General features: G+C 37.3%; 6 protein-coding genes and 1 long non-coding RNA gene across 12 annotated transcripts in view; 2 read left to right on the top strand and 5 right to left on the bottom strand.

The window, feature by feature from the left end:
• Positions 1-8,422, bottom strand: part of Sgk3 (serum/glucocorticoid regulated kinase family member 3) — a 140,097-nt gene extending 131,675 nt beyond the window's left edge. The window contains exon 1 of the mRNA XM_078017109.1: positions 8,358-8,422. The gene's annotated coding sequence lies outside the window, so the exon portion shown is untranslated. The remainder of the gene's footprint in view (positions 1-8,357) is intronic.
• A 15,228-nt stretch (positions 8,423-23,650) lies between these two features.
• On the top strand, positions 23,651-53,620 carry Vcpip1 (valosin containing protein interacting protein 1). The gene is made up of 3 exons (XM_005322944.4): positions 23,651-26,653; positions 36,877-36,963; positions 46,614-53,620. Exons 1-3 carry the CDS (start codon positions 23,941-23,943, stop codon positions 47,480-47,482), a joined length of 3,669 nt encoding a protein of 1,222 aa, XP_005323001.2. The 5' UTR covers positions 23,651-23,940; the 3' UTR covers positions 47,483-53,620.
• A 13,195-nt stretch (positions 53,621-66,815) lies between these two features.
• On the top strand, positions 66,816-107,751 carry Mybl1 (MYB proto-oncogene like 1). Of its 2 annotated transcripts, XM_005322945.4 has the most exons (16): positions 66,816-67,277; positions 76,684-76,789; positions 77,109-77,180; positions 79,772-79,864; positions 81,801-82,021; positions 83,724-83,898; positions 86,922-86,996; positions 87,554-87,658; positions 92,713-92,946; positions 94,398-94,766; positions 97,263-97,405; positions 100,520-100,634; positions 101,669-101,785; positions 101,873-101,977; positions 102,400-102,579; positions 105,040-107,751. In XM_005322945.4, the coding sequence occupies exons 1-16, from the start codon at positions 67,258-67,260 to the stop codon at positions 105,166-105,168; spliced, it is 2,259 nt and encodes a 752-aa protein (XP_005323002.1). In that variant the 5' UTR covers positions 66,816-67,257; the 3' UTR covers positions 105,169-107,751. The 2 variants fall into 2 exon arrangements, with proteins under 2 accessions (XP_005323002.1, XP_005323003.1); XM_005322946.5 differs by lacking the exon at positions 102,400-102,579.
• Positions 107,752-155,007: 47,256 nt separating this feature from the next.
• Positions 155,008-183,707, bottom strand: Vxn (vexin). Of its 2 annotated transcripts, XM_078017105.1 has the most exons (7): positions 183,152-183,707; positions 178,858-178,913; positions 169,002-169,155; positions 166,410-166,439; positions 163,634-163,695; positions 160,394-160,485; positions 155,008-157,435 (listed from the first exon to the last, which is right to left on the bottom strand). In XM_078017105.1, exons 1-7 carry the CDS (start codon positions 183,216-183,218, stop codon positions 157,252-157,254), a joined length of 645 nt encoding a protein of 214 aa, XP_077873231.1. In that variant the 5' UTR covers positions 183,219-183,707; the 3' UTR covers positions 155,008-157,251. The 2 variants fall into 2 exon arrangements, with proteins under 2 accessions (XP_077873231.1, XP_077873232.1); XM_078017106.1 differs by lacking the exon at positions 166,410-166,439 and having other exon boundaries at positions 183,152-183,706.
• A 7,075-nt stretch (positions 183,708-190,782) lies between these two features.
• LOC144365486 (uncharacterized) lies at positions 190,783-194,436 on the bottom strand. Its single transcript, XR_013423988.1, has 2 exons — positions 194,111-194,436; positions 190,783-193,450 (listed from the first exon to the last, which is right to left on the bottom strand). It is a non-coding gene; the product is annotated as an uncharacterized LOC144365486 (long non-coding RNA).
• Positions 194,437-200,399: 5,963 nt separating this feature from the next.
• On the bottom strand, positions 200,400-234,100 carry Adhfe1 (alcohol dehydrogenase iron containing 1). Of its 4 annotated transcripts, none has more exons than XM_078017101.1 (14): positions 233,944-234,100; positions 230,136-230,173; positions 228,350-228,396; positions 226,963-227,016; positions 226,635-226,789; positions 226,293-226,489; positions 224,312-224,389; positions 222,984-223,089; positions 217,945-218,097; positions 215,351-215,449; positions 212,366-212,444; positions 212,051-212,147; positions 208,911-209,068; positions 200,400-201,681 (listed from the first exon to the last, which is right to left on the bottom strand). In XM_078017101.1, exons 1-14 carry the CDS (start codon positions 234,000-234,002, stop codon positions 201,598-201,600), a joined length of 1,404 nt encoding a protein of 467 aa, XP_077873227.1. In that variant the 5' UTR covers positions 234,003-234,100; the 3' UTR covers positions 200,400-201,597. The 4 variants fall into 4 exon arrangements, with proteins under 4 accessions (XP_077873227.1, XP_077873229.1, XP_077873230.1 ...); XM_078017103.1 differs by having other exon boundaries at positions 233,922-234,055; XM_078017104.1 differs by lacking the exon at positions 233,944-234,100 and adding an exon at positions 233,814-233,831.
• A 951-nt stretch (positions 234,101-235,051) lies between these two features.
• On the bottom strand, positions 235,052-236,837 carry Rrs1 (regulator of ribosome synthesis 1). The gene has a single exon (XM_005322948.5). It carries the CDS (start codon positions 236,705-236,707, stop codon positions 235,610-235,612), a length of 1,098 nt encoding a protein of 365 aa, XP_005323005.1. The 5' UTR covers positions 236,708-236,837; the 3' UTR covers positions 235,052-235,609.
• Positions 236,838-288,358: the final 51,521 nt, after the last annotated feature.

Raw genomic sequence — 288,358 nt, 5'->3', positions numbered from 1 at the left:
CAAAAAGGTTCAGAGAAGAAATAACTGGGTTGTGAGAGTCTTAACTTAATCAGTGAATTAATCCCCTGATAGGGATTAACTGAGTAGTAACTGAAGTGGTAGTGTGTGGTTGGAGGAGGGCATTGGGGGCATGGCTTTGGTGTATATACATATATATCTGGCAAGTGGAGACTCTCTCTCTGCTTTCTGATCTTCATGTGAGTCACTTCCCTCTACTGTGATGTTCGGCCTCAACTGGAGCCCTGAGGAATGGAGCCTACTGTCTGTGGATTGAGACCTCTGAAACCATGAGTCCTCAAATAAACTTTTCCTCCTAAAATTATTCTGGTCAGATCTTTAGTCACAGCAACAAAAAAGCTGACTAAAACAGAAATTGGTACTGAGAAGTGGGGTTATTGCTATTATTGCTATGACTAACCAGACCATGTAGTTCATAAATTTTTTTAGCATTTTAGAATTGGTCAGAGGAATTTAAGATGTTTAGCAGTGTAAGCTGGAAATGTTTTAGATTGTTGTAAGCAGAGGTTTAATGGCCGATCCTGGAGGGAACTCAAAAAAAACAGCATGCCATTAGGACCATGGACAGTGAAGATAGAGCTCAAGAGGGTTAGAGGAAAAAAGGACACTACCAGTAATTGGAGTGGAGGCCATTTGTGTTATGTTCTGGCTGAGAAATTGTCTGCATTTTACCCATGTCATGAGTCTTTCTGCAAGGCTGATTTTAAAAGTGATGGACTTCTTAATTTGGCAGAAGAAATTCCTAGACAGGAATACCCTGAGAATACCACAGGAAGTGTCCTGGGTATTGCTGGCAGTTTTCAACCAAATTTATTGTGATAATCAGGAGCAGAAAGTAGAGCAGAAAGATTTGGAAAACCTAGACTTGAAAGCTGAAGTAAAACTAGGGCTAAGGAAGTTGCAGTTGTTAAAGACTTTGCTAAAGACTTTGCCTAGAGACAATAAGAAAGATGGCTTGAGGGATCTCAGGAGCTGGCAAAACTGGCAAAACTACACCCATCTCAAGGTCAAGGGAATATAAATGAAAATTCTCTTGAGAAGAGACTTGTGGGGCACCCTCCTTGCACAAGAGCGCCTAGTAAGTTTTTTCAACATGCTCAGACACCAGAACATTCAGAGGCTGCTGCAGCAAGGGTTCCTAAAGGCTTGGCTACTCCTCTAGATGGCAGCAGACCTTGGTGTCAATCACAAGGTGCTGGTTCTGCAGGAATGCAGGATGATGCAGTTAGGGGTTCATGGAGGCTTCCACCAAGATTTCAAAGGAAGGCTTGGGAGGCCAGGCAAAGTGCAGCAGGTTTGGAGTCCCTGTGGGTACCCCCTGAAAAGTCAAAGTGTGGAGACGTGAGGAGGAAGCTGCATCTGCAGTGGAGATCCCCAAGACTGAGAAATGCCAGTAACATGGGACATCATCTTAGGAAAGCTGCAGAATTGAGCAGAGAGACAAGCCAACAGAAGGACTACTTGGGCTGCAACAAACAAGGTCACAGAGGCAGAACTACACAAGCCCTTTGGAGAGGACATCATGCCATATTTTAAAGTGAACTGCAGTTTAGGAGGATCACAAGCTCAAGGCCAGCCTGAGCAACTTAGCAATCCTGTCTCAAATTTTTTTTTTTTTTTTTTTTTTTTTTTTGCTGGAGATGGAACTTAGTGGGCAAGTGCACCTGGGTCCAATCCCCAGTACTGCAAAAGTAAATAAATAAATAATACACTGCAGTTTTCAAAGTATTTTTAAAAATAAATTTTATTATTTTTAAAGCAGTTTTAGGTTCACAGCAAAATTGAGAAGGTTAAAAAGGAGTCCCATATACTCCTTGCCCCTCTGTGCATAATCTCCCCCATTACAATGCCTGCACCACAGTGGGACATTTGTTAAAATTGATGAACCCTACATTGAAACATTATCACCCAAAGCTTATATTTTACATTGTGGCTCACTCTTTGTCTTGTTCATTCTATGGTTTGGACAAAGGTATAATGACATTGTAGGCACCCTATGGTATTTGCAGGGAATAGTCTCACTATCCTAAAAATTCTCTGAGTTCCACCTACTCATCTTTCTCTCTGCTCAACCCTGGATCTTTTTACTGTTGATATAGATTTGCCTTTTCTAGAGTGTCACATAGTTGGCTTCATACAGTATGTGACCTTTTCAGATCGACTCTTATTTCATTCAGTAATATACTTTTCAGTGTTCCCCCAATCTTTTCATGGCTTGATAGTTCATTTTTTTTTAGAGCTGAAAAATATTCCATTATCAGGATATACCCGTTTATTTATCCTTTCACCTATTGTAAGGACATTGTGGTTACTTCCAAGTTTTAGCAGTTATGAATAAAGTTGCTACAAACATTCTCATGCAGGTTTTTGTGTGGACAAAGCATTTTTACATACATAGTCCTATAAAGATACCAATTTTTTCAGGGGTCTGGGAACATAGCTCAGTGGTAAAGTGCTATCTTATATACCAATTTTCTCAATTAAATACTAATGAGCTAAATGAAGCACACCAAATCAAAGCATTTACCCTTTTGACAGATGAGTTTATCTTTTAGGAAAAAAAAAAACAAGGACTGAAACATTATGATGTTAAGAATGGAAAGCTCAAAACTGATGATCTCTCAAGTGTAAGAAATTAACTATTTCATCATGTCCCTCATCTGCTCTCTGCCCCATTCCTTCCCTTAACACAGAATGATGTATTGGGTCAAAGATTCTGTAGCTGGTTGTTGGTATTTGTTTCTTTTTGAATAACAGAGCTCTGATGCTTATGAACTGCATGACTTAGGGGCAAGTTACTTAACATCTTTGTGCTTCTTCTTCTCTATTAACCTGCAAAATGGGAAATTTTAATGGTTCCTATCTCATAATTAATTTGAGTTTATATTCATAAACTCTTAGAATAATAACTGGTTCACAGATGTTTGTTAAATAAAATTAATAATATGTATGTAGCTCTCTTGTGTGAATGCTAGCCTCACAGAATTGTACACAATTCTGATGAGGTTGTCTTGTTGAGTCAAAATATCAGGTCTGTGATTATATTTTATCCTCCAGCCAATAGGTTAACCGAGCTACATCCCCAGCCCCAACGTCTTGCATTTTGACATAATGAGTTACTGTTTCATGGATACTAAAAGAGGACATCGTTACTGAACCATAGCAGTTTTGCCAGCCACATTATTTGCCAATCACTGAGATAACGAGTTTTGCAAAAGTGTTTATTCTCAAAGCAGCAGAATGTGGAGGGGAAGACACAAATCTCAAATGTGCCTCCTTGATGATAGGGTTTGGGGATATTTATGAGATAAATAAGAAAGGATATATAAGGTGTGGGGAAATGTAATTGGAGGTGAAGTAATCAGTGGTCTACGCATGCATAATCAAACTTCATGGCTTCTCCTGATACTCAAAACTGGTGGCATGATCATGATCTGAGAGTGTTTTGTTTTGTTTTGGTACCAGGGATTGAGCCCAGAGGTGCTTATCCAATGAACAATATCCCCAGCTCTTTTGCATTTTTTATTTCAAGACAGGGTCTCACTAAGTTGCTTAGGGCCTTGATAAGTTGCTGAGGCTAGCTTTGAACTTGTGATCCTTCTGCCTCAGCCTCCTGAACTGTTGGGTTTATAGAGAATAGGCTTAGTTTACTGTGCCACTGTGCCCAGCTGAGAGTGGCGTTTTTACCTTCTTGATGTCAAAAGGTCACTCATCAGACACTTGCTCAGGCCCAAGTAAAGTGGTTTTGATTTTTTAAAAATGGCCCTCAAGCCAGGTGTGGTGGCACATGCCTGCAATCCCAGCTGGGGCTGCTCGGGAGGCTAAGAAAGGAGGATCAAGAGTACATAGACAGTCTCAGCATCAGCGAGGCACTAAGCAATTCAGTGAGACCCTGTCTCTAAATAAATTACAAAATAGGGTTGGGGATGCGGCTCAATGGTCAAGTGCCTCTGAGTTCAATCCCCAGTACCTTTGCTTCCCTTCTCCAAAAAAATGGCCTTCAAGTCCCTGGAAAGTATCCTAGGCAATCGTTATTATCATAATCCTCATGTCAGAGGTTTTATACAGCAAAGCTAGTGGGAGACTAATAACATATCACTCAGCCGTGTGACCTCCAAAATTAATGTTTTCAAAGTTAACCAAAAGCAAGTAACTAAAAGCAAGTGAGGCTAGAAGGTTTAAGTTTTCCTTGTTTTATTTATTTATTTATTTATTTATTTATTTATTTATTTGTTTGTTTGTTTGTTTGTTTGTTTTAGATAGGGTCTCACTAAATTGTGCAGGCTGGCCTTGAATTTGTGGTTCTCCTGCCTCAGTCTCCTAAATAGCTGTGATTACGGGTATGTATAATCATGCCCAGCTCAGGCTTGCTCTTTTATAACAACTTCTTTCTTGGGAACTAATCCCCTTCCCAGAGACCCAACACACTCTTTAAGATCAGCATTAATCCATTTGTGAAAGTAGAACCCCCATGACCTAGTCACTTTTCATCAGGACTACCCTTAAAATTTTTTACCACCTCAACACTGCCACACTGGGGACCATACTTCCAACATACAAACCTTTGGGAAACAAATCACACCCAAACAATAGCAGAAGAGGGCTAGAATGCTTAGTGCCCATCATTTAAAGAAAAGGCAGGTATTGAGACTGAAAACCAGAATTTAGAAGGAGGTCCTTCTGTGGAACTAACCTTACCAACCTTGGTTTGGAAGAATTGGGCTTGCTTGAGAATATTACGCAAGGTAGGAAAAAGTGATTTCTGTTGTGTTTATAGTAGGGAAGAACCCTTTTAGTGTCAAGCACTGTACTGTCTGTACTGCATTCAGTGAACCAAATTATCTAGTTGTATATTACTCCCTGCAGTCATTTTTTATCTATTGGTCTGAAGCACTTTGTAAAGTTTTAAAATATTTTTCTGGGTCTCATTAGTATTCAAGGGAATTGAGTCAAATGCTCGAGTCACAATATTAAAGGAGAAACAGTGCCCCCTGGAGGCTAGAGGTGGAACGCCCAGATTACAAGAGGCCCAAGGAGCTAGCTTAAGAGTAGGCAAGGGAGATGGAAGGAGTTCCTTATAAATATTTGATAAAACTAAAAAGACTTTTTTAAAAAGTTAAAGCCTTTAATACATTGGTATGGTAAAATTTAAATAAATAGAAATGCGTATTATCCTGATTTGATTATTATGCATTATATACATGTATTGTACGATAATGTACCCATAAAGATGAACAAATATTATGTCTCAATTTTTTAAATGTAAATAAGTAAACAAATAAATAACATGATATGGAGATTTTCTTTCTTAACACAATAAAGAACATTTTCCAAAGAAAACACGTCAACTTTACACTTAACCCCAAGGTTAGGCAGTACAGTTATTAAGAATGCGGGCTTTGCAAACTCAGCAGGTCAAGGGTTGCATATTTTCTTTCATATTTGTAAGCTACTGAGGAAGAAGGAAAAGAAAAGTGTGGAGAGATCTTGTGAAAATAAAAGGGAGGTCAGTAGAGGAAAGGAACCAAAGAGAGGGAAGGAGGAAAAACTGGGGAATGATATTGGCCAAATTATGTGGTTACATCATGTACATGTATGAATATGTGACAATTGATTCCACCATTATGCACAACTATAATGCACTAATAAAAATAAGGGAAAAAAAGAACGTGGGCTTTGAAATATGACTTGCTTTCCTTTTTGTTAACTATGTGCATATTCTTGGGCAAATTGATAAATAGGTTTCAGCCTGCTTCTTTATCTATAAAATGAGGATATCTCATTGGATTATAATGAAAATTAAATGAGATTATGTATATAATGTATTTACTACTTGGTAGGCACTCAGTGTTTGAAAGCTGCTATTATTATTGATTATTTACTGTTACTACAACATTAATAAGAGTATTCCATGTAACCACAAATAATATACAATTATACATGCTAGTAATAGAATTTTCAGATACAAAGTTACAGAAGATATAATTTAGGATAAATGGAAGAAAGGAAGAAGTAGTAGCAAGAAAACCCAAGAATATTTGTAAAGGCATGGGAAAAAATAGGATCCTTACAAACTTTCTCACAAATACATAATTAACAACACTAGTCTAATGGATAAGTGGTCAAAATAGATTTTAAAAAGCAGTTTAACAAGTTGCATGCCAACTTATTAACAAAAATAAATTTCAGGTCTCATGCATCTGGTAAATTTAAAAATTGTAATGTAAAAATAAAAACAATTGGCATTCGAAAGACATAGGAAGATGACATTGACCCTAGAACATGATGTATCAACTCTGCCTTTTACCAACTGAGAGGGGCAGAGTAGGTGACCTCCCCTCTGTTCTTCGGTTTCCCTATCTGTACACATGAAACAGTAACAGCGTTAAAATATATATATTTTTAGTTGTAGAGGGACACAATAACTTTATTTTGTTTAGTTTTTTTTTTTTTTTTTTTTTTTTTTTAGGTGGTGCTGGGGATCCAACCCAGTTCCTCATACATGTTAGGCAAGTGCTCTACCACTAAGCCACAACCACAGCCCTTATGGCATTTGTATAGACACATCTTGAGGACTAAATGAGAAAAGTTGTTAGTGGAGCCCTGGACACAGTGTCCAGCTCTCCACAAAGGGACTCATCATCCTCATTGTCTATCTTCACTATTGTTGTTTTTCCTGATACTCTGGGGTTATTCCAGGCAGCACTGGGAAGGGGGCTGTTTCCTCAGGACACGTTGCAGTATGATATGTGATAAGAGCTATAAAGTTACATTGAATCTTTTTTTTTCTAGTCAGGGGAGGAAATCTGAAGGGAGAAAATGATCTAATTAAAGATGTTTATAGGGGGCTGGGGTTGTGGCTCAGCGGTAGAGCACTTGTCTAGCATGTGCGAGGCCCTGGGTTCGATCCTCAGCACCACATAAAAATAAATAAAATAAAGGTATAAAAAAAAAGTAAAGATGTTTATAGCAATGCTAGATATAATTATCAAAATTTGCAACAATTTTGTCCAGAAATGGAGGAGAGGTTAAATAAATAATACATGGTCATAATTTTACTATGTACTGGGAAGAACCTATTTGAAAACATAGCCAGTATAGTGGCGTGGGCCTGTTATCTCAGTGACTCAGGAGGTGGCTGAGGAAGGAGGATCTCAAGTTCAAGGCCAACCTAGGCAACTTAGGGAGATCCTATCTTAAAATAAAAAAATAAAAAGGACTGGGAATGTAGTTCAGTGGTAAAATGTCCCTGAATTCAAAATTCAATCACCAGTACCACACAAAAAAACATATATATATAAAATTTTATAATTATATACATAATATATATGATATATATTTGCACAGATATAATATCATAAATATAAAATGCCTAGAAATAAATTTATAAGGAATGTTCAAAACCTGTTTAAATCATTATCCCCACATGGAGCTATGAATTCTAAAAAATGTTTACCAAAATCCCAATGAAATCTTTTACATTTAAAAGTTGATTGTCAGCCGGGTGTGGTGGCACACAGCTGTAATCCCAGCAGCTTGGTGGGCTGAGGCAGGAGGATCAGGAGTTCATAGCCAGCCTCAGCAAAAGCAAGGTGCTAAGCAACTCAGTGAGACCCTGTCTCTAAATAAAATACAAATAGGGCTGGAGATGTGTCTCAGTGGTTGAGTGGCCCTGAGTTCCATCCCTAGTACAAAAAAAAAAATTTTTTTTGTTTTGATTGCCTAGTTTATCAGGAAGATAAATGTTTGAAAATAGCCTAAAAAGTTTTGGAATACAACTTGTAACAAAATAATATAAGACAAAAGAACTGAAAAAGTACATGGTGCAACAGAGTCCAGAAAATAACCCAGATAGGTTCATACACATAAGATTTCACTCCTATTCAAGTATTCAAGGTGGTATTTCAAATTAGTGAGGGAAAACTAGAGTATTCAATCAACAGCACGAGGATAACTGGCTCTATATAAACTTACTGGTGTTTGAAAGATCTACACACAGTTTGTTTTTTTTGAGATGGAGTCCTGCTGTGTTGTCCAGGCTGACCCAGTCAGTACTCCTGGGCTTAAGTGATCCTCCTGCCTCAGCCTCCCTAGTAGCTGGGACTACAGGTGTCTGCCACTACAGCCAGCTTTGGTTTAGAAATCTAAATAGGAAAAACAAAGCAAATAACTAAAACTATAAAACTACTTGTAAAAGGCATAGAAAAGTAGTTTTGTAAACTCCAGTTAGGAGAGAACTTTCTTAGCCTGACAGAGTACAGAAAGCCATGAAGGATATGAGAAGCTGATTCAATTACATGAAGACTTAGCACTTTATACAGATTCCAACTCTACTTTACCTTATCTTCTTCCTTCTCCCCTAAGAATCGCTGAGGTTAACAGTGTGCAGCAGGGCAGGGTAGGAAATGAGAGTTCTACAAGGCACACCAGGAGTCTTTTACTATGATTTGTTTTGATCCTGGGCATTGCTCCAAGTTCAGATAGCAAAGAGCTTTTAGTACTTGGAGTTTTGATAAATAGGTTTTTGAAACATTTCCCTGGGTCCTAATATTTTTTATTTTAAAATTAATTTAAATGAAATAAAAACCCATTTGTATCCTCCCCCAAAACCACCATAAGAGACCATAAAGTTAAAATATGAGTGACTAATCTGGGTGCTGTGATGTGTGCCTGTATTCCTAGTAAATTAGGAGAATAAGGCAGGAGGAGCTTGAATTCAAGCCAGTCTTAGCAATTTAGCTAGACCCTATCTCAAAAATTTAAAAAATATGAACGAATTGGGCATGGTGGTGCTTGCCTGTAAACCCAGTGACTCAAGAGGCCAAGGTAGGAGGATTACAAATTCAAAGCCAGCCTTAGCAATTTATCAATTTAGGCTCTGAGCAACTTAGCGAGACCCTGTCTCAAATAAAAAAATAAAATAAAAAGGGATAGCGATATAGCTCAGTGGTTAAGTGCCACTGGATTTAATCATGATACCAAAAACAACAACAACAAAAAAAAAAAACAAAAAAAAAAACCATCCGGAAAGAATGTGTGCCACATATGTAACAAAGGATTATTATTTACAATATATAAAGAGTTTCTTTAAAATAATAAGAAAAAGATCCAGAAGAAAATAATCAAAAAAGAAAAATGGGGTAAGGATTTGAGTAGGCAATTCACTTAGTTTGTTTGTTTGTTTTTAATGTGATGCTGGGGCACAGAGTGAACCCAATGCCTCATGCGGGCTAGGCAAGAGCTCTACCATTGCCACAACCCCAGTCCTGGCAATTTACTTAGAAATATCAATTGTCATAAACAAAGAAGCGTATGTTCAATCTCAGTACTAATCATAAAAATGCAAATTAAGCAAGACAGCCTTTTTTTTTTTCTTAACTCATCATTAGTAGTAAACCAAAGTGGGTGGGCAGAATAAGCAATAGCCCAGAAAAGGCAGGCAACAGAAGATCCCAAATTTGAGGCCAGATTAGGAAATTTTTTAAAAAAATATTTATTTTTTGGTTAGACACAATACCTTTATTTGTTTATTTGGTTTTATATGGTGTTGAGGATCGAACCCAGGGTCTTGCACATGGTAGGCTAGGCGAGCGCTCTACCGCTGAGCCACAACCCCAGCCCCAGAGTAGGAAATTTAGTGAGACCTTGTCTCAAAACAAAAATAAAAAGGACTAGAGATGTGGTCCAGTAGAAGGGTACCCCTGGGTTCAATTCCTGGTATGTTAAAAAAAAAAAAAAAAGCAATAAGAGACTGTGTTATCTGTACAAGATTTTTTTTTTTTAACAGTTGGCCAATCAACTGAATTTTTAATATATATGCCAGGTGAGCATATATATATTTATATGCTCTTCTGATTTTAACAACCTTATACTTTTTGGCTTTTGAAGACAATTCAAAAAGAGGGACTTTAAAAATAATTCAATCAATGATAGCATGAAATATCTTAAGATCATCATTAGGAGGAAGAAACTAATTTTTTTTAAGAGAGAGAGATTTTTTTAATTTTTCTTTTTTTTTTTAAGTTTTCGGTGGACACAACATCGTTGTTGGTATGTGGTGCTGAGGATCGAACCCAGGCCGCACGCATGCCAGGCGAGCGCGCTACCACTTGAGCCACATCCCCAGCCCAAGAAATTAGTTTTTAAAACATTTTACTTGGATTCTAGGGATGTAGCTCAGTGGTAGAGTGCTTGCCTTACATGGACAAAGCCCTGGATTGAATCCCAGCACTGAATGTGTGTGTGTGTGTGTGTGTGTGTGTGTGTGTGTGGTGTGTCTGCCTGTCTGTCTGTCTGTGTGTATTATTGTTTCAAAGTAAAAAGAAAATTTCCTTTTTTTTTTTTTTTGCCAGGTTGAGATGGGACCCAGAGATTTGTGCATATGAGGCACGTACTTTACTACTGAATTATACACCCAGCTCAATAATTATTGAACCCAGGAGCACTTTACCAATGAACTACATGCCCAACCCTTTTAATTTTTTATGTTGAGAGAAAGTCTTGCTAAATTGCTTAGGATCTCACTAAGTTGCTGAGGCTATCCTCAAACTTGAGATCCTTTTGTCTGAACTTCCTGAGTTGCTAGGATTACAGGTGCCCAGTTTATATGCTTCCATTTATGAGTTCCTAGAGTAGTCAAAGTCATAGAGACAGACAGGAAAATGATGATTGCCAGGGTTGGGGATGGAAGGAGAATGGGGATTGTTCAGTGGCTATACAAATTGTTATGGTTTGGAGATGAAACTTCCCCCCAAAGCTCATGTGTTGACATTGCTTAGTCCCTAATGTAGCAATGTTCAGAGGTGGAACTTTGGGGGAAGTGACTGGGTCATAAGAGTTCTAATTTCATGAATCCATTGAAGGTTCATGGCTGGGCGGCATTAGTGGGAGATGGTGGAAACTGTAGGAGATGGGGCCTAGTTGCAGGAGATAGGTCACTGGAGGCATGCCCTGGAAGGATATTTCTTGTCCCTATCCCCCCCCAACCCTTGTTCTCTGTCCTGACCACCATGAGATGAGCAGCTAGCTTTGTTCTGCCTCATCTTTTTGCCATGATGTTTTGGCTTATCTCAGGCCCAAAGCAATGGAGCCAGCCAACCATAGACTGAAACCTCTGAAACTATGAGCCCAAATAAATCTTTCCTCTTTTAATTGTTTATGTCAAGTATTTTTGTCACAGCAACAAAAAACTGACTAATACAGAATTTCAGTTTTGCAAGATGAAGAATTCTAGAGTTTGAGTGTACTTATTACTGAAGTATATACTTAAAGATGTTTAAGTTTGTAAATTTTGTGTTATGTGTTTTACCACAATTTAAAAAATAATGATGTCCATGAAAAAAAGAAAAATGTCTTTCTCATTTATTTATTTGGAAGTTAATTTTTGATTGCATGATGGTAAGAAAATGTTAGAGACAGTACAATTAGAATCATATAATGCATTTGCTACTGGCAATAAAGAAAAGCACTGGCACTGGAAGGAATGTTTTGGGAATTTGCATACTTGGACAGATTTACTCATGTTTTTCTGGATTGAGGGGAGGAGCTGGCTTATTAGAGTATGGAAATCGGGCATGCTCCCCAGCATCCTAGGCACATCTGTTCATAACCCAGTTCCTAGGTACAAGGAGCTGTGTTTTCATTTCATTCTCTCAGTCCCTATACTAAACCAAAGTCTTCATCTCAAGGAATCTTTAAAATTTTATGTGTCTTGTGGGTTTCACATAAAATATTGGGATTCTTAAAAATTTTCAGACAGATTTTCTAAAGCTTGGAATCTTCATTGGTGAGTTAATATGGAGTGACAATAAGAAATGAGTTTAGTTATAATTCAATTTACTTGCTATTATGATTTTGGGCAAATTGCATAACCTCTTGAAGTTTCTATTTGTTCATCTTTAAAGAGCAGTATTGTGAGGACTCGATTATGGGCAGTAAGCAAAACAACTAATACAGTTCCTGACATGGCTGCGATCCAATAAATTGTAACTACTACATTTAAGGTAGCAAATTACTTTCTTGTAAGATTCCTGTGACCTATAAATCCTGAGTTTATCCTTTTATTATTAAAGGTGATTCCTGAGTCAAACACAACTAAAACTGTGAACTCCATAAGAGCAGAGACAATGTCTTTACATCTTTGCATCCTGGGCAACCAATTAAATGAACACTTATCAAGTTCTCATGACATTAAAAAGTTCTATGCTAAGTACAAGAAGTTAGAAAGGTAAATAAGATATGATCACTGCTCTCAAGATACTTAGTTTTTAGGTATATTTTGTATATAAATAAGTATAATACAAGGCACGATATGATAAATCCAAAGAGCTAATGAAACACTAATTATAGGAGTGACTAATCAGTGAGGATGGAAAAGGTCATCCAATGACTACAAAATTCATCCCAGACTCTACATTGAGGTTTTAGCCATATATATGGCTAGTGGCTGTCCAGGCTGGGGGTCCTCTACATGCTTATTTGTTAAAGGGATTGAGAGTGGAGGTGGCTGAAGCAATAGTAGCTGGTTAATGGAAAATGGAGGATTCAAGAATCCTGGCTCCCAACCCTCTGTCTCTTTCATCTCAAAGTAACTAATATATGTGCCTATAAAAATGTCTTCTAAGGCTGAGGTTGTGGCTCATGGCAGAATACTTGCTTTGCATGGGTAGGCACTGGGTTTGATTCTCAGCACCTCATATAAATAAGTGAATAAAATAAAGGTCCATAAACAACAACAAAAAAATTTTTAAATGCCTTCTAGGTCTGGAGTTGTAGCTCAGTGGTAGAGCACTTGCCTTGCAAGTGTGAGGCCCTGGGTTCGATCCTAGCACCACATAAAAACAAATAAAGGCATTGAGTCCATATACAAAAAAAAAAAAATTAAATGCCTTCTAGTTTAGGGCTTGATCCAACAGATATGCCCCAAATTACCCAAGCTGTGCTTTAAATTCGCTATTTCAGTTATTAAGTCTTTTTAAAAAAATTTTATTAGTTGTCAATGGATCTTTATTTTATTCATTTATATATGGTGCTGAGAATCAAACCCAGTGTCTCACACATGCTAGGCAAACACTCTACCCCTGATCCACAACCTCAGGCCCAAGTCTTATATGTAAGTAGGAAATATACATTTTACATGAGAAAACTATGGCTCAGAAAATTTAAATAATTTTTAAAAATGTGCTTAGTAAGTGGTAGAGCCAGGATGAAGTCCAGACATGTGAGCACAAATCAATGGAAAAAAAATAACCTGTGTTCTTGGGGCTGGGGTGGTGGTCCAGTGGTAGAACACTCACCTAGCACATGTGAGGCACTGGGTTCGATCTTCAGCACCACATAAAAATAAATAAATAAAAAACATAGAGGTATTGTGTCCATCTACAATTAAAAAAAAAGATAAAAGCTTGGGTTATGACTCAGTGGTGAGTCATAACTCACTTGTGCGCAGCCCTGGGTTTGATCCTCAGCACCACATAAAATAAATAAATAAAATAAAGATCTTGTGTCCAACTACAACTCAAAAAGAAATATTAAAAAAATTTTAAAAAGATAAAAAAACAGTATTCTTCAAATATCTTTTTTGCTTAATTTAGAATTATACCCTTGCTTTGAATCCTCAAACTAGTAAACTTCAAAATGATTAACATTAAATGAATATTTAAAATCATTGTACTTTAATTTTACAATAATAGACATTGTACTACAATATGTAAAAGTAACATAACCAAACACCCCAGGGATTTAATTCTAGTTGCTACTCCATTGGCAACAGAGGCTAATTAATTATAGCAAAGCAATCAAAGGGTTCTTCCTAGGGAAGACAGAGATTGAGGTGAAGAACACACATATTGTTTGGTCACTGCTGCTTCTATGCATCCTTAAAAGTGGAAACATATTGGTTTTTTACTGATGCTATCTCTACTTCACCTATTTTTAATTTTCTAATTTCTGAAGTAAAAAGGCTGGGGTTAGCAAGCTGAAGCATTACCTAAATTATTTTAAAAAAATATTTCAGAAACTGTGTGCTGCTTTCATATTTGGTTAACTTAATAACAGTTGACAAATCACAGTGAGTAAGCAGGTCAAGAATCTAAGAATACTGGTTGTTAACATTAAAATATTAAGCACATTCTTATTAAACAGCTTGCATACGTGTGCCAAGTATGGTAAGTTTTACAGTTCACTGGGTTGCATTGTATACCAGACACTTAAAAGAACATTGCAAAGAGATGGTCTGACTTACTGGAAGTTTCAAGCCAAGCCTCAAACCCCATATTTTGCCCTATTTTTAAATTTTTAATTAAGATTTTATTATGAAGTGTTGAAACATTTTACATGACAATTCAGTTTCTAGAAATCAATGACATAATTTTTTAAGAGAGAAATTTTTAAAAAAAAAAGGAGAGAAAAAAGAAAAAGCAGTGTCCTGAATTAAAAGAGAATTAAAAGGTCTAACAAAAATATTGCGTGTACATTATTTTAATCCTGATTCCAAAAAAATGAATTATAAAAAGACATTTTTGAGACAATCGAGGATATTTGGTTATGCAACTGGTATTAGAAATAACAATAAATTGTTAGTTTTGTGAATATGGCTTTGTGGTATATAAGAAAATATTCATATTTCAGAGATGGATACTTGATATATGATAGGACAAAATTATATGATGTTTAGAATTTGCTTTCAAGCATTTAAGTAAAGGAGGTTTTTCTTTCTCTGTGACATAGTAAATAGATTAGAAAGCATTAAAACACTTCTAAAGTTTCTTTACCCATTGTTTAATTCTTATGCATGTATGCCAGTATTGTTCAGTCAGCATTTATAGAATGCTGTCTATAAATGAATTGCCACACTAGATATAAAAAAGGTTAAAAATAAGTAAAAGATGTAACCAAATTCTCTCCCAAACCCACAATCTGACATGGAGGGGAAAGGCGGTAAGTGCCGTATGTGCCAGTGGTTATACTGTCCACCTTCTTTACATTCTTCTTGTCCCCTCTACCGCTTCCTCCTTCCCTCTCTCTTTTTCTTCAGTACTGGGGATTGAACCCAGAGGTGCTCTATCACTGAGCTACATCCCCTATTTTTCTTTTTTCCTTGAGACAAGGTCATGCTAAGTGGCCCAAGCTGAGCCTCAAACTTTGTGATCCTCCTGCCTCAGTCTCCCGAGTCACTGGGGATTACAGGCCTGCAGCACCACACCTAGCTGTCCACTTTCATTTTTGCTGCCTCATTTTACTTTCAAACTAATTCTAGAAGGATTTCATTTATTCCCACTTTTTAGAGGAGGAAGCCCAGAGATGTTAGCTGGTCCCAAATTACATAGTTTCTAAGTGACAAAGTAACCTGACTCCAAAGCCCAGGCTCCCTCTATATCATCATGTTTTATAAGTCACAGAAACATGAATTGAACACTGGAAAATTTCTCTTACTCAACATTCTCAGGAATGAGTCATGTTGGACAGATAAGTAAGTGAAAGGCCATCCTCTGGGAAACATTGTTCAAACCTTTCCAAAGTTAGATCAGACAAGACTCAGAAGACTTTGGGGAAAAATCTTTTCCTCCCTGTATTACTTTTCCCTCGCTTCTTAGATTTGAAGCCCAGCACACCTGGTCTCTAATTAGCATGTTCTTGAAAGTTCCAGCACAAGAAGGCCAAAGATCCCTTTTATCTATCCTACTCTTCCAAAGCACAAATTAGATATAATGAAAATTCAGAAATCATTTTAGTACATATGAAAGGAGAACAAAACAGGAAACATTTACAGAAAATACAATCAGCATCAAAAAGTTAGGAATTCAAAGCACAGTTTCCTGATACCACATTGGGCATCCATGCAATCCAGTATCTTAAAACAATGCCCCTTGATCCTAGATGGGGGTACAGCTTTGCAGAGTTGTTTCTCTCATTCTCTCTCTCTCTCTCTCTCTCTCTCTCTCTCTCTCTCTCTCTCTCTCTCTCTCTCTCTCTCTCTCTTTTGGTTTGTTTGTTGTGGTACTGGGGATTGGACTCAGGATCTTGTGCACAACGGGTAAGTGCTCTTTCACTGGGTGACATCCCCAACCCTTTTTATTTTTAGATAGGTCTTACTAAATTGCCCTAGATTGTCCTCGAACTTTCAATCCTCCTGCCTCAGCCTCCTGAGTAGCTGGGAGCACAGACTTACAAGAAAATATGGGCAAGCATTAGCTGATCTTGGGAATGAATAGGACCGCTTAAAGCATCTTGACAAAAAAAGTTCTACTTATATTGGTGTTTCCTAACATGTGTGCCTTGGATACAGGTTTGAAGTGGCTCTGTAGTCAAAGATGTATGGAAATGCCACTTATTGATAATAGTGCTAAGAGGTGGCTTAAAGCACTAACACCCTATTATCTCTATTAGCATCTCCAGATCACCACAAAATACACTTAAACAATGTACAAAATAATCAAATATCCCTGAACAATATATCCTAGTGTTTTATAGCCCAAGCAGACTCTTGACAGACTCCTCTTCTTAGACATTCTGGAGCCACCACTGTTGCCCTCTGGAAAGTCAAACTGTCATTAGCAAAGAAAGGTTCTGAGAAATTCTACAACAGAAAAAGAATAAAACTAATTTAGTTTGCATTTGACTATTGAACCTTTAATTCAACATGATGCCTATTAATATCCTGGAATTCATGGTGTGCTTCCTGCCAAATGCCACGTGATGTGGAAATTAATATTTGAACAGGAAAATGCTGTGTGAGAGGTACTTTGTAAAGGGCATACTAGAGGCTCAATTTGAGGTACCCTCTGATGTGATCTATTAACATCTTGTGCTGATGCTTTAATTTAGTATTCTTACAATAAACTTCTACCCACAAAAATAACAACTTCTACTTGCAGGCTGCTTTGGATTTAAATTCTCATATATCATCATTACAATGTACTCATATTGGGGAATAATATGAAAGGATTTATGTAGATTATTCACAGGGTTAAAAATGTATGTAGGCTTGTACTTTTGCTCTTCTCTTACCTATTAAAATGTATCTTATGCAACTATAGATGCAAAAAATGTGTCAGGTACTTCTTGTTCTGATTTTTATGTCATATTTGCAAAAAGGAACTGAATTTAGCGTGTGTTTAAGGAATGGAGCTATACAGTTCAAAGAGAGGGGTTAGGCTCTTCCACAAAAACTCAAGATTGTTACTAGAATGAAGATACAAGTGTTTAAAACCTTAAGAATTGTTTTTTCACTCTAAAAATATCCTTTATATTCAAAATAAAGGGAAAAGAAAGATAAGTAAAAGGCAAAAGTAACACAACTATAGTGATAAGTATTCCTTGTTCCAATCATATTGGTTATTTGGACTTGCTACTTAAAATTAACATCAATTTGAATAACAAAATGTTAGGTTTATGAGCATTAAAATACAACTTCAGGGCTGGGGATGCAACTCAGTAGAGTGCTTGCCTAACATGCATGAAGCTGTGGGTTGGATCTCTAAGCACCACATAGACACAAAAGATCAACTTCATATATATTTCTATATTAAATGTATTTCTGTATGTGTAATAATGTCAATGCAAATAATACTTGTTTCCACAAATATATTGTATTAATAACTTCTAGGTCTTTTGTTGCTAGTTTGAGATAATCAGATTTTGAATTTTAATAAAATTCTACAAAATCCTGGAATGTTAATTTTATTTGAATTTCTTTTTTGCTAGATGGACACAATTCCTTTATTTCATTTATTTATCTTTATGTGGTGCTGAGGATGGATCCCAGTGCCTCACACGTGGGAGGCAAGCACTCTACCACTGAGCCACAACCCCAGCCCCTATCTTTGACTCTTTAGTCTTAATTCATTTAAAAATAATGTTAATAACAGTGAGTATTTGAAATACAAATTAAATTGTATCTAATCTGATTATTGCTAGAAACTGAAAAACAACTCCTCCTGTATTTACCAGGTCACTTACAGTGATTAAGGTGTTGTGAATATATATATTTGAATATATATGTGTGTACATTCTGTGCAATTTGATTTTAATAGGAATGTGACACTGACAAATACAAAACTGGTTCTTTTGGGTCTGCCATGGCTATGCTACTAGACATATGAAGACTTAACACTCCTACCTCTTTTCTCTATAAAAATGAACATGAAACATTATTTAGACATTTTGCCATGATTCCTTTATCTTTCAATCAATACAAATAAAATCCTGAACTCAATGTGAACGCAGGCACTCAAAACTCCATTTTAAGATGCTCACCCAGAAAAATCATAAATAATCTTACTCTGCTTTAGATTGGTATCAAAATAACAATACAAATTTTAAAGAAATCTTGCAGAGAATTTGTGGAATCTTCAGAAACATATGTTTGAATCTTGGGCTGAGACACACTGCCATGGATGACAGCCATTCATTCAACAAAACTTACTGAGGCTACTATGTGCCTGGCACAGAAAATCCAACAATCAACAAACTGCTTGCCCTTATGAACAGACTTACTTACAGTCTAGTGGAGAAGGAAGACAATAGACAAGTAATTATATAATCTCAGATAATGATTAGTGGTGTAAAGAAAATCAGAGAGATAAAAGAATGGAGGGACTGGGGTTGTGGCTCAGTGGTAGGGCGCTCACCTAGCATGTGCTTAATAAAATTGATTTTAAAAAGTGAAAACAGTGCTAGAATTGTGGATCAGTGGTAGAGCACTTGCCTAGCATGTGTGAGGCACTGGGTTCGATATTCAGTACTACGTAAAAACAAATAAACAAAATAAAGGTGTTGTGTACAACTAAAAAAATAAAATATTAAAAAACAAGAATGGAGAAAAAGATGGAAGTGTTGTTTCAGAGAGATTGGTGAGGAAAACATCTCACTGGAGCTGAGATTGGCACAGACACCTTCATGAATTCTATCTGGAAAGAATTTTCTAGGCAGCAGAGAGCGTATGGAGCCTTGGAGATAGGAACACACTTGGGAGTGTTTGAAGACTAACAAGGAGGTCAATGTCTCAACCACATGAGCCAGGGAAACATCAGAGAAGTAGCCAGGGGCCAGATCATACAGGGTCCTACATGTTGTAGGCAGGGCATTTTTGGCCCTTAGATAAGAAATTGGATAGCAAGAGGCATGCCTTAACAGACTGGAGGTGGAACTCCTAGCTCTGGAACTTAGCCTTTAAAAAAAAAATGTTAACTGATACATAAAAATTTTATCTGTTTAGAGAAGATCACATGATGTTTTGATACTTTGTATATATTATATAATATTCAAATCAGGATAAACATAATCTCTCCTAAAACATTAATCATTTCTTTATCTACATTATCTATAGTCACTCTACTGTGTAAAGGACTAAACTTAGAAGTACATGTTAATCAATCTTTCCTCTTCTTTGTTTTCACTTATTTTTAATATTTTTTTAGTTGTAGATGGACACAATACCTTTGTTTACTTATTTTTATGTAGTGCTGAGGATTGAACCCAGTGCCTCACACATGCTAGGCAAGTGCTCTACCACTGATCTACAATTCTAGCCCTGTTTTCACTTTTTAAAATCAATTTTATTAAGGAATAATTTAGATAAAACAAAATGCATCCATTTTAAAAGAACAATCTGCTGAGCTTTGAAAAATGTATAAATGTCTACCATACCACCATAATCAAGATAAGAAATATTTCCATCCTCCCCCAAAAGTTGCCTTGTTCTCTTTTGTAGTCAGCCCTTATCTTCCAATCCATACCAGAGCCAGGAACTCAATTGAGATTCTGGGACTCAGCATTATTTTTTATGTTGGAGACTGAACTCAGGGCCTTGCACTTGCTAAACATATGCTCTATCACTGAGCTAAACCTCCAGCCCCATTGGACTCATAATTTTTTTAAAATTTTTTAAAAAATATTTTTAATTTATACATGGACACAATATCTGTTTATTCATTTTTATATGGTGCTGAGGATCAAACCTAGCACCTCACAGGTGTGAGGTAAGCCTTCTGCCACTGAGCCACAACCCCAGCCCAGGACTTTGTAAACCCAAGATCTGGGCTATTCAATATGGTAGCTGCTAGCCACCACCAGCTAAATTTAACTAAATAAAATTTAGCTGGTTAATAATCCTTAGTTGTACTCACCACATTTCAGGTGGCTAGAGGGTGCTATATTAGACAATTATAATTTATAATTTCTATCATTTGTATCACTATGGAGAGGTTTTTTGATTTTGTTTTCTGGTATTAGGGATTAAACTCAGAACCTCACACATACTAGGCAAGCTCTATACTACTGAGCTACATCCCCAGGCTTTTCTTCACTTTTTATCTTGAGATGGGGTCTAGCTGACCTAGCCTTCCCAGTTGCTGGGATTAAAGCGTGAGCCAATATATCTGGCTTGAAGATGGTTCTATTGGGAAGTTCTGACACTTTATTCATGGAATTTGACCTTCATCTTACAGAGGTAAGCTAAGTAGGCTGAAAACTGAGTAAGTCATACAAGTCACATTAACTAGGTTTATTACCTTTATCACCAAGTAATTAATAAAGTCCTGTGAGGGAAGAGTTTTGTTCATGCTTGGGCCAGAGTGCTAAAGGGAAAGGACCATCCACAGGGATGACATGATAATAGCAATATTATCCAGATGTTCACTACATAGAAATTTTTTCTCCACTACCAAGTTTAAAAAAATCTCCTATTTTTATTAGGGAAAATAGTGATTTCCTTTAAAACTGATAAGGCATAATTTTATGTAAAATCAAACCTTAAAATCTTAAGCCTTACTAAATCTATAGTTTTTTCATATTTTTATTGGTATAATTTCATTATACATAATACAGTTTTTTTAAAGGGGGAATTCTGAAGCAAATATGCTGAAAATTAAGATTTGTTAAATCCAATAGTGAATATATAGGTATTTTAATTTTTTTTCTGTGTACTTTTCAATGTTTGAATTTTTACGAGAAAAAGGTCAGCTTTCATTTAAAATGTTGAAAAAAGGTATTTAACGACATCAAGATTGTTCATGATATGACTATACAATATAGGCTAAAGACAATATGCACAGAAGAATCAGTATGGCATAATTGTTAAGTCCACAGGCTCTGGAAACAGATTGTTTTGGTTTTAATCCTAATTATGTCATTTACTAGCAACAAGACACTTAACCTCTCTCAGTTTCTTCATCTGATCATATAGAATTGCCTCAGATTAAGTAAGTGCATGAAAAGAACCTGGTACACAGTAGATGATGAATAGATGTTAACAGCTATTAAGACCTTCATATAATTTTGGTATTGCGCCCCCTCCACCCCACCCTTCGCAGACCAGTACTAGGGGTTGAACCCAGAGGCACTTCACCATAAGCCACATTCCCAGCCCTTTTTACTTTTTGAGACAGGACCTCAATTAGTTGCTGAGACTGGCCTCAAATTTGCAATCCTCCTACCTCACCCCTCCCATAACCCCCCCTCCCAGTCTTTGGGATTATAGGTGTGGACCACTGCACTGGACCAATTTTGGTTTCTTAAAAGAGTGAGGGCTGGGTAATACACACAGGTAGTAATATAAACCTAGTGGTACCCAGTGGTAGAGTGCCTGCCTCGTACTGGGTTCAATCCTCAGCACCACATAAAAATAAATAAATAAAACAAAGGTATTGTGTCCATCTACAACTAAAAAAAATTTTTTAAAGAGCACATACTATATATGCATAGAAGAAAAGCTTGAATTATTTGAATGATTCATCAAAAATATTGGGCTGGAGATGTAGCTAAGTGGTAGTGTGCTTGCCTAGCATGCGCAAAGTCCTGAGTTTAATTCCCAGCACTCATCTCCCCTTCCCCCCAAAGTTAAATGATTACAAGTAATTTCAACCTCCCTTTTTAAAAGAAACTTTTTCCTAAACATTCTGTATAAGCAAGTCCTTTTGTACTTAAAATGACAGAAACACAGTAATGAGATCTTCCCCTACATAGTGTGGGCAACCAAATAAGCACTGATTTTCAAAGTGTGATCCTTGGACCAGCTGCATCAGCATCAGAGAGCTTGCTAGAAATGTAAATTCTCAGCATCTCCGTCTTGGGTGGGGTGGAAGTGGAACCCAGCAACCTGTGGTTTTATAAGCCTTCCATTTGATTCTGAAGCTTGTTAAAGTTTGGGAACTATTGTGTGAAGGCATAACCTGTAGCTTTGCTAGGCAAGGGCTCTATCGCTGAACTACACCCCTAAACTTCACCAGAATCTCAGATAAGGAATTATTTTTTTGTTTGTTTATGATATAAAAGTGCATAACAGTGTTAGAACTCCAAACTGTTGTAATGCTCCAAGGCTTTAGTAATTCAGTTCTTTGCACTGTGGGTGAGAAAAATGAAACTTTACTGCAGGTATAACTTAGCCACAGAAACAAAAACAAAAACCTTCCACGTAAAGGGCACATCCAATTTTATAAGCATTCAATTAAAAATTAGCTCCAAGATAAACCTATGTCATTACAAGCAAACTAACTTCAGAATAAAAAACAAACAACTCTTCCAGCCTGAATTAATTATTTGCAAAAAACCTTTTATTGAAAAATGTCCCCTTCAAAGTTGTAATATCACCGATCTTATGTATTATAAGGGTACATTATGAAACAAACATTATTTTGCATGGGGCAGGGAAAATTGGGGAGAAAATAATTAGTACTTGAAGGATTTCTCTTTCAAACACAGAATTTATTTTGAAGAAAATTGATAACAATTACTAGGGGCAAATCAGTAACCTTATAGACTCTGGTGCAGAAGGCTTTAAGAAAAAAACGAAATTATATTTACAGTTAAAAGATCTTGCATGTGTATTTAAAACGCTACACACATCCAAAGTATTATTTTTACTATAAACTGTAAAGACGTACAGGGTATGAGAAGCCAAATGGCGCCTAGGCGAATTCCACTGGAGAAAAGGAAAAAGGCAGAAAAGGGAGTTCAAGTGCTTCGGTGGCTTAGAACAGCTGTGGGAACCAGAATAGAGAGGAGGGGCAGGAAAAAAAAAGGAGGAGGGGAAGAAAAGAAAAAAAAAAGACCCTGAAAGGCACTCTGCGACTCAATCCACTATCCCCACCTCCACTCACACCCTTTATGATATCCAGACCGGACTAAACCATTTCATTCAACCTCCAGGCGCTCTATATCCCTGGGCATTTATTTACTGTATTTTTTTCACTGAAGGCCTTTCCATCCTCCTCCCCTTCTAGTAGTCCTGAACTTCACACCCCTCGTTTTAACACTCAATCCCTTAAACTCTGTTTTTACCAAGCTTCCCTGCATCCTCACCTCTGCCCAAAGAGGAAGTGAGGCTGGACGCACCGCGGGGAACCCTAGGAAATGTGGTCTTTCTGACTTTCGCCTAGGCCAGTAGAGTAGGGAGGACCACAAAGGAGATCCAGTTAAAACTACAATTCCCGGCAGGCCAAGCGAGACACCATCTTCCTTTTTGCACCCGCTTCCTATTGCCTTCCTCTTCCTTCTCTCCGTGGGCTCTGAACCGCGTGGCATCACCGTATTTGTAGTTCCTTCTGAAAGAAAGATCCTTAACACTCGATGGCCAAGAGCGGCCGGAAGACTCTAATTCCCAGAAGGCAGAGCGGAAGCTGCGCCTGCGCACTCTCAATGAGGGCGTGTATGTCTGTCTGAGGCGGAGAGAGCGAGAGTGAGTGAGTGTTGAGTGCGGGGTGGGGTGGTGGCCGTTACGTTCGGGGCAACGGCTACGGCAGTGAGAAGTAAGAAGAGAAACAACGTCCGGCGCTTCCGCCTTCGCTTAGGAGGAGGAGGAGCTGGTAGGGAAAGGAAACTGATTCGCCCTGGGCCTGGACTAGATCGAGTCGGGCCGGTGGGGTCTAGGCTATGAGCCTTTGAGGGTCGCTTGGGACGCGGAGCGAGACACGAGAGCCGAGAGCTATGTCTCAGCCGCCGCCGCCGCCTCCGCTGCCGCCGCCACCTCCTCCCCCTGAGGCTCCGCAGACTCCGTCGTCTTTGGCGGCGGCGGCGGCAGCTGCTCCAGGGGGGCTCTCGAAGCGGAGAGACCGGAGAATCCTTTCCGGGAGCTGCCCGGATCCGAAGTGCCAGGCGCGTCTGTTCTTCCCGGCCTCCGGTACTGTCAGCATCGAGTGTACCGAGTGCGGACAGCGGCACGAGCAACAACAGCTGCTGGGGGTGGAGGAGGTGACCGATCCGGACGTAGTGCTGCACAACCTGCTGCGGAACGCTCTGCTCGGGGTGACGGGAGCACCCAAGAAGAACACGGAACTGGTAAAGGTGATGGGCCTTTCCAACTACCACTGTAAATTGTTGTCGCCCATATTAGCTCGCTATGGAATGGACAAACAGACAGGCCGAGCCAAGCTTCTCCGGGATATGAACCAGGGTGAACTGTTCGATTGCGCTTTACTGGGTGACCGCGCTTTCCTTATAGAACCAGAGCACGTTAACACGGTGGGCTATGGCAAGGACCGCTCAGGAAGCCTTCTATATTTGCATGACACTCTTGAGGATATCAAACGAGCCAATAAAAGTCAGGAATGCCTCATTCCAGTGCATGTGGACGGGGATGGACACTGCCTGGTGCATGCTGTGTCTCGAGCTCTAGTAGGCCGGGAGCTCTTCTGGCATGCCCTGAGAGAGAATCTAAAACAGCACTTTCAGCAACACCTGGCCCGATATCAAGCCCTGTTTCATGACTTTATCGATGCCGCTGAGTGGGAGGACATTATCAATGAGTGTGATCCTCTGTTTGTGCCACCTGAGGGTGTTCCCTTAGGTTTGAGGAACATCCACATATTTGGCCTTGCTAATGTGTTGCATCGTCCCATAATTCTGTTAGATTCCCTTAGTGGCATGAGAAGCTCTGGTGATTATTCAGCCACCTTTTTGCCTGGGCTCATACCTGCAGAGAAGTGCACTGGAAGAGATGGTCATTTGAACAAACCAATCTGTATTGCATGGAGTAGCTCTGGTAGAAACCATTATATTCCCTTGGTAGGCATAAAAGGGGCTGCTCTGCCCAAACTGCCTATGAATTTGCTTCCTAAAGCATGGGGTGTGCCTCAGGACCTTATTAAAAAGTACATCAAACTCGAGGAAGATGGTGGTTGTGTTATTGGAGGTGACAGAAGTTTGCAAGATAAATACTTACTTAGGCTTGTTGCTGCTATGGAAGAAGTCTTTATGGATAAACATGGTATCCATCCTAGTTTAGTTGCTGATGTCCATCAGTATTTCTATAGAAGGACAGGAGTGATAGGAGTTCAGCCTGAAGAGGTTACAGCAGCTGCTAAAAAGGCAGTAATGGATAATCGCCTTCACAAATGTTTGCTCTGTGGTGCCCTTTCTGAACTTCATGTTCCTCCAGAGTGGTTGGCTCCAGGAGGGAAACTGTATAACTTGGCAAAAAGTACTCATGGACAGCTGAGGCCTGACAAAAATTATAGCTTTCCCTTGAACAATTTGGTTTGCTCATATGATTCAGTGAAAGATGTTCTGGTACCAGACTATGGGTTGAGTAACCTAACGGCTTGTAATTGGTGCCATGGCACATCTGTGCGAAGAGTCAGAGGAGATGGATCTATTGTGTATTTGGATGGAGACAGAACTAATTCTAGGTCCACTGGTGGCAAATGTGGTTGTGGATTCAAACACTTTTGGGATGGTAAAGAGTATGACAATCTGCCAGAAGCTTTCCCTATCACTTTGGAATGGGGAGGAAGAGTGGTCAGAGAAACAGTGTACTGGTTTCAATATGAAAGTGATCCATCTCTGAATAGTAATGTTTATGACGTTGCAATGAAACTTGTTACCAAGCATTTTCCAGGTGAATTTGGGAGTGAAATCCTCGTTCAGAAAGTTGTCCACACCATATTGCATCAGACTGCCAAAAAGAATCCTGATGATTATACTCCTGTAAATATAGATGGTGCTCATGCCCAAAGAGTCGGAGATGTGCAAGGACAAGAATCAGAATCTCAGCTTCCAACTAAAATTATTCTTACTGGACAGAAAACAAAAACTTTGCACAAGGAAGAATTAAATATGAGTAAAACTGAAAGAACTATTCAACAGAATATTACGGAACAGGCTTCTGCAATGCAGAAACGGAAAACAGAGAAGTTAAAACAAGAACAAAAGGGGCAGCCCAGAACTGTTTCTCCCAGTGCCATTCGTGATGGGCCATCCTCTGCACCTGCCACCCCTACCAAGGCTCCCTATTCACCTACAACTTCCAAGGAGAAGAAGATTCGAATAACAACTAACGACGGAAGACAGTCCATGGTTACACTTAAGTCTTCAACAACCTTTTATGAACTTCAGGAAAGTATAGCCAGAGAATTCAACATTCCTCCATATTTACAGTGTATTCGCTATGGCTTTCCTCCTAAAGAGTTAATGCCACCACAGGCAGGAATGGAAAAGGAGCCAGTTCCTTTACAGCACGGTGACAGAATCACAATAGAGATTCTAAAAAGCAAAGCAGAAGGTGGTCAGTCTGCTGCAGCACACTCTGCCCACACTGTGAAACAAGAAGAGATTGCTGTTACTGGTAAACTGTCATCTAAGGAACTTCAAGAGCAAGCTGACAAAGAGATGTACTCCTTATGTCTTTTAGCAACATTAATGGGTAAGATCAATTTAACTCAAATGGTATTTTAAAATCGTGAATGTAATGTTACTTTGGAGAAAAAAAATCTGTGGTTACTGTAAATATTTGATTATCAATTTTCAGAGAAAAATTGTTTAGTGATTTTGATTGTAGATGTTTAACATGATTATTGAGTGACTATAAGGAAAATAACTACAAAGTGAAAGTAATTCCTCAACTGTCACCAGGTTATTTAAATATATCTTGTTTTTACAGTAGCTTTTCTTTTTAAAAAATGGATTTTTAATGTATCTATTTAAAGCCTTTTCATTTTTTTCCTCTAAGCTCTCTTTGGACTTTCCATCTTGTTCATTTTTCATTTATTTTTAAATTTCATTTTCCTGCCTGTCATGTGACTAGGACTTCCTGCTTGATGAATTGCAGTTTCTGGTGTTTATATTTGCTGCACTCCTTTCTAAGAGTCTCTCTCTTCTGTTTCCTGTTCTCTTTCCTAATTCACTACAGTTTTCTTATGTGTTCATTTGATATGTGTTTAGGTAATTTTAGTGCTGAGTGAATCTTTACTATCTATTATAATGAACTATCATAGCTCATGAGAAATATAAGAAATAGATAGATGTTAATGGGGCTAAGAAGTATTTCTTTTTAAAAATGCAACATAAAGGAAAATATCATCCAAATATGTAATTTAAAGCTTTAGATGATTTGGGATACTGTTCAGTGGTGCACCTTTCACATTATCTGTATTTGCTTAGTCTTTGTTTTTAAGTCACTGTTAATATGCTTTACTGAGTCTTTTAAAGTATAAAGTAAAATCTAAATATTTTAGATGTTAGAACAGTCTTATTTTTGCTAAAATTAGAGCTTTCAACTAGAAGGGGGATCTGGGTTTTGATTGTGTTTTTTAAGAGTGCTAAATAGCAGTGAATTGGCCTTGACCTGCTAAAATGAAGATTATTTTTTCCTGGATTATTAAATTTGGGGACTCATTAGTTAGTGGGAGATCTACAAACTCTGCACAAATTTATAACTTGATATTGTTGATTTTAGTTCGGTAGACATAGTAATTGAATTGGAGTATATATAAGGACTTGTCCTAAGCTGTTTACATATTTCTGTCTCTTTTAAAAGTTTTTAGTTTCTTAGAAGCTGCATGGGAATAGAGGAAAGATGATGTGATCTTTGGAGACAGACCTAGAATTTGAATGTTGGCTCCACTACTTATTAACTTAGTGATTTCAGGCAAACTACTTAATTCCTCAGTACTTAAGTTGCCTCTTTATACAAAATACCCTTTGAAGTTTGTATGTAAGGGCAATAGTGAAGTATTCCTAGAACTCTATAAAATTTTAAATAACATCCATTAAAAAAATGGATAAAACTACATACATGCAGAAGGCATTTTAAAAGACTGGCATTCTCCCTAGTCAAAAACAGGGAAGAGATGGTCTTCCTCAATACAAGATGAACTCCTGAGAATGTGGCTCATATCTTATCTAACCTTGTATATTCAGTTCCTACTATATTGCCCAGCAGTTTTGATTGAATTCAATAGGTGACATTAACTCATCTAAAGAAAGGCTGTATCTGCAGAAATGGAATGGATGGTCAGCACTGAACATTGAAAAAGAGTCTGAAAAGCAGAATTTGGCAATGTTTATACACTGCTGTACAAAGGAAAAAGATACATCATCTGGGGTTCATGATAATTCTGGTAACTAGCAAGGTAATCTTTGCTGAAGGACAGGAATATTATATCAGTCCTGCCATGGCCTCTGAGAAATTTCAATCTCTTTGCCTGATTCCATATTCATGAACGATTTATTTTTATTCACTTAGTTTCCTGATAATAAATTGTAATGTACAGGTGAGAGTGCAGATAAAGATTATCTTTAGAAGGCTATGTTCTCCATTGTGGATTAATAAATTGGCATGGGTGGGATTATGATCATTAGTCTTGAATACTGGAGCAGCAGGATAATATATTTCTTTTTTTGTTTGTTTTTAATATTTATTTTTTTAGGTGTAGATGGACACAACACAATGCCTTTATTTTTATGTGGTGCTCAGCATCGAACCCGGGGTTCCGCTCGTGCTAGGCAAGCGCTCTACCGCTGAGCCACAATCCCAGCCCCAGGATAATATATTTCACAATGAAAATTACAAAAATGTAATTCTACTTTTAGTTACCTTTTTTTTTTCTTTTAGTTGTAGATGGGCCTTTATTTTATTTATTTATATATGGTGCTGAAGATCTAATCCAGTGCCTCACACATGCTAGGCAAATGCTCCATCACTGAGCCACAACCCCAACTCCTATTTACCTTTTTTGAATTTGGTGTGAGCTTCCTGGACCTGAAAATCTGAGAACTAGACCATGAACTGATATGAGTTTACCAAGATAATGTCTTTCTGTTCTGATCCCTTCCCTCTTCACCTGTAGTATTTTAAGTTGCTGTCCACAAATCCACAATTTCTTTATATCTTCTACTTCCATTGTCAACACAAAATAATTTGAATGTAAACATGTTTTAATTTTATAGCAGTACCACTTGAGAGATTTTCTGCTTTAAAGTACTAAGACAGTGCCTCTCCCTTTCTCAATATTGTTTTTATCCCTCGAATTTTCTTATAACTATGAATTATATAGAAATATTATTTTAAATATATATATATATATATTTTTATTTATATGTGGTGCTAGGGATTGAACTCAGTGCTTCACACATGCTAGCACTCACCCCAGCACTCCTAGAAGATATTCTTAATAAAAAGATATGTTTATAAAAATGTCAATTTGGGGATAATTACATACACACAACTGTATAGAAAGAGTACAGGGGAACTTTTGGTGTTTTCGAAAATTTAGAAAAGACTAGAAAATTGCAAATTTTGAAATGTAGAAATTGCTTTGTGAATTAATAAATGTGAAATAAGCTGCCTCTGTGTTAATGTAGAAAATAGTTTATCAAGCTTTATACTGTTCAAATTGTGGGCTCCCTGTCATTTAGGGTTAGGATTTAAATAAATATTCCCCTCTAAGATGTTTTTGTTTTATTGTGGTACTAGAGATTGAACTCAGGATCCAGGTGTGCTGTGCTACCAAGCTACACCCCAATCCCTTTTTTTTTTTTTTGGCCAGGGTCTCACTAAGCTGCCCATGCTGGCCTTGAATTTTCTATCCTTCCTGCCTCAGCCTCCCAGGTCACTGGGATTACAGGCATTTTGCCACCACCCCTGACTCCTTCTTAGGATTTGAGAGAGACCTTTGCTGATTATTCAAAGTAGGTTACCTCTATTTCTATACCGTTTTCATTTCCCTTATAGCACCTATCACAAGTTTTAATGATCTTATTTGTTGGTTTAATTATTTATTTGCTTCCCTCACAAGATCATAAAGTCCACAAAATATCATAAAGTCTTTTATTCACTAATGAATATTATTACCTAGGAGAAGACCTAGGACTAAAGTAGGTACCAAGTAAATGCTTGCTGAATGGATGAATGTACATTGTTTCAGCAAAATAGATGTATGCTATGAGCTCAAGACCATACTGGAGGTACAATTATGAATGAGACACAGGCCTTACCCTCTATAAACTTACTTGCAGTATCTCCACTGATGGAGTTCTTATACTTTTATAGTTTTCATCAACACATTGCCAGCCTTCTTTTCTACAGACATAAAAATTACAAAACCACAATATATGACGTACATAGTATTTTAGAAAACCTCATTGTCATATGTATATATAGAAATTATGTGTCTTCATTAAATAGGCTGACTGTGTAATAGCCAGGAACATATTTTATTCCTTTTTTTGCTTTTAAATAGAATGTTCATTGAATAGAATTTGTCTGTTATATATGTCAACAAAACAATGAGTAAGTGCATCGGTCTTTTACTCTATATAAACCATTCATGGAACTAGTCGTTTTGAATTACATGGTGGTATAAAATAAAATAAACTGATTCTACCTATAATATATCACATGTTTTAATCTGTTTTTTTTTAGACCACTGAACTTAATTTTTTATAGACCATCATCTTCAAATAGTACTTGCATGATCCCAATTCTAGCTTTGCAAAATATGTTACCAAAATTTCTTGTAGATCAGTTTGTGTGCGTGTGTGTGTGTGTGTGTGTGTGTGTGTGTGTGTGTGTGTTTTCATGGTAAATATGATGGTTGGTACATGATGCACCAAAAATATGAGGCTAGTTTCTTTTTTCTTAGTATTATATTTCATTGTTTCTAGTTTTGTTTTGTTTTCCCAAGAGGTAAAGACAGGTTTAAGGTGAAAAACAGAATATGTCATTTGGAGTTATTTAAATGGAATTAGTTTACTAATAATTTTGATATTGGTTCAATCCCCAGTATCAAAAATAAAAAATACACGATGCTTTGTAATTTTATTATTTTGTAATACTTTTTTTCCTTCTTTTTTTGGTAGCACTGAGGACCAAATCCAGGGCCTTGTGCATGCTTACAAGCAAATGCTTCACCACTAACTGTAACCCAAGCCCCATAACACCTCTTGATGTCTATAAGTGCCTTGAGATTTTCCAGAATCACATTTGAGATTCAGATGTTTAATTTTTTATGACCTTGAACGTGAATATTATTATTGCATTTTTATGTTTTATTTTCAAATGTGTGAAGGACAGTTTTAAATCTAGGTTGTATTTGTGCATATTATTCTTTATATGCCATCTGATAGCCTTTCTATTGATATATATGTAATGTTGGGGCAGCCTTCATAAAATGAATAAAACTAATACATATAGATGTATCTTACGATAAATAATGCACATTATAAATGGAGATTTTATATAATGATGCTTTGAAGATTTAAGTATTTATTCCTTTCTGTGCTCAACTGTCTCTTTTTTCCTTCATGCTTTTCAACTACAAGATAATAGTTTTAAAATTTCAATGGGGGGAGGGTAAAATATGGTAGTTCTTAACATTTCTTAACATTTTCACTTCCCAGAGAAAATCATTATTAATGTGTTGGAATGTATCCTTTCAGACTGTGTGTGTGTACACATCTATACACAATTGTGCATGTATGTGTGTTAGAAATATATCCTTTAATACTGATTCTAATCCTAAAAGCTGTATGACTGGTTACTCTTAAGGTAATAAGTATGAAATGAGAAAATGGTATGCTTTTCTTAGAAAGTTTTAACTATTGGTAGAGTAAATAAATTTTTAAATGGGAGAATCTGTAGGAAGAGGGGAGAGGTGGCAACAATTTTTTTAGCAAATTAATACCTTTAGGATTCTCTCTAGTAGAAACAGTCCTGTAAATTTAGAACTACTTATTCAAATTATTTTTAAAAATTGGAATTATTTATTTCAAATGTGTTGTTTATTTTATGATGGTAGATACTTGATTTTAGAGTTTTAAGTATTTCTTTTGGAGCTTTATATTTCATACAAACATTAGATTTTGAAATTTACTACCTTACTTCATAAATTGCAAAGTAGAAACCTCAAATTGCCTTTTTATTTATTTAATATACTTTTATTTTTAATTGGCACATAGTAATTGTGCATATTTATGGTGCTCAAGGTGACATTTCAATACATGTATACGATGTATAATGATCAAATCACAATTATTGGCCTATCACCTAGGTCATGTTTTATTTTATGTGTTGGGAATCCTCTCTACTAGCTCTTTTGGATTGAACAATTAATTGTTGTCAACCATAGCTATCCACTGTGCTGCACAAAGTTAGAATTTATTTCTCCTATTCAACTTCTCTCTCTACCCATTAACCATCCCTTTTCCATTCCTTCCTTTCCCATAATCTTCCCCCAAATTGCCTTTAAATATTTAAAATTTGAAAATTGTATGATGGCCTTTTAAACTCACTTTTAACCCCATTTGGTTATTAGAAAAAGTTAGGAAACATATTTTGAATTTTTTTAAACAATTTTTTAAAAAAATAAAATATTTCTTATCAAATGGGAAAAAATTGGATAAATGAAAGGAAAAAACATCATAATACCATTACCATATTTAACCACTATTTAGGTAGAACTCAAAGATGTAGAAGGAAAGACTGGTGGGAGACAAGGTGTGAACAGAAATCATTTATGGTGGTATGGTGGTGGTATAGACTTTTTCTATATTTATTTATATATGTATTTATTTTATATATATATATATATGACAGTGGAATGCATTACGATTCTTAATACACATATAGAGCACAATTTTTCATATCTCTGGTTATATACAAAGTGTATTCACACCAACTTGTGTCTTCATACATGTACTTTGGATAATAATGATCATCACGTTCCACTACCGTTTCTAACCCCATGCCCCCTCTCTTCCCCTCCTACCCATCTGCCCTATCTAGAGTTCGTCTATTCCTCCTATGCTCCCTTTCCCTATCCCACTATGAATCAGCCTCCTTTTTCTATATTTATATACACATAGAATACATTGGAAAGAAGAATTTTACTGTTGTTCTTTGAAGAAACAGTTAAATTATAAAGTAAAACTAATTGAAGACTATAGTAGAAAAATACGCATTAACATATTTGATAGAGATGTTACCATACCATTCCTATTCTGTAAGAGTTGCTTTCTAGTGAAATGGTAGAAAAAATTATTGTCACTTTGTTTCTGCTATTATTTTGGTTTATTAGATTCTTGAAAACAGATGGTACTATTAATTGTTTTGTAGTATACTTTAAAAAACAGTTATCAGTATGCTGCTTCAGTTAAGTTTTTTCTGGATTGCTTTCAGGCATTGTTTAAAATAAAAAAATTCATTTGTAATATTCTTTCTATACATTCATTCAACCATTACTAAGAATGCTATTGTCATGCTATTCAGCACTGTGTCAAGTCTTGGGAATGGAAAATCTGATAGGCCACTGACCTTGCCCTGAATCTGAAAATCTTTTTAGTTTAGAAAGAGAAAGAGGAAAAGTAAACTAAATTAGCCTGCAGTATGATAGGGTCTAAGGTATTAATGTACATGTGAACCTCAAAGAAGGAGACCTATGTAACTATCTCTCAGAAAAACCTAGAGGGAATGACACCTAAATTGAGTTTTAAAGAATGTGTAACAATTATTGGCCTTTAGGGAATTAGAGCCATGTGGTTTTGTTGCTTTATAAAAATCAAGACTAGGTATGATGTGAAGTGGAACAGCAGGTAAGGGTCAACTCTTCCACAGCGCTTTTTATGCCATGAGAAAGGAACCTGAACTTTACCATGTGGGTTTGGGAAACCAGTAAAGTTTTAACTCTGAAGGCTGTTTGGTAGATGGATTTGGGGAGCATAAGACTCAAGGGAAAATCACATATGAGGTAGTGGCAGTAATCTAAGTAGAAAACAAGGCCTGATCAGAACAGTAGTAGTAGAAGGGATGAAGAGAAGTGTGAGACTCTGGTGGACTTGCGCTAAGTATCTGATCTTTGATCCCTTTTTTGGTTTCTTTTTTTTTTAATATTTATTTTTTTTAGTTGTAGTTGGATACAATATATTTATTTATTTATTTATTTATTTATATGTGGTGCTGAGGACTAAACCCAGGGCCTTGTAGTGCTAGGCGAGTGCTCTACCACTGAGCCACAACTGCAGCCCCCTTTTGTCATTTCTATTACCAGTAAACATGACTTCATTGAAGGTATTTGTATACCAAAGGAAATAATTCACTTATTTTTTTTTAACAAGTTGTTGATGTAGATTTCTATAAGACCATCCATGTGCTGCCAAATTTGACCTCTAGTGGAAGTATTTGTATAACCAAAGGAAGTGATTGACTTTTTTTTTCCCCCACCTTGAACCAGTTGTTGATACCATAATTTCTATTAAAAAAAGACTGGATGTGCTGTCAAATTTAACAATATTTGGTCCCTAGTGGAGGTTTAGTATCAATGAAAAAGGCATAAGCTTTGGGAATGATAAACAATTCAAATCCTAACTCTGCCACTTACTAGCTGTGTTTTCTTGGGAGAGCTTTTAAAGTAATCTGAATTTGTTTCCATGTCAGTAAAGTACAGCTTAGTTGTGATGAGTAAATGAAGCTATATAAAAAGTGTCTTCTCAGAGATAGGTAGAGAATAGAAGCTTAGGAGGATAAGGGACTTATCCTACCATAAATTTGAAGGTGGTAAAAATTGGTTCTTAGCAAAGGGAAGGTAAAAGCAAAAAACTTACCCTAATAATTAAAATTAAGCTATGCATACAGTATAAATAAATATACACATTATATCCATGCATTCGAAGTAAAGTGGGTAAAGTAGTAAAAATGATATTTTTCTTGTTAGTATACAGTGGTCAGTTCTGAATGGGTTATCATTTTGGTACCTGTTCAGTTTCTTACCAAAAAAAATAAGCACAACCATTTTTTAAAATGTTTTCCTAATAAATGATATACTAAAGTATTTTAGAGAATACTGAGTATCTTGATAATAACATTAACAATAATTAAATGAATGGTTATTGCCACAAAAATAATGTATCCAAATGAAATTTAATGATAAGTTCAGCAATCAGAGTTTTTATGAGTAGTTATTCATATTTCTGTATATGGGCAGTTATTAATATTCAAAAAAGTTAATGAAACATCTGTGTCTTACCCTTAAATATGACTCTTCTAGTAATAGTATTGCATCATTAGTATTAAATAAAGTGTGTATGTGTAATTAAATGTTTTGGTTAACTGAAATTTTAAAAAATTTTAAGTGCCGAGAGACTTTCTAAATTTGTGTATATTATGCTGAGGATAACTTTAGCCAATTACCATACAAATTCATATTTCTGTTTATGAATGTGGGAAGAGATTAGAACTCAAGAGAGATTATAAGTATATAGTGATTAATTAGGATTATTATTCTCATTTAAAGCTTAAGTCAAATCTTGTAGCAAAGATAATTTAACAATTTATTTCTTAAAATTAACTAAAAATTTTCTGATAATAAAAGTGCTTACATGTACATTAACAGGTTAGAAAATCATGAAAGTATAAAGAAGCAAATAAAGACAACCATATTCCACAAATGAAGTTAACTTTAATGCCCTTTTCATTTTTTGACTCTTCAAAGGTGATTATCATACTCAACTTTTTTTGTTTATTTATTTATTTATTTATTTTTATTGGTTGTTCAAAACATTACAAATCTCATGACATATCATCTTCCCATACATTTGATTCACAACTTTTTTTGGTGGCCAGGGATTGAATTCAGAGCCTTGTGCATGCTAAGCCTGTGCTCTATGTTCTACCACTGAGGTACATCCCCAGCTAGTCATTCTCAACTTTTTGTTTGAAACTTATTATTAAAATAGATAATATCAAAGGATGCTTTTGGAAAAAATATTTTTGTGAAATAATAGTTGGTTTGTGGATATTTTATGGCCTTTTAAAGATTATTCTGAATATCTTCAACAAATAATTTTTCTCTTAAATTTTTATTTTTATAGTCAACTTTAGAACAACAGAATACAATGTTAATTATTTGTGTGCAGTCTGTTTTTCTCCCTAGCCCCTTCTTTTTATTTTTACTTTTTTTTAACATAAATATAAAATATTCAATTTTATATTTTATTTTTAAAAATAGATATCTTTTTATAACCTTTTCTGTTCTAGTCCAGAATTTGAAAACTAGTTTCCGTTGAGCTGGATTGACTTTTCAGATACATTTGTTTAATATGCAAAGTCAACTCATGCAGTTTTAAAGACATTTTAAAATTAGCTCCTACATATTAAAAATTTGGATTTCCTGGATGTGATGATGCAGTTCTGTACTTCCAGATACTTGGGAGGCTGAGGCAGAAGAATTGCAAATTTGAGGTCAGGCTGAACAATTTATGAAGTTCCTGTCTCAAAATGAAAAAAGGGCTAGGGATGTCATTCAGTGATGAAGTGCTTGCCTAACATGCGTGGGTACAGGATTCAATCACCAGTTCTACAGGAGTAAAATTTTCTTAATTTCTGGCCTCTATTAAAAAGCTCCATGGTATTGAAACAGTGGGTCTGTACTCTTCTATGATAGTACTTGGCAGTGGCTGCCACCTTTAAATGGTTCATTCATTTTCTAGGGTGCCACTATATCATTTCTGTATGTGCACCTGGAAGCTTCACTCAGGAGTTCTGTCTTGAAATTTCTGTTCTAGTGTGATCTGCATTAAAGCAACCCTGGGTGGACAACAACCTCTTTTTTTTTGTTGTTGTTGTTTAAACTGTTATCTGTTTTTGTCTTACAGGTGAAGATGTATGGTCTTATGCAAAGGGACTTCCTCACATGTTTCAGCAGGGTGGCGTATTCTACAATATTATGAAGAAAACCATGGGTATAGTTAATTCCTCATTTTATTCTTAAATAATATTTCTTAAATAATATTTCCACTTGAGCTTTTATTAGATTAAGAAAGTTCAAATAGTATTCTATTGAAAATATTTCTAGCCAGGCATAGTGACACCTGCCTGTGGTCCGAGGTGCTTATTAGTAGGCTGAGGTAGGAGGATCACTTGAACTTAGAAGTTTGAGGCCAGTCTGGGCAACATAGGGACACCCTGTTTAAAAAGGAAAAAGTGTGTGCGTGTGTGTGTGTGTGTGTATTTCCAAAATTAAATTTTAAGTATATACAGTTCTTTAGCAGTCTGCCTAGTTAAATTGGATAACTTTCCTGACATAGTTAGCTGGTTTTCTGTTCTGTTACAAAATTACGAAAAATTCCTATCACTACCTTGCTTCCATTTTCTAATTTAAATTATATATATGATTCTTAACAACTAAAAGACAAGTTGTGAAATTAGAATCATATTTTGTTTTAATGCTGGTGACTATCCCAGATCCAGATAATGTAGTATCTTTGATGTTTTTGTGTTTTAGCCATAATTATATTTCATTGCTTTCTAGGTTTTAGGAAATAGCCCATTTTACATTTAACTTCTTAGACATTGTGTGTTTATTATTTATAAAGATATATGTATTCTTATGTATCTGTCAAACTGTGCCTTCAGAGTTTTAAAGTCTGAAGAAAGAAGTTGCCAGGGCATGTTTTTCAACCTCACACATTTTTTTTAAAGATTGGACATGAATGCTTTTGTCCCTGGATTTATCATTGGCTTATCTTACTATTTCACCTACCGGTCTGGCCTTGTTAGATAGGAAGGGTAAAATCTGTTTTATTTTCAATTCTTCCTGTACACGTTTTTTTCTTTCTTTCTTTGAAAAAAATCCCTCCAAGTTGGCTGTTATAGAAATGTGCAAACATACACACAAGTAGAAAAAACATCAGTGAAATCCTATTTATGCACCGTTTACCCCATTCTTAACTGAACTGTTTTTAAGTAAATCTTAGACATACTTAAGTATGTATCTCTAAAGATAAATGCTTTTTTTTCTTCTAAAAAATAATCATAATACTATTGTCACATCTAAAATATAAACAACCATATATTTTATTTATTCATTATTATTTTTTTTAATGTGGTGCTGGGGTTTATACTTGTGGCCTTGTACATGCTAGGCAGGAGCTCTACCACTGAGCTACAACTCCAGCCATCTTAACAATAATTTTTTAGTATCATCAAATAGTCATTTATTGTTTAAATTTCATTGATATTTGATTTTTTTATTGTCTCAAAAAATGGTGTTTTTTTTGTTCATTTGAATCAAAAACCAAAGAATGCCTTTCTTTCTTTATTTATTTTTTAAAAGATATTATAATTGAGACATAATATATATAGTAAAATTCATCTTAGGTTGAATACCACTTATCTGAAATTATTTGGCCCAGAAGTATTTTAGATTTGGGATTTTTTGTTAAATTTTGGGAATATTTGCACATTTATAGTAGATATCTTGGGTGTGGGACCCAAGTCTAAATACAAAGTTCACTTGTGTTTCATATATACCTATACACATAGCCTGAAGGAAATTTTGTGAAATATCTTAAATAATTTTGTACAGGAGACAGGGTTTCACAATTTGGAATTTTCCATTGGTGGCATTGTGTTGGGATTCAAAAAAGTTTTGGATCTTGGAACATTCTGGATTTTGGATTATTGGATTTGGGTTGCTTAGTCTGTACATGAAATTTGAGAAACATGTATGGTCATGTGACCACCACATTCAAGATACAGAATACTTCCATTACTCCAAAAAGTTGTCTTCTGCTACGTTTAGTCAGCTCTCCTCCCTTATCTTCATTCCCTGGCAACTACTGATTTGTTTTTTGAGTATGTGTTTGTTTTTTTCACATTACCATATAAGTGGAATCACTTAGTGTAACCTTTTTGTGTTTGGCTTTCTTAATTTAGCACAAGAATTGACAAACCATGGCCAGAGAGCCATATCAGGTCTGCTGCCCACTGTGTATAGTGTTGTTGGAATACAGCCATAATCATGTTTACATGTTGTCTGTAGTTGCAATTTGCACTATAGTGACAGTTGAATAGTTGGGTTTTTTTTAAATATTTTTTTTAGTTGTAGATGGACACAGTACCTTTCTTTTATTTATTTATCTTTGTATGTGATGCTGAGGATTGGACCTAGGGCAAGCACTCTATCACTGAGCTACAACCCCAGCCCAAAGTTGAATAGTTGTGACAGAGACATTATAATCCACAAAACCTAAAATATTTATCATGTTACCCTTAATAAAAATTTTTGCCTATGTCTGTTTTGTTTTTTAGTTATAAAGGAAAGAGGTTTATTTTGGCTCATGGTTCTGGCCTAAGGTTGAGGATCCTTATATCTGTGGTCTAAAGTCTGATTATGGTCTTCTTGCTGGCAAAGTCCTGAGACCATGTAGGCCATCACATGGCAATGAGACGATGAGGCATGAGACAATGAGCATGTGTGTGCCCTATTTCTCTTTTAACATTCATTTGAGATTTATCTGTCTTTTTAAAATTTTTAATACAATTATTTTGTTTATTTATTTTTATGTGGTGCTGAGGATCGAATTCAGGGCCTCGCATGTGCTAGGCGAGCGCACTACCACTGAGCTACAACCCCAGCCCCCCCCTAAATATTTTTTTTAACATTTATTTTTTTAGTTGTTGTTGGATACAATATTTTTAATTAATTAATTTATTTGTATGTGGTGCTGAGGATCGAATCCAGGGCCTTGCCCGTGCTAGGCGAGCACTCTACCGCTGAGCCAAAACCCCAGCCCCTGATTCAGATATCTTTTAGATGGTAAACATAAAATATTTATCTTAAAAATAAAATCAAATTGATTTTTTTACTTTGTTGCAAAGTATGAGTCAGGCTTCATTTTTTTATGTATGAATGTTCAGTTGTTCCAGCACCATTTGTTGAAAAGGCTATATTTTATCCACTGAGTTACTTTGGCATCTTTGTCAGAAATAACAGTTGATCCTGAATTGTGCACTTAAAAAGCATGAATTAATATCATATACAAAATATACCCTCAATAATTTAGTTCTAAAAAATTGACCACATATGTGTGGGTCTAGTTCTAGAATCTTTTTTCTATTTTGTTGATTTATGTCTTTCCTTTCATCAATGCCATATTCTAATTATTGTATCCTTATAATAATTCTTTAAATCAGTCACTGTGAATTAGTCTTTTTCAAAATAGTTTTGGATTTTGTGGGTCCTTTGTTTATCCGTATAAGTTGTAGAATAAGCTTGTCAATTTCTACAAAAAAGTCTGCTGAGATTTTTATTGTGATTACTTTGAATATGTAGATCAAATCAGGGATACTTGATACCTTGACAACATTGAGACTTCCAGTTCGTGAAACTGTTATGTTTCTCTGCTTAAGTCTTAATTTCATCAAAATTGTAATTTTTTTAGCATACAGATCTCAAGTACTTTGTTAGATTTATACCTAAATATTGATGGTTTTTCAGATGCTGTCATAAAAGATGCTTTTTTTAAAAAAAAATCAAGTTTTTCTGGTGTTCATTGCTAGTTCATGGAAATAAAATTGTTTTTATTTCTTGACCTGTACCTTCACATTAGTTCTTGTAGTTTTTTATTTTAGCAAATATTCTTTGGAATTGTCTATAGGTCATCATGTCTTTTGCAAATAAAAGACAGTTTTATTTCTCCTTTTCAATCTGTATGCCTTTTATTTTTCTTGCCTTATTGAAATGACTAGGACCTTCAGTTCAGTGTGAAATAGGTGTGATGAAAGCAGACTTGTTGCCTTGTTTCTTATCCTGAAAGGAACCATTCAGCCTGTGGATTTTTAAGAGATACCCTTTGTAAGATGGAGTACATTCCCTTCTTTTCCCAAGTTTGTCAACAATAAATGTTGAGTTTAGTTAGATGTTCTTTTTCCACATCTATTGAGATGATCATATAGTTTTTCTCTTTCAGTGTCTTGAGAGGGCAAATTACTTTGATTGACCTTTGAATGTTTAACAAACTTTGCATGCTAATTTGCTAATACTTCATTGAGTATTTTTATGATTATGTTTATGAGGGATAATAGTGTATAGTTTTCTTGTAATAACTTTAACCAGGGTACTACTGACTTCTTAAAGTAGTTTTGGAAAGCATTCCTTCCTCTTGTTTTCTACTAGATTTTGTAGTGGCTTTGATATTACTTCTTTTTTTAATGGTTTAATAGAATTCATCAGTTACATTAACTTTGGAGCTTTCTTTATTGGCAGTTTTTTAAAAAATATTTTTTTTAGTTGTAGATGGACACAATATCTTTATTTTATTTATTTATTTTTATGTGGTACTGAGGATCAAATCCAGTGCCTCTCATATGTGAGGCAAGTGCTCTACCACTGAGCCGCAACCCCAGCCCCTATTGGGCAGTTTTAAGGATGAATTTAATCTCTTTAATAGACTACTCTTCAAGTTATCTCTTCTTGGGTAAGCTTTGTTAGTTTTGCTTCGTAAGAAATGGATATGTTTTGTATAAGTTATCAAATATATTGGCATAAAGTTGCTTATACTACCTGTTGTCCTTTCAATGTCTGTGGGGTCTGTAGCTTTTTCATGTCTCATGTGGCAATTTATGCCTCTTTTTTTTTTTAACTTGGCTTAATGTTTTATCAATTCTATTGATCTTTTCAAAGAATTGACTTTTATATTCATAGGGTTTTTTTTTCTGATTTCAGTTTCATTGATTTCTGCTTTTGTTTTTATTTTTTCTTCCCTGTTTTTCCCCATTCAGGTTCTTTAAATAGAAGTTTAGGTTATTGATTGTAAATTTTATTTTCTAGTATAAGCATCACTTTTTTTTGCATTCTTTTTTACCCTTTTATCTTTCACATGATTCTGCTGAAATTTTTTGATACCAAGTAGTGGTTTTCTACAAGTTAGTTTTTGATTAGAATTGTTTATAGGAAGCTTATGCAACTGAAAACAGTTTCCCTCAGTTTTTTTGTATATGGGAGGGGGTTGGAGCTGGGTAACTATTTTGATTATTTTCTAAATTGTTTTATATATTTAGTTTGAAATTAGCTTTAAAATGTTAGCTGTGATGTTGAGATCATCCACTAGGGTAAGAATAACTTTTTCAACAAATGATGCCAAGACAGCTAGACATCTGTGTGCAAAAGAATGAAGTTTTACCTCTACCTTACACCATATACAAAATTAACTCAAAAAATGGATCAAAGACCAAAGTGTGAGAGCTATAACTAGAAAACTCTTCGAAGAAAACATAGGTGTAAAATTTCTTTACCTCCCAGATTAGGCAAAACTTTCTTAGATATGCTGACACTGAAAGTATAAGTGACAAAAGCAAAAAGTAGATAGCTAAAAAGCAAATTTGTATTTGCAGAGGATATCATCAAGGAAACATAAAGACAATCCAGAGAATGGAAGAAAAATTTTCCAAACCATGTATCTGATAATGGACTTGTGTCTAGAATATAAAGAACTCTATAGCTCAGCAAAAAAAGACATAACCATATTATTCAGGACCTAAAAAAAATGAACAAAGGATCTAAATAGACATCTCTCCAAAGAAAATATGTAAACGGCTAACAGCACACGAAAAGGCATTAATTTATCAGGAAAACAAAACCCAAAACCACTAGCATGACTGTAATAAAAAAAAGTCATATAATGAGAACTACTGACAAGGATGTAGAGAAAATGAAATCTTCATACACTGCTGGTAGGGTTGTAAGATGGCACAGCCACTTGGGAAAACAGTATAATAGTTCCTTAAAAGATTCAACAGAGTTTCTATATGACAAAGCAATTACGTTCTTCAGTGTTTATCCACAAGAAATGAAAGCATATGTCCACATAAAACCTGGTAGCATTATTCATAATATCCCAAAGTGAAAACAATGCAAATATCTGTGAGTTTTGATGACAAAACATGGTGTATGCTTACAACAGAATATTATCTATCAAAAAAAAGGAATGAAGTGGGGGCTGGAGTTGTGGCTCAGTGCTAGAGTGCTCACCTAGTACATTCAAGGTCCTGGGTTTGATCCTCAGCACCAAAAAAACATATAAATAAAATAAAGGTATTGTGTCCAACCACAACTAAAAAAAAAGAAAAAAGGAATGAAGTATTGGTACGTATTATATAGTTTGTGAAGACATTATGCTATATGAATGAAGCCAGTCACAAAAGACCATAAAATGAAATGTACAGAATTGAAACTATTACCTGTACATTGTTATTGAAATTTCACTGCACTCAGTAGCAGAGCACTAAAAATAGGCATACTTAGAAGGACTATAAACCAGTGTTCACTTAGGGCTGAGGATGATTAAGAGGTGAGAGGAAATCAAGAGTCACTGCTAAGGCTTCTTTTTGGGGTGATGAAAAAGTTCTAAAAATGTAGTGATGGTCATACAATTCAATATACTAAAAACCATTTAGTTTTAAACTTACAGTGGGTGAATTGTAGATGAATTTACCTTAGTAGAGTTGTTGATTTTAAAAAAGTTTGTGTATATTGTTAACCTTATAAAGATTTAGAACTCTGGAGTCAGAATATCTCAATCCAAATTCTGTCACCTTTGTGATTTTTCAATCTCAGTTTCTTTATTTGTAAAGGGGATATAATAATAATGTCAGGGTTGTAAGGATCAAGTGAGATCATATTTATAAAGTGGTTAACAAAGGGCCTAGTACCTAGTAAACACTAAGGAAATGTTTGCTGTTATGATTATGATTAATCCAGTTGTTATTACAGAATTAAACTTTGTGTGTGTGTGTGTGTGTGTGTGTGTGTGTGGTGTTGGAAGTGTGTGTGTAGTGTTGGGAATTAAACCCAGGGCCTCATACATGCTAAGCATATGGTTTAACACGGAACTACATCCCCAGCCCATAAAGTTCCTCTTGACTGTAACAGAGTCATCTTGACTGTAACAGAGTCATTTTTTGTTCATTTGTTTTGTTTTTTGAGACAGTCAGTCTTCATATGTTGCCCAGGCTGGTATTAAATTTGTGAGCTCAAGTGATCTTCCCTCTTCAATCTCGTGAGTATTTGGGACTGCAGGCCATTGCCACTATGCCTGGCTAACATAGACATTTGAAATGGATCATCATCATAAAATTATTTTATCTCCCAAAATACTTTCTCCTGGTATTAGTGATAAAATTTTCTCTTTTTCAAATGATAGATTCAGGTGGGAAATTTATTATTATCTTTTGGTCAAAGAATCAAAGCAGGGCTGGGGATATAGCTCAATGGTAGAGTGCTTGCCTTGCATATATGAGGCCCTGGGTTCCACCCCCAGCACCACACACACACACACACACACACACACACACACACACACACACACACACAAGAAAGCATATCAAGCCTTCCTCACCCCCAAGCGTACCATACCTCTATCCTCCAAAATAGGCAAAGAACATACCTCTCTTCATTCAAATCCACCCTAACAGATAGATAATGATTTGTACACTTGAGTAAAAATATTGCCCAACTTAACAACACTGAACTATTATTATTCCCATTCTTTATATTTGGAAAGGTATTTTTAAATTAATTGGCTTAAAATGTGGTAGTTTCCTTGCAGGTCTTGGTACAGGGGTAAATGCAGAGATGAATGGCAAATTTAGTTTTAACCCTGGTGTATGTATTCTTTATGTAATATTCAACTTTGCTTATGTTTAAACTTTATAAACAATGAAATTATATTATATACCTTCTTCTGTGACTTGCACTTGTACAGCACTTTTTCAGATTCATCCATGTTGATGAGTTCAACTATAGTTCATTCATTTTCATTGTTGCATAATATTCTATTATTTTAACACAATTTATCCATTGTTCTGCTGATGGACTTTTGGATGGTTTCCAGTTTTTTTATATAAGGTACCAGTGTAGCCATAAATACTAGTATAAGTTGTCTTTGGCATATTTGAGTAATAGAATTGATATGTAGTACAGAAATTTTAATGCAATTGATTCTTAGAATTCAAAGGACTATGTAAGTTATTTAAAACCTAAACAATTTATTTGAAAATTAATTCTTTTCTCTGACTATTTGAAATAGTTTCAAAGAGGTACTTTGGAACCACTCTTAACTTTCTGCAGGGAGAGAGGAGCCATTTGTAATATCTTATAAAATTGAAGTTGCCTAAATTTTCACAAAGCATTTCAGAATTCATTGTTTCCTTCTTAATTTCTACAGCACAAATGAGCAAGTAACACTTTGCTCATTTCTGTTTTACTGCATACAACAGGCATCATAACTTTCTTGTTTATATAAACTTTAATAGCTGCATATTACTGCATATTGAATAGATACGTCATAATTTACTTAATCATTCTCTTGTTGAAATGTTAGATTGTTTCCCTATATTTCATTGTAAATTATATTGATGAATGGTATGATACCATAACTCTTTCAAAGGTAAGCATCATGGCAGCAGCCTGGAAACTATTATAAACCTTTTTTGATGTAATAGAAGAATTAAATGTTTTGACTCCCTGACTTACATAAGGCACTGTAGGTATGTGCTTTTTATACTTTCTTATTTAATCCTCAAATAATTAGGAGAGAGGAGATGGAATACCCATCATTGAACTTAACTGGTTGTATTCTAATAATCTATTTATATTGTCTGTCTTCAAAGAATTACAGTATTTTATTTTTAAATCCTCACAGTCTGGTTTAGTTCCTGGAACATAGTGAGGCTCAATAGGTATTATCCATTGAAGTGGATGTTAAAAAGCTTCCCACAATTACAAAGGTCTCTTTGCCACCTTGTGTCTGGATCCATAGTTTAATAGATATTTGGGGTAGGGCATTGGAAGATAGTAAACTGAATCCAGAATGTGCCCAGAAAAGTACTATTTGGAACACATCTTTGACTATTATTATTTCTACTTTTTTTTTTTTTTTTTGCCATTCTGGGATGAAACCCACAGTCCCACCATCCTAGGAATGTACTCTGCCACTGAGCTACACTGCCCATGATTTTAATTTTTGCAAGTTGTTTATTTTTTGTCAGTTGTTTCTGTTGAAAGTGTGTCAAGAGAAAATTCTACTTGGATTTTTATTAATATTTTGCCTACCATTGAAATAAATGTTTATTTGAAATTATAATTTGAAATGTGAGTAATTAAAAATATTTTTATTATTTTTTTACATTGTATTTTCCTTATAAGCTTAGCTGTTTGATTCGAGCCTTTCCCCTAACTTTGTTAATAAAATAATGATTTTTTTTTTAAACATCCCTTGGGAGAACTACTTTAAGATCTCTGGTAAAGGCTGGGGTTGTGATTCAGTAGCAGAGCACTTGCCTCACAAATGTGAGACACTGGGTTCAATCCTCAGCACCACATAAAAATAAACAAAATAAAGATATTGTGTCCATGTATAATTTAAAAATATTTTTTAAAAAGATCTATGGTGATATACTTTTTTGTAATAGAATAAATTATTTTCTAATACATCTTGTTTTGAAACTGTTACTTGTACATTGTTATTGAAATTTCACTACTTTAACCAAAATTGTCTTAATGCTTTTGCTAATAATTTTAATATGTTAAATATCTTTCCCCCTTCTTTAGGTATGGCTGATGGCAAGCATTGTACTTTTCCACATCTACCTGGCAAAACTTTTGTCTATAATGCTTCTGAAGATAGACTGGAGTTGTGTGTGGATGCTGCAGGACATTTCCCCATCGGTCCTGATGTTGAAGATTTAGTTAAAGAGGCTGTAAGTCAGGTTCGAGCAGAGGCAACTACAAGAAGTAGAGAATCAAGTCCCTCACATGGGCTTTTAAAACTAGGTAGTGGTGGAGTAGTGAAAAAGAAATCTGAGCAACTTCATAATGTAACTGCCTTTCAGGGAAAGGGGCATTCTCTAGGAACTGCATCCACTAATCCACATCTTGACCCAAGAGCTAGGGAAACTTCAGTTGTAAGAAAGCATAATATAGGGACAGACTTTAGTAATAGTTCCACTAAAACAGAGCCTCCTGTGTTCACAGCTGCTCCTAGTAACAGTGAGCTTATTCGAATAGCTCCAGGAGTAGTAACAATGAGAGACAGCAGGCAGCTTGATCCTGATTTGGTTGAGGCCCAGCGAAAAAAATTGCAGGAAATGGTTTCTTCTATTCAGGCTTCAATGGACAAACACTTGCGGGATCAAAGTACAGAGCAGTCACCATCTGATCTTCCTCAAAGAAAAGTAGAAGTTGTGAGTTCTGCAAGGTCTGGGAGTCTTCAAACTAGCTTGCCTGAATCTTTTTCTTTAACTGGTGGCACTGAAAATTTGAATACAGAAACAACTGATAGCTGTGTGGCAGATGCACTGGGAGCAGCATTTGTCACAAGGTCAAAAGCACAAAAGGGAAGTTCCGTGGAGGAGCCTGAAGAGATGGATAGTCAAGATGCTGAGATGACTAACACAACTGAGCCAATGGATCACTCTTGATTTAATTAGAGGCTAATAAAGGCAGAATGTTTATTGTGAATATGTAATATTTGTTGGCTGGGCCACATAACTTGATTAGTCATTAAAAATCTTGTACGTATATAATTCAAAGATTATATCTTGTTATTCAGTGCATGATAGCAAATGTGTGATTGGCAATAGCTTTTAATATACTGCTGCCCAGGCTGGCTCTGAATTCCTGTAAACTAGTTATTAGATCTGCTGAGTTTCTTCCGTATTATGTGGTTCATTGGAAGTTTTTTGTAATTTTAATTCCATGAAAGTCTTAATGTTTCAAACATAAAAATATCTTGCTAAATATGTTTGATTTCTAAAAAGACCAAAACTGAGGAGGAAATCAGATTTTGCCAATGTTGATGCCATCAAGAGAAGCATTCTACTAATATATTAAAGTGTCAAAAGATTTGTGTAAATTTGAAGGTTATCTGAACTAAATTGTATCTTAAAATTCATAAAATGATTTATTAGACAGTGGTATTCTGACATTTTCATGAACGTCAACACATTCATAGAGATAACTATTCTTAGAAAAATATCTTGAGAATGGAGTGTAACACAACATTTTGCTGATTTGAACAAAGTTGGAGGAAAATATCTGTCATAGAATGATAAAGTCAATGTGATTCAGTTAGTTGCTGTCTGAGCCAGCACAGCCAACTGTGTGCTCTGTTGATAATATGTTACCATTATTTTTTGAATCCTGGCTGGTCAAATGTCACCTAATTTTTTTTTTTAACTCTTGCAAAAAAGTTGATTACAAATTGTGTTAGAAAATTTAAAAATAATGGTAGCAGTAGTTAATTTCTAATTTTCAGAGTATGTCAGACTCACAGAGAATTTATAAATAAGAATTTATCTTTATGAATGAGTTACATTGTTCTACAATTTTGATCAATGGTATGTAAGCCTGTATATACTAAGTATCCCCTTTGAACCAAAAATGTTTCCTTTTTTTTTTTTTTTTCTTAGAGTCCATAAGATTTTCTTTATTTGTTGGCTTCAGTTTGGTTTGGATGCAAATTTTACCTCAACATACCCTGATGATCAACTGAGCATTTGCTTAAATAGTGTGTTCATTAAATCTTTAGTGCCAGTTTCCTAAAGAAGCAGCTTTCATGCTTATTCCTTAAAACAAAGAGTGTTATCCTGAGATTGGTATTGCACTATATTATCCTGTTCTGCAAATCTGTATTCTGAAATGTACATTTCAATTCATCTTCCTCTGTTCACTGAAATTAAGTTGAATTTGAATGGATGAAAGACAAAATGTATGTTAATACAATCTCTTAGAGCATTCAAAGCCTGGCTGTCTCTGTTTGAACATGTAACAGATGCAGAACTATTTGTAATTCTAAGAAAATGTACATCAGAAAGTATATTATCAGGTGTATAAAATTTTCAGTCTGCTGATTCATAAGGGATATAGACAGTACATTCTTGTTTTTCCAGATAAGAGAGGTTTTAGTCTTCTTTCTATGAAAGTATCTCTAACTGAATCCACATATTAAAGTTACTATCCATTTTGAATTAGGAAAGAAAGTAGAGTCTAGACATGTAAATTTACAAGTGTATCTGAGCAAGATATATATATTTGGGTTAGTTTTTAATCACAATATCACTGTTTTTCTTTGTAATATTTTATCTCCATTCTTTCATTTCTAAATTTAATTTCTCTATACATCAAAATAGCAGGAAAATTTAGAACTTTTGTATACTAGTTCTTCATAAAGTAAGAGAGCCACAAAATAATATTTAACACTTAGCATAGCCAGATTTTGTATTAACTAAAAATTACAAATGTCAAATCACTAACCACTATAATTATATTTGGCTTTTCAGCCATTGAAACATACATCCCCCCCCCCTTTTTTTTTCTTTTGGACTTAAGTATAGGAAAACTGAGCAAAAAATGTGCTGCTTCCAAGTAAATTATATAATCACCTTTCCATAACAAATATTTTCTTCATTGGTGGCTTGGTATATTTAATTAATAACTGCCAAATAGAATCTCAAAGCATTAAAGTAAAAATATCAAACAATTTTATCTCCTATTATATATTTAGTGTAAAATAACACCAGGTGAACATTAGAAGATGTACTTAATCTCTGACAATATTCTATTTTCTCTAGCAATAGCAATGCTTTTAGGAAGCTAGTTAGGTATGATTAGTAGCAATTTTGGTTCTCCCTTGATAAGGAATAAAAGGCTTGGTTCTGAGAACTGATCAGAGTTCTTGAAATTACTTTAAATCAGCTGAATATTTGAGCAGGGTTAATGAATGGTTTTTAATAAGTGGACCAAGTATTGTCCTCACAATTTCGAGAACAGGGTTTAAGTTTTTAAATCACTCTTAAATTTGCTCATATGACTGAAGAGTGATAACTTTTTTTTTCTTTCTTTCTTTTGTGGTGCTGGGGATTGAACCCAGGGCCTTGGGTATGCAAGACAAGCATTCTACCAGCTGAGCTATATCCCCAGCCCATGATTACATTTCAGTACTACCAGTTGTGATATTGCTGAATCTTTTTTGAGTCCAAGCTAGAGATTTCAAATCAACTAAAATATTTTTTAGTTCTAGATGTCACATTATAATCAATTCAGTCCAATAATTTAGTTATATTTGCAATGTTTCAATGAACATTGAAATAATATTGGAATTTTTTTTTCTTCAGTAATCCATTGTATAGTTAATCATACCAAGCTTGAGGTGATAAACCAAATTCCAGGTAGGGATGAAGGTGATCTAAGTTTAGAATATTGGTAATGAGAAAATGATTAAAATTCAAGAAACAAGACACTGCCAAATATGAGATAGAATGTAATTACCTCCAAGGAACTAAAGAACAAACATATGGCCCATTCTCTACCCAGGGTTTTTAAAAAAAATTTTTTTTTTTTTTTTGGTAGTACTGGGGATTGGACCAGGGCCTTTCCCATGCTAAGCAAGTGCTCTGTCACTGAGCTACATCCCCAGCTACTCCCCTCCTTCTTTTTGTTTGTTTTGTTGTTGGTTTTTTTTTTTTTTTTTTGAGACAGACTTTTGCTAAGTTGCCCAGGCTGATTTTGAACTTGGAATCAACCTGCCTCAGCCTTCCAGGTAGCTGGGAATACATGCATGTACCACAGTACTCGGCTGTTGCAGGTATTTTTATATTTTATTTTTTTCTATAGTGAAGATTGAAACCAGAGCCTCACATATGCTAGGTAAGCATTTTACCACTAAGCTACACCTAATCCCTGTTTCAGGTATTTTATTAGAAAATTTTAGGATAGATGTCAGAGAAATTTAGCAAATGCTATTGACTGAAACTTGCTTTATATTTTCCCATGAGTTTTAGTTTGATTTTTACAATCAAGCCTACTTCTTGCAATTAAGATCTCAATCTGAAATGCAGCTGTTTCAGCCACAGGTCCTAATTTGCCTTTATTTAAGTATCAAATTCATTGGAGAGAGCAGTGTCTTTTGCATATGGCCTCTTACCTCAGGGAAGATGACTTGCTAGCAACTCACATACTACTACTAATAGATTTTTGAGAATTACACTGATTATCACATGTTAGCTACTAGATGCAAAATTTATAACAGTATCATTTTATGTAGTTACCTACTAATACTCCTAGTGAACATATCTCTAAATATTTAGACCTCGCTAATAACTACCCTTTAGGTATAAACCTGTAACTTGTATCATCAATTCTCTTTCACTGGTCAATGTAGAAATAATATCATAAGAGTTTATTTCAGATTATTAATACAGTTTTGTTCTCATTTTTAACAGTAATTTTAATTAGCCTGTACTTAAAATATTGCAGGGCAGATTTTGAGAGTTTCATGGTTCTCAAAGCAAGATTTCCATCTTAAGATTTTCATAAAAGAAAAAAGCCTTTGCAAACTGCTTTAAATTCCACTCAATATGAATTTAAAATGACCTTTTATAATAGTAGTAGATAGTAAGTTGGGTACACATATTCTATTTTTTAAGGTTATCATAATTTAACAAAATTGCACAACCTTGAGACTATTCACAATAATTTTTCAAACCAGAATTACTCATGAAAACATACCATAGTAAAATATATATTGAAGGATTAAAATAACAGGGAAGAATCATCACCAGTGTTAATTGCAAGTTCTACCATTCTTGATAATTCTTTGGGATGCTAAGTGTTTCAATTCAATTTAATTAATGATACTTAAATCGTGGGAATTTTAACATTTGTTCCAAAATAGCAGAAATTGTTTTAAAAAATTGTGAATTATTGAAGAAAATGCCATTGTATATCTGACATTTAAATTTTTTAATTATGAAGTCTACATGCTTTTGTAGTATAATATTAATACAATGATTATTATCTTGTAAAAGAAAAGGAAAACTAGTAAAGAAAAAAGTTATAGTTGATATTACCTGCTTGTGAGTATCAATTACTTAGTATTTTAAATTTTAAAGTATTGCATACTTTTTTTTGGATTGCAGAAATCCCTTTCTGAGCCTTTATGCCTGTGGTAGAGCAATAAAAGACTGAAAAGGCTATCAGTATTTTCAGGTTCATTTTACTTTAAAGAATTAGTGTTAAGAACTGGAGAGTCTTTCTTTTTAGAGGGAAATGCTATTTAGAATATTTATAAATAAGCAGTACTCGTAAATATCTAGGAAAAAAATAGCAAGTGCTTTAACTGCTCAGTAAAATAGTCTAGATGTTATGTTATACTTAAGGCACTAGCTGTTACCTATTACTTTCTGATTTTGTGATTGCTGTATACATTACATTTGAGTAATGAATATTTGGTAATAGTGTATTATAACAGTATATAGTGTTCTACAGCACACCTCATTGTACAGAATTTGAAGTTTTCTTTTATATCAATAATAAAACTATAAGTTAATACATACTGATTTTCCCCTAACTTCTCCACATTAGCATTTTAAAGTAATATTTTATTCCTAAATTACTTGGAATTACACCTTAAAATTATAATGCATGAGCAAATAGTTGAGTTTTACAAAGAAATTCTTAAGTGTATTAAGTTTTTTTTTAAATTTCTTCAAGTGACTTATTATAATACCCCAATGCAGATTTCAAAGCTAAATGAAATTGACCCAATTAGAAAAGAGTAGGCAGAACTTTTTTAGACAAGGGAGTCATGTAATGCTTACTGAATACTTAAAAGATATGTTCTCATAAAGAGAACTTGGTGGTGGTGGTGGTGGTGGTGGTGGTGGTGGTGGTGTGTGTGTGTGTGTTAAAAGGTACTGGTTACTGTTAATGAGGAAATGTTGGGAAATACAGAAAATAGTACTAAACTACATTTGTATAGTTCAGCAATCAACACATTTACTTTTTAGTATATATGTTTAATATTTATTAGAGTAGACATTTAACTCAGAATATAGCCTCAGATGCCAGTTTTCCCAGATTCAAATCTTTGCACACCATCTACTGTGTGACCTCTCTGCTTCAGTTTCCTCTCTCAGAGAAGGATAATGACATCTACTCCTAGGGTTCTTATGAGGATTAAATGAGTTAACACATATCTGATGATTAAAACAGTGCCTGACACATAGTAAACACATATTTGCTGTTATTGTCATATGTTAAAGTAATGTGGTGGAGTTCAGTTTACATTCAAGTGGGATAAATCCTCACATGTAGGGCTCATGTTATATAGTTCTGTTACATCTAAAATTTGTTTAATTTGTGGTATATCACTAATGGACTAAAAACTGGATATTTGTATGTTTTGCTATATGAGAGCTTTTTGACCATGTGCAAAACTGAGAATCTGGAGAAGTGACAATCTGTGCTCTGTGACTTGAGTCAAGCTGTGGAGTTTTCAATGCCTCCATTTCTGCTGTAACCTGTGGTTGCACAATTGTTACCAGTGTGTTCTGCTGACAATGTCATCATGGTCTCTCTTGTTGAGGGTCATGCTGATGGAACAGGTAACGTGGGTGTGAACCCCAAGTAAACTAATCATAATAACCTTTGCTTTATGCTGTGGCTACATTTGTCCTAGTCTTGGACTTTAGGTGTTGTGCATGCATACCACTGGTGACTGAACATCAAGGTAGAGCTCTCAAAAACTCTTCAATGAATAAAAGATGAACATCCTACTATGACAGTTCATTATGAACTTTATTTTTATTGAATGGCTCTTTTAGACCCCAGTAACTGCAATTCTGACTGAATAATTGTTTCAAATAATTAAAAATGTCTATAGAAAATTTGAAGTCTTTAATTGGTTTTTTGAAACTCAGGTGAAAAACTTGCAGACTCTTCAAATTTGCCTCTCACTGGAATTAAACCTGTTCTTGGTCTACTTGTCATGCCACATAATTCACAAATGAAAACATAAATTATGTGAGAATCTGGGGGCATTATTCTTGTTTGTTGGTTCTATAATGAGTCATTTTATATTTGATTTATGAAATCAGCATATTATGTAGTTATACTTGGATCATACATTCATTCAAAACAAGTACTGATCAAAAGCCAAGCTTTTCTAGGAACTGGGGAAACGGTTCTGAATGAGACAAATTTCATGCTCTAAGAGCATATATCCCAATGATGGAGTCAAACAAAAACCACACTCATAGTAGCTTCTAGTGACCCTTTTACCTACATCCAGGCAATAGGCTAATATTTTAACATACAATAATTCCTAAAATGATCCTTTGTGGCTGGTTACCATCACTCCATCTTTCAGGGAAAAAGCTGATACAGTTTAGTTTACATAGGTCCTGTTGTTAGTAGATAAAAGCTGGTTTTTAAATCCAGATGTTTATGTCTCCACAGCCTCTGCTCTTAACCTCAATGCATATTTCATAATTTAGCAAAGAAGTAAAATGTGGTGCTCATGTCTTCATAAAATCTGTTGTTAAATATAGCTTGTTTTGAGGTACACCAACCTGGTTTGAACTCATTTCGATGTATAGTATCTGAATGTAATTTCATTCCTAACAATTCCCTCTTTGAACCCTAACCTCCCTGCCAAATTCCTTCCTTGAGTTTATTTTCCTGCCTACAAATTTGGAGGAGCTTTCAGAAAAGGTTTAAGAATTTCTAAGTTGACCAATCTGGATAAATTTGAGAATCAGTGGATAGATAAAAAGCCCAATTGCCTCACTACAAGGATGAAGAATAATTATTTACTAAGTATATCTGTTGCTTTGGTAGGAGGATTCCCCAAAGGCGATATTTCTTAATGTATAATTTATGGACCATGTGCATCTCTCTTAGAAAATTGTGGAATCTTTGCTAAGCCTCAGGAATAATAAGGTGGTGAGAAGGACACTTCCTGCCACCATTATAAAACTATTAAGTGCATAGAGAAGGGGAATAATGGGTGGTATGGGATTACTTTGTGGGAGAAACTAACCTGACTTGCTCATCATTAAGGAATGTTTTCTGAGAGATAATCCGTTAGCTGATACTTAAACAATAGGACACTTAAAAATCAAATTGGCATGTGGTGCTGTGGCACATGCCTGTAATCCTATGGCTCAGGAGACTGAGGCAGGAGGATCACAAGTTCAAAGTCACTTGCTAAGTCACTTAGCAAAGCTCTAAGTAACTTAGCGAGACCCTGCCTCAAAAAAAGAAAATCAAGTTGGTAAAATTCATCATCTCCAGAAAGATTTTACTTATAAGGCCAGTTCATCAAGCAAAATTAAATGGGATGATTATGTTTGCCACAGTGTAGACCCCAATTCTACCCCAAAACTACTGGTGGTGGCCTAGTTGAATGAAGAATGAGAATTTGAGAAAACTTGAAAATAGGGCTGCTAGGAAAAGAGAAAAACTGGTTGTAAGAATCTGCATAGTGTGTGAAAACTTCAGAAACGATGAAGTAATAGGTAAATTAGATGCATAAATGCATAACAAAAACGTAAGCAAAAAAGTAATGCCAGAATCCAATTTGGAAACTAATTAAAAGAAACTAAATGGATAGAAAAGAGATCAGTAGGTTGGAGGGAGGGAGTGGTGAGGGGAAGTACTGGGGATTGAATTGGAGTGGGTTGGAGGGAAGGGGTGGTGAGGGGAAGTACTGGGGATTGAATTGGAGTGGGTTGGAGGGAAGGGGTGGTGAGGGGAAGTACTGGGGACTGAATTGGAGTTGGTTGAGTTCATAACTTTGTGACAACGTCATCGGGGTATCTTGGTGTTGCATACAACAAAAGAAAAAAAAGAATCAAATTTGGGGTGAAAGCCCTCAGTTTTGATTTCTTTCAACATTATCAGGATTATAGAAAGCCTCATTTCATTTCTCTAGATGTTTATGGCCCTTTACCAGTATCTGTCACCTTCTCTTTTCCTTTAAGCAGTTGTACTGCCAGAGTGGCTGGTAACCAAATGTCTATCTTAAGTTATACTTAACGATAATTCCTTTTCAATTTAAGATTATCATTATGTAATCTTTCTTATGGAAAGTGATTTGACTCTTTCTTTAGTAAATATTACAATGTTATTAATTATTGGTTCAGCAAAGTCATTTAAAAAATTAGATCAATATCTGAAAAATAAGTAATCCATAAAAACTTCTCATTGAAATAGATCCTGACTTTTTCCCTTATTAAGTTGTTCTCAAAGTAATATACACACATGGTTAAAACAATAGAAAGCCACCCAGCATCCCTGCCTCAATTGTTAAATCAACCATTTCTCTTTGGTGAGAAAAATAAGGTGTTTATGGATCTAATCTCCTGGTTTATCAATATTAAATAGTATTTTATTTCCTCCTCATGGAAGATGAGGTCTTTGCCCTATTTAGGTTATCTTTATAACTTTAAATAATATACTTAATTCTGTTTATTGAACCATCAACTTTAGATACTATCTCTTGTCTCTCCAGCATATAATATGAGGAAATTAGCAAGTCTACTCTCAAATATACCATCCTATTGTACTTCCTAAATTTTATCAACTTTATTACTTACAACTTTTACATTGTCAAAGTTTATGGTATTCAGAATGTGTTTTTGAAACCATAATTGCTTTTTTAAAAAGTCTTCTGTAGTTTGATTAACTTAATAGCCAATTAGGGTTAAATCAAATGGTGTAAGAGCTTTTTTCCTGGTATGTCAGCTAGAAGTTGGAGCTTTCCCAGGGAAGATACTTTAATTTAATTAAAGTATTAATTAAAGAGATACTTGCTTTTTGCCTGGGAATAACTGGCATCAGCAGTTACTCCACAAGAAGAATGTAGAAATCTATTATGAAGGAGACTAATTAGCCCAGTGGTCACATGAACACATCAGTTATCATGTTTTATGTCCCACTATTATCTCTTGCTATATCTTCACTTCCTAATTTGGAGTCTTAAGATCCCACTGTGAAATTCAGTTCCCATTTTTGCTGCAATCTTATATATATGTATAGTTTCCAAGGCATGGTTATTGCCATCAATGTGATTGTGTGTGTGTGCATGCACATGCTGGAAATTGAACCCAGGGCCTCTTGCATGCTAAGTGCATACTGTACCAATGAGCTATGCCCTAATCCCAGGGATCAGTATGTTTTATACACCAGTATGTTCTTGTCTCCTGTATTCCAGATATACATTAGTAACTGAGGTCCAAAGATATTCTTCTTGCTACTCTTCTCCTTAGCCGATTTGGGTTTGTTCTCTTTTATGTTTTATCATATTAACATGAATTTGGTTTGGAGAAGACATAATAAATGTATATTCCATTGACCATTTTGAACCAAAAAACAAGGTCATATGTTTGTAGTGAAATTGCAAGGATAATTTTCAAAATATTGTTTGTTTTGGTCTCCTTTAGATGACTCCAGGATTTGGCAAACAATTTACATTTTGACTTCAAAGGAAGGATGTTATTGTTTTGCCAAAGAAGCAATGCTAAAAATATAAGTTAAAAACTACTCTTTGTTTTTCATTAATTCTTTTAATGTGTAAAAACAAAAGACAAAAAAGACATTCAAGTAATTTGACTACAGGGTTATCATTTAAAATATGTTTGTGAGGTTACTCTCTGGAGAGAATCTTCTTTGGGCTTTTCCTATATCTACACAAGTCATGCTGGGTGTATCAAGTTTGCAAAATCTTGGCTCCTCTTTTACCCAGGGTATTTCTAAGAGTTGTTCTGCAGCTAGTAACCTTGAGAGATGTGGTAGCATCTCACCTCAAACAAACAAACAGGTTTGCTTAGTGCTTACTATTAAAATGGTGGATTTCCCAAACTCATTTATTTCTCAACTGCAGCACAAATCCACTATGTGCATAATATTCTTCTGGGTCCATCACATTGCCCCCTGGGACCTGAAGGCAAGAGAACTGACACATATATGCTGATGCTCATAGTTTTGCTGTGCTGTAAATAATAACAACCCTTTGTCTCTTACCTAAGAAAATCTGGTGTCTGTTGCTTGGCATCCAAGAACCAATAACAGACTAATTTAGCTTGTAAGTAGTGTGTAATGAAATCCTCAATGTTTTAGAACCTCTATCACTCTCCTTACTAGATTTAAATTTCCATTAACTTAATTTTTGGCTTTCACAAGTTTCTGGATTCCTGAGCTCAGCTTTGATTGGATAAAATATATGTCTTGGAGGGCTGGGGTTGTGGCTAAATGGTAGAGTACTTGCCTAGTTCGAGGCCCTGGGTTTGATCCTCAGCACCACATAAAAATAAATAAAAGGTATTGTGTCCATCTACAACTAAAAATATTTTTTAAAAGCTGTGTGTCTTGGGCTAGGATGTAGCTCAGTTGGGAGTGCTTGCCTAATTATGAAAGGACCTGTGTCTAATACTCAGTAACACAGAGGGTGGGAAGAGAGAATCTTTTATGGTTGAGAGTAACCGTCAGCACCTTCTCATAGATGTAGTTATATTGGATATGGAGCTTCAGAGGCATGAAAGCATCTATACCTATTGTTGACTCCTTTCTAAAACTTTGTTAATGGCCATTTTTTGTGTTATTTGGTAAAAGGATAAAGTCTTTGAAAATGAAAATCTGAACAGTCTGATTTTTAGCTTTAGAATCTAATCTTTTTCTTTCCTTTTTTTAAAAAATAATCTACTCTTAAGAGCTATAATACTGGATTAGAACACTAAAATGCTAGAGATAGGAATTTGTTGTTTCTCTGTTGATTTACAGATTAATATCACAGTAAATAAATTAATGTAAAGTTGGTCCATTTGTACATATCCATATATATTACTGAAATAGGCAGGTAAAAGTATAATATAAAATTCACTTGCAGAACATAGTTCCCTGGTGCTATAAATAATAATTGGAAATTCTTATACCTAGGGGAGAAAAATGTTTATTAGTATTAATCTTTTTCAATTACTTCAATTTAACTAACAGTTACTGAGCACCTATTCATTCTATATAATGGGACTACAGAGATAAATAAGAAATGATAGTCCAGTAGATGTGAGAGAGATACATACATTATATCTAAATGTGATGAGTATCAGCAGAAATATATCCTAGGGACAGAAGTAGAAGAAAATGATTAACTGTTTAGGTAGAGGGTGATAGGTGGTTTTTTAGAGAGGGTAACATGTGAACTTTGATGGGTGAATAGAAGTCTCACAGGCAAAGAATATAATTGACAAAGGATAATTATGTGCAAACACACACAGAGGCATGAAAAGCAAGACATGTACAGATAATTCAAGAATATTGTCTGAATTGCTCTAAGTTCCCAGGTTTCCTGAATTTTTTTTTTTTGAGAGAGAGAGAGAGAGAGAGAGAGAGAGAGAATTTTAATATTTATTTTTTAGTTTTCGGCGGACACAACATCTTTGTTTGTATGTGGTGCTGAGGATCAAACCCGGGCCGCACGCAGGCCAGGCAAGTGCACTACCGCTTGAGCCACATCCCCAGCCCCAGGTTTCCTGAATTTTAATCAAGTGTTTATTCTGTTGCATTATATAGTTATAAACTCTCAAATAAATATTTAAAGTTACTTCGCCTTTTAACCTTTCTGCTTGTTCTTAAAAGCAGTCCCAAGTGTAACACTTTCATCTATTACTAGATTGCTTTTTGCTTCTAAATTGTTCCTTTTTACAACTTTTATAGGTAGAACTAGTTAAAAGAACATTAACTTATGAAATAGTAGCAAGATCAGATTCGAACCTAGATCTCTAAACTGAGAGACAGAATCAACATTTGAGGAGCAGGCTTTGCAAAGGAGTTTGAGGGTTAGAAATCATGGAAATCAAGGAATACAAGATTCAAATAAAAGGATGAAATGAAGTCAAATGCTATAGAAAGTTCAGGTAAAATGAGGACTAATTGCTTTCTATAAGTATCCATTTGATTTCACAGGGTTTTCACGGAGTGGTGGTAAAGGTTGGACTGAAGGGATGGGGATGTGGCTCAAGCGGTAGCATGCTCACCTGGCATGTGTGCAGCCTGGGTTTGATCCTCAGCACCACATACAAACAAAGATGTTGTGTCCGCCAAAAACTAAAAAAATAAATATTAAAAAAAATCTCTCTCTCCCTTTAAAAAAAAAGGTTGGACTGAAGATTGGTTGGCTAGTGGAGTCAAGATATTCTTTGAAGATGTTTGACTGAAAGGGGAAAAGGGAAGGTAGCAGACAGAGTTATGGGAGAAATGAATGGATGGATGAGATTACTTAGAGAAATTATGTCATCACTATTGGAGACCATATACTCTCTTTATAATGGTATTTTCTATTCCTTAGATATAGGGACTTTACTAATATGAAATTCCAAGATAACTTACAATTTTTTTAAAAATTGCTTTACTGCTTACTGTGGTTTGGATATAGTTGAGTGTGTCCCCAAAAGTTCATGTGTTTGGTCCTCGGTGTTATGGTGGGAGATGGCAGACCTTGGCAGATCTTAGTAGGGGGTTTTTAGGTCATTGGGAGCATGCCCTTGGAAGAGCCTGTAGGACTCCAGCCTCTTTGACTTTCCGGTTTTGAGATATAATCTTTTCCCACACATGTTCTTGCCATTTTGATGCCCTCTACACTTTGGCCCATGCTAGCGGTGGTTCTGGACTTTGACTTGAACTGTGAGCTTAATAAATCTCAGGTATTTCATTATAGTAACAAAAAATGGACAAATACACTGCTCTACCCATAATATACAGAAGAAATTTATAATAAAACCTGTCTCAGGCACAACTCATCCAGCTGATGTAGAATCATTATGGACATAATTGGTACAAATATGGGCAGACACTGGTGCTGTAATTAATGTCTCAAAACCTTGAGCTGTGTTGTTTTCAGTGATGTGACTTTTTTTTAAAAAATGAGGAAATGACTCTTGGTCCAAAACAAAATAAAATACAATCTTTCCTGGCATTTCTTGACCTATTCATCTATATTTTAAAATAGTATAAAAAAATTCATGTACTTATGTTAATGTGTGAAAAGGAATTTGGGTGTAGGCTTAAATAATTATAACCAGGTGTTTCATTTGTGTGACTGGTTGAAAGTTGAATGAAATGTAGGACACTTTTTCCTTGTGCAGGACTGTCTCAAACATTGCAAGAATTAGGTATTAATAGCCCCATCATACTAATTGTCAGTACCAACCTTCAACAACCACAGATTCCCCCCAAATTTCCAAATTCACAGTTCCCTTTGAGGATGCCTGTATGTGCAACGCCAGTGAAGAAAGGGAGACTGAAAAAAAGACAAGATATATATTATTTGTGGAAGATGATGACATTCAGAATAGAATTAGAAAGCTTAGATATAGAGCAGCACACATATTCATATCTATGTGATGTCATATTTCCCATCAATGAGTGATAACCCTGGTTTGAGGATTTTTAGGGCTGGTAAATTATTTCTGTTTTTAATTCTTTAAGTACTCTTCTAACTTGGAGTTCCTAGTCTTCATTTTGAATTCTTGGCTAGTATTGTTTATTTAAGTAAAGACTAAAATTTGAACACTATGAAAAATCACTTTTAAAGAGAAACATTACCTTTTTAATTACAAATCAAAAATGTTGAAAATTCCAGAGAGCATGTATCAGTTTCTTATTGCTGCAGCAAGAAATTACCACAAATGTAGTGACTAAAAACAATACAAACTTATTATATTAAGATTCTAGAGATCAGAAGTTAGAAAAGGATCTCAATGGGCTAAAATCGAGGTGTTCGCAGGATTGCACTCCTTTCTGGAGGATCTAGAGGAAAATCTGTTTCCTTGCTGTTTCTGGCCTCTGAAGGTAGCCTTGGCTCATGGCCCTTTCCTCTGTTTTCAAAGTCATGGATGTAGCATCTTCTAATCTCTCTCTAATTCTCCTGCTTCCCTCTTCTGCTCTTAAATCCCCTTGTGATTACAGTGGACCCACCTGACTCTTTCCATGTCAATATTCTTTCTGGCACATAAGGTAACACATTCACAGGTTCTGTAGATTAGGACATGGACATCTTTGGGAAACCATTATTCTATCTGTTCCAAAAAGGTAGTGTATATAGTATGGGTTGAAATACAATGCATTAAAACATTTTATTTTGCTCTTATAACTCCTTTTAAATATTGAAGCTAAACTAAGAATTCTAATTTTCATCAAATTTTAAGTAGCACCATAAATGCAGAGTGGAGATTAGCAAAAGTATTGATGGTAAGGGAGAGAGGCTGGAGCAAACATTTTTGTATACAAGTTCTAAGCCTGAGTTTTGTTTTCAGATTGAATACTTAATATTTGATTTCATGATTTTTGCCATACCACATTTTTAAAAGCATTATCAGTGTTGGGGCAAGTTTTATATGCTGTGTCAGTTCTCTTTCCATTACTATAAAACATACCTGAGATAATCAACTTATAAAGAGAAAATGTTTATTTTGGTTCATAGTTTTAAGAGTTCCAATTCAAGATTAGTTGGCACTGTTGTTTTGGGCCTATGGTGAGGCAGCATATCATGATGAAAGTGCTTGGCAGAGAAAAACCACTTACATTAGAAGTAGGTAGAAAGGAGGGGAAAAGGAAGGGGCTGGAGTTTCACAATCCCCTTCAGGTATATGCCCCCCCAAAACATAATGACCTCATTGTAGGCCCTACCTCTCAATGGCTTTACCACTTCTCAGTAGTGCTGCCTTGGGGACCAAGCCTTTACTATTAGGCCTTTAGAAAGCATTCAAGATCCAAACTAGAGCTTATCCCATACTTTGCTATTTCTTGCTAGGATTTTCAGATATTTTTGGAATTTAGCATCTATTCATTTTTTAAAATTAAAAAAATTAACATGAATTCATGCTTTTTAAAAAAGTAAAAAAATACATAAAAATACATAAGGTGAAAAGTTAAAAGCTGGGGCTTTTTTTTTTTTTTACACATGCTTAGCATGTGTAAGGCCCTGGGTTCAATCCCCAGCACACACACACACACACACACACAAAATAAATAAAAAATAAAAAAATTAAAAAAGCTAAAGCTTACCTTACCCCATCTTATTCCTTTCTTCATAGTAAAGCATAGTTAATAGTTTGTTCATTCCATAAACAATTTTCTAGAATAGCATCACTTTGACTTTTTACTTATATAAACAACATCATAGTAATTATACAGTTCCAATATTCTTTGTACTACATCTTCCTGTCTCTATACTACATGTATAGTAGTTTCTAGTTGAGTGCCCATAGATATTAAGGTAATAGAGAGAGAGGTGGGTTCTAATTCCAGTTTTGATTCTGGATATGCCTTTAGACAATAGTTTTTTGGTACTCATTTTACCCAATTTAAAAAGTAATGGAAATAATAATACTTATTTCACTGAGTTGTTATGATTATAGGATTTGTGAATATTACTTAAGACAAATGCATATATATGTATCATCTAGAGGGGCCCAGCAGTATAATAGCCATTTAATGGCATCTTCTCAATTTTATACTGTTTTTTTTTTACTGCTTATATAATTATTATTTCATGCTGATGAATCATTTACACTACTATCAAAATGTGAATCATTCCAGATGGGAGATCTAATGGAAAACACTACTATAAACATTCAAACATATCTCTCTCTCTTTTTTTTTTGCTTCTATTGAATTATTTTCTTAAGATAAAATATCTGTCAAAGCCTGTGCAATTATTTGGGGCTTATTCAAACCTTCTTGGCAGAATTTAGAAAAAATTTGCTACCTCAGTAGTCATAACATGGATATGTTAATATCTATTTTAATTCATACTTTATTACATCCTTCCAAGCATATTTATTCAAACGTTTGCTGTTATTTGATCTTTTTCATTTATTCTACAGATTCTTAGTTTATTTAGCATATGGCTGTGTCCCTATTCTAGAGACTGGGATATAGCAGTAAATAAAACTGACAAAAATCCCCTTATGGGAATGATTGTGTATACAGATCTATTAAAACTATAGTTTTGGGCTGGGTTGCAGCTCAGTGGTAAAGCACATGCCTCATATGTGTGAGGCACTGGAGTTTGATTCTCAGCACTGCATATAAATAAATAAGTAAAATAAAGATCCATCAACAACTAAAAAATATTTTAAAAAATCTATAGTCTCTTAGGTACTATATCAACTAAGGCTTTTCAAACTAGCTTAAGCAAACTTTGAGAGTATTTGACCTTTCATTTGTAGAGGATGGGTAGAAGTAGGCACAGCCATGTCAACATTATCTTCCTGGGGAAGCAATTTACTGGAAGATTTAAATAAAAAAGTGAATTAGTAAGATCTTTTTTAAAAATTTCTTTGGCTGTGCTTGAGATAGAACCCAGGCCCTCATGCACATAAAGCAGGCGCTCTACCACTGATACAGATATAAAAATGTCAATATATTTATCATAGAGTAGAAAAAAAATTTTTTATATGAGTTCTTAAAAGGTAAAACAGTTTTCAAAGAAATTTCCAACACTTGCCTTTAGCACCTGTTTCCCTTTGATAATCAGTTCTCTCTAAGCCTTGAAGGTAAGATCAGTGGGAAGTCTTGAAAGTCATTAATAGACTAGTCAAAACCAATTCTTAGTTGAGTAAAAGTAAGAAAGAATGTTCCTTAATGCATTTTCAGGTTTTGGTGATTACAAATAAAGTCACCATAAACGTTTTCAAAGTGTCTGAACCATTTGCATTCCTATTAGCAACGCATGAAAGTTATATTTGTTTCAGCAAATTTCATATTCACCAATACTTATATAGTCAGTTTCTTATTCTAAAATATATGTATCTCATTGTGGTTTTAATTTGCATTTTTCTCATGATTTAATGAGGTGAAGTATATTTTTATGTGCTTGTCACTTATATATCCTCTTTGGTGAAGTATTTGTTTAAATCTTTTGCCTACTTTTTCAGTTGCTTTTCTTTTCTCATGTTTGAGTTTTTTTTTTTTTTTTTTTTTTTTTGGTACCTGGGATGAACTCAGGGGCCCTCTGAGTTGCTTAGCACTTCACTTTTGCTGAGGCTGGCTTTGAACTCCTCATCCTCCTGCCTCAGCCTCCCAAGCAACTGGGAATACAGGTGAGCACCACCCTGCTTGGCTCATGCTTGAGTTTTGAGAGTTCTTTATATACTCTGAATAAAACCTTTAAGTATGTGTCATGTTACAGAAAAACCCCAATTCATAATTGAGACATTTGAGAATGTTTAGTTAGGTGACTATGAACTAATTCCTCTGTCTTGAGTTTTATAACTGATTTAAATGATTTTTCAACGTTTATGTGAGAAATTGTTTTCTCTATCTGTAAAATGAGGGGAATTTTTACTGTCAAATCAAAAATACTTTCCTGAAAGCTCGATAAAGGTATTCTGTATATATAAAAAAAAAATGACTAGCCCAAAACACAGCAGAGGCTCTGCTTTCGGTTAGAATGTAAGCAGAGAAATGTACCACCCAGGAATAAATATGAAAACACTGAATCCAAATGACATTTGGAATCTAATGAAATTTAGAAACTGATTTCTAAATTAGTTTAAGTGACTCAGCAACCCTGTATAGAAAGAATTGAAAGAAAATCTGCTTTACCTTCCCATAATATATACCTTGAAAAAAAGGAACTATAGAAAAGATCTGTGTTTGACAGTGAAGCATGCAAGCTCCTTTTAATTCAAATTTGCACCTGCATCTCTGATTTGCAAAAGATGTGTAAATTTCAAAATAGAAAAATGTCAAGTTTGTTACAATATGAACATGTGGTTCAGTGCTCTATGCAGTAGAGCATGTTGCCTTGTAAATTTGGATTCTTAACTGGTTTTGATCGTTACTGTAGTTAATCTACTTGAACTGAGCAATTCTTAGTTTAAACTGGACCTAAAATCTCTAGTAGCTGCAACTGCTTGAAGCTCCTCTGGTACAGTACGCCCTTCCTCCCGACTCTCATGCAAAAGGTCACCTTCTAAGATTGACTAATGTACTCATTTGTGTGGGCGAAATTTCCAGTCCACTCCTATCTTCCTGAATAGTTCTCCAGGCTCAGAACTCCTCCACCGCACAAATCAGTTATTTCCTGCAGAGGGAGGTACGGGATTAACCACCTCGGGGACCAGCAGCAGGCATGGATCATTTCCTTTTCCCGCTACAAAGCACGTCTCGAGCTAAAAATGTTTTTCATTTGTCACATTTCTGTTAATTCTTGAGGAAAATAAGTTATAGTTCGTTTCCTGCCACAGAATCTTCCCCTGTTTCATAGCTATGATGTCTGGGTAAAAATAGCTCACATTTTTTGCTTAAAAAATAACGGCTGGGGCTGGGGTTGTGGTTCAGTGGTAGAGTGCTCACCTAGCCATGTGAGGCAGAAGTTCGATCCTCAGCACCATATAAAAATAAACAAAAATAATAGCAGACGGAGTTTAAAAATAAAAAAAAATAACGACTGCGCAAATTTTATAGTTAGATTTGTTTCAAATACGAAGACCGCGCCTCCTAACTAGTAAGGCGGGATATACCCAAGGAGTGAGGGACTGTGGTGGAGAGAAGCCTGCAGAGACGTTCGCCTGTTAGGCCCAGGGTCCGCCCAAACCCCAAGGGAAAGGTCCGCCTCACCCCGGGAAGTTTGGGGCGGCGGGATCAGTCGGGCTGCGGCTTCCGGACCTGCTTCTCTGGGAGCGCAAGAACTCGATTTCCCAGCAGGCCCCGCGCGGCCCGGCGACCTGCCTCCTCGTGGTGCGGCTCTCGGCGCGTTCCGGGTCCTGTCACAGCGCAGCCCGCGAGCCCCGCCTGCGGCCCTTCCCCCTGGCTCCACGCTCCTTCCCCGACTCCCGCGAGTTCCAGTCCCAGCTTCCAGCTCCCCAACCCCGCCCTCAGTCGCGCGCGCGCTCCCCGCCCCGCCCCCGCCCCCCCGCGTGCAGCCGTCACAGCCAATGAGGTTTAGGGCCGCGTGCGCAGATTCAAACGGCGGCTCTTGAGGGAGGCTGGGCGCGAGATTCGGCGGTGCGGACAAAACCCTGCAGGAGGCTGCGAGCGCTGCAGAGCTGCTCACTGCGGGGAGAGGGCGGGGGTCGGCGCCCGCGGCGGAGCCGCGCCTGGACCGCAGCGAGGAGGCTGAGAAGCGGCGGGAGGGGCCAGCGGAGGGCGGGAGCGCGCCTCCTGACATGTTGGGGGCATCCCTGACCGGGCCGGGCCGGGGCTAGGAGCGGCGCCCGGGCCGGGGGCGGGTCGCGGTCCGCCCCTCTGTCCCTCGGTCCTGTCCTGCCGAGGACCCGCGTTCCGCACTCGGCCGCCTCGGGGAAAGAGCGAGGGAAGAGGCGGGAGGGTCGGGGAGAAGGAGCATTCGCCTGAGGCTGGAGGAGGCTGACCTGCGTCCCCGCCCAGCCCGCGCCTATGCGGTACTTGAAGGATGGCGAAGAGGTCGCGCAGGTGGGTGACATCCCTTTCGCCCAGGCCTATCGGCACAGTCTCCGTTCCGATTCTCTTTCTTTTCTGGTTGTCCCCACACCAGACCCTCCCCAGTCGGAGCAGAGGTTTTCCTTTTCGCTGCCATACAGCGCATTCATCCCCGTTGGCTGAAGCGCAGCCGCGACGTGTGGAGAGTGGGGGACTAGTGTGTTTAAGACGCAGAGAAAGTAACACATACTCAGGTTGCTCCTTTGAGTTGATTGTTCCCATAGCGCACGTCTAGATTCCTAATCTCTCACATTCACTTCTTGGAGGGAGGTTTCTTCCCAGGTAAGTCTGTGCACTCTTGGGGAATACTCTACGCAGGTAAAAGTGGTTGTGTCCTGCCTGGATGACTTGAAAAAGGGGTTCTCTTTTCTGAATTACAGTGCCAGTTAAAACAGGAATTCCGTGACAAACCAGGGCGGGCATCCCTCTGCCAACTTTGCTACCTTGAAAGGTTATGGAAAATCCTCTGAGGAATAGCTGAGGAAAGAGTCTTTTTGATCTTTTCTGTTATTACCATTCTCATGTTCTGAGCATTATGTATATATTCTTAATATCGTCTGCTGGGAGATGTCACACTGTTACTACCAGGAGCTTGGTCTTAAAACAATGTGTTTTATACACTTAATATTTTGAGTGTCCATGTTTGATTCTTACTTTACCTAGGTGTTGCACAGAGGTGTAGGGCACATCTTTTTTTTGGGGGGGGGTTTGAAACATGTGCTAGACTGAATGTATGCATTTAAGTCTTATTTATATACTAAGAAGTAGTTACTCCTGAATTGGAGTAATCCTTGAAATCAGAAAAATCTGAAGTGCCTTTTTAGTATTATAAATAAACCTGAAAAAATGTTTGGTAGAATTTCCAAATATTGTTATTTATTTATATCCAGAGACTCAGTCTTATCTAGAGTTGTATTTCCTGAAATTTAGTACCAGGAATCATTTATAGAAGATTTGAGTTAAAATTGGCAATAACTACACAAGTTCTTTGTTTTATTAATATATTAAGCATCTGCTGTAAGACGGTTCTGCAGAAATCAGCACAAAATATGTTATTATTAGCTTATTATTTATACTGCAGTATAAGACAAACCCTTGAGGTGGAACAAATGTGTACACACACACACACCCCTAATCCCTTTATAAAGAGCTTCTCAACCATGGCACTATTGACGTTTTGGATCGAACGATTTTTCGTAGTGGGATGTTCAGCAGCATCCTTGTCCTCTGGTCATTAGAAACCCAAAATGCCCCACTTCTCACAGCCATGACAATCAAAAGTGCCTCTGGACATTGCTAAATGTCTTTTTTTTTTTTTTTTTTTTGATGGTGGGAGAGGGTAAAATCATTAGGTTAGAACTACTAGTCCAGAAATTCAAGAACTCAATTAAGCTTTCCATCTTCAGGAGATGGACAAATTGACAGCTCCTATAATTATGTTTGTGGAAGTACCGGCTTAAGCCTTTTGAATTTTTGAATCTAAAAAATATTTAAAAATAACTTTATTATGCAAAGTGAACATGCCAATTACAGAAATTTATTTGTAGATGATGTGTATCATTATCTACTTAACATTGATATTAATCTTATATGAAACAGTTTCTTGTCTAATTCTGTTATCAGCATTTAGCTAAAGTTATAGACATGTTTAAATATCAAAACCCTCTCCTTCCAGTTGGTTTTTTGTCTTTTCTTCATTTCATAGTTCTGTATGCTCCATAATAGTATACCAGAAGGGAGAAATTATTTAATGATATCTTGTCTGTATAAATTATTTTCTTTTATTGATAGTACTGTAAGCTTGAGATCTAATTATTGATTGTATTGTTGGCTTTTATTCCTTCTCAGCTGTGTAATTTAATTGAAACATTATAGAATGATTTATATAGTTATATGTCTGGGATAATTAAGCATGCTGAAATGAAACTACACCCCCCTGGGGAGTATACAGATAGAGGATGCAGTGAGAAATTATCATCTCTGAATGGTGCATTTCTTGGGTCTTTATAGTTGAGTGAGTTTCATGCTCTAAACTGTATTTCTTATATATGAAATATGATTCTGTGTCTTAGAAGATAATGGAATGTGAAATGTTTTGAAGAAGAAATAATCTGTTCATCAAAGTCCACTCTTTTGGCTAAGAATCTTTTAATATATATGAATTCAATGTATAGTAGAAAGAGAAAGGAAATCAGTTATTTCAAGTTGTACTTTCAGATCTCCAGTATATAACCATTTAAGAATTTGAATGAAAACTATACTTTGTTGTGTAAAAGTTTTTGCATAAGTATAGGCATAAATCCTATAATATACTTTTTCTGTGTGATCTGAAAAAAACACCTAAAAGTAGAAAACCAAATGGTACCTCAAGTGTGAAACAGCTGAAGAATGTTGGCTCTTTTGATCTTTTGTAATAGCTGTAGAATCTGTTATTGAAATTTACATAAAGGAAAAGACTTGTTTAGTATTGAGACTTAAAATAGTTTTAGATCTCACTGGGGGTTTTAATGACATAATTTACAGGCAACACTAAAATTGGTATATCTATTATTTACTTAATTTTTAAGAATATTTCTGCAATAATTTTAGTTTTTTAAAACTAGTTCTACCATTAAAAATAAACTTTAAGAAAATTATGCAAGGGAGCTACTGGGGAATGAAATTAACCAAATCATGTTATGAACATATGTATATATAATAACAAAGCCCACTATTATGTATAATTATAATATACCAATAAAAAGTATCTAAATTTAAAAGATCATTTTTGTAATCCCAACTACTTGGGAGGCTGAAGCAGAAGGATTGTGACTCCAAGGCCAGCTTGGGTAATGTAGTGAGAACCTGTCTAAAAACACACCAACCTACAAAGCCTATTCACTAGTAACATATTATGGTATTTATACTTGAAATGATAAATGAGTATACTAAACTGAAAAGGTGAAAGCCAGCATTTACTTTGCAAGATTTTATTTTTTATTGGTTGTGCATAGCAATTTTTTATGTTATTTGTAGCTAATATGTGGGGGTAAAATTTTAACAAAATATGGGAAATGATTTTTTAATCAGGTGCGCATTAACTGGAGATGTTGCTTTAGGAAAACAGATAAACTTTGCCCTCCATTTTTATCTTTTAATATAGTGAATATGGATTTTATGGTCTATAAGGTGGCCCTTGCTTAAATGTATAATCTATTTTGACAGTCTTTTGTAATAATTTTTTTTCTCATTTAAGGCAGTGCATACTCTAAAAGAATCAAATAGAAATGTTCTTTTGTTTATGGATTGCTAGGCAGAACATTCTTTAGCATTTTAGTTAGTTAATTGTTAATTGTCAAAATTTATGTGGGGTCAAATTTGTCTTACTATAATGTTACTTTGCACAGTCCAGATTTGGAAATAAATATTCATGTATGCAGTACATCACATTAACCACTGGGTGGCCTAATTTCACTTTTAAAATCAACCTGGTAAAATTTTATTCCTTGAATGCAGTGGACTTAAAAGTAAATGCTCAGTTACCATTTCACCAAAAAGTATAATAAAGATATATTTTTTGCTTATGATAAAGATTTCAGACCTGAGGCAGTTTGTGATTAAAAATGTGATTGAGGGGCTGGGTTGTAGCTCAGTGGTAAAGTGTTTGCCTAGCATGCATGAGGCATTGGGTTTGATCCTTAGCACTACATAAAAATAAACAAAATAAAGGCATTCTGTCCATCTACAACTACAAAAAAATTTTTAAAAAAATGTGATCGAGTTGAAGCAAATTTACTACAGCAGATTCTATGGAACTACTGATATTTCTCTAATTTCAAACCATTAGTTACTTTTTCAATAAAAATAAATTTTGAAAAATTTTCAAATTCTTCTTTTGGCTACCTCATTTTACTTTTTTTTTTAAATTTGTGTGTGTATGTATGTGGTATAATTTTTGTCCTTTAAAATCAAACTTCTCCCAAATGTTTTATCTTAATATCATCAACTGAGGATAGTTTGTGTATTATTTCATGGGTAAAGACATGACTACATATCCTATTTGTTACATTTCTAAGATGTAAAGTTATGCTTAATCATTTTCCTGGCTTGATGTGTTGTAGAATTTTTAATGCTACTTTTTGTTGTTTCATAATTACCTTGATCACTTTGTTCATTCATAATTTACAAAACTATTTTCATATGAATATAGTAGTTGGTTATATATTAAGCATTTATAGAATAAATATTTTCTTCAACTTAAAAAAAGGAAACTGGCAAAATAATTCAGGGAACCAAGTCTTAGACTGGAGAAATATTTTGCTCTGTGACTGGAGAAATAATTTACCTTCTTTTGCTGTCTTGATTAATCCCATTAGCCTAGAAATGGTTCATTTATTTAATTACATAGTAGGCAGCTCAATTTCATTGAATTGTATTACCAAACCTATTACTACAGTACAGAAATGCCAAAAGATGGCATAACAAATAGAAAAATAGAGCAGATATGTTTTGATAATTTCTAACTATTATTGAGCAATGAGACTTTCATTTTTAAATGAATGTTGGTGAGGTTATTTGCAGAGATTTCCATTTTTTTCTTGGTATATTATAGGCTTTCTTGGGCATCTTCCTATTGTTGTTAATGATGACACATTTTGGGGATCTTCTGTCACTCTTATTTGAAAGTTATATTCTTTTCAATAATCATTTAATATGTATAGAAATGGGTATGGTTCAATGGTAGAGTGCTTGCCTACCTTGCACAAGGCCCTGAGTTCAATCCCAGCTTCACCGCCCCCCACACATATGCACAATAATAACTTGATGCCAAAACTAAGAAGTAGGTCAGTTAGACTCTAGGAAAGTCCCAGTGGTAGAGAGGTGATTCTAAGAATTCTAATTTAATGTTCCCTCACAGTCACCGACTCAAAAAACCCAGCTTCCTGACACTGAATGGGCTATATAACTCATTGTCTGAAACTTTTGACCATGTTGAATGTAAAATGTATAAATGAAACCTTATGTAAATGTAGAAATTTCTCACAAAGTATGTGGTTAAAAAATATGGGGCTGAATTTTAAAGTTAAAATGAACAAGTTTTTAGGAATATTACTCCATGATCACTGGTCTTTTTGACCAAAGTAACATTTTTGAACACATAGCCTTATGACATTTTGATAAGAACTTTAAGGTGGATTTTGTACAGATTAGATGTGATATAGATGCTTTTGTGAATATTCAAGACTATATGGGAAAATTCCCAAATTAAAAATTGTTTTGACTTAGAAATAACCTATTTTTTAAAAAAAAAACACTCAAGTATTCTGTTATGGAAGCTATTTGGATGTGAGGGGAGGGAGTGACAGGAGAACCTGTGACTAGCATGCCTGAGGGTTGTTTGGGGTGTAAGAGAGTGGTAATATTATTGGCATTTCTAGGGAAGATTAGGCAGCGTAGGAGACACCCTCAAAGAACTCTTTCTGTACTGAATTTTTAAAAATGTTTGTTTCAGCAGGTTCTGCTTCTTAAAATTCTACCACTTGGAGGTGAATTTGGATTCTGAAAGTCCATTTTAACAAATGGGAATGCCTTCCACCTCCTCCTAGAGGTATTTTAATTTTTTTAAAAATTTTTCTTTCTCATATCCCCTTTGAAATCACACCTGTATTGAGAAAGATGGAAGTTTTGGTTGGGTTTGAAGGGAATGAGATAATTTTGGAATATGATATAGCATTTGAGGAAGGTGGAAGGATAGGAAGGATTGCTCATTAATCTTACAAATATTTCAATGGCAGGTACTGAGCTTGGTGGTCAGAGGTGAGCATGATAAACATGGCCTCTGTACTCTTGAGTTTACTGTTTGGTTGAGGAGGTTGTGAGAAACATTAATAGAAGAAAGAGTAGATGCTCTGAGTAAACTATAGTATGGAGCTTTATCTGATTTAGTAGCTTAGAAATTTATGAAGTCATTGGACCCTGAAGCACATCCAAATTAGCAGTTTGCTCTTGGGTAATGAGGTGACATTTCTGACAGTTGAAGATGGCTGCCAGTAGCAGGTATTTCCTTTAATTAACCGTGAGTTTTTGTTTTGTGTATAGTTAAACAAACAAACATGGAAGAAGGACTGGCAGATTATTGTTAAAAGAAAGATTGGCTTCAGGGAAGAGCACTGGAAAATTAAAGTGCTTTGAGATACAGAAATAGATAAAAAAATCATAAATAAGAAAATAGGGGATCTTAATGTTTCCCCTGTTCAGATGTGAATAATTTTGATCCTTATCATGTTAAAGAAAAGGAATCAGGGAGAAGCCGGAGGCTATGGAAAGTTACTGGAGAGTAAAATTGGTCAAATAATGTTACATGCCTGTACCATTGCACCACAATGAAACTCCCACCATTCTATATTATTAATATGCACAACCAACAACAAAAAATTTTGTTCCTTTGGAATTTGAAAAGTCAGAGGAAATTAAAAGTTCCTGCAAAGGTCTGTAAACAATTTACATTAAATCTAGGGCTTTATATTTCAATTTTGTAAGAATGAATGTAATATATTTAGATACTAGGCACTCACATGTTCTTAACTATATTACAGTAAGGTTAGACAAATCTTCAAACTTTTGTTGTTTGAAATCAGAATGAATTTTTGGAAAAGAGTTAAATCTAGTAAAGCAAAAATAATTTTGAATTATGTTAGGTAATCAGATTATGAACATAATATAGGGCCACTTTTCTGTTTCAAGTGTTGAATGAGGTGTTCAATATATTTTCTCATTTAATTTTATCCCTAAAGCAACACTGGATTTATATGCATTTTGCAAATAAATTTACTAAATTCTTGAGAGGTTAGTATGGTCTGGGTTACAGAAAAGTTAGAACTAAAGCCTTGTTCTGATTTCAAAATGCACTTGAGGTTTGTCTTTAGTATCTTCCAGCTGCCTGGTACTCTTTCCTGTGTTTCCAGTTTGTTATAGAAAAATGGTTATGTAATGGATTTAGGGATCAGCCATACCATATTCAGTGGATAGTCGTTAATAAGTTAACTTTTCTAACTCAAATTTTATGTTCTGTGAAACGTCAATGATAATAATATTTCCTTTTTCTGGTTGTTGTAGTTTTAAGAGAGTCATGGACTACTACAATGTCTGGTATTTAAAGTTTTAAATAAACCTTAGCTTTATTCAGTCCTCTGGATACTCCTTTAACTCAGTTTATTATAGAAGCTTGCCCTCTCTTTTTTGGCTTTATTCCTTAAAATTCCTTTTTTTCCCCCACTTCATAAAAACTCAGATTCTGACTTTGGACTCTTCTTCACTATGTTAATTTTCCATGGGACATCTCATGGCCTCAACTGTTCTTTGTATCTTGCCAATTGCCAATCTGTTTCTCTACTCTAGACCTTGTATCTGAACAGAAGATCCATGTGCTCATTGCCTTTTAGATCTGCTCTACCCGATAGTAAAAGATGAAAAAATTTACATGATCTGAAGAGACACCAGAATATTGCTTGACCCAATAGGATAGGTACTGGCAACATGTGGCTGTTGAGCAATTGTAACTGAATTGCAGTGTACTATAACTACAAAATACTAGATTTTGAAGACTTCAGTTAGCGAAAAGAATGTAATATTTCATTTATAATTTCTATTTTGATGATGTGTTGAAATGATTATGCTTTTGATATACTGGGATAGATAATATTTATTAAAATTAATTGCAACCATTTCTCTTTTTAAAAAATATGGGTACTAGAATATTACATATGTGGCTTGCATTATATTTCTTTTGGGTAGTTATTTTCTAGACGTATCCCCCTGTGTATTTCTCAAGTACCTTGAAAACACTTAATCTAAACTGTAGTTACTTCTCTTCCTCTTCCCAAAGTCGTATTTCTCCTACCTCTGTTCCCTTCCTTAGAAAATAGCTCTAGTTATATTCTCAAAGTGAGAAATTTTGTTATATTTGATTCCTCCTCCTTTCATTTCCCTCATAGCCCTAAGTTTCAAAAGTTTTTTATTTCTACATTTTAAATATTTGTCAGTTTCATGTACTTCTTTCCATTTACTATGGTATCTGGATTGGTCACTTTTGTGGATTCTGAATTTTTGACACATTTACCTCTCTTTTGCTCAAGAACATAAAGTAGAATTCTTCTCTACTTTTTAATAGTAACTTTTATGATTTTCATTTTAAAAATGTAAGTATTTGTTTAATCTAAATTAATTTTATTGTAAAATAGGACTCTAGTTTTTAAAAATGACTGCCCAGTATTTTGATACCATTTATTGAAAAGTCTGTCTTTATCACATTGATTTGAAATGTTGCTGTTATAGCTTACTGAATTTTATATGGATTTTCTTTTTTGAATGTTCTCCTCTGTTACATTTATGTGTATCTCTATTCATGGGCCAGTACCATTTTTTTTATACTTATTGTTTCTCTACAGTATATTTTTACATATTAGGTAATGCTAATTCTCTTAATATTAATTTTTAGACCTTTCCTTTCTGTATAATAGAATCAGGGGCTGGGGTTGTAGCTTGGCGGTAGAACACTTGCCTAGCATGTGTGAGGCATTAGATTTGATCCTCAGTATGACATATAAATAAATAAAATAAAGGCCCATTGACAACTAATATATATATATATATATATATTAAAAATAATAATAGAATTAGTTTGTTTAATGCCTCACCAAAGTCTACTGATATTTTCATTTATTTTAAATTTATAAATTAATTCAGGGAGAATGGACAATCTCTAATTCTGTTATCCAAGTACGTGGTCTAGATATTTTTCATTTGTTCCATTTTCTGTTTCATCAGAGTGTTTACCCTTTATCATACATTGATTTTATACATTAAGATTATTTCTAGATGTTTAGTCCTTTTGTCATTGATATTAATAATGGATCACTTCTTCCATTGTGTCTTTGAACTGGCTTTGGTTTGTATTTTACCATTCCCATTTGTCAGATGTAATAATTTCTTGCTTGGGTTATTATGAATATTACTGATTGGTGTTCCTTCTATTTCACCACAGTTGTGTCATTAATTTTTTTTCTAAAACACAAGATATTTGTTTTTTCTTCCCCATTAAAGCCATTTAGAGAATAAAGATCAAATAAAGAATAAAGGCCATTTTCTTAGAATGACATATAAAGTTATGATTTGGCTCTTGGTGATATATACAGCCTTATCTATTTGGTGTCAGTAAGAATTGTAGGTCTTCCCCATTGTATGACTTAACTTTTTATACTTTAAATAATCTCATTGGGTGTATATTATTTAGTCTGAGTGGCTTCTTCATTCATACCTTCATATACAGGTTCAATGATTGAATTCACTAATTTAAATAAAATTCCTTATTTTAAAAATTGTGTGGTTTTTTTATTAATAGTGAGGATGAGGATGATGACCTTCAGTATGCTGATCATGATTATGAAGTACCACAACAAAAAGGATTGAAAAAACTCTGGAACAGAGTAAAATGGACGAGAGATGAGGTAGTTATCTGGCAAGATTTCTTAATTTTGTACTTATATGTATAATAAATTAATACTATTGTAGTTATGGAAGATATTTAAAAACAAATGGAAAAGTTGTCCATAACTTGCACATTCTTTTTCTTCTGTCAGAGACATGAATAACAGTATGACTGATATTGGGGCTGACAGAAATAGTATGGAGGAACTTTTATGATAGTGGCTTTAGTCCTACAAATGGTCACCAGCTATGACTTGACAGAATGGAGAGTTGCCTGTGTTCAAAGGCTTAGGAAAAGGATGGTGGAAAGCTTTCTAATTTTTTAATCTGTTTTAATAGGATGATAAGTTGAAGAAATTGGTGGAACAACATGGAACAGATGATTGGACACTAATTGCTAGTCATCTTCAAGTAAGTGAAGTGTTAAATTATATATCTAACATGACTGATTTAGGACATTAGGTTATGTTTGCTATTTTTAAAAAATGTGTCTGCATATTTTATACTTAGGTTTTCTTTCTAAAAATATCCTTATTTTTCTGGTCTGCTTGTAGTTGCTAATGGCTTAGAGAGTCTGATTTTGTAGTACAGGTTGAGCATCCCTAATCCAAAAATCGGAAATCCAATTTCTTTTTTTTTTTTTTTTTTTAAAGGGAAGACCTCCCCCTTCTAGAATTCTTCCTTTCGGGTCCTGGGGAGAAGTCTTTTCTGCTGTCCTTTATTTTTTTTTATTTTTTTATAAAGAGAGAGTGAGAGAGAGAGGGGGACAGAGAGAGAGAGAGAATTTTAACATTTATTTATTTTTTCTTAGTTCTCGGCGGACACAACATCTTTGTTGGTATGTGGTGCTGCTGAGGATCGAACCCGGGCCGCACGCATGCTAGGCGAGCGCGCTACCGCTTGAGCCACATCCCCAGCCCCTTTTTTTTTTTTTTTTCAGAGAGAGAATTTTAACATTTATTTATATTTTCTTAGTTCTCGGCGGACACAACATCTTTGTTGGTATGTGGTGCTGCTGAGGATCGAACCCGGGCCGCACGCATGCTAGGCGAGCACGTTACCGCTTGAGCCACATCCCCAGCCCCAGGAAAATCCAATTTCTTTAAAATCTAAAACTTTTTGAGTGCCAACATGACACCATAAGTAGAAAAATTTTCACACCTGATGTCATGTAGTAGGTCACAGTAAAAATGCAGGTACACTAAAAATATTATGTAAAATTTTCTTCTAGTTATGTATAGAAGGTATGTATAAAACATATGTGATTTTGTGTTTAGATTTGAGTCCCATTGCAAGATGTCTCATTATGTATAAGCAAATATTCCAAACAAACAAAAAACCCTAAAGTACTTCTGGTCTCAAGCATTGTAGATAAGGGATACTCAACTTATAAAGATTTGTTCATGGACCAAAAGACTACCAATATAAAACAAAAATAACATGAAGTTTGGGTATTGCTTTATAAATATTTGTGATATTATGTTAAAATATTTTGAGAGAATTTAAATATTGAAATATTTTGATAGCTAGTTAGTCAAATCAGGAAGAACTTGAAAAGTTTATCATCCAATTCCTAGATTTTAAAGTGTTACTGATTTTTAAAAAAATTATCTTTATTGTTCATCATACTAATATTCACATACTATTTGTTAGTATGTAATTTTATAACCTACAAAGTATATTTACATATACTTTTATTAACTTCCTAATATACTGTGGGTAGTTGGACAAAATACTCACATTTGAATTGACTACTTTGTTTCAGAAACCACATTATCTGTATTCTTTCTATGTTGTCATAATGCCTCTTAACATAACTTGAAAATTGAAATCAAATAATGTAAAGAATAAGTTTTGGAGTTAGTCTGAATTGTGTTCAAATGTTAGCTCTACTCACAAAAATTATTTAATTTCTTTGACCTTCAACTTTCCTATCTATAGTAGGTAGATAACACTACTCATTTCTAAAGTATTATTGTGAGAATTAGAAATAATGTATAAGAAATTCAGTGTAGTTCCTGACATTTACCAGGTGTTCAATAAATGGAAGCTAAATTAGAAAAATTATTTACATTAGCTTTATGTCCTTTAAGTATGTGTGTGCTGCAAGGATATATGATTATTTTGAAGAAAGGAGTAGCCTTAAAATGATATACACATTGATATATACAAGCCATAACTGAAGAAGCTCAGTTTGAAAAAGTGTTATTTGAAGTCCATTGGCACAAAGCCATTGGCAGACAAAAATATTTATATCTATCTCATTATATTTTTCCATGTTATCTGTAATCTTGTGTATGAACTAGTAACTTTGTAAACTATGAATCTATAATGAAATATTAGGTATTATTGTTATTTTCCTTATAATACATTATAGTTACTAGGTCATGAAAAGATTAAAATAAGGCTTCATTTATTAATCAATTTTGTGGTTTAAGATGTTTCTACATAAAGTTTTCTCATTCTGGCAAATTCATTTTCCTTTTAAGTGTTAACTTAACCAATTTAATTGAAATGTAATGGAGATCTTCTGTACAGATATATTTAGTGTTTTCATAGTAACTTGGGGATCATTTATAAACATCCTTTTAATGCTAGACAGTAGTAAAGTCATGCCTTTAGGGTTTTTAAAAATTGTTTTATCTATATTGGGGACTACTATGTTGTTTGAGTTCTTATGTCTGCCTCTGGCCTTTTATTCCTCAATCCTTGATCTATTTCTGTATTAGGAGGATCTTGTGTAATAAATGTGTTGTTTGCTGTATTATAAGACATAGTGTAAGATACATACTTTAATTTCAAATATATTGTCTTTATTTGTAATCTAAGCCCTGCTAATTAATTTTAAAAAACAAAATTGGGGTATAGACATGAAAAATAAACATTACATGTCAACTATAGTATTTTTGAAGACTTGTTCTTAAGAGCATGAGATATATAAGTTTGGATTGACTTGCTTTCTGGAAGACAGTTGTTCAATAATATTTTCCAAATTCTTTTAGAACCGTTCTGATTTTCAGTGCCAACATCGATGGCAGAAAGTTTTAAATCCAGAATTGATAAAGGGTCCTTGGACTAAAGAAGAAGATCAGAGGGTAATGTGTTCATGTTTTTTTATGCTAACCTTATAGATGCACTAGCTTTTTTCCCTCACTAATTGGTAGTTTTAACATATAAAGTATGTATGTAATTCACTTGATTTTGTGCTCTAGAGGCTGTTTGCTAAGAATTGAAGGTCAAGTACTTAAAATGTAGTTTTTTTTTTTTTCTGAATTGGGTCAAACCAAATTAATATATATAGCCCTTTGTTTCTGAGAGTTTGAAGAAGGAAAAATGCTTACTATGTGTTTAATTATCTTGTTTAAAGCTTGGTTTAGCAATATTTAGGATGTACTTTCCTGTCAAAATTGATTTACATATTAAAAATATTTTAATTTTATTTTTACATTTAACTTGAATTGTAAGGAAATCATTCTTATTTCTTCCTTTTGACCTTTAATGAACCCCAAAATTAGATATCAGGGCATGATATTGCCAAAGTATTTATAATTTAAAAACAAAGATCATTTGTTGTGCAATAAAAGTTGGAGAAGAATAGAAGAATTTTTGACCCTGACTAGGAATTGTTTTATGATCTTTAAGTCATGTAAGTTGCTAATATAGTTGGGGAGTTAGTATTACTACTACGTACAACAGTTTAAAAGTTACTTTACTAGAATCTGATTTCCTTGATAACTGATGGCAAGTTTTAAAATGTGTGACCTTGTTTAAAAATACATTTAATAAATTCAGAATTTTATTTTTTAAAATATAGTAAATAGACACATATAGTGAAAATTTTATTATATATTAAATTTAAATATATAAACTGTTAATGATGTGATATTTGACAGTGAGGCAAAGTGGTGATGAGGTAAAGTAGTCTAGGAATAACTATTTTTACAATTTTTAGGTAAAATAAAAACAAACTTAAAATGTAGGGAAAATAATGCATAACCTGTATTTTTTTCAGTTTGAGAAAGGAAATGTGAAAAGCCAATAACTATAGTTACTTCCTGCTTCCAAATTGGTTTGTTGGACTTTCTGTTTGATTTTTTTTTAAGATATAAGAGTAGAAAATATACATGTCTCAATGTCTTTACTATTATTTCATACTAAGTTTGTATAGAAGCAGTTTTACTTATGAGTCACTTTAATTAGACCCTTGGATTTTAGATAAGTTTGTAATCTGTTTAAACTTGTCAAATACTGAAGAATTTTTATTAATGAATTTATTTTTATAAATTGTTGTTGTAGCTTAAATTGTATGCATTTATTAAGATGTTATTCTTGGGCTGGGATTGTAGCTCAGTGGTAGAGCACTTGCCTAGCATGTGTGAGGACTGGGTTTGATTCTCAGCACCACGTATAAATAAATAAAATAAAGGTCCATTGACAATTAGAAAAAAAGAATAAGAAATTCTTCTTTAAAAAATGCTATTCTTTAAAAGAGAATAAAATCATGGCAGTAAATGGATGGAATTGGAGAATATAATGCTAAGCGAAGCAAGCCAATCCCAAAAGACCAAAGGCCAAATTCTTTCTTTGATATGAGATGTTGACTTATAATGGCGATGGGAGGAATGGAGGAACTTTAGATAGGACAAAGGGGAGGGTGGGGAAGAGAGGGGGCAAAGGGATAGGAATGATGGTGGAATAGACATCATTGCCCTAAGTACATATATGAAGACATGAATGGTGTGAAAATACTTTGTGTACAATCAGTGACTTGAAAAATTGTGCTCTATATGTGTAAAATGAAGTGAATTGCATTCTGCCATCATGAATAACAAATTTTTAGAATAAATAATTTTAAAAGATACTATTCATAATGTCTTTTTAAATTTTTTTATTTTAATTTTTTTTGTGGTGCTGGTGATTGAACCTAGGACTTCATGCATGCTAGGCAAAGTGCCTTACTACTAAGATACCCCATCCCCAACTGTCTTGAGTTATGTTTTAAAATGCCTTTTTTTAAACTTTGCTTCTTAGGTTATTGAACTGGTTCAGAAATATGGACCAAAAAGGTGGTCTTTAATTGCAAAACATTTAAAAGGAAGAATAGGCAAACAGTGTAGAGAAAGATGGCATAATCATCTGAATCCTGAGGTAAAGAAGTCTTCCTGGACAGAAGAAGAAGACAGGATTATCTACGAAGCGCATAAGCGGTTGGGAAATCGTTGGGCAGAAATTGCCAAACTGCTTCCTGGAAGGTGCTTATATAAATGTATATACATGTTTCTGTACTTAAACATGACCTTTATTACTTTACTATTAAATATATTTGCAAGAACCCCATGGCTTTTATTTATAATTAAAATTAGACTACATAATATAAGCATCCATTTGAGATCATTTGTAATAAATTCTGGAGTAAGGAATATTATTATTTTTATAATGAAAATTTATAGCAATAATTTCTACAATAAAATGATAGACATTTAGATTATGTAAACATTTAAGACATTCAAAAAGTCATGTTTACACATCAAGGCAGGCAGATCCTCCTTATACAAACTGTGTTGAAATGGAATCTGAATCAGAGATTTCTTTCATATTGGATACTATGTACAAAACCAAATAATGAATTACAAATACACTGGCTGAAATAAACTGTTGTGAAAATGTTAGGAAAAATCAGTTTTTAATTAGTTGTGGTATAATTTCAACTGTGGAAATAAGTGTATGTATAAAATGTAAAATATAGCAAATAGAGCAAATGTGTTCCCTCAGAGACAGTGTGATGTTTTACATTCACTCCACATTGTACTGGTAGGGATGTTTTTTGTGTAGTCTTTAGTATGGCAGACCAGCAATCTTGGGGCATTTTATACCTCACTCAAAAGATATGCATTTGTTTTTTATTGCTGTAATCTCTAGCTATATAGTACTTTTAGTGTGTAAAGTGCTTTTACATATATTCTTGATTAATCTTTACGTGCTTGGGAATTATGCAAAGCAAACATTACTGTCTTTGTTTTGTAGATAAGGAAATCAAGACAGTGTTAAATTTTTTATCCAGGTTACTAACCCTGGACTAGGAACTTCTGATGTTTTCAGTCTCTTATACATCTATACTTTCTGTAGAACCTAGCTTAGTGCCTTCATATGAAGTAGTTTTTCAGTAAATACATTTTTTATGCAGGATGGAATTTATACTACAAATAGCTACAGGTTGAACACTTGCATTTTTATAAAGGGAGCCAGTGAGCTCTTTCTATAAATATTTTGTTCTAAGAAGTGAAAAAAGAATACTAGGATTCTGTAATTTGTGGTTTACTTTTCATGATCATGTTTATTCCTAGTCTTTGCACTCACTATACTCTTTATCTGGAATGCTGTTTTTTTCTTTTTTCATATGGTTGGTTATTTTCATCATTCAGATCTTAGTTTCACTGTTACCTCATACAGGGCTTCTTGGACCACCTCGTCAAAATTACCCATTATCCACTTTTCTCATCCACTTTAATTATCTATATTGCATTGGTATTTTTTTAATTTAGTTGTAGATGGACACAATATCTTTATTTATTTTTATGTGGTGCTGAGGATCAAACCCAGTGCCTTACACTCTCAAGGCAATCGCTCCACAACTGAGCTATAGCCCCAGCCCCTGCATTGGTATTTTTCTTATTTTTGGTTTTTCTTTTCTTCCTTCCTTCCCTATGACCACACTTCTAATGAGAACGTAAGTTCAGGAGAGTAGGAACCTTCTTTGTCTTATTCACTGAAGTATTTCTGATGCTTAGAACTGTGCCTGACATATAGACATACCGTTTATCTTTAGAATTTTTAAAGAAGTATCTGATTTCATCAGTTGTAGAAGTTTGTTTTAAGCTTTTTGTGCAAGTTATACAGTATTAAAATTTGTGGAATCCTTTTTTCCTTTTCAAATTAAACACTTTTATTTCTTAGGACTGATAATTCTATCAAAAATCATTGGAATTCTACTATGCGAAGAAAAGTGGAACAGGAGGGCTATTTGCAAGATGGAATAAAATCAGAAAGATCTTCATCAAAACTTCAACACAAACCTTGTGCGACTATGGACCATTTGCAAACCCAGAATCAATTTTACATACCTGTTCAGGCACATATTTTTAATACCTTTATTTTTAAAAAATTTATTTAGTTGATATATGGAAAAGGTGTTTGATTTCTTAATAGGACAAATACAATATATACTAAGGGAGGAGAAAGATATATATATTTCCAAACTAAAAATAAAATGTCATAATTTTGACAAATATAGTGTAGTTTCCACTTAAAAAATATTACGCATAATTGTAGTAGTCTTATAGGTGTGTAGAAAATGGTCTAGGGAAAAAATAGTAAAAAATCATTCAAGCCATCACTTTGGAGGTATAGTAAATAATTTGATGTCTTTAAGCTCTGTTTTCCTCTAATAACCAATGATTTGAGTGATTGTAGTCTTTGTTAGGCAGACTCATTAAAATAGAGATTACCAACTCAAAACAGGGCAAGTTCTGTGTTGTTCCTTGCAGTGCATCCTCCTACCTGCAAGAATTTAGTTTAGGATTCTTCATAAGGTTTGTTTTACCTTTTCCTATCTATCTGTTAATGCCATTTTTTTTTGTGATAAACCTAGGTTCTTTTCATATAAAATATAAAGATTATATCAGAACTTAATAGTATCTACCAAAATATAAAGTAGGTCAAGGTGTTAATCTGTGCTTACTATACCTCAAATTTTATTTTATTGTACATTTTATGGACATTTAAAAAAATTTTTTTTAGTCGTATATGGACTCAATGCCTTTATTTGTTTTTATGTGGTGCTAGGACTGAACCCAGTGCCTCACACTTGCAAGGCAAGTGCTGTAACATTGAGCTACAAATACAGCCCATGGACATTGTTTTTTAGACATACTGTTAAAAGAACCATTTAAAGTAATGACATTTTTAGTTTACAAATAGGAAAATGTGAAGACAGTATAGTTATCTGCTGATATTGAACCTTAAGGTTTTTATTGTCTGTTTCTTTACATTTTTCTTTAGAGTCTTAAATTTTAGTAGCATAAATTTGAAACTTTCTGTTTCTATCTCAGAAATGTTACCATTTATCTCTTTAACATACATAAAGATAATTTTTAAAAATTATTTGGACCCAGGGGGTATTTAGCAGTCTCAATAAAAATTGGAACTATAAGGACATTTATTTTAAGAATTTTTTCCCTTTTAATAATCTTAGATTCATATATTCATAGTTCAATTAGTTTAAACAATTAAGAGGGTAATTCTAATTTTATTATAAAGTATACTTAGAGAAAAAATGCAGTGGTTTGAAATACTGTCTCAAATTTTGAAATATTTGAGAAAGAGGAATTTCTAATTCATTGGTGTTACCAAGTGATAAGTGATACTAATTGAGTATTGTAAATGTTCTGTTAGTAATGTGTGATTTTTGCAGTAGATGGTGATTTAGGTAGGTCATTATAGAAAGTAGACAATTTCATATTTATATTTGTTTGATTTAAAATATTTTCACCACTGCTCAGGTGCAGCTTCATAATTCTTTTTTTATAACTTTTATTTATTTTCATGTGTACTGAGGATCAAACCCGCAAACACTGTATCACTGAGCCCCTGTCTCCCTTTTTCTTAACTCCAGCTTCCCCTTTTATTTTTTTGAGAAAAAGGAAAATGAAGGATTATTGGTTTGCTAGCAAAGGAGAAAAACAGGGAACTCCCATCCCAAAGACTGTAATTCTGCCCATCAGCAGAAACAAGGGCTTTTAAAGTGGTGACTTAAAGGCTACATTCCACAAGTTCTCCATTTTAGTTGTAATTCAGTTATTAATTTGGGAGCTAGTCCCCCCTGATAAATTCTGGTACCATCCCCAAAATCTGGATTTTTACTTCCTTCCTATGGTTGGTGTGTACTCTGATACAGATAACTGCCTAGGATGGGGAAGAGATTAGGGAGGAGCAGGGAGAGAGAAAGAGAAAGAAACATGTTCATTTAAGAAATAAATTGTGTGGCAGAACAGCAAGGGTTATATTCAAAGCATAAAGTGGACCACTGTTACATTTCCTCACTGTCAATTTCTACATTCCATTTCTATGGAAAAATGGGCAACAACATCTCTAAACTGCTTCCTGCTGAGAGGGAGCAAAGTTGGAGGAAGTAATCAAAAAGTCCTTGTTCTTTATCAGGTGGGCCATGGACAGTTAATGGCATTCAGCATCAGAGTAGTCCAGAGGTCCACAGTGGCTGATGGCAGGTGACTGGACAGGGCATACACAGGGCTAGCATCATGCTAAGACAACAAAGGCAGCAAAGCATTATTTTTTGTAAATAATTAGCACACAAAAAAATTAGTATTTCAGACAGTCTCTGAAAACCATAAGGACAGTAATTTATAATCTTATCAGTGAAAAACAAATCAAGTTCATCAATGTAGAAGGGTAGGAATATTTGTAAGTCTATGAAATCAGACTCAAATTAACTCAGGACGTTTGCGACTTGTGATCATTATTAGGCACTCTCACACAAGAACCCTTCCTTTATAGCCTCCAGCTTCACTTGTATTATGTTTTAGAAATGAAACAAAATGATGCTCTGAGCATCTATTAAAAGTACATGAGTAATTATTATTTTCCCAAGATAACTAATGTAAAACTAGTCTATTTTCCTTTCTTTCTACTTAGATTGGCATGAAGTGGTATGGGAGGAATTTAGGAGATAAAAGCATTCTTGTGAAAGCTTTATATGGACTAGTCCCTTTCTCTGATAAATAAAAACAATTTTTCCCCATGAAATAGAGCAATACTTCTGTAGCAGATTAAAAAAAATAATTTGTTGTTTAATGTTGATAATAGATGGATTGATTGATAAAACTAGACTAAGTAATTCTCATATTTAATCTAGGAGACAGGGGTTTTCCTAGTGTTATGGCTTTCTCTCTAGATTCTAGGAACAGAGATGTAGTTACTAGATAGGAAACTATTGCAGGTTTGAATTTGCAAAATTATTAGAGATGCTTTATAAGTTGTTAATGTTGACATTTTATCAAAACTTTTTGTCATTTGCCTCAGACTTTAAAAAGTTGCATAGTGTTATATGTGTAATAGTAATGCTTTAATTTTTAGATCCCTGGTTATCAGTATGTGTCACCTGAAGGCAATTGTGTAGAACATGTTCAGACTACTTCTGCCTTTATTCAGGTAACTTTTATTTCCTTTTAAAAAATAAAGAAAATGCTTTCAAACATTTTTAAGTTGAATAGTGCTTATTTCCTCATCTATTGAACTAGGATAAAAATGAAACAGTCCTATTTATGTATTGTAATATTGAAAGAGTATGTAAGTGGGTTTGAAAATATAAAGTATACAAATGTAAGATGATGGCACTGGTATGGTGATTCATTCTTTCAACTTAAAGCATTCAATCATTTGCTAATAGTATTAATAACTAATAGTATTAATAGAATAGAATATATATTACAATTCAATAAACTAATATATTCCAGACATAAAATTTTCAACTTGTATGGATGATACAGTGTTTTTTAATGCATTGAAATCTTTTCTGCTAATTTTACCAGCACATTTTTAAATACTAGTGGGACTGTGATGTATCTAGTGTCTAGGACTTAGTAATATTAAGCTTTATTAGAGAAAATATATTTTAGTTGTATACAAGAAAATAAAATTAGAACACTATTAAAAATAAACCAATTGTGTAAGTAACCTGTTTTTCTCTTTTATTTAACTTGGTTTAGCAACCCTTTGTTGATGAAGATCCTGATAAGGAAAAGAAAATAAAGGAACTTGAGATGCTTCTTATGTCAGCAGAGAATGAAGTTAGAAGAAAGAGACTTCCGTCTGTAAGAAATTAGCTTATTTTATTGTTAGAATGCTTCATAAGTATGTTTTTATAGTTTTTATCAGGTATAAAGCATATTCATTTCTATTTCTGATTTTAATATGGTATAGAAAGAATTTTTCTAATTTGCAACTTTGAGGTTGCCTGATTTTGATATGCATTTTTCTGAGTGTATTTTACAGTGTTCTGTATTAGGATATATTTTTAAAAGATATTCTGAGTCATAAATTTCAAGCAGACTTAGGGTAAAATCTTCTATCTATATTTGTGACATGTATGTATAATTTAGATTAGGCTTTGGTTTAATATTTATTTATTTATTTATTTGGTATCAGGGATTGAACCTAGGGACGCTTAACCACAGAGCCATGTTCCCAACCCTTTTTATTTTATTTAGAGGCAAGGCCTTGCTAAATTGCTGAGGCTGGCTTTGAATTCATGATCCTCCTGCCTCAGGCTCCTGAGCTGTTGGGATTACAGGAATGTGCCACTGCGCTTGGTCTGAGTTAATTTTAGATATTCCATATAATTATGGTTTCAATAGAAAAAATAGAGCTTGGACATTACTTTAATTCTTTTTGAAAAAATTTTCTTACTATTTAGAATATGAATTCAGCAAATTAGAAAATGTAATAATAAAAATATGCATAAAGGGAACATAAAAAATTATGCTCTCAAAAACTTTCAAAAGAAGAAATTTTGTATTAATGTTGATTTGATTACTAGGTATGAAAACTGTTGTCTGAGATATGGTTAATGAGAATAACTAATAGTATTAAACTGGGATAAATAGTGACCATTCTAGTAGAATTAATCAGGCCATGCTAGATGGATTAAGAGAAAAAAAACTAAATTTATACTTCATTAATAATTTTTAAAGTTTAAAGTAATATCTTGAGTCTTTTTGTGTTTAGAAAAGGATTTTATTGACGGAGGGATGAATGAATTGAAAATGACTAGGAATAACCTGAGATCTTGAAATAGTATTATGAGGAAATTGGTAATGTTTTTATATTATTTAAGTGGTTATTTAAAAGAATATTTATTAATTGTACTAGGTGAGATATATACTGTAGGAAAAGGAGTTTTTGTTTTGAAACTGCAAAAACTGTAGGCAAATAGGAAGACATGAAGTGTACTTAGTGTTGATATTTTTTTTCTTTTTTTTTTTTAAGTTACAAATAACAAAGAGTTAACATTTGTAATGATTATATCATGTTAAAATTTTTTTTTTGGCGGGTGCAGGGTACTGGGGATTGAACTCAGGGACACTCAACCACTGAGCCACATCCCCAGCTCTGTCTTTTTGTATTTTATTTAGTGACAGGGTTTCACTGAGTTGCTTAGCGCCTCACCATTGCTGAGGCTGGCTTTGAACTTGTGAAAGCAACTTCCTTCTGTAAGAAATTAGCTTATTTTATTGTTAGAATGCTTTATAAGTATGTTTTTGTAGTTTTTATCAGGTATAAAGCATATTCACTTCTACTTCTGATTTTAATATGATATTAAATATTTTGATATCCTGTCTCAGCCTCCTGAGCAGCTGGGATTACAGGTGTGTGCCACCTCATTGGGCTGTTAAAACCATTTTTAATGGTAATGGTAGTCTTATTTTAACCAGGAAAATGTAACTAACTAATTAGAAACCAGTAATAATTAGCATCACAATTACATTTTGCATTAAAAAAGGGAGAAAGTTACTAATTTCTTTTAAAACTTGCTATCTAAAATACACTCTCATAAAGATCTGGTTGAATAAGGAAGAATCTTTTGAATTCCAGAGAGGAAGTTGCTGCTGCCAATAGAACAGGCTGCATACACACATTTATTTTAAACAATTATGTGATAACAATGATCATTTAACTGAGGATCTATTATGTTCCACTCTTGTATCTGTTTTTGTTGTGTATTCTTGGTAATCCTCATTAATTTTGTTAAGTAGCTGAAATGTTTTTGGAGAGTCACATTTAGATTTGTATGATTACAACTCTGTTTGTGGTTTTTTCCTCTTGGCCTAGTGACTTCTCTCTTTATCTTTTGAATCTTTTTCCCACCTGAAAAATCAGTTGAAAGGCCTATCATTTGGAAGCTATCTCCTGAAAGTTATTGTTAATTGAGAAGGTAGCTATGCTAATGAACTAAGGTTGTTTTATATTTAGGAATCTTTAAAATAGATGGAACTTGTTTTGTAACAATGTTTTTTCACCTTATTTAGCTTGAAACTTAATATTTTGCTACTGTGAATCTTTTTTTTTTTTTTTTTTGGTCCTGGGGATTGAACCTTCTTGAAATATTTTTTTTAGAGACAGCTTCTTGCTAAGTTGCTTAGGACCTCAGCTTCCTGGCCGCTGGGATTATAGGTGCACCACCATGCCTGGCTTGCTACTGTGAATCTTTAGCACAGTTTAGCAAATTTTATGTGTAATAGTAATAGGAACCATTTTTTAACCTTCCAAAAATACATTTAATTTCCCATCCCAGTGTAAAGAATAACATAAAATCTTTATTATTTATTAATGATATCCAGTTACAAAACATTAAATGATATAAGTAGATCTACTGCTACGACAATTTAAGAGGACACCAGCTTAATAAAGTGCTTTCCCACTCTTTATATTTTAAAAGAATTGTATACTTAAATATACAAATATATAAATATTAGATATACATAAATATATCTAATATACAAAGAAACCAGTAATAATTAGAATCACAATTACATTGATGTCCTTATATTCACTTACTTTTAACTTTTAAAGTAAAATTATAATCCATAGAGTAGGGTAACATCACAAGTCTGCATAGGGTATCAATACTGACAAAAATATCAAAGAGTGGCTTTAAATCTCTTATAAGTTAGGAAACAGTATTAATGATCAGAAATGGACTTATCTGATTATTAATGCATCTCATTTGTATAATAATAAAATATTTATGAACTCAAGGCAAACAGATATAAACCAGGTTTTTAAAAAATATTTTTTAAAAATATTTTTTAGCTGTTGATTTACCTTTATTTTTTATTTATTTGTATGTGGTGCTGAGGATTGAACCCAGCACCTCATACATACTAGGCAAGTGCTCTGCCACTGAGCCACAACCCCAGCCCCCAGGTTTTTTTTTTTAATTGGTTCTTTTTGGTTATACATGATAATAGAATTCATTTTGACATTACTTATACAAGCATGAGATATAATTTGTTCTAATTCAGACCCTAGTACTTCCCCTTTTCCTTCCTTCCTCCCATTCTCTGAGGCATTACTTATTGAGTGCCAAGGAAATTTTTACTTTTAATTAAAATTTATAATCCATAGTGTAGGGTAATTAATGACAAGTCTGCATAGGTTAGCAGCACTGACAAAAAAAAATCAAAAGATATCTTTAAATTTCTTATGAGTTGGAATGGGCAGTGTGCTTTCTACAATATGACAGCCACTAGCCTCAGTTTACTACCCGTATTTTAGTTGCTACTGGTTTCCATATTGAGCAGCTGCAGATGTAGAACATTTTCATCATCTCAGAAAGTTGTGTTGGACATTCCTATATACTTTGCATATTATTTCTCATTCATAAGTCTTCAGAGTCTCTTCTATTTTTTTAAATATTTTTAGTTGTAGATGGACATAATACCTTTATTTTGTTTATTTAGTTTTCTTATATGGTGCTGAGGATCAAACCCAATGCCTCATGCATGATAGGCAAGTGCTCTACCACTGAGTCACAACTGCAGCCCTCTTCTAATTTTTTATTATAAAACAATAGGAAGCTAGGCTTACAAAATGAATACATTTTCTAGGGTACATCTCTAAAGAAATAAAGAAAAATGAGTCCCTAATGTCAAAGGGTATATTTTGCTGTGGGAACATAGACAAGATATCATATTGATATGATAAAATAAATTGTGAAATGTTATGGGAACACATTGGAGAGGGTTCCTGGAAGAAGTCCTATTTGAGCTTATTCTTGAAAGATGGAATAATTATATATTAGCAAGACCAATGAATTAGGACATTATGGAGCAGATAAAAGTATGTAATCATAGGAGGACTTCCCAATATTAGAATTGTATCTTCAATGAAGAATAGAAGTTTCCCTGGTCAGTGGGTTAGGGAACATTCTAAATAAAGTGAGCAGAAGTCTGTGTAAAGGCACTCCAGGGCAAAAGAACATTACTCTTTAGGGAGTTGAAAGTACTACAGCTGAGTTCCCTGGGAAGAGGACTTGTAAGAGAAGTATTGGGAAATGATTTAGAAAGGAAGAGAAAGATCAGATTTTTTTTATTATTGGTTGTTCACAACATTACAAAGCTTTGACATATCATATTTCATACATAAGAATCAAGTGGGTTATGAACTCCCATTTGTACCCCAAATACAGATTGCAGAATCACATCGGTTACACATCCACGTTTTTACATACTGCCATATTAGTGACTGTTGTATTCTGCTACCTTTCCTATCCTCTACTATCCCCCCTCCCCTCCCCTCCCCTCCCATCTTCTCTCTCTACCCCATCTACTGTAATTCATTTCCCTCCTTGTTTATTATCCCATTCCCCTCACAACCTCTTATATGTAATTTTGTATAACAATGAGGGTCTCCCTCCATTTCCATGCAATTTCCCTTTTTTCTCCCTTTCCCTCCCACCTCATGTCTCTGTTTAATGTTAATCTTTTCTTCCTGCTCTTCCTCCCTGCTCTGTTCTTAGTTGTTCTCATTATATCAAAGAAGACATTTGGTATTTGTTTTTTAGGGATTGGCTAGCTTCACTAAGCATAATCTGCTCTAGTGGATCAGATTTTAGGGGTCTAGAATTTATGTGATAATATAAATACATGTTTTATCTCACCATGATTTTATGACTAAAAAAATTTTAAAAAATAAATATAGTGAAGGTATAGGATTTAGTGAAAATAAATCTTATACCAATTTTGAATAAAGAACATATTTGCTACTGTATATTTAGCTAATATGATATGAAGTATATTGTTCTAGAAAAAACTTTTATTTAAAATATGAATAATAAATAATATTCAAATTTCTTTTGTATTTTTAGCAACCTGGAAGCTTTTCTAGCTGGTCTGGTAGTTTCCTCATGGATGATAGCATGTCTAATACTCTAAATAGCCTTGAGGAACATGCTACTGAGTTTTATGGTATGGATGAAAATCAAACTGCATCTGCTCAGCAGAATTCTCCCACGAAGTTCCTAGCTGTAGAGGCAAATGCTGTGCTATCTTCTCTACAGACCATCCCTGAATTTGCAGAAACTTTGGAACTTATTGAATCCGTAAGTTTAAAATTGTGAAATTATCAAAAATTCAATTTTAGATACATGGTTCATGTTCAGAAATTCAGTTAATGGTCAGTGACCAGTTTTATATTAGGCATTAGCATTACTTTATATGTGCCATACTTAATTTTGTTCTATTTTGCAGTATCTTTTGGCAAAATAAATAAGTAAATATTAAGTATGTGTCTTGTAAATATTCTTTATAATTAAATAGAATTCATTTTTATTAAACAAGTTGTACAAGTACATTAGAGAAAGTTAGAAGCTAGAGAAAACTTTAAAGAAGAAAATTAAAATACCCCATATAACTCAAAATTAATCTGATGTACTCCATCAATCTGTTTTGTATATATAGAAAAAATATATATGTATGTTTTTAAAATTTTTTTAAATTGTAGTTGGACACAATACTTTTATTTCACTTATTTATTTTTATGTGGTGCTGAGGATTGAACCCAGGGCCTTGCACGTGCTAGGTGAGCGCTCTACCACTGAGCCACAATCCCAGCCCCTATATGTATGTTTTTAAACCAAAGTACACATATATTTCCATGTTATGTTTCTGTTTCTTTTGTCTTCTATTTATATCATGGGCATGTTTTTATTTTCTAAACTGTTTTTTAAACTTAAATTTTAGTAGGCTTTATAGTATGATGAATATAAGAAATGTATTTACCTAGTATGCTATTATTATTGAACATTTGGGGGGGAATTCTAGATTTTCAATATTACTACTAATAAAAAATTTATATAAAGCTTTGTGCAAAATCATGTCTATGTTTTTAGGTTAAATTGAATTTTTGGATCAAAGTATATATCAAAGTATCAAAGTATACAAAGATCACCATTTTTAAGATATTTCATACATATTACCAAATGATTGTTCAGATTTTAATTTTGTTTTCCTGGGAAGTAGAATATGAAATTTTATGATAAATTATACTTTTTGATAATAATTTGAAATAATTTGTTCTTTTTATATAAAATACTTTAAACAGTAAATTTCAGCTACTGAATGAGATAAAATAATATTTTGGAATGCTTCAAATTGGTATGATAAGAAAACCATAAAATGAGTTGTACAAGTGCATTAGAGAAAGTTAGAAGCTAGAGAAAACTGTAAAGAGGAAAATTAAAATCCCCCATATAACTCAAAATTAATCTGATGTACTCCATCAATCTGTTTTGTATATATAGAAAAAATATATATATATATATTTATGTATTTTTTTAAACCAAAGTACACATATATTTCCATGTTATATTTTGGTTCCATGTTATATTTCTGTTCTTGTTTGATGGTCTTGCTTAAAAAAGATGTCTGAGTAAAGACTGTTTCTACTGATAAAAATGGTTAAGTAACTCAGTGGAAATACCATCCTGTGTCCAAGATCAGATTTAAATTAGGTTACAACATTAACTTTAGTTAAGAATTTAATTTATTGCAGGATCCTGTAGCATGGAGTGATGTTACCAGTTTTGATCTTTCTGATGCTGCTGCTTCTCCTGTCAAGTCTACCCCAGTTAAACTAATGCGAATTCAACACAATGAAGGAGCCATGGAATGTCAATTTAATGTCAGTCTTGTACTTGAAGGGAAAAAAAACAGTTGTAATGGTGGAGACAATGAGGCTGTGCCTTTAACATCCCCAAATGTGGCAAAATTTAGCACTCCACCAACTATACTCAGAAAGAAGAGAAGAATGCGAATAGGTCAGTCCCCAAACAGTGAACTTGGTGATGGCACATTCAACGATGGCGGTAATACAGCACTAAAGCACACACCAGTGAAAACACTACCATTTTCTCCTTCACAGGTAGTAATGTTTTTATTTATGTTTCCAAGTGTTGATGAGCTAGATTAAAGTAGATCTTTAGTATCATTATTAATAATCAGTTGCTTTTTATAAAAACCTTTATTTATTTTTATGTGGTGCTGAGGATTGAACCCAGCGCCTTGATATGCTAGGCAAGCACTGTACTGCTGATCCACAACCCCAGCCCCTAATTAGTTGCTTTGATAACACATAAAAACAGATGTGTTTGATTGTGTACATGAGAGTGCTAAACTCAGATCAGAAAGTGTCTCACAAAGTATAGTAGCTACATTATAGCACCCTACAACTATTAAAGATAAAAGGGATGTTTTCATTATTTTGGGGGAGGGTACTGGGGATTGAACTCAAGGGCCCTCAACCATTGAGCCACATCCCAGCTCTGTTTTGTATTTTATTTAGAGACAGGGTCTCACAGAGTTGCTTTGTACCTCACTTTTGCTGAGGCTGGCTTTGAACCCCTACCTCAGCCTCCTGAGCTGCTAGGATTACAGGTGTGTGCCACTGTGCCTGGCGACATTTTCTTTATTATGTAGTTCCACATCTGTCTAGGACTCATCAGCCTGGAAACAGAACCAGCCAGAAAGGTAAAATGATTTTCCCAAAGTTATCTAATACAGGCTAAGACTGAGATCCAGTCTGACTCGTTGATCCTTGATTATTTAACAGATATATCCAACAAAAAATAAAGAGATCTCATCTATGTAGAGTAACTTAGGTTTGAGTTTACCTGTTAAGTTTTCCTTCTTAACATTCTTTAGAAGAAAGACAACTGATTACTATAAGGATCTCATGTTAGGAGGTTTTCTAGGATCTCCAGAACTACCTGTTTTCTCCTTTAATGTCCCTGAACAGCAGATGTTTACATCAGGATAAATTCATATTGAATACTTGCTATTTTCTAAGCTGTGTGCCATCACCTTTGTTATAGCATCTCAGTTAATCTTTCAAAAAAAAACTTAGGAGTTGGATAGAATGAAATTTTGAAGTTGAGCCACATGTCCTAGTAAGAGATGGAGCTTTTGCTTGTTGAAAGTGTTTTGACAGAGATTAAAAAGTTCTGTAAGGGAGCCAGGTGTGGTGGTGCATGCCTGTAATCCCAACTACTTGAGATGTCAAAGCAGGAGGATCTTAAGTTCAAGGCCAGCCTGGGCAATTTAGACCATGTCTCAAGACAAAAAAAAAAAAAAAAAAAGGACTAGCTTAGTGGTAGAGTACCTCCTGGGTTCAATCCCCAGTACTAAAAAGAAGTAAACAAAAACAACAATAAACCCTGCCTCGGCCTCCTGAGCTGCTAGGATGCCTCACAAAGTTTTATGGGGCAAGGAGGGAGGTTAGTGGTCAAACAAACATGGAGAATGCTGGGATATTATTGGAAGTATGTTTTGAGGTTGGGAATATGAATAGGATCTGGTAGCACAGAGCTATTGTGATCTCTGAAAATTGTGCCCTCATACTTTATGGGGCACCATTTACATAGACTATAATGTGAATAGTGCCTCCCTTTACTTCTTCCCCAGCCCTCAGTTAAAGAACATCCCAGGAAAGGGAAAATGGGTTTGGGCACACAAGTAGTTTTCCTTTTCTGGAGTTTTGCCTGCTAGCAATTTTTATTGACGTGCTTATGTCCTCAAAGCAAAGAGTTTAGACTATTCTGTGAAAGAGGATTTGATTGCTAATCTTAGGGTAAAGTAATTAAAATATTAGGATACAGGAGTGATAGAGCTAGAATTCATTCCACTTAAAAGTAGCAGTCCTGAAGCAACTTCCACTTCTTTTTTTGGCCACAAAAATTAGTATTTCACATTTGTATGACTGAATGAGCACATTATGTAATTTAGAAAATGGATTCTGTGATAAAAATTTTGTTTGCTCCAAGGTTCTGTGCTGTGTTCTAGATAGGCAAATTTTCCAGATAGCTGTATTTCATATTTCGTCTTGCTCTGTTACCCAGACACTCCTGGGCTCAAGTAATCCTCCTACCTCAGCTTCTTATGTAACTGAGACTACAGGTGATCACACTGTGCCTATATTCTGCTATTATATTCTGAATTAATGGTACTCTCATAGAAAAGTCCACTTAAGATCATTAATAACAGTTAAAAACTGACCTACTTCAGTTATATTGTACAAAATTCTTATATTTTAACAGCAGTTTCTGCAGATCCATATTTAATAATATACTCTTTTGTTTAAAAATTTTGGTACTTTTCTATATAACTTTTGAACCTTTGTTAAACAACTATTTCATGAATGCCTCTTATGTGCTAAATGCTGTTCTAAGTGCTGGGAGCCGTGAACAAAACAAAAGTTACTGCCTTTATGGAGCTTTATTTTCATGAGGTGGAGTGTACATGGAATATTATTGATAATCTTTTTCTAAAGCAAATAAAATAATTGGAAAGTCTTATCAATTTAATATTTGTGTATAAATTTTGATATTCTGAAACTTGCCTTTAAACTGTATTCCCTTTTTAGTTTTTCAATACATGTCCTGGTAATGAACAACTTAATATAGAAAACCCTTCATTTACATCAACCCCTATTTGTGGGCAGAAAGTTCTCATTACAACTCCTCTTCAGAAGGAAACAACTCCCAAAGATCAAAAGGAAAATGTAGGGTAAGTAGGTACTGAATAATTGTATTAGAGAAAATGAGAAGTAAAACATCAAGGGTAGATTAGGTTTTTGTCCAAATACTTAGCATTTATTATAATCAGTATCCATGCAGGACTTAGAACTTTTATGAAGTCATAACCTAATATTTTATCCCTAGGACACTGGAAACCTGCTAAATGTAGTGTGAAAGTTTGATTGCAAGCAAAGCAACCTTCTAAATACTCTTTTCTGACATTAGTCCTTTTTTTCCCTCATTTTAAGATGATTGATTGGAATAATAATTACTTTAGGCAACCTTTTTTTTTTTGGTGTGCATCTCTTTTATTATGTTACAGTAAAATACTACTAAAGATATACATTTGAGAAAAGTGTCAAAATGATATTCTATAAAAGAATTCCTTTAAAGAGAGTCCATCCTGACAGCTATATCAACTACATTGTCTTAAGTGATTGTCAGGACCACACTTCTCGAAATTAAGACAATTTATGTAGTGCTCTTGAGTTTTCCTCTTGAAAACTCCATTTGCTCACTTCTTCCACCTAGTCCTACCAAGACTGGGCTAGGTTTTTTTTTTTTGTTTTTTTTTTTTTGGTACTAGGGATTGAACTCAGGGGCACTCTGAGCCACATCCCCAGCCCTATTTTGTATTTTATTTAGAGACAGGGTCTCACTGAGTTGATTAGTGCCTTACTTTTGCTGAGGTTGGCTTTGAACTCTCAATCTTCCTGCCTCAGCCTCCTGAGCTGCTGAGATTATAAGCATTTACCACTGTACCCAGCAAGGCTAGGAAGAAAATAATTTAGGAAAAAAATGCACACATTCTCAAACAGACTCAAAAATCTGGGTATAAATGATTTTTTAAAAATTTTAAAGCAAGATATTTAATCTAATATTTAAGTTTTCACAAATTATAATAGAAAATTCTGTTTATGCATAGTTATAATGAACTATCTTTTCATTTTCATGCTGATGGTCAACCTAAAAAGTAAAATTATTACATTAAATTTTTATATTTAATGGATTTCTCTGTTTAAATTCTATTAGAGTCCTTTTGTGGAAAACTAAATCTGTAATATTCTATTTAATATTGAGATGAACACACTTAAAAGCAAACAGGGAGAAGATGAGCAATACCTCAGGATTTGTAGACATCAGCCTATGAGCAAAACATAGTATATAAATACTGACCATTAGAGTCAGCTATTCCAGGAAAATAGCAATACTGCATTTAAAAATATAACTACTCTTGTCTTTATATAGCTCAAATTTGTTTTTGTTGTTTTTATTATTTGTTTCATTTTTAAAATTTCATTTTAAAAATTTTTAAATTTTTTTTAGATATACATGACAGTAGAGTGTATTTTGACATATATACATAGAGTATAACTTCCCATTTTATGGTTGTACATGATATAGAATTACACTGGTCATGTATGAACATAGGAAAGTTATGTGAATCATTCTATTGTTTTCCCTATTCCCATTTTCCCTCCCTTCCCTTCAATCTCCTTTGTCTAATCCATTGAATTTATGTTCTTCCTTCCACTCGTTGTGTGTTAACTGCCACATATCCCAGAGAACATTCGGCCTTTGATTTTTTGGGATTGGTTTATTTCACTTAGCATGATATTCTCCAGTTCTATTTATTTGCTGGCAAATGCCATAATTTTATTCTTCTTTATGGATGAGTAATATTCCATTGTGTATATATACCACATTTTCTTTGTCCATTCATCTGTTGAAGGGCACCTAGGCTAGTTCCACCGTTTAGCAATTGTCAGTTGAGCTGCTTTAAACATTGATGTGGCTGTATCAATATAATATGCGGATTTTATGTCCTTTGGGTATACACCCAGGAATGGATAACTGGGTCAAATGGTGGTTGCATTCAAGTTTTCTGAGGAATCTCCATACTGCTTTCCAGAGTGGTTGTACCAATTTGTAGCAATGTATGATTGTACTTTTTTTCCCACATCCTCGCCAACATTTATTGTTACTTGTATTCTTGATGATTGCTATTCTGAATGAAGTGAGATGAAATCTTAATGAAGCTTTAATTTTCATTTCTCTTAATGCTAGAAATGTTGAACATTTTTCGTATATTTGTTGACTGATCATATTTCTTCCTCTGTGAAGTGCATGCTCAGTTCCCTTGCCCATTTATTGATTGGGTTATTTGTTTTTTTTGTGTGTGTGTGAAGTTTTTTGAGTTCTTCTATATCCTGGAGATTAATGCTCTATCTGAGGTGTAGGTGGCAGAGATTTTTTCCCATTCTTTAGGCTGTGTCTTCACATTCTTGATTGTTTCTTTTGCTGTGAAGAAGCTTTTTAGTTTTATACCATTTATTGATTCTTGATTTTATTTCTTGCACTTTCTTAGAAGTCTTATTGAGAAATTTGGTTCTGAAGCTGATATAATGGAGAGTTGGGCCTACTTTTTCTTCTAGTAGGTGTAGGATCTTTGATCTAATGCCTAGGTTCTTGATCCACTCTGAGTTTGAATTTTGTGCAGGGTGAGAGATAAGGGTTTAATTTCATTTTGCTACATATGGATTTCCAGTTTTCCCAGCACCATTTGTTGAAGAGGCTATCTTTTCTTCAGTGTATGTTATGGTGCCTTTGTCTAGTATGAGAAAACTGTATTTGTTTATTTATTTTTTTGGGGGTACTGGGGATTGAACTCAGGGGCACTCAGCTACTGAGCCACATCCCCATCCCTATTTTGTATTTTATTTAGAGACAGGGTCTCACTGAGTTGCTTAGCCCCTCACTTTTGCTGAGGCTGGCTTGAATTCGTGATTCTTCTGCCTCAGTCTCCTGAGCTGCTGGGATTACAGGTGTGTGCCACTGCACCTGGCAAGATAACTGTATTTATATGGGTTTATCTTTGTGCCTTTTATTCTATACCATTGGTCTTCAAGTCTGTTTTTATGCCAATACCATACCATTTTGTTACTATAGCTTTGCAATATAATTTAAATTCTGGTATTGTAATTAGGCAACCATTCTTTAGCCTTAGAACATCTAAATAAAGCATGTGCATATGCAAGGAAAGTGTACCCTATGCCTTTTTGACTGTAGTATCAATAACATAAATCTCTACATGGTTGAATAGGTTTAGAACACCTACTATTAGAAGATCTATATTGGGTACCACACCAAGAACTCCTACCCCTTTTAAGAATGCACTTGCTGCTCAGGAGAAAAAATATGGACCTCTTAAAATTGTGGTATGTATACTCTTTATTTTTAAGAATTTTTCTAATTTTAATAAAACAAACTGATTTTATCACTTTGATTTTTAATCAAAAAGATGCTCACTGAAACTGAAACAAAAACTTGAATTTGTTAGTCTTTTTTCTTGACCAATAAATAACTTTTGCTTGGATTATTTTTAAGTTTTACTTTCTTTGGGTCATCTAGAGAAAGCAAAACAGTTGTCAGTGGAACTTTTTTCTTAATAGTAAAATGTACATTTAATAGTTTTACTAGCATTACTTTCATATACTCAGGTACTTAAAATAGTATCTAGGAAACTGAATGATCAGGGTACCTCTCTGAGGCTCAGTTTTCACTTCTATACCCAGGAGATCATAAAGTGCATCCCAGATTTTTATGGTGAAGTTGAAAGAGACAACAGAAATAAATTGACTTGACTTGAGTTTCAAAGTAATATGTACTTAGTTGCTATTATTATTTTTACAGTAGTAGTGGTAGTGTAGTATACAGATTGATTTGGGAAGTATTCTAGTTTTCAGTGTTCTCATAAATGATGTCACCTTTGAAATAATGTAGAAAAACTATGGACTTTTAGGCAGATACAGATTTTTTATAAAGTTACTAGAAATAAAATGTAATTTAAAAAATATCAATTACTTCCAGGTTACTTTAGTTAAATTTTTAGTCACTTTTTGGGTGGATTCATTACTAAGTTAATATTATTATTATTATTATTATTATTATTATTATTATTTTGCCTCTCTATCTTTATTTTTTTATTTATTTTTATGTGGTGCTGAGGATGGAACCCAGGGTCTCACACGTGAGAGGGGAGTGCTCTACTGCTGAGCCACAACCCCAGTCCTAATATTATTTTTAAATAATTGTTTTTGCCATTAAACTGATTAATTAATTTATATATTTATAGGCAATAGGAGAAAATTATGCTAATAATGTAAAAGTTTAAAAGATAGGTATTCTATATGTAGGGAGAAAAATGAATTGTTAGCAACAACTTTAAAAAACCCTTTTAAAAACAATTTAGTCCCAGCCACTTGCCTTCTTGGAAGAAGATATTCGAGAAGTTTTAAAAGAAGAAACTGGAACAGACATATTCCTCAAAGAGGAAGATGAACCTGCTTATAAAAGTTGCAAACAAGAGGTAATATTTTAGTATTATGGTAAATAAAAGCTTTATCATGTTCAAGTGACTTGGCTATGATGCTTTTTTGTAAATTATTCATTCTAGCATACTGCTTCTGTGAAGAAAGTCAGAAAGTCACTAGTCTTAGATAATTGGGAAAAAGAAGAACCAGGCACTCAACTGTTGACTGAAGACATTTCAGAGATGCAGGTTTGTAAAAATTAATATATTTTTTAAGTGGTTGTTTTTAGTCCTAGTGTTTCTAGTTTTATTTTTCGGTCAGTTAGAGAGTCATATAGTTTCCTTTGGTATCATTCTGCCTAATGCAAAGAGAAATTATTAACTGTAAAGAATATTTTATTTGCTTCTTTGTTTTTTCGTACTTGTTTCATTTTGAGAGGAGTTAGTTTCTCATGTATGAATGTCAAAAAATGGTAATTTGCAAAACTTTCAGTATTTATCTTTGGTTCATTCCCAAAATATTTAATATTGCCATATTACTAGACAGTGCATTGGAACCAAATGCTTTCTTGGAGGGAAATGAACAGGGCTTCCATTACCACTTACTCAGTAGTCCCTCTGTTTGTCTCCATTTTTGAATTAGTTATTTTCTTCTTTCTTTTTTCTCTTAGTCAGAAAATATATTTACAACATCTTTATTAATGATACCATTATTGGAAATACATGACAATAGGTGCAACTTGACTCCTGAAAAACAAGATATAAATTCAACCAACAAAACATATACACTTACTAGAAAGAAACCAAACTCTAACACTTCCAAAGGTGTCACATTGGAAAAGAATCTTCAGGTATGGATTTCTAAATTTCTTTAGTGATTTTTGTTATTGTTTATTCAATAATCACTCTAGACTTACTGATCACAAATACTTTTTCTTTTAAATTAGAAATTGATGATAACAGTACCTAAACATTCATCATTATTTTGTCATTCAAAGTAGATTTGGGTTTGAGAGACTCATTCATCAGGGTACATATTAACCATACAACTGGAGTTGTAGCCAAAGATGCTTGATGATTTCTTAAGTACTATTTCTTTTTTAAACTAAAGATACCTAAATCCATTTCTGGCACCTCTTCTCCTATAATAAATATGAATAGTCTTAATTGCTGTCCTGAAAGAGTAAGTGGTTGGAAGCAGTATCAGCATGCTTTTATTGCTATAATGGTTCCCAGTAAAGTTTTTGGCTCAGAAATAGTGAAATAAAATCCTTGTATCTGTTGCTATGTGGCCAGTATATTGCTGCAAATAAAGGCTGAAATTTTTTTACTATGTTACCTTAAGAGCTTACTCCACAGAATGTAAGAATATAAGTTAATAGAAGAGGAGGGTTTCTTCTTTATGCCATAACAATTGCAACATAGTATTCCTGACATTTAAGCATTACTTGAAAGTGTCATTGGCAGTCAGATATGGTCACCTCCCATTTGTCTTGAGCTACTGCTTCAAAGAGATATGTAGCACTCTTTTTTTTTCTTTCCACATTTTTATTGGGACATTATAGTTGTACATAATGATGAGACTTATTGTTACAGATTCATACATACGTAAAATATAACAATATAATTTGGCCAATATCACTCCCTATCATTTCCCTGTTCTTTCCCTCTTCTCATTCCCTGATCCTTTTCCTCTACTAGTCATCCTTTTATTTTCATTTGATCCCCACCCTTCACCTTTCTTTTTCTTTCTCCTCTCTAGCTTCCACATATGAGAGAAAACATGACCATTGACTTTGAGTTTGGCTTATTATCACTTAACATATGGTCTCAAGTTCCATCCATTTTCCTGCAAATGACATTTCATTTTTCTTTATGGCTTAATAAAACTCCATTTTATGTATATATACCACATTTTCTTTATTCATTCAGCTATTGATGGACACTTAGGCTGGTTCCATAGGTTGGCTATTGTGAATTGTGCTGTTATAAACATGAATAAGCATGTTTCACTATAGTATGATGACTTTAATTCTTTTGGACAAATACTAAGGAGCAGTATAGATGGGTCATATAATGGTTCCTTTTTTAGTCTTTTGAGGAACTGCTATACTGATTTCCATAGTGGTTGTACTAATTTATAATCTCACCAATAGTGTAAAAGTGTTCTTTTTTCTCCACATCCTCTCCAGAATTTATTATTGTTTGTATTTTTGATGACTGCCATTCTGACTGGTATGAGAAGAATCTCAGTATAGTTTTAATTTGCATTCCCCTAATTACTAACAATGTTGAACATTTTTTTTCGTATATTTGTTGGATGCTTGTATTTCTTCTTTCAGAAATGTCTGTTTAATTCATTTATTAATTGGGTTACTTAGGGGGTTTGGGGGCATTTATTGAGTTCTTCATATATTCTGTATATTAAGCCTCTGTCAGACAAGTAGCTAGCAAAGATTTTCTCCAATTCTGTAGGTTCTATCTTCACATTCCTAACTGTTTCCTTTGCTGTGCAAAAACTTTTCAATTTGATGTCATCCCATTTATTAACTCTTGGCATTTTTTCCTGAGCTTTAGGCTTCCTATTGAGAAATTCATTGTCTGTGCCTATATGGAGGCATGTTGACCCTGAGTTTTCTTCTAAGAGTTGCATAATTTCTGGCCTTATTCCAAGATCTTTGATCCATTTTGAGTTGATTTTTATGTAGTACATTCTCTTAATCCCAATGTTTAATTTACATAGAACCTTTTGGAAAAGTTCATTATATACTAGATCCTACCTAGAATGTAGTAATCTTTATTCTTTAAATGAGAAGAAAACAAATCAAACTTGACTTTGTGTGATGAATGTATTCACTAATTTGTAAGACATAAAACATTCTTGGTTCATTTTTCGACATTACATCCTCTCTTTAAATCTTTTTTTTTGTGTGTGGTGGGTGGTGGTGATATAACCCAGGGCTCACCCATGTTGGTCTATAACCCCCTATTTTTAAAATTTTTGCAAAAGTTGGAAGCAATAAATATTTAACATTTCTTTCCATGTTGAGACTCATTTGATTTTGGAGGAGCTGTTGGGGAAAAAACTTTTATACTACTTCCATAGGCCTATAAGCAATATGGATAGTTAAAATAATTGACTTTTAAAAATTGATTATAAATATTTTCTAGGTATTTTTAAAATATCAAAACATTTTATAGTAATGACTTATAAAATACCTGATCAATTAAAATAATTAATTTTTAAAAGTCTAATCATAGAGTAGGTATGGATATTATTTTAGTACTTTTGTTGTTTTTTTTCTTCCTAGTCAAATTGTGAATGGGAAACAGTGGTTTATGGGAAGACAGAAGACCAGCTTATCATGACTGAACAAGCAAGAAGATATCTGAGTACTTACACAGCTACCAGCAGCACTTCAAGAGCTCTAATACTGTAATTGTTACTAAAACTGATGAAATGCCCCATTCCCTTACTGTATTCTATACTAAATTAGGTTGCAGTGAAATCTTTCTCAATTAATTACTTCTAAAGTTTTAATATAGCCTTAAAACAGTTAGCATCTTTTTTCTATACTGGGTAGGCAAAATGCTAATAAGCTCTTCCGGTAGTGGAAAAGAAAAAAAAGAAAAAAAAAAGCTAATAAGCCACTTACGTAAGGAGTGGGTAATTTCATTGTTTATTTTTTTTTAAAGAGATGGGATTTTTAAAAAATTATTTTTAAAGAACAAGATGGGAAAATAAGAATGTTCATGGATATTTCAGAAGTAAATTCTCACATATTTTCTTTACAAGATGTATGTTGCTATTCTCTTGAGGATGCAGTTTTGTTATAGACAGGTATATTAGTACATATAATCTCTGAAATTAGCCAAGGGAAGCACACATGATTTTATGAAGTATTTTTGTCCATGTGCTGATTAACTTATGTTACCATTTTAAAAAGAAACACAGTGAAAAGAAGTCTAAAGGAAGATAGAAAGTTGCACTACTAATTTTTGGTATTTTTCAGAAACAGTAAAATTAACTACAGTGTTAAGTGTATTTATTTGAGCATAGTACTAAAGACAAGAAGCATTGAAAAAGTTTTTTCCTTATTAGTAAAGAGTCAGTATTTTCTTCATAAATCTCAGAAGAGCTGAGAGTTTTGTTGAATGTATTGTACAGTATGTAGGAGCAGGAATATTTTGTAAATTGGACAGATGTCTGTTTTTATAATTTATTTTCATTTTTAAAGCTTAAATGTAGATATTTATACATATACAGGGTGTCTAGAAGCCAGTGTTGTTTCCTGTCATTACAGCTAACATAGAAAAGAACAATTTTGACCTTTAAGTATGAAACAGTAAGTTATATCTGCAAAGAATACAATATCTATACTGTATGTCACATCTACCTAAATATTGCACTATGCCCTTTAAATCATGTTGGTTATAAAATAGTTCTAAAAATGTACTAAATAATAATTTAATATTTTCTTTTTAAATTATATCGGGGGGTCATATAAATTAATCTGGTGATTTGTATATGTGTTGAAATTTTTGCATTTTGTTTAAAAATAATATGGTACCTTGGTCCCTAAAGACAGTCTGCACTTAGAAGTTTATTATATTTACTCAATGTTTCAGAAGTAGAGAACATTATCTTTTATTTATAAAAATATTTTGTCCTTTTATAAATGTTTTGTGTTTCTCTACAGGTTACAACAGTTGCTTCAGTTGCCTGTTTTAGGTGTTTGCACTTAATTTTATTTCTTCTTGAAAGAATGTCTTTATTTGCTTTTGTGGTAGAGATTTTATGTAATTTTTTTGAAACATATAATGGTGTACTGTCAATTTAAACACTGACAGGCAAATAGAATTGTACACTGTAGTTTGAATTATTTATAATTGACACACTCTCTCCCTCTCCACTCCTGATGTATGCTGCTATAGAAAATAGCAGAATCGGCTTGCTGCTATGAGAGATGGAAAGAGCGACCACCACTTGCACTGTGTGAAAAGATAAAAAGCAAATGATGGCAAGTTCTCAAGTTAACTTAGTGGAATCAACCATTACCAGGCAAATTCTTATCAATACCAAAATATTACTATGCCTTAAAAACAAAACAAAACAACTTAGGATTTTCTGATCTGTTTTTTATGTTAATAGAAATGGAAATACTAAGTATTTTAATGCCTAGCTCTTGAACAGTAGACCTAAAAGGGTTTTAAGCTATTTAAATCCACTTGCTAGTTTTGCATACTATGTTAGTGAGAAGTAAAGAATATGTATGGTACTAAGATTATGCTTTGTTGATAACAAATAGATAAACCAATTTGAATCTTCTTAGCATGTTTGTTAAGTGTGTTGATTGCTTTCTAATTAATGAACTTCTCACAGAAATTTCACTTTGTAAAACCAATGATTGTGACAAAATCATACTGGATCATTTCAGTTACCTTAAACTGATAGCATATAATGGCCTTTTGTTTTTTGTGTTTTTTTTTTTTTAATGTAGCCCTTGGCTGGATTGGATATACATAGTCTCTAAACCACCAAAGTATAATATCTTAGAAGAGCTATATTTTTTAAAGTCTAATTTTTCTTGAGCATTAAATTATCCCAAATGGAAATATATTGTGGATAAGCCTGGGCTTGTTGGACATAGTACATTTTTGGATTGGTATTGGTTGAATTCTCCAGTTAACTGCTTTGTTGCTTTTTTGCAAGATTTTCAATTGTAAATATGTCAGGCATCTTAATTCTCCCTTTTTTACGGTTGTGTTCATTTAAATTTCTTTCATTGTTATAAAAATGCCAGACATACATGTAGCAGCCATACTTTCCTGGAAACTGACTACACATATATCATATAATATATATACAGCATTTTGTTGTAAGGCTTTCACATTAATACAGCAATTACCCTGACTAAATTGAGCTTTTTTTGATATATGAAGAAATTTTCTATTGTAAGAGAATCTTGCATACAGTGTTGACATATATTAACATCCAAATAAAGCATCTGTGTACAAGCTGACTTGGCCTTGCTCATTTCACTTCCATTTTTTGTCTTATGGACTTGATACACTTAAGGACTGAACCCAACATTCTGTTCTTAGACCTTTTTTTCTCTTAGAATTCCCTTTACAGGTGATTTTTATCTATTAATGCAACATGGCCTCTTCACTTCGCCTCATTCAGAACCATATTTTCAACTGCTTTGTAGATACTTCCACATGAATCTTCTGTCAGCACCTCAAGTATGACATAACCAAAGCATATTTCCTTTTTCCCAACTTGGGCCTGTCCTTCCTTTGTTCTCTACCTCTAAATGGTATTACTTTCCCTTCCTTCATCCCCTGAATAATCTTCTATCTTTTCTTCACCTCTTTACTGAAATCTGTTGTAATTTCTCAGCTTGCATAATGCTGCTATTCTAATTCCATTCCTTTCTCTTACACTTGGATTGGATTATTGCACCAATATCTCTGAGTTTTATTCTATAGAAATATCAAGAAACTGTGTGGTGACATCAGGGTGTTTTCTCTGGGAAAGGCCACTTGGTTACCATATCAAGTCTTGGCAGCATCACATACCTTGGTGAATTCACTGTTGTTTTAATTTAGCCTTCTAGTCTCAGAAATCTGTTGGAATTAACTCACTGAAAAATGAGTTTACCCCACAGGAGAAGGCTAATATCAAGTTTATAAGACTAATACATGTAACATGAATGCCAGTCTATTAATTATCAGTATGAAATTAAACTGCTGAGAGGACTAGATACATTCTCATATATAAGCAGAAAGAAATATAAAAAGCACATAGATATGATCACATCTCATTTATAAACCTTTCACAGATCTCTGTTGCCTAAATAATAATTCTTCACTTCTTAATCTGGACCTGGCTAGTCTTCCCACATTACATTTTTCATCATGCTGTTGTCTTGGATCCCCAAGACAAGTGCATCTACCTCTCTTCATGCCTGAGTTTTTTATATTCTCTCTGCATGACTGCTTTTCTTTCTTTCTAGACTGTTAAAATCTCATTTGTCCTTTAAGGCACAAGGCTGTGAATCATTTCCTGAGTATTCTAGCGCTTCCATAAAACTTTTCCACTAAATTTATATTTTTGAAAAGTAGGAATTGCTATTTATAACTATTTCTTTTCTGTGTCTATCATGGTGCTTAGAAAATCTAGCTAAAAGTTAAACTGAAAAAATGTTAAAAATTAGTCTTGATTGTTGGAGAATATTAAAGATACTTATATGACAAATAGCTTTTGTTTTTTAGTTTCTGTGAGAAGGCAATTTTGCTTTATAGTTAAGAAACTATTAACTTTCTTAAAATTTTTAGCTCATTTTTATAACTGTAATTTTCTGTTTGACTTATCTAGTTATACAAAGACCTGCCAGCTAATTGGACCTTTAATTTCAATGTAAAACATGATACTATTTGAAGAGATACTTCTTACTTTGATAAGTGAAATTTATTATAGTAAGTAGAAGTGGGTATATTAGACCAAGTAAAATTCCATTGGAATATTATATTTTTTCCAGTCCTTTTTAAAAATAAGTACAGAGTGGTCAAGAATATTTGAAATATATTAGAAAACCAAGACAAAGTGTACTTGGAAAAAAATTATTTGTGACCAATGTGCTAGGAAGAGTACTTTTGAAGCTTTCAGTATCTTGACATAAGTACATTAAAAACTATTGAGTTTGAGGCAAATGTGGTATCAAAAGTAGTGTAATGTATGGCTCTTATTTTTGAAATTCTCTGACCTGATGTGCTTATTCAAGTTCCAAGTACAGAATGTGCTAGATTTGGTTAGATTTTTCCTGGCCAGCACAGGGTTTGAACTACTGGGGTTTTGCCAACCATAGCTCAAAGGTTTGAGCAGATGCTGACATAATTTCCCAAGTCCTAATACAGTTAGCACTTATTTATTTATTCAACTTAACTGGGCACTTACTATACCCTGGGCTAGTTACTGAGGATACTTTGGTAAATAGTACCCTTCTCTTTAGCTGACATTCTAAAAGAGGAAATGACAGAAATATTTCTTCTTTGGCCATAAAAAAAATTAGATGTATCAAGTAGCCAAGTTTCCTATTACATGTGTATTGCTCATTTATGTGTAGAGAAAAGGTTAACTCTGCCCAGAGAGGGTGGATATTTTTCCTCCCAGTGTGCAGAATTGGTTGTTAGGTGGTTCACTGGAGACTCGTGCAGACTAAAAATTTGAGTTCATTGTAGCAGCTACAGCCATATGTCAGCCTCTATGCTAAACCCTTTACATACACAATCTCATATAATCCTCACAATAATTCTATGAGGTAAACACTGTTGTAATCCACTTTTATGGATGTGGAAATAAGCTTAGGTTAAGAGGCTTATCCAAACTCACAATAAAATGCTGACTCTAGAATTCAACCATTTGAGGCTTGGGTTGATTGTTTAAAATTAAGTATATGGTATAAGAGATTACATAGTATATGATTTCATTTATACAGAAGTATAAAAACAGGCAAAGCTAACTCTGCTGTTAGAAGTCAGAATAATGGTTACCCTGCTTGGGAGGGTTGATGAACACAAGAGTGTTTCTGGGATGCTGCACTGCTCCATTTCTTGTGCTGACTGCTGATTTTGTGGATAATGTTCACTATTGGTAAAAATTCAAGCTCCATTATTAATGATATGTGCACTTTTCTGTATGTACATTACACTTCAATAATAAGTCAAAATCGAGCCCATGTTGGATAACAGAGAAAAATAAAAATGCTTAACAAGAGCAAACTGCAATGAATTATTCTTATATTATTTCATTGATATTCGTACTTCTGATTCTATAAACCCAGCATGCAGCTTATTGCCATTATTCACCAGCACATTCTAGGCTCATTTCTCATGGTAAACTAAATTTATACTAAACTTCTACATTACATAAATGAGTGCTTTCTGGAGTGATTATATTTTTGTGTGTTTACACATTGACTCCCACCCCCACTGAGATATTCATAGTCATCAAGTCACTTGTCACCAAATATTCATCTACTTCATGTGTCCCACCAATTGCTTTGTATCTTATCAACTGCATTTTTCTATGACACCATGTGTTATTGTCTTGATTATTTAAAGTTGACATTCTCTTAACCAACATTCATTTAATTCATTCATCCAACTTACACACATTCTTTATTCCCAAGGTCCCTGTTACCCGGAGCTGGTAGGCCTCTTCCCAGTTTACTGAACACTTTTGCTCAGTTTTTTTGCATGCAAATAACATCTTCTAAGGGGGCTTTTACATTTTTAAAATTTAGATCTATCAAAAATATTATAATTTTAACGTGATTAATATACATTGTCAGTGAAGTATTTTGCATTCATTATTCTAAGTCTTTGAAATCCCAATGTGCATTTTACATTTAGAGCCCATTTCAATTCAGACCAGTCACCTTTTAAGGGCTCAATAGTCACATGTGGCAAGTGACTACTGTATACTGGGCAACACAGTTCTTAATTACTAGGAACTCAAAGAAAAATCTTTAGTAATTCAGAAGAAACACTACCTATTTCAGACCAAAGCAGAACAATGTAGTTAAACTCATTGCCATCCCTCCCAACCTTCCTACCTCTCTGACTCAGAAGTGGGAATTTTTTTAACAATATTTTTAGTTGTAGATGGGTATAATGCCTTTATTTTTTATTTGGTGCTGAGAATCGAATATAGTGCATCATACTTTTTAGCAAGCGTTCACCAGTGGGCCACAACCCCAGCCCTTGAGTTGGAGTTCAATCTCAGTTGTTCTTCTTATTTACCATGGGAACTTGTCCAGGACACTAGCTTTAGTTTCTTCATTAGTAAAATGGATATCTACATTTTTAACACCTTTACAGTCTCTCTCAGTAGATCAGAAACCCCTGAGTGGAAGACCTTTGTCTTGCTCAGCCCTTCATGTCCAGCATTTAGCACAACATCTGGAAATATTCAAAATATCCAGGATGCAGTGGTTAACAAGACCAAGCAACCCTGCTGGCAGGCTTAAATTCTGAGAGGGCAGATGGACATAAATCAAAGTGCTACAAAGGAAAAAATATGATTCCAAAAGGGGTTGTGACATACAAAACTGATCTGATCTGATTTTTTTTTTATAGAGGCCAGTTATATTTGACATGATGTATCTCACAGATTATAAGAATGCGACAAATAGATCAAGAAGGTTGAGGAACACCAGGTAAAGGCCAGAGGAACTAACCAGTTCCAGTTCAAAGAATCTAAGACTAAGAGGCTTTAAGTAGAGATTGGTGGGAAATGGGGATGTGAAGAGGAGGTTTCCAAAGCAGAGGCACCAGACCTGGTGGGCCAAGTATTCCCGGGGAAACAGATTTTAGAGACAGGGATTATCATTAGGAATGCATTATGGAGTGCTTAGGTAGTCAACATGTGAGGAAGGGATGAAGCAGTATTGAGAGAGGGAGAAGTTTAATGGTCCCAGAGTCTCAATTAAGGTCTCAGTCAGCTCTATGGGGAACTCAAGAGCCTTTCCAGTTGTTCCAAGTCCAGCTGAGAAGACCAGGTCTTTATAGTCATGGGTTCATCATTGCAAGTGGGATGTCCAGGAAGCAAGGCCTGCCCCAGCATACTCATCAGAAGAGGCAATCCCTGAACTTCAGTGTGTTCATGGAATGGGAAGCAGATTCATCTGCTGAGAGTACAAGGAAGGGCTATTGCTATGGGAAGCATGGTTAGTGATCTCAGGAGAATGAAGAATATTTGAAATAATACTTGAGAAAAATGAGAAAGGGATTTGATTAGGGAAACAGTGAAATTGACAAGCAGCACAGAGGACTCATTTTTGGTTGGTAAGCATGAATTTGGGCCCCTTGCTAGTCCATAATGACACTTTTGTGTTAATTCAGGTCCTACTTTCCCCCTCAGTTAGACACACAGCCACAGGCAGAAGCTCTGCATGAATGCATACACCTCATAAGGTGAGGTTGATTCCATGCAGCAGCAGACAGTGTCCATTTGTCAAATGGGTATGAAAGAATGAGAATCAAGGAAGTGTGGAATATTATCAAGAACAATGGTTATGAGGCAGGATAACCCTCAAGCTGGAAATTGTTCTGTCCCTTCTGAATTCCCATTGTGCCTTGTCGGTCCCTCACTTGTCATTGCTTCTGTTTCTTTCTTTCTTTCTTTCTTTCTTTCTTTCTTTCTTTCTTTCTTTCTTTCTTTCTTTCTTTCTTTCTTTCTTTCTTTCTTTCTCTCTCTCTCTCTCTCTCTCTCTCTCTCTCTCTCTCTCTTCCTTCTTTTTTTGGTTAAAACTATTTCTGCTAGAGAATATCATTCTAAGTGAAATAAGCCAATCCTAAAAAACTAAAGGCTGAATGTTTTCTCTGATATGTGGATGTTAACTCACAATAAGGGAGTATAGTAGGGAAGAATAGAAGTACTTTGGATTGATCAAAGGGGAACAAGGAAAGGGAGGGAGAATGGGATAGGAAAGATAGTAGAATGAACTGGACATTACTATCCTATATACATATATAATTACATGACCAAAGTAATTTTACATCATGTACAACCAGAAGAATGAGAAGTTATACTACATGTATGTATAATATGTCAAAATACATTCTACTATCATGTATCACTAATAAGAACAAGAAAACATTATTTCTGTGTGCTTTAGCTCTCCTTCTAGAGGGTCTACTGTAACAATGCATTATTTCTTTTAAAAAATATTTTTTAGTTGTCAATGGACCTTTACTTTATTTATATGCGGTGCTGAGAATCGAAGCCAGTGCTTCACACATGCTAGGCAAGTGCTCTACCACTGAGCCACACCTCCAGTTCCCTGCATTCTAAGATCAGAGGGCACAACTGCAGGAGGCACAGGTACATACCTGGATATGACCTGTGGATCTTTTAAAGTTTTAGGAGGGCACATGAAAGCTGTGGTACCTGATTGGGTTTGTGGGAAGATTGAAAACAGTTTCTTTTTTTTTTTTTTTGTATGGTACTGGGGATTGAACCCAGGGCCTTGTGCATGCTAGGTGAATGCCCCACTCTTGAGTTACACTTCTAGCTCTTTTTAAATTTTGAGACAAGGTCTCACGAAATTGCCCAGGCTAGCCTCAAACTTGTGATCCTTTTGCCTCAGTCTTGGGAATAGCTGGAATTATAGGAGTGTGCCATTGCACCTGGCCTGGGCAAGCCAGTTTCTTTCCTTTGACCTCCTGGTTGGTAATTTCCAACTGTTGATACTTCTGATAGAAACTTCAACAAACATCTACAATTTGTTATTATGATTATAGTGAATTTTAAAAAATCAAACCCTGGGGCTGGGGTTGTGGCTCAGCAGTAGAGCGCTCGCCTAGCATGTACAAGGCCCTGGGTTTGATCCTCAGCACTACATAAAAATAAAAAAATAAAATAAAGGTATTGTGTCCAACTACAACAAAAAAAAATATTTAAAAAAAATCAAATCCAGCATACACATATAGGTTCATTACTGTAATTGTCAACATACTATGTTCACTCTTACCATTAAGCCCTATAGTGGTAGTTATTGGGTAAATTCCTTATTTATAAACAATGTAACAAATAGTCTACATTAGATTCTTTTTAAAAAATATTTTTAGTTTTTAGTTGTAGTTGGACACAATACCTTCATTTTGTTTATTTGTTTTTATGTGGTGCTGAGGATCGAACCTAGGGCCTTGCACATGCTAGATGAGTGCTCTACCGCTGAGCCACAACCCCAGCCCTAGATTCTTTTGTTATTATTATTTTTTTAAATAAATGACAGCGGAATGCATTACAATTCTTATACAGCACATTTTTTTCATATCTCTGGTTTTATATAAAGTATGTTGATACAATTCATGTCTTCATACATGTAATTTGGATAATGATGATGTCTATCACATTCCACCATCCTTGCTAATCCTCTGCCCCCTCCCTTCCCCTCCTACCCCTCTGCCCTATCTATAGTTCGTCTATTCCTCCCATGCTCCCCCTCCCTACCTGACTATGAATCAGCCTCCTTATATCAGAGAAAACATTCGGCATTTGTTTTTTTGGAATTGGCTAACTTCAATTAGCATTATCTTCTCCAATGCCATCCATTTACTTGAAAATGCCATAATTTTATTCTCTTTTATTGCTGAGTAAAATTCCATTGTGTAAAATTCCATGCCACTTTTATTTTTATCCATTCATCCTCTGAAGGGCATCTAGGTTGGCTCCACAGTTTAGCTATTGTGAATTGTGCTGCTATAAACATTGATGTGGCTGTGTCCCTGAAGTATGCTGTTTTTAAGTCCTTTGGGTATAGACTGAGGAGAGGAATAGCTGGGTCAAATGGTAGTTCCATTCCCAGATTTCCAAGGAATCTCCATAATGCTTTCCATATTGGCTGCACCAATTTGCAGTCCCACCAGCAGTGTATGAGTATACCTTTTTCCCCACATCCTCACCCTTCATTAGATTCTTTTGAGACATTTATCTTCTGAGTTGGTTGTTTTCTCGTCAGCCATCTGGCTCTGTCCCATCATTTTGTCATTCTTGCTCAAGCAAGATCAACTTATTTTATTCAATTCACTGTGCTCATTTATTTTGGATATCAGAAATTGAAACAGCTCTTTAGTGTTTTTAAAATCTATTGCACTATCCTCTGCTGTATTAGGTTCTTGTTGCTGCTGTAACAAACCATCACTAATTTAATGGCTTAAAACAACACATGTGTTATCTTATAATCTGAATGACAGAAGTTTGAAATGAGTTTCAATATGCTGAAATCAAGGTGGCAATATGCTTGCATTCCTTCTGGAAGCTCTTGGGGAAGATCCATTTACTTGGCTTATGGCCCCTTCTGTTGTCTTCTTCTTTTTTTTTTTTTTTTAATTTATTTATTTATTTTAGTTCTCGGCGGACACAACATCTTTGTATGTGGTGCTGAGGATCGAACTCGGGCCGCACGCATGCCAGGCGAGTGCGCTACCGCTTGAGCCACATCCCCAGCCCCCTTCTTCAAAACCAGGAATGTCAGAGTCTTCTAATGCTTCATCCTCTGACATTCCTCCTCTGCAGTCAAATATCCCTTTGCCTCACACTTTAAGGAATGTAATGATTACTTTGGGCCTACCCAGATAATCCAGGATAATCTCTCATCTCAAAGTCCTTAATCACATCTGTAAAGTCCCTTAAACAATGTAAAGTAGCATGTTCACAGATTCTGGGGCATTAGATGTTGACATCTTTGACAGGATCACTATTTAGTTTCCCACACTAGGCTATTAGGATATTGTGAATTGTATGTTTGGCAGATATATAGTCCATGAACAAATTTTGAATAATGGAGTGAATACAACATACTACATAATACTCAGAAATTGTAGTCAATGTAAAGAACTATTGAGATTGCTCCATGAAAGGTGAATTTTCCCCATGGAAGGCAGATTTTCTCTTACATGCTCTCTCTCTGCTCTCTCTCTCTCTCTCTCTTTCTCTCTCTCTTTTTAACCCTAACACTAAATTATGGTAGGTTTTTTTTTTCTCCCTGGTGGTACTGGCGATTAAATCCAGGTCTTTGCACACGTAGACACAAGCCCTCTACTACTGAGCTACATCCCCAGTCCTAAGTAATGTTAATTTCATTCTTAACTTCCTTAAGCATGAAAGAGGGTTTTGCTACTGTTTGTTCACTTATCCAATAAATTTACATTCATGTACAATGTAAGAAGCATTCTTTGCTGGCACTAGGTGGGGCACAATTTTTTTTAATATATATATTTTTAGTTGTTGATGGACCTTTATTTTATTTACTTATTTATATGTGATATTGAGAATCGAATCCAGTGCCTCACATGTTGAGGTAAGTGCTCTACTGCTGAGCTAAAACTCCAGCCTCCACATTTTTAGGAATCATCATTCATAAAACTACAATGGTGTTGCAAGAAATGGTAATAATAAATCCATGCAACCTAGTGGTTGAAGAATGTGGAAAATCAAATTCAATATGTGGAGAAGTTGGGTTTACTCTTTGGGAAGAGTAGTAGTAGTAGTAGATATTGTTTCAAATTTATGATGCCTTTGGCCAGATAAAAACAGGTGGATCAAATATCTTAAGAGAGGTAAAATCATGATATTTACAATATCATCAAAAGTTGGCATGGCAGGAATTTTTTCTCTACTTTTATTAAACTTAGATTAAACTTCTTTTCCTTCTCTTCCTCCTTCTTCTTTTGTGCCTGGGATAGAATCCAGGGGCACTTAACCACTGAGCTGTATCACCAGCCCTTTTTATTTTATTTTTTATGTTGAGACAGAGTCTCACTAAAATGCTTAGGGCCTCACTAAATTGCCAAGGCTGACCTTGAACTTGCAATTCTCCTGCCTCAGATTCCCGAGTCACTGAGATTATAGGCACGTGCCACCAGGTCAGCAACTTAACCTAAAATTTGAGGTCAATTCTAACACAGAATGGACAATTACTAGACACTTACTTTGAGTATTTAAGGAAATTTGCTTATGTGTATTCAGTTCTCTCCAAGTATTTGAAACATGCAGTATACTCTTTTTTTTTTTATGAGAAAAAGAAAACTAAGCTGGGGTGCACGCCTGTAATCCCAGTGACTCAGGAGAATGAGGCAGGAGGATTATGAGTTCAAAACCAGCCTCAGCAATGGCAAGGCTTGTTAAGCAAACTCGGTGAGACCTTGTCTCTAAATAAAATACAAAATAGTGTTGAGAATGTGGCTCAGTAGTTGAGTGCCTCTGAGTTCAATCCTTGGTACCAAAAAGAAACAAACAACAATAGCAACAAAAAAACCCCCTAAAGATTCAGAGAAATCATGGGAAGTAATTGTGATACATTATTACTGTTTAAAATTAGTTAACTAATAACTTGCTCGCTCTCTCAGTCACTCCAATGTTGTATATGGCACATTTTCCTGTTCTGTCACCGCAAATCTGCTTATGAGATGATGCCCAACCTCTGCTTTGGGATCATCTTTCTTATTTATCTTGTAGTTCTCCTCCTCCATTTCTTGCATTGTTTTTATTCTTCATCATCATCATCATCATCACCACCACCATCATCATCATCATTATTTTGTGGTACTGGGAATTGAACACAGGGTCTCATATATGCTAGGCAAGCACTCTACCACTGATGTACATCCCCAGACCTTTTTATTGTTATTTTTAAAATTTTGAGGCCAAGACTCTGAGTTGCTCAGGCTGGTCTTGAATTTGCAATTCTCCTGCCTCAGTCTCCAAAGTAGCCTGGATTACAAGCAAGTGTCACTTTGCGCAGCTCCTTTTTCCATTATTATGAGGCTAAGACAGGAGGATTGTGAGTTCAAAGCCAGCCTCAGCAATGGCGAGGTGCTTAACAATTCAGTGAGACCCTGTCTCTAAATAAAGTACAAAATAGGGCTGGGGATGTGGCTCAGTGGTTGAATGCCCCTGAGTTCAATCTCCAATACAAAAAAAAAAAAAATCATCAAAATTAGGTAACTTTTTTTCATAGCCTTATTTTATTTATTTATTTTTTATGTGGTGCTGAGGATTGAACCCAGGGCCTCACATGTGCTAGGCAAGTGCCCTACCACTGAGCCACAACCCCAGCCCAAACTAAGGTAACTTTAAGCTGAGGTTGAAGTCATTGTAATTGCTGAAGTGTTCCCTGCCTCCCCACCTCCAAAAAAAAGGGCAGGAATAAGACAACCTGGCACAAATCTCTTGTTGGGACATTAGTATTTTTTATAAGCTTGCATATTATTTTTCAGAGTATTAGATATCAAGTAAAATGTAGCCATACAAATGGTCCTTGATGGTTCTATTTGTAAACTGTGGAACAGGTGATTTAAGAACAATTTTTAGTGGTTACTTTCAGAGTTTTTCTAGCTTTTTAGAAAAGTCACCGCACAAAAGATTGTCTTTCTTAGTGAGGGAGCAGTAATAGGAAATGGTTAATAGAAACCTTTGTGAGTTCTTTTAAGATTAAAGGACAGTAGTAGTGTCCCTGTGGCATGAAGGAAAATGTTTATACATTGCCTAAGTGGATTTCCCTGTAATGATTTGTAAAAGCCAAATTATTGAGGGTGGGCAGTCCCTCTGATGATTGTGGGCCACCAGAGAGGCCACCCCAGGGCATGTGCACCTCCAGTGGGGCGTGAAATGCACATCTACAGGCTTTTGTTCCTTGTGCAGACCAGCTTGGGCAGGAAATTCATCAGAGACTGCTGCGAATTAGAAACTAAGAAGTTATGAATGGCCCGTCTGCTCACAGGCCATAGCCGTTGAATCTCTTGAGTCCTCTAACCTCTTTTCTAATTGCTTCAATGCATCCAGGGACAAAATAATAATAATAATAATAAAATCAGATTTTATTAGGCATGGCATTGTTTTCAGAAGAAATAATCAAATGGAAAAATATGTTGCTCTACTTAACTCTTACTTTGGTCATGAATTGTTAGAGAAGGATTTACAAAAACATACAAAATCTGCTAGTCTACATATTCATTAAATGTGACATAAGAAGAGAAGACATAGATTGTTTGCTGAAAAGTGACGATAATATAATGGAAAGGAAGTGGTCTCTCTAAGGAGCCAGAACACTGCACAACTTTTGCCTCCTGAGCACAGGCATTAGAGGAACAAGAACGGATCTGGGATGCTCTGGGCTTTATAACATTGGTTTCTGCGTGGTTCCGTGTGGTCCTAACTGGAACCTCTCTAGGTGGATGGAATGATTCCATTTTATAGCCAAGCAAACTGAAAACCAGAAAAATGATTTGACCTGCCCAAGATCCTACTGGCAGAGGTAAATTTATTATGAAGCAAAATGAACCAGGCATGGTGGTACATACCTGTAATTCCAGGAACTCAGGAGGCTAAAGCAGGAGGAGTACAAATTGGAGGCCATCCTAAGCAATATAAGTGAGGCTCTGTCTCAAAAACTGAAAGGGCTATAGCTGTAGCTCAGTAGTAGAGTGCCTGGGGTTCAATCCTCAGTAATAAACAACACACACAAAAAAAAAAAGAAAGAAAGAAAAAAAGGAGTGAAGCTTAAGTGTCAGGGCTGCCACTTGCATGGGTCTCTGTGAGTATAAGGAGTCTCACAGTGTAGCATGTAGGAGAAGAAACAAGATTGCAATCAGCAAGAAATATATAAGCATTTCTGGTAAGCTGACTCTCAGAAGATCAAAATCTCAAAATCTCCACAAAAGAGTTGTGATTTGCTTTTTCATTTCAAAACAATATTCAATTCTTCTCTTAATTTTTTTTGTGTATATATGTATGTATACATATATACACACATATTTAGCATACAACTAAATATATATTTTTAGTTGTATGTGGACCCAATACCTTTATTTTATTTGTTTTTATTTTTATGTGGTACTGGGGATCAAATCCAGTGTCTCACACATACTAGGCAAGTACTCTACCACTAAGTCACAATCCCAGCCCCTTAATTTTGTATTTTTAAATATAAAATTTTCTCCAAATTGTAAAAGCTCTGGGTCCCATTAAGCCTGAATCTTTCTTTGCATAAGTCATAGAGCTGGGTTTTAAATATGAATTTTCTGATTCCAAGACCTGTTCTATTTTCAGACTATATAGAAACACAGAAAAATATTAATAGGATATCAAATGAAAAAATAAAGCCAGAGTATGAGAATATAATTGCAATAATGTAAATCTTTATATCTGATAAATGACAGAAGGGAAATGCTTTCAAGGTAAGAGGAGTATGTTAAGATTTGTGGATTAGTGATTTTTTTCTTCCTCTTCTTCCCTTCCAACATTTTCTGAAATGCTGAGTTACTTTGATAGTGTAGACACAACTGGAAATATAGAATAGTTGCCTGATTTAAATATTTTACTGGCTTAACAAATTAGAATACTAATTTTAAGTGTTTCATAAAACAAGAATTAAATTCCCCAAAATTGAACTTACAAATTCAAATAAACTTGTTAAATAATAATTTTTTTCTCAAGGTATTGATATTTGATTGATATTATTTGGTGGAAGATAGAACTTTATTTCCAAGTACCACTGGTTGCATTTATTTTGCAACAAGTCTTTGACATTGACTGTGCTTAAACATGCACGTACACACGTACACCCTTCTTTTAGAATAGAGGTAATAATGCTCCACATCAAGTTTTACTTGTAAGTTAAATAATTTTTTCTTTTGCAGAAGTGGAAATTGAACCTAAGACCTCACTCATGCTAGGCAAGCACTATACCACTGAGCTATAGCTCAGCCCTTTTAATTTTATTTTAAACAGTCTCACTAAATTGCAGAGCTTAGCCTCAAATTTACAATCTTGCCTCACCCTCCTTAGAGGCTGGAATTACAAACATGTGCCACCACACCTGGCATTAAAAAAAAAAAAAAACACCAAATTTTTAACTAATACATGAAAACCTAAAAGTGGTACTTATTATGGGGTGCCATGCAAGGTTTGATGCCTATATACATTGCCTAATATTTAAATCAGGTTAAACATATTTATCTCCTCAAACACTTCTCACTTCTTCAAGTTGAAACATTAAAAATTCTTTCTTATAATTTTTGAAATGTACAGTACATTATCATTTTCTGTAAGGTTATATTTGTATATAAAGGAGGTGGTAAAATTAGGTGGGGGCTCAGAAAGGCCAGGTTCCTCATCTTCAATCTGACTCTAGTAAAAATCTATCTTAACCTCTCTGAATTGTTATGAGATGAGAAAAGTATATCTTTACTAACCTCTTAGTTAAAATAAAATGAGCTGATTGTGTATGGGTCCATCAACTACTGAATCACCTACAAAGGTGAAGCATTCTTTTTGGCGGAATGACTGACCATTGTATTATTACATCAAGAAAATGAACCATTGTAAATAGAAATCCTGATTTAAATTCTCAGAATAGAGGGCCCAAATAACAGAGGCAAGGATGATTAAGAGGGCAAGAAACCATCGTGTATACATTGCCACAGTTCAAGCATGTAGTACAGTGCCTGACGTATAGTTGGTGCTCAATAAAGGTTTGTAGAAAAAAACGTATAGATGTATATATGCAAAAACTATTGAATTTTTGTTGGGTGTGGTAGTGTACACCTGTAATAGCAAAGACTCAGGAGGCTGAGACAGGAGGATCACAAGTTCAAAGCCAGCCTCAGTAACTTATCAGGGACTTGTCTCAAAAAAAAAAAAATGGTGGGGGTGCTGAGGATGTGGTTCAGTGGCTAAGCACCCCTGGGTTCAAGCTGTGGTACAAAAACAAAAAAACTATTGAATTGTTGCCCTACTTCAATATTGTCCTCCAACATAATTTTGATTAATGGAGAAGAAGGAATTGCATTTTAGGTGCAGAGAATAAGAATGACTAAAGGCTGAAGAGTAAAAAATTGACATATTCAGAGAAGGACAAGTAATCCACTTTGGTTATAAAAACAATACTGTGAAGGGCACACTGGGGCCAAGATGCTACAGGACCTTTAAAATCCTGGTAGAAGATTGAACTTTTATCCTGAAGGCAATTGGGAGCGTATATGCCTCTAAGCATTATCGAAGAATTATTTTTACAAACTAGAGCATAAATGTGAATGTAATACAAATAGGTACTGTTCCCACTGAAGAACAAGAGAGTTTGTCCCAACAACAGATGAGGCAGTCCACTGAGGCGATTTACCCCACATTGCAATGAAACTAGTGGTTTAAAGCTTATTCTCAGTCAATCAACAAATATTCACTAGGTTCCTCCTGTGTACAGACCATGTGTAGCAATCGCAGAAGCAGAGAATAAAATGAAGATTCATATTGACCAAGCTTCCTTAGGGAGATGGCCGTACACATGTGAAAAGTTAACCCAAAACATATGGTAGTTCCTGTGAGCAAAGGTAGGGATACAGAAAGTGCCTTTTTTTTTTTTTTTTCCAGTACTGGGGGTTGACCCAGGGCCTTCCTTACATGTGCTAGGCAAGTGCTCTACCACTGAACTACATCTCCAGACTTTTTTTTATGTTTTATTTTGAGACAGGGTCTGGCTTAGTTGCCCACATAGTCTGCCCATAGGAGGTTCATAATAATTATTTGTTGATGGATTGAATGGAAATAAATCTTAACTACTGCTACTTGCATTGTAATTTGGGGCCAATGGCTTCAGTGGGCTGTCACATTTGTGGCTAGGACAAACTTTCTTGTTTTTATTGGTGGGAAAAATACATACTTGTATTATACTCACACTCATGCTCTAGTTTTACAAAATAAGTCTTTGAAAATGCTGAGAGATGTACAAGCTCCCGAATGCCATCAAGGCTGGTCTTGAATTTGTAAACCTCCTGTCTCAGTCTCCCAAGTAGCTGGGTCTACAGGTGTGTGCCACCACACTTGGCCTTGGATAGAATGTTTTAAAAGTTTGGTGAGGATTGGATTCTGGGCTGGCAGACAAAAAGTGCTATTAAAAACATTATTAGGGGGCTGGGGATGTGGCTCAAGCGGTAACACGCTCGCCTGGTATGCGTGGGGCGCTGGGTTCGATCCTCAACACCACATAAAAATAAAATAAAGATGTTGTGTCCACCGAAAACTAAAAAATAAATATTAAAAAATTCTCTCTCTCTAAAAAAAAGAAAACAAACAAACAAAAAACATTATTGGGGCCATTAGTGAATTGGACTGCTTGGGCTGCCTGAACAGAATACATGATTGGGTGGCTTAAACAACATATATTTCTCACAGTTCTGGAGCTGGAAAGATGAAGGTGCTGGCAACTTTGGTTTCTGGCAATGGTTGTTTTCCTGGCTTATAAACAGTTATCTTCTTGCTGTGTCCTCATTTGGTATTTCTTGTGTGCTGTACAGAAGCTGAAGAACTCTCTGGCATCTCTTCTTAAAAGGACACCTGCTCTATTGGATCAGTGCTCATAAACTCATTTATTCTTAATTACTTTTCTAGAGCCCCTATCTCCAAATACACCATGCTGGATTAGGGCATCAACATACAGATTTTGGAGAAACATATTCTGTCCATATACTTAACAACACTTAAGTAAAATTCATAGGTGAGATCATGGTATTGTATCCATGTTAAATTTATGATTTTGATAGTTGTATATCTTCTGGTTACTGAAGTGAATGAACATCTTTGTCCTAGGAAATGAAATGCTCACTGAAGTGTTTAGAGATGAAGGAGTGTGTTAGCTTTCCCTTGCTGTGACAAAATACCTGATAAAAACAAAGGAGAAAAGATTTATTTTGGTTCATGGTTTCAGAAGTTTCAGTCCATGGTCAGCTGGTTTTATTGCTGAGAGTCTGTGATAAGGCAGAACATCATGGTGGAGAATGTATGGTGGAACAGACCTGCTCACTTCATGGCAACTGGGAAGCAGAGACTAAAAAAGGAAGGGACCAGGGAAAAGATATAATCCCCAAGGGAACACCCCAAGGACCCATTCCTTTCAACTAGGTCCCATCTCCTAAAGTTTCCTTGATCTCCTAATAATACCATCAAGTTATGGACTCAGCAATGGATTAATCCACTAATGAAGTTAGAGCCCTTACTTCCCAAAATTCCCACCTTGAACATGATTGTATTGGAGACCAAGCCTTCAACACATGGGTCTTTAGGAGAGATTCCAGATCTCGAACATAGAGCTAGAGAGGAAAAACTCTCTTGGATGGTTCAAGGAAGGGGTGTGTGTGTGTGTGTGTGTGTGTGTGTGTGTGTGTGTGTGTGTATGGAGAAGGAAAAAGGATGCCAAAATGAATATGTCTAAAATGCTAGCAATGGTGAACCTGGATGAAAGGGCTGTTCAGAAATTTCTTGTACTACTCATTACATTTCTCTTAGGTGAAATTATGTCAAAATGAAAAAAAGTAAGCCAAAAGTGTTTGAAAGCATGAAAGAAGGCTGCCTTTGTGAAAGAGATGGGAAGACACCCATCTCTTTAAGTCTTATAAAAGTTGTGCCTCTGGCCCAGCCCAGCTCCACTTGGTTCTAAAGGCTGCTCTTTGTGTCATGTTTTACCTCCCTTCTTAGAGATCACAGGGCTTGTCTTGCTGATAACCTAGAGATAGCAGTAGACTAGCTGGTAGTTAATAGACCTCTGATGCATACAATCAATTTGAAGTAAGAAGTGTAGTTTATATTCATTGTATATTTGGTTTACTGTTTACATTCCAAAGGAAAAAAAATATATGATGGCACCAAGGAGCCATAAGTAAATTTGGGGTGTCTAGGCCATGAGAGCATGTCCACTTGTACAGTTTCTGAGCACTTCTGATCTTATTTCTGATCTTATTTCTGTAGTTTGGATACTTTAATCAATTTTTCTCACTATAACTTTTTACACTGTGATTTTAAGGATGAATGTTTTCTCAGGTTTGCTGATATAGAAAGAATGACATAGGAAATTCTTTCCCTAAGTCATAATATAGATTAAGGTGTAAAAGAGGGACAAGAGAGAATGTCTACAATTCATTAGATCATTTAAAAAAAATTTTTTTTAGTTGTTAATGGACCTTTATTTTAATCATTTATTTATATGTGGTGCTGAGAATTAACCCAGTGCCTCACACATGAGAGGCAAGCACTCTACCACTGAGCCACAACCCCAGCCTTCATTAGATCATTTTGATACCACAGTTATTGCCTGAATTCTGGAATTCAGTGTTTTTTTTTTAATCAGTCCTTCAATTTGGGTAAAGAATTAGAAACAAATGTTTTTATTTTTTAAAAAGTAACTTTATATGTCTATTTGAAGTTAAATATGATGGTATGGGATACATATAGATAGTAAAATGATTAGTATAGTTAAATTTAACAGACCCAGGATCTCACATAATTTTTTTTTGTGTGAAAAGAACAACTTTACTTAACAAAAGTCTCTAACATAATACAATTTCTTTAGCTACAATCCTCATGTTGTATTTAAGATCTTTGAACTTATTTGTTCTACATGTCTGCTACTTTAAATTCTTGGGCCTACATTTCCCACTTCCCTTAGCCCTGCCCAGGTAATCACTGTTTTATTCTCTGTGTTTGACTTTTTTTAGATTACAGACAAAGTGAGATTGTAATATTATTCTTTCTGTTTCTGTCTTGTTTTTCTTAGCATAATATTTTCCAGTTCATAAATGTCATCACAAGTGGTAGAAATTTCCTTCCTTTTTTAAAAAATTAAATACTGAATATAAATAAATATTTTTCTAATTTAATTGTTTATAGTAAAGACAGTTCTGTTTTGGGTAAGGATATATTCTCATCAAGGAAAGTGGATGAGCTTAAGTAATACAAAATGTAATTAACTTGGGTGGAGTTTAAATAATAATATTTTCTTTTAAAGCAATGAGAATAGTTTCCATTTAGCAAAATAGGCCAGACTCTGAATCAATCTCTTCTCTAAACCCCCAGTATTTTTGAAATCATGAAATGAAATCTAAAATTTTGGGTGTTCCTTCTGAGTTTCTTAGATGAGAAAGTCCATCCCTATTGCTTTTTATTAGAGGGTCCTAGAAAGATCTCCGACTTTTACTCTCTTCCAGGTTCTTTCTTGTAATGATGTTCTTGAATATGTTTTGTGGTCAGTGAACCAAGACATGAAACTTGGTGAGAAATGAGATTTAGCCCTTGTTACCATTAAGCTTTCTTGGAACATCAATATCAGAAACTCCACTTACATTAGTTAGCAAAGTCCTTGATTAGATGATATTAAATACATAAGAACATGATAGTGATAAATTTCAGTTAAATTGAGCATTGTAGCCATGATGATGTTTCATTAAGTTCTGTGATGAAAGAGAAGTTGATCAGCGATTTTAAAACTGGGACCCTGGTACAGAATGTCAATCTGCGGTGAAGACCAAAGAGGCCCATAGGAAAACAAGCAGCTGCATGGATTTTCTTCTCTTATAATCCAGAGAAAATGGCTTTAAATGACAAAGCAGATGCCTACTTAGTTATAGCCACAAAGCACAGGTAGCTTGCTGGGGAGGTATAATGGGTGATAGTGAGGACAGGAACCCTGGAGGCAGAATGTCTCTGGGCTATTAATTAAATCATCAGATGTCAGCTATCGACTTTCTCCTACATTGTAAGGAGAGAGCTATCTTCTCGTTCATGATTGTCCCCCCACCTTTTCATGAAAACATAAGATGGAGTGTGTTCCAGAAAAATCTTCTAAAGTAATATCATGTTCAATAGTATGTTTATTATTTTGTAATTCCCATTTATTTTTTTGAGGTTGAAGTCATTTCCTGAGACACATATAAGTTATTACAAAATCAAAGCATTGAGAGAAAAGAGAGAGGAGAGGTACAGAAAGAGAGAGTTAAGAAGTATATGTTTGTGATGGGGTTATGTGTATTAAATAATTTTTAAAATAAAAAGCTTAAGATACACATGATTTCCATTTTATAAATAAATTCAATTACTGTGCTGTTTGTTGCACAACTCTGAATATTAAAATTTGTCACACATTTAAATGGGTGAATTTTATGGTGTGTAATAAAATATATCTTAATAAAGCTGTTACAAATTAATTATTTGGGGGTTGGGGATGTACCTCACAGGCAGAACAGTTGCTTAGCATGTGCAAGACTCCAGCACTGCAAAGGGGGAAGAAATTGTTTTATTTGAGATACACACACACACACACACACACACACAAAACCAACAAAATTGTAACAAAAGAAAATAGGAGCAAAAGGACATAATTGGGTTCACACTCATGTATTATATTGTAGGGCTATAGTAGAATAGCTAAAAGTGAGAATATGATATGAAACAACATGAAAAATATAGAAAGGTTTTGAATTTTCGGTTTCTAGATTATTCTGAATGCTTGGACTCCTGTAATCACCCCACATCAGTTCAGTAGTTGGTGTGCACTGACAATTCCATCCACATACTGAGGCCCATGGGAACCACATTTTCAGTGAAGGGTGACACAAAGGGTCTCGGCTGACTTGAGAGCAGCTGTAACTAAAGTGACCATATAATTTATCATCTAAATTGGGGATAGTTTGGAGCTTGAAATATGGTGCTATAATAATTACCCTGGGACAAGAAACATAAAGCAATTATGTGCACAGTCTCTCTAGTTCTAATTATGTGTCTGTTGATAAAGCAAATAGTTATACAAAACTCTTGGTTTTATTTGCTTATTTTTGTAGTACTGAGAATCAAACTCAGGGGCACTCTACCACTAAGCTACACCTTCAGCTCTTTTTATTTTTCATTTTGAGACAAGCTCTTGCAAAGTTGCTGGGGCTGCCCTCAAACTTGTGATCCTCCTTCCTCAGCCTCCCAAACTGCTGGGATTATAGAAGTGTGCCATTGCACCTGGTTTCTTGGCTGTTTTTATAAGTAGGATTTAGAATCAGCAGCCATATTTACTGTTCGGTAGCTTTGATTTCTTTCCTCAATTCTTTTTTTTTTTAATTTTTAGTTGTAGATTGACAGACTATCTCTATTTTATTTACTTAATTTTGTGTGTTGTTAAGGTTTGAACCCAGTGCCTCTCACATGCTAGGCAAGCTCTCTGCCACTGAGCTACAACCCCAGCCAAGATTTCCTCAATTCTGAAGAAATTTATTCCCTTCCTACCTTCTTCCTTCTGTCCTGCTTTTCTTCCTTAACACATATTTATTGTGCCATATTTTAGGCAAGATCCTACTATTTTTAAAATTCTCTACTAGAAATCCAAAAGATAAAGGTAACCCATTCCTAGCCCTTAAGAAACTTCTGGTCTAATTTTAGAAACAGATTCACAGGCATAATTATTCTTCATGTTTGTTGCAGTACTTTTCTTGGTTTTATTCAGGGTGTGATCACTAAATGAAGTTTTAAAGTCAGAATAGATTTCAGGCAGGGGTGAGAGAAGCTATTTCCAGCAAGATGCTGAAGAACATCAGGACCCAAACTTCTGATGCCCAAAAATGCTCTGCTGGGATTTCCCCCTGACATTTTCGGCATCACCCTGGACAAGTCTGAAGCACCTGTTGCAAAAGGAAAGCACACAAGGAAGCCAACTGACCTGTGAAATGCATGATGCCCACAAACCTCAAGTAATCCCTTAAAGGATCTGGGGCTCAATTTTACCCTGTGCATCTGGGTGAGCAACTCTTCCCCTCTCTTCGGGATCTCTCTCACTTTCTTCACCATGGATCCCCATTCACTCTCAACTTGCACCATATTTTAGGCAAGATTGTGACAACCAGCCAGAAATACCTCACCTCCTCCCCCACCTACTAAGAGATAATGCCCACCCTTCCTCTGCTTTCTCTCCCTTGGCAGAGGATGGACTGCTGGGGTCTCTGTGGGCCACCTTCCCTGGGACCTGAACCCTATCCTTTCTCATCTATCCAACCTTGTTACCCTTGAAGTGTCTTCTCTCTCCAACATCCCTCAAGACCTGATCGTTCTGCTCTCTGATCACTCTCATCATCTAAAACAGTGTGGAGTTGTTCCCCACCTTGAAATCACAACCTTCTCTTGACCCACACCCTCTCCACACCTCCCACTTCTCTGCAGCTCTTCCTGTCAAACCTCTACTTCCTCACTTTCCCTCTCATTCTGATAAAATCCCCTCTGGCCAATCCAATGCTCATTTGCAGTCCATCCCTTAACATCTGACTTTTTCCTCTTAGGGCCATTGACAGAATCCTTTCTCTCTTCTGCCTGGATCCATTCCTTCACATGACCCCTGGGATCCTTTTGATTTTTCTCCTTTCCTCCTGTTTCCCCTTTCTTGATTTCCTTTCCTGTCTCCTTCTGTGTCCAACTTCTAAATATCAGAGTTCCCAGGACTGTCTACAACGACTTGAATCGCTGATTGACGGCCATACACACTCTAGCACACATTGGCAACTCTGGATGGGGTCCTGGGCTCCTACATCGCCTTTCTCTTGCTGAAGTCCAGTCCACCGACATCAACTGTCAGTCCTTTGGCTGACCAGATATCTTCTGTGAAAGCCCAGGAGCGCAGAGGGGCATCCCCCTGGGCCAACAGCCTTTGTGTGCCCCGGGACCCGAGAGCGCCCCGCAGAGTCGCAGCGGTCTGAGCCGGCCGCGTGTGGCCTCTTGGCCCAGTGCCTGCCAAAAGTGTGTCGCGTCGGGGCCGGCCGCAGCCTGAGCTGCACAAATGCACAACGGACTGAGCGGATCGAGCGCCCCGACCGCGGCCGGGCGGGCGCCGGGCTTTGTGCTTGCCAGACGCCAGATGGGGCGCAATTAGGGACGGCACCAGCAGGTCAGATGGCAGGTTCCCCGTGGACCTGCTGCTGTGGCTGCTGCGGCTGCTGAAGACATTTTGGCGGGAAGAGAAACCGAAAAATAAATAAATAAAAGAACTTTCTCTGTGATGGGCCTTCGGGACAAATGTCTTTTTGACTTTGGGTGTGCGTAGGGGCGGGGTTGCCACTCGGAACTGGGCTCTTTCCTGGTAGGATAAAAGCCATTTATTTGCTCTGTCAGATCTGGGCCAACAAATGAGGGGGAGTTTCCATCTGGCTTTTGAGGGCAGAGACCAGAGCGATGTTTGCACTTGGGTGAGCACCGGCTGGCCATTGTTAGAAGGACTTTTTGAATGAAAAGAGCGGGGGTGGGGGTGGGGGGATGGATTATGGATTTGTGCTCTCTGCAGGGCCTGCCCCCAGGAGCGCCTAGCGGGTGGGCACGTGCAGACGGATTTCAGTGAGGAGTGAGGCTCCAGGATCCAAAGAGAGAATTCCCCAAATACATCTTGGCTCAGCATTCTTGACCCGAGTGGAAGATGAGAGCAGAGCTCTTCCAGGTGTGGATTTATGGTCTGTGTAGGAGAGGCAGGTAGTCCGGCAGAACCCTGCCCTACTTGTAGCCGCATGCCCTGATCTCTATCCTCTGGGCTGGCCCTTTCTCTGGATCCAGCAGAACACGTGCAGCTTGACCACTGTTTAGACAGAGTGGTAAATGCTGTTTGAATTTGAACAGAGTGTTCAGTTCTAGAACTTTACTGTCCTGGGCCAGCAGACCCAAGGAGAGAGTATATAAAAGGCCCCTCTGTCTTCTAAACAAGGGATCCACTGATTTGGTCTCCTGAGGTCTGGGTGTTCTCTCTAGGAGGTCCCCATCACCTCTACCATGGTGGCCTGAGTCTAACGCATGAGCACACTTCATCATGGATGCAGGGAGCATCGTGGGTAGGTCATACTCAAAAGTTCTCTGGGGCATGAGAGCTGGCAGAAGTCAGTATGAGAAAGAGGACATGCAGACCAAGATGGAAACACAGCACAGGGTCTCTACTGAGGGAATGTGGCAAAGAGAAGGGAACTCTAAAAGCTACCTCTGACATGTTTGACCATGGCCAGTCTGCTTGGCTCTCACCTTCCCCTCTAACCATGCAATTCTAAGACACCACCCAGGATATACATAGATGTCCATCTGCCTTTAGGTGGTATGCCATTGATCTTCTGAAAGGGTGAAATCTGTGTGGGATGAGATAGAACGACACCACAGAGACACTTTTGGAGTTTCAGGGATCGTCTCCTGACATAACACAGACAGTGTGAGGAGTCAGGAGCCTTGGGCTCAAATCCTGCATTCACTTCTCCTTCATGGTGTGACCTTGGACAAGTGTTAATCAACTGACTCTGTTTCTTTATTTCTTTTTTAAAAATATTTATTTATTTATTTTTAGTTGTAGTTGGACACAATACTTTTATTTTAATTTTAATACTTTAATTTTATTTTTTTTTAATTTATTTTTATGTGGTGCTGAGAATTGAACCCAGGGCCTTGCACATGCTAGGTGAGCGCTCTACCTCTGAGCCACAACCTCAGCCCCTGTTTCTTTATTTTTAATCAAGAGAGACTAATATCCAGTCCATAGGGTCAGGTTAAAGATGGAATGAACTCTTTGAAGATCATGGTGGTGTTAGTTAGAATGATAATAATAAAGATGGTAATGAAGATGGTGACAATGAAGGATCTTTCAGTGCTTCTAGTGGCCTCTTCCTAGAGGGCTAGCCACTCGCCCCCCACTTACTTTACTATACTAGACAGGCATTTCCCCCCAGATTATTAGTATCCTTTTCCACTTTTTTTTTCTTTTTTTGCTTCTCTAACTCTGAGAGATGCAGCGCAATAACTATCAACAACACATTGCTATCTGTCCCTTGAAATGTGGCTCATTTGAATTGGGATGTACGCTAAGTATAGAATACACACCAGATTTCCAAGACTTAGTATGAAAAAGAATGTTTAAACAACTCACATATTGATTATATGTTGAAATGATCATAGTTTGTATATACTGGGCTAAATAAAAATGTTAAAATTATTTTCTCTTTTTCTTTTTTAATGTGGCTTCCAAAAAAGTAAAATTGTGTTTGTGGAATTCATCGCCATGGGAGGTCTGGGAGCAGAGTTTTCATCTTGGGGACCCTCCAGTCCTTTTACCAATGGCTGCTCTGAGGCTGGGGAAGGCAGGAGTCAGAAGCTGCATCTGTCTCACCATCTTGCCTTAGGCATCTAGAAGAACACACAGGCCCTACAGCACATGCTGAAGCACCCCGTCCTCTGCCACCCCTCTAAGCCCAAGCTGGATACTATTCAGAAACACTATGTCCCCAAGGAGAAGCAAACATCCAGCCCACTGAATATGTGCATGACCCTGAAGGAGCCCCACAGGCACAGATGTGGCTGTCACTTGGGATCCTCTGAGGCCCCAGGACTCCCTGCCTGGTGCTGTGATAGCTTGAGGTGAGGCTAGGAAAGCTTGTGCCTGAACCTGAGATAAGCTTCCTTCCTACCTTCTGGCAGGTTCCACCCTCACAGAAGACTCAAGCCCAGGTGCTGGATATTAATCTCTAGAGAGCACTGCCTACTGGGCACCCATCAAGAATGGGGCAACCCACAGGCTGCCTTGCCTTGCTTTACTTTACCAGGAGCCCAGTGATTACACAGCCCTGGGATGTGTTTTGGAGCCATAGTACCATGTGTTTGCATTCATGCTTTCAACTGTGGATTATAGAGCCTTGGGAAACTCCATGTAAACCCTCCCCTCACTCATTCCACCTCTTTGAACCATGGCCATTTGATAAGGGAACACAATCTTTTCTACTCTGCCCCTGCACAATGGAAAAGGCTACTCAACAGAAAAAGCACAGAACCTGGCTTTCGAGACTTGGTTTTGGTCCCTCTACCTTTGTACTGGCTATGGGCAGAAGAGTTAACTTCTGAGCCTTACGTTCTATGTTGCTGTTCTATTCTAACACCTGCACATTCCATCCTAGCACCTGTCACAGTAGCTGTATGTATGTGACTCGGGTGGGTTTCCCAGAGGATCCTTGGGATGCATGCACCAATGGGGATTTCTTTCAGTGTGACCAGACTGTTGTGATCCTGGGCTGGCTTCCAAGGAAGAGTGCCTGGCACCCACTGGATTGCTCTCTGTCCCCACTCTTTATTGCTGCTGAGCTAGGCATCAGGTCCTGCCTGGCCCAAGGCAGAGAGGTTCTGATGAGCTCCCCACTCTGAGACGGGTGAGACCATCAAGGGCAAGTCAAGCTCTCAGACTTGCACCCTACCCAGCCATTTCATGGTGCAGTCAGGAGCACAGAGCCCTTGGACACTACTTTGTAAGTGTCGTAAGTGTAAATGTCCTGTTTTTTTTCCTAAAAAAAGACTACTTTTCTAATGTCCAGCCTTATGTGCTCTCAGAAGGCTTGTTTGGATTGGTGACAGAATCCTCTCATCTGTCTTTATCTTACCCTGGGGAAGCCCAATCCTGGCCTCATTGTTTTCTGACACAGGTGTGAGCCCTGCCTTGTTCTCATAGGTGAAGAGCCAAAGCCAGGCTCTGCCCTCAGGTTGACCAAAACTGTTCTGAAAATGGAATTTCTGCCTCACCTCTTAGCGTAGGTGATTAGAGAAAGCCCAAGTCAAAAGGAATATCTGCCAATGACTTTTTATGTTTGAAAATGCTCTGACCCCTTCTTTAATAGGCATTCTCTTTTCTCCTTTATAAACTTGAATCAAAGCACAAGACAGTTAAAGCCTTAGAGGATATTTTGACATGGGGAGAACTGTGGGCACCATTTGGAGAAGGAGGTGTCCTTATTTCTCTTTTTGAAAGGAGATAAGCCCTGCATACTTCCTTCAGGAAGGACCTTACCTCCTCCACACACTGATTCTCCACAGGGATTGCAAAAGAAAAAGAATAACTCCTTCTCACCTCCACTGGGAAGCAACTGAGCGTGCCTCACTTAGCTCCTTTTGAGGAAGTGATTTCACACCAGTCTCTGTACTTTGGTCTAGGCCAAGCAGGATAAGTTAGATTTTCTTGAATTAAAATTCTCTTCTAAACAGTTTAAGATCCTGTTGCATTTTTGTTTTTACAAGTAAAAACAGAACACTGAGATGGAGTGAGAGCACAGGTGGGTGTGTCCAGCTGGGTTGTGTAGGTGGGCTGCCCGGTTCTGTGGTCAAAGGTGCTATCCACTCTGGCATCCTGTGTGAGGGTTCTCATCAACTGGCCTCCACCCCAGGATGAGGCTAGAACTGACCCTTTCTGGAAACATAACCACCTTGTGGACATGGGTGACATAGAAGCCCCCACTCTCAAGGGTGGGAGCATGCCAGGGACCCTTCTCCAGCTTTATATTTGATATATTTTCACAAAGGCTGTATTCTAGGCCTTGCTGATGGCAGTTGGACAGGTATGTTCATCTTCTCCATGAACAGAGTTGAGAGAAGTGTCCTGTGGTTCTACCCAGTTCCAAAGTTCTTGACACTAATGTTAGAAAGAAGAAATAGCAGGATTAGGGGAATCAGATTTACAGAGAAGGGGACTGAAGGTTTCTTCTTAGAACCACAATACCCAGAAATGAGCACAGGTGAAAGGAGATTACTATCAAATGAGGTTTTCTTTTTTTTTTTTTTTTAATCTGATATTCCTCACCTTTTGGATGATGCAGCATGCCCAGTGGTAATCACAAAAACCCCGACTTTGATAAAGCGGTGTGGCTTTGATACTTACTGTCACAGCACCCCTTGCGTAGTAACTGTCTTCCTGGGAACAAGGCTCAGGCTACTTTCCAACCTCAGACAAGGCTTCAGTAGGGGCTGGATTCAACTTCAGATGCTGAGTGTCTATTGATTGCATAGTTGGCAGGAAGTGGGGGTGGATGGGTCGTGGGCTAGAAAGACATTATGGAAGAGAATAATAACTATGTCTTCTACTGGAAATTGAGGGAAACTCTAGGAAGAGTCTCATAATTCTTACCCTTCCTCTTACTCCCTTTGCAGCCAAGCATACATTGTGTATGTATAAGAAAATTCCACAGCCCAGACATGATCATGTCATTCCTGAATTTAAAAATCTTTGGTGACCCACTGCGGCTCACGTTTAGACATTTGGGACTACCTGAGACCTAATCTCAAGCATTCCCTTCCACTGTTCTCTCTCACACACCAAACAGATTCTCTCATCTCCTCTGAAAAACCTGTCATCTCCTCACCAGTGTTGCTTTTCAGGGCTAGAGGCCCTTTATACTATCATTCTATCTACCTATCTGTCTACCTATATTTATATATTTATTTTTGTGGAGTTTGGGATCAAACCCTGGGCCTTGAACATGCTAAGCAAGTGCTCTGCCACAGGGTTACTCCTCCAGCCTTTAAAAAATGTTCTAGCCTCATCTCTACCACTTAAAATTCTCTTCATCTGTGGAAGGCCCAACTGTTTCTGCTACCTCATTCATGAAACTTTCCTGGGTCTCCTGAGCCAGGAATTTTCTTTTCCTTAGCTGAACATTCAGTGTTTGGTTTGCATTTCTCTTTTGATATCACTTGCTTTCTACCTGTTCCTATAATTATTTAGGTACATTTTTGACCACGTCTTTATGTACCTGATAGCATATAGCTCATGCAATGCACTTAGTAAATGCTCAGATGTTTCTTGATTGACATGTGAAATGAAATTCACAAAACTGCATTCACCGGTGCTGATGTGGTGACACAGCAGGACAGCTGCAAAGCAGGTGAAATGGAGATCTAAGAGCAAATGACTCCTGACCACCTCAAAGCACACAGGCTTTATTCCCTTGAATTGAATCTGCTGGTAGCTTGCCAGTCTGGTCTACTTTCCAATGAGGGCCTATTTTCTTTTTCCCCTTCTCTTTTCATCTTTCAGTCCCACACACCTGCCTACATCCCTCTCAGGAGGAATAATGGAAGAATTGGAAATACAAGATGCATTTAAGGAAAAGAAGTACTAATTTTGAAAGATTATGTTGTGGTTAGACTAATCTTAAAATACAGGGAGTTTAGTTTTGATCACTATCTGCTTATTGCTTACTTTTTTTTAGACCATATTTAAAGCAAACTTTAGTATCTCAGGGGCTCTAAAGCAGTGCTTCTCAAGCTAGAATGGGCATACACGCAGCTAAAAGAACTTATTGAAATGCACATCCTGATTCAATAGGTCTAGGTAGAGGCTTTAATTCTGTATTTCTGATAAGCTCCCAGGTGGTGCTGCCTTTGCTCTGGTTCCATGGACCACACCTAAAGAAGCAAAGATTTATAGATAACTTTTTAATTGTTGGCACCACCTAAGTTTCTCAAATCACCTTTCTCATTTTGAATTTTCATAATATCTTGTTTAGCCTGTGCTTGAAGCCCATGTAGCAGATTTCATTTTGTTATAGGTATGCCATACAATAGAAGTAAAGTCCATGAGACCAAAGTCATCTCCTCCTTTTATTTCTCTAATAAACTTCATATTGCTAGGAGAGAATAGGTCTTCATAAATGTTTGGTAAAATTAGTTAATGAATGAACAAGTGGGCAAGCATAATTTAAGACTATATTCCTGGGCATGACTGTGCCCTTCAGAGAAAACTTGAGTCCAGCAAAGGAAAGCAAGGTGGACAAGAAAGGTGAGGGATGGAGCTGACCTCAGATCTAAAAGAGGCGCCATTTTGAATTGACTGGACCATATGTCCTTTTGGATGCTGTGGGTTCCCAATCACACTTTGGGATGTGTCACTAGAAAGGACAGACTGCTTAGCATATGGCAATCGCCATGTATAAAATTTTAGTATTATGCACCTCTGGGGACTTTTCCCTGTAATCCCTGTGATGACTCAAGTGCTAATTAGAGAAACCATGGAGTATCCAGGATATTAGCCTTTAATTTTTATTTTTTCATCCTTGTTTCTTTTTGCTCATTTTCTAACATTTTGGCACTATCCATCATCTCTCATTCACAGAGCTTTCTATATAAGATCTCTTCAGAGCATTCCACTCTTCCTGTGAGCTTCCTATGACTCCCTACTGCTAACCAGAGTCACAAATAAATGCTTAGCATGACATTCTGGGTCCTTCCCCTCTTCTCAGTCTTGTCTTCCACTTCTCCTCTATACATTTTACTGCTGTTAAATTAACCATTTTCCAGTCTTGTAGCACATCCTCTGTCCTCCCCAGTTTTTTTTGTTGCTTTGGCTAAAACCCTCTTTTGTTCACCTCTTGCTCCTGCTCCTGCACAATCCCAGTTTGCCCTGATCCTTCTGATGCCCCAGGCAGAATGAATGTGTCAGTCCCTCTCTGGGGCTTCTACCTCTGCAACCCCTGTGTTTCTGCAATTCTCACACTACATCCCAGCTAGAGCTCTACCAAGATCTTACCTGCCTTCTTCCTTTTTTCTTCAGCACCCAGTGGGCACTCAAATCACAAGTACTTATTATCCACTATTCATCACAACACATTTTCCTTTCTTCTGACAATCCAGAAGGAATTTGCATCAATCCAGCACTCACTGTGTGCCAATCATCACCTCCCTATCTTATTTATGCTTTACAACTTCTCCATGCAGTAGGTTAGTTATCACATTCATCATATACATGAAAACATCAAAGACCAGGGTAGTTAAATCACTTGCTTCATGAACTTCTGTAGGTTTGGGGCCCAGGATGTAGCCATCAGCTGAAAGTTGGAGCTCTGAAAGCCTAAGTTCTGCTTAGCATGTGCTGACTGCATGAGTCTTCTTAATAAGGATGATAGGCTAGTCATGGAGGCTGTTAGCGGCATCTGAGTCACTCATTCCTGAGTCAAGACTTCAGATAGTTAGTGGAATTTCCCCTTTTTCCTCTCCCTGTACACTGATATGACTCAACTGGAGGCCACAGTAAGTAGGGAGCTCACTGACTTGGTAGGTATGACATTGAGGGTGGGACAACATTTCTAAACCACAAGTAGCCAAATTATTTCCTTTTTCAAGAGGGGTTGTTGCTGGTCATGCTTCTGCAGCCATCAAGTGAAAAACAATTTCAAAAGCTTTTTGTTTTTTCTTCTTTAATGACATCTAAAGATAAGTGATTTCATGCTTACTTGCCTAGTGTTTGAGATGCACTGCAGCTGTTGGGTAAGAGGCCAATCTGGGATCAGAGTGGACACAAACACACTTAGTATCTCTGTGACCTTGAGGAAGTTATTGAACCTTTCTGAGCCTTTGATTTCTCATTTAGAGAATGTGGTTGCTGGGAGGATGACCTGAGAGTATTTGTGAAAACAAACGCTGAGTCCATAGCAGCCACTCACGTGTTGGCTAAATGTGAGGCCCCAGATCTAGTCTTCCCTAACATTCATCTCTTTTGGCAATCCTGCTCAAGCATGGAAGTGCGTAAGCAATTCTAGAAATGGGTAGGCTATAAATTACAAGTAAATATTCAATGATGTATCTGAATATTTAAATAAGGGTGCCTTTGGGGATTCTATTTCTTCTTCTGAAAAACATAGACTGTGGGGGAAATGAAGTGAGAGTAAAAGAGTGAAAGTCTTTTATTTATTTATTATCCTAAATCAGCATACCGGAATAATTGGGCCACTATCATCTGAATCCCCTGGATATTTTTTATTGCTGTTTTTATTTAAATTTTAGTTTTTATGTTTTCTCACCCTAACTTATCATAATTGCTGGGCGTGAAACCCAGGAATATGCATTTATGAGGAGATTCAGGGTGCTCAGCTGCTTTTCTTAACCCTGTAAAACTTGCCAATAAAAGGTACTTTATTGGGGCTGACTCAATGGTAGAAGCACTCGCCTGGCACATGTGAGGCACTGGGTCTGATCCTCAGCACCACATAAAAATGAATGAATGAATAAATAAAGTATGTGTCCATCTACAACAACAACCACAAAAAGGTGCTTTACTAGAGTTGTCTGCCTGCTCTGATCACCACACCCAGTCCCTACTCCCTGCTTCCAGAAGATCCCAGGCCCACATTTGGCATTTGTTGATTGCTGGAACGCTTCAGGGCTGGAGGTGGTTCAACATGATTTGTTTTGGCAGGAAAACTGAAGACAATAGACGTAAGCTGTCATTCCTGTGTTGTTTACAGCACTAGGATTTTAAATCATAGCTTATGATTCAGAGCAAACAAGAAGATTGATTTAGATAACTGTGGTATTGATATCTAACACTGATTCTTTTTTCTTGAGGGGCAGGGCATCAGGGATTGAACTCAGGGGCATTCAACCACTGAGCCACATCCCTAGCCTTATTTTTTATTTTATAGAGACAGGGTCTCACTGAGTTGCTAAGTGCCTCGCTGAATTGCTGAGGCTGGCTTTGAACTTGTGATCCTCCTGCCTCTGCCACCCAAGCTGCTGGGATTTCAAGCATTCACCACTTTGCCCGTCCTTCTAACTTTAATTTTGATAATTCAGAAATTCTGATGGTCTCTACAGGTAAAGTGAAATGCATGAACCTGCTCTATTGTGGTGGGTGCCCTCTGCCTCACACTGCTTGGAGGCTCCAGTGATCTTTCTACCTGTGCCTGTCTATTTTCTATCTTTGGAGCAGGAGCTAAAGTCTGGGAGGGAATATGGTATTTTGCACCATTGTTTTGCACAAGCACATTGATACAAACTTTAAAAGAAGCCTAAGATAAAGCTTAAAAACCTTACATAACTCTAAAAATTTTAGATGATTTTGTTACCAAATGAAGAGCTTCACTGGTCCCAACTGGAGGGCACAGGATGTAAGGAGCTCATTCTGTTCCCAGTACTCACCTCCATAGTGATGCTTCAGAAGGCCTCTGAGGTAGAGTTGGCGGGATGGTGGTGGTCAGGAATATGTAAACCAGCAGCTGATGGAAAACCACAAGTAACAATATGGTGGTGGTGAGTTTCCCTCACATGTGTCCTCAGGAAGCATATTGTCATCCTTGGGGAATTTTACTTCTTTTTTAGGAGTCCACTAGAGTCTTGAGAGTTCTACATCTCACATCCTCTGATTTCCCTTTTTAAATTACAACACCCAGATTCTGTGACTTTTGGTTAATGACAAATTTGCAAATACCTCAGTTTTTTTTCTAAGTTTCTTGATTATGTCAGTTGAATTAGTTTTCCAACACCAGAAGGGGCAAGGGAAGATGGAAAGGGGAAATATCTGAGATAACAATAGGCTGTCCTCAGCAACAAGCTGTCCAGAAAAGGCTTAACCATATTTCTAATAATTATCTTAACATATTTTACATCAGCGTTAGTTGGTATTGCTAAATTCCTTTATGATATGGGTTGGAGATGGTGCCCTGGAAAGCTAACTTAGTTTGAACAGACATTTCAAAAATATTTTTAGGTGGGTGTGGTGAAACATGACTGTAATCCCAATGGCTTAGGAAGCTGAGGCAGGAGGATCAAAAGTTCAAAGCCAGCCTCAGCAACTTAGCAACTCAGTGAGACCCTGTCTCTAAATAAAGTATAAAAAAGGGCTGGGATGTGGCTCAGTGGTTTAGAACCCCTGGGTTCAATCTTCAATGTGTGTGCATATACACACATGTGTATGTATGTGTGTGTGTGTGTGTGTGTGTGTGTGTATATATATATATATATATATATATATATATTTTAAGTTAGATTAAAAAAATAAGTGAAGAGATACATAGTTAAAAGAAAAAAATCAAAGGAAAAACTAGATCCAATACAAAGGAGAATTGTTGACAAGGATTTGGGGGTGGCAGGGAAGAATAAATAGGAGAGCATTGAAGGTACTTAGGGCAGAGAAACTATTCTGTCTGATATGATAATGGTAGATACATATCATTACACATTTGTCAAAACTTGCAGCATATACAATGCCGAGAACAGCCCTAATGTAAATTGTGATCATTCATTAATGGTGCACCAATATTTAGTCATCCATCATAACAAATATACCCCGCTAATATGTTAATAGTAAAATTGAAAGGGTGAAGGAATATATGGGAGCTCTCTGTACTCTGCACATTGTTTTCTGTAAATATATATAAACTAAAATATAAATTTAAAAGCAAGATAAAAATTAAGATGCATTTGGTAAAAAAAAAATTCAGAATTCAGAAGCATGTATTGTGAAGCACAATGTGATTCTCCCCACTCCTGCTCCCCAGTCCCCAAGATTCCACCCTGAGGCAATGATCATTGCCAGTTTCTAAAATATCCATCCAGAGAGATTCTCTCCAAGTACAAATATATATCTGTGTGATAGCCTGACTTTTTTTCCATACAAATATTGGACATATGTATGTATTTCATTAAAAAGAAATAAATTATAAGACTAATACAGAACAGAGAGTAACATAGGAAGCAAAGTCTCCTATAAACGGTGGCAGCAAACTTCAGGGGGAGCACATGGGTTTGGTTTTACTAGAGAGTTGGCAGCCAGGAGGCTATTCATCCGGTGACATCACCTCCTAACCGTCTTTGGAACTTCTCTTTTGTAATGGCCCTTCAGAGTCTGCAGGACAATTTGTTTTCCTGAATCTTTTTTAAGAGCACAGCCTTGAAGCCCTGAGAGTTGCCTGTGCACCTGAATTTACTAATGTGCTCACCCTGTTGTCTGCTTTTTATATATTTTAGTTGTAGATGGACAGAGTACCTTTATTTATGTTTATGTGGAGCTGAGGATCGAACCCAGTGCTTCACACGTGCTAGGCAAGTGCTTCACCACCGAGCTACAAACTCAGCCCCTGTTGTCTGCTTTTTATATAACAAAAAGCAAACCAACCCATGACCCTCACCTACTCCCACTACATGCAGGGTGGGATGTAGTGAATGTGGATTCACACGCTCCTTTGCTTCTGAGAAAATGAATACTAATATGGCAGCTTGATTTGTTGCTGACACTTTTCCAGATTAAATTAAACAAACTCCAGGAAATGAAGACACTCAACCTGTATTGTTCAGTACAATAGCTACTGGCCACATGAGGTTGTTGAATACTTACCACTTAATTATAGACTATTGACAATTTACTTATTTGTTAATTTTTTGACCCACTTTCTTTCAATCCTCGCCTTTCCACCAGACTCCACTAAGATATAAGCTCCATGAAGTTAGGGATCTTTGTTTTGATTACTATGTATCTAGATCAGCATTTGCACAGAGTAGGCTCTCCATAAATATTTGTTGAATGAATGAATGAATGAATGACTTCACTTCTTGGCTGGAAGAGTTTTCACTGTGGTTAGAGAGGGAATAAATGTACATCCATGAAATGTGTAGGGAAGAATTTAGGGATACATAAAACTTAATTTTAAATTGTTTGTTATAGGTTATAAATGCTATTAGAAACCACAAGAAGGAAATATCAATGAGGTTGGAGACAGATGTGAGTTGAAATTCAAAGGAAAAAAATGCTCAGTTCTGGAATTTGTGTGGGTCTCAAGAAAGATGTAACTTTAGTTAGATGGATGGTAGGCAATGCTACAAGAGTAAATTCTCCCAGAAAGTAATTATGAAGCAAGAGAAATAAAGAGCTGGGACCTCCATTTCAAGGGACATCTACAGTTACAACATGCCAGTAGGAAGAAAACCCAGCCAAGAATCCAGGAAAGAGAAGGCCAGGGAGACAATGTTCTCTGCAGCCAGAAACCTAGGGAGATGGTAAAAAAAAAAAAAAAAAAAAAGGAGTTACCATTTGTTATTACTTAATAGATTTTAAATAGCCATGCTGTTGCTTGGTGTAGTTACTGTACCAAGTTATTAATTAGGAATTAAACACAGAGGCACTTTACCTCAGAGTTACATTTCTAATCCTTCTTTATTTTTTATTTTGAGACAAAGTCTTGCCAAGTTACTGAGAGTCTCATTAAGTTGTGGAGGCTAACCTTTCACCTGCAGCCCTCCTGAGTCTCTGGCATTATAGGCATGCACCACCATGCCCAGCATTATTGCAGTTTGGGTAGTTGCCAAAGTAGGAGCTCTCTTATTTAGGCTTAATTGATGAAAAACAGAGATTTAAATTATTCTACAATTTAACCTCTTCATATTTTTCTAAAAACAGGTCTCCTTTAAAATAAGATATTATTAATTTCTAATTATAAAGAAAGTGATACATAATTTAGAGCAACTGAATATGGGTTAAATTACATTGTAATTGTTATTAGTCATGGCTTTGCTAAATCTTGGCACCCTAATTTAAAGGAAATGTTAAAATCTGTTTCACTTATTTGGGTGAAACTATAGGTTCTGGTTAAATTACATTGTAATTGTTATTAGTCATGACTTTGCTAAATCTTGGCACTCTAATTTAAAGGGAATGTTAAAATCTGTTTCACTTATTTGGGTGAAACTATAGGTTCTGGTTTGCTATGGATGGTCCCTGCTAATTTATTCTGGCACCCTGCCTGGATTAACATTTGTCCCAGAATTACTTAAAGGAGGTATTATTATTTCTGGTACAGAGAAGCAGGGGTAGGTCTGGTAGACTTCTACTTCCAGTTTCTGCTTCTGGCAAGTAGTAGGTGAGACACAGTGTGGTGGACAGAGTTCTTCCTTCATCACCTGGTTACATCTGAAAGGCAGCCAGGTATACCTGTCTCATCTCTTCAAGTTTTCCAGACGCAGCAGAGCTGGTGCTCTGTTTTCAAGCACAGCATTCAGGCTGTTTGCTAACAAAGTGAAATGCTCCTGGATAGGAGCAGTAGAGACATTTGATTTCCTCTGGCCTAGGCAGTGATAGTTGATGCTGCTGTACTAGCTGTTGATTGCTGTCAGCAACTGGGTATAACAGCTAGGTGCAGTGATCCATGTTTTGGCCTGTGACATGTCAGGCTACCAGTCAATTTTAAATATAGAGAAAATCCAAGGTAGATGTGTTTTGAAAATACAGGCTAAGCAGTTATACTTTAAGGAATATAGGGAGTAGTTGGAAAGATCTTGCTGCATTTTTATAGCATTTATTGTATTGTATAATTCTACATTTATATATTTATATTTCTTAATGTAGTAGGATTAATAGATCCCCCTCCTGTCTCCTCCAGTGTCCAAAGATATCCATGTCCCCTAATCCCAGGAACCTGTGAATATCTTACTTCAAAAATAAAAAATAAAAAATTGCTAATGTGACTAATTTAAGTATCTTGAGATTATTCTGATTTATCCGCATGGCTTGATGCAATCAAGGTTTGTATTAGCTTTCCATCACCATGATGAAATACCAGATAAAAATAAATTGAAGGAAGAAAGACTTATTTTGGCTCACAGTTTCAGAGGTCTCACTCCCAGGTCTTCTTGAAGAGAGTCAGAACAATCATGACATACAGGCTTGATGGAGCACAGCTGCTTACCTCAAGGTGTCAGGGAAGGGGCAGAGGTGGAGGACAAGATACAGTCCCCAAGGGACTTTTTGTATAACAAAAGGACTCAATTCCTTCAACTAGGTCTCATCTCCTAGTTTCCACCTTCTCTCAATAGTCTATTCAAATTATGAACCCATAAAGGAATTAATCTGCTGACAAAGTTAGAGCCCTCATGATCCACCCCCATTTCCTAAAGCCCCACCTCTGAACATTGCTGCATTGGGGACCAAGCCTTCAACATATGAAAGAAACTTTAGAGAACTTTTCAAATCTGAATCATAAACATAAGGGCCCTTCTATGAGCTAGACAGGAGTGGAGTTAGTAGTGGAGGGGGCAATCAAAGAAAGAGGGTGGGATGATATGAGCCAAGGAATGCAACTGGACTTTGGAGTATGAACAAGGAAAAGAAACATGCTTCCCTCAAAGTCTTCAAGAGGAACCCAGAGAAACCAGGTTGGCTAACACTTTGAATTTAGTCCAGTAAGACTGATTTTAGCTTTCTGACCTCCAAAGCTATAAGATAATAATATCATGTAGTTTTAAGTCACTAACTTTGTGGTAATTAGTTATAACAGTAATGGGAAACTAATATACTTAGTAATGCCTTTTAAATTTTGCAATAAATTTCTCTGCCACTGATCAATTAAAAATGTGTTTAATGACAAAAGTTGGGATATGGCTTAGAGTTATATAGTACTTGCTTAGGATGTTTGAGATTCTGGGTTTGGAAAAGAAAAATTAGATATCAGATTTCTGTGTCTCAGATCATCCATAATTAATACACCTATTGCAGAAAGTTTTGTCAACATTTATGACCCACAATAGAGTGGGGTTGGCAACATATTATTCAGGAGAAGCAGAAGGCACCCATTGGCTTCTACTTCAAAAATTCATTGTATTTTTTGAGGAGACTGAGCAGAAAAATGGTCAGCTGTGTAACAGGGCCTCCTTGAAATTAAAAGTTGCTTCCCAACTTCCTGAAAATTGCTTTGCATCTGAATTTCCCAAACCTCCAAAAACCTGAAAGTGATATATATATATATTTTTTACTAGCACAGTGTGGCTAAACCTACTTATGTATACCTTCTGCCTTGTGTCCTATTATACTCCTGAGCCCTCTGAAGATAGACATTTGAGACAGAAAAGGTCTCCTCTATCTTGGTCAGGCTAGCTTTGAATAAACCTGTTTCCCTTTACCAACCTCTGAGAGCCAAGAAGAGCAGTAAAAACTTCCTTCCTGCTAACAGGTGCAGGAGGAATATTTACATATCACTCAGTATAACATGCCTTTTCATTTAGATCAAATGCTATTTCTTCTAAATTAATTTCCTTCACTTTCTCTGCCAAGTTTCCTTGTATACATACAGAAGTGAAGCAATGGATATAAATTTGAGGGCCTTTTTGTTGTTAACAAATCATCTGGCTGCATTTAGATGAAAATCAATTGCAAGTGTTTCATCAAATTGTTCAATGAGTGAAGAGCCAAAAAAATTTTAGTATTGGAAATTTTTTAAATAAATTGTAGCTATCTGGAAACAAAATCTCAAACAGGAAGATATTAGGATTTATATCTAGAAAAGCAAAAGAGAATTTGAACAACTAAATATTGGGATTCCTTAAACTTGGTTCTGGATTATCCAGATAATAAAATCATCTTGTTACTGAAGTAACAGCCATTTCTTTCAGGTCCTGGATTGTGTCTGTACTTACACTGGCACAGGTGTCAAGTAGGTGAGAATTCCTCTAATTGTTCCAGGCTAATAGGAAAAGAATGGAGGAGGACATAAGTGAATGATGAGTTGGAGCCCAGAGAAGTTCATGTGATGAGACAGTGCCTGGTACAAAGAAGCTTCCTGGTACTTAAATAGAACTGGGGGTGGGTGGTGGGGTGGACTGTATGCTTGCATTTCTATTACTAGCTAGCTTTGTGTACAGTGGGTTAGATTCTGCAAAACAATTCAAGCTGTTACGTTTAAGTCATCATGTAATTTGGATTTTGTTGATATTGAAGTTTTGTCCATATTTTTATAAGCTTGTTTTTTTCTACCTAACTATAATCTGCACATATTAAATAAATTGAGCCAGTAATGGGAAAACAAGTGATTTTCCAAGAGGTCTATCACTCATGTTTGAGAAAAACTATTGTTGATACTGTTCAATTTCTACCTTGTATCAAAATACACAAGGCCTGGGGCTGGGGTTGTGGCTCAGCAGTAGAGTGCTCGCCTCACCTGTGCGAGACCCTGAGTTCCATCCTCAGCACCACATAAAAATAAATAAGTGAGATAAAGGTATTATGTCCAACTACAACTAAAAAATAAATTTTAAAAAATACACAAGTCCTGTAGCTTGTGACTGAATGGGAGACGGTGGGATGAAAGCCCCAGGGAGAGCTTCATGCGCAGGGACCCCAGAGAACTCATATACAGAGAGAAAGGAGATCTGAGGAAAACGTGGGGCCATGATGGTATTCAGAAAGGGAAGAGTAGCCTCGTTGACTGGAGTACCAAGAAGGAAACTCCAGGTTGGGCCTTGGCGAGACGAGACACTCAGTGCAAGGGAAGCTCCCCATCCAATGAGAGGTGGGACTGGCCAATCCCAGAAAGGAAGTCCAGAGTCCTGAGTGACAGGGGAGGATAGGCAACAGTGGTTTGGTCATTGAAGTACCCGGATAAAGAAAGCAGATTTGGTCTCCCAGGTAGAAGGAAGCCATCGCTGTTCTGTGTCAGAAAGAATAATGGGTGGCTAAAATGCAAAATTGTGTGCCTAGTATTACTGTCTACTATTCAGTTTTTGCCAAAAACATTAAGTAATAATCTCATTTTTATAGTCACTTGAAATTGCATGAGTGTGTCTATCACAATTAAGTGATTTTGTGAATTTTTACTTTATTTAAAAAAATTTTTTAGATGTTGATGAACCTTTATTTAATTCATTTATTTATATGCGATGCTGAGAATCAAACCCAGTGCCTCACACATGTTAGGCAACTGCTCTACCCCAGCTCAAATTTTGTTAAATTTGAAAAAAAAAATAAAATAAAATTGAAAAGTTGAAAAAAAAATACACAAGGCCTGTCTCTCAAATCCCTTGAGACTCTGTTTTTGCTGATGTGCTAATGAGTTAATGTGCTGTTACCCTTGGATCCTTCTGGCAGTGGGGATGTGAGGCCTTCTTGTCCCATACAGTAAGAGGTCATTTGGGCTAGAGGGTCTTAGTACCCTTTAGTTCCACAGTGGATGCTGAATTTGCCCAAGATTGAGCTGTGTTTTGTGCAAAACTCTGGCGTACTTTGTAAAAGCAGGGTAACTATAGCCTTGGGAAGCTCCCTGAGTAGACATGGGCCTCACTTCTCTGGCCCATCCAACATACTTGTCTGGAAGACTCTTCTGTTGCCACCAGCATAGGTACCATTCTGGCCTTTGGGTAGAATTCCTGCTGCCTCATGGCTTGCTGGTAACCCCTTCCTGGGTACTGGGCCTTCTTCTACATTGCAGGACGTAGCACTGACAAGATAATTCTTTGACACGAGAACCTATTATCCCTTGGACTCGGAGAGACAGGTTACTGTAGGTCTTCCCCAGGGCCTGATTTTTCTACAAGTATGATCAGTAAAGAAATGAGCTTAAATTCCAGTCTCAGCCTCTCAGTGACTACCAGCTCTGGATATTCAAACACAACAAACAAGTTAGAACAAAATACTCCTCTCTTGTTTTTATCTTATTATAATACACATTTATTATAAGAAATAAAGAAATCCCTGCTATAAAAATAACAAAAAAAATCTCACGTAATCCCACTTTCAAAGGTGATCTCTATAAATGTTTTGGTGTATAGTGTTTATGCATTTCTAAATATAAAATTATGTCACCTTCTCTTGCTACTTTTCTTTCATATATCTAGCAAATATTTATTGAGAGAACCCTATATGCTCTTTCTCACAGCAAAATGCAGCACAGTCCTGGCCTCTAAGGAATTACAATTTGATAGAAAGAATAAGATATTTCCTTGGGCTGGGATTGTGGCTCAGCAGTAGAGTGCTTGTCTAGCATGAGCAAGGCCCTGGGTTCAATCCTCTGCACCACATATAAAAAAATAAAATAAAATAAAGGTATTGTATCCAACTATTTCTAAAAAAATAAATGTTTACTAAAATATGTTAAAAATAAGATATTTCCACAAATATCCAATCCTGATTTCAACATCTACTGAAGCAGCCAGTGTGTTGCTCTCTGCTGGGTCTCAGACATCCACTGGACCATAGAGAAATAGTATATGGTGGGATGCTGGCCTGGAGAGAGGGAATCTATGCACAGGGTGTTCAGAATTATTTTAAATTGTCTACTTATTTATCTATTCCTTTATTTTCCTAAACCAAGTGTGTAAATCTGCTAGGAAGTAGATACAATTTTGGTTAAAAAAAAAGCATAACAAAGTTTATCATATTAACTGTTTTTAGGGGTACACTTCAATTATGTTAAGTATTTTCATATCATTGTGCAACAAATCTCTAGAACTTTTTCATCTTGTAAAACTGAAAGTCTGTACATGTTGAACAACGAATTCCCTATTTATCTTTTTCTCCAGCCCCTTGGGCAAATTCAGCATCCACTGGCAACCACCATTCTATTTTCTGTTTCTATGAATTGGACTACTTTGGATAACTCGGCCATATGTATATTCTTACCCTAACTTTGCAGAGGAGTAAGTTTTGACTCCATTTTATAGGTAAGCAATCTGGGATGACAGCCTATATGCAAAGTACAGTCAGAACTATTCTCTTCCTCCTCCTCCTCTTTCTTTCTCCTTCTCTCTTTTTCTTCTCCTGCTCATATCCCCTTGATTCAGGCTGACTTGTGATGCCATTAAAGTGTTCAAACATCTTGCCTAGAAATGCTTCCTGCTCTCACAGTAGAGAAACTTCCCCAAATCAGTTTTTTGGCACCTTTCCTTCAGGTCCTGTCTAACTGACTCCCCTTGGAAAAACTGGTGGGCCTCTATCCTTTCTTTTCTTGGCAAAACAGTGCTCACCTTTCAATACCCAGCTCAAGTGTCACTGACTCTTCCTGTGAGATGCTTGCTCTTTTATTTTCTTTAAGCAACATACAAATGCCTAACACAGGCTATATGGTTATGTAATTTGTTTATGTTGACAAATTAAACCAGTGCACTGTCCAAGAGCAAGAGCATTTTATTTTGCAATCCCAGTGTCCAGCTGTTTACTGAATTGTGAGTTGCTCCTGTCTGAAATTACTCTTTCTCTTTTCTCTTTTTCTTATTTTCTGTTACCTCAAATTCCCACAAACTAATTTCTATCTCACTTCTTCTACAACATATTTCCTTACCTCTTCTTGCCTGCCCAAATAGTTCCAACTTAGGTACTTTGAAAATTTTTTAATTTTAATTTTTAGTACTGGGTAATGAACCCAGAGGCAGGGAGTTGCTAAGTTGCTTAGGGCCTTGCTAAGTTGCTGAGGCTGGCCTCAAACTTGTGATCCTCTTACCTCGGCTTCCTAAATTGCTGGAATTATAGGAGTGCACTAACCGTACTGGGCCCAAGTTAGGTACTGTTAATTCTGTGTTTCCTTAGGATGACTTTTGCTTTCTGTTGTTTTGCAGTGAAAGCAAGTGTACTTTTCAAAACTCAGCATTAAATTGTGGTGGAGGGTGTGTTTCTGAAATCCTTGTCACAAATTCAGGTTTTGTGCTGGAGGAGGATTTCTTCTTCTGGAGGTCCCCAGCCCTAAAAGAAGCTTGTGGGTGGGAATTAGGCCTGAGGTTTTATTTATTGCATTGCAGGCAGAGTAAGGCGACTAGAAACATCTCCAGGCTGGAGAAATGTTCTCACATCAAAAATCCTACCTGTTTTTCCTGTGCCTTGCCCCCTCCCATTACACATGCCACAGGGGATTTTACACGAGGGAGGCCAGGGCATTGACCTGTGCGGCTGCACACTGTTTGTGCTGTTGCCCTGGACACTGGGAAGACAACTGAGCGGCTGTCTTTCGCAATCAGCTCACCTGCTGAGTAATGGGCTGGCTGAGGGCCTGTTTTGGCCTCCTGCCTCCCTGGAGCCATAGGCAATATTTTGTCTCTGAAACTGAGCTGTGGTTCTGGTCAGGAACACTGAAGAAGTTCCCACCCTTCCAATCATCAGTAAGGGAAATGGAAGAACCAATCTCATGGTGGTGTTCAGAAGTTTTTATAAGCTAGTGCATTTGAGACACTTAGCACGGTGCCTGGCACATCAAAAAATGAATGTAAATCCCTGTTAACACAGTTGCATGCGTCTTAAAGAATAGCAGGCTTCCACACGCCAACTGTTGGGCCCAGGAAGACATGTAGGGTTAAGCTGAGAGTTCAGGCAGACCCTGGCACCCAGCCCTGGATGCCTGGGGGGGAAGGGGGTCAATCTATCCATTCAGAGCCTGGGGATGGCTTTCTACCCTCCTGCTTCTTGGGCTAGAAAGACAAGGAATAAATAGGCAGAACATTCAGGCATCTGTTCTTCTCCCTACTTCCTACTTCCTTCCTAATCTCCAGCTTCCACCAACCACATCCTGAGGAAGAACAAGAGCAGATGGGGAAATGTGGTTCTGTGGCAGCACCCAACTCCCAGGGCTGTGAGGCAGTCTGCTGGAACGAGAGCCTGGTCAGGCTCTGGAGAGCCCAGATAACAAACAGTTCTGCTTTTGTTCTGGTTTCTTTATGTGGTGGCAGAGGGCAGATCCCTGAGGCTGAAAGCCCCTCCACCTCCTATCCCTCACTCCTGGGAGGGTGTTCTTTCTAGACTGCAGGGGGTAGGGAGCTCTGTGCCTGCTACCAGTCTGCTTCTACTTTGGCACCTGCTCCTCCTGTAGGGAAGTGCTTCCTGGGGATTTTTTTTTTTTTCTTCATGACACATGACTTCTCCTGGGTTATTTGGGGATATGGGACTTGGGTATGAGACTGCAAAGCCTGCTTTCCTGGTGAGGTCACTGTTCCTTGAGTTATTACCTTGCTTTCCTTGGCCTGAGCAAGCAGCAAGAATGCCTTGGAGGAGTGTTTGTTTGTGAAACAGCCGATATCTGCCTAGTTACACCCAAGCAGACGGGTCTCCACCAGACCCCATCCCTCAGCAGTGCTTCAGTCCTGTGGGTACTTGGCTCTGTCACCTGCCTTGGAATGGAGGGGCTAGAGCATGGGTGAGGCAAGAGGGGCAGGAGCTGGCTTCCTTCTTTTGGGATGGGAGCATGCAGGCAGGGCTTCTGGTCTCCTGGGCTAATGTGCTTTGTCGGTTTCATCTGAGGGCTAATTTTGCCAGTAGGGAATGCAGGCAAGATGCCAAGGGCAGTCCTTGGCAGCAAGCAGGCAGCTCCTGGAGAGAGAGTTTTTTGAATTCAAACGAGCAGTTACCACCCTCCACTTGTTGCTTGTGAGCTGAGGGCCACTGACCTGAACCAACCTGGCAGGGCATGTGGCCACCTCAGGCTTCAGGCATCAGCTCCACATGCTACACCAGTAGCCTGGAGGCTCTGCCTGACAGTCACTGAGGAGACTGGTCCCTGAGCTCTGAAGATGATTCTATTTTCAGTTCCTGACTAGCTCTTCAGCCCTCACTCCTGACTTGAGCTGCCTGAGTCACTTCTCCCCACGCCCAGTTCTGCTTCTTTCTGAATGGAGTGGGTAATCATAACACCATATGTTAGAAGAGCAATTCACAATTTACAAAGCCCTGTTATGTACTAGCTCTCCTGTGATCTTTCATCAGCTTGTGAGGTTGACTGGGCAGGTCATTTAATTCGTGTTCACAGATGAGGCAAAATAGAGGCTCAAAGAACTTCAAGCACATTGACCAATGAAACTCTCTGTACAATAAATGTGGGGCTGGGTCTCTGTCCCAGGCTTCCCCACCTCTATACTCTCCAGGGGGCTCATGGTTATTGGGCTGAGGAGTGCAGACACCTGTAGGACCACCTGTCAGGGCTATTTTCTATCTTCTTTACAGAGGACATTTGCTTCTGGGAGTGTTGTACTTTGAATCCAAAGAATTTAAATGCTGGGGAGAAGTCAATCTCTAGACTAAGTGGAGGAAGTAGGCTGCCGTGTCCTACCAGGGGATCTTTCACCCTTCCATTCACCCTCCCTTCCAACACATGAGGAAACCTCATTTCCATTCTCCATCTACTTCCACTCAGGTATAAATGACTGATAATCCGGCCACCTTACATTCATGTGGTCTCTACTTGAGCTTACATGACAGGCACGTTCAAACATGTCTTCAAGAGGACAGTCGAGATTTTTAACAACTGGCAGAGCATAGGCCAAGGACCAGTGAGGATAATTGCAGGCCATTACGTGGAGCAGGTCCTGGCGCCTCTCCCTTCCACTGTGCCAGGCATTACCCACAACTGCTGGTCCATGGGGAGGTTGGTGAGAGGCTCAGGGAGGGGTGGGGCAACCAGGGCCAACAGGGATGAAGTGGGGGGAGGATGTGCTTCAAGGTGCTCTGGGCATTGGCCCTTGCTCACCAGTGTGGAATACCCCTGCGCTTTCATAACTGTGCAGCCACACTGGTGCCTATCAGCTATATGTCAGCCGATATCTTCAATCTTCTCTAGGATTTTGGAGGAAGGTATGACGTTTTCTTTTTCAAGTGCTGAGGAAACTAAGTCTCTGTGAGGTTCCATAGCATCTCAAGCCCTCACAGCCAGTGTTTCTGGCAATCAGGGCTTTAGATCATGGTGTACCCAAGACAAAAGGCCCTAAGTGGAGGGAGGATGTGGGATTCCTGGTGGCCAGAGGACAGTGTGAGGGCTTAGGTCCCACCAGAGTTCAAGGTACAGAGTGTGGGGAAAAATAGAAAAAGGAACAGAAGAGGTAGGGATGTGTGTATGTGTGTTTGACTAGGAAGATGGTGGGTGGGTGGGGGGATTGACAGGGAGGCACTGAGAAACAGAGAGCAAGCTGGCCCTCACCCACAGTTTTGCTGTGGCCAGAACTAGTGTCCTGAATGACACCAAGAGATGATTTTCGTAGTTCACATTGCCTCTTGCCCTTTATCTGAACATTGTTACCCTTGGAGCACTCCATGTGGCATCTGTGATTTTCGAAATGGCTGTGCTTACTCATCAGGAGCTGCTGCTGAACTGTTGTTCCCCCACCCGCCTGCCAATCACTCAGTTGCCTGGCTAGGTAGAATCCTTAGCTCAGTAGAGTCTGACATCAGCAAAGTGGGTCTTTGAAGTGGGGTCTTTTCCAGAAGAATGCCAGGGGTTCCTGGGGCTAAATCGGAATTTCAGTTTGCTTCTGTGTGGATGGAACCCCAAACGTTGGCCAGCATTTGCTCCTAACTTTGGGTACCCCTGCCTAATAGGGGCCAGGCAAGATCTAGATCACCTGTCCTTCTGGGAAAGCCCAGGCCCCTCAGGTTCACAAATAAAACTGATCACTTGGAAAGGAGGATTAGACTCATGGCAACTGTTCTTCTCTGGGTCAGCCCAGAACTGGAGACATAGCATTTGGGTCTCCAGGAGGGTTATGGGGAGTGTCTGTGATGTGGGACTCTACAAGCCTCTCAGCTTGGCTTCTCTACAGACCCCCCCAAAGGGAACAGGAATGAGGCTGGCACAGGCTCAGCTACCATGTCCATGATAGCACCAAGTGTCAAGTTTCTGTGGCTGCCATTACCCAATCTTCGTGCTTCCTCCCAACAAAGGGAAATGATAGGCGTGAGCCTTGTCCCAGGTCCAATGTGACAAAATGAAAAATTAAGTGTTGAGGCAAGTGGCCTGGCCTGCAGAGCAAGATCTTTTTCCCTGTGCATCATAGTGATGCATTTGCCACAAACCTCACGGAGCAGGCTGATTTTGTGATAAGAAATTAAAAAACAAAATGCAAATTCTAATCCTTTGGAGAGTCATCTTTGCCTGTATTTTTCCTTGCTTGTCCTTCGGTCTCTGCCAATTTAGTGTCAGAGACAACGTGTCACAAGATTCCTTTTAAAATTGGGCTCTGGCTGGTGCTGCTTTTCCTACCCACTGCCCATCTGCTGGTTCTACAGGCAACCTTGGTGCTGGGTAGGGTGGGGGAAATCGCCAGAGAGCTCTTAAGTAAGAACTGAAATATTTGACTGGCCCTGATCCTAACAGAGGCAATGTTATTACCCTAAATGTCCTGGAAACCCTGTTGCCTCTGGCATGAGAAGACTCCAGGCTTGGTCATTCCTGGACAGCCGTCTGCAGCAAGCCTTGGCGTCCTTCTGCAAGTGGCTGTGATATGAGTCATGGGGGTAGTCACCAGTGAGGCTGAACATGGTGGGCACACAGTATCTTCCCTGATCAGGAAAGAGGCCAGCAGGCTGGGGATGGCCACTGGATCCCCTAATGTTTGTGGTGGGAACTGAGGGATCATATTAGCAGGAAGGACAGAGAGACCCCAAGAGGTTAGGTCATCTAGTCAGGGTCTCATCAATAGAGGCCCTGGTGTTAACTGCTGGGCATGGCCTGTAATATCAAAACCAGACATTGCTGTAGGGTGGAAAGAACATGCTAGATTCTTTCTTACCATCCCTTTCATTTATTTGTATTTTATATAAAAAAAAATGATCCCTCTCATTTCAAAGAGCCCGTGACGTCTAGATATATAATTCTTTTCCTTTGTGAAAAATCTTCCTCCTGTTCAATGAGGGAGCCTCAGACACACTCTTCTGGTGGTTTATTAATGTCACAAAGCACACTTTATTTTTATTTGAACTCGCCAAATGTTCTATACAAGGCAAACACTTCACCATGAAATATTTAAATTAAAAATAAATAAGTTAATTCCATCCTACATAGATCTTCAGCTGCCACATACAAATAAAAGACATCAGTTATAAATTAAATAAGTTAAAATAAATAGTCATAAGAAACTCTATGTGGTCCAGCAAGATTACCTGTTTGTTCCCTAATTTTGTTCTGGACCCCAGTTTCTACGCTGTATAAGACATTGGACAGTTCATTGGGATAGCCCCTTTGTGAAAAAGCCCTTAAGCATGAGTTTCCAAATCATGTTGGGTGCCAGGATCAGGTACTTGAGTCTAGCACAATGGCTGAAGGCAGAGATCAGCAAGGTGAAAGCCCAGAAGCCCAGGCCTCTTACCCACCACCACACCTCTGGGAATTTACCTGGAGATACAGAAACAGGAAATTCAAAGAGCACAAAGCAAGATGTTACCACAGTGCAACAGTCAGAAATATCCTTTGAGTCTGAGATGTAGAATGGTCACACTCTAGTTTGTACAAAAGACATAGCAATTTCCAACACAGTCATAGGCTAAATTTTAACTACAGAATTTCTGATTTCATTAAATAGGTTGAGTTAATTTAAACCTCTTAATTAGAAAACAAGCCTTCTGGAGGCAGAGTTCAGGTCACAGATGAGGACTATTCAAGGCCTGTCACTAATCCCCTCCGCGGGCAAGGCATCACTCATCCATCACTGACTCTTTCAATTCAAATCCCTTCTCCACATACTCTAGGCAGCCTCTACCAATCCATTAGCTTTAATGCTTGAGACAAAAACTCATTACTAACCCTAGTCCTTCTCTATGTTCTGAAATCTTTCATGTGAAGGAGTATGTATAACACAGGCATTGAAGCTGGACACCCATGTATGTTAGGTGCCTTCAGAATAATCATTTAACATTTTTGAACTGGCATCTACATATGAAATGGATAAAGCCATCTAATTTGGTTGTTAGAAAGATTAGGATAATTTCTATAAAGTGCTCAGTATCATGCCTGGCACATAGTAGGCATTTAATAAATGATAATTATTATTACCATTGCTATCATGTGATCATTTTAAGGCTATTGATGTTGAAAATGGAATTGGTGATGACATTTCCATTGATAGAGGAAAGCATAATATTATATATTAGGTTAAACCACATGGATATTCAATTGTTTTGACCAATAGAAATGGCAATGTCCCCTGGTTCAGTCCAATATGCAATGGTCTAATTCATTCAGATCACTTACATGTCCTAACTTTATCATGGTTGTTCCCAGAGACACGTGCCTATCATTTAAAAAGTTCCTCGAATCAGTTGTTAGAGTAAGCACAGCAGGGAATCTGCTGAGGGAATTTGAGGATCTGGTAAATGATCCTACCACTTCACATAACCAGGGGAGGCCTTGATTTCCCTATCTATAGACTGGGAATCATTTTTTTTTTCCAACTGGGGCTTTGTGATAAGAAGAGATAACGGATGGGAAAGCACTTTCAAAAGTTACAATCATTGGACCAAAGCAAGGTATTATCAATTCTACTAGATTATGCCACTTAAGAAAACATTAACATTTAATTTTAATGTTTTTCTATAGAAAAAAACTGCACATAAAAGAACAGAGAAGTCATGCAATCATGCCAAATGACCATCAGAAATGATCTTGATGATACTGTCAGGTAGATATTAGAAGTATTAAGTAGATACATAGTGCTTTGTCCTTAGAATTTGTACCTCATCAAGGTGAAATAAACATGAAATGGGAAGAGTGAGAACCATGGGGTTTACAAACCCCTCAAAGGTCAAGCTTTTACATTCATGCCAGAAATTATACATTTTGGAAAAACCCACGAGGAAGACAGAGGGATTGCCTTTGTTCTCCCCTGTAGATTTTTTAAATGGGCTGGCAAAGTTTGCTTTTGGTATAGTTATGCCTAAAGATAGGGATATAAACTTTATGACCTCCCAAAGTAACTTTCAGACCCACAGTTTTATTTTGCCTTCAAGGGACCGTTCCTTTTCCACACCCTAAGCTGGGTGATTGGCCAGTGAGGGAGGATGATGTTTGGACCAGCTACTAGCACAGGTGAGTGTGGCTCAGTCCCAATCCTCAAGTTTTCTTCTCTGTCCTGTGAACCTCGGCCAATGCAAGGCACCTGGGAAGGGTCACCTCTAGTCAGCCTCGAAGGCGCTGTTGGTGGCTCCCACATATTCAGACTTCTTCTTGTGCCTGGTCCACATTTTCCGGAGGATGCCAGGGACACCGCAGGAAGCACTGCCTGTCAGTGGCAGGGAAGCCTCTGCACCCTGGGGGAGAGTTGGATACTCTTCCATCATCTTCTTGAGATGTCTGGATCTAAAGAAAAGCCAGGGGTGGGTAAGGTAATCACTTCACTGAACCAGATACTCTCCTCCTCTGCTTCTCCATCCTGTGATTAGGCTCTGCAGAGCTGAAGGGTTTTTGGGGGGAGACCCACAAGAAAATATCCCCCATGGGGAGGCTCCTATAGGGTATGGGGAGGACATGATTCTGGGCACAGTGAGTCATGGGATCTCATGTTCTGCTCCTGTCCCCATCTTTGGGGCCTGACCTTGTAAAACCTCCATTTTCCCATCCTTCCCACCTCCACATGAGAAATCTTGAGAAAAGGGCAAATTCCCCAAAGCATCAGCCACTGAAAGAGTGTTTGCCTCGGGGTTGAATCCTACTTTCCACTTACTAGGGGACTCAAGCAAGTGACTGAACCTTTATCAGCCTGTTTCTTCATATGCAAAGTGGGGATAATTCCTAGGGCGTTTGTGGAGAGGAAAATGAGGTGATTAAGCATTCCTGTGCGTGCATGTTGTAGACCTTCAATAAATGTGCATCTCCTGAGGTGCTCCTTTTAGGCAAAAAATAGAAGTCTTTTCAACACTGAGGTCCAGGAATGAGAATAACTGAGTTGAGAGAAAGAGTCATTTGAGAACCCTTTGCCATGCAGCTATGTGGACCTGAAAGTTGACCTCTGTTAAGGCACAGTGAAGTTTGTGCTGGTCTACTCAAACTCAGCTGTTAGCAACAGCTATCACCACTTAGAAGGATTTGTAAATGAGAAAGTAATACAAGCCAAATGATGATATTTTTTTAAACTTTTCTCCAGTTAAGTCGCAATACATTGAATGACACATAGCTTTTATTTTTTTTTTTTTAAACTAAGGATTGAATCCATGGTACTCTACCACTGAGTCACACCCTCAGCCCTTTTTATTTATTTATTTTTTTATTTTGAGACAGGGTCTCACAGAATTGTGGAGGCTGGCCTCAAACTTGTGATCTTTCTGCCTCATCCTCCCAACTTGCTGGGATTACAGGCGTGTACCTGGCTATGATTTGGCTTTTATAATTTATATTTAAATATGGGTTGTTTCCTCCCAAAAATCATGTTAAAATTTAATCCCCATTATTAGACATTAAGACCCTTCTCAGAAGAGGATATACAATCAATCAACAAGCATATGAAAAAATGTTCAACATCTCTAGCAATTAGAGAAATGCAAACTAAAACTACTCTAACATTTCATCTCACTCCAGTCAGGATGGCAGCTATTATGAAGACAAACAACAAGTGTTGGCGAGGATGTGTGGGGAAAAAGGCACACTCATACACTGCTGGTGGGACTGCAAATTGGTGCAGCCAATCTGGAAAACAGTATGGAGATTCCTTGGAAACCTTGGAATGGAACTATCATTTGACCCGGCTAGCCAATTCCTCAGTTTATACCCAAAGGACTTAATAACAGCATACTACAGGGACACAGCCACATCAATGTTTATAGCAGCCCAATTCACAATAGCTAAATTGTGGAAACAACCCAGATGCCTTTCAGTAGATGAATGGATACGGAAACTTCGAATAGTGTGAAAATACTTTGTGTACAACCAGTGACTTGAAAAATTGTGCTCTATATGTGTAATATGAAATGAATTACATTCTACCATCATGTATAACAAACTAGAATAAATAATTTAATAAAAAAAAAGCACAAGGAAAAAAAGACATTAAGAGATGGGGTAGGCAATACTTTAAAGAGGTAATTAGGGCTCTGCCTTCAGGATTAATTCATTCTTGCAATTAATGGGTTATCTCTGGATTAGGTGTGCCAGAAAAACAATTTGATGGGCTGGGGTTGTAGCTCAGTGGAAAAGCGCTTGCCTAGTATTTGTGAGGCACTGGGTTCAGTTCTCAGCACCACATACAAATAAGTAAAATAAAGGTCCATCAGCAACTAAAAAAATATTTTAAAAAAAATTTGGCTAGGTCTCTTCTACATTCCCTATCTCTAGCCATATGATATCTTATTGCCAGGGGCTCTGCCAGCCAAAAAGCCATCAGAGGCAGCCTCTTGACCTTGGCTAATGCCATGAACCAAATGGCTATTTTCTTTATAACTTAACCAGTCTGCAATATTGTGTTATTAGTAGCAATAATAATAATAATAATAATTAATGGACTAAGACAATATTTTCACACGTGGTCTTTTGGATGTGTGCTGAACACTTTCCCAAGAACATGGCTTCCCAACTATTGGTTGGAAGTTTCTTGAACAATGTTAACAGCAGTTTGAGCTAAACTCTCAGCACATGATTTCATTCAGCTCTCTCAATAAGCACTCTGGATGGGTATTCCTGTCTTTCCTGTTTTTCTGCTTGTTTTTAAATAGATGAGGGTGTAGAGGGCAGAATAACTTGCCTGAAGTTGGAGTGGGTGGAACTGCTAGGCTAGAAAGCAGATGAATTGCAGATTCTTGCTGTCTTCATGCATTGAAGGCAGTGAGGAGGCATTGGAGGAAAAGCCACTCCTATTACCCTAGCTGCTGGCTCTGGATTAGAGTTAACAGGATCACTGGGGTTATAGTTTGGTTTGAAATCACAGTATTTTATAAATTTCTTTACCTGTGGGCAGGGGCCCCTAAATGAATTCATGAGGCATTTCTGACATCATTGGGTAAACAGGAGGTTCTGAGTATGGCTTGCAATTACATTCATCTAATTAACCAAAAACCCTCCCAAGTGACAATTCTTTAAGCCTAAAGACTGGTGTTAATGAAGTGGAAACCATGAAAAACATTTCGGCTTAATCTCAGGGAAACAGTTGATGAGGCGCTACCCAGACCCAGGATTATGTCCCTCATTACAAGGTAATCTACAGCTGGCATGGGTTTTGTTTTAGTATTTTGAGAGTCTGAAAACCAGACCACCTGTTACTCTCCTGCACAAGACCAAGACGGGGTGGGGAGCCCTGCACCTGGCAGGGCTGGAAGGCACCATACTTACCCTCTCCCCAGAACAGCTCCGTTCTCTGAGCCTGTGGCTGCCACCTCTGCTGCAGCCGGAGATTTCACTGAGATCCGGGCCACTGGAGGAATCTGTGTTGTGAGGAAAGGAGAGGGAATTGAGTAGTGTCCATGTTCCACCCTGGGAACTACCACCTACCTGGGCAATAGCTGTCTTTTTACCCTTGTCCAGTATTAGCCCTAAAAAGCCTTGTGATAACTGAGCTGGGCTCTACCTCTAAAGTCTGATTCAGCAGATCTGATAGGTGCCTGAGCATCAGCATTGCAAACAGTCTCCCAGATGCTGCTGGTCCTGGGATCCCACTTTCAGAACTGGACTAGAGACACTTGAGTGTCTCTCAATTGAGTGCCGCTCAGTCTTACATGAGAGCTGTCACCCTCCCACCAACATCATCTGTGTTGGTTGTCAAGCTGCCTACACTACAGTCAGCCTCTCCAATTGCTCTGCTGCAGCCTCCAAGGGACAGTTACCTCAGATCTCCTGGTTTGTTAATCAGACCTTCCCTACATCCTGAAATCGCCAGGACTTTCCACAGCGGGCAGACTGAGGCCAACTCTGAAGCTGTTTCTGGAAGGTTCCACAACACTGGATTCAACCCTATCTATGGCAGCTCAGCCTTCTGCTATTCCCCATGTGTGTCATTAGGTCCACTTCCTGTTCCAGCAGGAGTGGACCTGCATTCCTTAATGCTATTCACAGCTCTGTATCTCATCTCTGCCTGTCCTTCAAGGCAACTTTTTCCAGGAAGCCTTCCTTTAGCCTGGTGGACCAAGCGGCTCTTTCTCTGTCTCCAAGTCTCCAGAGCACTGTCTATGTGACACATTATGGCATCCCACCCACTCTGGTTTTAAGATTCTCTATTTGCTTCATATATTTGTCCAGTCTCTTAGTCTATAGAAAGATTGACAGGTGAGTGGCAGAGTCTGGGACTTAACCTATTTGGTTAGCCCCTCTCAGCCCTTCTACAGGAGGTGGTAAGGACTCAAGGAGCATGTACTGAATTGAAAATTAACTGATGGCCTAACCAGAGCTAAGTCCAGAGGTTGCTTGTCAAAGGACACACATTATGCTTTGTTCTTCCACCCCAAGCCAGATCAAAGGCTTCAAGTCATCACATTCCTGAAATCACTGGGAAATTCCAGGTCAAGGGCACTGCTGTTTGCCACCTCCTTCTCGCCTGAGCTGGCCAAAGGTTGTAGGCAGAGTTACTGTGCCACCTTGTGGTCCCTCCCAAGCACATCCTCCCCTTGGTGCCAGTGGCCCTGCGAATGTTCACCCACCGCTCCTTAGCTTTGGAGGAAAGGCCTTTGTTCACACTCCTTTCCCCCTCTTTCCTTGGTCCCATCTCACCCAGTGCATGTCTGTATTGAATCAGATTTAATTGTGTGGGTTCTAGATTGCTCTCCTGCCCTAGGGTAATGAACTGTGGGACTCAGCCTCACTGTTTCCAGGCCTGTAGAAAATGCTGCCTCTTCCTCCTCTTCATCACTATCACTTCATACCTATCACTACTCTATACCACCCCAGCTCCCTCTGGCCAGTTATTGCAGCTGCTTCTCTGCCAAGGGTGCTGTCTGAGCCTACCCGAAGGCCTGGGGGCAGGTAATCCAAGGTCATGAGCTACTCACTTTTCCCTTAACCTTGATCCAGCTCAGCCAAGGGTAGCTGTTCTGTCACAACCTAAGGCATCAACTGCCTGGTCACCCCACTTTCCCATGAGTTTAAGTTTGGAGAAACCCTCCTGCAACCTGACAACAACTTTCCCCTCCTCTCCTTTGTGTGGTTTTCCTAGTACACTGATGACTTAAATCAGATCCCTGGATTAGGTATCCTGCCCAGACCAAGAGCGGTGTACCCACATCTCTGTCCAATTTGTTCCATAGAGAGGAGGGGCTGGCCAGACAACCTCAGGGGTCTCTTTGAATTCTCACATTGTACCATCTATACATCTTGGGAGCTGACACTGAAAGGGCCTGGGGTGCCAGATCTGACCTCAACTCCAGTCACTGCTGACCCTGCAAAACCAAAGGGAACCCAACTTTCAAGCCCAGAAGGTGACATAGGAGAAGAGATAGATGTGGAGATGTACCACCTGATTCCCTTTCAAGGAAGGACAGAGGGTGAATATGAAGGCTCTTAGTTTCTTTAAGTGTGCCTCAGCTGCAAAGGGTCACCTTGCCCAAGGGGCAACCCACATGCTATGCTGAGGTGGAGGGAAGAGGGGCCATAAAAGCTTGACAATTCTGGCTCAATTCAGATTGACCTGGTTGGGGAATAGAGTTCCCCGACAGGAGATGTTGGATTTGCATCATGGTTCAGCCACTCCCTCCACTAAACCCTGCCTCCTTACACCTGTTACTCATTCCTAATATGCATCTTGCACTTCAAACTCCAAATCCCAGAGTGTGCTTTGAGAGAACTTGACCTCTAGCAGATGCCTCAGAAGTCTCTATACTGAGATGGCTGGTTGTTGTGGGCTGTTTCTTTCACACTGAAGCCTAAACTCCAATGTGATGATATGGGAAGGTGGAGAGTATGAGGGGTGATCAGGCTTACATGAAATCATCAGGGTAGAGTGCCGATGGAGGCATTAGAACCCTTATAAGAAGAAAAGGAGATTCCAGAGATCTGTCTCCAAACATTCACAGAGGAAAGGCTGTGTGAGCACATAGCCAGAAGGCAGCTATCTTTACTCTGGGAAGAGGGCCCTCACCACAACCTGAATCTGCTGACACCTGATCTTGGATTTTCCAGCCTCCAGAAATGTGAGGAGGAGTTGTTTCACCCCCTAAGTCCATGCTATTTTGTTATGGCAATGAAAACTGACTAAGACACTAGGGTTTTGTGTTTTTTGTGGTGTTTGAGAACCTTATATCTCTTTACCCTTCTTGCTGCACCTGCCACTTAGCTATGTTCATCTGGTGGGGCTTATGCTAAAAGCCAGTTTCCATCACAGCTGGTCACAGCTGGGTCACAGCTTCTGATTCCCTAAGAACTGAATTTCTTGACGAAAAGAGAAGCAGTCAGTGATGTGACACAGGCACACAAAGCAAAGTCAATTAATAGCCTTTAGGAGCAAAGACCGAAATTCCGCTTTTCTAATAATCCTCAGGCCTGGGCAAAGGACACTTAGTCTCTCTTCATGGCTCAGGAGAAACAGAGATAGTGAGAAGTTTAAAACACAGCAGCTCTAACTAACCAGGCTTATTTTTTACTTACCAGCGATTTTCCATATGCTCGATTCCCACACAGATTTGATGCTTTGGGTTCAGAAATCCCCACTGCAAAGATGAACAGAGAAGATATTACTCAGTGGTACTCAGAGTTCTGCCTCCCCCTGGTTCTGCATCAATTATTATTTTTTTTAGCCAATCAATCACAGAAGGGAATTTCTCAAGCAGCAAAACCAGAGAGTAAGGTCAGGTTATGATCCCTGCCAAGTGGAGTTGCCTGCATCCCTGACACTCTTCTGGAGGTGGGGGACATGGGCTGGAACTAAGATCTACATACCATCCAGGTGTCAATGAAGGCCCATCAATGGTAACAATCATATCACTCGGTGGGGGATGCTGATAGCTGGGGGAGGGGTGCATGTGTGGAGGCAGGAGGGGGACATATGGGAAATCTGTACACCTTCCGCTGAATTTTGCTATAAACCTAAAACTGTTCTAAAAAAATAGTCAGTTTCTGAAAACCACACATGTGGAAGCACTTGGCACTATGTCTGCCTGCAGAAAGTGGTCAGAAAATGTGCCTCAGCTCCTCCTTCTTTTCTAAGGCCTCACCTCAGGTCACAAGAGGGTAGAGATGATCAGGTCTGTATACCTGGGATCAATTTGGTAACATGGAACTTCTGGACACCTCTCTAGAAATGAGCAAGAGAAGTTATATCTGCAGTAGGAAGTTCAGCCCATTTGGTGAAGAACTGAAGTTCACTGGTTTAGAATTTTGAGATATTGGCTACATAAGATGAATGTGCAGAGAATCTTCTAATACGCTTATTCTAGATGCCCTAATCTACTTGTAATTTCTACCATGAAGCCTGTGACAGCTGCTTCTTCTTCTTTTTTTTAGAGAGAGAAAGAGAAATAATTTTAATATTTATTTTTTTAGTTCTCGGCAGACACAACATCTTTGTTTGTATGTGGTGCTGAGGCTTGAACCCGGGCCGCACGCATGCCAGGCGAGCGCGCTACCGCTTGAGCCACATCCCTAGCCCAACAGCTGCTTCTTTTTTTCCTTTTTCTTCTTCTTTTGCATTACTGGGGATTAACCTGGTGGCACTTACTGTGCTACTAAGCTACATTCCCCAGCCTTTTAAATTTTATTTTGAGAGAGGGTCACCAAGTTGCTGAGGACCTTGCTAAGTTGCTGAGGCTGGCCGCAACATAGCAATCCTCCTTCCTGAGCTTCCTGAGTAACTATAAATTTTAGATGATCATGTTGTTGCTTGGAATTCTCAGAACGACCAATTCTTGAATTATTTTTATTTCACTTTGCCTAAACAAACTCTACAGAATTCTTATTTATTTATTTTGCTGTTCTGGAGATCAAACCAGGCCTTATGTACCTAAGCAATCACTCTATCACTAAGCTACACCCCCAGCCCCAACTCTACGAAACTTAATTGATCTAAGGGGGTTACCTTTTAACATTACTGATATCAAACTTAACGAATGGTGCATGTCTATTAATAACAGGAGCTCATAGCTTTGTCTCTGGATGCCAGGCACTGTGCTGAGCATAAATCATGAATACAATGAGCCCTCCATAGTCACAGGTTCTTCTTCTGTGGATTCAAACACCTATAGATTGAAAATACTTTTTTATTCTGTACTGACTATAAATAGATCCCCCCCCCTTTCTTTCAGGGATTGAAGGGATGCTTAACTATTGAGCTATATCCTCAGCCCATTTATTTATTTATTTATTTTTGGAAACAGAATCTTGCTAAGTTGCTTAGGGCCTTACTAAGTTGCTGAGGCTGACTTCAAACTTGTGATCCTCCTGCCTCAGCCTCCTGAACTGCTAGGATTACAGTGCCCAGCAGAGTAGACTTAATTTCTTGTCATTCCCTATAACATATAGTAAAGCAACTTACATAGCACTTATATTATTAAAAGTAATCTAGAGATGATTTAAAGTATGCTGGAGGAGTATAGGTTATCTGCAAATACGACACCATTTTATATAAGCGGCTTGAGCATCTGTGGATGTTGGAATCCAAGGTGAATGGACCTCAAAATTGATGCTTCATGGATACCAAGGGACAACTGTATCTCATTTAATCCTTACTGCAACACTAAGACACAAATATGATAGTTTGCATTTTCTAGTTGAGCAAACTGAAACTAGAGAGATCCATAACCATTCTCAGGAAGTCATTATGGAGTAGTCAAGAGATCTCTTTGGTGGTCCTGCAGGCCTAGGGGAGGCTTGGCCAAAGGGCCCAGCCTGGTAGGAGGAGATGGCATATTTTTGTTTTGTTTTGTTTTAGGTGGACACAATATTTTTATTTTATTTTTATGTGGTGCTGAGGGTTGAACCCAGTGCCTCCCATGTGCTAGGCGAGCGCTCTGCCTGGAGCTACAACCCCCACTGAGAGATGGCATTTTCCAGGTGAGGAGAGACAGGAAAGGTAAGCCATAGAGCGAAAAGTGCCAGTGAAAGTCCAGATAGGCGGAATATGAGAAGTGTCACAGAATTACACTGCGGCTCAGTCTATCTACCTAACTGATAGAAAGGTGGGGACAGGAGTGTCACTAGAGGTGGACTGGGAGAGGCCAGGTTGGTCTAGAGGGAAGGAGGGAGGTGCTTAAAGCACAAGGATGATGAGGGCAGATTTGTGCTTCAGGAGGACCACGCTGGTAGCCTTGTAGAGGGAGGGGGATGAGATTTTGAGGCCCCTCACGGACAGTGTTCTCCACATACTTGAGATTCAGGGAATCTCATCCTGCACCTTGAGGTAAGTACAACAGGGCAAGATGAGACCTACCTAGTAGTTGACAGGGTCTGTGTTCAGCGTCTAAAGGAGTGGGGCAGAACAAGAGGGTGTTAAGGACCTCCAGACTTGCTGGCATGATGAATAGCAGCTCCTGCTGAGAAAGCAGCTTTCCACTTGTCTAAACAACTTGGTTCTGAGATACTCTGTTTTATTTCATTCAGTCCCACAGACAGCTGATTTTTCCAGTCCTGGGAGGTGAGAACTATCTCTTTTCCAAGCACCTGAGGTCTCAAGCTGAGAGCTCCCTGCCTAGTCTTCTGACTTCAGAGTCCTTGAGGTTCCCAAGCCTCCTCAAAGCATCTCTCTCCCAAGTAAAAAGGCCACAGCATCTAAGAGCCTTCTCCTATGGCTCAGACAAAAATGCAAGTCCCTAGATCCAAGATCCTCAGAGATATACAGCTAAGTCCCTAGATCCCAGATCCTCAGAGATATACAGCTAAGTCCCTAGATCCCAGATCCTCAGAGATATACAGCTAAGTCCCTAGATCCCAGATCCTCAGAGATATACAGCTAAGTCCCTAGATCCCAGATTCTCAGAGATATACAGCTAAGTCCCTAGATCCCAGATTCTCAGAGATATAAGCTTTCTGAGGGGAGGGAGTGAGACTCAACACCTATGGATTGGTGTCTAGCCTTTATTTGAAGAGCATCAGGATATGGCTTTGTCTCAAAAAAACTCCCTCCTTTGCATCCTCTCTGGAATCTATCAGACTGGGGGCTGAAGGAATTGAATCAATGCCCAGTTCAATCTCCTTTTTTTTTACATCTGACTAGCACATCCCTGCATGAGCTGACTGTCACGTGCTGGGCAGATTCTTTCCATTCCATCACGTGTTGCTCTTGTCTTTCAAGACTGACTCGGACAGTCCAAGCTGATACAAATTACTTAGAAAGGTATTGAAAGTGACCCTAAAACTAGATGGTTGGGGAGACATTATTCCCTGAGGGAAGGGACACTAGTTAGGGAATCCAGAGACCTGAGATTTCACCTTGGCTATGGCAAATAAGCAGTGTGACCTTCGATAAGTCAAACAGCTTCTATGGTTTCAGTTTCCTCTTCTATAAATTGGTAGAGGGGCAGCTGCAGTAAATCAGAGGTTCTCTGCCTCTAGCATGCACAAGAATCGTATGCGCACACGCATTAAAACACAGATTGATGTTTCATAACCTGGAGGTTTCTGATTCCATAAAATTTTCATTTCCAACAAACTTCCAGCTCTTGCTTTTGCTCCCAGGGCCCACTTGGAGAACCATTGCATTAGATCATCTCTAAATCCTTGCTATTCAATCTGTTGTCTCTGGAGCAGCACCATCAACATTACAGAGAGTGTTAGAAACAAAATCTCTGAGCCCACCTAGTTCTCCTAAATTAGAATCCTGCATAAAAACAAGACTCCCAGGTGATTCTTTTGCACACTAATTTTTGAGAAGCATGGCTCTAAATTCACTTCAATTTGGTAGCAAATAGAAATATTCTGCCTCTTTTTCTCTTTCCACACACATGCATCCACCCACTCACCTATACATAGACACAGAGAAAAATCTTATCATCTCCTCTTAATTTGCAAGGCAGATTGTGGTTTTCCTAATGCCTTCACTTCACATACATATACATATATACAATCACTTAAGGGGAGCTCAATTTGAGTGTTTTTATACATAGAGTTATAAGGGCAGGATCATGTTCTTAGTGACCAAAGAAACTTTAGAGGTCTAGCCCAGCACCCAATCAGGTAAAATAAAACAAAACAGCAAGACAAAACAAGAGGGGCAGCATGAGTGGATGGGAAGATGGGTGAAGGGACACTTTCAAGGGAGTCTTATTGCAGTTCTTATAAAATATAACATTGTTAATGCACAAAAGTTTTGAGAAGGACCCCCTGAACTTTCTACTTAGAATTTTTGGAATTAAAATATGAATAACTTCAGGTTGTAGGCATAACAGAAATATCCTAAACCTGCTAAAAATTAAAGCCTAAATGTCATCTTAGACTTGAGTGGGCCACAGGCAGAATCCTATTTCACTGTTTGGGTGGAAGCTATTTAAAAAAAACAAACAACCCACCAAGGTATGATTGTTAAGTTTCCAGTTTCCAAAACAGATTTGCCCCTAAATTCTTTTTATAGATTAAGTCAAATTTGGTAAATTGGCAAACACACACACGAGTTAAGTAAATAATGTGAGCTTCCTTCACTTCTTCACGCTTCATGGGTCAAGATTTTCATGTCCCTGAGCATAATGATTTGCATCCCCTGCGTATAGCACTGCTCCCTGGGGAGCAAGATGGTAGACAAGAGCGACTTCACTGGGTGCACACGCAGAAGCCAGTGTTTTATAGGCAGGTGTTATGAAGGGCAGCTGTGGGTGAGGCCTGAGAGCAGGTGCTTTCCTAGTGGAAACAGCATTTGTGTGGGAAAGGAGCAGGTGTTGGCTCACCTGGCGCCCCACGCCCAAGGTGCTCTGCTCACCTGGCCTGCCTGAGGCTGCCAGAGGAACACATGGTCCTTTGGAAAACACCAGGCAGGACGCACAGGCGTCACTGCGCGCAGCGCGGTTTAGGAACCGGGTTGGGACTCACTTACCAGGTCTGGCGGGGGTTTTGGTGGGATGCGCCCCTGGAGGCCTAGTGTTCTGCAGCCGGCCGAACCTGCGGCCATCAACTGCATCCCGACGGTCGCTGCGGTGAGGCAGCAGCTCCAGTGGCCGGGGAGTGTAGAGGTCCGACTCGATCACCACCTGCCGGGCGGAAAAGGGACAGTCAGCTTATTCCTCTCTGGGCTCAAGACCTGCAGCCCTAGCACTGGAGCTCCGCAAGATGGACCCTGTATGGACAAGGATTTTTGCAGACTTCCTCATTCCAGTGCATGCTAGGAGCAGCAAGAAAGATTGGGTACAAAACTTGACTTCAGACTGTCAAATAGTGTCATGGTGCAAGAAAGTGAGGGTTCTCGAGGTCCCTCTACAATTGCGTGCCTGGGCCATCAGGACAGCTGCTCCACGGCCAGAGGTGTTTTGATAATAGGACAGGCTATTTGAAGGGAAGATGGTCTGGAAACCAGGGTCTTATGGTCTTTGTAGCTAAGTGGCCAACATCCTTGTTTATGCAGAGGAAAGGTTTTTGGATGCTCTAGAGGAAGGAAGAACTAGGAAGAGACTTGAGGCCCAACTGATTCTCAGGTTTTAAAAAAGAAAACAAGCAAGCAAACAAAAATTGCTGGCAAATCAGGAGCGTTAACATAAGCCTGTAATCCCAAAGACTCTGGAGGCTGAGGAAGGAGGATCACAAGTTCAAGGCCAGCCTTAGCAATTTATTGAGGCACTATCTCAAAATAAAAAGGACTGTGGGATGTAGCTCAGTGGTAGAGTGCCCCTGGGTTCCATCTAAGAAAAAAAAAATTGTGTCATTACTGAACATATACAGTCTTTTTTTCTTGTTATTCCCTAAATAATAAGTAGAACGACTTTTTACGTAGCATTTCATTGTTTTATGTGACAAGTAATTTACAGATGCTTTAGAGTATAGGGAGCTTATGGAGCATGGAAATACTACATCATTTCACATAAGGAACTTGAATATTGTAAATTTTGGGTACCCCAGGGGGTACCCATACTGAGGATACCAAAGGACAAATATAGTTAAGACATTGAAATAATTTATATGTAAAAATCAGAGACAAATAATAGCAGCCATTTTATCTTAATATGGGGAGTCATGAAGGGAGTCTTAGAGTCTGGGCTCAGATCCTGCATATTTTATCCATATCCAGGACACTGGGGTCATTCATTCTGAATGTCCTCACTCCTTGAACCTCATTAGAACCTTCAATATTCTGCAGCTTTGCTGAGGTCTGCATTCACCCATTCACTTGCTTCTTCCATCCACAGCTGTCCTGCAAGGGCACGGTCTGTACCAGATCTTGGACTCACTGTGCATTTGTGAGTGAGGCAGACAGTTTCATCTCTTTACAGTCTAGCCTCTGGCAGATCCCCTTCGGTTGTCCACACATAAACAATTCTGTTGTTTTTGGGGGATGCTGAAGCAAAAATGAATGGCTTTTAAAAAACATGAGAATAGGGTAGCATTTAAACTCAGTGGAGAAAAATTAAATCTTTAATATTATTGGAATAAATATCAGACCTTCAGGGAAAATAGATCTCTGTTCATTTCTGGAAATGAATACCAGCAGATCAAAACCATATATTAAACAGCAACTAACACTAGAGTAGAATATAGCTCAATATAACATTTGTTACATATAATGGAGAATTACCTCTATGTTCATAGAAGTCCTAAAAATCAATTAGATTTGGAAGATATAGAAAAATGAGGCAAAGGTATGATCTGGTAATTGACAGTAGAAATATAAATGGTCAATAAGCATGAAAAGATACTGAACACCATTAATAATTAAATGTAAATTAAGACAATAATTATTTTCCCCCTGCTATCAGATTATTAATGAAGATTAAAAACTTCAGGCCAACCTGAGTTCATACTTCAATTCTGACACTTTATAATTATGTGGAAAGGGGATATTAGTGCTGACCCTTGCTGAACTGAGGCATAGTAAAAGCCCATCATTAGTAGGGTTTTTAGTAGCACATTTTGCTCTTTTTTTCATGCCATATATTTATCAACAGCACTGAGAGTAGTTTTAAGTCTTCTGAAGGCCAGATTTTTATGTCACCCACAGAGGAAAATAAGAGAAGCTGTCACTCTTTGCTTTACTTTACCACAAATAGTCTTTTGCTTAAAAAAAAAAAATGGACATAGCTTACATTTGGTCTTAAATGGGTTATTCAATCATCTTGGGTCCATTTTGGGACCCAGACTCTCTCATTCTGTGCCTTGGAAAAAGCTGAAGAAAATTCAGGAGCATTTAGGATTCTTCCCTGGCATTGAAAATCCCTTTTATTTTTCCCTTGAGGCAGTGCAGAAAGTGGTGATCGTGTTGGGTTTCCAGCAAGCCTTCAGTGCAGCTGAGGATGGCACTGGTCCCCTGGGCCAGCTCATGTGTGTGTGTCAGTGCAGTGGTGAGTGCACCACACTCACATTCTGTGTGAGCTGCTCATCTCCACTCTCCTTCCTTCCTTGTAGCACTGATCTCTGCCATGATGTTACCCAGGATCTGGAATTTCCTGGATTAATGGTGGTAGTTCTGAGCCCTATCCCATGGACACGTGTACTGTGTGGCATCAGGAACCCCTGGAAATGTAAATCTCCAGGACAGAATGAGGATCCCTTTCAGTTGTCCACATGCAAACAGTGCTGTTGCTTTTACGGGATGATGAAGCAAAAATGAATGAATTTTAAAAAAAAAAATATGAGAACAAGGTACCATTTCAATGCAGTGGAGAAAAATTAAATCTTTAATATTATTGTAATACGTTGGCACTGTCAGGGCTCTTCACTGTCAACCATTCTTGACAGGGGTGCCTGATTTTATTTCCACATGCCCAACATTCCTCTGGGAGGAGGAGTGAGGACCTGGGTGGTGTTTTCACACCCATCTTGTAGAAGGAGAAAGTGAGGCAGGATGGGAAAGCCTGGGGAGTCTATGAGAAGGCACCTCTGCATTCTGTTATTTCCTCCTTTGAAGGGGAGGCAAATGTTCCCTTGTAGGAACAAGAAATACCACTTTCCCATCCCTTCCCTGCACAGTGATGTGGGAGAACAGGAGGAGAGAGAGAAAAGGAGCAGAAGCTGCTCACCCAGCAGCCGGATGCATTGAGGAAGTTTCCTGGGGTGGAGGTGAGACCAGCGACTTCCCAGGTCTGCACTTAGGGCCAAGCGCCTCTTTAAGGTATCTTCTCCAGCCCCTCCCCCAAGTGCCAATAGCAATCTCCTGACAGCCTGGTTCATGTTCTGGTCTATAGCACTTAGTCTGGGCTTGTTACTGGTGATCTTAGAACAAAGTGGCCTGAGAGCAGGCTCTTTAGTACCCTGAAGATAGGGGTAAGATTGGAGAGGTAGGGTGGGATTGACAGATGTCAATGGGGAAGAAAGAGAAGGGGAAAGGGCTTAATGCTAGAATTTTCCTTTCCTAGGTCATTAAAATGCTTACTGAAATTTAGGGGAATATATTGGAGCAACAAGCATTACTATAATAAACGGATGCCTCCCTGCTGATCTTGGAGAGGTCAGAAATAGGAAGAGCAAAGATGCAGGCTAACCCAGAAGCCTCAAGATTCACTTTCTCCTCTGACATCTTAGATCTAGATCGACACTTCTGCTTATCTGCCAGCCTGGAGTTAGAAAGACAGTCAATACCTAGATAGTGGAGATTCATCATGATTTGGGGTTGAAAAGATCCACAGAAATGTTCTAATCCAATTCTCTGGTTTTATACAGAGGAAAAATGAGGCCAAGATGGGTTATGTGCCTTACCAAGGTCACAGGGCTGTAAGGAAACAGAGCCAATGTGAACCATGGTTTCATGCCTCCTAAGTGAATGCTCTGCATAAACCCACACAAGTGCCTACATCCAGATAAGAATTTTCAAGTGTAATTGATTGCTCAGTGCATTTCAAAAAAACCAGGAGCTCACTGAACAAGTCCCTCCCCCACAAGCTTGAAATCTGGGGACAATGTAACATTTGCAATCTCCTTTTTCCATCTTTCCTGATGACAGCCATTCTGCTCACTGTGAAGAGGCTGTGAATCACAGAGGAAGTGGCTCCATCATGCCAAAAGGCTTAACTGAACCATTCCTTTGTATAAGCCTATTCCCTGGAGCTACTCCTGAGACATCCCTGGACATCAGTGTGATAAAGTAGCCAAAGAATCAAAAAGAGGAAGAACGGAGGAAGGAAGGAAGGAGGGAAGAAATAAAAGAAGGCAGACAAACAGTCACAGATCAGACTGTCTAGGAAAACATATGACTGTGCCCTAGATTTAGGGAAAGATGTAACTCAAGAAGAGTCAGAGAAGAAGGAAGCCCTGGCGCTAAGATAACTCGGAGAGGAAACAAATATTTACCCAAGGGGTGGGAGGAGACACAAACAAGAATTCCCAGCCAAAGAAAGTTGTAAATATTGATTGGTAGGGTTGCAAAATAAGATGAATTTTCCCAGGCAAGATAATCAATCAAAATTGCTCCCAGACCACCAAATTGGAGCAGACAAAAAGGACTCGAGAGGAAAAATAGGACCAAGAGCCAGTTGGTTGGGGAAATGAGACCAGAGACAGTTCTTTCCTCTTGGGACTCACTATCCCCACCTGTAAAAGATGGAGGTGGAGGTGGAATAAGAGGCCTGTCTCTTTTAATTTGCCTGTGCTGTGTGACTGGGGATTGGATTTTAAAAGCAGAGGAGGGATTGGGCAACTGTTAGGGGGAAATTAGAGATTCAGAGGAGAACTCAGAGGCAGAGGGCATCACTGAGCCGCCGGCCCTGAGGGAGAATGAATATTTGAAAACAAGAAGCTTCTCCATCCAAAGACCAAAAGATCTATGAAATTGCCTTAAGGTCTAAATTACCTTCAAACATTTCTTTCCCTTTCCATTTTGGGCAGTACCTCACCCACTGTTTCTAGAAGATCGGAAGAACTTTCCTTCTAGACTTTGGGAGCATGAAATAGATAGAATCTTGTGCCCTACAGTCAAATTTTCTACCTGTTAAAAGCCCTTCTCTTTCTTAAACACAAAAAAACAAAAAACATTAATTTTTTTAGTTTTTAGGTGGACACAATATATTTTTCTTTTGGACAAAGTATCTTATTTTTATTTTTATGTGTTGATGAAGATCGACCCCAATGCCTCATGCATGTTAGGCAAGCGCTCTACCCCTGAGCCACAACCCCAGCCCTCTCTTTCTTAATGTGTAAAATATTTTCAAAGTCTTTACAAAAAGGCATGCAATTGACCCCCCCCCCAAAAAAAAGACATGAATAAGAAACCCATAGAGGGAAAATATTGACATGATCCATAAATCTATGAAAAGAAGAAGAATGACATTAAAAATAAAGAAATACAAATTAAAACCCTAGGACATTTTCATCACCTATCAAATTGTCAAAGTTTAACAGCATTGATACCATGCAGTATTGGTATGCTCTTCTGGAAAAGGCACTTTAAAAAAAAGTTGTTAGGCACTCGGCAATGGCTATAATTTGTTTTCAACATTCATATTCTCTGGCCCGGCATTTCCATAGCTATAAATTTGTCTTAAAAACATTTTGAAGAGAAAACACTTAACAGAAAAAGAAATACAAATGGTCAACAAATATATGAAAAAATGTTCAACATCGCTAGCAATCAGAGAAATGCAAATTAGAACTACACTGAGATTTCATCTCACTCTAATCAGAATGGCAATCATCAAGAATACAAGTGGTAGGAGTGCTGGGGTTTGTGGCTCAGAGGTAGAGCACTCGCCTAGTACGTGTGAGACCCTGGGTTCCATCCTCAGCACCACATAAAAATAAATAAATAAATAAAGGTATGTGTACAACCAAAAAATAATTTTTTTTAGAAAAAGAATACAAGTAGCAATAAATGTTGGTGAGGATGTAGGGGAAAAGATAACACTCATACATTGCTGGTGGGACTGCATATTGGTACAATTACTCTGGAAAACAGTACGGATATTACTTAGAAAACTTGGAATGGAACCACCATTTGACCCAGTGATCTCACTCCTCTGCATATACCCAAAGGACTTAAAATTGAAAAACCAGCCTCTACCTCAGAGCAAAGCCTGTCCAAGGAAGGGATATGACCTTCATCCTTCGAAAAACCCACAGAGCACTCCTAGGCACATTCCCACCCTGCTAAGTTGTTTATCTACAGGAGAGATCTGCTGAGCCAGGTGTCGCTGACTCAGTCAGGCTAGGTGGGGATCCATAGCAGCCCCCTAGCAGCCACCAATCAGCATGAGACAGGGAAATACCTGGGATGCCAGGTGACCCTCCCAGTATTTTATGGTGGTTGATAACAAGTTGGGAAACCATGTAGTTCAGCACGTACACCCCTCTTGGCTCAAACCAATCAGTTCAAACGAATACCCCTTTTGTACTGACCAATCACCCCTACCCAACTTGTTCCCGCCAGTGAATGTGCTAATCATGTTTTAGAGTTGTTATTTGATTTTCCCGCGGTGTGTGATGATTTGCTATGATGTATGCGAAGTCCCTGCCCTCTCCAAAGAATGTATAAAACTGCTGCAAACCCTGGGCTCGGGGCCTGTCAGCGTCACCAGTTGCTGTGTGTGCACGCGGAGGACGGAGGTAGTTCGCAATAAACACCTCTTTGCTGCTTACATCGATCTTGGGTCTCTGGTGGTCTTTGGGGGTCCTGAATTTGAGCATAACAAAATCAGCATGTAACAGGGGTTCACTTGATGCTTTGAGTATATCCCTTGTGGCTTTGAAACTTACATGTCTTTTTTTTTTCCTCCCAACCTTCTTCTCCCTGATCTTCTTTTTCCTAATCTTCTCCTCCCTGATCTTCTTTACCCTAACCTTCTCCTTCCTGATCTCTCCTCCCTAATCTCATTTTCTCTGAATTACTTCTTTTAAAAAAAACCCTATTTCTGTTGATGGACAGAATCACAGCCTTTGGGAAAGGAATCCCCTGTGTTTCTCCTTTGCTAGCAAAGCAATAATCTATCTTTTTCCTTTTTCTCAAAACTTGTGTCCTCATGACTGGATTGGCATCGGGGACAAGGACAGAGCTTTCAGCAACAAGCATACTATAGTGAAACAGCCACAGCAATGTTCTTAGCAGCTCAATTCACAATAACTAAGCTGTGGAATCAATCCAGGTGCCCTTCAACAAGGCAATGGATAAAGAAAATGTGATACCTATACACAATGGAATATTATTCAGCCACAAAGAAGAATGAAATTATGGCATTTGCCAGTAAATGGATGGAAGTGGAGACTACCATGCTAAGTGAAATAAGCCAATCTCAAAAAACCAAAGACCAAATGTTTTCTCTGATATACAGATGCTGATTCACAAAGTGGGAGGGGAAGAGTGGAGGTCACTGGATTGGACAGGGGGAATGGGGGAGAAGGGAGGGTGCATGGGAATAGGAAAGACAGTAGAATGAACCAGACATAACTTTCCTATGTTCATGTATGAATATACGACCAGTGTAACTCCACATCATGTAGAACCACAAGAATGGGAAGTTATACTCCATGTATGTATATATGTATATATATATATATATATAAAAATGCATTCTACTGTCATGTATAACTAAAAAGAACAAATAAAATTTTTTTAAAAAACATTTTGAAGATAAATAAACAAAAATATTTCTAGTAATATTTCTTGTGGCATTTTCTTTTTTTTACAACATTTTTTTAGTTGTCAATGGACCTTTTATTTATTTATATGTGGTGCTGAGAATTGAACCCAGCGCCTCACACATGCTAGGTAAGTGCTCTACCACTGAGCCACCACCCCAGCCCCTTGTGGCATTTTCTTAATAGAAAAAATGGAGGAATGCTATTTATGGATGACATGGTCAAATAATGAAACTAAAAGTTTGGTAAATAATATTATATTCATTTTATACATTGGAATACTCTGTAGCCACTAAGAATGGGTAGATCTGCCTTTTTTTTTTTTTTTTTTTTTTTTTGGTACTGGGGCGCTAAACCACTGAGCCACATCCCCAGTCCTTTTTTTTTTTTTTTTTTTTTTTTTGTATTTTATTTAGAGACAGGATCGCACTGAGTTGCTAAGCACCTTGCTAAGTTGCTGAGGCTGGCTTTGGACTCCTGATCCTCCGGCCTCAACCTCCTGAGCCACTGGGATTACAGACGTGTGACACAGGACCTGGTTGATCTACAGGTTATTAATTGGCATGAAAAGATGTTCAAGATCGCTTGTTAAGTGAAACAAAAAATCAATTTGCAAAACAATATATTATCAGATGATAAAGTATAATTATAATATATGGGAAAATGTCCCTTAAAAAATGACCAGTGCTTACTGAATGTGTCAGTCTCCAAACTCAACATTTTATACATATTAAATCACTTGCTCCTTTCCATGGTTCTTGAGATATGTATGCTTATTATCCCCACTTTAATGCTAGCAACTGGTTCAAGGTCACATAACTAAAGATTGATAGAACTGGGATTTCTTTTTTTTTAACCCAGGGAATGAACCCAGAGGCGCTTAACCACTAAGTCACATCCCCAGCCCTTTTTATTTTTATTTTTTAAAATTTTGAGATAAGGTATCACAAAGTTGCTTAGGGCCTCACCAAGTTGCTGAGACTAGCTTTGAAATTTCAATCTTCCTGCTTCAGCCTCCCAAGCCCTTGGGATTATAGGCATGCACTACCACGCCTGTTTTAGAACTGGGATTTAAAACTGGGCAATCTGACTCTAAAGTTCACATATCTAACCATTATGTTCTATAGTGTCTCAGGATTTTGTGATCCTATATTTTATATCTTTGTAATGTTTGACATCTTATAATGGTCACATACCGCTTTTTAAAATTAAAAGCATTATATTTAAAGTAAAACCTGATATCATTCCCAGTACTTAATTTTTTTTCTGAATAGAGAATAGGCTTTGAAAATTTGACATACTTAATAAACCAAAATAGTATTTTATGAAAAATTGTGATAGAAATAGAAACTCTAGTATAACTAAGAAGCAATTAGTTTCCCTCTTAAAGTACAAAGGTATATGGACAGTTTTTATACAAAGAAATGGATATAAAAATGCAAAACATATAACATTATTGGGCTCTAAAGAGGTGTAAACTAATTTCAAGTTACTACATATACATATTAGAGAAGCAAGGCATTATAAAAAATGAAAGCCAATGTTGGTGAAGTTGGAGGTAAATGGAAAGCGTTGCTAGAAGCCCAAAAGTTGTTCAGGATTTCTGGAAGGATGTGGCAAAACTATAAGCAGAAGTCATATTTCAAAAACACGAATCCCTGCATCTAGTGCAATATCTTTCACATAGTAGAAATGCAAATATTTGATGAACGTGTGCAGGTATATTTGTATGCATGTTCTTGGAATGGAACTTTACTCGTTAATGCTACTTTGAGATCTATGCACCAAGGAATTAATCCAAAAGAATCGTATGTTTCACAGGTAAGTTCATTGCTGTGCTATTTCTAATAGTGATAAATGGAACTGTAATGCCAGCAATAGGAGAACCCTTAGGTCAGGGATGCTATGTTCATGCCAGGGACTCGGTTTTTTAACCAAGAACAAAATGTGCATGGAAAGCAGGGTTTACACTTTGTGTCTGGAGAAAACAGAGCAGGGGAGTCCACTTCAGGGCTGTTTAGTGTCTGATTGACATTTGTCAGTTACTCAGCTAAGTGGAGGACAGAATGCAGCACACGGTACATAGAGAACACTCCTGTTGTTGACAGCAGAGGGGTAAAGAAGCCAGCATTGCTTTTGTCATGAAAGGTAGCCAAAGAGGATCAAAACTAAAGTTTCCTTACATTCTTGGTCAAGAGGTGTTGAGAGCTTTTGACTCTTCTCCTGGATGGACTGGTCACTGCAAAGAGAGATTTAAAAAAAAAGTTTTAAAGAATGACCCTAAAAACATTGAGGCGGTTTGGATTCAGAACAGGGTTATAGAGGAGGGGATGGGAAAAGGCAAGGTTCCATTCAATTTAAGATATTACTTGGCTTGACTACACCAAAGTTTACTGTAGCATTGTTCACAACAGCTAAAAGTTGGAACTCAACTCAAATGCTCAGCTAGCTCATAAACAGATGAATGGATAAACAAATTGTGGTATAGCCATACAATGGAATATTATTCAGCCTTGAAAAGGAATGAAATTCTGAAATATGCTACATATGACTCTTGAAAAGTGCTGGGTGAAATGAGTGAGACACAAAAGGATAAATACTGTTATTGTTCCCTTACACAAGGTACCTAGAGTAGTCTAATTCACAGAGGTATAAAGTAGAATGGAAGTTACAAGGAACTGGGAGAATGGGGAAAATGATGAGTTATGTTTAGTGAGAACATGGTTTTCAGTTTAAGGACAATGAAAATTTTCTGAAGATAGATGGCAATGAAGGTCATACAACACTGAATGTATATAATGCTACTGAACAACACCCTTAGAATGGTTAAAGTGATAAATTCTGTGACATGTATATTTTACCACAATTTTAAAAAAAGTTTAAAGAAATCAATTAACCATAAAAATTTATATTAATTTGTTGGGAAAAAAGTGTGAATTTTATTGGAAATGGAGACATCTAGGCATCTATTTTCTACATTACTGCTAGGGCAATTTACTGGAACTGAAATCCTACCACGTCCCTATCTTGCTTAGAACTGAAACCACTTGGACTTCTTATCACATATCCGTTAAGTGACATATGAGTGCTATCCTTGTTATCTTCTGCAAAGCCCTTACAGCCTGCAGCCTGCAGGACAGTGTGCTGGTTAATGGCCCAGGCTCCAGATTCCCTCCACTTGGGTGTGAATTTGAACTTGGCTACTTGCCAGTTGTGTGATAGGCAAATTACTCACCCTCTGGAAGCCTCACTATTCTCATGTGTAAGACAGGAAATAATCATGTAAGGAATAACAATGGCATCTAATTCAGAATGTTCTGTCAAGGATTAAATGAACTGAACTTCATAAACCCTTGCCCAGACCTGGCAAAGAGCAAGTTCCCACAAATTAGTGGTGGTTATTAGGACTTTGTTAACATGATAAGGACAGGTGGTAGGTCAATGTCTGGAGAGTGTAGCATTCTGCTAGACATTCTGCTTCTCCCCAAACTTCCTCATTTCCTCCTGCTCTTCCCTGATTCCCCTCACCTCTCCCTCCCTATTGTTGCTTATCTCCAAAAGAATTGTTTTTGAAGCCACAGTACTGTCCCACCCAGAAATGAATCCACTCTGGTGTAGCTCAGGAAGTAACTTCTGGTGTAACTTCTTAGTAAAACCACAACCTTTATCTTTTGTATTTACTGTGAATTGTGTCTGTAAAAAATCTTTTCCTTAAAGGGCTCTCTTTTTTGTCTACAAAGTGATCATACACCCATGCTCTCAGTTACAGATCTGGCCCATGTCCTGTGTCTTTAAAATACTTTAGAAACACCACAGCATTTTCTAGTGCCGTATTTTGGGAGGTATCAAGACGGATCAGTTTTTGAATATGTAGATATTAGACCAAGCCCAACATGTGTGTCTTGGAAAAAGGAATGTAATACGTGGTAGATGTAATATTGGCTCACATGGAGATGATTCGTACTCTTTAATAACTCCACTGTAGGGATGGGGATCCTGAGGGCACTGAGGGGCCACTCGGTTAATGGTGGAACAAAGCCTACTAACCACTAGGCTGCACTGCCCAACTTATGCCTGGCAAGTTTGGGTTATTGCACATTGATAATCAGGGCTGATCCATGGCCTTTGGGAAAGGGCCCATCTGGGAGGGAGACTCCTGTTAGGTAAAGTCAAGACAACTTTCATTTCTGCAGTTAGGACAGGTTGTGAGGAAGGGTCACAACCTCTCTCATCAGCAGTGACTCGAGGTGGCTGGCACCAGCTTCCTTCACCCAGAGCCTTCTGTTTGAAGGCATTGAGAAGCCACAGGAGGCAGAGAAGTGGAGGGGCGGGGGACGACTCCCATTTATGATCCAGTGGAAAACTGCCAATATACTCCTTTTCTAGAGAGGAGCTTTCTGAGCTGTGAAATGTCTGTGAATACGGATGGGTACTGGGTTTAGTACTGGGAAGCGGTCATGAATGAAAAGGCAAGGAAGGAATACAGCATTAAATATTTATCTTTGAATATATTCATTGCTCCACTTACAGTAAAAATAGAAATCACTTTGTAAGTGATGTATTCACCGGTACTTACTACATGTCAGCTACTGTTCTAGACACTTGATATATTAACTCATTTATTCCCCATGCTAATAATCCTGGGAGCTAGAGTTCTGTTGCTCACTTTTGGAAACTCAGAGAAGTCAAGTAGCTTAGTCAAGATCACATAGCACAGAAGTGGCAGCAGTCTCTTAACCACTCTGTCACTGACTTTTTCTCCCTTTCAACAATTTTTAATTACATTACTTAAAACATTTTCATCTTTGCTTCCAATTTGCTTTCTCCTCATAAAAAAAGTAAAATTTAGAGGAAAATTTAGGTTCCCTTTCTAAACATCTCATGATTCTACTTCTCCCTTTCCTCAGGGCTACAGAGATCACCAATTTTATCTATATCTTTCTGGTCTGTTTTCATACTTTTCTCCAGATATGTATCCAGAAACAATATTTTGTATTTCCAAATTTACAGAAATGCTCTCATTCATGTATAATTTCTCAACCTGCTTCTTTCACCTCCTTGCTCAACATGCATTTATAGGGCTAGTGGCAGAGCTCAGTGGCAGAATGCTTGCCTAGCCGGTTGCCTCCAGCATCGCAAAATATAAAACAAAATTATTCATTTATGTCCATCCCTACGTAAATCTATTTTATTTTTTGTGGACCACTGTGGAGAATTCCATATTTTGACGGCACCACGTTATCCATTCCCCTTTTCATGGACATTAGGTTATTCTCCATTTTTATCCTCTTAGTATAGATGCTACTGTGAGCATTCACAAGTGAGAGTACCCCAGAGTACCCCTGGGCTTTTTACCCTAAAATGGAACTGGTGGGTCAGAGGGTCAGCTTTGACTTTCAGAATCTGCAGGGGAAATTTCAACTCCTACACGTGGGCAGACTCCCAGATTTTCTTTCTTTCTCTCTCTCTCTCTCTCTCTCTCTCTCTCTCTCTCTCTCTCTCTATCTCTATCTCTATCTCTCTATCTCAGGCTTGATTTGTTCTGTGGGCTGTCTCTTTGTGGCCAGGCTGAGGCTCGCCCTTCCCCCCACCCTGAGCCCTGGCCCTGTCGGAGGCTGATACAGGAGGAAGAAGAGGAAGAAAGGAATAGTTTGAATGAGGTCTCACACTACCAGCACACATCCAGCCCTCTTCATTCACGTCTGACAATGGGACCGGGGCTGAGCTGAGCCAGGGGCTCTCTGGGGCAGATCAGGGTCTGCAGGGACAGAGCAGAGGCGATAGGACAGTGGGCCTCCTGCTTTGGAGGGGTGAGGGAGCTGCCCAGGAGGGACCTTCTGGATCCACTGAGCTCACACAAAGCCCTTCCAGGGACTGAACGCTGATAAAGGGCCGATAAGGTCATGCACCTTTGGGCATGCAGGGCCAGGTCGGGTTAGGCAGGGTGACCCCGGGGGTTCTGCGGGGAGGCCAGCATGGGGTCCGGGCACTATTCAACTGCTTGGCTGGACTTCAGATCGCTGCTGGGAGCCTTTGATGGCACAGTTAGAAATCGTACTTTTGAGCCAGCTGGGTTCTCTTTTCGGAAGCCAGTTGCTCCCTGGAGAAGATGAACCTGTCTAACTGTCCTGGGAATTTGTTTTCGTACCTGTTTCCTTCACAATGACTGGCTGTCACTTCCATCCCGCCTGTTGGGGTGCCGGGACTGAGTGCCTGCGAAACGGGTATGGAACAGCCCTCCTGTCCCTCCCCCTTGAGAGAGGATTGTTTGTCAATGATGGATGTTTATCCTTGTGTCTCCTTTTAACAAGGAAAAAGAAAAAAAAAAAAAAAACCCGATACCATCCAAACCGAGGACCCGTCATCCGACCTCAGGGCCCCGAGGGTCCCCCGTAGTAAAACAGCACGTGAGGGTCCTCGCCCTCCCGCATCAGACGCCACGCTGAGCGAGGGACAGTCAAGGGCAATGGTACTCACCCTTGGAAGGAATCACGGTGGTGAAAACTTCTATATTTTCATCGCTGCAGCTGTAGATCTGATGCATCCTTTCAGCCTTCTCTCCCCCAAGTGTCTGGGAACCGACCGGCAGCCTGTCTCTGGTCCCCTAGTCGCGAGGTTTCCTAATCCAGTCTGGCTCTCGGATCATTGTGTAGGTCCACAAAAGACAGGCTGGGGCTGTGAGCTCATCTCATTCCCGTCTTCACTGCAACATTTTCTAATCCCATCTGTCTTTTTTTTTTTTATGAATCCTATTATTGCAAACCTTTGATTGAGCGTGGAGGCTTCCGTCTCCTCCCAGCTAGGATGTACTTAACGTGTTTTTTTTTTTTTAAATATATTTTGCGGTGTCTGCCGCAGTGAATTTGGAAGTCTTTTGTGAAGTGACGGTGAAGTGAAAATCGCCTACTCGGTCGGTGCCTGGCTTGGCTGGAGAATTTGTCTCCACCAAAAAAGAAATGTGGCTTTTTGGATACCTGTAATTCCCCTTCTCATTTCCAGAAATGAAGGGACTCGTTTCCCACCACTCCCACCCCAGGGGAACCAGACATTCAGTTGTCATGTGTTAAGTTGGCTCCCTTCAAAGTTTCTATTTTAAACAAAAGGACTGGCATTTTCTCCGCATGCCATTACATGACAAGGCTGACATTTCTATGAATCATGTGTTTAGTGTCTCCTTGTGCAATGCTTCAGGTGCTTACAGAGATGTGGACCAGGCCGTGTCCACCTCCCACTCAAGGAACCCAGTTACAGGAAGGGCATATTTTTATTATCCTATATATCCTGTTATATTTATCCTACATATTTATTTTTATATCGTATTATCACATGCATGCTATATACTGTCCTATATATCCTATGCATACTCTATATGTTCCCTATACATTCCCTAATATCTGTATCTGTACACATGAAAAATAAGCTTATGGTTAATAAATGTATCATGCCAAACCAAAGCCATTTATTACATCCTTACAACTTTACTTCTTAATAATACTGATGGTGATATAATGATATTAATAATGAGAGTTACCATTTAAAGAAATGCTTTCTTTGAGCTAGATAGCCTGATATAGAATCTCATTTAATATCTAAAGCTACCCCATAAACTGACCTATTATTTTTGCCATACTATAGGTGAGAAAACTGAGGCATAAAGAGATTAACTTTCCTGAGATTAAAAGAGCTAGTTTGAAGGCTGGGCAAGGTGGCACAGGCCTGTAATCCCAATGGCTTGGGAGGCTGAGGCAGGAGGACTCAGAGTTCAAAGCCAACCTCAGCAAAAGTGAGGCACTAAGCAACTCAGTGAGACCCTGTCTCTAAATAAAATACAAAAAGGGCTGAGGATGCGACTCAGTGGTTGAGTGCCCCTGAGTTCAATCTCTGGTACCAAAAAATAAAAATTAAAAATTAAAAAATAAAAGCTAGTTTGTGCAGAATTAGGAATATATAACTGGCTTGACTCTAAAGTTAATATGCTTAACCACTAAATTATACTCTGTCCTGTACCTCTGAAGCCTTGCCCTTATTTAGAATTTAGATAGACCTCATACACATCTTAGACATGGAGTTAATGTCCACTGATATTTCTATAGTTAACAAATTTGGGCCATTTACTGTTCATCAGTGGGTTATCAGTATTGTATCTCTTTCTCTGAGGAATACACCCAGCCACAGAGGATAGTCTGGGAAGTCATGTTTATTCTGCTTGGACTTGTCCCCTTGGATTCGATTGGCCTAGAGTGGACATCAAACTCCATGTACTGCTTTCTGGAAACTGACCCTGGGCTTTGGTCTGGGGCCCAAGGAAAGGTGTGAACTCTGAATATCAGGGTAGGTCTTCTGGCTGATAGGGGTGAAGTTGAGGAGAAGCCAGTAGAAATACTGCGCCTGGGATTGGTGATCAGGAAGGCACCTGGGTCCTGAATAAAAATTCAGGGTAAAGAGTTTTAGTTACATTAAGGCCCATACTTGGTGGGTCTGTAATCCTGCAGACTTTCAAGCAGAGACCAGTGGGAGGGGGTGGGGGTGGGAGGTGAGAGAAGTATTGGGAGGAATGAGAGGTAGGTGTGGGGGGACTGAGACAGAGATAAGATGGAGAAAGTATGGCCTGTCTCCTGTGTTGCTTCTCCCAGGCTAAGCTTCATTCCCATCTTGGGGCTAGTGAAATATCTGTCTCCATCCGACAAATTTCCTTTGGGTTAAATTTAAGTAGGTTTCTACTGTCTAAAAAATTTCTTTGTGTCTGTTGTCTGAATATTTTATGTTCACAATGGTTAAAATTTAAGGCCATGTAATACTTGGGGAGTATCTAGTGTAATAAAAGTGAAGACCCAAAATTATGTTAACAGATCAGAATGGAGTACTGAAATCTACAGGGTGAAATTTAGCAAAATGAAATGTGAACATCTGTCTGTACATTTATGAAAATATACAATCAGGTACAGAATCTGGGAGACCTGGTTAGTGACAATTTATTAAAAAGGAATCTATTTTTTTTAAAACATGATTCTCTATAAGAGGCAATATTAAAGTGCAGGGGTTAAAAGACACAAATAGAGTTCCCAGGACCTGGTACTAAACTGAAACTACGAATGCTTTGGGAAATCCAAAAGCCAATTGGGTTTACCTGGATTTATTTTCAAGGAATCCAGATTGGTTTAGACTTTATCTAACAAAACTGAAACCTAAGGTGGGTGTGGTGGTGCACACCTTTAATCCCAGCAGCTTGGGAGGCTGAGGCAGGAGGATCAGAGTTCAAAGCCAGCCTCAGCAAAAGCTAAGCGCTAAGCAACTCAGTGAGATCCTGTCTCTAAAGAAAATACAAAATAGGACTAGGAATGTGGCTCAGTGGTTGAGTGCCCCTGAGTTCAATCCATAGTATCAAAAAAAAAGAAAGAAAGAAAGGAAGAAAGGTAGAGTGCTTGCCTCTCATGTGTGCAACTGGGTCCAATCCTCAGCACCACATAAAAAAAACAAAAAACAAAAAATTGAAACCTAATCAATGATAGCATATTATGTTATGTCTAATTAATGAGCCTGAAATATATAATTAAATGGGTTGATGTAAGGAAACACTTGGAGAAAAACAGTCTTAAGAAATAATTTTTACCTGTTTGAAATATTTTTTAAATAATAAAATTAATACCAATTATATCAAATTCAAAAATTATAGAAAGATATACTGAAAGAGTGAAGCTTCTTCCCTCAATATATAGTCCTGCTCCCTAAAAGCAACTACTGTTGGAGGTTGGAGGGTCTATTTGCAGTTTTTTTCATGCTTATTCGTAAATATATATAGATATATGCATACGTGATTTTTGGAAATCAGAAATGGAGTTGTACTACACATACATGTGTACAACATATATAATTGTCATTCTTTTAATAAAGTAGGAGACCTCTGAATTAAAGGAACTTATGCACTCCTTTCTTGTTAGATCTAGTTTATTTCCATTTAAAAAATTTTGAAACAATGCTGCAAAGTGCATCTTTGAGTATGTGTCTTTACACACATCTCCTAACAGTCCTGAGGGCTACATTATGACATGCAGGTCGTAACTTATACACGTTTAAGTTATGAGGGATTTCCCCAAATTTCCTTCTAAAAATTTTGTATCAGTTAACCTACCTGCCTCCCTTCCTCCCTTCCTTCCTTCAGAGTTTCAAACCTGGAGCCTGGTGCATGCTAGGTAAGTGATCTACCCTTGAGCTATGTCCTCAACTCTCAGTGAACACTTTCATCAAGTAGAATATGAGATGCTTACTCCCCTGACTCTTGGCAATACTTTATATTAATTCATTTTTATATTTGCCAAAATAATACTGTTTGGCTTTTGTGCCATGTTAGATAGCTCCCTCCTTGCCCTGGTACTTGATAATCCTTGGAGGGGTAAAGGCTGAATCCTCATTTAGAATGCAAACTGTATAATCCAATAGTGATTTTATACCACATGACAACCCAGGTCCAGGATGAGGCTAAACCTAAGGTCGAGTTTGATCTGATCTGGTCTGGGATCTTCCCCTAAGTTTCCAGAATTCACTGCTGAGGGTTTCAAGCTGGTTGCATGTGGGTGCCCACTTATGGCAATTGCTACATTTGGCTTCTGTACTTGTTCAAAAAACAAATCAGTTTCAATACACAACTTTCTTTCCCACAGACTCTGCAAAAGGCTTCCTACTTGTTTGAGTGGCTACTGGGAAGCACTGAGTGGTTTGTGTTTCTCCAACTTGAGAGCTCCAGAGATCTACTCCACCAAAGAAACGAGAAGAAAACTTTTCTTCCTTCCTTCCTTTCTTTCCTGGGGGCTTAATCAGTGAGCCACATCCTCAGCCCTTTTAATTTTTTTTTTTTTCCCTTGAGACAGATTCTTGCTAAGTTACTTAGGGCCTTGCTAAATTGCTGAAGCTGGGTTTGAACTTGTGATCTTTCTGCCTCAGCTTTCTAAGCCCCTGGGATTATAGGTGTGCATCACCATGCCCAGCTAAAATAAGTCCTTTCTGAGAAAATTACATGTAAGTTGAAACTTAGGCTGTGCTCAAACTCTAGCATGTGTGAAAATCACTTGAAGAGCTTACTAAAATGCAGATTCTGGTTCCAACACTCTAGGTTGGGGTGTTGCTGGGTACCAAGGCACACTTTGGAATTAGAAAATAGTTTACTTAAGGAGAACAGAAGTCCTGATCTACAGGCATTAAAATTATAAGGAGCTCAGATCTTCCCCTAGACTATTTAAATCCAATTAGTTCAGTAAATCAATCAAATCAATTATCTAGGCCACAGGCATAGGTGTTTAAAAGCACACTGGTGTTAAAATATGCTAAGGTCAAGAGCTCTGGATGTGGCACAGTGGTCCTCATATTGTTACCAGATAACAGTATCAGCATCTCTGGGGAACATATTAGACTTTCAAATTCTCAGACCCCGACCTGCCTGCCAAATCAAAAACTCCAGGGTGGGAAGGATTTTCCAGGGGATTCTGATCCTCACCAAAGTTCGAGAACCTTCTGTGAACAGAGTAAAGAAGAGGATTATTCATGGGGTCCTCATCTGAGATTTGTTTCTGTGGTTGCCTGGCTGCCCATCAGACCCACTAAGCATCTTGGTAAACTTTCACATGACTGGACCGTCTTTCTGATTCCGAAGATCTGGAGTTGTTCCCATGCATATGTGGCTTTGAAAGCAACCAGAGGATGCTGACTCAGTTGCCAAATGGAGGGGCGGCAACTCTTGGATGGAAGCCTATGTTATGCCTTCTGGCTTGTACACTTTAAAGTGTTCATCCATTCACTTTGCATGTCTCAGACCCCATCATGTGCCATACACTATGCAGATGATGTTACTGTTGAACAATTATTATAGCCAGTCACTTTAGACATGAGCCCCACAACCCTGCACAGTAGGTCTACAAAATAGAGTCCCAAACCTGGCTTAGTCAGGATGCCCAAATTCTGAACTACCCAGCACCTCAGACATCAATCTTTGTAGACTTGCAGGACACCAGATTGTGTGTCTCTGAGAAGTTTCTGTTTAATCTTCTGTGGCTCATACTGTGAAACCAGAAACACATTTGTAATTTTAGCATTTGTATAACATTATTCTCTCAGTTCCTCAGAAAGAGAGATAGTTTCAATCTTATGCAAAGTGATGTTCTTTGGGTATGAAGAGATTTGCGGGTGAGGAGATCATGTTGCAAATATTGAGTTCAGGGGCTCAAGCAATCTTTCTGCCTCATCTTCCTGAGTAGCTGGAACTATAGGCTTGAGCCATTGCAATGAATTCTAATTAATGTATACTATGAATACATCATGATACACTTAGATTATTCTAGTTGTTTCTAGTGCTAACCACATTGCAACAAGTACCCTTAATATGTATCTTCCCACATATGTTCAACTGTATCAGTAGGATAAATTCTTAGAAGTCAAATTGGAGAGCTTGGGAAAAGTTCTAGGCATAAGTGTATTTTTAATTCAATATAATTCCAAATATAGTATTATCTGGAAATACAAAGTACTTGTGAAATGGTTGCTTTCAGGGCAGGAAATTTGGCAAATGGATAATCTATGTATATTCTTTTAAAAAAATAAGTGAATAAATTTTATTTAAAGAAAGAAGGGATTAAAATGGAAACATATACAGTGTGTAGAATTAAAAACTTGAAACATTAAGTAAAAAAAATTTAAGAAGTTTGTACAATGGGCTGGAGATGCAGCTCAGTGTTTGAGTACTTGATAGCATAAGCAAAGCCCTGGTTTCAATCCCCAGCACACAAACACACACACACAATATGTAAAGTACATAATAGGAAATTATAAATTTTAAAAACTGGAATTCCAGGAGAAGGAAGTATAGCTCACTGGTAGAGCACTTGTTTAGCATGTGCAAAGCCCTGGTTTTGCTCCCCAGCACAGCAAAAACAAACAATCAATCAACAAAAATCTGGAAGCTCAAGTGAAGAAGTAGACATTTTATTTAATTGAATATAGTCCAAATATTATAATTTTAACATTCAATCTTTATGGAAAAATCATTAATGAGATAGTAGAATTTTTTTAAAAAGTTGTAATGAAAAGACTTTTTTGGCTCATGAAAAAATTTTTATGCTATTTTGAAAACCTGATGTGTGTTTTTCATTGAGAACACATTTCAATTTATACTAGTCATAGTTCAAAAGCTCAACAGCTTTGTACGTCTCTAATGGCTACCATATTGTAGAGTAAAATTCTAGAGATTCTTCAGCCTGCCAAATTTCTCCATTGGCGCCTAAATTTTGCACTTGACATTCTCAGTGCCAGCATCACTCCCAAAGTCAAGTTGGAGGACTGTATTTCATTGAACCCTCACAATGAGTAGCAATTGCTTATAGAATTGAATGTCTGCCCTGCAAAATACTGAGTGCTCTGTTCGGTATGGAAATCTCCATATCCTGCACAGTGTCGGGCAGAATACTTGGTGATTTTTATCTTGACTAAATGATAGCGACTACTTGTCTATAATTTGTGGGTGAGGGATGCCTAGAGACACAGATTTCTTTCCTTTTCCCCTTCAGGCTTTCCAACAATATCAGGATTAATGAAGACATACCTACAACATCCTCTAGGGAATCCAGTTGAACTTGAACAAGGTGCTCCGGCTGGCGTTCAGAGGATCTGCTTAACAGAAACTAACTGAACAGGCCCTTCCTTGCTCAAGCCATTGTCACTTCCCTGTTGTTCTCTTTGCCTGTTGTTCTTTCATTTTTCACTTCTTTGACAAGAACCCATAAATTAAAACATCTAACAAAAGCATCCATGTAAAAAAAAAAAGCCAAGAAATGTAGAATTGATGGCAACAATGAGTGACATACCAAAAATAAAAAAGAAGAAGGATTGGGTGTGACTTTAGGCTTTCTGAGCACACTCAAATTCTGATCTTAGAACTGGGGCTGGGGGTGGTGAATGTGTTCCTGAAAAACTGCAGTGGGTATTGCTTGATCTGCCTCGGAAGTGTTAGCTGGTGATGGCTTCTTGGACTTGACAAATGTTTGAACTGTATAGGAACATTTTTTTTTTTTTTTGAGAAAAGACAAAACTGGACAAAAATATTTAGGAAATAATGGAAACTTCCATTTTCCAGTTACAAAATATTTTTAATTTTGTACTTTTGTTTGTGAATAATGTTAAACACATGCAGGAGTGGAAAATCTAATACAATGAACTCTTACGCACCCACCACTTAGCTTTAACAATGTGATCAACTCATGGCCAATTTTTTTTTCCCTCCTTTCCCTCCATCCACTCCCATCTGATTTTAATTTGAAACCAGTACCAAACATCAAATGGTTTCATCTGCAAATATTTGAGTGCATATCTGAAAAAGTTATTTTTATTTCTTTAACCTAGAATGATTTTTTTTGCTTCATTACCTTTTTTTTTTTTTTTTTTTTTTTGAGGTGATCAGAACTGCAAGGCAGGTCTCCAGGCTCAAGGTTATGGTAAACTCCCAGGTATTTAAATGGATAACTTAGGATGACTTGTTAATGACATGAGCAACCAGAGTTGCAATTGGCCTTTGATTTATGAAGCTGTATGTTCAGCTTGTATGATGGATGTCATTAACATCAGGCATGACGGGCTCATTCATCTGTCTCTGCCCAATGCTCTTCAGTCATGAATGCACTCAACAGATGGGGAATTTCATGGCCGCAAATGGAATTGTTTATCCTCTCATTGTTCCCATGTCAGCAATCAAACTAAATCCATTACCCACCAATAAAAAGATCAGCCTGCTGCCAGTTCAGCTGTGGAAGGAGCTGAAGCTATGTTGAAGGGATTTAGAGTTTTAGAAGGGATAAAAAAGTAATAAGAAGCCACATAAAAATTAAGATCCCAGAGAAGAATTTGAGTCTCGTTTGAAAGCTGAAGGTTTTAAGGGATTTGAAAGGGAAGGCCTAGTAATTCAATATTTTCTTTAACATAAAATATACTCTAGAGATGCCTGATTATAAATGTTGCTTAGCTTTTACTGTGTGTTGATGGCTTTATTATTTTATTTGAAAAAGATCACAAGCACTCAAATTGGGCTTTGAAGAAGGAGGAAATGTCAGATTCATAATGGAAAAACTGCCAAGATGTTAATGGTGTTACTTCTAGTAGGACCAGTTTCTTTGGTGTGGATAAATAGTTGTCTATTTTTTATGAAGTTATTCTTCCTTGGCTTAGTGCACAAGTTCTCTGTACACTGATCTGTAAGAGGAGAAGATCCCCCAGGCTGCCCCCAGCATTCTCTTGGGCCATGGACCAGGACTTTAAAAAGTGAATTCTAAAACACTACTTGCTTTTTGCCAGGTTGTTGCGATATCAGGATATTAAGGCAAGAGATGATGGTTCTGCCATTCATTTGTGATTGCTGAGGATCTGGGGAACACGGACTTTATAGTTATTCATTCAGAAAGTTTGAGACTTTGGTCAATGAAAAGTTATCTGAGTGAGAAAAATTAGACTGGTTGTTTCATTCTTTCTTTTCCATTCAATTCTTCAAACACACATTGATGACTTACTACTGTATAGACCCGTTTTTATGCTACATTACAAGAATGTGCTGTCATTGAGACAAGACCTTTTACTCCACGTCAACAGATTAGAAGGGGAGATGAACAAGAAAACAAATGATTGCACATAGGTTAAGTGGGGACACACTGAGGGTGTTACAGGAGTGCAGAGGGAACCCCCAATTAAAGTTCCTTGGTCTCCCCAGGGAAAAGAAAGGTGGGGATATGATAGGGCTAAGAGAAGAATCTTTGCAAAAGAATAAGCTCAGTGTTGGGAGGTCTTATGAGATGGTGGGAATCTGGAGAACAGAAAAGGTTGCAGATACTCAATCAGCAAACCCTGCCCTGGTTGGTAGATGTGGCTGAACCTTACACTTCCATGGAGCTGTGGGGGAAGATTTGCTCATTCTTATGGATGACTAGCTCTGACATCGTTTTTTATTTTGGTGTTCCATATGTGGTTGTCCCCCCAAAGCTCCTGTTTTAATGCAGGAATATTCAGAGGTGAAATGATTAACTTTCGAGAACTGTAACCCAATCGTGTCACCCTGGTTTGAACAGATTAAGTGGATGGTAACTATAGGCAGGTGTGGTATTGTTGGAGGAGACGGGTCACTGGGGTTGTGCTGTGACAAGGTTTCTCTCCCTTGAAGCTCCTTTCTCCATCTTCTCCCTGTTTCCTGGTCACCATGCATGGAACAGTGCTCCTCTGCTACACTTTTTCACCATAATGTTCTGCCTCATCTTGGGTCTGAACAGTGAAGTCAGCCAAACATGGACTGAACCTCTGAAACCACAAGCCAAAATAGATTTTTACTTCTCTAAGCTGTACTTGTCAGGTATTTTTGTCACAGCGACAAAAAAGTTGACTAATACACTTCCTTTATATTTGGTAGGTGTCAGGCATCATTGCCCAGCATAAGTGTGCCAACTGATCAGGATGTCCCCAGGCAGGTGGATGATTGGTTTAAGGAACTCATGCTACTTTTAGAAAATAGAAAGTACTTTCTACAAGAAGAAATTCACTTCTACATAAGGTAAGACAAACATTAGATTTGTCCCAGGAATCAAGATAATGGGTTCTTCCCTTCCTGTCTCCTTTCCCTCCATTTAACCATCAGCTTATCAACTGAGGCTGCTGCTTCTTCAGAAATCAAATTGGGACTGTGCAGACTGTTTCTTCTGATAGATTGTGAGCTCTTTAAGAGGACAGATTGTGCCTTATTCATCTTCATAGTCCCAGAACCTGCAAGTGGGTTGTTGACAAGAGAAAGATGGAGTCAGTTGCTACTGCTTGCTAGCAGTGTGACCATGGTCAAATTATATCTACTAAGACTTGGCTTTATATTTCACAAAATGGGGGTAATAGTAACATCTGCCTCATTAGGCTGTTTTGAGAATTAAATAACATAAATGTAAAATACTTATAGTGTCTAGCACATAAGGGCTCACATAAGACTATTGACATTAGGTTTATAATAAATGTTATTGAACTAGCATCTTAGGACCTAGTCTGACAAAGCTGATTTTGGGATAAATTTGAGCAATGGATTTTACTTTTGGGAGTCTCTATCTAAAAAGTTTATCTGTCAAACATAAATACCTGCATGGGCACCTAAACGGAATTTTAATGGAAATGTCCCTTGATTACAACAATAACCAATTCTAGTAAATTATCTAAGCATAAGTATCAGAGAGTAATAAAAGCTACTGTGTTTTAACATTTTAAAAAGATGATATAAATTCCTTAACTTGGTAAAAGGCATCTACAAAAGACTTACAGTTAGAATTGGACTTAATGAGAAAGACTGAATACTTTCCCTTAGGATTAGGAACAAAACAAGGATGTCTACTCTTACCCCTCTTACTCAACATTATGCCAGGGCAAAGGCAAGAAAAGGCATACTGGGGGGACTGGGGATGTGGCTCAAGCGGTAGCGCGTTCGCCTGGCATGCGTGCGGCCCGGGTTGGATCCTCAGCACCACATACAAACAAAGATGTTGTGTCCGCCGAAAACTGAAAAATAAATATTAAAAAAGAATGAATTTTTTTTTAAAAAAAAAAGAAAAGGCATACAAACTGGAAATGAGAGAATGGATGATGTGATTATCTGTGTAGACAATCCCAAGGAATCATCAACAGAACTTCTAGAATTAATAATTGAGTGCCTCAAGGTTGTGGGATACAAGATCAACATACAAAAATGAATAACATTTCATAACACTAACATGAACGTGCAGGAACAAAAATTTAAACGACAATACAATTCACTGTTGGTCCTAAAAAAATGAAATACTTAGCTATAAATATAATAAAACATATAGGAACTCTATCTTAAAAATTAAAAGAAGCTGATGAAATCAGTTGAAGTAGACCTAAATGGAGAGATATACTGTGTTGTGAATCAGCAGACTCAACATATTAAAAATGTCAGTTCTTCCCAAATTATCAATAAGTTTACTGCAATTTCTATTGAATCCCAGAAAAGCTTTTTTTTTTTCTCACATAGGTAAGCTTATTCTAAAATTTATATTGAAAGGTACAGGATCTAGAACAGTTACAACAAGTTTAAAAAATAAGAGTAAGTAGAATGACTTAATATTAAGCCTTACTATATAACTATAGTGGTCAAAACAGTATAGTTTTGGCAGAGAGATAGACACTTGGATTGATAGAAAAGAACATAAAATCTGGAAATAGATCTACACAAACATGCCCAACTGATTTTCTTAAAGTGTCTTTTTTTTTTTTAGTTATAGATGGACACAATAACTTTATTTTATTCATTTATTTTTATGTGGTGTTGAGGATGGAACCCTGTGCTAGGCTAATGCCACACTCCAGTCCCTGCTCAACTGATTTTTACAAAGTTGAAAAAAAAATTCAGTGGGGGGAAAGGTTGTCTTTTCAACAAATGAACAAATGGTGCTGGAACTATCCATAGATGCACTTCCATACAATGACCTTTTGCAAAAATGAACTAAAAATGGATTGGAACTAAAATAGGAAAAAACTTAAAGAGAATATTTTAGAGATCTACAGCTAAGGAAAATTCTTTGACTTGACACTAAAGGTATGATGCATAAAAGAAGAAAAGAAATAAAGTGCCTCATCAAATTAAGAACTTTTGCTCTGTGGAAGCCCCTATTAGAGAATCTATGAAGCATCTTTAAAACTCAACAGTTAAAAAACAAACCAATTAGAAAATCAGTGAAAGACATGAACAGATATTTCACTGAAAAGCACATACAAATGGCAAATCATATGAAAAGATGTTCAACGCCATACATTATTACAGAAATATGAATTAAATACACAAAAAAGAGCTCACTTACAAACCTAACAGAATGACTAAAATAATAAAAAAAAGAGGTTTGCCTTACTAACATTATTTTCTTATATTCAAGGCATGGTATAAAGCTCTTACTGGTCTCCAGAAAATGTTGTCAGAGCTATCATGAGGCCTATGTGCAAAACTGCAAAGCTTCCAGAGGTTTCTGATGAGAGAAGTGACTTATACCCTTGCAAGGCTGTTTTCTTAGTCTTCCTCCCTCACAATGCGGGCCTAGAGGGTTTATGAAAAAGCACGTTTTTTAAAAAGGAGAATATTTATTTGTTGGTCCCCTTTTTTCTTGGCTTGCAAAGTTGAATACTATGAATGTAATGATACAGGCCTATAGGCTTAGGGACTCACAGAGGGTTCAAGAACTTATATATATAAAAAAAGCAAACTTAGTGATTTATAATTTGCTTTAAGAGATAATAAAATAACACCAAAATAAACTCGAAAGTTTATATAAAAATTTTAATCTGTCCATATGAACTGTTAAGTTACAGAGTTGGCCCTCCATATCAGTGCATTCTATATCTGTGAATTCAGCCAGCTGCAGATCAAAAGTCTTCAGGAAGGAAAAATATTGTGTCCAACACATTTGTGCAGCCTGTCTCACCACGTAGTACCCAGTTTTTCCTTGGAACTCTGGCAACAAGAAGGCTATTATCAGATGCAGCCTCTAGATTGTGCACCCCCAGAACTCTGCTGCAGCCATCGTTAGCACCAGTGCCACCCCCAGCTCACTGAATGCCAGGCTAACAGCAACGGGGTGGTAGGGAAGAAATGTTTTATACCATGGCTCATTCCAGGCTGTCTATCTACAAATCAACCAACTTGTGAAGAAACCTTACACAGCTCTGGTAGTGTGACACTCTTTGAAATCAGACATTGTCAGAAGTCCATGGAATTATTAATTTTCAAATGCATCCTTCACAATTCAGTGAGAGAAATTGTGTAGGACTTTAACACATTTTTTAGATTCCAGAGTGCAGCTATTGGTGATTTGCAGTGTTTTCTGGACTTTTTTTTTTTCTTGTCACCATTTCCTAAACAATATAGTATAACAACTATTTACGTAGTATTTACACTGTCTTGAGTATTACAAGTAATCTAAAGACGATTTAAACTATATGGGAGGATACACATAGGTTATGTGAAAATGCTTATGCCATTTTATATAAGGAACTTTAGCATCCTGTTTAACTGCACTACAAAAGGAAAACCATAGTTGATCTTTGTGGGTCAGCACATGCAGTCTAGCCTGGTCTGTTCATGTGAATGAACTTTGTCTCATTTCTTGTCATTCTGCTCTAGTGTTTATATAGAAGATAAATAAGATTGAAAGACGGGAGAAGCAACACTTAAAACAATGGTGAAGTACTGCATAATAATTTGAAAATATGAATCAAGACCCATAAGAATATAAAAATTCAATTCAGGGAGAATTAAACAATTTCAGTTTAAAATATGAAAATGTCACATATACATTATTCATTTATTCATTGCTATGCTATGGTGGGAGTAAAAATTTGGAAGCAATCTTGATTGTGTATAATAAGAATAAATTATTAAGATCTATTCTATTAATTCTCATGTACCTTTTAAAATAATGATTATGAAGATTATGTGGCAACGTGGAACATGCTTAAAATGTCCTCCTGCCTTGCGAGAAAAAAAAAAGCTAAAGACTATCCCATCCAAATGGAAAAAAACAGAAAGAAAATCTATCAAATGTTAACAGCTGTGTTTGGGTAATGGGATGATGAGTAGTTTTTTTTCTTTCTTTTCTCTCATGATTATTTTAATCATTGTAAATTGAAAAGCAATTTAGAGCACCCAAATTAAAAAGCAAATATGTAAAGCCAGAAAGAATGAAATGGGTTACTTTCAAGTTAACTGTCCTGAATGTAGCTTCACAAGGGAGTTCACACAGTTATTGCAGTAGCGGGGGATGGGATGGGGTGGTGGTGGGGTTGCATTGATGCTGAGAGTGATTGGGGTAGTTGGAAAAACCGTGGAATAATAGCAGGAGAAAGGAGACCCTCCCATCTCCAGCTGCCAGCAATTCAACCTAGGGCCTCAAGAACTGATTTCTGTCCATTCATTGTGGCGGTGGCTCTGGAGACTGCCTCCCCCAGGCCATTGTGATGGTGATGGCCTTAGTTCCCCAATAGCTCCCAAGAGGAGCGGGCACTTAATGGTGGAGCCATAGCAGCTGTCTGGCTTGGGGTTGTTGGTCATCAGAGACTGGCAGCCTGTGCAGTGTTGACCCTGGGGGTGAACAGTCCTCTTTCTCATACTCACTCCCCAGAGGCAATAGTGCCTCATTAGGGTACAGTTTCTAATCCAAACAACCATTAATCTTTCTCAGGGTTAAAAGGCCAGAAAAGCAATTTTTTGTGCGCGTGCGCTCTATTTTGATACTGTACTTGTCTGTCTTTTACAAGAGCAGTCTTACTTCATTGACCACTTGAAAATACCCCACAGCTGTGTCCACAGCTACTCAAACAATGCCAAGTCCAACACAGCCCTTCCTATGCAGGGAGAAGACACAGGAGGGCAAAATAATGTGACAGCTATTTATTGTGACACTTGACAATAAATCATAGGAGCATAGCCTACTTGGAACAAATTAGTGTTTCATATCACAAAATAAATCAGGGATGTATATGTGTGTATATATTTGGTCTTGCTAAGTCGCTGAGTTGCTGAGGCTGGCTTCAAACTTGTGTTCCTCCTGGCTCAGCCTCCTGAGTTGCTGGGATTACAGGCATTGCCACCACATCTGGCTGAATGTGTACACATTGTAAGTGAAAATACTGCCATGTATGATAGTTCTATGAAAGTAGTATCATATAAACTCTTGAATATAATTTTTAAAATTTTTCTTGCCTTGAATTAATTCATACAAGTGGAGTTGTGGCTTGTTAAGAATTTTTTAAAAAAGGAAATCAGTAGGGTTGGGGTTTTGGCTCAGAGGTAAAGTACTTGCCTAGCATGTGTGAGGTGCTGGGTTTGATTCTTAGCATCACATAAAAATAAATAAGTAAAATAAAGGTTTTGTGTCCAACTCCAACTGAAAAAGAAGTATTTTTTTTAAAAAAGGAAATCAATAGAAAAATGGGATTTGAAACTAGGAAGATGAATTTAATTGTTGTCTGTGCAACATGAAAATGTTTGGTTTACATAAATAGGCCTAGTAGCCTATCTCACACTAAAAATAAATGGTAAGTCACAAAATGCACTTTTCATATTTTTAAATCATAGGCTGAGGATATAGCTCAGTGGTAAAGCGCCTGCTTAGCATGTGCTAAAGCTCTGGGTTCAATCTCCAGTACCACAAAAAAAGAAAAGAACAAATATTTTCAAACTGTAAGGACCAAAATGATGGGTATCAAGAGAAAAAAACATTAAGGCCTCCTAAATCTGTTTCTTCATGCTTGACCTTTAAATTCTTCCTCTACAGAGTCATTGTCAATATGAATACCAAACACTCCTTTTGGTGAGTCACATTTAGACATCTGGCAAATGTTAGGAAACGAATCAAACATTCAGTGAGACATAGAATTCATTTCTACATCTCAAATTATTTTACATTAAATTCCCTCAATTCAAAATCTCACCTTTAGGAATAGGTACTCTAGAAGATCTAGTCATAGCATTTTCAAGCTGGGAGAAGCTTTGGTTGGATGAAGTAAGACTCAGATAAGACTGGAGCAAAACTCGAGGCCATTGACCCCTAGTCTAATATTTTCCTAATGATGTAATATCACATTGCAGAATATACAATCAGCTCTCTTTTTCTGGGGGTTCCACATCCATAATTTGACCAACTGCAGATTGAAAATATTGAGGGGAAATATTCCAGAAAATTATAAAGAGAAAAACTTGAATTTGCTGCACACTGAACCATACACTGAATCTAGTGAATGGTATGCAGACACACCCTTCTGTAGCCTCCTTCTGGTTCATAGATCCTCAGTCTCTCTCCTGCACTAGTTGTTGGAATTTTTTCTGAGTCTTGTTTGTGTACTATGAAGTTAGGCCTATAATGATTGTGCTGAACATCGATACACATTATCCCCTTGTCATTATTCCCTGAATAATACAGCAGATAAGGTACTTACATAGCAAATTTACATTGTGTTAGGTGTTATGAGTAATCTAGAGATTATGTAAAGTATATGGGAGGATGTGCATAGGATATATGCAAGTACTGTGTTGTTTTATATAAGGGACTTGAATATTTGCAGAGTTTGGTATCTGAGTGGAGTTCTGGAACCAATCTTTTAAGGATATAGCGGGATAACTGTATTGTAGGAGTTCTTTAATTTATCTGGATCCTTTTCTTTTGGCGGGGGAGGGAAAAAACATGTATATATCTATGTATATATAAAGTTATATATGTGTATACTAAAAAGAAAAAAGTGAGAATAAAAAATAAAGTCTAAAAAAATATATGTGTATATGAATATAATATGCACTATACATATACATACATATATTTTTGCTATGCCACATACATTTTGAGACATTCATGAACAACCTTTACTAAAGTTTCCTAAGGATCTCAGATTAGCAAATAGTTTTCTATTTTCTGCCTCATTCACATACAACTTCTCATGTCATACTCAATGATTTTCTTGAAAAGCTAGAAAGAACTTTAGCTAGATTTGTTCTGCAAGGGGTAGATGAAATTTGTTGGTAAAGTTTTATGCTTACCTTTAGGCACTACCATTGAGTTACACCTCTATACCCTCTTTCTCCTTTTTTAAAAATTAGAAAATCTCTTGTTTTAACAAATCCAAACAATATAGATGCTTATAAAATATAAAGTAAACATTTTCTCTATACCCCAAATTCCATTTCTCCAATGATAACTTTTAATATTTTCATGTGCATCTTTTCTACATGTAGATTTATGTTTACATATAGTTGAAAAAGTACAAATCACATTATACCAAAGTTTAATTTTTCTACAACTTGTTTTTTCCAACATTCGTTATATAATAGACATATTTCCAACAGATTTACTTCATTCTTATAATAATACCATAATACTCCACTGCTTAAATACATTATGGTTTATTCATCTGTATACTATTAATGATTTATTAGTTGATCATATACATACGATTAATGACTTATTAATTTATATACTATTAATTATTTCTCATTTTTTAAACCAATTTAGTGATTTGCTTGATTTTTAAAAAAATGTTGTGAGTCAAGTCAGCAAAGACAGCCTGCACTTCCTGTGGCTATTTATACTTCCTTAGTGGTCTGTTATCCTTCTGGGGTAGGGGACTAGAAGATGTGATGACTACCATGTAGCTTAATGAATACATAGATTGTTTCGGGTTTTGTTACTCAAAAAAAAATCTTTCCAGGGGCTGGGGCTGTAGCTCAGTGGTAGAGCACCTGCCTCACATGTGTGAGGAACTGGGTTTGATCCTCAGCACCATGTAAAAATAAATTAAAATATTTTAAAAAATCTTTCCAGAAACACCTCATCATATTTCTTTACAGACTTGTGCTAGTATTTAAAAATTTTTTTTGTAGTTGTAGATGGACAGAATGCTTTTATTTTATTTATTTTTATGTGGTGCTAAGGATTAAACCCAGTGCCTCACATATACTAGGCAAGTGCTCTACCACTGAGCTATAGCCCCTGCCCCTTGTGCTAGTATTTCTATAGGATAAATTTCTAGGCGTGCAATTACTGGGCACAGCATAAGTACATTTACATATTTGAAAAATACTGAGTTTTTGCCCATTTGACACATGGAATAGAGGCAGAGTATTCTGTGGAGTTTGGCACAGGAACACTAACACCTGAAGTCTGGCCCACGGGTCTGACATAGTGAGCATTTGTCTAGCTTATTTTATGGAAATAGCTTGAACATCAGGGAATCTCCTAGGATAAATTTATATCTACTACATTCAAACTGTAGCAAGTAAGTTATGTGTGGAGGTGAAAAGACAATTCTCTAGCCAAGTCAACTTCTGTTCTCAGAACTACAGTGGATGATGGCAATTCTTTCAATTAAAATGGCAACTAGTACAGTTTCATTGATGCTTCAAACAGAGCAGACAGATCCTCTTCTGACTGGGGACGGGGTGCAAGCTTGGTGACCCTTTCCTGAAACAGCAAATAAAAGGAGTTACTCAGGGCTTGCAAAAGACTGTAAAAGTTACTTGTTATGTACATTAACGTAGTCTTAAGAAAGAATGATTTGATAATAGTCATATCTTTAAAACCATTTCTTGTATGCTGTGTATTAGCTAATTACCAACTCAGAGGCTTATCAAGTCATGCCTCTTTCCCAAGGAGCTTTCAAAAGCTATTGCCCCTTGCCTTCTGCCCTGGACAAATGTATAAAATCAAACCAGCCATACAGAAAACACCTTCTCTAACAACCAAACCGGGTCTGTCAACAACCTCTGCCAATTCTCCAAGGGCAGAGAGTCCTGTCCCAGGCACAGAGAGTGCTGCCAAAGAAAACAAAACTATTTGTCCTTGACTTCTAAGACCATATATTTTGCAACATGGACTTAAGGTATATTCGAAAGAAATTCTGTAGGACATGAGCCATCAGGCTGTGTGCAACAAGTGATTTCTTTATTCCTATAAACTAACGTTTTACCTCTCCTTTCCCAAACTAGTTTAGTGATTTGCCCAGTTTTTCAATGATTATTATGAGTCAAGTCAGCAAAGAGCCTGCACATCCTATGGCTATTTTTACTCCTTCAGTGGTATTTATCCCTCTGGGATAGGGGACTAGAAGGTATGATGACTACTATGTGGTCTAAATGAGTAAGGGGCTCCCACTTTCATGGGAGCATACCTGGTAAACAGGGAGGCTCATTATGGGGAGAGCTCAGTTGTGTTCACTGCTCTACAACCTCGTGGTGACCAGAACACTTGACATACAGAAAGTAGAGGCTCAAGAGTTACTTGTTGAGTTAATGAAGATGGTGGGGAGGGGAGGTATTGTCATCTCAAAAGGTTACATGTACAAGACCAGAGTCGGCCTACCCCTCCCATTTTTCAACTCAGAAATGACACCCAGTAGCTCAGATAAAAACTTAGGAACTATCCATGAGTTCTCTTTTCCTTGCTCTGCAAGTTCAACCCATCAGCAAGTCTGTTTGACCTATGTCCAAAATGAATCCCCAGTCTAGAGCACTTCTCACCTCCTGTTGCAGACACCATCCTGCGCCTGTTCTGCCTGACCACCTTTTACACTTTTGCTCCACTATTGCCCCCTAGAGGTAATTTTCTCCAAAGTGGCCCTAATGATGCCCTCCCCCCCCACCCCCGCCCCCTCGCTTTAAATCTTATTACACCATCTCAGTGCTTAAAACTCTTGGATAATCTCCCTGTTGTGATTAGAGCAAAATTATCACCTCTGATGCTGCCCTGGCCAGGTCTTGTTTCTCACCCCAGCTCTCTCCTCTCCCATTGTCTCATCTCACTTGGTCCCACTGTTCCTTTTAAATGTTATGGCTTTCCCCTCTGTCTGCAGAGCTTCATGTAGCTGCCACATTCAAGCAGAGGACTTCTCACAAAAGACTTCATCACCTTGTTGGGGTTCCCACTACATCATCCCTGCAAGGTTACTCTCTGTCTCATCATCCAGGTTTTCCTTCACATCATTAATCACTATCTGAAATTATTTTGTTTATATCTTATTTATAGATGTTCACTGCCTGTCTCCCCCCTCACTAGAACATAAGATCCAGGAAGGAAGAAAGGGACTTTATTTTCCTCTTTTCTGTATCCCAAACAATGCATGATATATGGTAGATCTCAAAAAGTATTTTTCAGTTAAAAGAAAGATGAGGGGCTTGGGCTGGGGCTCAGCGGTAGAGCGCTCGCCTAGCATGTGTAAGGCGCTGGGTTCTATCCTCAGCACCACATAAAAATAAATAAATAGAATAAAGGTATTGTGTCCAACTACAATAAATAAAATATTAAAAAAAGAAAGATGAAAAGAAAGAAGGAGGGCTGGGCCTACAGTTCAGTGGTAAAGTACTTGCCTCAAATGTGTGGGGCACTGGGTTCCATTCTCAGCTCCACATAAAAATAAATAAAGATATTGTGTGTCCATCTACAACAAAAAAATTTTTTTTTCTGCATCTTTTTAAAAAATTTTTATTGTTGGTTGTTCAAAATATTACATAGTTCTTGACATATCATATTGCACACTTTGATTCAAGTGGGTTATGAACTCCCATTTTTACCCTGTATACAGATTGCAGAATCACATCGGTTACACATCCACTGATTTACATATTGCCATACTAGGGTCTGTTGTATTCTGCTGCCTTTCCTATCCTAAAAAAATTTTAAAAAAAGAAAAAGAAAGAAGGACACATTAAAAAATCAACTCAGGGCTGGGGTTGTGACTCAGTGGTAGAACGCTTGCCTAGTGTGTGTGAGGCACTGAGTTTGATCTGAGTAGCACCACATAAAAATAAATAAATAAAATAAAGGTATTGTGTCCCTATACAACTAATTTTTTTTTAATATCAACTCCAATGGATCCAAACCCCTAGCAATAAGAGAGCACAAACCTTAAAACTCTTAGAAGAATACAAAGGGGGAGAAGGATATTTTGGATATGAGATGAAAAACACAGGCAATAAGGGAAAAACCAGATAATCTGGATTAGATAAAAATTTAAAACTTTTGTGCATCAAGATACTCACAAGAGGGATAAAGAAACTCACAAAACAGGAGAAAATATTTGCGATCATACAGCTGATCAGGGATAAATGTCCAGAATTTTAAAATGATTTCTACAATTCAACAACAACAGTAACAACAACAAAACCCTAAACAACTCAATTCAAAAATGAGCAAGTAACTTGAATAGATATTTCTCCAAAGAAAATAAGTAGCCAGTAAATGCATGACAACATGCTCAATATTATTAATCATCAGGGAAACACAAATCAAAGCCTCAACCAGATACCACTTCACACCTATTGAGATGAACTATTATAAAAAATGGAAAATAAGGAGTGTTGGTGGAGAGGTGGAGAAATTGGAACTGCATGTATTGTTAATGAAAATATAAAATGATTCAGCCACCATGGAAAACAGTTCATCAATTCCTCAAAAAGTTAAACGTAGAATTACCATATGGTCTAATTCTACTCCTAGGTTTATACTCAGAAAGCAGGGACTCAAATAGACAACTATACATCAATGTTTATAGCATTATTCATAATGGCCAAAAGGTGGACAGAACCCATGTCCATCAACATGTGAATGGATAAACAAAATTGGATGTACCTATACAATGAAATATTATTCAGCCATGATCAGGAATGAAATTCTGACACATGCCATAACATGCATGAACAGTGAAGACATTATGATAAATGAAATAAGTCAGTCACAAAAGGACAAATATTGTGAGATTCTACTTAAATGAGGTACCTAGAATAGGCAAATTTAGAGATAGAAGGTAGAATAGAAGTTACCAAAGGCTGGGAGAAGGAGGAATTGTTTAAGGGATGTATAGCTATTTGGGATGATAAAAGAAAGTTCTGGAAATGGTTGGCTGTATAACACTGAATATACTTAATAGTACTGAGTTATATGTGTAAAATTGATTAGAATGGTAAATTTTATGTTTTATGAACATGTGTCCACAATTACAAATAATTGAAAAAAAAAGGATGGATGAATGGATGGATGTTTGGAAAAAGGTAGGGGATAATATTGATGAACATGAGTGAGGCAAAAGCAAAATTTTACATCCCAGCAGATCCTCCAGAGACCCTAAGGAATTTTGAAAATTCACAGCACGGCAAAGGCTTGTTCATGGTTCTATCTATCTATCATCTATCTATGTTTACAGCAGGGTTCACAGCAGAAGTTCAGCATTTTCTATGGCCACATGTGATGATTATCTCCATGTTACTCTGTTATAATGAGTCTTATCTGATGAGCTCAAAGTCCCTTTACACAATCCCGATTTATCTTTAGACACACAGTTCAGGACTCTCAGAAGGACCTGAGGCCATGCCTGAGCAGAGTTGCTCTTTCATATCTCTAGCCTCCAGAGAGTGGTTAAATGCGGGCAAAGACAAAGTTTGTGATGTCTCACTAGACAAATCAGCTCTGCCATATGAAAGCTAAGCTCAGAATGAAGACGTGTTAGGCAACGTGCGGTTATTTATAGACATGTAAGACCAAGAACAACTGATTAACATGGGCACTGAAGTAAATTCAGACTTCTACTTTTAGTACATTCATAAAATAACATTTCAGCTGCCCTGTCTACCAGGGAGGGGAAGTGCTCATTCGGGTAGGCAGCTCTCCTCAGTAATGAAATGTTTTGATTTGAAATGTAAATGTTTCGTTCCAGGGGTTTCAGAAATTCATCTTGGAAGATTAATTTATTTTTGCCTGCTCCCCTTGCAGCCTAGCTACGGCAGTTGGAAGCCTCTGTACACAGGGCCGCTATTTGCTGCCACCAGTATGGGCTGTGGTGTTTGGTCAAGAATACTGGCCTGGTTGTTCCTTCCAGAGAAAACTGGTCCCTGGTTGCTGAACATAAAAGAATCTTTATCAGACATCGACTATGTGAAATAAACTTTCTGGCAATGTCCTTGAAGGCACTAGTGTATCCTCCTCGCTGCCTTAAATCCCATAGACACTAAAAAGTGAAGATCGGTTTTCTAGGCGTGTAAAATTCTGAAGTTGCAATAGGCTCCCTGTAAAATGTTCACTGCTGCCAAAGTGCAAAATAAAACAAAACCCCAGTCACTCTTCATCTGCAGAATAGACAAGCTCATTTCTAAGATCCCCTTTAAAGTCCTAGGAGTCTATGAATATGTGCATATATCTATCACATTGACTCCAAAATGGAACCCGGGCTAGTTAATTAACTTCAACTGTTTCTCCTAATCATGCAAACATGATCAAAGGGGGGAAGGCAGTATACACCTTGGGGCTGCTTTATGAAAACACATCAAGGGAAATCTGGCTTCCTACTTTGTGACATAGCTTACATTCAAAAGATTGCATTTACCTCCCATCTTTTGTGAAACTAAGAAATTCATTTTGTCTAATTAAGGTTTTGCTTCTATGATTTCTCTCTATGACATGTACCTGAAGGCATCCAGAATTATACCTAATTAACTTACTATTTTAGTGGATGGTCTCCAATGTTTCCAGACTAATGTTAGTCTGGAAGAGCTTTTGAAAGTGAAGGTCTGAGCACAGTAGAATTAGAACAGTGAACACTTGCCAATGTGTGCTGATGGCTGGGAGGTGCACTGTCACCAGCTATTAAGTGGCTAAGAATACCCTACAGTTTCATCTGAAAATCACAGATATCATTCTTGGAAGCAGACAAACACACATTTTTGAATACTGTCCTGGGTTCAACAAGCATAACTTTATAGAGGGCCCTTGCAGAATGGATAGTGTTACTGGGACTGTGCTATAGAGCTGGAAATTACATTAAAATCAGGATGACCATTCAGTCTATGGTGTCCCTGGACAGGCTTTCATGATTCCCCTGACTTTGGCTGAGTCCTAGTCAGTCAATCTGAGGAAACATCTCAAAAAGTTACCACCATCTAGCCACTTAGCTCACCTGGACAGAGGCTGTTAGAGGAGGGGGCTGTAGGCATGTGTTTATTTAGCATGTGTTTTAGGTTGTGCTAGGAGCTAAAGTCCTGCCCTTATGAAACTTACATTCTAGTAGGATTGGATAAAGTAACTGTGATGGCCTCACAAGGTCTTATTTTTTGGCTATTTTATGAGTTAGAACTAAGGATTTGTAGGTTGGCTCAGGGGCTGCGCTACATTTTGAGACTCCACTTTTTTTGCATTCAATTATATTTTATTTTTATTTTTTCATTATTTTAAACTATTTTTTAGTTGTTGATGGATCTTTATTCATCTTTTAAAATTTATATTTGGTGCTGAGAATCGAACCCAGTGCCCCACACATGTGAGGCAAGCACTCTGCCACTAAGCCACAACCCCAACCCATCATTTATATTTTTAGATACAATTGGATTCACTGGACTTTAATCTAAATCTAGGAAACTGGTGGCTCATGGTCTATGATTCATTTGTACATGGAGAAACCAGAGAAAACTCAATAGGAACATCTGGATTGCTTATGTTTCTTGAAATTGGAAGTTCTACCAATAGGAGGACCTGAATTTCTGCTTGATGATAAGAGTTACAGAATAGCTGTTCACCCATTTAGATGAATCACATGCTTTCCAGTTTACCAAAGTCCCCATTACTTCCTGTTGCATTAAATGACTTTGTTGATTGCCTAACATGGCTCCTGGTGGAAATATGAGCCGGTGAGCCAGATCTATACAAATATCTTACGTGAGTGGTGAGACTGTCAACATTCTACATACTGATACATGGGGATGAAGCAGTTAGTTTAAAGCCTTTACTACCTGGAGTAAGAGGGAAAAGAGCACTGCTACTTATAATATGCAGGATGCCATGCATGATATTCCAGATTTAGCTTTGTTTCAAGGTCAGGGAGAGGCCCACAAATGCCTTAACTTTGGACAGAAGAGCCCCACAATATTAAAGTGATCCCTGCCTTGCCATATCACTCCAGGCATGGTGAACACAGTGTGACCTACCAACTAAGCTCTCATGGCTCTGAGCTCTCTACTTGGTGATGAATTGCAATGAACAGAGTCTTGGCCCATTAGCATCTGATGTATCAGCTTGAGAGTTCCAACAAAGGATCAACTCTCTTCATGAGATTCTTGGGAGAGGGAAGTTAAAACATCTATATGATTCTGCCAAATAAAGAACGGCAGCTCATTTGATATTCTTTAGCAAAGTTTTAAGTAAATGAAATAAGACCCAGAGAAAGTAACATTTGTATAAAATATACAATCTTCCAAATTCATTCCAAAGCAATTTTGTAATAGTTTCAACTTAAAGGGTGTGCCTATTTGTCACAAAATAGTAGGAATTTGTCACTCTTTCTAATGGAAAATAACATCAGCAGTCCTTTTGAAACAGCTTTGTGCAATTTTACAGGGGAATCTTAAAAGAACAGGAATAGGGAAATTTTGCCATAGCTCAAGGTTGATTTGGGGTTGTTTTTCCCCTCAAATTTCCATAAAGAATCCTTTCAGTTTTACCATAAAATCCTCACCTAAGCCACAGTTCTATGGAATAACATAAAGGCAAAGGAGCCTGGGCCCCTTCCCAAGGGAGAACTGCTGTGGAGGAAACCTGAGACCAGCTGCAGAACCCTGTGTCTCTATCTCCCCCTAACCCACCCCAAATGGAACATATTTTTCTGGAAGCTCTGTGCTTCTTAGCAGGAGTGGGGTCCATGCTGTGCCTCTTACCTGGGGCAACGTTCCTTTCACTAATGCAGGGATGTCGGCCTTGGAGTAACCAATGGCAGCGAGGCCATCATCAACATTTAAATCAAATAAGAATTTCCGGAGTGCGTCTGCCAATACAGGCCCAGCATCTTGGATCTTGGCAGTGTGAATGTCTGCTCCTAGAAGACACAAAATGCACACTGGGGAGAGAGGGTGTAGGCGGAGAGGAAGGCACAAGATCAGTCAGATACAACATGTGCACTCTTGTCTATTTCCAAATGCCAAGGATGAGGGCACCACTGTGCCTCCCTCAGGGTGGCCCAATGGTCAATGATCAACCCCACAGAAAATATGTTGGCAAGGCAAGACTGAGAAGCCCAGGGCCTCTGCAAGAAAAAAAAGTCTGCCAGGGCTCTTAAATTGACTCTCACATTTCTAAGGAACTGCCAATTCCCACATGTTCAGCCTTTGGGTGGTGGGAAAGAGGTACAGAAGCAATAAAGAAAGCTACAGAAAGGAAACCAGAAAAGAAGTCTGGTACTTGGGAGGAGGAAGGAGCATTTGTAGGTGAAACACAGCTTATATGATTTTCAAGGCTTGGAATTTGCTGACATCTAGAGGTGTGCATGTTTCATGTCTTTTCTCATGCAACATCTTAAAAAAAGGCAAGACCTGGAACTGGGGATGTGGCTCAATGGTTGAGCACTTGCCTAGCATGTGCAGGGCCCTGGGTTAAATCTCTAGTAACACACACATATACATACATACACACACACACACACACACACACACACACACACACACACCTCGGGGTGGGGGCAGGGAGTAGAAAGAGGGGGGCAAAGACTGGGGAAGAGGGAGGAGGAGAAGGAGGAGGAAGGGACCCTTTGTAAAAGCCTTGTGAGACAAGGATATAAAAGTACCAAAACTCCCACGTTAATTGCCAATAAGGAAGAAAATAGTATGACAAAAATGTGTAACAGTGACCAGGGAGGGAAATATTTCCTTTTTATAGCTAGAAACTTCTTATTTTTGTCTTTGTTGCCAAAGGGCAGGGAAGTTTCCTTTTAATAAATATTACAGTACCAGCTGGGCAGAAGCAAGAACATGAAGCCTCTCAGAAAACCCTGCTTCATATACAGGTATTAATGATAACTGTGAAGTGGTAAGAAGGTTTGGAGATTTGTAAGGACAGAGTTTTTACATAATTAATAATTAATACACATAATCCTAGAGATGTAAGTCTGGAAGAGCCACGGGGTTCTGTCCACCTGGAGGGTGAAAATTCCCAGAGGAAGCACCTGCCTTGTTCCCCATCTTTTGAATGGACACCTTCACTGCCAAGAAGCAAATCACTCTGTGAACAGAAGGTAGCACTGCATGAAGTTTATCCAAAGTGCCTCTGAAGGAGACTAGAACGTTCTGTTCACCTACATGTTGGAGCATATTATTAAAACAGTTTAAGCTTTCCTTTCTATGAAGTGAGAACAGTTTTATTAATCTAGGGAAAGGGGTAAATTGAACCAGGAGAGCAGCTTGATGAAAGGTAACCTTGCCTGACATGACCAATCTGTATTACCCAGCAGCAGCTAAAACATGGATTAGGGAGAGGTGACATACAATGCAGGGCTTGTAATTTTTTTTTTTTTTAAATTTAAGTTGTAGATGGACACAATACCTTTATTTTATTTTATTTTTATGTGGTGCTGAGGATGGAACCCAGTGCCTCACACGTGCAAGGCATACGCTCTACTACTGAGCCACAACCCCAGCCCCACCCCATTTGTGATGTTTTTATGTTCTAGGATGGCTGCCATAAAACACACCATCAAAATCTCTGGGTTTTCCTATGAAGTGTTTTTAGGAAAAAGAGAGAGGAGAGAGAAAGAGGTAGGGGGGGCAAGGGTGGGGGGTAAGAAAGAGAATCCATTGTCCTAAACCTAAGAAAATCTGAGATCACACAGAAAATCAAAATATTTAATGGCCAAATATGGGACTAATATGAAAATTTCCTGTGTAGGGAGGAAAAAACCCCATGGGTTTTTCTAGCCTGCATCTTGTCTAACAAAGGAAGGACTTTCTCAGTAATGTTGGTGGTTGTCTGGAATGTGCACTTTAAGTTCTCTAATATTTTTCCCATTTTCCATGAATGCAATCTGCGATTTGCTCCTCCACTCCCTTATCTCAGCCATTTGTACTGTTTGCATATTTACAAAGGCAACTGTGTCCCAGCCTGAGGCTGAACGACATCTCCCTTCTAAAAGGGAAAGGGGACACAAGATCTTCATAAAGTTGGTGGCATGTTCTCACAGCATATGCTGGAAATCAAGCCTGGGTCTGGCTCTGGGTCCTAGGAGGCAGACGTTAATATGCTCAGCACAGCCCCTGGAACTCTGAGCACAAATGGGTAAGTGTGTGAGGGGAGTGAAGGGGAAGCCGAGCTTGCAGAGGATGTCTGCGGTCATTCCCACCTCCTTGGAAACAGTCTCTCTCCAACGGCTGGAGCTCCAGCAGCATAATGAAGTTTTCTTTTTAGCCTTTCCTTCCCCACCCTAAACCTGAGCAGGGGAATAAGGTGGTTTGCAAATTAATCAAATACTCGAGTCTGCTTAAAAGAGTTCTCATGTCAGAAAAACACAAACATTTTCCTTTCTACTACAGCTATCGGAATATAAGTTTTATTTCTGGTAAGATTAAGAAGGGACTGTGAATAATAGATATGATTTACTCTACAGTATGGCAAACAGTTCATTTGGGAACTTTTTAATAAAGTTTCTTATTCAGATTCACTGTGATTGGGAATTTACTCTTGCTTCCAGATTTAGATTCATTTTACTATCAATTCCACTTGACAAAAACCAATTATAAATTAATAGTAGGTACAGAGTTAAACTTTCCTTGAGCATGAAAGCAGAGAACATAATATTACTACAAATTTAAAATAATCAACATTTGGTTCTGTTTCATTCTTATCAGACTCTTAGAAACAAAAAATTATGGTATTTTAGTGCTAAGATAGGGCTTTGAGCAAATCACTGATTTTTTCTTAAGCTACTCCAAAGCAACATATTTTGGCATTATTCTTTATGGTTACCTTCAGAAGCAATCCTAGGAAATGCTCCACCTGTGTGGGTCACAGATTTATGAGTAATGGTTCATACCCAATATTTCTGCTGTCTCCAGGTGCCGCTCTGGAAACATCTGGGCTGTGAACGTGAACACTGCTGGGGATGTGAGCACCACAGAAAGGCCATGGGGCTGTGGAGAGACAGAGTGAAACCGTTCCTCCTCTTGCATTCTCTGGGTATTACTTTACCCTATATTCTATGCAGTCAAGAATGGACAAATATGGGTTGGAGTGTAGCTCAGTGATAGATATCTCAGGGGGTTGCATGCATGATGCTCTGGATTCAACCTCCAGGAAATTGTGAGGAATATAAGATTTAATTAAATAATTTATTATTAATTATTTTTACCACCAGTGGGTGATCCACATTGTAATCCTTTGCTTTATATGTCTTCACTAAACCTGAAATTGGGTAGGACATTCCATGGCTAGAAAAGAAAAAAAAATGCTTATGTTGACATACAAATATCAGAATTCATATCAACTACACAAAGACACTCTTATGCGTGGGGGTGGGGGGGGCCTTCACACAGAGATATATATTCTTTTTTTATTGTTTGTAAGGATCACTGTGATTCACTCCACGTTCAGTGTACTCATTAATAAAACCTGTGAAATTTTCAAATTTGACAATCAAATTCAAATTCTACGATCATAGAATTGTAGGCCATTCAACAACACGCAAGCTGGACCATCAGGGATTCTTCCTTCCAGTAACTGACAGATCCTTTCAATGCCATTCCTTTCCAAGGGCATTGAATCATAATGTGTTAGGCTAGTCTGAGAGGTTGTTAGTTCAACTGATTTCTCTTGCTTAAACTGTACCTTAAGGATTTGTTTAGACTTAGTTTATCATCAAGAAAAACCATCATAGTTTTTGTTTTTACTGAAAATCTTTATATCCTCTTGGATTCTTAGTGGACAAATAGGAAGATGTTAATAGTATACTAAATGATTCAGAAGATAAATATTTGTGACAAGTTAGTATATTTACAATTAATTTGGTAAAAATGAAATGTTTTCATGAGTAAAATGATCTGTAGTTTTTTGTTTTTTTAATGGATTATCGGGGGCTGGGTTGTGGCTTAGTGGTAGAATGCTCGCCTCACACGTGTGAGACCCTGGGTTCCATCCTCAGCACCACATAAAAATAAAATAAAGATATTGTGTCCAACTACAACTAAAAAATAAATATTTTTTAAAAAATGGATTACTGGGTGACTTTTCGCTTATTTACATTTCATGGCAAGAAATATTTTGGTGAACTATACGAGTATTTATGAAAGGGAAAAGAGTGCTTCTAGCCCATCCTTCGTGAAACAAACCAGAAGTTATTGATTATCTGAGTTGTTGAGTACTTTGAAATGTGTTTTACCTGTCTTAGGCTCAGAAAATGATTGCCTGGTGTGTTTTTGTGATATAATAGATTTCATGGTCTCAAAGGTAACTTTTTATCAATATTCAGAATGTTGCTTTTATTTTAACAGTTGCCTATGTATGCTCTTTGTAGAAAACGAAAACTATCTGTAGTCCTATTTCCTTCTAGTCATTTTATGCACATGTTTAATTTATAATTTTATTGTGCATATAGTTTTATGCATTGCTTTTGTTACTTAATAGTCTTTGTAAGCATTTCCCATATAAATATGTTCAAAAACATTATTTTTAATGGCTTTATTTTATTCTTTCTTTTTTGGGGCGTGATTTTATTCTTTTTTTTATTAATTGCTCAAAACATTACAATGATCTTGACATATCATATATCATACATTTGATTCAAATAGGGTACTAATACTTACTTTCCCCACATGTACAGATTGCAGGATCACATTGGTTATACATACTGTCATACTAGTGTTTGTTGTATTCTGCTGCCCTTCCTATCCCCTTCCTCCCCTCCCCCATAATTTTATTCTTAAAGAACTATAGTTAACCATTAATTATTGGAATTAGGTTGCACTAAAAAATTTCAATTGTAAATAACACCTAATATCCTTTCTGTATCCATAAGCAATTGTTATGAAATTTATTATACTGCAGATGTGAAATTGAAAAAAATAACACTTAGGCGAACATTCTTACAAAGAAATTTGTGGCTCATATCATGGATATTTCTTTAGGCTAGATTCCTAGAAGTGACTTAATTGGTTAAGAGGTATAAATATTTTTTTGGCTCTGGGTACATTTTGTTCACTTGACTTTTGAAAAGTTTTGCACCAAGTTATGATTACACCAAGGTTATGTTCTCATTAGCAGCAGAGTTTGATGATGACTATTTCCTTACACTTACCCTAGCAAAGGTCCATTTTTTTTTGTTCTCAGTGATCACTGTTTTTTAACTTTAAAGCAACATATCAATAAAGTTCCCATAAAACAGGTCAATTCTGGGCTATTGACAAAGATTCTGATCTCTCTCTCTCTCTCTTTTTTTTTTTTTTTTTTACGAGTGATTAGGGGAAGCATCCTACATTTGAGATTTTAAAAATCTATGACACATGGCAAGGCTATGGAGAAATCAGAACCCTGATCCATTTTTGATGGGGATGTAAAACAGTGCAGTCCAGAAGTTTCTCATAAATCTAAACACAGAATTACCATACGACCCCAGAATTGCACTCCCATGTATAAAATAAGAGAAATGAAAATATGTATACACAAAAACTGGTACAGGAATGCTCACAGCAACGTTATTTATCATATCCCCAAATCATAACAACCTAAAGTCCATCAGCTGGTGAATGGATAAATAAAATGTGGTATATCTGCCCAATAGAATGTTATTTGGCAATAAAAAGAATGAAATACTGATACATGGCTGAACTTTGGAACATTATGCTAATTAAAACAAGCTGGATACAAAAGGCCATATAAATGAAATCATATAGAATAGAGAAATCTATATATATAGAAAGTAGAATCATATTGACTAGAGAATAGATAAACCTCTATATAAAAAAAAGTAGATCAGTGTCCTCTTAATACTAGGGAGGTAGGGGGATTGTTGAGTGAAAGATGAGGGGTCTGGGATTTCTTTTGGGGACAAGATGTTCTAAAATTGATGGTTGCAGAACTTTGTTTACATACTAAAATTCATTGAATTGTATACTCTAAATGGATGAATTATATGGTGTATGTGTTATATCTTTAAAAACTATTGTTAAAAAAAACTGTGATCCAATAAAATTGCTTTCAAATGAAAAGACTGCTTAGGGACTTTAAATTAAATTTCTTCATTCTTCAGCATATTTAAATTTTACCAGTAGTCCTCAATTATAAATATTTGTTTTTAAAAGAAATGGCTTGAGTAAAGAAATACAATCTCATATTCACTCACCACAGATGAACACCGGCATTTCCAAAGCCAATGCCAGCAAAAGTGCTTGCCAAGTGCATATTAGACCTTGCTTCAAGATCATCAGGATTTCTGACAGCCCTGTGAATTATATAAATATTGAACAACAACACACCAACATTGGCATTTCCTACTGAATAAAGAGCTGCCTTAGGAAAAGATGGAGGTGGGGGGGCTAGAAATGCTACTTGGTAGGAAGAAAAATTAGGAAAGTTATTCAAACAACATCTTTTAAAGGAAAACCAAAGGGAAACATATTTTCTCATCAATGGTTTTACCAAAAGCATAATAAACATGCTGTCAGCTGCTCATGTGATATAAAAGTGCCAGGGGAAGCCAAGCCCTGATACTTGGACTGTGAGAGTTGCTCTAGGAAAGTGCCCTAAGACTCATTCTTCTTCTTCATTTGTCAATGACCTTGACAGCAGCCCTGAATGGATTTAAACATGTTCTCAGAATGCACCTTGAGCCTGTCGCCCTGGGCTGCCTGCAGTCCAACCCCAGCCCACCCAGTCATCTTTCTTCTTGTGACACTGACTCAAGTTGGACCCACTGGGGACCTCTTTTGGTACCTTGGAAACTGCACATCAACCCTCATATTGTTATTGTGGATGTGGGATGTTATTGTAGGCCAAGCCTTTGCTTGCTCTGGGTGTCCCTGGTGCCATGTGGAAAAGCAAATTCTCAAAGGCCCTTTGGGATTCAGCTCAGCCTTCCTGCATACATTGCTTGGAAACTCTGCCCGAGGGAGGAAGCCAGAAGACTGGCAAGTGAACCACTTCTACTTGGTGTTTCTCAATTTTGCCTTAAGTGAAGGTTCCTGTTATGACCAAAAAAAGTGCCAGTCTTTCTTTTCTCCTTTTATTTGGAATAGTTGGGTGCTTGTGCCTCCTTCCCCAAACCCAGTGTAACTTCCTTATTTCCCAAACAACAAGGTGAAGTAGCTCATGATGGGGCTTTCAGCCTTTCCTCTGTCCATCAGTGACTCTGCTGACCCTTGACCCTTCAGTCCCTGTCAAACAAACTGGCTCTCTGGTTATCTACCTAGTCCAATGCTGCTGTGCTTCTCTGTGGTTCTCTCATGAGCCTGAAACAGCTCCATGTTCCTCCCTGCATCTGAAGTGGGGGGCTCTACTATAAAATGTATTCCAAAGCCTGTAATCCCAGTGACTGCGGAGGATGAGGCAGGAGGACTGCAAGTTCAAAGCTAGCCTCGGCAGCTTAGCAAGACCCTGTCTCAAAATAAAAAATAAAAAGGGCTGAGGATGTGGATTAGTGATTAAGTGACCCTGGGTTTAACTCCTATTACCCCCCCCCCCAAAAAAAAATTCTCCATTTTTTCTAAGTGGAGCTTCTAAGATCAAGGCCAGAGGGGTACCACATCCATATCTAGGCCTTACTTGCCTGATCCCTTACCCATCATTATGTGTAAGTACAAAAATGAGTGTGACTTTGCATATCTTAATGTTTGTTATCATTTTTCATTTTTTAAGTATAGTTAGTCTTCTGTGGGTTCCACATTCACAGATTCAACCAAACATGTATTGAAAATATTGAGAAAAAAAACAACAGCATCTGAACTGAATTCACATGGATTTTTTTTTGTTACTCCTTAGGCAATACAGTATGATAACTATTTACATAGCATTTGCATTATATCAGGTATTTTGAGTAATAGAGAAAGATGTGGAGTTGTGTGTCAGTTCTATGCAAATACTAAGCCATTTTATAAAAGGAAGTTGACCATCTGAAGATTTTGGTGTTCCAGAAAGTTCTGAAACCAATGCCCCAAGGGCTCAGAGGAATAATTGTAGATCTTTGCTCTCTCAGGAGCCTTTTGCTATTTGTTCTCTCATAGATTATGACAATAAGTGCTTGTATGTACGTATTTGTATTCTTTAATTTTTTTGAATTATTATTATTATTATTATTTAGAGATGGGGTATCTCTGTCTTTCTTAGGCTGGCCTTGAACTCCTGAGCTCAGGTGATCCTTCTGCCTCAGTTTCCACAATAATTGGGCCTACAAGTGTATGCCACTGCACTGGACTATATTTGTATTCTTAAATCTTGCAAAAATTTTTAGGAATCCTTTTATATTTTCAGCCTTTTATATCTCCTGGATCAGCAATCTCTACATATATATTTCTTAAATTTAGTTCATGAGAATTTACTCAATGGGTAGTTTCTGCCCTGGATTGGGCTCAGCCAACATCTACCTGCAGGCTCTCATTTCTGCCTGGAGAGCCAAATTTCAAGGACATTTTCCTTCACCCTAATTTCAGTTTTGAGGCTTTGAAGAATAAACCTCCATTTATTCTAATTGCATCTTCATAATTTAGGGACTTCCATTTGTCCCCTGGCAACCTTTGCCTTTTCAGACTGAAGCATCCAGTTTTTACCTGCCATCACCTGGATTTCTTCAGAGGTCACTAGTGTCTGGTGCTTCTCCACATCTAGAGGCTGAAATGGTGAACAGATAAGCTCTGGATAATTTCAATGTCTGGTACCCCATGTTTCATGTGAAGGTGGAGTGTAGTTTTTATGCTCCATCTCTATTCCTTCAGGGTGACATACCTTTTCAGGTACTTAGCAACGATTCTCAGTGCGTGGACTGCCCAAATGTCACTGATTGGGTTGCTGCCCTGGTACGCTGGCCGCGTGATGGGATTGGAAGGGCAGGGGCTCCGCATGTGGTAGGGAAGGGCAGTGTATGACTCCAGTGCGTGGCTAAAGAGAAATATTTAAAATATACAGAATGAACACATTATCTTTCTTCCTCCTTTCCCACATTCAATCACAAACCAGCAATCTCTCCACTGTGGATATGTTCATTAGCACTGAGATCACAACATTTCAGTTAGCCTCCTGTTCATGACAGTCTTTGCATAGCACAGAAATTAATATAGTCAGATTTACATTGGCAGCCCTACGGTGTTTTTGACCAGTATGTATAAGGTTGATTGATCAGTGGGTACTAAATCGCATTGAGGAATAAGAGGGAGTTAAGAAGTTCTTGTGTGCTTTTGCACAGTAGGGTGACTATAGATAGTAATTGTATATTATACATCTTAAAAAGCTAGAAGAAAGGATTTTGAACATTTTTTTTGCCATAAAAAATTGATAAATGCTTGAGGAGCTAGATATGTTTAACCTGATTATGTACATGTAACAAAACATGATATAGTACTCCATTAATATGTGCAATCTTTGTGTTTCAATTACAAATAAACTCAGAATTAAATTGACTAAATCATGTTATTGCATAATATAAATATGTAACAATGAAACTAATATGTACAAATATAATGCACTAATAAAATATCTAAAAATTATAAATTTAATTTTAAAAAATTACATGACTCTTTTCCAATATAAATATATCTTTATAGTGCTAAATTATTGAATAATTGAGTCATTAAAAAAACACTGAATCTAAAAAATGACTTCTTCATAGAAGATAGTTGCCATCTTATACCTAGCATAGGTCAAGTGTCATATTACCAAAGGAGGGTCATAGTTATACAGACTTCTATTAGGAGTGCAATGCCGCCAGGTGTGGTGGTGGTGCTCACCTTTAATCCCAGGAACTTGGGAGGATGAGGCAGGAGGATTGCCTCAGCAGTTTAGTAAGATGTGTCTCAAAATAGAAATAAGTAAATAACAAGGGCTGGGGATTAGCTCAGTGGTAAAAGTATTCTGGAGTTCAATCTCTAGTACCAAAAAAAAAAAAAATTACAGTATAAAACCTGGGTATGGTGGCACACACCTACAGCTAGCAACTTGGGAGGCTGAGGAAAGAGGACTGCAAGTTCAAGGCTAGTCTGGGAAATTTAGCAAGACCCAGTGTTAATAAAAAATAAGAAGGGCAAGGAATGTAGCTCAACTGGGTTCAATCCCCAGTACCATCACCACCAGAGAGAGAGAGAGAGAGAGAGAGAGAGAGAGAGAGAGAGAGAGAGAGAGAAATATAAAGAGTACAGTGTAGCAGGCTTTGGGTCAGCGGTGCAGCTGTAAATCCTGGCACCAGATCTTCCTGCTATAGGTGTGAGGCACTACCCATCCTATGACATGGATAAATAATAGTACCGCTTCACAGGGCAGCTATGAAAACTAAATGAGTTGACCTTTATAAAGCCCTTAGAATAGGCCTGAAATATTCTGAAACTTATTATTAACTATTATTATTAATTCCTGGTCTGAAAAATCTGATTATTTTTTCTTATGTGTTTCAAACTGAGGATTGGCTAATTTAAGAACTAGACTTCAGAACTACTTTTCCTGCTGGCTTGCCCTGAAGTCTAGCTCCTTATTGCAGAAGAGGACACTAGAAAAAGCCATCTAGATCAATGACGCTGGGACACCATGTAACATGAACTATGTTTTCCATGATTGATAGTTTCAGTGTTATGAGGGTTTACTCTTTTTTTTAATGTGAGAAGCAGAGAACACTTTTGAATAAAGTGCTAGAAATAAAAAAAAATTCAGTGACTAGATGGATGTCATGTGATTCTAAGTAGGAGATGTGTGAGAAATGCAATATGTTAAATGAAAAGTTAGGATCCATGTTAGGTCTATCCATGTCCCTGGTCTGCTTTTCCCACTATATTCTGCTACCTACCAAGAGACTACAAAAAATTGTATCCAATTCCATTGGTGAGTTGGGTTGGTGGTGAGTCCACCGGGGCCCAGACTCTAACAGGGGCCACACAGCATGCCTCACTTGCATCTAGATTTTGAATCCAAGAATCTGAATCCCTGTTTCTCAGGAGCAGATTCCCTAACCAAGCCTAGCTCCCAGAAACTTTGTGTGAAACCTGGAAGTCACATTACTGATTCACAATGAGAAATGGCACTTCTGAAGAGAACAGGCATCTGAGTCTCCTAGCCCTTCTTTCCCTTTAGACAAGCCTTGTGATGGTTGATTTAGGATCAGAGGCCCCAAAAGTCCTCTCAAGGGGTATTATCCTCAAGGTTTAATGCATAGCTGTATCCCCGAGGTCTTAGGGGAAGATTCCTTGGGCCAAATGTTTTCTTGTTCAGATGAGCAGCATTATGGTTTGGATCTCTAATGTTCCTCAGTGGCCTATGTGTTGAAGGCTTGGTCTCCAGCTCTTGGCCTTATTGAAAGGTGGTAGAATCTTTAAGAGATGGGGCTTATTGGAAGGGAGTTATGCCATTAGGGGCATGCTCTTGAAGGAGATTGGGATCTCATCTACTTCCTCTCTTTGCTTCCTGGCTGCCATTTGGAGAACAAGCCTTCTCTGTTGTGCACTCCCACCATCATGTACTGTGCTGCCACAGGCCCAAAGCAACCAAGTGATTATGGACTAAAATCTTGGAATTGGTGAGCCAAAATAAACCTTTTCTCTTTTTAAATTGTGTATCTCAAGCACTTTGTTATAGTGACAGATGATTGACTAACACAAGCAATTACCCTCATTCTCCTTCCTTCTATCCTGCTTTCTGCCTTAGTTCATAGTGAATTCTTTGGGCCTGTGAGTTATTCCTTTAAAGCTGACTGCTTTGGGCCTTGATGTATTTATTATGCATTTTATAGTCAAGGAAAACAATCTTATTTCCCTTATTCCTAAGTAAATAGGCGACAACTCATCAAAGTTCTGACAATATTGACTAGAATGGAATTGGATACAATTTTTTTTTTTATAGTCTTTGGTAGGTAGCAGAATATAGTGGGAAAAGCAGACTAGGGACATAGATAGACCTAGCATGGATCCTAACTTGTCATTTAACAGCAAATGATTCAATACCTGTCATGTAATCAACACTGTGCCCTGGGAATACCTAGAGAAGAGAATAAGATAGCTCTGTCTTCACCAAACTCACAATACAGTGTGGATACAGGCAAGTGAAGAGATGGTACCTCAGAAGAAATGAACCAGCCACCCAGGGGAGCAGCAAAGGATGAGTGGCCAGTTGTAGTTGAGAGAAGAGGAAGGGGCCAGCAAGGGCTCCAAATAGATGCTCATGTGTAATTAAAAAACAAGCTCTCCAAGCAGACAGCTGAGCACTGGCGACATGCCAGGGCCAGGGAATTTGGTTTTCAGATCGTAGGGATGGAATGCTCCTGAAAGACTTGTAAGGTGGAGAGGTACATGTATGCTTGTTCCTTTGTGCGTGATGCTCATATTGTAATATGGAAGTTTGTTCAGGCCAAAATGGAGGACAAATGGAAGAACTATGGGATGGAATTAGGAAAATCAATGAGGAGACTGCTGCAATAACCCAGGCAAGAGTTGGGGCAGACCAGAACCAAGTAGGAACCATGAAGCTTGAGAAGACAGAGCAGATCTAAGAGATCCAAGTAGGACAAGAGACAGGCTCTGCTGATAGAGCACAGTCATGAAAGAAGGGAGGAGTTCATATTGAAGTCCTGCTACTTGCTGAGCTAGAGGACTCTGGAGAAACTATGAAGTATGGGTTGGTTAAGAGAATACCACATTATATGAATTCAGGATGCCATGCATTAAGAGATGGGCCTTTTTTTTTTTTTTAATGTGCTGCTAAGGGTAAAAAACATAGCACCAGGTCATAGATTTTAAGATATGTCTTCATTTCAGAGATGTGAACAAGTGACAAAATGTGCACATGCAGATGGATGAATTAGGGTGGTTTGGGTCACATTGAATGGGAAGCACCTGTGGGGCCTTGTGAGGCCACTGGAACTAATGGCCTGGAGTTTGGAGTGAAGTCTTTGGTAGAAATCATGATTGGGCTCATGCCTGTAATCCCAGCAGTTTGAGAGGCAGGAAGATCCCAAGTTCAAAGCCAGCCTCAGCAACTCAGTGAGATCCTAAGCAAGTCAGCAAGATCCTGTTTCTAAATAAAATATAGAAAAGGCCTGGGGATGTAGCTCAGTGGTACAGTGCACCTGGGTTCAATACAAAGGAAACAAACAAACAAACAAACAAAAAGCAACCCTGATTGAAAGCCTTTGGCACATCGCAGCTGAAGCCAAGGGATCACACTGTGAGACTCTGGGCAAGTCACTATCCATCCAAAAATCTAGTTTTCTTTTTGTTTCCTTGAAAGTCTCACATTCTACAGTGCTGCAAGGAAGAAATGATGTGTGTCAACTGCTGACAATGATTACATTTGGGCTGACCTCCAGAGATGCTAGCTCCTATCCCTGCCCTCCTCTGTGGTGCAGCCCTGGACTTTCTCTAATGTGTGTGGCCCTAAAGGCAGGTAGTGTGGTCCTGAGACACTGCATGGCACCTCACACTGCTCCTATTTCTGTGGCTCTGGCTCTGGCTGGGATGGTCCATCCTGAACAGCAGATTTGTAGCTCACACCAGCACACCTAGAGATCACCTTTACTGTCAATACTGTCATCTAGGAAAGGGGATAATGACAGCTAATGCAAGAGGCATCTGCAAATGGGTACTTAGGCAATAAAATACTGTCCACAGACCTGGGACTAAAAAAGTCCCCTAGAGGAGGAGAGGGAAAGGAAATGATAATAGCCAAATTAATGGTCATACTGTGTGCATGTATGCATATGGAACAACAAATCCCACCGTTGTGTACAACTGTAATGCATCAATAAAAGTATGGTGGAAAAAAAAGTCCCTCCAGGTGGCACCAGTACCTACCAGAGAACATCGAAGCCACTGTTAGCGACCACCTGGCTAGGCATGTGGAGGGTGTGCAGAGGGTCAACGAGTCCCAGTGTGGGTTTGATGGCTCGTGAAGCAATGCCTAAAATAGGATTTTTAATTAAGGTGAAAGGCTTGGGCACCATTAAAAAAAAAAACTAAATAACTTTAGGATGATACATTCTCTAAAAAACGGTATGAGAAAAGGTTCATTCTCATGTAGGGAGATAGCAAGGAGCAGTAGAAATATTTGGAATCAGAAACTTGTTTTTTTTTCAATAATGGGGTAGCACTACTCCTACTCCTACTGTGTTCCAGGAGCCAAGTGCACACACCTCATTCCAGTTCCTGGAAGAGTGACATCACTGGCCAGGGTGGAAATATTTACATCACTAAAATTGGTTAACACTACAAATCATTTTTTATTTGTATACTGTTAAATTGCAGAGAACTGGTTTACTAGCAGACCAATTATGTTTGCTTTACAACTCTGTGTCTTTGGGCAAGTCACTTAACCTTTCTTAGTTCTCTATACAATGAGACTAAAATAACCTAGACCTCCATCCCTCCCAGAGCTCTTGCAGAGATCAAATGGGATCATATAATGTAAATTTCAGAACTAAGTGTTGGCAATTATTGTTATCTTTAACAATGTCAAAGGGTAAGTTACCCTAAGTTTGCAGTTGAATGTCAACTTATTTTGCTGCAAAGGCCTGGAAGCAGGATACTGAACCAGATTCAAGGAGAGAGGCATTCCTCACACATTAGCCCAGAGTCAAGGACAAATTAAGAAGATGGGATAAAAATCACTAAGACAAAAACAGAGCAGAGATGACTTGGAAACAGGGTAGGAGGGACAAGCCACAACGACTTGAGGCAACTTTCTGGAGTAATGACAGTGTTTAATATCTTGATCAGGGTTGTGGTGGGTAACATGGCATGTATATTTGTCAAAACTCACCAAGCCAGAAACATAAATATGTGGACTGTATTATATAAAAATTGCATTGCAATAAAATTGATTTAAAATGTAAAAAAAAAAAGATAACAGAAAGGGAACACCCACTTATTATGGAAACATAGTCACTAACGTGAGCAGAAAAAAGTTCAAGTAAGACCCAGGGCATCTCAATATGCTTTTGTAGGTAATTCTCAAAAAACAAATTTATTTTTTATATGTACTTGGAGAAAAAAAGAAAATGTGTATGTGCATATATTCTCTCCTTAATTCCACAACTCCTTGGTTTCTAAATAGTAGGGTGAAAGAAAAGGGACTGGGGCTGAAAGAGAGAATTCATTAAAAGAATTATGGTCAAAATTCTTACCAGTTTTTACTTTCAAGCATTCATAGTCAAAAATGGCAACCCCAGTAGTTTCACTCCCGGTTCCTGAGGTAGTTGGAACTTGAACAAAATAATATTATTTTTAATAAAGCACCTAAATAAAGATCAGTGGAAATATTTAATTCAGCCTTAGAAATAAAGAAGCAAGTTAGAGAAGGAAGCTTTGCTGACACTGCTGCTTGCTTGATATCTGTATTTATATAACATGTATGTCAGCCTAATATGCATGATGTCTGTGCTTGCATTGACAGGCATGTATGAGGTGTGTATCTGTACTGTATATGTTTAACAAGTATGTTGATGTCTGTATTAGTGCACATACATGTTTAACATGTATCATGGCTGTGCCTGCTGAATGAATGTGTGTTTAAAGCAAGTGTCTGTATCTGTATTAATATGCATGTTAATATGCATGTTTTAGAAACATAACCCTAAAATTACTAACATATGTATCTAATATGCTTGTATGATCTCTGTGTCTGTGTGAATATTCAGACATGATGGATATTATGCATTTCATGCATTAAAATGCATGTATGGGGGGCTGGAATTGTGGCTCAGCAATGGAGTACTTGCCTAGCATGTGCAAGACCCTGGGTTTGATGGTCAGCATCACATAAAACATAAGATAAAAGTATTATGTTCAACTACAACTAAAAAATAAAAATAAAAATGCATGTATGGTAGCATACATGAATGTTTGATATGTATCCTGTCTATGTATAAACAGGAATATTTAATATATATGGCATCTGCCTGCAGTGACATGCATATATTTTTCTGTGTATCTGTGCATGCATGATGTCTTTGTCTGCACTAATATGCATGTGTGCTAATCATTTGTCTGTGATGTCTGTCTGTATTAACAGTGATCAGCCCTGGGAGCCTTGGGTTCCTCCAGCACCAGAGCTCAAGCAGTTGCAGCTGGGTATTCAAATGCAGGCTGCACTGTACCTCTGTAAGAACACTCATATTTGCTGTCTCTAAAAGACATCTTTATTCCCTGTTGGCAGCAAGCACAGGAACGCTCCGCCTTTGCTGGGCTTCATGGTTTTGTAGTTCTGTCAAGTTTCTAAACTTTACTAATCACCCCTCTGTGTGATGCTGACACAGTTTCACTAGAGGGTTCCATTTGCCAGACCCCAATTATGCTGCTCCCTGCTGGTTCCTCATTCCTATCAATGCAGTTCATCTGTGAATGACTCCCTCATGTCCCATCATAGGGACTGTTCACAATAGGGTCAGGAGAGGGAGAGAACAGGGGACAAAAATTGAACTGAGGACATTTCTCAGTTACCAGTTAGTGCATTTAGCTATAAAACTTTAAATAGTAATATGCCAACAGCCAGAAAGATGGGAGGGAAGAAAAGACTGGAAAATATCAAGGTCTTCTGTGGAACACACACTTTTTTTTTTTTTTTCTTCAGATTTGTGTGTTTGTGCCCTGAGAAGCCATGGAGCAGATGTCATCCAGAATGATGTGGCCATGCTGGCCACATGTCCCTGGGAAGAGACAAAGCCTGAGGTCAGCTGAAGAGCCATTATGTGGAAGAAAGGATTGAGTCACTGAAAAAATAACAGCAAATGTTCTCCTTAAACTCCACGGTGGCTGGCAAAATGGGACAAAACAGATGGGTTTAGAGGACAAGCCTGCCAACAGAGGGATCTAATCAAATGTCAATGAAGACCTTCCCCCTCCTCCGCATAGTGACTTCATAGCCTAAATCTGCAAACTTCCTCCCACTGACCCAAATTGTCTCTATCTGTGCAATAATGGAGATCAGAATTTTCAAAATGAATGAACTGCCATCTGTTTTTTTTATTTTTTGTCCAAATGAAGCATTGATTTGAAAGGAACAGATCAGAAACTTTTAGAAACATAAACCCTAAAATTACTAGCTGGCATCTTTCCTAAGTCCTTTTGCCAATTGTACAAATGAAGCAAACCAGCCAACATTTTTACCTGCAATCAGAGGCTTAAGAGGCTCAGACACGGGCTTTCCTTTCCCAATAGGGGCGTTGACAAAATCAAGGAACTCTGAGTGAGGGTTGGAGGCATATAGATTGGCAGCTTTGCAGGTGTCTATGGTGGAGCCACCACCCACAGCGACATAGGCATCAAAAGATCCCTTTCTGGCGAACTCAATTGCATCCTTGAAGCTTGGAGAAGTGGAAACAGAAATCACTGTTATATTTTTTTTTGAAAATCATTCTCATGCCATTAAATAAGGCCTTGGGCAAGTTTTCACCAACAGTGATGACTTATGCTTAAAGTGAGTAAATAAAAACAACTCTATAAATTTACCTTGTATCTGTTGGTTCCACCCTCACATCCTCATAAACCTGAAAGTTGATGCCATTCTTCACTAAGGAATCCATAACTACTTGTACTGGAGGGAGCCGGGAGAGGTTTTTATCTGTCATCAGGCAAACATTTTTAGCTCCCATGTTCTGCAGATCCTACAGTTAAAAAAAAAAATGTTAGGTTTGATTGCACTGTAACTGTAATAGGCTCTTTGGGCAAACTTAACATTGTACATCTTTAAACATAAAGGACATGTTTTCCATTAGCCCTTGTTTTATAAGATACGTAACATTTATTGTAAAAGATTATAGGTATCCCAAATACTTGCCATGCCTACTTCTTTTGTAACTCCTGCTCCATATCTAATATTGGAAACAGCCATCTAAAACAAAGAAAAGAAGATTTTGGCTGTAGATTATAACAGAGTTGGCCGCTCCATTTCTGAAAACCTGAAATGTTCCTCCTTACCTAGCGAATGAAGCATATATTTCTTGGTGTGTTCTCCTAGGTCATATGGGCTCACACTTCTTTAAGGGAACCTTGACTCCAGTCACATTGTAATTATATATTTGACTCTTCCAAAGATCATCATAAACTCGCAATTGTTCCTTCAGCTTCAAATGTCTGCTTCCCCCAACCTCCACATCTAAATTAACACTCTAATTTCTTACTTTTCCATTTAAATATTACCTCCTGTGTATATTTTTTGCTCCTTCATCCATCTATCCATTCTTCTATCCACTCTTCTATGCACATGTATATCTGTATGTATCCAACTATCTTCCCACTCAACCAGCACTACTGTGTGCTATGTTCCAGGCACTGTGTGCTAGGTTCACATAACACTACTATGAGTAAGAGAAACATGGTCTCAAAGTTTACAGGTGAGAAACGAGCTTTCATACTGATAAATAATGGGTCATTTTTGGCCCAACGATATTTTATTTGATCCATGTTGTATTTAAATTTTTTCTTCTATTTCTTTTTAAAAATTGGCTAATAATTATTAAAATCCGTATTAAAAAGATCCAATTTGACTACCTCAGTTTCTATCTCTGTTGAATAATCTGGTAACACTGGAGCTATATCCTCAGGGAGCAGAAAACTTGTTGGGGTTGAGTGGAGACCATACCCTTTATATAGGGTTTGTGCTCTATGAGCATCTGGTGATATTTCAATTTATGACTTCTGCATTAGGAGGAGGGAGGGACTAAACAAATACTTAAAAGTAATTATGTACAATGTGATACATTTTACATAATAATCAGAATAATCATTCCTTTATTCTTGCTTCAACAAATTACTTTGACTTCTTTGGGGATTATTATAACTACAAAAGATTTAACAGATAGTATACATAATTCAGAGAATGTGTAGCATGGGAAGTATTTATTTATTTTTATTTATGTGGTCTGGGGATCAAACTCAGGGCCTGATGCCCTAGGCAAGTGCTCTACCACTGAGCTAATTCCCAACCCTTATTCTATTTTAATGGCTATATAGAAGACAGAATTTCAGACATTACTTATGTCTCAGAAGAATTATATTCTGTTATCCTCACAAGGTGCTTTGCTAAATAAGGATTGATCAAATAGTGATTATGGAACATCAATTAATAAGAGATTTCAAATGAAATGCTAATATGTTAACAAAACACTATAGTTGTATTTTTTCCAGGTCATTCATAAAAGAAAGAATGGGTTGATAAAATCTACCTCAAAGGCATAATCTGTTGTTTTCTCAGAAGATGAAAATCCAGGAGCTGAAAATGTAGAAATAAGTATCAGAGTAGGCCTCAAAAATAAAGCATATATATTTTTTTGACAGAATAACCTAGCAGTGAACATTAGCATCTTCATTGAAGTCTTGCCTACAATATATCAGGTTTCATGTTTGCATATCAAATTAAATTAATATCTATATATTAAGATAGAATTTAATGTTAACTTTATGCTGATTGTGTGAAAATAAAGAGAGTTAAAAATTTCCTCCACTGAAATTCAAAAAATATTTGAAAACATAGTATATATATAAAAAAATTCTCTGAGAACAACTGTTAGTAAGTCTATTACAGCCATTGTAATAATTTGTTTGAATTACAATTGTTTTCACAAATATAACATCACAATAATATTTGTCTCTAGCTTATTTATATTAAAAATTTCTAGTTTCCTTGATAAAATTTAATTAAAAAATAATAAATTGATATTTATTTGCTAGCATCAAGTTTTCATTAAAGCAAATACAAATTTTTCTGTGATACTAGAATAACAGGAGAGTCCCATCAAGTCTCATCAGTGAGTTTTATCTTTATTTGTTTATATGTCCTGGTCAATAAATAAAAGTCTACAGAATAATTTTCACTTTTTTTTTTAAAGACCCCAGAACCAGATAATAATCTTAATATTGGCTCCTTTAGGGCAAAGACACTCTTATCAAAATTTAAATTTCTTTGTTCCCTATACACTTTAAAGAAATTATTATTATTATTATTCCTGTTACTAAAGTTTAGGTAAAACAATAATTTGGGTCCTAGATAACTGTTGAGATTATTTTTCTCCAAGTTATTGATTTTATTCCTAAAATAGCAAATGACTAATTCTTTGTTAAAACCAAGGATTAGAGCAAACAGCTTGAAGCCAAAGTCTGCCTAAACTCCCAAAGGCCTCATAGTGGCATAGTATGCCTCTGCCTCACAGGGGCCTCATGGTACTAGAAGGCCTGGTGGCTGAAAGGTGACCCACACCTCAGACAGGAAAAAAGGCCGTGGTCTGTTCTAACCTCCCCATCCCACCCTCAGTTGTTTAGATTTGACCTTTTCTTCCAAGAGGCAAAATCAGTTTTTGTGTCAGTAATTCATGTGACACTCTGAGGACACACTGAAACTATGGTCAGCTTCCTGCTGCTCTGTGGACAATGGAGTTTGGTAAGGATTAAGACATTGATGGGAACTGAAAATTTTTGTCATTATTTTTAGTTTTTAAGAAGTAGAATGTCATTTTAAAATGGATATAAATAAGATTTTTCCTTCTAGGAACCACCTTATTTTTTAGCCTTCTTTTAGCGATGTCTTACAACCTTACCAAGGCTTCATCTTGATTTATTCTATTTATTCTGTTTGATGACTCGAAATTTTCAAAATTTTCAGTGCTAGGGATCCAATCCAGGGTCTAGTGTATGCTAGGCAAGCAACTCCACCACTGTGCCTAATCCCCAGCCCAAACGTAGTCATTCTTAAAATCCTATCAGTGAATTTTTAGCACTGACAAATATTTTATCTATTTAAACATCATTGAACTTCTATTCAGGCCAATATCATCATTAGTAGCATACAATCAGCTCCTCTCCATAGCTGGAGATATATATTACATAGAGAAATGGTTGTTTTTATCAGCCTTCTCTCTCACACACTCCTTGATTTTCTGTCTTTATATATAGCCCAGATGTACTATAAATGCCAACTGCAGAAACCAAAGTTGTGGCTAGTGTAAAATGTATTACCTTGGGAGTAAGTATGAGAATGTGCTGGACACTTGCATCTAGGGAAAAGAAAAACAGTAACTTGAAAACCAACAAATAAGAATACTTAAAGTAATTCTCACATTGCATTATAATCCTAAGAGATAATCAGGCTGGTAATTATTGGCAGGCATTTTACAATAGGAAACAAACAATCCAGTGATCAGGATGCACAGTCAATCTAGAGTTGTAAGATCCTCAGCACCACATAAAAATAAAATAAAGATATATATATATATATATATATATATATATATATATATAAAATATATATATATTTTTTTTTTAGCAGCCTACAAGCAGCTGAGATAAGCATTCCAGGAGTATGCGAGATCTAAGGTAGGGTTCTCGGTTTCCCTTCAAGCTCTCAGCTCATATAAGTTTGGAGCTTTGATCAAATCCATCTAAGGTTCATGTGTTCCTCTTCTTGCTCCCCCCACCACCCACCCGCCACGATGGAACTTTCCTCTGTTTTCAAGCTGTTTAAAGTTTTTCTTCAAACAGGCCCTGGACCCATGCCAACTCTTTGCTCTCCCAGGACCCACAGGCGTCTTGTCACCTCTGGGTGTCCCCACTCTTTGCCCAGTTGCAGCTTCAGGTTCTATGCATTTGTCCGGGTCTTGGGTGTGTTGTGCTCCCCTAAACCCATCATCTCTTCTCACTCCTTAGTCGGCTTCTCTGCAGATTTTCCATGTCCTCCTTTTTGGGAACTTTCCCTCCCTTCCCTGTCCTGCACGGTTCCTTCTCTGGCTTCTTTCTCCTGCTGAGTTTTGTTTATTTTTATAGCCCGTGGGACAGTGTTATAGTGAGCTCCCAGTAGATACTTGAGTGCATGACCTCCTCCTCCTCCTCCCACCCCGCCAAAATTCAAATTTGGAATTAAAACATCCGAGAGGAAAAACGATGGAGGAAGGAAAGGTTGGATTTCAATGGTCCTCGGGCTCTCAAAAAACTTCCTGAGAATTGTGAAGTCAAAATAGACACTGGAAGCGAGTTAGACATTTTAAGTCAAGGCTGCCACCTAGCGGCGGATAGGAAAGCAGGCCAGGTCGAGGACCGCTCTGACAGTTGGGTTTTACTTTTCAGAACATGTCATATGTTAAACCCAGCAAAGGAAAGGGAAGAAAAATATCCACACCCAGAGCTTTCCAACGCGACAGCTCCTGGGACTACGCGCTTCCTCTCTCCTATCCCCTTTTCTTTCAAGCTCTGACAATATCTCAATTTACTGTTTCTACTCCTTACTTGAGGTTCCTGTCCCCTTTTTCCTTCTGAGAACCTCCATCTGTTGTGTATTGTATTTCCCTGTGCTCCCGGCCTCACTGGGTCCTTCTCATCCTCTTCATGCCTGAAACTCTCAGGCTTGCTCACTCTCTGGCTCTCCCCGACTGGCTTACATTTGCTGGCTCCATTTTCTTAGCTCTGGCACATTCCTTGGCTCCAGCAATCAGGCTGCTGCAGGAACAAGTCCTGGCTTTCAGACTAGATCCTCAGACCTCCTAGCATCTGCGCTAGCATCACAGAATGCTGTGAGCCACCCCCAGCTCCCATTGGGTAGGTGAAACTCTTTCCTTGGCTTCCAGGACCCCCTTCTCACCTGGGTTTCTTCTCATTGTTCTTTCTCTGGCTCCTTCTCCACTCTACCCATTCCTTCAATGCTGGGTTGGATCCTAGGCTGCCTTCAACCTTTCTGACCCTTCCTCCTCCCTTACTCTATCTATATAGACTACCTGTCACACATCAAGGCCTCACATATTAATATCTCCACCTGAACCCACCCACTTTTCTCAGGGTCCTTACCATTCTGGTTGGATTGTCATATCTCATCCATATTTCTACTAACTTACTAACTGGCTTCCATAGCTGCATCTTTGTCACCTTTGTTTCCCACGATGTGGTCAGTCAGGGACACATTTTTAACGTCACTCTCTTGTTTAAAGCTACTTCCCTGGCAGGTGAAGTTCAGACCTGGTCTACTTGAATGGCCCCATTGACCTCTTCAGCTTAGAACCTCATCTTTCTCTATCTCTGGGTTTTAGCTTCTGGAAAAATAACTTCATTCTTTTCCTTGAATGAGCCACATCTCTTTCTCTCTTTCTCTGTTCCCCTTCCAGAACATTGCCCTTCTTATTTCCCTGCCGGGAACATACTTTCCTCTTTCTGGATAACTTTTGTTCTTTCTCATCAGTTCTCATCTTTCTGTAAGGCCCCAGTTTCAGGTAAACTCCTTTTCTATGTGAGCTGCAGTACTGAGCCTTCTTCCCTATTAGAGTTCTTGTCAAATCTCAGTACACACCGTGTCTTTCCTTTCCACTGCAAACTGCCACCAGAATATTGCTGACATGATTCTACTCATGCCACACTCCTTTCTCATGCAACCACTCCAAAAACATATTCTGCATGACACTGGTTCCAAGGGGTATGAATGGTATGTGATAAAAAAAGAGTTGCATGATGATATAGATTTAGAACAAAGAATTTTAACACAGCTGAACACTACCTCCCCTGCTTCTTACAGGACTTCTCAGAGCCCTTTATATACTAATGTATATTCTGAGTTTCCAAGAGGGCAAACAGCAGTCAGTGGTTTCCCAATCTTACTTGGTCATGGAATTCTTTTACCATGGGGCATCTCAAGGTATTAATGTTTCAGGGTTAGAAATATTGTTTTAGTAGCTGTTATCTACAGAACACAATTTGTATTCTTTTGCATAGGCCTGAGAACAAGGCCCTATGAAACTACAACATCTGGATTCAAATTAGCTCTGTGACACTGGACAAATTATTAGTCTTCATGCCTTTCTTTCTTTGTCTACAGTAGAGGCTAATAATACAGTATGCCATAGTGTTGTTTTAAGGGTTAGAGTTACTGCTATTAATAGTACATGCAAAGTTTGTGGACAGTGCCTTGCCCCAATGGTAAGGGCCCAGTGTCAGCTATTTTTTTTTTTTTTTTTTTTGGTGGTATTTCACCATCTGTTTTCTTCATTCTCACTTCTTCCTACAAGGGTATGACCAGACTTTACTTCTGGATCCTGGAACTGCATCTCTTGGTCTCTGGTGTTGCCCTTCCATCTGCCTGAAATTCCCCTCTAGTCCGTCTCCTTTCCCCTCCATTTATCTTTACTTGTTAGTTCAAACTTCCCATGTTCTCCCAGGCCCAGAGGTGCACTTGTATGTTCAACACTATTTATCAAGCAACTACTATATACCTGGCATTTCTGGACTGGGAGTCAGACTTGTCATAACATTTATCACCCAGACTCCCTGTATATGCTAGGAAGTGCAACTCCATGTGGTTTCTTCCCTTGTACACCCTTTCTGCTGCGATCTGTGGTAGGCCAGTTCTCAGTCTTTCCCCTCTCCCAATATCTGTACCCTTATGTGCCCCACTAGACTTTAAACTGCCCCATTGTCTATTCCTAGAACCTAAATATACATAGATGTAACATAGACCCAATTAATAAGTTATCAATTGGGTATATGAATTTATCGTGGTCACTGTGACCCCTGCCACTACGCACTGCCTGCCACAATGTGGGACGAGGCCACAGTTTTCTTAATGGTAGATAAAGTGAGTAAAGCCTGCCACATTGCATGGTGCAAGATTGCATGTGCTATTCTGTGGCAATGCAGTTGTGCCCCGGAGCACCGCGGTACCTGCTTCCCTACATTCTTGAAAGCAACTGGAAAAACACTGCGAGAGCCCAGGCAGATCTTAGGCCGGGAACTGCATGGGCGCTGCGGTATCCTCCGGCCCCTGCTCGCCCGCTCGGCGGCCTGCACTCACGCTGCGCGCTGCAGTTGCCTCAGCAAGTGCGCGACCCGGGCCCGGGCGGCGGCGGCCATGGCTGCTAGAATGTCTTCTTGGTTCCCCGGCGCCGCTCCGCCCCAGCTGCCTGCCAATCCGGGTCGTGGCCCTCCTCCCGCCCACTCGGCCCACGGGCCCTGCCAGGTCACCTGGCCAAGCTTCAGTCTGCAGTGGCCTGGGACCATTTTCCTGCGGGTTGTCAGAATCTGGCCGTGAAAGCTCCAGCCCTAGGTCTTACCATTCACTTTTGAAACTGTCCACCACAACTTCTCGCCAGGGTCTGGAGTCCCACTTTAAACCTCTCCTCTCCAAAGGCTTTCTCACATGTTGGAGACTTGGCGAAAGGGAGAGGACTGGGTCTTTTTCCATTCTGAATTCTTTAAAATTATCTGGACTTCAAGTTTGAATCTTGCAAATAAGCCCGAGGGGTCTTTACCCCCCCTTAAATTACAGGGGCCAGTGCCACACCCTACTGCTAAATCAAGAAAGCTTTAAAAACAAATTCCCAAATAAGCAACAAAATCCCAAATTTTAAAGTTAAAACTAAAAGAGCAATATAGCTTTTAGCTCTAGCAGCAAAAATGCCCCTCATGCTGGATCTACTGTCATTTTCAGAGATTTTACTAAGATCAAACCAGCACAGGCCAACTTCACAAGTGAATAAAAAGAGTAATGTTCCAAATATGGATTTTGTGGGTCACTTTCTCTTTCCCAGACTCTACTTGACTTCAAACTTAAAAAAAAAATGGAGTTATCAGTGTTGAGGAAGGCAAGTATTTTCTGGATTAACAAGGTTAATCACCATTATTTGCAGAGTACCCCAAGTTTATCATTTATAGATGTCAATATGTTCTGGTTGACAAATGTCAAGCATTCCTTACAAAGAGACATCCATCAGTTATTATACTTTTAATACTATATGTTATACCAATAAGTTTTGAGTTTTTCTGATAAAAGTAGCTTGCTGAAACTAGTATAATATAACTGCTTTTGTGTTTTTATAGAAAGTAAACAATAATCTGTACTGGACATCCAGATCACTGTTTTCAAGTACAACTTCCACCAATAATCAAAAAGTAAAAAGCAATGCTAGATACAGACACATTTATTAAATAACCTCACAACAGTTTATTTATTTATATTTATTTCTATGTGGTGCTGAGGATTGAACCCAGTGCCTCATGTATGCTAGGTGAGCGCTCTACCACTGAGCTACAGCCCCAGCCCCACAACAGTTTCTTTAAATCAACTTAGGAAAATGTCATCTTTCCTCTCCCCTGATGAGCATAATAAAACCTTGTTACAAAAATAACAAATGCTAAAATATATAAATTAATCTACCATAAGTCTCTGAAATGTCACCAACTCTCCTTCGCCCCATAACCCCAAAGTAAAATGCCCAAATTATTTTTCTAACCCTTGTGTCCTCAAATATACCCTTCATCACTAGCTAAGGTCTCGTTTGTAGGAAAGACTTTGATCTGTACAGTCGAACACTTACATACTTTCTTGAGGGGAGGACAATTTTGTCCTTTCAACCTCAAACTCAATGAAGACAGTGGTCCCGCCCTGCGACAGTACCAAAAACTTAACATTTAGCATACAGTTCGTTCTTTACAGAACAGGTCCAAGGGTGAATGAAGTGTTACTTCCTCCTCTTTCCTCCTTGGTGCTGTCCGCCTTTTCTCTTGCCACCCAAGCCAGGTGGCCCGGAATGCATCTTGCCTCCCAAATTTCCTTTTCTCTTCCCCTTCTGGCTGGGCGGGCCGCCTTTCCTCTTGCCTCCTGGACCCTGCCGGTTCCCTTTTCTCTTGCCCTTCTGGCTCATTTTTCTCCTCTTGGCGGCCTCCTCCTGGTCCTCTTCTCTCATCTGCTTGTTGGTGGCTCTCGTCACATCCAGCTGAGGCTTTTTGCTGTTCATGACTCGAAGTAGCTCCAACTGGTTCTTTTTCTCGGCTGCGAAGTCCCCAAAAAGGGGCTGAAACTTCCTCTTCTTGCCTGAACCCCGAGGAGCCTTCTCCTTGGGGAGGCGCTCCTGGAAGCGCCCCACAGAGGCGGTGGAGATCTTGGCCACTTGCATAGCGCGGCCCAGCTCCTCCTTACTCTGGTGTCCCGTAGGGTGCAAGCCGGCCGCGCTGGGCAGCTGCATCTTGTGCGCACGGGCCAGATTACGCAGCCTGTTCAGCTCGTTCTTGGCTACGCGTTCCTTCTTGGCCTGAATCCGCTTGGCGAACTGGTCTTCTAGGGGGTCGGCGCTACCGGGAACCTCGATCAGCCATTCCTTGGTGTCATCCCGGGCGCGCTTGTAGCCCCAGCGCCGCCGCCACTGGCCGCTCACCTCGTCCCACACTAGATTGGTTTTCTTCTTGGGACGGATGCCCTTAAGGCGCGCGAACTGCTGCCAGCGTGTAAGCGGCCGCGGCCGTGGGAGCGGCTTCTCACGCGGCAGGCGCGTGGTGGGCTCCGGCAGCCGGGCCACCAGCGCCTCTTCCACGCGCTCCGTGGGCAGCTGCCACAGCTGGTTGATGAGCAGCTGCGTATTGTCCCGTGCCAAGGCCCGCAGCTCGGCCTCCGGCGTGGGTCCCGCCTGGCGCAGCACAGTCGGGGGGTTGCGGTCGGAAGCCAGCAGGTTACCCAGGTCAAATTCCAGCTCCAGCTCCTTGTGCACTGTGATGCGTTGCAACTTCTCTGCCTCTTCCTGCTCCGCCTTTGCCAGCAGTGCCTCCACGCTCTGGCCCTCCATGGCTCCGAATCGGTCTCCTAGCTTTGAGGTTAATTGTTGAAGTCACTTCTCAAGAGCAGAGCCCACGGTCCCGGCAACTCAACCACGTGCGGAAGCCCGGACGCTCAACCCGGAAGACGAAGGTTCGCTTCCGGGTTATGGGCTTGTGATCCCGGCGACTGAAGGAAAGGCCGGCAGAGGGCGGTGTTGGAGAGCTGATAGGATTAGAAGAGTGACATTTTGGCTTGGGCCCAGATGTAGGCGAAACTGGCTCGATCCTGGACTACAAGTTCCGGGAACTGGTTGGGACTGCGACTCCCAGGATGCAGAGGCAGGAAGCGGTCCCCGGGGGCGGTCGTAATAGGACGCGGGCCGGTCAAATTTCTGGGGCTGCGTAAGGTGTGTTACTGGTCCGCTGGGTGTTAAAGTTTCCGTGTAAATCTATTTACATTTCAAACAAAGATGTGTAGTTAATCACCCCTTCTTGGGCGGGACAAATCATTGCACCATAGTTATAACCCGCTTTGGGGGTCCTGGATGTGAGCAGAGACACATCCCACAGATATACATAAAGGTTGTTTTGCCCGGGAGCGGGGCTGGCGGTTACACCGCCCTGAACTGGTGGTGCAGGGGTGCACCGACCCTAGCGGGTAGATGAGGGGGCAAAATTGCAATTGTATGCAGTGGAGGGGAGAAATAAAGAATGTCCACCTGCTTCTGCCCCTTTCAATGCTTTATTCACTCAAATTACTCAATACAATTTCACTCTATAGGGTCTTAATCAAGAAAACACAATCCTTAATGCTAGGCATTGCAATAGACATAATCCATAGCAAACAATTCTAGATTAATTCTCAGCGCTGCAAAACACACTTAATCATGACAGGCTAATGACAGACACTCCCTCTGCATGCTGAGTTTAAGTCTTAAGCCTTAGGCTTTAAGTCCAGCAGATGCACACTCACTCAGACCACGGTGATCAGGTCTGGAACCAAGGCAGGCTTTTCCTGGTGAGGAGTGGACTACTGATTGAGGAGAGGGTCTTAGGGAGAAGTTGTGGCTCTCACCAAGGTCCAGATGAGATGGTAGAGTTTGAGAGTGGTGAGGATCATGCAGAGGCTCAGGAAACGATGACAAGCGATGGGATGTCAGGTCCTCATCAGGCTCTCCAGCTCCAGTGCATCCTTGTTTCATCTGGCTGAATCCCTGTTCATTGGCTCTATTATTTATACTAAAATTTGGAGCTTTTGACCCCCTTTTAATCCTTATCAGCTACCACTGGATTTCTCAGTGACATCATTTACTGCGGGGTCAGAAACATCTGGTCTGGTGGTCTCCACCCTGATCTTATTGCCTTTCCCTCTCAGGTGAGGACAGCCTGCCAGGGGCTTCACTCTGTTTATCAAGGTGAGGGAAAATAACTTGTTTGAGGCCATACTGGAGGGCTCTGTGGGTGTGCCTGGTGAGACTGCAGGTTTCAAACTGGAGTTTTAAAATGGAGTTGGTTAGGCTCAGGCCTAAGGCCATCCTCACAAGACCCCAGAATTGACTCAAGAGCTCTGGGAGGGTCTGTTGCTTTCCTGGCAAAAGAGCACCCAGCTCTGAAGTTACACTGCTTGGTTCCAGTTCCTGGCTGTGAGAATGTTTGACCTTGGGCTAGGCTATTTAACTTGGTTAGGCCTTTAAAAAAACCCTTTAATATAGGAATATTAGCCACATAAATGTTTATAGCAGCTTACCTCACAATAGCTAAACTATGGACTCAACCTAGGTACACAATAGAATATTACTCAGCCTTAAAGAAGAACAAAATTATGGCATTTGCAGGTAAATGGATGGAGCTGGAGAACATTATGTTAAGGGAAATAAGCCAATCCCAAAGATCCAAAGGCTAAATGTTTTCTCTGATATGGAGATGCTAATTCACAATAAGGGAGGAGAGCTAGGAAAGAATAGGGATACTTTGGCTTAGACAGAGGGAGGAGATGGGTAGGGAGGTAGGAAGGATAGTAGAATGAACTGGACATTATTACCCTTTGTGCATATATGATTACATGACTGGTGTAATTCTACATCATGTACAACCAGAAGAATGAGAAGTTATGCTTCATTTATGTATGATGTGTCAAATACATTCTACTGTCATATATAACTAATTAAAAACAACAATAAAAAAAGATGAGGCGACTAATGGTAATCACATCCTAGGGCTATTATGAAGATAAATAGGTAAATACACCCAAAGGGAGGCTTAGACTAGGGTCTGGAATATAAATAGTCAATAAAAGTTAGCTAAATATTAATTATTGTTTAATCTTCTTCATGGCCAGTGAACAATGCAGTGTCATATAGTGTTTAAAAATTAGATTTCTTGGGTTAATCCACCTCAGTTTACCATTTACTAGTTCTCCTTGGACAGGTTGTTTAACCTAAGCCCTATTCATAAGTATGAAATGTTAGTTCTTGGTACATGGTGAGAACTCAATAAACATTAACTATATATTGTTACTAACTCTTGTTATTTCCACTGATGAAAAAGGAAGGCTTACAGAGTGAGTCGACTTATGTAATACAACTAGGACATGTGGGAGCAGGATCTTCACTCTGGCTTTAAGACTACATACATATCTTCTGCAATGCCATCCAAACTTTTGATACTAAAAAAAAAAAAAAAAAAAAAAAGTGCGGTCCACTGACCAGAAAAATAGCATTACCTGGGTGCTTGTTTGAATGTGGAATCTCAAGCCTCCTCCTAATTGTAATTTATCAGAACCTTCATCAATCTAGGTGATTAGTATGTAATTTCAAGTTTTGGAGACACTACAGATTGTGTGGTTTGCAAGGTTCATTTTCCTTTTAAGAGGGGATTATGTTGGAGAACCGTAGGAGTTATTACATTAACTACTTTCAACCTTAAAACTTTGGGAATTTGCCTAGGAGACAGTAAAGATATTGCTACTTTGGGCTTTGCTTTGCCTCTGATTTATTATTTCACCCAGTGAACATTTAATTGAATGGCTATCATGTGCTAGGCACTAGATATAAAAGTAATTGAGACCTTTTGAAACATGGGAAAAGAAATATAGGTACAGAGAAATATACTATTTTTTTTTTAAGAGACAGATTGAATGAGAGAGAGAATTTTTTAATATTTATTTTTCAGTTCTCGGTGGACACAACATCTTTGTTTGTATGTGGTGCTGAGAATCGAACCCGGGCCGCACGCATGCCAGGCGAGTGTGCTACCACTTGAGCCACATCCCCAGCCCCAGATAAATTTACTATATAGTGTGACTGAACTTTTAATAGAAAGTACAGCTGTTAGGATTAGCTCCACTTTCAGTTTTCTGAATTAGGGAAAAAGAGCAGGGATTGTTTCTTTCTCAATGGATGCAATGCTGTTTGGTCTGGATCATACAGTTCACCTCTTAATTGAATTTTAATAGTTTTTTGTTCACTAGTTTTTTAGAGCCCAAATAGATTTTAATTTCCTTGAAGGCTGGAGACTTAACTTTCACTTCTGTATAGCACTGGGCATATAACAGTATTCAATATATTACTATTGAAAAACTAAATATTAGAGGCTTTCTAATTAAAATAATATTAATTTTCATTCTGTTAGATTTGAGTGGAGTAAAAGTAGTAAGACTGAGATGTGGAAGTCTCAAAAATATCTTACTGAGACAAGTGGGTGGGTCTTTAGCTTGCATTTTTTGTCATACTTATTTTAGGCAAGACTATACAGTGTCAAGAAAAAGAAAGCCTACCAGAAATGTATAAATATGTGTAAATATATTTTAATAGTATGGCAAATGGTGGTGCACATTGTCTTTTCTCTTTATTTCTCTTCTTCATTTACTCCTATAAATTCAGAGAGACCCCAAGTATGGTCATCAGATCTTACTTCTTTTCTCTGTATACCTACTCTCTATGCCATTTCCTCCATTCATATGGTCTCAGCTGCCACTTTTGTGCATACAGTTTTTTTTTGGTGTGTGTGTGTGTGTGTGTGTGCACGCACATAGTTCTTAAAAGTATATTTTTATTGCTTTCCTTTTCACAGGTTTAGGCTGAAATTTCTAACACTTGCTTGACTGTTTCACCATACTCTAATATCAGTAGGTATAAAACTATATAACATATAATTTCCCCTCAAATTAACTTCTTCTATCATCTATCCATTCATCGTTTCCACCCCCAGCAAATGTTGATAGAAGGCCTTTGATGCCTGAGGAATACAATGAGAATGATTGTTAGTAAAAGCAGTTCCGGTTGATATTATCATCATTCTGGTCAACTAATTTGGGCTTGAAATGGTGAAGTCAGCCTTGACATCTCCTGTTTCCAAATTCAATCTGTTCAAAAATCCTGTTTGTCTCTATATTGTACCCTTTCCAGCCCCACTGCCATTACTAAATTGGTTAGCATTTTGTCATTGTCACCAAAATACCTGACATAAACAACTTAAAGGAGGAAAGATTTACTTTGGCTTCATGGTTTAGACATTTTAGTCCATAGTTGGAGACTTCTTTGGGTCTGAGGTGAGGCAGAACATTAAGAAAGAAGATCTTGTTAGAGGGCTGGGGATACAGCTCAGTGGTAGACCAATAGAAAGCTTGCCTAGCCTATATGAGGCCCTAGGTTCAATTCCAGTATTGCTAAAGGGGGAAAAAAAAAGGCATGCTAGAAAAATGCTATTCACCTTAAGACACTCAAGAAGCAAAGAGAAAGACAGAGGCTGGGAACAAGATAGATAAGTCCCAAGAGCATACTACCAAGGACCCACTCCCTTCAACTTCCTGTAGTAATTCCAACAGTTATTTGGAATATATAATGATCCTCCTACATTTTCTGCCACCTTTCAATAATTTATTCAGCTATAAATTCCTCAGTGGATTAATTAATTGATCAGGTTAAAGCCCTCATGATCCAATCACTTCCTCAAAGCCTACCTTTGAACATTGCTGCATTGGGGACCACGTCTTCAATATGAGTCTTTGGGGAATATTTAGTATCCAAGCCATAATAGTGACCTTACCAGTGTCCTATACTGTATCTCTTCCATCTGCTTCTCCAGATCCTCTTTTCACTCTGCTTGCTGCGCTTGGCTTCCAGTTGAGTTTGACCAGCTGGAAGCAATGACAGATCAGAAGGTACACAGAGAGCTAGGTCAGTACAGATATGCCCTCAGTCCTCTGCAGATTGCCATCAGAAGGCCATCAAAAAGCTTTTGTGGCATCAATAGGCTGCAGTTCCTATCAGGTAACCTAGGGTGATTTTGGTTCTCTGTCATTGTAGCATCACTGTCTTTGCTACTGTTCTTTATGGGTTTCCTTATATTGGGCTTGCATCTTTGTAAATATTTCCTTGGTTTGTCTTTCTTGAAATATCTAGCTTGATTTTTACCTGTTTGCTGCCAGATCCTTGATTGATATCTTGGGAACGATCCTAGGAGCATATTAACAGTTTCCTGCATCTTTTATGGACATTCCTGAAGATTTATCTTTCATTCATCTGTCCAAATCGAACTCTCCTCTCTACTTAACAGAGTAAAATTATTTTTGGCTTTGGATGTTCATGATCTGGCCCCAAATAACTTTTTTTTTTTAAAAAAACAATACATGTCATAATAATCCTTCTGCTTGTTTTCCCAGTATTTCTAATCCCACTCTTATTTTTCATTTTAGCTGTTTCTCCACAGCTTTAAGGTGTTTTTCATCAGAAATAAAAACTTGAGATGCAGAGCAAAAAGTCAGCAATTATATTTTGGTATCAAATATTGTGAAATTTTTCATTAACAAAAGCGAACCTGTAGAGAGAGTTCCCCCTTTCCTCCACAACAAGGGTATGAAAGTTTAAAGACATATCTTTAATTTTCCTTTAGTATGTAGTTACTTTGGCCAATGAAACTTCTTCTTCTTCTTCTTCTTTTTCTTAAGCAGTTTCTTCATTCTTTGTTAGCATATTAACTTGGATTTATTTTCTAGATGGTTCTTAGTTGTCTCCTTGTGACAATGGAAATTGTTAAGGATGAGTCAGCCGTTCTTTAATCCTGCAGGATTTTCTTTTATTTTTTGGAGTATTTTTGTCTAGGAAATTCAATGTGCCAGTAATTTGATAAAATAGCAGAAAAGGGCCCTTAAAACTCTTACTGATCTTCACATTGTTCAATTTTACTGATTTGTAATTTTATTTTGGAAGTACTTTAAAGAAAAATTTAATTTAGAAAAATTCTTAATCATGGAGAAAATTTGTGTTCAAGTGCCTCAGTTTTAGTCAGAAATCTATTCTAAAAATTCATTATTATATTTTCAAAAGGAACAAAGAAAATAAAGATTTTGTATAATTAGTGTAGAAGTGGATAAGATAACTACCAAACACTGTACCTTTGCCTATGAAGAACTTTGGAATTTTACATAGTAAAAATTATGTTACCTTAGTGGCAAGTAGGTGTCACTGTATCCATGTCAGCATCTGAGAATGCACTGCAAATCTTTTCCAGCTCACTGAGCCCACTTGGTGATACAGAAGACCTGGTGACTATAGAGTGTGTCCTTTCCCCAAAGACCTGAATAGGACTTTTTATCTGGAATGTATAAATAATGATCTTGGCATTTCTCAATATTTATTTCTCTTGCCTCATTATTTAAGGTAGTATAAATTTTCAGCTCAGAAAACTGACTCCTTGTGATAGGTCCTGCCTTTCCTTCTCTGGAGAGCCTGTGGATTTCAATGGAAATATTTTATGTCTCAGACTTTAGCTTATTCATCTGAAAAATGAAGGGTTTTGTTTTCCATAGATAACTTTTAGAATTCCATTTGTTAAAAGCCTGTGTTCTTCAAGTACCCCAATATTATTTTTTTTAACAGAGTGTGTTCTTTCTGCATTAAAGTTTTTGATGAGTGTTCCCTTTTTAATGAACCTCTTCTTAAGTTGTCATACAAACATTTCTCCTGAGGTGTGAGGTGATCTGTGAATTCCATTTAGAAACCTTGGCTATTTTTCTAGGCTAGAGAGTGCATGTCTGACATGGAAGAACCTGAGGAACTTCACTGAATGTTTCAGACTTTTTCTTATGAGCTTCCTCATTGCCTGTATCCTTCAAATTATTAATGAAGCCTGATACTGTATAAGATTCCTGGTTAATGGAAATTTAATTTGAAAGTTAGCTCTTGTGTGTTAGCGTACTGTCTGAAGAAGTTACCACCCTCATCACATTATTTTATTGTCTTTATAACATTTATTTATTTTTCATTGTCTGTCATCTGACACTTTTTTATTTTATTTATTTTATTTTTTTGTCCTCTGACACTTTTTGAAAGTAAACTCTTTGAGAATACCAACTTTTTCATGTTCATGCAGTCACTGTAGTGCCTAGAACATTTTAGAATAGTGTCAGAATGGTTGTTGACTGATGCTCAATAAATGGCCTTTTGAGTGAATAAGATACAGTCCTTACCCTCAAGGAATTTTTGGTCTAGTAGAGAAATCAAACGAAGTACATAGCATTCAGGAAAAAATATGAGCAACCAACTACCATAAAGCAGTAGAGTAGAGTGGTTATGAGTTTAGGCTCTGAAGTTGCAGACTTTGGTTCAAGTCCTCATTTTGAACTAACTTTTATGGGCTGTATTGTGTCTCCCCATCCTTCCACTCATATGTTGAAGTCCTATTCCCCAGTATATTAGAATGTTACTATTTGTATAGGGTTGTTATAAAGATAATTCCTCTATAGGATCATTGATGTGGTCCCTAACCCAATTTGACTGGTGCTGTTGTAAGAGGAACTTTACACATATACGTAGAGGAAAGATGTTATGAAGGCACAGAGAAGACTTCATCTATAAGCCAAGGAGAGAAGCCTGATCCTTCCCTCACAGTCCTCATAAAGAACCAACCCTATTGACACCTTGATTTGGGGAATTTAGATTTCAGAATTATGAGAAAATAAATTTCTGTTGTTTAAGCCATCCAGTTTGTGGTACTTTGTTGTGGTAGCCCTAGAAAACTACTTACACTGACTCTACATACTTAAGTTATTTTTTTATTTATTAAAAATTTTTATTACTTCATTTTAGTTATAAAATAATATTAGTGTTCATTATGACATAATTATACAAGCATAGCATATAATTTGCTTAGTTCAGTCCTCAGTACTTTTCTTTCCTTCCTTTCTTCTCTCTCCTGTTTTCTTACCTCTACTTTACTGATCTTTTTTCTATTTATAGTTTTGTTTTAAAAGAAATAGTATTGGGCTGGGGATGTGGCTCAAGTGGTAGCACACTCCCCTGGCATGTGTGTGGCCCGGGTTCGATCCTCAGCACTACATACAAACAAAGATGTTGTGTCTGCCAATAACTAAAAAATAAATATTAAAAAATTCTCTCTCTCTCTCTCACTCTCTAAAAAAAATAGTACCTTGTAGATGTATATGAAGGTGAGATTCACTGTAGGACACTCATATGTGTTCCTTGGAAAGTTAGGTCAGATCCCTTCCACTGTTCTTTTCTTTTCCTTTCCTTATACTTAACTTCTGTAGACTTTAATTTTCTCACATGTAAAATGAAGGAAAATTACAGCATCTTTCTCATGATTATATGAAGATTAAGTATGATAGTGTATGTACAGTGTCTGCTGACTAGAACATATTTGGTGCATGTTTATTACTAGTATTGAACACAGTATTCATTGTGTTTGCTACATCTTTTAAATAGAAGATTGGTTTATTTTTTACTATTTTGGAAGTGTCTTCAGGCATTCACATTTCCTTTCACTTGAAGATACCCAAATCTGAGCTTAATAGAACCAGAGTTTTTTTTTCTTTCTTATTATGGTTCAAATTATTCTCTAAAAATATATGTAAGTGATTACAATAACAGTGTGGTTTTTAAAAATAGTAAAAGATTATTATCTTAGCTCCATGGAAGTCCACATTTGACTTCAGATCTTCTTCAGAAGAAGATCTGAAGTCAAATGTGACTTATATTCTAAATATATATATATTTTTTTGAGAGAGAGAGAGAGAGAGAGAGAGAGAGAGAGAGAGAGAATTTTTAAATATTTATTTATTTATTTTTTTTTAGTTTTTGGCAGACACAACATCTTTGTTTGTATGTGGTGCTGAGGATCAAACCCAGGCCGCACGCATGCCAGGCGAGAGCGCTACTGCTTGAGCCATATCCCCAGCCCTTATATTCTAAATATTAAAGAAGGAACTTAAAAGAGGCAAAAGTGGTTGTAAATGATTCATATGTGATACATAAGTAAATTGCAAATCTTATGTACTATATTAATTTTAAGGCAAAATATTGAACTTACTTAGTCATATACCTTTTAGAGATAAAAAGTCATCTCCATTTACTTTGTACAAAGCTTTCTTTGAAGGAGTCGATAATGTCATAGACTTTTTAATCTATAAAAGTGTAGCAAAATATAGTAGAAAAACCTAGTGAAAAAGTATTTTAGAATAAATTGTTAAAAGGATCAGTGGGAATAATCAGCTTCTCCAAAAATGAATGCATTTGGAAAGAATCACATTCTCCTTTCCCCAGTTTATTCTAACTGTGCCAGATATCCTTCAGTAGAGGTCTTATTAGACATTTTTTTTAATCATGAAAGTTGGAGGTTAGACTAGATGACTCGTTTCTGGTAGTGTTCTGATAGTGAGGTCTTAACACAACAAAATTGGATTCTCTCAGTCTAATTAATTTGTTGATCTCAGGCATTGTCTGAAGAGTGATACAAACCATAAAGTTGCTGTAAGGTAACAATACTAATGTGTTGTTTTCCTTTCTAAAGTTGTTTATACTAAAGAGCTTTCCTCTTAATCAGGAGCCCTTCCACTCTATTTTGAGGAAGGGAGGAGAGGTAGAAAGGAGGTGTCAGTGGGGTTGATACATGTGAAATGCTAGAAGATTTGTAATAAATCCTAGATTATGTTTAAGAAAAATCTGATTTTTCCTTAAAACATTTAATTGCACAAGTGATACATGAATATATGCTTTTGAAAAACTCATTGGGATCCCTCATCTTCCTCTCCTCTTCCTGAGATTCTTATGTCTCCTTCTCAAGATAAAAATTTACTCTTGATAAATTTACATTCTATATATAAGCACACACACATAATTTAAGAAACATTTATAGGAGAATACTCTGAAGTTTTTATTTGCCTTTGTTTTCCTATTTCTTTTTTTGGGGGGGTCACGGGTACTGGGAATTGAACTCAGGGGCATTGACTACTGAGCCAGATCCCCAGCCCTATTTTGTATTTTTTTTAGAGACTGGGTCTTACTGAGTTGCTTAGCACCTTACTTTTTGCTGAGGCTGGCTTTGAACTTGGTTTTGTAAGACAGATGAGCCTAGACACCAAGGAAGTAGCAGAAAGCAGATTTATTGGCTGTAGCCAGGTTCAGAAGGGAAAAGCTTTCATTACAATCAATCAGTCTCCCTGAACACCAAGTTCTTTATACCAAGTGTATAGTGGGAGGGGCTCAGAGGTTCACAGTCTGCAGAAGTCCATGTAACAGTAGGTTTTCTTTTACTCTTTTCAGTTCCCAACTCAGGCCAGGTTTTACAAAAATAACCTCCAAGGAAGCTCTCCGTAAAAATCAGTGCCTGGGAAAGAGAGATTTTTCCTCCCCTTTCCACCAGCTGGCTTTCAAGGGCCTAACTTTGAAATGTAAACGTCTCTGTGAAGACCTTGGGTTAGTCTGCTTCTGCAGGCATATCCCCTGCCTGAAAATTCTTTTGCAGAATTTTTGCCGAGAATCTAAGAACAATTATTGTAGTGGAGGGAGGTGATGTCACTACACTGCAATCCTCCTATTTCAGCCTTCTGAGCCGCTGGGATTATACATGTCTACCATTGTGCATGGCTGTTTTCCTATTATGATGATACATATTAATTAGGATTGGCTAGGTTGTACCAGAGTAACAAATTGATGCCATAATTCCAGTGGCTTACATATACAAAAGTGTATTTTTCATACTTATTTCATGTGTTGGTAGAATCTCTTATGCAGGGACTTGTTAAAAGGATCAGTGGGAATAATCAGCTTCTCCAAAAATGTATGCATTTGGAGGTTTCACATCTTACAACTGCACCATCCTTTGTTGTTTTCATAGAAGTGCAAGAAGAGAGAAGAACATGAGCTTTTTGCTCTCCCAGCCCAAACATGACACGAAACTTTCACTTCAAGTCCATTGGCCAGAACTAATCACATGGCCTCACTTAACTGTAAGGGATATTAGAAATAGGAGTATATATAATATAAGGTGAGTATTACAATTTCTGATAATGTCTTATAGCTAGTTCAGTATAAGTAGATAAAAATCTATCAAGTTTTTCAATAACTGCATAGCATTTCTATAGATGGACATTAGAGTCATTCTCATCTTTACACAGTTGAAATGAGCATATTTACATATATTTCTTTGTACACATGTGGGATAGATTCTGAGTAATAAAACACCTGGATCAAAGGGTACTTGTATATTTAGTTTTGATGCACATTCCAAAATTATTTATCCCAAAGAATTGTACCAATAATATCAATCTTTTAATTTCTTACCAGTGCTGTGGCAAAAAAAAAAAAAAAGCAATCTCAAATCTCATTTGTTTTTACTTTTTTTTGTTCACTAGTGAAATCAATGTCCTTTATCTTTCTGTCTATATTGACTCTATGTTTCCTTCTTTTTCCCATTCATTTATAGGAAGTTTTTATGAATATGTAGGTAGGTGTGTTTATGTACATATATAGCACATATATGTACATATACATGTTTGTGCATAATTTTATTTTAAAATTTGTATTTGCCATGTATAAAATTATTTGTAAATAATGTTTTCTTTTTGTTTCTTCCTTTCGAAACTTAATACCTTTTAATTTTCTTATTTTATTGCACTTGTTAGGCCCTGCATATAATGTTGAATGGATGGATACTTGTAAGTGTCCTTGTCTTGTTTCTGACATTTAGAGGAATCTTTTTTTTTGGCTTGTTTTGTTTTGTGTTTCTGGGGATTGAATCCAGGGCCTTGATCATACTAGGAAAGTGCTCTATCACTGAATTACATCCAAAGTCCCAGAGGAAATCCTCTATAATGCTTCACCATAGAAAATAATGTTTTCTGTAGGTTTGTGGTAGATGCCCTGTATAAGGTGAGAAAAGTCTACTCAAGTCCTAATTTTCAGAGATTTAAACAATAATATGTTAGAGTAAAATACTATTAAATCTGTTTCACATAAATTATAATTATTATATAGTTCTTTTAAAATCTGTTGATATGATAAATTAAATATTTCATAGAGTATGCATTCTGGGATAAATCCAGCTTGCTCATGAAGTATTTGATTTGGCTTGCTTACATTTTGTTTGTATTTTTGCATTTCCTGTTCATGGGTATGTGGGTTTATAATTTTTCTTTTTTTGTACTATCCTTGTACAGTTTGGATATCAATACTGCAGTAATATCATTGGGTAAACAGGGGAGTGTTCCTTTTCTTCTGATCTCTGGTGGAGTATTCATAAGATTGGAATATCTGATTATTTGAAAATTTGGTAGGATTCACCTGTAAAATCTTTTGGGCTTGATATTTACTTTGTGAAGAGATTACAGTTTTGTTCTTATTTTAAAAAATGATGTCTTTGACTTCATTTTAATAATGCAATTTTAATAATTCTTGATAAGATTTTTCCCTACAAAATTTTACAATTCTGTTTCCTATAATTTCTACAAATTCTATTTCTTCTAATTTTCAAGTTTATTGGCATAAAATTTTTATCAATTCTCCTCTTCAACTGTAGTTATGTCTGCTATTTCAGTGCTAATATCATTAGACATTTCTATTTATTTCTTGATCAATTTTATCAAAGGATATTCTATCTTATTAGTTTTTGCAAAGATCCATTCTTCTGGTTTAATTGGTACCCTTTTGAAAATAAATTTCTAACTTATTAATTTATGTTCTTATTAATTTTTCTTTCAACTTAAATTTTTAAATTCTTTTTTAAAGAATGTGTACAAGCTCAACCCAAGTTCACTAATTTTCTGACTTTGTATTTTTAATATATAAGAATTCCTTACCTCTTTTAAGACTTCTCAAATATTTTAATTTGGTATTTTGATTTTCACTCAGTTCTCTGTATTTTCCTGGAAAAAACAATATATACACACATACATATACGTGTGTGTGTGTGTGTGTGTGTGTATATATTTATTTATTTTTTTGCTTTTAAAGTCAACTCTCAATATCCTCCTGCCTCAGCCTCCTGAGTCATTGGGATTACAGGCATGCACCACTGTGCCTGGCCCATACTATTTTATAAATTCTGAATTTTTCTTGTTTCCTGAACACATGATATATTATCTCATTTCTGTATTTTCTATCAGAAAGTGGAAGAAATCAGAACAAGAGTATTAAAAGAGTAGACCCAGGTTAACACTCTAGAATCTGTCCACCAACTATAATTTTTAAAGCAAACAAGAAAACTTAGTTTTTTTATTTACTATCAGTTATAATTATTATTAGCATGTGATGTAATATAAATCTCAAACAGAAAGAAAGAGACTAGAACTGTGGGAAGGGGAATTCATGCCAGTGAGATGTAGGAACAGAGGAAGTACTTCAGGAGAATTGTTAGTTCATTTGTTCATTCATCATTCATTCTTTTTTTGGGTACAAGGATTGAATTTGGGGGCACTTAACCACTGAGTCATAACACCAGCCCTATTTTGTACTTTATTTAGAGACAGAGTCTCACTGAGTTGCTTAGGGCATCACTTTTTGCTGAGGCTGGCTTTGAACTCAAGATCCTCCTGTCTCAGCCTTCTGAGCATGCGCCACGGTGCCCAGCCACATTCATTCTTGAAATGTGTATGAGTCTGAACTTCACAAGATGATTTGGGAGGTGACAGAATAAAAATGATTGAGGAATATTTTAATTTATTATTATTATTTTTTGCAGTGCTAGGAACCGAGCCTGGACCTTGTGCATGCTTAGAAAAGAACTACCACTGGGCCATATCCCTATCCCTTTCATCATGGGTGAGGAGTATTTTTTTTTAATTGTTGTTGTAGATGGATACAATATCTATCTTATTTATTTACCTTTATGTGGTGCTGAGGTTTGAACCCAGGGCCTCATACATGCTATGCAGGCACTCTACCACTGAGCTACACCCCCTGCTCAGATGAAGAGTATTTTAAACAGAAAGTATCCTCATCAAAGATCAGAAATGTAAAAGTGTGTCATGTGTTTGGAACTCACAGTAATTCAGAACTTCTGAATCATTTGAAGGAACAGCAGAAAATGAGGCTACAAAGAGTAGGTGGGGCCAGATTGTGAAGGGGTGTGCATGCCATGCTTTGCTCTATATTTATTCTACAACATTTATTGAGAATCTATTGTGTGCTAGTACTCTGTGCTGGGCACTGGGGATGCAGGAGTGAGAAAGGCAGTGTTCCTGATCTCCTGGAGCTACAGGTTTTAAGGAGTCTGTAATAGAATGAGGTAATTTAAGTGTATAAATTGTTGAAAAGTTTACTCTTGTAGCAGTCAGTAGGATGTCCAGATAGGAGACAGCTGCCTTAGTTAAGGGAGTAATGATGCAAGCCTGGACTATGGAGAGGGATGGCAGCTGGAAGAGCAGATATAATAGACATATGTGGGATGGGAGAAGATTGAGGTGACTGGACCTAGAGAGGAAGGAGAGCCAATCACCTCTAGCTGCATTCTTCATAGTCTGGCCTAAAGACAAAGGTTGTAATGTTGCACTGCAGCTCTTATTTGTGCTTCTTGTGGGTTCTTGGAGACACACACACACACACACACACACACACACACACACACACACACACAGTCCCAACTTGTTTCCCATGGCTTGCAGCATCACATCAATATTTCCTTAAATCAGGTGTGGCAGGAGGCTGTTGTCCTCTGCTCAGCCAGGTTATGATTTATCATAATTGACTAACTGGAAATTCTCTTGTAGAAGAGTTAAATTATTTTCTAGGTTTTTACTAAAACAGATCACTTGAGGCAATACAGTAAATTATCTCATATAGCTGTTGTAAAAAATTACTGAATAAGATAATATTGTATCCTTGAATTAAAAAAATGTAGCTTGAAATAGTTAGAGACTATTTGTTTTTGTTGCCGTCATTGTATTTCAGTAGCTATAGAAATAAAAGGGAAATGGCAACTACAGTTTTAACAAAGATATTTTAACAAATAACTTTTCTTCTGTCTTTCCCTACTCTTGATATTATGTTTAAAGCTATTTTCTTACAATATTCAACAAAAGGGTCTATTCCCTTGATAATATATTTAATAACAGACAATTTAGCAGACACTACTAATACCTTCCAAATCTCAATTTCTCCACTTTTCTAAACAAATAACTGTTAAGAACATTTTTTACATTTCATAATTTTTCTTCCTGTTTATAGCTCCCAGATTAGCCATATATGTAAACTTTATGGTAAAGCTTTTCTACTAAGCCTCTCCATGACAGCATCTTGTGCTACTTGCAGTCTTGAAAATGGATATATAATAGGTTATCTTTGTTTTTTTTTTTCCCCTTTGCTATCTTATATCAGTCACGAGCCAACAAATACTTGGTGAATGTCTTATGCAACAGAATACCACATTCGGGGCCCTTACCTTCACATGCCAAGAGAAATAAGACACCTGCATTGTAGGGACTGTTAATATAACTGAAAATAAAATGCCACCACGGGAAGGCATCTATTATGAAAAGTCTGGCAGCGCATCCCAGACACTGTAATATACTTTGGCGTATGTATTTAATCCCTACCCATCATACCCCAACATACCCCAATGATCATATTGTCAATGTATGGCCCACACATCATGTGTAAAACAAGAAGGGCAATCATCATAAAGTGATTTATGTAGTTCACAGTTTTGGAGGTTCAAGAGCATTGTCCTGTCATCTTCTTGGCTCTTATAAAGATCCCCCAGCTGTGTCACATCATGGCAGGTGGCATCATGGCAGTAGCATGTATAAGAAGAGATCAAATGGTGAGACAGGCGATGTCCCACTGACCCAATTGCTAGGCTTCACCTATTAAAGGTCCAATATACTTTCAACATTGCCACTTTAGGGACCATACTTCTAACACCTGAACTCTTTGGGGTCACCCTCAAAGCACATCTAAATCATAGCAATTAACAAATTTGTTGCTTGCCAAGAAAGAGTCTTAAGTTTAAGAGTTTAGCAGATGTTAATGTCTCCTCATTTGGTGATGCTGTGGCCTTCTTTTTTGCATACAGTAGAACTGATGGGCCTCTTTTTGGAAATTGTGCCTTCCAATTACAGTCTTTGCCTGGGACCTGGAATGTGTTCTCTTTCTACCAATACCAGAGACAAGGCCAGAATGGGGCCTGGAATGTTCCCAGAAAGGGGTCAGAGTTGGCACTTTATAATTCCACAATCTGCCCTTCCTCCACATGGGTTCTTTTCTCTTTAGGTTATGAAAGTCATGTCTGAGCCCATTTTGATGATGCTCTGAGCCAGTGATTGCAGATTCCCTTAAAACCACTTAATCACAGTTCCTTATGATCTCTTATTTCTGTTTTGGACTCTGAGTCCTTGTGCACTCTTGCTGAATTTAGGTGCAACCTATAAATCAAACATACTAATGTTTTGTATGACTAAATTATAAAAATGTAATGTATTATTTTAGGATTTGAGACAAATGAAAAGTGACCACTATAATTTAAAATGTAAATCTGTTCAGTAGAGCTTAAGTCAGAAATACTTAGTATTTTGGAAAACAGCCCTAGAGATTCCAGAACTTTAGGCTTTATGATTTAAAAATGATAGAGATTTTTTCCTAAGTATCCTTTAACACTAGATTCTCCCTGGCTTAGCATACCGGGTCAGGTGACTTTTCTTTTGTGATCTAGTAAATTGAAAGTGTTGTTTCACAGTATTAGATCAGTGAAATGTTTAATTTCTGTAAGAATGATAACTCCAATATCAAAAGGGCCAGGCATGAACAAAGTCTGATGAGCCACAGCCAACAGGAATGTTCAGGCGACTCCACTCAGCACAATTGGTTCCTGCCACACTGGAATGCCAACACTTAGGTACCTCAAGTTTTGTTTGTAGTAGTCTTTGCGTTTATGGCTTCCCTGGTCTGAAAAATTTGGAAACTCTAGCTAGTAACTATTATTTAACCTGGGCCTTAAATAATTACCGGAGGAAACTGTTAATATGTTTGCACACAACCTTCTGGAACTAGCTGCAAGGGAACTTGAGAATCCTTCCAAGTATCTGGTATTTTTTTTTTAAGTAACCAAAATAATGTACTGAGCAACCAAAAAAATAGTAAAAGAAAAAAATCAAGGTTATACAGAACTAGAAAGCTTTTTCTTTGTTGTTTCTAAATGTTGACAGCAGAGAATTAAATATGACTACAGCAGAACTGTAGTGTATTTCTGAAACATCATGCTCATCCAAACCAAACTTGTTACAACCCAGAGCAAGAGAGATGCATTTTAAAGACAAATAATAAGGGTTGTTAAGGAGATAATGCAGGATATGGATCAAAAGGTTGCCCAGAAATTATTTCTTTGAATATTAATAAATTCTATTCTCATGTATCAGTCTGTGGATATTATTACATAACTTGGTTATCAGGGATTCCTAGTGATCTTGTCCTTAGTGTGTGCTCATCATTTTTGATCCACACTTAATTGCCATGATAGGTATAAACATTGGAACTTCCAAACAACATTCTATGCCCTAGAGTTCTACACACAGAGTGTGTGATTTTCAGATCTGAATATGCATAAAATTACCTCAGGTGCTTGTTACAAAAGATAGCCTTATTCTGATTCAGAGGGTCTGTAGGCCACATTTGAAGAGACATTACTTTAAAAACAAAATAATGTGAAGCATCAGAGACTGAGGTTTTGACTTGTTACCTTGAAAAATGATTTTGGAAGCCATTCCTTCAGCTAAAAATGTTAGGATTACTTGAAGAAAGGAAAATATGTTTTATCATTGCTTAGAGTCTATATTCATCTTTTCATAATTCCAAAGTTCGTACTTTAACCTAAAACTTCTTTTTGGGCTCCAAGTGTGTATGTCCAGGTGCCTATTGGACACTTTTGTTGGAATGTCTAATAGATGTCTCCTACTTCACATAGCCACACTGAAATCCTCCTGCTGAGCCTGCAGTTTTCTCTATTTCACTAAATGGCATGACTGTTACTACAGCTGCTTAGGCCAAAACACTTGGTGTCATCCTTGATTCTTTCTTTTTCTTGCCTAATATCCAAATGACCAGTAAATTCCTTTGCTTCTAGAATCTGAAAATTTCCCCCCACCTTTCGCTACATCCTGATCCTAGCTTTAATTCTCTCTTACCAAGATTATTGCAGTTATTCTAGTGTGTCTCTCTATTTCCATTCTTGTCCCTTTATAATATGTTACCAACACAGCGGCTAGAGTGCCTTTCTAAAGTTAAAACCACAATCTGACCCTCTCTGCTCCAAGTCCTGCAGTGATTCTTCATATCACTCAGAGTCATAGCTAAAGACGTACAAGGTTCAAGATTTCTCTGACCTCTTCTTATATCTTTCTCCCACCTGCTCACTCTCTCTAGGCCTAGTGTCCTTCTCACTATTCCTTGAAGTCACAGAGCCTTTATAGTAGCTGCTCCCTTCTTGTACTGGCTGCCTGGAGTGCTCTTTCCAGGGATTTCTGAATGGCTCCCTCCCTTACCACCTTTGAGTCTTTCTTAAACATTGCTTTCTCTAAGGGCAGCCTTTACTCCTTTTTAAAAATGTGACCCCCTTCCCTTTCCACTCTTCTTTACTGTGATTCCAAATTCTTTTTTTCCTTACTCTTATTTTCTGTAGCATCTTTCCCCTGTTAACATATCGGATTATTTATTCAATTTTTTCATTAATGAATAGATCAATGTGGTGTTTATTGTTTTTCTACCACAGTAGAATGTGAGCACCATAGGGAAGTCATTTTTATCTATTTTTTCACCCAGATGTCTCTAGTATTTATAAAGGTGCTTGGCACATACTAGATGCTCAACAAATATTTGCTGAGTGGAGTGCATAAAATATTTGTGAAATAGTTACTAAAAGTCAGGTGCTATTATAAGTTCTAGAAATATTTGCTATAAACTAAACCATTCCTGTCTTAGAGTTGAAAATCCTGGTGGGAACTAACTATAATACAGCAGAACTGTGGGGTGAGAAGCATTTTGTGATAAAGCAACCATAGCAGCCAAAGATGGAGCGAGCATCTAGTGAGCAAAAGGCAAGAAAGGCTTACAGAGGCTGGGGAGGTGGCTCAAACAGTAGCTGGCATGCGTGCGGCCCGGGTTCCATCCTCAGCACCACATACAAAGAAAGATGTGTCCGCCGAAAACTAAAAAATAAATATTAAAATTCTCTCTCTCTCTCAAAAAAAAAAAAAAAAAAAAAAAAAAAAAAGAGGCTTGCAGACATCAGTATAGCCTGACTGGTATTTTTATACTTAGGCTTGAAATAGAAATAGAAAAGGACTTGAAAAACTTGTAGCAATACCTAAATCTGGTCCTCTGACTGATGGGAAATAAATATTGGTATGTTGAGGGGTGATTAGCAGGGAAGCAAATTTCTTAGTTACAAAATTGATGTCTCCAGAAGGGTGGGTAGAGCCTTAAATTGAAAAAGTGCTTTTTTTAGTTATCTGATGAATAATTCTGATATAAACATTAATTGTCTTTATGTCTTTTTAAATAAAATTGTCTTTAAATAAGGAAATTGAGATAATATTGATCTATTTTTCAGACTGAATTTTGGAAATTTTTGTGAAAAAGATCAGAAGTCATTTATCTTAAAATTATTTTCATGGTTGTACTTTAGGAAAAAAAGAAATAAATGTACAATGAAAAGCAAGTTCTTTCTTATCCAAGCTATCAGATCCCTAAACCTCTAGATTTCTAATGCCTCTATCCAGAGTAATCTGTCTTATTAGCTTCTTGTATAAGTAGTCATTTGAAGCTGTGGAGCCATAAGAAAATGAATGCTTTCTTATTGTTAACAACGAAAATTTAGTTTGTAGGCAAATTTCATTGGAAGAATAAGCTCTAATAAGATTACTTCTAGGAGCTCCTTCCTTAGTATCTGAGGCAGATATTCTTTCTGTCTTCCAAACTCTTTTGTGGCTTTGAAAAATAAATTGCCATTTTAACCGTTTTTAAGTGTATGGTTCAGTGGTATTAAGTACAGTCATGTTGTACAACCATTATCATTGTCCTTTTCTAGAACTTTTCAATTACCTTAAATTGAGTCTCTGTATTCATTAAACAAAAAAGTTCCTATTTCTTTCTTCTTCCAACTCTTGGAAACTGCCATTCTGTTTTCTGTCTCTGGTTTCAATCCTCAGCACCACATAAAAATAAATAAGAAACATAGAGGTATTGTGTCCATCTACAGTGAAAAAATATTAAAAGAAAAACAAGTGGAACATACAGTATTTGTTTTTTTATGTCTGATTTATTTTACTTAGTATAATGTCCTCAAGGTTCATCAGTGTTGTAGCATGTCTCAAAATTTCCTTCCTTTTAAAGGTTTGTTATCCATTTATCCATTGATGGCCATGTGGATTGTTTCCTATTTTGGGTATTGTGAAGAATGCTTTTGTGAACATACAAGTATCTGTTTTAATTCTTGCTTCAAGTTCTTCTGTGTCCTTCTCATCTTTTTATGACATATTGTCATTTATTGGGTATTAGATGGCTTAATTTAGTATTAGATTCTAACCTCTTGAGATCAGGGCCTGTGATTATGCATTTTCACATACATTTGATCATTCAACAAGTGTATGCTAAACAGGCTGAGTGCTGAGACTATGCTAGGCTTTAGGGAGACAAGGTGCAATGATGAACATGACATCTACCTTCTTGCTGCATGTGTCTAGTGAGGAACATTTTGTTATTTTATGTAGTATAATGTCTTATACATTGTAAATACTCAACAAATATTTGTTGATATGTTGGTTGACTTTGTGACTTAATGTATCCTCAGTTGTTCCTGAAAGTGTCATATCAATGATCAATTATTGGATAGCAGTAAACACACACTTTGAACAAATATAAACGTTGTCAGATTATGAATTATGCCTTTCTTGTTCACTATTATATTTGTTGCAAACAGGATGATGCCTGGCACATATATATGGGCTCAGTAATTTTTAAATGAGGAATGATGACATAAAAAATCTGACAACAGCCAGGCATTAATACCTATATATTATGAATGGAAAAACTGAGGCATTGAAGAAAAGCCAGAAAAGTAGTGACCTAGTCAGGAATAGAACCTGGGCCTCTTGATCTGCAATATGATGCTTTGTGTCCTCGATCACACTATGCATAAAATTAGAACTGATGTCTCACCTTTCTGCGAAAGATGTGAACTTTAATTAGGTGTAATCACACTTGGTATGGAGAAGGTTTAGGGCCATTAAATTTCCTAAAAATGATAATGAATCAGATTCTAAAATAAGCTTGTTAAATGCTATTCTTAAATTAAAAAGATAGTAGCCTATGACGATAAGTTGCTTTTTCTGCTGTGAGAGATGGGGTGTTACTGAGCTGCTGCTTGGGAGGGCCTCACCAGTCTGTGTTTCACTTCAGAGACTCTTTCAGTGCTCCTTCAGCTCAACCCCATTCTTGGGATTTGGAAACGATTCCCAAATGTTGACTGTCAATAAATTATTTAGGCCCTGTGTGTGTGTTGTGTGTGTGTGTGCGCACACACACGCGTGAACGAGTATATGTTTAATTTTGCAGTGCTGGGGATAGAACCCAGGGCCTTACTCATGCCAGGCAAATATTCCTCTACTGAGCCATACCCCTAGCCTCTGTTTGTATATTTTTGAGCAACTTGGATTATAAACATTTAATCCTGTGCTATATAAGTTGAAGTTTAATCACTTTATTTCATTAGAAATTCTGGCTAAATTTTTTTATGAGGGAGAAGTTGAGACCTTTAATTATTAAAAAGTTTTTGGATTATTTGTGTATCTTAAAGGTAAACTATTTTTAAAAATTTCACATATTTCAGTTTCAAGAACACCTTCAGTATTTTAATAATATAAATTCATTTTATAATAAAACTGAGTATAACACAGATTGGAATTCCCAGGAGAACACGGACTAAATTGATGCCTAATCTTAGCTGATCAAGTCCTGAAACTATCAATAGTCCACTAATGGTACACAGAGTAGATGACCTTAGTTCATAAGGCTGATGATTTTGAGTATAGATATAAGGTATTTGACATTGTTAGAAGAGGAAATTGAGCAGAAATTCTCCAGAAGAGCATAAGAAAATCAGGGTGAATTCTTCCCAGTTCTCCTAGTATGGATCCCAGAGTTATAAAAGATTTGGAGACTGTTGAAAATAAAATAAGACTGAAAGTCAGACTTGTTGCTCCTGTTGATGCTTAGGTTTTCTTGATAATATTTTTGGCTCTATGAAATACTCAGAAGCCTTCACACTTACTGTATTTGTCAAAAGAATGCAGATATTTTATCAGTTTTGTTGTTTTTGTTCATTTCCCATTGTACCCTTTTCCAGAGTCACGAGTAAAAAGTTGAAATGGCCAACTGGTGGCCTGTAATGTTACTTCTTCAATACCCAACCTTATATAGGTCATATGGTAAAATCAAAGACATTGATATAGAATTTGGTCAAAATTATCTTGGCGATTGACTCAGTCTTGATTTGTTGTTTCCCCTGTGTTTTAGAGAATGATTGGGTCTCTTCCTGTAGCCTACCATTCTGCTTCTGTACTCAACTACAGGTAATGAGTGAGCAAGAGACCCTTCCTTGTAGTAAGCTCCTCCCTTGAATCTGCCATGCAACTATCAGAGCCTGTGAGAGGACAGCTCAGCAGTTCCCTAATGGTATCCTTCAAAAGAGAGCTGGCCATTTTGAATTTTACATGGAGAATCCATGTAAAATGTGGGAGGGAGAACTGAAGCTGGAGGTGGGAGGAGAATATGGGAAGTCAAAGCTAAAATATTTTCCCCATTAACTAAGACACTGAACAGAAAGCAAGCTTCTTTGGTAATTCTAGTCTGTAATAAATGACTTTTTTGGCTCATGTACTATGATAAGTGCTTTGCATTAAATTCATTACAACACTTATGAAACCAAGGTCCATAGAGAGTAAATGACTTTTCTAGGATGTCATAGCAAGAAAGGGCAGAAACAAGAATTAAACCCAGGTGTGGTCTGACTCAAAACCACTCTGCCATTCTTCTTTTTAATTTTTTTTCCCAACCACTCTGCCATTCTGTGTTCCAAAAATAAAGTATACTCCTTTCTCAACCCCAGGACTTTCTGGAGAAAGCCCCCACCTCTAGACAACCTCTCTAAGATTAGACAAATGGCTAGAGTACCAGACTACTCTCATGCCTCCAAAGGAGTTTGGCAAAAACGACTAGCTATGGATTCAGAGTGTCTGGATTTTTTTCACGTTATGGGAATTGCCTTACAAAAATTTGGACTTCTGTTGTCCAGCATGGGTTGGGCTACTGTTAGAAGAAAGAAGTTTGCTAGACCTTTAGTTTTCCAGCTCTAGCTAGCTATTCCTATGCAGTTGTCAACAAGTTGTTACTTTAATACCACAGTCAGTCATATATAATGTTACAGCAAAACACACCTGACACGCTCGTTAAAACAAATATCACATTTGCATAATCACTGTCAATAGAAAGTTAAACATGTAGTGGCAGCTGGAAAGCTAATGAGGTTTGTTCAGGCAGCAGCACCCTCTTTGTGGCACATGTATATCAGGCACTTTCACTGGATGTTATAGCTTCTGCTTGCCTTCCTCCCCTCACTTCCCATAAAAGAAGACTTTAGTCTCTTTAATTGGAAGCTGGTAGAGGAGGATAGAAGGAGAAATCTGATGAAAACAGAAGCTAATTGTGAGAGAATGTGGCATTGCTGGAAAGAAGGAATATTTAAGAGGTGGTATTACTAAATAGGAGTGAGCCAAAGGAGCGCCTTGAGGAAGGGCCATCATCTGATGTGATGGCTGGTTTCATGTATTTGAAGAAAGGGATGATGTATTTAGTACTGTTCATGAGGATAGAGTAGAGCCTGCAGTGTAGATGATATCACAGTGGAAGAGGGGTTAAAATGTCCATGGCCCATGGTGTGATTGACTCTGGGGAAAGGGGATGAGGGAAATATAGTATATACTTTGTGTTTCATGATTTCCAACATGTTCTCCATTTATCATCGCATTTGATAATCCTGACCCCATCATGAAATAGATAGGTGTTATCACTGGAAATGATTAATTTGAATTGTCAACTTGATTAGATTAATAGATAACTAGGATTAAGAGGCTTATTGGTATGTCAATGAGGAATAGTTGGCATGTGGGATAGCCAACTGAAATGGAGATATTCCCTAAGCTTGGGCAGCACTGTCCAATAGGAGGATGGCTTGGATGGAGTAAAGGCTGGAAGAACAAGGAAGCAGCAGCAGATGCAAGCTTGATTCTTCTTGAACTGGTTCTTGATTGCTCCTGCTGTTATGGGGATATCAGACTCTCGCTTCTTCACTCCTCCAAAGCAGACTCTGACAATGATTCTCCAGAAGCCTTCCATCTCAGATTAGGGTAGCACCATTGATCCCTCTTATTCTGTGGCTTCATACTCTTGAACTGCACAGCTACTGGTTCTTCCAGCTCTCCAACCTGCAGATGGCCATTGTGGGCTATCCAGTTTCTGGTTGCATAAGCCAACCTAATAAGTCCTCCTTTTTATAATTATACCTAATGCTACTGTTACTCTAGAGAACCCTGACTAATACAGCACCCACTTTTTGTGGTTGAAGACTCTTAGACTGTAGTTAGCAATATGTGAGCCTGTGCTCACATAGCTTGAAAGTTTCAAAATGAAGACTGGAACTCAAGACTCCTAATTCTTAAGACTAAACAGGTGCTGGAACTTGTTGGTAAATGTTGTGTCTAGAAGGACCTCTAGTGGCAAATAAGTATCCCAGGACCACATAAAGCAGAAGAACCTGGGGCCAAGGTAGGAAGAATGGGAATCTAGAAGCAGAATGATAAAAACACCATGCTGAGTACTTTTTAACAATCCAGTGAAGACAAGATTATGGTCTCTTTAAAAAAAAGATTGGTTCAGGATTGGGACAGAGTTGGGTCTATTGTGGGTTGTAGTGAATGGCTTTTGCCATAGGGAAAGGAGTATAAGCAGATGATCCAGGACCAAGCAGAGGGGTAGGATAAAGTCTAAACGTCATAGCACCACTGTTCAGTGTGAAAACAGCTGTTTTGCAAAACAGGATGAATGCAGGAGCTACAGCAAAGGTGGGGCTAGAGCCCTATATGGGGAGGAAAAGGAGATGACACATCAACATTTATAATTCTAAAAGTATGTATGATTTCATTTCTTTATCAGCAGGTTTATTTGGTACCTTCAAGGTACCTTGTCATATCCCTCAACATTCCCTTCCTATCTCACCCACCTCATGGTTCCTCAGAGGTTTTCTCACTATTTCCCCAACCAATTCCCATAATGGCCACAGATGGACTGATCCTAAACACAGCAGTCTGTGAAGGGTTGGCTGATTGGACCACTCTGACAATCAAGGCTTCTGATCTCTTAGCTTTGTGCAAGCAAATAGGTCCTGAACTGTTGGAACAGATAGCCTCCGATTGGTAATTTTCTAAAGGTGAAGGACCATGTCTGTCTTTCTCACCATTGAATTCCCAGAGCCTGGTATATAGTTGAAAGACTAGAGATTGATAAAAAAACAAATGAAAGAAAAAGTGGGTGAATAAGTAATAAGCAAAATTGTGAAAGACGACTTGGGAGAGGAAGGAGGCGTTTGTTGTCTCCAATATCATTTCATCCAATTAAGGAGGTGCTTGAACCAGCTCCAGTGCCTCCAAAAACCAGTTATTTCCTATTTGGCTCAGGTTATGAACTGGAAGAGAGTAAGTATGGTGTCACATCTAGGCAGGGCCCCCCAGGCTCCTCCATTGGTTGAGCCAATTACATATCTTTTCTTCCCACTCTAGCACCTAACATCGTCTCAGGTATGGAATGTGCTCTTCAGATGTCTGTGATGTCTTAGTATCCAAATTTCATTTGGTAAGTCAATTTCATGTATTCATTATTATCTGTCAGAGATCCTGCCAACATGATTTGATAAAGCCCTAAGATTTGTTGAGATTGTGAATCATGAAGACTATCCTATACTTGATTAGAGTTTAAATTCTCTAACAAGGGGTACTGCTTATGAGGATGTAAAAATCCACTGTAGTTTTTGTTTTGGGGGTCTTTAAAAGAACACTGCTCAAAATCCAATCATTTAAAAAATGTTTTAAAGACATCATTTCATTTGAGGTTCTTTTTGTAACTTCCCTTTATCTAAGATCTTTTTAGGATAAATTACTATGTGCAAATTTATGGAATTTTAAAATAATCAAACAACTAATTCTAATCTTGCTTATAAACTCATCCTTTCACTGAAAAAGTCAAGATCATAAGTGACCTTTAGTCACTTATTTCACTGTTGAATTCTCCATCCAAGAAAATACTTTCCCTTTTACCTTCTATACCAGTGTATTCTGGTTTTCCTCTTGCTTATGTGGCTTTTCCTTTCTCAGTTCCTTTAGTGGTTAAATGTCAGAGTTCCTAAGAGTTTGACTCCAGGGCTTCTTTTTTTGTTCTCTATTTGCTCCATACTCAGGGCTTCAATTGTCTTCCTATAACAATGAAAAAAAAATCTTTTTTGGTAACAGATTAGGCAGTAGACCAAGGGATTGAACTCATGGGTGCTTAACCACTGAGCCACATCCCAGCCCTTTCAATTTTTTAAAATTTTGAGACAGGATTGCGCTAGGTTGCTTACAACCTCACTAAGTTACTGAGGCTGGTTTCAAATCTGCAATCCTCCTGCATTAGCCTCCCAAGCCACTGGGATTACAGGCGTGTGGCACCACACCTGACTAAAACAATGAATTTTTTAAAAGAATCAATAGATTCAGTTTATTACTAGTGACAAAAGTTTATTTTCACATCATTTTTATAGCACTTTCTACTATAACATGGAAGAATATACCCCAAAACTAAATCTTTTTCCCCATGTTTTTTATTGGTGAAGTGTAATTATACATTATATGGGATTTGTTGTGATATTTGTACATGCACACAATGTAACACTATAATTTGGTCGATATCATTCCTCAGACAATTTCCCATTTTCCTTCCCAGTTCCCCTTCCCTCCTCTTCTTCTACTTTCCTGGTCTTCCTCCTACACCAATGAATTTTTAATTACGACTGTAGCTCAGTTCCCTTCTCTAAGTTCCAGACTCATCTACTGCCTTGGCATCCCAATTTGGATATTTTAGAAACTCCTCTGACTAATTTGTCCAAAGTTGAACTTGTAACCTTTCTCTTAGACCTATCCCAAACTGATTCTCTTCCAAATAATGAGTTTTCCAAAACATCTCTGATCATATCATCCACTTACTTAAATCCTTCAGTGGACTAAATTCTGGTTCTCTTAGTATAAATATCAGTATCTAGTCTAGTCAATGGCATTACCAACCAGCCCTCAACTATGGAGATGCTCTTGATAAGTCATTTTTTCTACCTTCTATCACCAAATTCTGTTGTTTTTACCATCATCTGTGAATGGCATGAATGATGGTCTCCCCTCCAAGATTCATGTTGAAATTATTCTCAATACAATAGTATTAAGAGTTGTGGTGTTAGGAAGGGATTTATATATGAGATTTCTGCCTTCATAAATGGAATTAGGCGCTCTTATGAGAGGACTTTACAGAGTGAGTTTACTGCTGTCTTATTCTTCCACCCCTTCCACTATGTGAGGACAGAGCTATCCTCCCTTCTGGAGAATAGGGCAATAAGATGCTATTTTGGACATGTACCAGGCCATTACCAGACACCAAACCTGATAGGTACCTCTATCTTGGACTCAGCCTCCAGAATTTGAGAAATAAATTTTTTTGTTTTTTATAAATGACTCAGCTTCAGGTATTTTGTTGTAACAACAAAAATGGACTAAAGCATTACATAAATACCTCTTAAATTTATCCTTTTATTTTCATCTTCATTGCCATGACTCTAGCACTTACAGTATGTCATTTGGGCTACGACAGTGGTCTACTGACTGTTCTCATGTCTCTGTTCTGATTGCCAATCCAAACTCCAAATAATGAGTTTTCCAAAACATCTCTGATCATATCTTCCACTTGCTTAAATCCTTCAGTGGGTTAAATTCTGGTTCTCTTAGGGTAAATATCAGAATCTTTAAGGCATCATGTGACCTGTGCTTACTTGGTCAAGTCTCATCTTCCCTTGTCTTTCACTTCTTCCTCTGTTCCAGCTATACTAACTGGAACCACATACTTTTCTATTTAATTCTATTCTCTTATATTACAGATTAGGCAACAGACCAAAGGATATGAAATGGATGAAATGAAATAGTCTGTTGAAGGTCAGAGAAGTCTCTTGTCTTCCAGGTCAGTGCTTTTTATACCACATAGCCTGGGCTGATTTAACTCATGTTAGGCTTTTCTAATATGGCTAACAGAGCTCTTTAGAAAAGAAGGAAACACATAGTGTGTGACTGATTATTTAATTCCAGTGAAACCATTGATTTTAATTAATTAAGTTCTTTTTAAAAATCCAGGGTAGAGTCACCCGAATCTGGTAAAGCTAATAATAATGCTTTCTTCAGAAGAAAAGTCTTTAGAATATCTTTGGGCCATGAAGTCATATTTGAAAAATTGCTCATGTATTATCCTTGGCTAATGATAGGATGATAATGTGAAATAAAGATTAAAGGTCAGTTGTCAAATGTAGCTATTAGCCAAAAAGTCTTCCCGATAGTGTTTTCTGAAACCTTTTGAGTCCTGACATGGTTGATGAACAGAGTGAGGTAGAGCTGTGAATCATTAGAGCCTCCTGTTGAACATTGGCTTCCTTGGGTAGCAGCCTGAATGTGTTCAAATCCTGAGTTGTAGGCTGTTCCTTTGTTAAACTGCCTCAGAGTGTACTTTGTCTCTCTATTATTGATGGTAGGTCAAAATGACAATGTTCATTGTGAAAAGCTTTGTGGGCTATTATAGGAAAGTGCTTATTTCATGAATTAATTTCCTTCTCTGCCATGGAGACCCAAGTTAGTGCTTTTACTCAGTTGGGAAGACATGGATAGCTATAAGAATGATCTTGAGGTGGGATATAATGAAGTGATCATTGTCAGAAGTGTAATGGATATCATATTGTTAAGAACTGTGCTATATTCACTGAGTCTGTGGTTAGGCATTGAAGAGGAAAGCATTTTTAAGTCTCTTTGTCCTCCAGGACTTTTTAAAGTTCTAGAATTTTAGAAATAAGCATTAGAAATGACCCATTCAAAGTATTTTTCAAGTTTGCCAAAGATTACCATGGCAACTAAATTACTGTGTGACTAAAGAAAGTGCATTTAATGACTTTTTCAGCTTATGTGCGAGTTGCTGTTTGTTAAAGAGGAAATGTCAGGGGTTGAGACTATCATGCTCTTTGTAAAGGAAGAGAATGAACATTCTCTGAGGAGTGGGTGTGTATTCTTAAAAATATGAAGCAAGTGTGTTAAAAGCCGCCATGTGCATCTTTATATAAGTGCTTGGTGACACTGACAGATATCCATTGCTCTTTGTACAAGAAAGTCAGAAAGGCAAAGTTTTATGATGAGTATAGTTTTGGGATGATCTGGCAATAAGCTTGTTTTTAATATACATTCTGGTGTCCACATATGCTCTATGCATTGAATTTCATGTCCTACTGGGTAATTTTTTTTCATGGTCTGAAAGTGGAAGCAGGGATCAAAGTCAAGTTTGTCACAGTTTTTTGGAGGATGTTATATAATTCACATCCTAGGATTTCACTTGAAGCTTAAACAAAGACTTTTCTTTGCCATCTATTTGTGTATTCTTAGAAAACTCCTCTTTCCTTGTAATGTGCTAAAAGAAGTTATCATTAAAATACACTAATACTTGGTGGAGAAAATTGCAACATTACTTGAAACTGAAGTTTTGTTTGTATTTTCTAAATTAAAGTGTTTATAAAGTGTTCAGGTGAGTATCATTTCAATGTGGATTCATTCATTTATACATTCAGGTAAGGTTTTCCCCCTTGATTCCATGGAAAGCTACTATACACTTAGAAGGATAGATTAATTTTGTTTGGAAGAGACTTTAAAAGTAATAAGTATGAACCTTTCACATCCACCCAGCCTCAATTCTAATACTTGCACTGGCAATGACATTACTCTCCCTGATGCAGCCTATTCCACTGGATAACATTAAAGGCTAAAAAGTTCTTTCTTTTGAAGCTGGGCTATAGCTCAGTGGTTGAGCACCTTGTTTAATCCCTAACACCATAAATAAGTAAGTAAGTAAATAAATAAATAAAAAGTTTTTTCTTTTAAAAAAGGAACTAAAAGCTGCTATAACCAAATTTCTATAGATAGATTCTTTCTTTACCGTCTGGATTAACAAAAGTACAGTGTGCCAACAGCAGCAAAAATGGTAGACTTTCGATTGACTGTTTAAATGCCACTGAGCCTGAAGTTAAAAGTCTATACTGAGTCGGGTGAGACTAATCTGAAAGAGAACTGGGCTTAGTTTGGGCTATACACACTGAAGGAGATGATAATTTTGTTTTAGGTTCCTAACATCTTCCCAATTTTTGTCCAAATGAATTTGGTTTTTGATTTTTGGTGAATTTAGTTTGTAAAAGCAAATACTATGATCCAAGGGAACAATGGAAAGGGTTTAGGACTTGCAGATACAGAATTTTGGTCTTTAGACTTCTGTAGTCTTGAAATGACTGCTAAATTGATTGATACATTCACAGAGATATATGTACTAGAGGAGTATTAGGGGATCTCAGGTAATTGTGGAATTTCTCTTTACTGTGAAAAACACTACTTCCTATGGTAGCAGCTTAGGTTTTGAACTCATCATTGAATAGTTTTTCCTAGGTTGAGTTTTAAAAAGGCTCCCTGTGACTTTGACTTGTTAATCCTACTTCTTACATCTTTGTAACAATCTTCAAATATTTGAATGTAGCAACCCTCTGTTCTTTTCAAGATAACTCTTCTCACAGCTATTTCTTCCAAGTTCTATTAATACTTATGTGAAACAAATTCAAAGAAAATTCATTGTCCTGGGTTCTTCCTTGTACTTAAAATGTTTCAACTATTTTTTGAGACTTTTGCTAGGCATTGTGTTTATTAGCACTTTACCTTCAGATTTTAGCAAATATTACCAGGTATTTTTTATTTCTTACAACAATCTCATGAGATGTGTTATTAATATCTTCATTTGGCAGATAAACTAAAGCCCAGAGTAGTGGGCCAATATGCCTGTGTTGCTGGAACTGATAATTTCAATTTCTATTTTTTAATTTTAAATTCCATGATTTTAATGATCAAAATACATTCATTCTAAGTTGTCTAGGAGCCCATTAAAGGGCCTTATCTGGAGGCAAATAGATGACCTTAGGTATGATCCCAACCATGTGGAGCAGAGTAGAACTCCCTTTGTGTTGAAGATTTTGCTTTTGATATCCTGTCTGAGTTCTTACTTCTTCTCTGGCAAGTACATTACACTATTGCTCATCAAACAATCCCTTGATTCTATTTTTTTCCCTATTAGGGTTCAAACCCAAGGGTGCTTTTACCACTTAGATATATCTTCAGCCCTTTTTCTTTTTCTTTTTTTGAGACAGGATTTCACTAAGTTATTTAGACCTTGCTAAATTACTGAGGCTGGCCTTAAATTGTGATCCTTATACCTCAGCCTCCTGAGTCACTGAAATTATAGGTGTGCATCACCATGCCTGCCTGACTCCTTGGTTCTTAATATATGTGTGTACTCTTATCAGGATATTTCTTTCTAATTGTACTTGTATGATTTACTTTTTGGATATGAGTATAGGAGTTTGTCGTTATATTTATTAAGTTTCGTCTTATAATAGCTGGTTATTCAATTAATATCTAAATCTGGGCACCCAACACCACTACCTTTCTTCCTAGCTGACAACCACAGGCTAGTGTTTCTCAGAAGTTTTGCTGGTAGTTTCTTGATTATGTTTTCATTTTGATAACATTTAATAAATCTGATATAAGCATTTTTCTGCCTTATCTGTATGACCATCTTATTCCAATATAAATGCACAATTTTAGAGCCTACCTTTGTGATGCTACCTTGTTATAAGCTGATAAGAATAGAATAGAGAAATACAATGCACAAATGATGTATTTCACTCTAGAAATGTCATATGTCATTATGGGACACTCAGCAAATGCACTTTTCCCAGTAGTAGGAATATAGTGGATAAAATGAATCATCATACAGGTGGTTTGTTCATGAGTTTGGGACTTAAAGAACCTTATGTCATAGCTCAGTATCATATTCATGTTGGTTATTTGGTTTCAGCAAAATATCAAGTGTTATATTACACCAATTCAATGTGCATTTCATTTGGTTTTATACAAGTAATGTTACTGCATGGCTAACATTAAGTGACTACTCAGTATTTTATATAGATTATTTAAATTAATCCTGAAGTGATTTATATAATAGGGATTAATATCATCTTTGTTTTACAGATTAGGAAACTAAACTTTGGAGAGTTTAAGTAGAATTCAGAAAGACACAGTTTAATAAATGGTAGAACTAGAGTTTGAATTCAGGCATTTTGATTTTAGAGACCAATTTCTTAGCTCTTCTACTTTATTTATTTTGTAAATTTATTTTGTTTTTATTGTTTCAAAAGTTTTTATTTGTTGATATCTAAGTAATATATGATAAAAATTTTATTTTCACTTAGGCATTAAAAATACCTTTATTTTTTCAAAAGAAGTAATTACATATATTTGATAAACTTTGTCAAGGTATATTTTATTAAAATCTCTCTATGATAAGCAGAGCTCAGTGTGTGATTTGAGTGAAAGTCAGTAATGGGGGTCACACACTGGGGAGAAGGGGACTGGTAAAGGCTGCATTTTACTCACCAGGCTCTAAGCTGCCTGAGACTAGCATATTTGGTCATGCATTGCATAACAACATTTGGTTAACGACACACTGCATTTGCAGCAGTAGTCCCATATGATAATAATAGAGCTGAAAAACTCTTATTGCCTAATTATGTCATAGCCATTGTAATTTTATTTTTCTTTTTAACATGAAAGAATGTATTAATAACCTGCAAATACAGAACATTGATTTTAAACAAACATAATATTCACAGGTAGTTTGAGGTGTGGGAAACATCTTTTAAAATTTTTTTGATTTGTTATATATGACAAAAAAATGCATTACAATTCATATTACACATATAGAGCACAATTTTCATATCTCTGGTTGTAACCAAAGTAGAGTCACATCCTTTGTGTCTTCTTACATGTACTTAGGGTAATGATGACCATCGAATTCCACCAACTTTTCTATTCCGTTCCTTTTTCCCCTTTGCCTTATCTAGAGTTCATTTATTTCTCCCATCCCCCCCAGCATATTATGGATCAGCATCCTTAAATCAGAGAAATCATTTGGTATTTGGTTTTTGGGATTAGCTAATTCCACTTAACATTATATTCTCCATCTTCATCCATTTACCTGCAAATGTCATGATTTTATTCTTTTAATGCTAAATAACATTCCACTGTGTGTGTGTGTATATATATGTGTGTGTGTGTGTGTGTATATATATATATATATATATATATATATATATATATATATATATATATATATATATATAATCACATTTTCTTTATCCATTCACCTACTGAAGGGCATCTAGTTTGCTTCCACAGTTTAGATATTGTGAATTGTACTGATAGAAACATTAATGTGGCTGTGTTCCTGTAGTATGCTGCTTTTAAGTCCTTTGGGTAGAGACCAAGGAGTGGGATAGCTGGATCAAATGGTGTTCCATTCCCAGTTTTCCAAGGATTGTCCATACTGCTTTCCATATTGGCTGCACCAATTTGCAGTCCTACCAGCAATGTGTGAGGGGGCCTTTCCCCCCACATCCATGCCAATACTTGTTGTTGTTTGTATTCTTAATAGCTGCCATTCTGACTGGAGTGAGATGAAATCTTAGAGTAGTGGGATTTTGCATTTCTCTAATTGCTAGAGATGTTGAACATTTTTTCATATATTTGTTGATTGATTGTATATCATCTTCTGAGAAGTATCTGTTCAGTTCTTTGGACCATTTATTGATTAGGTTATTTGTTTTTTTGTGTTAAGATTTTTGAGTTCTTTATACTTCAAGAAAGAGAGACTCTGAAAAAAAAACAGTCAGAAATCCTTGAAATGAAAGAAACAATAAACCAAATAAAAAACTCAATAGAAAGCATAACCAACAGACTAGATCACTTGGAAGAAAGTATATCAGATAATGAAGACAAAGCCTCTAAAGATCAAATCTAAGAGTTATTTGGATAGAGAAAGGCAGAGTTTCAAACCAAAGGAATGCACAATCTCTTCAATGAGATAATATCAGAAAATTTCCCAAGCATGGGGAATGAATTGGAAAACCAAATACAAGAGGCTTACAGGACACCAAATGTACAAAATTACAAAAGATCTACACCAAGGCACATTATAATGAAAATGCCTAGCATACAGAATAAGGATAGAATCTTAAGAGCCACAAGAGAGAGGAATCAGATCACATATAGGGGGAGATCAATTCTTATCTCAGCAGATTATTCAACCCCAGACCCTCAAAGCCAGGAGATCATGGAACAACATATACCACACTCTGAAAGAAAATGGATGCCAATCAAGAATCTTATATTCAGCAAAATTAATCTTTAGGTTTGATGATGAAATAAAAATCTTCCATGATAAACAAAAGTTAAAAGAATTTACAACTAGAAAGACTGCACCACAGAACATCCTCAGCAAAATATCCCATGAAGAGGAAATGAAAAACAATGATGAAAATCAGCAGAGTGAGGTATTACACTAAAGGAAAAAATAATCAAAGCGAAACCAACTCAAGTTAAATACCAAAAATAAACAAAAATGGCTGGGAATACAAATCAAGTTTCAATAATAACCCTGAATGTTAATGGCTTAAACTCACCATTGTAATTTTCTAGTGTTGTGTGCTCCTCTGGTGTTTGTGGTGATGCTGGGGTAAGTAAACTTACTGCACTGTCAGCTGGATAAAGTATAGTATATATAATTATTGATGGTATCTAATACTTGATCATGGTAAAAATGACTATGTTATTGATTTATGTATTTACTGTACTATACATCTATTGTTATTTTAGAGTGTACTCCTACTTATAAAAATAGTTTAATATAAAACTGGGTGCTATATTATGCTGGCAGCAGCCTTATATTTTTTCTAAGATCTTCAACATATCAGACAGTATATGTTAGTTCCATTTTTCCCTGACTCAAGGCCTCTCCCACAGTCCTCTCTCTGTCTTCTTGCTGTGCTGTATAGAGGAAGGAAGCTGGAAATGAGCCCATCGGTCCAGGTTTTTTAAGGTGTCTGCCTGTTTTTAGCCTCATCCCCACTGAGCTTCTCAGTGACAGTGCAGAGCTTTGGTCTGTCCTGAATTCACTTTCTGAAAGTAAGAAGTTAGAATTTTGTCCACTCTTTTAAGACAGTTAGCTTTCGCCTGATTTCCATCTTCTAAAAATGTGTTGGGATATCTCATCTGCTATTGTCTTCTCTCCCAGTCTCTTTCCTTCTGATTATGTACTCTTTTAATTGTTTAAAAAAAATTAAGTTATTTATGTTCCTTATCTTTGTGCATTGTCTCTAGTGTTAATAATTTGATTTTTGACCCATGAGGTTGAGAAACATTGGCTTGTTTCTCATCAAAAAATGCCCACCTTCTGTGGGCATTGACTAATTCTTTCCTGAGAGTGAACAGAGCTGTCTGTGGGTCCTCAGCAGTGAAGAAACAGAAATCATAAATGACTTAGGTGAACTCTCCTGGTGAACCATGAAGAATAGGTACTAGCACTTTTAGCAATTTCTTCTCTATTTGCATTATTATAAATATTATAAATATGAAATCCAAAAAATGAATGTGTATTAAAGGATGAGTATTTTGGGGGTTTTCAACAATATACTTCACTTTAAACATGAATCACTGCCTATCTGACCTTCCACGAGAATTTGGGAGGTATATTTGTGTTCTACCCAGGAGCTTGTGATATTAGCAAAATTCTCCAGGAACTTCTAGGCTCTGCTTGTTCTTTTACCTTTGTTTCTAAGATGTCCCATTAATATTTAGGAGAAAAGCAGGTAAATTCACTGTAATTTCATTTGAATATTAGAATTTTCCAACAAAAAGTTGAAAAGTTTAAAGTTACTTGAATAAGGACAGTGAGTGTACAGTCAGCATTTAGAGTGCATGGAAACCTTACAGTTTGTCAGCATGGCTACCTTTAGTCCACATTTAAATAATGGGTAGTATACAGTGAAGAGAAGGAGAGAGCAGGACACAGATTGGGGAGGTGACTATAGAATTAAGAATAATAAATAGGTCTATATCAGGGTATTAAAAGTGCATAAAACTATATTTTGGAATCTGATATTGTCTTAGAGAATAGCAAATATTTCAAGTTTTTTCCCCCCTCCTACTTCTAGAGTTTGGACCAAAGTGTGGCACTATGTGACTTATGCTTAACAGTTCTAAAAAATGTTTGGTATAAACAGAGATAGATATGATTAGCTAAGATTGAGGCTTTAGAATGATGTATGGATTTCTTCTGTCTGTCATTTGATCTGGGAAGGCTATAGCGAGTTAAGAGTGAGGGCTGTGTGGTCAGACAACTTGGTTTCAATCCTGATGTCATTGGCTGAGGTTCTGGATAGTTTGACATGCAAAAAAACAAAAAACAAAACAAAACAAAACAAAAAAAACTCAATAGAGAACAACCCCTGTGGAGAGGAGAGGAATGAAGCAGACTTGGGCCCAGGGAGGAGTGGAACAGTAGGGTAGATCCAGCAAAGCCTTGGCCAGCCCCATGGGGGACTCTGGAGTATGTGTTATGCATTGCAGCTGTTCCTGAGAATGGAAAAGGGCAGATTCTTCTAGCTCTGTTGGTAGCCATTTGTTCAGGCTGCCCTGTGAAAGGTGTACTCTTAGGCAAGTCTCCCTCTGCAGCTGAGGCTGAGCCTGAAGGAACTGACAGCACTCCTAAGGGCTGACACATGTGTCCTTTCTCAATGGGGATCTGGGTGGTGCATTTCCATGTCCACCACAGCTGGGTTGTCTTTTAGAAGCTATGTAAGCTTAGACATTTTACTTAACCTCAATGGGGACTCAGAGTCGCCTTGTGGGTAAAATAAGCTTTTCTCATATGGATTTTGTGAATTATTATAAAACCTTTAGAACTGTGCCTGGCACATAGTAAGCATATAGTAAATGGACACTAGTAAGCATATAGTAAATGTTAGCTATTAATTCTATTTAGATAATCTCCCCTTTCCCCCGTGGTAGCCCCTTTAATGGAAAAAGGTGGTAGCATTTTTAGACTTAAGAAGTTCATATTCCAGGGAGAAGGTCATGACAACCCTTTTTAAAAGAAATCATAATTGGGATACTTCATGTTCTTCCCTTGTCACTTGATATTATGTGATCTATACTGCTAGCTGAATATGCTAATGACCCCTGAGTAATAGGATAATAACAACCCCTAATAAGCTAAAATCATAGAGAGCTATTTCAAAATGATTTGTAAATTACATGGTTCCATTCCTAATGCATATGCATTTTCCTCATGAAATAATATTTAAAGATTGATAATTAAGGGACTAGTGATTCAGAAATGCTCATCTCTACTGTTTATAAGAGTCTCAATGGAAGTTTAAGGCCCACTGGAATGTTTTTAGTTTCTATAGCCTTGAATTTTTCAAGTTTTCTTTGAAAACCACTGAATATATAAAAATCAAACCCTTTAAATTCCATTCATGACTGAATTTGAAAGGATTATGCTCTCATCTGAGAAGTAGCAAATTATCAATGCTGCTGCTGCTGCTGCTGCTACTGCTGCTGCTATTGAATGATCAACTAGGGAGGAATATTAAAGAAAATGGGTAGGAGATGATGAGATTGGAAAAGGTAAACCTGTTAGAAATAAGACTAAGTACTTCTGTTTATTCACTGAAAAGGTATTGATCCAGCACTCACTGTGTGTGAGGCTGGATGCTGGGTGCTGAGATTAAAAGAACATGGATCTTTCATTTGAGGTTATGTTCTATAAGGGGTCAAGGGGGTGGGGTAGGGTGGGGATAGAGTTTGGTGGCACACAAGTGTACATAGAACAGTGTTATAGGTAACGTAATAAAGATCAAGGTAACACTGAGGTAGAAAATCTGCATTTAGGATCTGGCCTTGGGAATGGCAAAGAAGGAAGTCATGTAAGACACTGTTGGATAAAGAACAGAATATTTGACCGTCAATTTGCTAAAGTAGCCAGACAGAGGAATTCTTGACAGGGATGAGAATTTCAAGCCTGGCTGGAGGGAAAATGAGAACATCCTTAAAAGACATAATATTTTGGACGATGATAGATTTGGCTTTAGACATGTTAGTTTTCAATCCATTGGAACATCCAGGTGAAAATGCCTATCAGGCAGTTGCACAGCTCATGAGCAATAAATAAATAAAACTAAGGTTGTGTTGGTAAGGTTGAGCACCTAGTATATATTTATTAAGTTAAATGATTTGAGATCAAATGGGTAGTGTGAATTCCAGAGTAGTATTTTCATAATTCTATTACTACATTAAATTTTATTCTTTTGAAAGGGTGAAATGATAGGTATAATTATATGCTTAAAACTCTGTTAGTGTGTCTGTATCTGATTTGCTTAATTCTTCTCAAAAGTAAAATTTGTAGTTTGTAAATATCACTTGCTTGTCAAAATTCTATGAAATAGAACTGTGTGGAGTAAAGAGTGATGGACTATTATTTTTCCAGCTCCAACCCCATCCTACTTCCCTAAGTTTACTGCGAGCTGTTTGGTGTGTATCATTCTGTTTTTTTAAGTGAAAATATATTCATATGTCTGAAAATTTTATATAAATGGGGTCATCCTGTATATATTGCCTTGCTTCCAACTTTTTTGCACAAAAGTATTTGTGGCCCCTTCTCCTTGTTAAGACACAAGTATTCTATTCTTTTCACTCACTGAATAATTGGTACCATTGTATAGATGAACTATAATTTATTTAACTATTCCTCTATCGATGCACACTTACTTTGCCATTTTTCAGGTTACAAAGTGTGTCCACAAATACCTTTGCTTATACGTCTGTACACTTGTTCTGATAAGTGCCTTAGATGAGAAACTGCTAGATTAAAAGGGAATCCATATTTTAAATTTTGATGCATTTCACAAACTGTATACAAAGAGATTATACCAACTTATATACAATTACAGGCTTCTTTTAAATAAGATTTTCTTTGTGTTTGTTGGTCTCCAGGGCATCTTGTTTTGTGGTTGTTTGAGAGAAGCCAGTTAAAGACCCTTTTCTAAAGAAACAAGTTCCTCTCACAGGCAAGAGCTCAGGTCATCCTAGGCTGCACTTTTGTGACTGGATTCAGCATTTGCTGATGTGGCACAGCCTGTGGTCATTATACTGATATGACAGGGTTTTGGGCAAGGCAGACAGCTGAGAAGCACTGGGCAAAGACCGATGGCTCTCCTTGTGAATATTTAAAAGCCATTTAAATAGATTTCTTTTTATCCCCTAATTTTCTATTGATGACAGCCCTGAAACTACTTTTCTTATTTTCAGATCAAAGCTTCTTCCTAAAGCAAAATGGCTTAGAGACTGAACAGTCCTTGAAACTCTGTTAATCAAACAATGGGGGTGGGAGCCCAATATGCAGTTCAGGGAGTGAAAAATTACTTTAGACATAACCACCTGTTCTTTTGGCCAACTTTTTAAAGAGAATATGACTCTGGGAAGGCATTAGGACACACACTGGGAGCCATTGTCAACTTTAGCTTCAGGAACCCTGCATCAGCTATTGTTGGTGATATTAGGTCAGCAACTTGTCTTTGGTGTTTGTAAAGATGTTGGTGTCCCTATTGGGATAATAGTACCTGTCTACAAAGGTTGTTTTTAGAATGAATGATAATTCAGTCTTTGTGGTTGGCTTTGGCAAATCATGTTCCAGCTCCACCCTTTATTTATTGCAGTGGCTACCTTATCTGGGGTGATCATTTCTACAGAGCAGTGGCTGAGGTGACTGTCTGGTGATATGTTGGTTTGATAGGTGTTAGGACTCTGAAACTGTGTGCCAGGACTCTTTACACAAGACTAAGAAAACATCAATTAGCCATTTCAAAGCTTGGGGTGGGGGTGGTTAGAGATTATGTGAGATGGGGGATCTGAAGCCTCTAAGGGACCCCTGGGTGATCCAAAGTTCATCTCTTTAGTTCCATAAAATCTGAGCAAATTACTTTAACCTTCCTTATTTCTTGTTTCTAAAATGTGATAATAATCTGTGCTGCAAACAGTTGCTGTGAGAATATCATATCCCCTTTTCTGCTTTCTTTTTCTTTTTTTTGTTTATTGACTTTTATAGTCTCAGTTGCTTTATACTTGCCTTCTTTATCTTCAAATTGTGTGCCTTCTTCAGTGGAAGCTCCATGAAGCCAGTGATTTGGCCTGTTTTTCTCACTGCTCTGTTGCCTAGCACTGCACCTGGCATTTAGCAGATACTAAATAAATTTGTAGAACAGTGCCTGAAACTTAATAAGCTCTCCACAAATATGACCCACTTTAAAAAATAACATAATAACAGTTATCTATGTTTGAGGAGTCATATTATTTGTGGAGATACATTATTTTGTTTAATTTCCTATAATAAGCATAGCTGGCATAGGCATAGAGGATATATGTCTAAAGGATAATTCTCCCTTAACCCTCCCCTCTACTCTAGTGATAGGTAATTTTGAACAGAAAATATAGATAACCATCTTATATATGTGAGACTTTATTAAAAAGAGAAGTGGTATAACAAAAAAATTATTAACTACTATGTATAAATTGGTAATAACAAAGTATTCCTCACAGAATAGGATATGTTCTTGACATAGCATATATTAGGTTTCTTGTAAATGGTAACTGGATTATATATGAGTGATTATTATTACTTTTCATCTAAAGTGTTTTTTTATATTGTGGTGCTGGGGATCAAACCCAGGGCCACATATGTGATAGGCAAGTGCTCTACCACTAAGCTACACCTCTTTTTTTATTTGTTCTTTTTAGATATACATGACTGTAGAGTATATTTTGACATATTATACATACATGGAATATAACTTATTCTAATTAGGCTCCCATTCTTGTGGTTATACATGATGTAGAGTTTTAATGGTTGTGTGTTCATATATGTACATAAAAATTTGGTTTCATTCATAGGTAGGTAGTAAGGAAAAGTACGTAGGGAGACATTTGAATAAGATATGAGCGTTAGGAATTTGGTTCATGCATCAAAAAGTATTTGGACAATTCTTAATTATAGTCCTAACGCCGCAGTGGGCATTAAGGTCAGGAAATAAGCAGATATTAAAAATTGAGGTGTCAGTTCTCATGGACTGCTGTTAGGGGTGCCCTTTTTGGAACTATTGAAATAACCTAGTAATTTTTATGTAGGAATTTATAAAAATCTAGACATCATTAGTGATACATACATAGAAACATATACACATGTGCGCGCACACACACACGTCATGGTCTTTAAAAATTTAAACCCATTGCTATCATTTGAATATGATTTCTCCCCCTGAAACTCACCTTAAATATTTATCTCATTATAAGATATTAAGAGGTTGGACTAGATAGAATCTGTAAGAGGGGATTAGGACTCTGCCTTTATGAATGGACTAATCATTCTTTTGATTACTTGATTAATAATGAATGGATTAAGGGTTATTGCAAGAGTGGATCTGCCTTAAAATCTAGTTTGGCTAGGTCTCTTTCACATTCCCTGTCTGTTACCATGTGATGTCTGTGCCACCTTGGGATTGTGCCAACAAGAAGACCATCACCAGATGTGGCCCTTTGACCTTGGACAAGAACTGTAAGTCAAAATAAAGCTCTTTTCTTTATAACTTACCTAGTCTTTAGCATTGTATTACTAGCAACAGAAAATGGGCCAAGAAACCAATCAAAATATCCTAGAAGGAGAAGTTATTTAATGTTGCATTCAAATAATAAAATACTATTTTATAATTAAAGATATTATGTGACAGTATCTTTGCTAATACAGAAACATACTCAAAACATATTTTTTAGAAAAAAGAATTTAGGTATAGATCTTTTTTTTGGGTGCTGGAGATTGATCCCAGGGCTTTGTGCCTGTTAAGCATGTGCTCTACCACTGAGATCACACTCCTATCCCCTTACAGATCTCAATTTTGAAAGAAGATATTTGTAAATGAGACTGAAGACAGATATTAACTTAAGTGTATATAAATCTGAAATGACACATACCCAAAGATTAGCAGTGTCACAATGATTTCTTTTTAGTGGTTATTTGCATTTTCTAAAATTTTAAAAGTTTACACAACTTGTCTGACAAAGGAACATAGGTCTGACAACCTATCAGCAGGAAGCCAAAAGAGCACTGTCATAAGAAGAAACACTGGTCTCTGGTCTTAAGAGATCAGCAATGGAGATGAATGAAAAAAGGAGAAACAGATACGAGGATTATCCTAGCGAAACCTTCAATAGGAGTTGAAAACTGCTGGGAAGGGACCGAGACAAGGAACCAAATGCAGATTTGAGCTTGTGTGACTCTAAAAATGGCAGTATAATTAATAGAAAATCATAAAAAGAGGATGTTTTTGAGGGTTATATGAATTTGGTTTATAACCTATTGAGTTTAAAGTCCCAAAATGGAATGTCCAGTTTCTAATAGAATTTGGGACTAGGAAAGATTAGAGGTACAGTTTTCACTCTTTCATCCATTCTTCTAGTGACTATTTATCATATGCTAGGCATTGTATCATGTATTGGAAATACAAAGATTAAAAGTATAAACCATGCCCTTAAGAATTCCTTTTTTTTTCCTATTTAGCTCTTTGCCTTAGGAAGAGGTACCTTTGTTGATGTATAATTCCATATGATCAAGATCAACAGTATGCCTATTTTAGTGTGCATGGATATTTGTATTTTTCAGCTCTACTATGATGATTATTATGTTTGTATTAGAGTTAGTCTCATTATACATGTATAATTGCTTTAAATTTATAATTTAAATCTGACTTAATCATCAGAAGAAATAGTTAGATGATGTTTATGTCTTTGACTTTTGACCCATAAATAGGTCATCTCATTTACATTTTTAACACAGTAAAATTGTACTGAAGAAAAGCCAAAAATACCAGATCCAATGTTCTGGAATTTGGAAGTCTTGTGTTTCCCACTGGAATTTATGAAAGCAAGTGGATAGTTTTAGCTAGATTGTCAATCTGAAGCCATCTTCAAAAGGGAAATAATACTGCTGCTACTCAGTCTTGGAAGAAGTAGAATAAATACTTAATTAGATTCTTTTATTTTTCTATTGGAAGAAGATGGGTTATTGAATGCAAAGTAAGGAAAACTGGGGGAAGAAATCAGTCAGGGATGCAGGGCAAATGTGGAGAACAGTCTTGAAAAAAGGGTTTGTGAGTTTAACTACAATCATGCCCAATATGCACAATGGCAAGTGAGTTAGAACACTAGTTATCTTACCCATTTTACAGAAGGAAAATGAAGCTCAAAGAAGTGAAGGAAGGTTGCCGAGTGTGGTGGCACATGGCTGTAATCTCAGCAACTTGGAAACTGAGGCAGGAGGATTGTAAATTAGAGACTAGCCTTAGCAACTTAGTGAGGCCCTAAGAAATTTAGTGAGAACCCATCTCAGATAAAATGTAAAAAAAGGGCTGGGGATATAGTTCTGTAGAGTGCTTGGTCAGCATATGTGAGGCCCCAGGTTCTTTCTCCAGCACTGGAAACAAAAAAGCAATTAAGGTTATAGGTCCAAAAGCTAGAAAAGCTAGGGCATGACCCATGGCATTGATTCTAAGTCCATGATTCTTGTTGCTTTCTAAACCGTTAGGAGATGGTATATACTCTGGTGCCTTGTCTCAACACTGAGCCTTTGGTAGGGCCACAGCTCAGCTTCAGTGCCCTTCCTTCACCAACACCCAAACCCTACTTATCCTCAAATCCATCTTCTCTATGAAGCTTTGTCAGATCCATCAGCTAGCACTCAAGAACTGTTTGTCTTCACTCTCTATGGAGGCTTTCATTTTCAATGGATTGTATCCCACTCTCTCCTGATATTATAGTAGTTTTTAAGATGTAGGTTTGGGGGCTGAGGTTGTGGCTCAGTGGTAGAGTGCTTGCCTAGCACATTTGAGGCACTAGGTTCAATCCTCAGCACCACAAATAAAGTTATTGTGTCCAACTACAACTAAAAAAAAGATGTAGGTTTTATCTCTACCAGTAGGCAGTCAACCCTTACTTCTGAACTCCTTCAGAGTAGGATAAATCTTGATTCTGAATCATCTCTGTTTTCCCACACTATTAAATGTCTGATACTTTGTAATGAATGAATGAGTGAGTGAGTGAATGAGTCTTCAGGTCTCCTAGTCTGAATCAGATGGATAGCTGTCAAAATCTCCTTTGCCTCTTTAATTCGGGGCAGGGCTGATGGCATCAGGGCATTATGGAAGAGATACCCCAGTGAAAAAAGACAAGGCTGTTTTACTTTATGCAGATAGGGATAGGAAGATGTCAGTGTGAGTGAATGAGTTTAGAGCTGAAACAATATCTGTGATCATCTGTGGGTCTTAGTGATAAAGCTCATGTAAATTGGAACAATTAACTCTCTGGGCTGACTAGTTGTATTATTTGGCACAAAGAGAATACAAATGTATTGAGTCAAGTGTTATAAGGACGTCATAAAAGGCCAAGGATAAATTGAGACTGGCCTTTTCCGGTCATTTTCCCTTTGGGGACACACCACAATGGGCTGATGTCCTAAATTATCCATTTTGTGGTCACGTGGTTCTGTCTGCTGCCAGACTGCCGGTGTGCTTGGAACAATGACAATTAATTCAGCAGCTCTGACTCTTGAATGTATGCTAAAGTTTGGCATAGCACTGAGAGAGAATGGAAGATTAAGATGAAGAAGAAAAGGAAACTGCTCCCATATCCCTAGATGAAATTACCCCTGTGCCCAAGGTATTATCCACTCTCAGTCATTAGGGGATCAACTCAGACTGGGTCTCTATTGAATTGTCTTGAAGAGGAATTAGACTGTTCATCTTGAAAGCTGGGACCAAGTGATGAGTATAATGTATGAGAACAGAGGGCTATGCTCTTAAGAAATCTGTATGTGTGTTGTACAATATCTCTTCTGGAATTCTCTTTCACTGAAAATTTTCTAAATAACTAATAATTAGTTTTCTTTTGGCAATGAAGGCAAAAAGTAGAAATGAGGAAATTCTAATTAATATGCATCAATACTATTTTGAGCCAAGTAAATGAAAATCAGTAGGGCTTCAGAATTAAAAAGCTTGCTTTTGAAGGCAGTTGTCATTTTTTTTGCAGCAAAGCATTCTTGTAAATTGTTTTATAGACAGATTATTGTCAATCACATAATATTTTTCCAATAGGAACAATATTATACCTGGGGGTTTCTATGGTAATACCATAAAAATAAAGGTAATATTAAATTTGATTATAATAGTTTAATATAGAAAAATTGTGGTCTAGGTTAGACTTGATTACTTAGAATGATCTACAGAGCTTATACATTTGAAAATATTTTTTAAAAACATAGCATATGATATAAGTACTAGCTATTATTATTAAAAATGGAAATAGAGATATATTGATTTATATTCAAGAGGTTTACTTCAAATTGTCCCTAAAGCCTACATAAAATAGACTTTTATTATGCCAAACATTTTACTTATGTTTAATATGTTACTTCAAAGAATCAATTATTAACTATCCAGTTAGTAACAACTTTCTTTGATTTCTTAAATATTCTAAGCTTGCTTTTTTTTCCCAAAAGGGAGAATAAATAATTTGAAAGATTTAGGTTGCCCCACATTAGAATTGCTGTTTCCTTTCTACCATAGTTTGAATCTTGAATGTCTTCCAAAGGCCCATGTGTTGAAGGTGTGGTTGCCACAGGTCCAAAAGCAGCTCAGCCAGCTAACCATGGACTGAAACTTCTGAGACCATGAGCCAAAATAAACCTTTCTCTTTTTTAAATTGATTATCTCAGGTATTTTGTCACAGCAACAGAAAGTTGACTAATACTTTATTTCTTATTATATTTCTAATGAGAAATCAATAACTAAAATAATTCTGGTACAGCTATGATTCAAGTAATGTGTTTAGTTTATATGGCTACTTCTAATGATGGTCCCCTGCCCTTTTCAAAAAAATAAAAGTCTGACTCACTTTGTATTCACTACAGTTTATTTAAATGTTGATTAGGCTAGTATGTTAGGAGGTGTTCATTCATCTATTAAGCAAATGCTTATTGAACATTTACTACATACTAGACACTGTTATAGGCAATGAGGATTACAAGAGTAAATAGAAGGGACAAAGTTCTTGCCTCAATTAATCTTAAATACAAGAAGGAAAAAAATGCTAATGAGATAGTGCCTGGGTCAGGGGGACATTTGTATAGAGAAATTTATGTACCTGTAAATTTGGTGACTAGGGAATGTTCTTCTGAGGAGGTGATGTTTGATTTGTGGTTGGAATGACAAAGAAAAGTCATTTCTATAATCTGGGAGTAGAGAGCTCCAGAAAAGGGAATAGCAACAAGTACAAAGAAACTAGGACAGAGAAAGCCTTGCCTGGTAAAGCACAGGATGACCAGTTGAATTTCAGATAAACAATTGATATTATTTTTTTGGTATAAGTATGCCCCAAATATTGTATACCTCATAGTAAAAAAAATCCTTTAAAATATGAAGTTGAACTGGCCATTCTGTGTTTTTATTTGCAAAATCTGACAGTTTTATCTTGGGGTGATCAGGTCACAGAAATGAAATCAGTTTTGCTGAACATAGTTAAGTAAGGGGAGGATGGTGGGGGGTAAGATTGGAGATATTGGTAGGGATGGGTTGTTTAGAGGCTTATGAACCAAAATAAAAGGTTTGAATTTGTCCTTAGTACAATGAGGAGACGATGGAAAATTTTAAGCAGGAGAGTAACAGTCTGATCTCCATTTAAACACATTATTTTTGCTTCTGTGTGAAGAAAGAATTGTAGGGATCCAGAGTGGAAACAGTCAGATAGGTGGATGGTTCTTGCAGAAACATGGGAAAGGGATAATAGTGGCTTGAACTGAGATGATAGCAATGGACACAGAGATAAGTACATGAATTTGGAGAGAAGTAGAGCTGTCGGGACTTGATGTTGGAGATATGAAGAGGTGACAGAGAAGAATTAAGGATGACTTTGTTTTGGCTTGAGCAAGTAGGTAAAAGAAGTTGGCATTTACAGATTTAGGGAAGACTGGGGGAAACACTTTTGTGGGAAGGACAAAAATCAAGATTCTGTTTTGAGCCTACATTGAGACTCAGACACTTGTTACATATCTTGGTAAAGATATTAAAAGGCAGTTTGCTTAATTGAGTTTGATCCTCAGGTGATTTGTCCAGCTGAAGATAAAACTTTGGGAATATTTAGCTTATATATGATTTTTAAATCCATGGGAAGGGATAAGATAGGTTATTCTTGTTATTTTGGTAGTAAATATTCTAGAATGCACTGCAAACACTGAATTATAAAATATTGAATTATTGCTCCTACAAGAAAGACAGGTTTCTGTAAGGCTCTGTTCTCAATATTTGCATTAAGTGATTAATACATAACTGTGTTCCTTGGCTTTCTACCACTATAGCAACAGACTGAGATAATCAACTTAAAAGAGAAAAGGTTTATTTTGGCTCACAGTTTTACAGGTTCAGTTGGCCCTGTTGCTTTGGGCCAGTAACAAGGCAACACATCATGGTGGGGATCCTGTGGTAGAACAAAACTGCTCACCTTATGGTCAGAGAGGAAGGGGTCAGGGTCTCATTATCCCCTTCAAGGGCACACCCCCAATGACTTAAGGACCTCTCATCAGACCTTACCTCCTAAAAGTTTCACTATCTCCCAGTAGCACTGCTCTGGGGACCAAGCCTTTAACACATAGGCCTTCCTTTGGGGGACATTCAACACCCAAATTATAGCAATAACCTTGTCTTATTTGTGTTTCTGCTAAAGGTATTTTGTTTGATAGACATTGTTGACTTGTTAACATTGTACTCATAGACAGCCTCACCTGCAACTGATACCTGAATGAAGCTTATCTAATGCACATATTTTTGCCCTAAGGTACATCATAACCTTCTTGCACTTAAGAATGTAAGAAGCACTTCAGAATTAGGCTTGGAAGCCATTTTAGGCAGTGAAATCACTAACAAAGAAAGAAAAATATAAAAATCATACTAGTAAATAGACCACAAAAAGAATACTTATTTACAGTATGAGAGCTGAAATGAGGAGGCAGTGTTGCTTTGTTCTACCTCAGCTGGAATTATATGCATCAAGGAAATATTTTTTTTTCCTGCTCTGCGTAGCTCTTGAATGACTAGGAAAGTTCTACATTTATTTGGGAATTACAAATAATTTTAACCAGTGGGTGGTTTTACAAATATGGAACCTGTGAATAGTGATATTGTCTCTACATGGAGAGAACATGGGGCTCAGGCTTCCATTTGTTTTATTTATCTTTCTATCTATTTCACTAACATTGTATACCCAAAGAAAACAAAACAAAACAGATACTTGTTGACCATCTCAACTCCCATTACATGTAATATTTGCTCTATGATACACCTAATAAATAGGTTAGCTTTTAGCACATAAACAATATCATTCAATACTTTAGTAATTCATTACTTCCTTCAGTGAACATTTACTGTATACTCCTCTGTATTAGACTTAAGGTATACCCACTGTAGACATGATCCCTGCCATTAAAGGGAACCCAGTGTAGTAGAAGAGTCAGACATATAAAAAATAAAGGAAGAGTCCCAGTAAAAACAGTGGAATCAAATACTATTTATTCCATGCTCTCCTTAAAATCTATCATATTAGCATGTTTGAGGCCCTGGTCCCCAGCATCTCTCTCTCTCTCTCTCTCTCTCTCTCTCTCTCTCTCTCTCTCATGCACACACACACACACACACACACACACACACACACACACACCTCCTCCTCCTCCTCCTCCTCCTCCTCCTCCTCTTCTTCTTCTTTTTAAACTATCATGTTGGACACAAATACTAGTATAAGGTCCTTGCTTAGCATCTGGACAGCCATCTTAAGTGACAGCTTCCATTTTAAGGAAAAAATTTTGCTTTCCTGCCCAAGGGTGTTTCTGAGAAAGGCTCAGCACTCCCTCATACTAACCTAACCCCCTAACCACCTGCATCAGGACCCACCTGGCTCTGATTTCTGAGCCTGCCACATATAAGTCCCAGAACCCAATCCTGTTTTGCCTCTCTCTGCTGTAGAGAGATGGCCTTTATTTGTCATCTCTGACAAATAAACTCTCAGGTGTATCTCTGCCTGGTCTCTGTCTTTCACTGCTCACTTGCCCATCTCTTGTTCCTCACTTTCCCTTCAACTAGAAAAAAGAATATTCATCTATAATGAAGCTAAGAAAAAATGCCAAATAAGTTATGGAGGGTTTCTATTAAATATAGTGAAACTTCTAACTAATGGAAGAAGATTCTGGAAGGTGAATATATTGCTCTTTAGATTTTCTAACCTGGGGAAACTACCTGGAGAAAGACAAGGGAAGCTACAATCAGCTTTGCAGCTCTTGCCAGAGTCCATGAGCTGTCAGTCACCAACCAAAAGAGCAGAAGATATGTGAACTGTCAGGCTTCCTCATCTTGATCCAGGGAAATGTGTCTACACTGAGGGAACAAGTCTTAAAATTGAAAGGAAATCTTCCCCTAAAAGACTTGATTGGGAATGATAAGACAAAATGTACTAAAACTAAACTTGCCAGCTGCCCAAGATTGCTCTTCAACATACTGTTTTTACTAAAGACCATTCATTTTGATTAGAATTATACTAAACATTGAATAATAAGCAGAAAAGATTCATCAAGAGAACTATTTTCAGACACCATTAAAAAAAGAGAAGAAAATGATAAAACAGATGAAGATTATAATTCAGCTGAATTATCCCAATGAAGAGATTTCAGGTAAATACCTTCTTCTTCATGTTCTTAGAGAAATTAATGGGAAAATTGTCTCTGGAAAAGAAGAGGGAGTTCAAGAAAGAAATAATTAGTGAGAGGCATAATGAATGAGCTAGCAGAGCTCTGGAAAGAATTTTTTTTTTAACAAATTAAGAAATAGGATATTGTTGTGAAAGAAAAGTCAAGGACATATAGAACAGTCTTGAGAAAAATCTCACAAACGGAAAGAAAAAAAGTGTCAACAAATCAACTAGATCATAAACTAAAGAGATGATAGCCATGTAAGATAGAAAGAAAATCCAACAGAAGCAGACCATAATTTATTTAAATAAGTAGAAGAAATGGAGAAAAGAAAACATATAAAGGAATAACAGAAGAAAAATGTCCTGAAATTTAGAAATCATCTACTCTACAGGAAAAAAGAATATGCAATGAATAACATGGGATATCCTGGTAAAATTATTACATTTTAATGTCAAGAAAAATCTTTCATAGTCAACAAAGCAAAGAAAGAAGTCAACTAACAAGGAGAAAATATCAGTTTGGCTTCAGGCTTATTCATAACAGCATTAAATGCCAGAAAAGTGAAGTAATTTTTACAAAGAGTTCAGAGGAAAGAATTTTAATACCCATTCTTTCCCCCATATTAGTATAACTGAAAGACATTTCCGGTATGCATAATCCTAGGGTATTGATGAATCCTGCTTGGAAAAATAATTGATGATAGGATATAGACAACTAAATGATGTTACACTTTAAAAAATTAGTAATAGGACAGACATGATATAAAATGACTAATGATGACCACTAAATACATTTAAATTAGTTACTAAGGCTTTAAAAAGTAACCCTTTGGAAGTGAAATGAGGATAACAGTTATAATTTGACTTTCATAAGGGAATTAGGCAGTGCTTATAATTATTTAAGTAAGGAGAGATGAGATCAGTCAGTGAAATATGAGGGACTTCATTTACATTTATAACAGATTCACAAGCATTGCTAAAAGATAAAAGGACAGTCATATTACATCTTGTGTTTTTAATTACTTACTATTAATAAAACTCTGGTTCTGTTCTGAGCTTCATATACTAATTAAAAAATTTTTTTCACTATTTGGAAGGAAAATAGGGGTTGAACATCACTAATCCTGCAGCCCAAAATCTGAAATGCTCCAAAATGAAACTATTGAGCACCAATATGATGCCACAGTGGAAAATTTCATACTTGACCTCACATGACATGTTGCCATGAAAACAGCAGGTCCACTAGAAAGATCATATAAGA

This window comes from Ictidomys tridecemlineatus, chromosome 7, assembly GCF_052094955.1.
Source record: "Ictidomys tridecemlineatus isolate mIctTri1 chromosome 7, mIctTri1.hap1, whole genome shotgun sequence".
NCBI lineage: Eukaryota > Metazoa > Chordata > Mammalia > Rodentia > Sciuridae > Ictidomys > Ictidomys tridecemlineatus.
The sequence above is the reverse complement of the archived record's forward strand: the minus strand, read 5'-3'. Positions and strand labels throughout refer to the sequence as shown.

Excerpts from the sequence above, each read along its gene's own strand:
- Vcpip1 (XM_005322944.4), top strand. The coding sequence starts at position 23,941 with ATGTCTCAGCCGCCGCCGCCGCCTCCGCTGCCGCCGCCACCTCCTCCC. Across the intron at positions 26,654-36,876 it reads TCTTTTAGCAACATTAATGG|GTGAAGATGTATGGTCTTAT; the intron begins GTAAGATCAATT and ends TTTGTCTTACAG. Across the intron at positions 36,964-46,613 it reads TATTATGAAGAAAACCATGG|GTATGGCTGATGGCAAGCAT; the intron begins GTATAGTTAATT and ends CCCCTTCTTTAG.
- Mybl1 (XM_005322945.4), top strand. The coding sequence starts at position 67,258 with ATGGCGAAGAGGTCGCGCAG. Across the intron at positions 82,022-83,723 it reads GCCAAACTGCTTCCTGGAAG|GACTGATAATTCTATCAAAA; the intron begins GTGCTTATATAA and ends TTTATTTCTTAG. Across the intron at positions 97,406-100,519 it reads GATCAAAAGGAAAATGTAGG|GTTTAGAACACCTACTATTA; the intron begins GTAAGTAGGTAC and ends ATGGTTGAATAG.
- Vxn (XM_078017105.1), bottom strand. The coding sequence starts at position 183,218 with ATGCATCAGATCTACAGCTGCAGCGATGAAAATATAGAAGTTTTCACC. Across the intron at positions 178,914-183,151 it reads CACCGTGATTCCTTCCAAGG|TGACCAGTCCATCCAGGAGA; the intron begins GTGAGTACCATT and ends CTCTCTTTGCAG. Across the intron at positions 166,440-169,001 it reads CAAAACCCCCGCCAGACCTG|ACGCTGAACACAGACCCTGT; the intron begins GTAAGTGAGTCC and ends CCACTCCTTTAG.
- Adhfe1 (XM_078017101.1), bottom strand. The coding sequence starts at position 234,002 with ATGGCCGCCGCCGCCCGGGCCCGGGTCGCGCACTTGCTGAGGCAACTG. Across the intron at positions 226,490-226,634 it reads GTGGAACCAACAGATACAAG|CTTCAAGGATGCAATTGAGT; the intron begins GTAAATTTATAG and ends CACTTCTCCAAG. Across the intron at positions 209,069-212,050 it reads GGAGACAGCAGAAATATTGG|GAGCAGACATTCACACTGCC; the intron begins GTATGAACCATT and ends TGTGTCTTCTAG.
- Rrs1 (XM_005322948.5), bottom strand. The coding sequence starts at position 236,707 with ATGGAGGGCCAGAGCGTGGAGGCACTGCTGGCAAAGGCGGAGCAGGAA.